General features: G+C 38.7%; 2 protein-coding genes across 7 annotated transcripts; one reads left to right on the forward strand and one right to left on the reverse strand.

Annotated features, from left to right (window-relative positions):
• Positions 1 to 18,721: 18,721 nt before the first annotated feature.
• On the forward strand, positions 18,722 to 52,948 carry LOC127433302 (roundabout homolog 1-like). Of its 4 annotated transcripts, none has more exons than XM_051685074.1 (19): positions 18,722 to 18,935; positions 27,398 to 27,724; positions 32,025 to 32,182; positions 32,486 to 32,606; positions 32,730 to 32,868; positions 33,088 to 33,215; positions 33,353 to 33,468; positions 34,341 to 34,572; positions 34,745 to 34,866; positions 35,129 to 35,300; positions 35,553 to 35,738; positions 35,877 to 35,919; positions 36,279 to 36,394; positions 37,413 to 37,733; positions 37,831 to 37,938; positions 38,115 to 38,253; positions 48,578 to 48,832; positions 49,516 to 49,856; positions 51,667 to 52,948. In XM_051685074.1, exons 1-19 carry the CDS (start codon positions 18,722 to 18,724, stop codon positions 51,900 to 51,902), a joined length of 3,474 nt encoding a protein of 1,157 aa, XP_051541034.1. In that variant the 3' UTR covers positions 51,903 to 52,948. The 4 variants fall into 4 exon arrangements, with proteins under 4 accessions (XP_051541034.1, XP_051541035.1, XP_051541037.1 ...); XM_051685075.1 differs by having other exon boundaries at positions 51,670 to 52,948; XM_051685077.1 differs by lacking the exon at positions 18,722 to 18,935 and adding an exon at positions 25,725 to 25,801.
• Positions 52,949 to 61,560: 8,612 nt separating this feature from the next.
• On the reverse strand, positions 61,561 to 179,972 carry LOC127433301 (roundabout homolog 2-like). 3 transcript variants are annotated; one of them, XM_051685072.1, is made up of 27 exons: positions 179,306 to 179,972; positions 152,724 to 153,050; positions 123,643 to 123,800; positions 122,292 to 122,412; positions 122,066 to 122,204; positions 121,662 to 121,789; positions 108,417 to 108,541; positions 102,806 to 102,977; positions 97,949 to 98,154; positions 91,259 to 91,340; positions 90,548 to 90,716; positions 83,458 to 83,624; positions 82,653 to 82,774; positions 82,310 to 82,526; positions 81,950 to 82,074; positions 78,822 to 78,999; positions 78,370 to 78,597; positions 78,064 to 78,103; positions 77,810 to 77,949; positions 77,418 to 77,693; positions 77,077 to 77,221; positions 72,967 to 73,188; positions 72,179 to 72,363; positions 71,783 to 71,893; positions 71,071 to 71,244; positions 70,401 to 70,540; positions 61,561 to 62,346 (listed from the first exon to the last, which is right to left on the reverse strand). In XM_051685072.1, the coding sequence occupies exons 1-27, from the start codon at positions 179,367 to 179,369 to the stop codon at positions 62,335 to 62,337; spliced, it is 4,173 nt and encodes a 1,390-aa protein (XP_051541032.1). In that variant the 5' UTR covers positions 179,370 to 179,972; the 3' UTR covers positions 61,561 to 62,334. The 3 variants fall into 3 exon arrangements, with proteins under 3 accessions (XP_051541032.1, XP_051541031.1, XP_051541033.1); XM_051685071.1 differs by having other exon boundaries at positions 70,401 to 70,543; XM_051685073.1 differs by lacking the exons at positions 122,292 to 122,412; positions 123,643 to 123,800; positions 152,724 to 153,050; positions 179,306 to 179,972 and adding an exon at positions 120,445 to 120,601 and having other exon boundaries at positions 70,401 to 70,543; positions 122,066 to 122,203.
• Between the last annotated feature and the right edge of the window lie 71,473 nt (positions 179,973 to 251,445).

Below are 251,445 nucleotides of genomic sequence, written 5' to 3' on the forward strand. Positions count from 1 at the left end.
TTATACTCATGCATATATTTATATATTTAGAGGGGAGAAAAAGATATGAATTGGTCTTTGGTGGGTTTTTTCCACTTTGATCTCAAAATGAATTCAAATAAAATATTTTCAATATTCTGTTCTGAGTGACTACTCTGAAAATATAATCAATTCAGAATTTGGCGAAAGGATTTGTATTTCCCTCAGTGAGGCGGAGTGAGTACATTTATTTGGATTATCAGCATTCCACATGAGATAAGAAGAAAGGCACTCACAGGTTTACATTGTTCAAGGTTTTTAAATTCAGAATTAATAATAAGCTGCTGCTAATTTTACTCTGCTCTAATTTTACTCTAATTATACCAGTTTGTCATTTGCACGAGATAATAATAATAATAATAATAATAATAATAATAATAAATACATTATTTTTTTTCTTTTTTTTTTCAGATTTTTTTCATTTTTTTTTTTTTTATTCAAAAACCTTTTTTTTTCTTTTTTTTCTTTTTATTAGGGGTCTAGGTGGACTTATTTCTGTCATATTCACTCACCCACATGACTTTCATCTGTGGAGATGTTAAGCATCAGTCACCATTCACTTTCATTGCATGTTTTTTGATACAATGAAAGTGAATGGTGACTGAAGCTTACACACCACCAAACATCTCTTTTAGTGTTCCACATAGAGAGAAAGTCTAAATGGTTTGTAACATGACAGTGAGTAAATTAAGATATAATTTACATTTTTGCTTGAACTATCCCTTTAAGACTTTTAGTTTTGTTTTTATCTATTATATATATATATATATATATATATATATATATATATATATATATATATATATATATATATATATATATATATATTTTTTTTAACCCTAGTCCGTTAAATGTAATGTATGTGGCAGATATAGATAGTAGGGTAAGGCTAGTCAAAGACAGATTTTCATCAAGTCATTTGTCATTTGGCTGAAATAAGTGCTGACATGCAACGTAATGGAACGACTTCATCACATCTGTTTGTATCCGATCATCTCTTCTTTTCCGAGACTGCTGATTTCCCGTAAATCCAATCAATGTCAGCCTCCACACTTTCAACAAATCTTCAAGCCACATATACGTCCCTCTCTCCAAGGCCAGGGCAACAAGAAAACTACATGGCCATGTAACATGTGGCATGAGCACTAGCTATAGGTGATCGCTAAGTGCCTCCAGTACTTCACACAAAGCGTAAATCAAGCAAATCTATCTTCAGGTCCCAGGAGGGAACTTTGACCGTCATACCTAGTGGTAGAGCGTTTGCAGCGGTATGAGAAATGCATAGTGAGGTTGTTTGGACGCACAGGCGTCCAACAGCAATAACTGTGTTCCTCAGAGAGCCATCAGGATATGCAAAGGCTTAGCAGTGGAAGCCCGTACCAACATAGCACTGCCTCTATGCATATAAGTAGCATAGAAGAACAGAGCACAATGCAGGTTCAGATAGCTTCACCTTGACAGGACAGCATACAAGACCCCAGTAGACTATAGGCTGAAGAATAATTGTCATTTGCTGTTGCTTTCTTTATTTTAAAAGATACAGTGATAATGATGAGATGAAAGAACTGTTTCTCATTAACTGTCGATGTGCAGTTAGTTGTGCAAGATCTGAAAATCCAAATGAAATCAGTAGAAAACCAGGTATTTCAATTGGTCGCACTATGGACATATTAGGTTGGCATCAGAAATAACGCATTAGAAATGGAGGGTAATTTTCTAAATAGATTTATGGAAGCCAAAAAGTGCCACAATTGACTCTTTTTCGGCCTCATTTGCATTGTCTGAGTCATTTTATTAGTGATTAGACCAAAAGAGCTCAGGGTGCCGCAGTATTGAACCTCACATTGTAATTTGGAAAAGGGGAATATGCAAATAAAGTCAGAGTATTTTGTGTTTGCAGTTTTGCCCCTGGGCAGCTTGTCCCGCTACACAAATCATCAATTAAGATCCCAGCAGGGATCTCTGCATTTAAATTAGCCCCATCCAACAACTTTTATCTTCCAGACAAAACATTACAACCTTGTGATAGCTTGCACCACAGAAATAAAACAGGCTATTAAATGAGATTTTACTTTGGGCGGAAAATGGGCACGCAATGCTACTTTTATGTTTTTTTATGTATTCTTGTTAAGGTGCAGCAGCCACTTTGTGTGGTTTTGTCTCTTTAGCTTTAATATTTACATTCGTAGTACATTTCAGTGTCTGAAACTGTAAAGAAATTCACTGTTTAATTCACATGCATTTAATTCACACTGCAAAATTTCAGCTTGATGACTATATTGGAAAGGCAAATTGTTGTATGTTGTATTACGAGACACTACTGTATATAAGAGATAACTCAGCATATAACATGTCTCACATGTAACTAGAACATACTTATTATATATTTAGAAATATTAATTTAGGGTTTCGTTTTTTTTTTTCTTAATAGACAACTGTACATAAACCTTATTATGAAACACTCTCTTTGAACTCTCTGCCTTCTTGCAATTGAACGCCTTGCATATTAACTTAATAATATTTTTAACAAACGCACTGGATAATATCAGATTTCCAGAGACATCATGACTTAGAGAATTAAAAAGGCATTTGTATGGCTTAATATGCTAACCTAAAATATTTTACAATAATGTAATAGCTAGCTTAAGTTGATAAAATCCTTAAATAGCTGAATTTGCTGACTGCAAGTCCTTTAATTTAGTCTTTTATTTGACCTCCGAACTCTTTAAGAAAAAATCATCACTTGTTTCTTACTTTACAAAGAGTTTCGAACTGTTTCCTGTCTTCAAAACTATAGTGATGCAAGTTCAAATTCACAGAGCCTATGCTATGAAGTGTGTTTAATTAATTATATATAAAGTCCCTAAACTTTTACAGAGGAACAAGTGTAGAACTGATGAGGAACTTTACTGTTGACAGTGCAAAGTTATTTTTATCTCTCTGCAAGTCAGAATGGAAGAATCAGCTTCATGTTTTACAAATCCAGGGATAAGCCTGAGAATTCACAAGAGAGTAATAAATTCTGCCACCTGATTTTCTATATAAAATAATAAATCTAAACATATATCCATCAGATGAAAACATACAAAAGCTGAGCCAACTTGCCAACAGCACATACCTCATCTTGACCCATTAGCCTAAATCTTCACCTATTTTTTTTTTTTTTTTTTTTTTTTAAAGATAAATTTAGTAATAAATTATTGAGTGGCTGAAATATTAACTGTTATGACTGTTCTGAAACCCGCATAAAGCATGTTTCTCATGCTATTATTTGAAGTCTATAGATTTTTTTATTATTATTATTATTATTATTATTTTTTTTATAAATATATATAGTTTACATAATGCTGAAGAACAGAATATTAGAATTAAAATGAAATACAAATATGAATATTAGGCTAAATACATATAATAATACTTTACAGATGCGACTTTGTGTCTTCCGGTTAGGAGCAGCGCTTTTACTTTCTGAAACTCTGCTTGTTTTTGATTTTACGTAATTTTCGTTAAAAAAAAAAAAAAGAAGAAAGAAAGAAAAATCCCAGACTAACTAGAAAACCTCGTTTTTGCATTGTAAGTGAATATAACCACAGATCAAACAGGCAATAAAAATGTCATATAGAGAAATCTAAATTACAGATTTATATTTACAAGGCAACATAATTTTGCAATACAACAGACCAATCATAAACAAAAAAGAACCCAAAACATTATCGTATAATAGTCATTAAAACAACAAGACATAAGAATTGCTCAAAAACATTACAAATTAACAATAACAAAATTCTAACATTAAACATTCTAAAATGGAATGTCAACGAGTATATTTTGCGCGTTATGAATATGACGATTCAATCATGTATCGCTACAGCAGAGATCCCCAAATCCCTTTAATAACCCTACAATAATGTCAACACAAAAAAATACCACCACATTTTACAAATCCAAACGCTTCATCCACCACAAAAATAAATCATCCACAAGACTCTTATGCTCTTTCCAAATTGTAGGGCATCTTCTCCGTTTCCCTCTTTCCTCTCTTCCTTCCTCCTTCTATCAGACTCGTTGTCTATGTCCTGCTCTCTCTCTCTCTCTCTCTCTCTCTCTCTCTCTCTCTCTCTCTATCTCTCTCTCTCTCTCACACACACACACACACACACACACACTTTCTCTCTCTATCTTCCCCTCCTCTCTCTCTCTCTCTCTCTCTCTCTCTCTCTCTCTCTGTCTATCATTCTCTCCCCTCAGCCCTCGGCCCTGTCTGTGTGAATAATGTCCTGCCTTTTGTAATGAGACCAAGAGAAAAAAAAAAAAAAAAAAAAAAACATGCTGGAGTGGTCGCCCGCTCCGCGCGCTGACATTGAAAATGAATGACAGCTTACCTGAATGCCAATCTTCATCAGACTGACACCAGGCTGACAACACAGCCTATACTCCCCTACACAAGCCGTGACGTATGCCATATCAGACCCCTCCCCTTTTCTCTGTCTCTCTCCCTCTCTCTCTCTCTCTCTCTCTCTCTCTCTCAATCTCTCTCTCTATGAACCCCTCTGCCTAATACACCTCCGCGGTTCCTCCTCAACTGGCATTTATACACGTACCGTTCCGAAAACCCCGTGCATCTCTGGTTTATTAACGGCGGAGCTCGCTGGCCCCCTATCGGCATAAAATGAGACCTACATAAGGCAATGAAGGCTGCAGGTCGCCTTGGCTGCTTGCCTGTATATGGAAGGGTGCCAGGCTACCAGCAAGAAAGAAACGGGAAAATCATAATACAATTAATTTCAAATGTTATAAAACATCTCACTACTGTACACGTCTCACTCTTATCTAATAATTATGGTCTTCCAATGTAGAATTTATCTATTTACCATCACAGCATGAAAACAGCTGAAAACATCATCACAGGCAGTTCAGGAAAAACACAGTTCCATTTTATACTCAAATATTGAGTATATTTTATATTTCAAAACATGTGGAGCATTCACAAAAATAGATGCTAAATAGAAATGAACAAACTCTCAAAATGTCTAATGAACTTTCAGCACATGTCCACACACCTGTTAGCACAATAATGCTATCTTTTATGTAATTATTTGCTCTCGGTTTCTGGACGTCTATCGACCGTAACGGTGGATAATATAAGTAATCCCCGCTGTTGACTTCTTGCCAATAAAGTGAAGATAGCACACAAAAAAATTACTCCAAGCTTTTTCAAACAGATGTTCCTAATTCAATCCTTCTGTACGCAGCCGATGGAGGAAGCAGCATCTGGGACTGGAGCGCTGTGCTTTGCGAGTGGTTTCTGATCATAACATTAATGTTTTAGATAAAACTTTGGTTTCGCTTGATTATTAGGATAACCATTAACTGCACACGTTGTCCGGGAATTTTTAAAGATATCTTACAACATTTAAAAAGCAAGAATCTAACCGCAAGACATGCAAGCAAGCAGTGACCGGTTACACACAAAACACCAACCAATCGCACTTCCGCTAGCCAACCGGAAATTCCGCCCACCTAGCAAAATACAGTGGACTCACTGAGAATATTGTGGATAGGGTTTAGGGATGTACAAATTGGTTCCAGGAGTCATTTGGTTTATGAGGTAACTGTACAAACCTGTTAAGATTAGCCGTCACAGGCTGGGAACTGCAGAAATGGTTACAAGAAAGGGATTCGTTTGTTGCACGGATTGCTGATGAGTTGCACGCTAAATATTGTTTATAGAGCTAATCTTTATCCTACCTGTTAATATGCTAGCTAAACCGAGTCAAAAGACTACTTAGTTACAGTACATCTCCTGTAACAGTAGTTAGAAGAAGGGGGGCGCATCGGTTTTAAGCTTGAAACACTGGTTGTTACACGCTTTCTAAACTCAGGAAATACATTTTTTGTACAGGTAGAGTAAATTGACTTGAGGATAGCTGAGGTGGTGTTTGGTGTTGGTACAAGTGTATTCATCATCACTCTAATGTGGATAGTGACTCTCGCGCTCACCATCATTCTTTCGCACGCAACCGGTGCAACAAAGTGAGAACATTATTATTTCTGTTGTTGATGTAGCATTTGCATCTGGTATGTTCTGTATAATGCTTTGTTACATTGTCGTACCAGGATAGGGATCACCCCTATATTTCATAACCTTTAAGAATTACCTTTAAGAAATTTTTATTAGTAGTAGTATTTCACTGCAATGCACTTAAATAGTCCTGTGTAATGACAAATTAATTTGTAAAAGTACAAATATTCCATGTTGTCTCTTAATTAATATGTCATAAAAACTGCATAAAAATTATACAAAAATGGAAAATACACTACTGTAACTGCTTTAAATGTCATATGAACTACACATTTGTAGATATGAGGCAATAGATAGATAGATAGATAGAGATTTTCAAAAAGTTAATAAAAGTTCATGTACTATTTAATCACAAAGAGATTTGATAATTGTTTTGTAAGCTTATTGCATTTTGACGTGTGCTTGAATAAAGTGGTAGTTATAGTATAAACCTGTGTGTTTCAGTTATATTTGACATAAAGGCATGTGCTGGTTTATCTCTCCTCAGCAGAAGATAAGCACAAACACAGAAGCTTTTTTCCCAGAATCCCTCTTTGCCAAAACTAGTGCGCTGAGCTGCCAAATCGTCCTCTTGTCTGAACGAACAAAAACCAACAAACCATTTACCTTTCAGTCATGTAGCAGAATAGAACACATGAGTGTAGCAAATGTTAGCTGTGCATTAAATCTAAAATTATTTGGTTACTTCCTTTCTCATCTTAAAGGGATAGTTCTTCCAAAAATTGAAATTATTTCATCATATACTCACTCTTGTGCCATTTAAGATGTGTATCACAGTTTTTTCTTCTGCTGAACACAAACGAAGATTTTTAGAAGAATATCTCAGCTCCGTAGGTCTATACAATGCAAGTGAATGGTGATCAGACCTTTCAAGGTCCAAAAAGGAAATAAAGGCAGCATAAAAGTAATCCCATCAGACTCCATTGGTTTAATCAATGTCTTCTGAAGTGATCCAGTTGTTTTTGGGTTTGAACAGACAAAAATGTAACTTGTTTTTACTGTGCATCTTGCCATTGCAGTCTCTAGACACGATCATGATTTCAAGCTTGATCACACTTCCTATTTTTTGACACGAGCAGAGTGCTAGATAACACTATAGGACGTGTAATCGAGCTTGAAATTGTGATCGCCAAAGAGACAGCTGTCAATATGTACAGTGAAAAGGAGTTATATTTTGGTCTGTTCTCACCCAAAATCAACTCGATTGCTTCAGAAGTCATTGATTAAATTGTTTAAATGGATTATGTTGATGCTGACCTATCTGCTTTTTGGAGCTTCAAAGGTCCGATCACCATTAATTTGTGTTGTATGGACCTACAGAGCTAGATATTCTTCTAAAAATCTTCTTTTGTGTTCGGAAGAAGAAAGAAAGTCATACACATCTAGGATGGCATAAGGGTGAGTAAATGATTAGAACATTTTCATTTTTGAGCGAACTAACCCTTTAACAATGGTTTTTATACTCTGGATGTCAGAAGTTGCACATTGAAGTCTATTCCTGTAATATCTTGCAATACATGTTCTCAAATTTTCAAATTTTTTTTTGTTTAAAGATGCTCCATGTTTTGATGACAAAAGAACAGCAACACCAGAAGTTGATAGCATAAGATGTAGGTTTGTAATCACCAATTTAGGAATGAATATAAAACTTGATGATATCCTGAATTAAAATAACAGAAGAATAAATTAAAAAACAAAACATGAACCAAACTCCATTACTGTTGCTCACTGGCTCCCATTTGCCATACAGTCTTGCCATATAATCCAAGTACACATGGATCCCTGGTCTGCACGTAACTCCAAATCCCATTTCATCCATTGCTGATTTGCTTGCAGCAAGTATGACCAGAAAAATGTTTTTTTTTTTTCTTTCTTGATAGGTGACGCTGTGTTGTATGAGAAATGGGTAACCCCTCGCTGTTTTACAAAGGAATAATATCACAGTGCCAATTAGGCCAGCCCCAAACAGGAGCTCAGTGCGGCACATTCGATGCCACATTAATAAAACATGGCCCCTGCTCTGTGCTTCGCTAGTCAGCTAATTGGCAAATTAGAAAGTGAGATGCGTTAAACGAGAGAACACTGCATTCGCTGGAGACTGAACCCCCTCCAACAAACACATACACAAAGACATCTCTCTGTCTGTAGTTTAATGTAGGTTGTGGCCTCTCCCATGATTTAGGCCTTGTACACTAGTTCATATCTGTATGGTCAAGGCATGTAGTTACTATTCTGCGCATTCATCCTGTACAGCTTTTATTATAGCATGGAGGGCAAAAAACAGACAGAGCTTAATAAGAAATAATGGGGGGAAAATAAATTAAGATTAAGAGTATGTTGAGAGTATGATAAAATGAAGGTTGATACACCAATCAGCCACAACATTAAAACCATCTTCCTAATATTTTGTAGGTCCCCCTCATGCCGCCAAAACTGCGCCAACCCACATCTCAGAATAGCATTCTGAGATGATATTCTTCTCAGCAAAATTGTACAGAGCGGTTATCTGAATTACCGTAGACTTTGTCAGTTTGAACCAGTCTGGCTATTCTCCGTTGACCTCTCTCATCAACAAGCCGTTTCCATCCGCAGAACTGCCACTCACTGGATGTTTTATTGTTTTTGGCACCATTCTGAGTAAATAATAAAAAATAAAAAAAGACTGTTGTGCGTGAAAATCCCAGGAGATCAGCAGTTACAGAAATACTCAAACCAGCTCGTCTGGCACCAACAATCATCCATGTGATTATCTAATCAGCCAATCGTGTGGCAGCAGTGCATAAAATCATGCAGATATGGGTCAGGAGCTTCAGTTAATGTTCATATCAACCATCAGAATGGGGAAAATTTTGATCTCAGTGATTTGGACCATAGCATGATTGCTGGTGCCAGACAGGTACAACAGCAACCTTCTTGGGTGTGGAAGAAAGCTTCACCAAGGGAAATGTTGACTTGAATATTCAAGAAGGAATTTGGAAAGACCTGTGGAGTCCTGGAAGAAGGTTTTATGGATGTATGACACTTGAAAACTGAAAATGAGATTTAGACCCATGGGACAGTAGTACGTCTAGAGTAAGAAAAGCAAGGTGATGACAAGAACGACATCATCCCCACGGTCAATCATGGAGGTGGGTCAGTCCTGTTATGGGGGTGTTTTGTGGCTGTAGGAAATGGCTATCCTGACTATGTGACTGGCGCCATGGATTCTTTCAGGTATCAGGCCATTTTGGCAAAAATGTGATGCCTTCATTTTGTAAATTGAAGCTCGGTGATCACTGGACTTTCCAGCAAGACGATAACACCATGGATACAACCAATTTGTCCAAAATCTGGTTCAGGGATGGGTCGTGGAACGTCCTTGAATGGCCCTTTCAGTCCATCATTAAACTCCCATTGAAAACCTTTGTTGGGATTTCAAGGAAGCAGTGGCAGCACAGAATCCAAAGAATGTCAGTGAGCTGGAAGCTTTTGCTCAAGAGAAATGTGTAAAGATTCCAATAGAGAGGTGTCCGAAGCCTGAGAATGCTTACCTGAAACATTTATTTTATGTTATTAAGGGTAAAGGATGCTCCACAAATGACTGACTTTGGGGGTTGAATATTTTTGACATGACGTTTGTGGAGAGAATTAGTTGTTTTTTATTTAAAATTTGGGTAAACTGAACTCTCTGTTCTCAAAATCACTCAAATATGTATTAAAAGCTTACTTTGACTGTTTACTGAGGTTTTAGTTGATGTGTTTTAATTCACATCACCAGAACATATTGCTGGTCAGGGGTGTTGAATAATTTTGATTGCAACTGTGTGTGTACTGTATATATATATAGAGAGAGAGAGAGAGAGAGAGACAGAGAGAGAGAGAGAGAGAGAGAGAGAGAGAGAGAGAATATTATTAAAGGCAATATTTATACACACGCACACACACACACACACACACACACACACACACATCTAGGCTATCCTATGAGGACTCTCCATAGACATAATGATTTTTATACTGTATGAACTATAGATTCTATCCCCTAACCCTACCCCTTAATATGACCCTCACAAAAAAAAAAAAAAAAAAAAACTTTCTGCATTTTTACATTTTCAAAAAAACATCGTTTAGTATGTTTTTTAAGCGATTTTAATTGTGGGGACACTAGAAATGTCTTCATAAACCACATTTATAGCATAATACCCTTGTAATTACCAGTTTGTAACCTAAAAAAAATGTCCTTGTACACCACCCAAACCCGCCCACACACACACACACACAAATATTGCATTTATGGCTCTGTAACAATGTACAATAATGTTTTGCAGTGTTAGATGCTCTACTGAGGTCTTCCAGTTTGCAGTCAGATTTTCTTGAAAGAGCCTTGCTGACCTCTAGTGGTGAAAACCATAACATACTGAACCTACATAATATTAATTAAAAATATTGACGTCAACATCAGAGCCCTCATACCCTTAATTACTTTTCAATAACAGTAATATGTTAAATAATTCACACCATAAGCCTGTGATGTTTTCCAGATAGTGGATATGTTCTTCATTGACCGGTATGTGCTCCTGTCCTTGGTGAGTGTAGTGTTTTTGGCAGCACTGTTCATGTTGTTACCCTTACATTTTTTGGAGCCTGTGTATGCCAAACCCCTGAGAACACACTAGACCTCCAGCCTTAATGTGCCAAACTCCTACAGATACCCCAAAGCAGAGCAGCCAACCTGGCAGCACCATCGATGAACGGACACTGCTTGAGATGAGAGAAACCAGCAGCAGGTTCCAGGGCTTTTGTCTTCCTGTCCAAATCAGAGATGTCCACATCTCTCTGAGAGTCTGAGAGCGCAGCACAGAGGGGACTGAATGAAGCCACGCATTGGCAGTATTTTCAAAAAGGCGTGGTTTGTCCAGTTTTAAGGGTTAGATATGTACAGTAATTGGAGAATTGTGTTACATGTTATGCTGACTGGTACTGCTCTTATTTATTAGTACTTATTTTATATTACCTCTTTCAGTTTTTTTTTATTTTTTATTTTTTTTTTATGTTTTTTTCTTTTTCTCTGTTTAGCAATTTTGTAATAGTTTATTATTATAATTTATTATTATTTCAAACTTCCAATTTGTCAGTTTTTTTATTTATACTTACTGGTACTGTTACTATTGGAAAAATTCTATACAAAAAGTCTGCACGCATTTTCTGTGAAAAAAGGACATACACCACAACATTTCTAACACGTTTGAGGTGCTGCAATAAAAAAAATCTTGTATTTCGTAGTGTGTATGTCCCTATTTTTACAACAGAAGTTTGCAGTCTTTTATATAGAGAGAGAGAGAGACAGAAAGAGAGAGAGAGATAATTTTTTTAAAATTATTTTTTATTTACATTTTTGTGGCCTATGCACCTATAAATAATAATAATTAAAAAAAAAAACCTAAATAAAATTAGTGGCGAGTTACTATTACGATAGCTTATACCTATAATTAAGGGTTTTTTCCACGCTTTGGCATGTAACTTGACCTGCACTGTTTGTACTTTGGATATGACTCTTGTTTGTGGTTATGAAATCATGCTGCTTGATGAGGCGAGGTTTTCTTACTTTTCTAAGCTTTTTAACTTACAGTTTTCACCTGGTTTACAATAAATTGGGCTGTAAAATCCCATATACTATGGTATATATAGGGACCAGATTTTGGGCTGTTTTGACTTGGGCCAGTAAGTAACCACCCAGAACTCTGTATCATCTGCAGAGTGACGTGGTGATGAGTTTTGTACTGGAAATTAGCACCAATGTAGTCTTTTCTTGGCATCAGTATCAGTGCATATTTTGGCACTTTTGCTGTGAAAAATCATATGTTAATACTCCAGTCTATTAACTGGTCGTTTGCAAGCTCGAATTTCACTTATTCACAGCTCGGACCAGACAAATTTCATTTTCTTGGTCCCATATTGACATGCTAATTTTGGCCTTATGGAAGCATTCTTCAAGACACTGTCTCACTCTTTGCACAATATCACAAAGACACAGGGAGCAAAGTTGGGCGGTGCCACAAAACTTCAAGCTGTGCAAGTTGATTATTTTGTTCTTAACAAGGCGAATACTCTGTATGGGCCTTTTGTTACCTCAGATGTTTACTTGCAGTTTCATAAATCTCTCTAGGAGGCAAACTTCACAAGGGGAGATGGACATCGTTATAGCTTATTATTTATCACATGCTAGTTCTTTTTTCACATGTAAGCTGTGATCCTCACAGCATCCTCATGAAGTCAACAGATAACCAGCTCCTTTTGAAACCTGTTGTAAAAACATTTTAGCCACAGACTCACACACTAAAAAGCCACAAACAACCAATCAAATATGTGTGTTAAAGGAAAATTCAGGGTTCGGCACTAGATAAGCTCAATCAACAGCATTTGTGGTATAATGTTAATTTCCACAAAAATGAATTTTGAATTTGAATTTCTTTTCTTTTTTCTTTTTTCTTTTTTTTATTATTTTTTTTGAATTTTATCCCCTTTTCTCCCCAATTTAGAATGCCCAATTCCCACTTCTTAGTAGGTCCTCATGGTGGCGCGGTTACTCACCTCAATCCCGGTGGCGGTGGACAAGCCTCAGTTGCCTCTGCTTCTGAGACCGTCAATCCGCACATCTTATCACGTGGCTCGTTGTGCATGACACCGTGGAGACTCACAGCACGGGAGGTTTATGCTACCCTCCGCTATCCATACCCCATTGAGAGCGAGAACCACTAATCGTGACCACAAGGAGGTTACCCCATGTGACTCTACCCTCCCTAGCATCCGGGGCAATTTGGTTGCTTAGGAGACCTGGCTGGAGTCACTCAGCACACCCTAGATTCGAACTAGTGACTCCAGGGGTGGTAGTCAGCGTCAATACTCGCTGAGCTACCCAGGCCCCTCGTCCCTCCTTTTCTATACAAAAGCGAAAATCTGGGTTATGGTGAGGCACTTTCAATGGAAGTGAATGTGGCCATTCCATAAATGTTAAAATACTCACTATTTCAAAAGTAGAGACACAAGACATAAAAAATAAGCATGTTAACATGATTTTATTGTGATTAAATCACTAACTAAATTATGATTTAAACTACTTTACAGCTCAAATAATACATGAGTTTTACCAGAAGAATTAATGTAAGTGCTTTTATAAAATAATTAGCTTCATATTTCTGCCTTTAATCCTTCCAAAATTTGGCCCCATTCACTTCATTGCAGGTGCTGCACTGTAACCTCAATATCTGCTTTTTTAAAGAAAAGGATGGACAAGTCAAATTATTTTTTGGCGTAATCAACATTATGCTACAAATGCTGTCGATTGCGTTGCTTGAATTTAACCTGGAATATTCCTTTAAATCCAACATGACAGTAATAATCCAGGGTAGATGTAGCATGTTTATCCATTCAAAAGCAAAATGGGTTATAAATTTATAGCAGATAGGTGATATTACTCTCAGATATTTCTCTTGATGGCATTGTTCTCCCAAAAATTATTGTTTTGTCATAATCTACTCACCATCATATTGTTCCAAACTTGTTTGAATTTCTTTCTGCTGTAAATGGAAATGTATTTTGGTCTCAGTCACCTTTCACTTTCTTTTGGAACAAAATTAGGGTTGGTAAATGATGATGGATGAACTATACTTTTAATAAATGATGATGGATGAACTATACCTTTAATAAATGTTTAAATGTTTGCCAAAGCAATATGTAACCAACTGTGTATATGGTCATGCAACCTAGTCCTGATCAGTGAAGAAAAACTTGGGATTCTTGATATCCTGGAATGTATCCCATACACTCATGAATCCGGAGGTTATGCAGGGAGATTGTGGGAATGTGTGATGGAAGTGAAGCGAGGCCATGTCTCAGTTGCGCTAGCTCTCACCACTCAGGTCTTCGCAGAATCCTTATTTTAAAGGGGGGAGTCCAGCGGGACGTGCAGTGAAATTCCAACCAGTATGATGAAAGAGAATCTAATGAATCAAATCCAATCCTATTAGTTCCGGCCCACATTGCAACACTGAGGCCTTTCTGCTTACTGATCAGCGAAGATCTACCAGAGCTTGAGAAACAGGGTACCGGACAGGTGGATGGATGGATATCTGGAGTGGTACATGAAATGGATTGTGCGTAATTAAACAGAAGGATCACAGAATAATTTAACAGTATCTAATGTGTCATCAAATGACATTAAAGACATCTATAATTTCAAACACTTGATTATTTTACGTATGTTTCAAATATTTGAAGATCACTCAAACGTAGTAGTTTCTAAAATATAAACAGAAGTCACGTAAATACTGTCTTAGTTATCATGGTTGATGTTGTGCTTTTCATATTTAGTGCAGATAATAGAAATTAAGAGAGGAAGTTGCTGCAGGTGGCCGAGAATTGTCATTACGTAACAGATGATGCAATTCGCCCATGCACTGATCTGTAATCACTCTCAAAACCTTCCCCAATACACTTGACTTATTTTTGTTTCCTTTCTCTTTCTTCCTTTTCCCCTCTGTCTTTCTCTCCATCACTTTTCCTTTTCCCTTCTTGTTGTCCGTGCTGGTAGTGACTCTTTCTCCAGGGAGTGGGAAAAATGATAGAACAAAGCATTGGAGGGAGCAGGGCTCATTGGGTGTCTGAGCTGGAGGCTTTGTAGGGCAGCCAGCTGGACATACAAAGAGAGCAAGAACGAGAGAGAGAGAGAAAGAAAAAGGGGGATGCAAAGCCGGAGAGGTGTAAGCACAGCTCAGGATATGGGTGTGGGTGCTGCCGAGGTTCGAGGGGGAGGGATGGAGAGAGAGAGAGAGAGAGAGAGAGAGAGAGAGAGAGAGAGAGAAGAGGGTGGGAGAGTAGGGGAGGGAAAGGGAGGGGGGGAAGAACACTAGATCCTGCTTTGTGATCCACTCAAGCAGAACTTTTGCCCTCACACCCCTGGCCTTCTATTCTCCTGCTCTGTGCTCTGCAATCCACCCTTCACCCCCTGACTCTATCCCTGAGAATGTTTAATCTTGCATCTAATCTAATGTTAGATAAATGTTAATCACTTGATTCTCTTCAAAATCAGTGGTCCTTTCGAAAATGTTCTGTGGCTGTACCATGGTACAGTGATGGTATCAGATGGTACTTTCATATATACACCATGGTATTGAATGATTACCATATTCATATACCATGGTATTTACAAGGTGCTGCAAGGAATACATATGCTATGGAATTAACTTGGTTAACGTCCAAAAACATGTATTTAAACTGTATTTAAATGTCTCTTGTGCAATGAAACACAGTAACACCATCAAACTTTCATATATACAATGCTATTAATTGATTACCATATTCACATACCATGGTATTTTCATGATGCACCAAGTTTCTGCAAAGAATACCATATACCGTTGTATTACCATGGTACATGGCTTTAAAGTGGTATCTTGTGCACAAAACTTATTAATACCATGGTATTTTCATAGCTTATCATGGTATTGGATGATTACAATAGTCATACTGTATACCATGATGATTACTTTGTACTGTGGCAGTAATATGGAACAGTGATGGCATAAGATGGTCATACCATGGTACTTTCATATATACACCATGGTATTGAATGATTACCATATACATATCCCTTTGAATTTACATTGGACACCAAGGTTCTGCAAAGAGTACCATATGCCATGGAATTAAAATTGTATCTTGTGCAATGAAACACAGTAACACCATCAAACTTTCATATATACAATGCTATTAATTGATTACCATATTCATATACCATGGTATTTACATGGTACACCAAGGTCCTGCAAAGAATACCCAATGACATGGAATTACCATGGAACAGGTCCAAAAACATTGCTTTAAAATTGTATCTTGTGCAATAAAACATGGTAATACCATGTTACTTTCATAAATTCCATAGTATTGAATGATTACCATGTTCATATACCATGGTATTTACATGGTACACCAAGGTTCTGCAAAGAATACCCAATGACATGGAATTACCATGGAACAGGTCCAAAAACATTGCTTTAAAATTGTATCTTGTGCAATAAAACATGGTAATACCATGTTACTTTCATAAATACCATGGTATTGAATGATTACCATATTCATATACCATGGTATTTACATGGTACACCAAGGTCCTGCAAAGAATACCCAATGACATGGAATTACCATGGAACAGGTCCAAAAACATTGCTTTAAAATTGTATCTTGTGCAATAAAACATGGTAATACCATGGTACTTTCATAAATACCATGGTATTGAATGATTACCGTGTTCATATACCATGGTATTTACATGGTACACCAAGGTTCTGCAAAGAATACCCAATGACATGGAATTATCATGGTGCATATCCAAAAAAATGGCTTTAAACTGTATCTTGTGCATTAAAAAACGTTAATACCATGTTACTTTCTCGTTAGTGTAGGAATCCTGACAGTACTTGTGCAGGTGTTGGCTCAAAAAGTTCCTGTAGATTGGTTGTCAGAAGATATAGCTACTGTAGGTACAAATGTGTGGCCAGGGAGGCTGAATGATGAAAATGAGAATGCCAGTCTTACAGCTAATATATTGGAAATGTGTTTTAAGGATGTACAAGATTGGGTTCAAGGGGAACCACTCTTTTAAATTAGCTAAAATTGTTACAATAGGATTAAAAGGAATCCTTCCTTTTTATTATGCTTTATTTAGAGCAGTGGCTGACTACCCTTCAACTAAAAGATGCTAGGGCACCCAAAAAGCTAATCTTTAGCGCTTTGTACTGTATCTCTCCCTCATTCTCTCTCATTATCATTCTTTCTTTACTATGGCTCCTTGTACGCTTTTAATTTTCTTCTCTTTCTCCCTCCTGCTCGCTTTTTAGGAAGATTTAATCTGTCTTCATCCTCCTGCGCTAAAGATTAAGGCACAGTTTAAGGGTCAGCGTGAGCTGGAATAGCCCTTTGCAGGTCCACCCAGACATCCCATGGAAGGGTGAAGCATGGCTTTTTGGGATGCTCACCCCAGCATTGCCCATTACTTAGCAGGGGGTACAGTGAGATGGGAGTGTTGGACAAAGAAGTGACTAGTGCTTAAAATTCAAGGTCATGGCATTGTGTTTGCAGTATGGGTGGTCAGCGGTATTGAAAATATTAATGTTGGACACTTGTTTTAAGGACTTGCTTGTTTCACGTCCTTAGTTCTCAGAACCAATCACTCTCATCACTATTTTTGAAGAGAATGGGATGGGTTGGAATGTTCACATTCGTGAAATACAAATGTAAAATTTGGTCCAAAAATACAGCTATTTTTCCCCAAGCAATACAATAATAAAAAGTGAAATATGGGTACTATTTAACAACTTGTAATATGTATATCGCCCACTTCTCGGCCTGCGGCTTACAGTTTTAAATGAGTTGGGAGGTTTGTTAAATAAGACCGTGATCAGGTCAAGTCTGTTAACTCAGCATGTTTCCTCAGTTCCTCTGTGCTGAAGCAGCAGGACTGGTGAGTGGAACACAAGGCCAGACTGCATGAGACAAATTGCTTTCTCTGTCCCATTTGATTCAACCAGGGTGATGAGTGGGACACATACTGTGCACACAAGCAAGTACAAATTTCTCCTTTGCTTTTTTGCTTCATGAACGGTGAAAATACTTTGAACACCGGAGGATGTGAACCAAGAAAGAAGAAAGGAAAAGGCCCGTGTCTCTCCTTTGCCGCTAATGAAATTCTACAACATCCATGTTGTCGGATAATTGAAATGTTTAAGTGTGAAAATTGAAATGATTTTCACTTCGAGCAAAACATCTTCACTTCGACAAATGAGAACGTTCCAGTCGCATTAACGATTTGGTCCGCTCACCTCTCCTCTCACTATTAAAATAGAAAATTGTGTCGAGAAAGTGTGAATCCCCCCATAGACAAAAGCCTTCTCTTTCATGGCCCACAAGCAGCCAAAGCCATTGGAAAGGGTCAATTTTGTTTGAAAACACTCCCTCTCATGCTTTTGAGAGAGCTTGATGCAGAAATGAAGACTGTCTACTTCTTCTTTTGTGGCTGGGACCAATAGCAGTCAGGCAATGCGCTTTTTTGCCGTTTGATGTTTAAAGACTGTGAGAGTTTGTCATTCTAAAGGATTTGATCAGTCGACTAGCAGACACTTGATTAATGAAACTGATCCCTTTCGGTATGGGAGATCCCCTTTCCATCCCCTCCCCTTCGGTCCTGACCTTGTTTTCTGCTTTTGGGACGTGCAGAACGAATGACACAGATGTTGTTGGAGGAGACAGTCCCCGTCCCTCTCTCCTCCTCTCCCTCGCTCCCAGCATGGGGCCTGAAACTTGTTTTTCAATCATTGTTTCCGCCAACTTCTTTCCCAAATGAGAACAGAGAGGCAAAAAAGAGGAGGAGAGAGAGAGAGGGAGAGTGAGTAGAGGGACCACTAAAAAAAGTGGGAGGGAAAGTAAATACAAAGCATTTGTGGAATATAAAGAAATAACATTCTTTATAACAATCTCCAAATAATTTAGCACAAGGTCTGGGAGCTCTTGGGAAAAGGGTCATTCAGCCATTCAGTCTCACAGTTGGAATGGTGTCCTAGTGTAGAGCAGAGGAGTTGTAAGCTGAAGATGAAGGTGTCAGCATGGCTGTTGTGGGTGGCATGGCTGTGTACCTGGACAGAGGCGTCGCGCCAGTGTCAGTGCCAGTGCACATGCCTACCTGATGAGCAGGTGGCACATAGGACGCAAGTTGTACAGGGGTCAGGAAGGTCAGAGGGGAGAGGTCATCTTCGCCATCGTTTAGCACATCAGCGGGCGTTACACAAGGCCCTTCGCAGGAAAGGTAAAACCAATAGATATCTCTCAAAATATGCGCAACGTGCTCGATTTTGGAATTTAGAACTGTTATCAAATGTTTGTTGTAAAGTGTGATGGAAGTCTATAAATCTATGAAATCTATTTGTTCTCAAATCTAATAAAAAGACAAAAGGTTTCCGGTTAAGTGTAACCATGTAACGCAAATTTAAAAATTCTATTCAGAGCGTCATGGTGATGTTTCAGCAAAACTTTAGAGTTCACCGTGTCCCTCAGAGTATCAGCATGGGGTCCCAAGCATGAAATCAGAAAGACAGTGATAACTTGATGAAGTCGTTTTCGCTTCGTGATTTTTGCTCATGGTCACTGTTGATTTGAATTTAGATGTGAAGAATTAATTTAGGAAAAATGATGGTAATATAGTGCATTTTATTACTTATATGCCTGTTTGAAGTTTCATTGCTTCAAAACCTTCAGCTGACATATAGTTTGCAGTAGATTTTTACATTAGAGAAAGGTTATTCAAAAAATGAAATTTGTTGGGGTCTGTGACTGATTTCTTGAATAGACTGATGTAGAGATGAAGTGGAGAGATTTGGACTTTTGGATAGTGTCAGGAAAAGATGAAAAAATAAAAGTTGCTATTAAACAATTTTCCTCTTCCTTTTCTATTCTTGATATGGTTTTATTTAGTATCTCTAAAATTACTTCCCAATCAAAACAGAACCACAGAAGAAAAATCTAATTAGAAAACAAATATATTCTTCATCCATTTTAAGCATTATCTCTTCTAAATAAATGTAGGCCTATATGTGTATATAATAAATATTTAATAAACGTTTTTTTATTTGATTTGAACATTAAAGGCAATGTATATATATTTAGTTGAGTTTTTGTAGTGCAGTGTACTATAAGAAAGTATATTTTAACATAATAAATTAAACATTTTTACCACTTGTTACTTATTGAAAGACATACTTAAATCCATATTTTAGCCAGTTTTGGGATAAACATAATTTTACACTTATAGTCTCAGACATTGTTAAAGAATCCAATCTGATTATTTATGAGTAAAACATACTAAAAAGATTTTGTGGAACCTTTATTAACTAAACCAGACACTACTTCTTTTGCGGTGCAGCTTTAATTCTATGTTGTGGTATGCAGCCGTAGTTCCTCATCTTTTGTTAGTGGCTGAAAGCTGGGTGATCCTCAGGCCATCAAGGCACTGCTCTCTGGATCAATATACGTGTCCATCAGTATGGCCTGCTCTTTTAGGCCACACAATGGACGGTTCTCTAAACAACACTTTATTTATATGTGCCTTTCGAGAAAATGAACTGCTGCCGCCTCTGCTTTTCTCTTCTCTCTTTTCTTTTGCTTTTCTGTTTTCTCCTCTCTCTCTCTATCTCTCTCTCTCTCTCCCTCTCTCCCTCTCTCCCTCTCTCTCACCCTCTCACAGACCATATTTACACAGACTTAATTGTAATTAGCAAGTGTTGCCCCTCAGTGTCATTTTTAGTTCTTCTATCACAGATGTTCTTATAACTTTCATCTCTTTGTTTCGCTTGTGAAGTCCTTTGATTTTTGAAGTCTTTTATACTTTGTGTTTCATGTCATTTGGTTGTTTAGTATTGTCTCTTGTAAATCCTAAAATTAGTTAAAAAACATATGGGTCAATGGCATGAGAGTCTTTTTTTTTTTTTTTTTTTGGTCTTGACCTATTACGCTATTCAAAAATACATTAAAATGTGATTCATAAAAAAACAGTTACTTGAATACACCTCTTCTATGATGAACATGTTTTTAATTTCTGAGTTCAACATCATTTTGATATTTTTAAAAAAATTTTAAAGTAAAAAAAAAAACAAAACAAAACTGAAAAGACCACAAAAAAGACAGACAAAACTGTTAATTTTTTACAATATATATATATATATATATATATATATATATATATATATATATATTGACATTTTTATGATAATGAACATTTTGTTCAGCTCAAATGGAGTACCGCTAAGAAAACTTCTTCATATATATGACTAAAATATCCAAGATCTTTGTAAAAAATTATTTCTAACCTTGATTTTGTCTTGTTTTTTAATTTAATGATTATATTTAAGGTGCAAGGAAAGTATTTTAATACATTTTACTTTATGGTTGCACAACTTTTCATTCTAAAAGTCTTCAATTTTTATTTTAATTTGTTTTTTAAATTTACATTTTACATTTACATTTAGTCATTTAGCAGACACTTTTATCCAAAGCGACTTACAAATGAGGAACATAGCAAGCAATTTGTCATACAAAGTTAAACAACATCTACAGTGTTGTACTGCCAAGCTCTCAAGGTGGCTGGAGTAGTATAGGTGCTAGCGCAGAAGAAAGAGACTGAGGAGTTTTTCTGTGTGTGTGTATGTGTGTGTGTGTGTGTGTGTGTGTGTGTGTGTGTGTGTACAGTAAGTGCGAGCAGGGCCATAGCAAGATAATCTGGGCCCCCTGGCTGTATCTTGCTCTGGGCCCATTTCCTATTAAAAAAAAAAAGAATTTGTTGTGGGGCCCCCTGGACCTTTGGGCCCCTAGAATCGTTACCACCTTTCACCCCACTAGCTATGGCCCTGAGTGCGAGCTAAGTTCAGTAGTAAGTGCAATTAGTGTGGATTGGTTAAGTGCTCGTGGAACAGATGTGTTTTCAGCTGGTTCTTTTTTTTTTTTTAAATTATTTTTTGTAATTAACATTTTTATTGATTCATGTGCATATGACAATGAAAAAAAACTCAACACATATATAATTAATCAACATTTTACATTTAAACCCTACTAATACAATCCCACCCTGACCCCTAACGAACACCCCTGTGGTCCCACATAAAACACACACAATCCAAAAAAATAAAATAAATAAATATATATATATATATATATACACACATATACATACACACATATATACATATATATATACTTACACATACACATACACATATACACACACATATACATATACATACATACACAGATACACATACATACACTTACATAAAATAAAATATATATATATATATACACACACACATACATACATACATACATACATACATACACACATACATACACAAATAAATAAAATAATAAACATACATGATTAAACTACACTCTCCACATCCCCTCCCCGAGATTCCCCCCAAAAAACTAAATATTTGCCCCATTTTTTAGCAAATAAGTCCCTCAACCCCAGCCTTCTACTTACCGCCTCTTCAAATGCAGCTACCCTCCCCATTTCCACACACCACTCCGAAAAAGAGGGTGCTCCACTTGACTTCCAGCCCCTTAAAATTACTTGCCTGCCGATCATGAGACTGGTCAGAACCCAATTTTTTATATGATTGTCCCCTAAATGCATGACCGCTCCATCACCCAAAATACAGAGTCTGGGACAAAGCAAAACCTGAGTGTTCAAAACGTCGCACAAATACCTCTGAACCCTCAACCAAAACTCCTGGATCTTAACACACCCCCAAAAGACATGGATAGTGTCTCCAACTTCTGACTGGCATCGCCAGCAAGTGGGTGTGTCTTTAAGACCAAGCCTATATAATCTAGAGGGGGTCCAATAAAATCTATGTAAAATCTTAAATTGCATAAGGCGAACCCTTGCATCTCTAGATACAGACTTGACATTTTTAAGAATCTTAGTCCACACTCCATCCTCCAATACCAAATTCAAATCTTTTTCCCATACTCTTTTGAGAGAAGTCAAGGCTTCATCCCCCAGACTCTGAATTAGTAGGGAGTAATACACTGATGCTTCATGGCCTTTTCCAAATGCAGCAATCACCTCTCCCAAAGCACCTGCAGCTTTAGGGGGGTGCGTGCCACTCCCAAAAATAGTGCAGAGTAGGTGGCGAAGCTGTAAATACTTATAAAACTGAGATCTGGGAATGCCAAAATGTTGAACCAAATTTTCGAAAGATCTCAATAATCCACCCTCATATAGGTCACCAAGTGCATTAACCCCCCTCACAATCCACTCTGACCAGCAGAAAGGGGACTTATTAATACATAGTTTAGGGTTCAGCCATATGCTCGAGGCAACATTTAAATAAATATCAGAATTAAACACTCTGGACACTTTTGTCCAAATCGAGTGCAAATGCAAAATAACGGGATGCGACTTAACCTCTCCGGCTAGTTTAATCGAAAGGCTATGCAGTGGCGAGATAGGGGCAAGAACTTCCTTTTCAATACAAAACCAGGGAGGGGCTCTCTCAGGTGGAAGCGACCAATGAGCCAAATGTCTAAAACCGAACGCATAATAATAAAACAAAATCTTGGGTAGGCCTAGCCCTCCTCTGTCAATTGGCCTATGTAACTTATTGAAATTTAACCTGGGGCGCTTACCATTCCAAATAAAGGACTTCCCTATGCTATCAAATTGCTTGAAATAAGAGAGGGGGACAACTACAGGAAGAGACTGAAGCAGGTAGTTGAATTTTGGAATATAATTCATTTTAATAACATTAACCTTCCCAATCATCGATAAATGTAATGAAGCCCACCTGCTGACATCGCTCGAAAACCTTTTTATTAAAGGGTCAAAATGTTTTCAGCTGGTTCTTGAATGCTGAGATGGTATCAGCAGATCGTGTGGATGTTGGAAGCTCATTCCACCACAGTGGAACAGAGAAAGTGAAAGATCGGGAAATAGACTTTTAGCCTCTTTGTGATGGGACCACCAGGCGGCGCTCATTCATAGACAGTGTTGAGTTTAATGCATTAATAAGTAATTAATTACTGTAATTAAATTACTTTTTAATTGAAAAAAGTAAAGTAAGGGATAACTCTTAATTTTTCAGCAGTTTAATTACAGTTACTTCTGATGTATGTTAAAATGTATGTTTTCTAATTTAATGCAGCCCCCTTAAATTCTTTGGCCAGTTCATGAATAATTTATTTGATTTTATATGATTTATTTGAAAGAATTAAAAGAACAATTTCATGTTTCCTTGTATGTTTCATCTGGTCGAGGTTGATAAGGGTTTTAGAAAGTAATTAGTAATAAGTAATTCAATTTCTTTTCAGACAGAGTAATAGTACAGTATTTAATTACACTGTAGAAGATGTAAACAGAGAATCTCTCTAAACATGCACGGAGCTGCAGGAGGCAGGAGGGCAACTGATGGCACTGGTAAGACAGACAGTCCGACTTAGCTGATCCATCAATCAGAATGTTCATTTCAGACATGACTGAATATTTGCTAACCAATAATATTTTCAGTTTCAGTAAGGGGCGGGATATTTCCAGCGTCTGATGCTCAAGCATCCCTAGAGTACTCATAATTTGCACTGTAAATGTATTTCCCTGCTAAACGTTAAATTTAACTTATGCAATTAAACTTTGTGAAAACCCTGCTAGTTTTTGATGCTCTTTTTGTTTTCCCTTTTACTGCTCTCGATGGTGCCTTTTTTTCATGATATCAAATAATTTCAATTTATATTTCTAAGTAGGAAAATAATTTCACTATACACAGAAAAGCACATAATAATACACAAATAAAAGTTGGGTCTTTCATAAATTCACAGTATGCCCACCTCTTCAGACACTACTACACCACTGGAGGCCAGCCAGCAAAGCATTACAGTACTCCAGTCTTGAAATGACCAGAGCTTGGACCAGGAGCTGTGCAGGATATTCAGACAGAAAAGGTCAGATTTTCCTGATGTTGTAGATTGTGAATCTGCAAGACCAGGCGGTTGATGAGATGTGTGCAGTGTAATTAAGCTGGTCATCTACCACCACTCCCAGGTTCCGAGCTGTTCTGGTTGGTGTTAATGTAGTTGAACCAAGATGAATAGTGAGGTTGTGGTCAACAGATGGGTTGGCTGGGATCATGAGCAGTTCTGTCTTGGCAAGGTTGAGCTGAAGTTGGCTTTCTTCATCCAGGCCGAAATATCCGAGAGGCAGGCAGAGATATGAGCTGAGACAGTAGGGTCATCAAGTTGGAACGTCAGGCAGAGCTGCGTGTCATCTGCGTAGCAGTTGTAGGAAAAGCCATGTGCCTCAATGATCGGTCTGAGTGATGTTGTGTATATCGAGAAGATAGGGGTCCAACCACTGATCCTTGAGGAACACCTGTGGTCACCTCTCCTCTCCAGGAGACCTTGAAAGATCTGCCAATGAGGTATGATTCAACCCAGCCAAGTGCAGGGTGGAAAGGAGAGAGAGGGTGGAAGGGACAGGAATTTAATCAAATTAATGATTAAATTCAAGGTGTAAGGAAAGTATTTTAATACATTTTACTTGATGGTAACACAACTTTACATTCTAAAAGTCATTCATTTTAATTGAATTACATTTTATTTATTTATTTATGAATGAATGAATGAATGACTGAATGAATGGATGGATGAATGAACGAACGAATGAATTAATGAAATGCAAGAATGCTTTCAAGAATTTTTCCAAAATGCATGAAACCGCATGGACACTTCACACATGTGTTTAATCTGAAGATTTCTTATTTATAACTTTAGACAAACCTTACTTGACAATGACGGGTACTTTTATCATAAGTTTACAAGTTACAGAGATTTAATGTACAAGAAAGTTGATATCCAAAGATTAGATCAAGCTTTGAAGATCTAACACACATCAAAAATGTTGCAGTCCCAAAAATAAATAAATAAATAAATAAACAATAAAAATCACTTCAAAAACAGAGAGCTAAAGCAACTCTTTAGGAAACTTGTGTTCAGTTTACCCCAGCCATACCCATTCACTGGACGCGTAAATCCACTGTTGGCATGTCAACACCTTCTCCAGCTGGTGCGAGTCACCGGGGAGGGTCCCAAATCCGGATGGCGCTTTCTTCAACATTGGGACTTGATTGAGTGAGACGAGAGCCTGTTTGAACCTTCTGTAGATCTGAACTTAAATTCCATTTATTTTTATGGGGATAACTCATTTCACACGCAGTCTGGATAAATGATTATGTGTAAAATTAGTCACTCCTCGTCGCGCGAATTGTTTGATTGGACAGCGATGCGTTTATTTATATTCCTCGATTAAATGTACAACCTTACACGTAATATGACAACGACACGCCACTTTTTGAAGCTTTGTTGGGTTTTTGGAATGGTTTTTAATATTCAAGGTAAGTAGGCCTACAAAGTAAAACTATAATTGTTTCGACTTGAAGTGATGAGTAAGAAGTTGGCCTGAGGTAAAGATACTGACCTTTGAATTCTAAAAGATGTTTAATTTTATCAACCTCCTAAGTTTTCACGTTTAGGTTATTTAAATGCATAAATGGTTCATTTTCAAGTTTAATGAGTAGTCTAGGGGGACATTTTTAAACTAAGGAAAGTTAACATTTCGATTAATTTCGTTGAATTACCTGTTGAAAGTATGATCAGCTTTTAATGATTACAGCGAAACTGTAAACTATTTTAATCAAATGATTGTTTAGAACACTAACTAGGTGTCACATAGGCCTGAAGGATAAACTGATATCGAATCCATCTTTATACACAAAACAATTTTTTTTAAGAGTAAAGTGTCTATAACTGTCTGGTTACACAATTGGCCATTTATAATTATATGTAGAATGTTACATTATACTGTTAAAAGTGCTGCATTGCTTTTTTTACATACTTCCATAATTTCCCCCAAATTCTTCTAGAGTGAAAATGACATAGCAAAAATATGAGACTCTTGGTTTCCTCTTCTTCAGGAAACTGCCCCATCATAGACAATAGAACCTTTTAATAGTCGAACACATCTTTGCCAAGAATGCAGCACTCAAATTCTCTATTGTGCAGTTCACTCTAGTTTACCTTCTAAATTCTGCCTTCTGATAGAAGCTAAAGTCTGTTCTTGATGGGTCAAAACATTAGGAACATTAAACGTTTAACAACATCATTTATGTTTTTATTTTTTATTTTTAAAGAACCACTAAATCAGATAGAACACACAGACTTGTTGTAATATCAATCAAGTGTGCTTCTTTGTTTCAAGGACACCCTCTCATGCACATGTGATTGGCATGTTTTGGCGTGAGAGTACAAAGAGACATTGTAAGACATTGTAAGTGGACCAATAATAGCAGAGGAGCATTCCTACACTTGGTGCACAGGTGACGGATGTCCTGTTGGTCCATGACTGTGTTTGTGAGCGCTGGCCCTTTGTTCCTCTCGCAGTGGGAAAAACAGCCCCCCGCACTGACTCCATTTCCGTTCCGAACAGGAAATGTGTTTCCCTTACTCATTGACGGGTCACCCAGCGTACTGGCCATCTTAAACAATTAATTCTCTCAGGATTAGATTTTGCTTAATTTATTTGTTTATTAGAAATCACTGTTGTGTGGGCGTGCATCTTTCTTATGGACTTTGGGGTGTGTGGAATGTAAACTTAAAGGGGTAGTTCACAACCTAATTTACTCAACTTCATGTTGTTCCTCATCCTGATCCTTTGTTCTGTTGCTTTAGGGTCCAGATTCATCGCAGATAACAGCCTGCCCCGTATAGTCCACCATCCCTCTGATGTTGTGGTCCGAGCGGGCAGCCCAGCCACACTGTCCTGCAGGGCAGAGGGCAACCCTGAGCCCTCCATTCAGTGGCTCAGAAATGGCCAGCTCCTAGACACAGAGAAGATGGATGTACAGTCACGGCCCATCATTTTACCAGAAGGAAGCTTGTTCTTCTACAGTGTTGTCCCTGGGAGAAAGAGTCAAACACATGAAGCGGTATACACCTGCGTTGCTCGGAACAGTGCCGGAATTGCGACTAGCAGAAATGCATCTCTTCATATAGCAGGTAGTGGATTTGATTTGAATATCTACATTTCAAGTTAAGCCTGAACTCAGAGGATGTTTTGTAATGTTATTACAAAGTTATCTGGAATACTTGATTCTGATTGCACAATTGCGGCCCTTAGCAGTCAGATATTTTTGTTTAATGACCTCTTAACTGTAACATTGACTATTGTCAATGGCAACTGCTCAATTGGGGCACTGAGCAGTCATATTTTTTTTTTTTTTTTTTTTTTTGCGTAATGACCACTAAACTGCAATATTGACTAGGGCTAGGTATTGATACAGATTTCCCGATTCAATTCACAATCTCTCGATTCGATCCCAATTTCAATTTGATATCGATTAATATGGGTATGTTGAACACGTGCTAAAACCGGTACAGTCTTTTTAAGAAAACTGCCATTTCTGTAAAGTCTGTAGATGAGCGCATGTGCTATGCATGATTAGAATTAGTTTATTTTTTTATTTTTTTTTGATCAACAACTGACTATAGAGAACAGAAAGTATATTAAAAAGACCTTATTAAATGAGAAATGGGTCGTGTGGATCTCGTCAATGGACACACATTACACGGAACAAGTTTTACTCTCAACACGGAGTGAAAGGGTCTTGCTGCTGAATGCTCCATCACTATACTACACAATCACTTGTGAGTGAAATGTAAACATTTACCAGCCAGTTGCCAAATATATGCATTTTTAGTCGCATTGCGCAAAATTTGGTTGTAAATGCGATTGATTTCCTCTCGTTGTAGTGGAGGGTTGCGCATATACTGAAAGATAAATCTTGGGATTTAAGAATCGATATCGTGATCGTTCAAATGAAGATTGCGATGCATCGGAAAATCAATATTTTTACCCAACCCAAATATTGTCTGGTGTCCATTGCAACTGTTCTACAGTAGTTTCGTGACTCTCGTATTGCTCTGCGGTCTCACATAATAAAACAATTGTAACTCAAAAAACAACTCAACCTGAATAAATTTCATGGCAATTTTATAATTTTTTGTATCTGTGTAATAAGCGAGATAATGTATAGTCAGCCAGTAATTATTGCTAAATAAACCACCTTCAGGGTAACATAAGATCACTCCACTTAGGGTCAGGATCCTGATTACCCTGTCAGGATAATTTTGTGCTAATGACCAGCTGAAAATACATTATAATTTAATTATAACACCTTCTTCCTGGTCATTTTCTATATATTTTTACATTTCTATGTGCAATAACGTGTTTGAGCCTGACAGACCCTGATAACAATGAGTTGCCCATCAAGAGCTACTTAAATGCTTAAAGGGAACCAGAGGGTGAGGAAGCCTATTAAAATGGTCCATGAGATTAACTGGAGATCAGATGTCAAAGTTTGCTTTCCTCCCCGAAACAAACAGTTGACTAATTGAGCTTTGACAGCATGCTGTGTTTGTAGCCCAAACAAAATCTTCAGCAGGGCAGTTTACTCTGCATTCCACAGGAGTGGAGCTAATTGAGACATTAAATCAGTTGTTGCAAACAATGAATTTGTGTTTTGTTTAGATCGATAATTTGGAACAAAAAGACAAAGCTACATAAGACAAGTTGGCAATGGGCCTTATGTCCTGAAGCTTTAAGGAAGTTATAGTGGCAAAACAGACTGAGAGAGAACAGAAACTGAGAGATTTGTTTATATATACAGTAGTGTTTCAACAACTTTTTTGTTTGCAGTTATCACTTTTACATTATTCCTGATTACATTTTGGTTTACATTAAGCTGCTAAAACAACATTTACAAAAGTGCGTGTACTAGTAGTACACATACTAATGGTTGACTGGTATGGGTTTTTCAAAGGTTATAAAAAATTTCGACAAAAATTTTAGTTGACGAATAGTTGTTTGATCTCATTTAACGTAATATGAGATTGCATTAAACTCTAATGATGATGCACGAGAGCAGCACTGCAGCTCGCACCTGAATGAGGAGAGGAAGAATTACACAGCTCACAGTCTAGATGCACTCTAAACTTTCCAAACAGTTTCTGGTGATGTAGATCGCAAAGTATGAGGGAATTATAATTATAATACAATGTAAAAATACAAAATAAGTAAATACAGAAGCACTCTAGTGGAGCTGGAACTGCCGCTCTGCTGAAGCAAAACTTGCGTGTTGAGCATCTTTAAAGGAAACACCCCGGCGTTACATCATTAATGCAGTTTTATTTAATGTGTTATAGCTTTATTAAAGTTCAAATAATACAGAAGCAGATCATGTAAATAACTACAAACTCTGTGCAGTCAGCGCCTCTTCTATGAGTTGCGCAAATGTCCCGATCTAAGGGGGAGAGATTGAAACTGCACACAGCTGAGGGACACTCTGTCGCGGGGACCCTCATCCCTTGAGCGCGCGCACTTAATGCAGCTAGATTATAACGTGATGGCTCGCAACTTATTGAATCATAATATATGTCACTGTGCATTTCTTATCATGAAGAAAATTGGCAATACGCAGCTTTATTAATAAGAGAGAGTTTGTTTTTTTATTAATTAAAAATGGTTTGAAGTGGACAGGAAGGTGAGCGGGTAGTCTTCGCCCCATTATACACTGCAACAAAATACGTTTTTGATTTGTTTTTGTTTTGGCTTGTGTTCCAATATAAATATATAAAACTCCTTTAAAACAACGTACATTTTCTTTAGCAGCTATACTGCTGAAGAAAAAATTGTTATCTGAGAATGTTGAATATAATAATACAAATACAATATTTTAAAATATCTAAAAATCCTTTAAAAAATATGCATTCACCTGAGAAGCAGCATGTAAGATATTTAGACTTGCTTTTAGAGAATATATGTTGAATATAGGTATATTTTGTCTTTACTGCACTCGCAGAAGTATAACCAAGTGAAAAAATACACTTATATTTAAGATACATTCTCTTAAAGCAAGTCTAAATATCGTATATGTTGCTTCTCAAGTAAATGGATCTTGTTTTAAGGATTTTTAGACAATTTTAAATGGAAAACAAGACAAAAACACTTGATAACAATAGGATTTTTTGCAGTGAATTTCTTTACTGAAGTAAACTTAATAAAAAGTATTTTTTCCCTTTAATTCAGTGAATGTCATTTAGAGGTATTTTTAAAAGCTGATTTTGTTGCAATAATTGCCGAATAGTCGAATAATCACTCTAATAACTGTTAGATTAATCGATTATCAAAATAATCAATAGTTGCAGCCCTACCAAGGACCCTAGAATATGATGATCCCCTTGTGAGAGACTCCCTAACTGAAATATAATGGGTAGTCTTGCATAGCCAGACCTATGACTACGGCATAGCTCTAGGGTTTATGACCATTTCAGTTGGCCAAGAACTGCCCATTTAGACAAGAAAAGCCATCTAACTGACATGCTAAGCGACCAATCATAGTCGGCTTTGTCATTACGGGGGGGGGGTTTAGGGGCAGGGTTATCAGAGATGAATCATACCATAATAAAAGACCGACATGGGTGAAGCAATTATTTATATAATGGCATGAGTCTTCGTGAGCGATTGCACAGAAAACACATGGGAGAATAGCAGAAAATGTGTAGAAAGTCTAAGAACAGCACAGAAGCCCTCATTATAGAGAGCATCATGGATCATGGATATCTGCTTTACTTTCTGCTACGTGCCTTAATGAAACACTGAATATCTTTAAAAGATTTGATGTCACTAACCTGGCAAACTTGGGCAAATTCTGTGATTATTTCATCCTCAAAAGCACTCATTCTATCAATGCGGAACCTTGTGAACACAACAGATGGACTGATAAAATGTCCTGTGTGTGTCTACTCACGAAAGTTCCATTGAACCAGCCAGTTAGATTTGTGCTGAGTTGATCAAGAAAGTCTTTCCAATTTGTGTGCTATATCCATCAGACGGTTATTGAACGGACTGCGGGTGGTCCGTGGGCGTGCCGTCTGGGGCTGAGACTATATAAAGGGAAACACTCTGACTGTCAGTCAACATTAAAATATAATTGTGGCTAGTCTTATGATTAGTCTTCATAAAGCGGAACGAATATGTTAAGCTGCACTGATAATGTCAAATTTGGTAAATGTCAGCTTTTTTACTTTTTAAAAAATGTATATTTTAATGCCCCCTGTGGGTCCCCAGACCCCAGTTTGAAAACACCTGATTTAGAGAGCAAAGTAGCTGATGGCCAATATAATGCTAGATATAAAAGTATTCAAAATATTAATTCAAAAGTATTTTAAAAACAGAAACCACAATATAAAAGTGTGTACTGAAGACTATGATTAATATGAAAATGTGTGTGATTTGCAGCTCTGCGAGAGGAGTTCCGGGTGCAGCCCAGTGACGTGGAGGTGGCGGTTGGGGAGGTGGCTGTGATGAACTGCAGCCCGCCTGTGGGACATCCTGAGCCCAACATCACCTGGAGGAAAGATGGAATCCTCATCAACAGCAGCAATGAACATTACACTGTAAGAGCCTTTATTTGAGGGCACTTTTTTAACCAAAGAAATTGGAAGAATGATTAGATTTATATTTATGTTTATCATATTTATGTTATGATGTTTGACTTTGCTTTAACAGTGTTTAGGGTTGATTTGTTCGAAAAGTTGCCTTAAACTTTTTGTCATGGGAGCACTTCCCTGAATATGTCCGTAGAGGGCAGTACAACATAAAACAAAAACATTCACAGGGATGGACCAATGACTAATGAACAGATTTTGTGTGCCTGAATGACATTGTGCCTGATCATTTTTTATCTGCATAATGAAAAGGAACTCAATGGTAAACTGATCATTGCTCCAGCTCAGAAGAATGACTCTGGAGTTTATAGCTGTATAGCCTCAAACACAGTCGGAGTGAGAGAGAGTCGGGCTGCTCGGCTATCTGTATTAGGTGAGACCCAAAACTGTGCTTAGATGTTTCATGCTACATAAATCACAACATAGAATTTGGCATACGAAAAAAAAGTACTGTATAGTTCTAAAAGATGCATGGACATCTGACCTTCACCTTCAGCCAAACCGGTTTTACTGCGTAAACCAGAGGATGTATCAGTGCAGCTTGGGGAGTCAGCACAGTTTTTCTGTGAGGCAGATGGAGACCCCATGCCTTCTGTAGAGTGGAGTCGAGAACAAGGACCACTACCCAATGGCAGGTCAGATCTTATACTGATACTGATCTTTTCATATCATTTTAACCGTGTGTTCTTGCTTGACTAGTTTTTAGTAGACTACATTATTTAATGTCAGTGCAATTTAGATGCACACAAAAAAGGACTTTATCTGTGATGCAATGCTGTGCTCAAACTGATTTTTTTTATTTTATTTTTTTTAAATAAACTGTATTTATGATCATGTAATGTTAATGTTTGCAGATATTTAATCAACCCAGACCACAGTCTGCAAATCCACTATGTGACAGCCCAGGACATGGGCAGGTACACCTGCACTGCAGAAAATAAGCTTGGTGTGTCTAGTGCCAGTGTACAACTGCTTGTAGAGGGTAAGAAAGCATGCAATCAGGCAAATAACATAGCAAGCAGTCAATAACTGCATTGCAATGCATGATGAATATTCTATGTAAGGCATGATTCTTAAAACAGCAGTCCTATATCAACCACTGGCTAATATATTTGACAGATGTGGGAAGCACTAGACTGAGAGATCTACATAAGGAGCTGTCTGCCTTACGTGTGAGCCTGGAGAACGTCACTGTCCTGAGGACAGCGTCCAACATGTCTCAAGTCATGTGGAGGGTAATTCAGTTCAGTTCATTTAAACAGTAATTTTAAGCACTGTTTCAAAACATAGTGAGCTGCCAACCTAGACAGCATTTTAAGGCATCATAGACACACTTTGTTGCTGTTGCAAATAGTAAGCAGCAAATTTTTTTAAATATTTTTTTTTGTAATTTTTTTTTTTTGTAATTTTTTTTTTACAACTGACACCATTACTGGTTATTTTTATGTTTAAGTGTCTGTTAACAAATATCAATTACCCATTTTAAATTATTGTTTTATTTATGTTTTAGACATACTATCTAAATCATTCACCACTAGCTTCTGAAGGTTAAAAGACAACTTTACAAGACTATTGTGCATGGTGTACAAAATTTTTATTTAACCCATTTTTATTCATTATATATTTATCTTTTTTTCCCCCTTTAATAACTAAGAATTTGCGCATCCAAATATCACAGCATAAAAGGAGTTGCCGATGTTTTAAATCAGTTATGCATGAGGTTTAATTTAGGTTAGGATGCAGTTTGTCTTCCACTAAGTTCTTCTTTGCTTTGGGCTATATCTAAGTTAAACATGATCAGAACTGATTTAAAAAAAGTGGATGAAGTGTAAATATTGGTTACAAATATCGGTCAAACCAATAATCGTCAATCTCTTCCTTAAATACTGAAAAATGTCAATAAAAATGGTTCCAGCTTATTAAAAATGGACTATTTCTCTCGATAGTTGATAGCTCAAGTTGATAGCTGCCTGTTTAGATGGTAGATAGCAAGAGGGCTCACTAGGTTTTGGAGCAAAGCTCCAGTATTGTGTTTAAATTCAATCATCACTTCTTTTCTGCACAAACTGATTGTATACCTGCACTTGTGTCTGTTTTCTGCATATAGCTGCAGTCCTCTCTTTCACAGCCTCATTACCTTGAAGGCTTTGAGGTTCTGTATCGGTCTCTTCTGCCAGCTAGCTCAGAATGGACAGCTCAAAGGGTTCCTCAGCCTGACCTTCACACTCACGTGGGACCTCTGAAGAGAGGCTACAAGTACGAGTTTAAAGTCCGACCCTATGGCAGCAGCCTGTATGGCAGGGAGAGCAACACCAGACACTTACGAGTGCCAGAGACAGGTGAGAATCCAGAACACATAACCATGCAAACCAAACTACCACCAGCAGACACTGAATATTTGTTGTTTAGCAAATTTTCTGTATTGAAAGTGCCTTACCGTTCCTCTGGAGCAAATTTAAGTGCCTTGATTTAGCCCCAGTTTTTTCTTATTTTTATTTGCCTTGTTCTCAGTCCCCAGTGCACCACCTCAGGATGTCTCATTAACAGTGCCAACTGACCGTAATGACACTGTGTACCTGAACTGGGAACCCCCACCTCATGAGGCTCACAATGGGATCATTCAGGGATATCAGGTTTTTTAAAAAAATTTGTATATATTATTATTATTATACTAAACATCTTTTGAGGAGAAGTTTCCTGTCCAACAGATACAGTATGGAGGAATATGTTGTGTAACAACAAAGTAAATAGTGTACTTTGAATAGTAGAATAGTAGCAAGATGGATGACTTTATAATTGTAAAGCATGAAAGCAGCAAGAATTTGCTAGTCTTAACACTTAGTACAGAATTCAAGCATAGCATTCATGTTGAAAAATATATGTGATTTTTGGCAGGTGTGGTGTGTGGAATCTGAGGAGCTGAAGTCTTTGAATTGGACTGTGGACAGTGGAACACACAGTCTTGAGATCAGTCCACTGCATCCCGGCACGTTGTACTGGGTCTTAGTGGCTGCCGTTAACGGGGCAGGAGTGGGGCTTCAAAGCGACCCATACAAACTGCTTATAGGTAAGGCAGTGACATAATCAGAGACATTTGTCTGGCCACAAAAATGAAGGAATTTATTAATGGATCATTTTATTTCTCTTATTATTTCATCATATTGTTTTGTTTTTACACTACAGTGTTATTTATAGTACTAATATAAAGCATAATAATGTAGTATGTAGTACTAACACACACCAAAAAACGTAGGTGTAAAACATTACTGTTAAAATGGAATTTACTTAATATGATACCTGTGTCTTTTTTCTTTCCTAGAGTCGAGGCAGGAAGCGACACCTTATCAAACAGGCATACTCAGTATGTCTCATTTCCTCTCTGTGATTAAAGAGCCGGTGTTTATCGGCAGCATTGGCACCGTCCTGTGGTTTGTTTTGATGATTACAGCCATGTTTCTGTACAGGAGACATGTCAAATGTGCCAAGCAGGGAGGCAAAAGCTCAGGTAATCTCTAAAGCAATTTCCTCATCTATAGTTACCATCTACATCCTTCTCTTCAATTTACTTCATTACCTCTATTGTTAAATTATTTTAAATGTTAAAATATTTGTTAAATGTTAGTATTTACCCTTTAAATTATAGGTTTGTATAGACTGGAAAGTGAAGACCTCATCATCAAACACAGGTACAAAATGATGTTTGATTTCTTCCCCTTACAAAAAAGTAGTTTAGCGGTACATTGTTACATTGATGATATGACTTTGATATTAAAAATGGTACTACATGATTACCATAATAATGTATCATGATATTTAGATGGTACTCCAAGCTATTTCAAAGAATAACATGGGACTACCATGGTATAGTATCTGTCCAAAAAACATGGGAGTACCATGTTACCAAGTCTAAACATCTTGGTAAAGCTATTTTAATGTCCTTTCTCTTCCTGCTGTCTGTCCACTAATGAGGGTAACCTAATTGTATGCACAAGCTCAGCTGGTAAATTAGTCATGTTTTAAAGCTTCCTTGTGTTTCTGTTTGTAGAATGGCAGCACCAGACTCTCCATGGATCTCTGGAGGCTGGAGGCCAGACTCTAGCAGTAAGCCCAAACAGAGCCTTTGGACCCAGAGCCAGGAGAACTCTGGCTTCCGGAGAACCAGTAAGTCAAAATCCATAATCATAGCCTCCCCAGCCAAGTTCAGTGATAATTTTGATCCAGGCTGCCACTGTTAACAAATCCAAAGCCTAAAATGTAAAACGCCAAAAGACTAACATTTGAAAAACAACCCCAACTGTAGCTTTTTCTTAAAGAAATATTCTGGATTCAATAGACATGCTCAATGGACAGCATTTGTGTAGTAATGTTGATTACAAGTAAAATGAATGTTGACTCGTCTGTCCTTTAAAAGAAAAAACATGAGTTCATGAAAAATCTGGGTTGCAGTGAGGCACTTACAATGGAAGTGAATGGGGCCAATCCGTAACATTTAAATACTCACTTTATCAAAAGTATAGCCACAAGACATAAGCAATATGCATGTTAAAATGTTTTTAGTGTGATAAAATAGCTTAGTAACCTATTCACAACTTTGTTGCCATGACGACGTAACACCATAAACCCTTAAGCGACTGTATAAAGAACGAAAAATTTTGCAGCTTAAATAAAACACAATTTTTAACAGAAGAATCAACGCAAGTGCTTTAGTAAAATTACAAGTTTCACATTTCTGCCTTTAACCCTCCAAAATTGGCCCCGTACGCTTCCATTGTATGCACCTCACTGTAACCTCTATTTTTGCCTTTTTTTTTTAAAGAAAAGAAGGGGTTTACATTTTTTTGTGTGGTTATCAACATTATGCCACAAATGCTGTCGATTGAGCTTATCTTGTATTGAACCCAGAATATTCCTTTAGAGAAATAATTCACCCAAAAATTAAGATTCTGTCATCATTTACTCACCCTGATGTTGTTCCAAACCACATGACTTATTTTTTTCTACTCATTTTATTCCTCATCATCTCTCTGGGTGACAGATATGTCCTCATTTGAACCTTGAAGGTCAAAGGCACATGTCACCCCTGGAGTCAGAATTCTGCCCAGTCCTCATCAACTCTAATTACTCTTGACATCCTGGCACATTATGTAAATCAGTCTGATTTTGACCTCTCTTCTGACAGCTCTGCCCATAACAGCTATAAAGGACTCCAACCCCCTGCGGTCAGCCGTACCCATCGTACCAGACAATTGTGGAGTCTATGGCACCTTTTACATGGATCTAACCGGTAACGGGCTGAAGACATTTAATAGTCCAGGGCGATGTCCCAAAATGCCCCACGGCAGCTCTCAACTGCATAACTTGGAGACGGTTCGCATCACTGAGCCCATCATTAAGTCCACCGTTGTAAGGGAAGTGCAGGCAGTGCCTTGGAAACGTGCCCTCCCTGCCCAGCCTAATATGGGGGTGCTGAAAGAATCTTGGGAGAAAAATTACAAAAGAGGTAATATATTCATTAATTCACTGATTTATTGAGTCATTCATACATTCATACAGTCTGCTGTGGGACAAGACACTGACACACATTTGTCCCCTTCTAGAGTTGCATGCTGTGAAAAGTGCACCTTTAATGCCCGTGCATCAACAAGCCCTGGCAGTGTGCAGTGCACCGGGTAACCATCAGCAAAAATTCAGTCAACACCCAGCAGGTGCTTCTTGTTTAAAGGAATAGTTCACCCAAAAATGAAAATTCTGTCATTTACTCACCCGCACATTGTTCCAAACCTGAATTACTTTCTGTCTAGGAGGGTTTTAGAAGTATATTGAAATGATAACCTAGATGTTTAGATTTCCTTGGGTTCTGAGCTGTTCTATGTACCGTCAGGTGGCGTATCAGAGTCTGTGAAGCAGCTGAGCTCTCCACGAATCTTGCATTACTCTGCCTCACTGCAGTTGGTGGACATGTTGCCCAGCCCTCCGCCTCTTCCCATGGAGGACAACCACAGCCTCAGCTCAGAGGACGAGTGAGAATCACACTTACACCCAGAGGAAAATGTTATTGCTCAGATATTGCTCTTTCATAGCTCAGGAGACTTAATGGAGTTGTCAGTTCAGTTTTAACCTCCTTAGACCTGAGCGTGACAGCTGTGTGCATTTTCCATTCCCCTTTTTCTATTTGTAACTAGTGTGTGTGTGTTTATCCAATCAGTCGAGTCCGACTCTTGGTGATTCGATGGATAGTTGATCTCCATTGGTCTCGGTCAGTAACAACATTCTTCAGGTCTTGGAGGCTGATGTTGGTATCGTTCTTGATGGAATCTATCCATCTCATTCTTGGTCTTCCTGGTCTTTTTTTGCCTTCCATTTTTCAGAGCATGATTGTCTTTTCAAGGGAGTCAGTTCTTCTCATAATATGACCAAAATATGATAACGTCCTATTGCACCTAATAAAAAAATAAATAAAAATAAATCCCAAAATGTTCCTAAAAATTTATGTCCACATATGTGGACAGCGGAACTAAGTTGTGAAATTTCAAATAATGCCAAGCTATAGAAACTCAGACTTTTTTTTCATCAAGTTGTTTATTATGTTTCCAGGAGTGTTGGTTATTCATGTTTTTGAGACATTACAGACATTACATCAGAAATTAGCATAATTAATTCTGTTTCAAAGTAGTGGCTAGCATCATCCAGTCACTGCCAACCATGTTAAAATAAAATTATACATTATAAATTATGAATCTATGTACTGATTACCACTGTCCCATGTCTGTCAAACATGTTCAGTGGTTCAAACATCATTTGCAGCCTGAAACTGAACTTTTGGTCAGATTTTAGGAGTGAATGCACTTAGCTGCATAGAAAACAATAGGATGCTCCATTGCTCCCTATTTAGTGAATGACTTGCACCTTATTTTCATACTAACTGCAAACAAAACCTATGAAAGCAAAATTTTTCAGCTTTTGGATGAACCCATTGATTCTCAATATGAAAATGCACAGTGAATATAGGAATTACTAATGTTAATGAATAGAAATGTATTGTACAGTGATAACAAAATGAAATATAGCAAATTTATATTAAAATTAAGAGTAATAACCCACAGATTTGTTAATGTGGAAAGTTATTCAAAATAACTAACACGCTTTTTAATCTTTTGAGAGAATAATGTCCCAAAATCCATGTATTTGGACCATGTTTATCAGCACGCTGACACACTGAATTTTATAAAGTGGCATATCGAACAAAACTAGAGACACTGCTCTTTACACCCAGTCGGTTTAAATTAATTGAAATTATGCATTGCGTCTAGCAAAGCCAAAAAACAATGTCCATGCATGTGGACGCGGGGTCACACAAGGTTAAGAATCAACTTTCTGATGGTTCTTCTAAAATTCCATGGGAACAACAGTTCCCTTTGGTTTTTAACCAAACTTGTATGAGTTATGTTCTTCCGTGGAACACAAAAGGAGATGTTAGGCCGTATGTTAGTCTCAGTCACTATTCACTTTCACTGGCAATATGTTAGTCTCAGCCACTATTCATTTTCATTGCATCTTGAATGCAAGTGACAGTGATTGAGGCTGTCATTCTGCCTTACATCTCCTTTTGTGTTCCATGGAAGAAAGAAAGTCATATGGGTTTGGGACAACATAAAGGTGAGATAATGATGACAGAATTTCAATACTGTGCTCTGTGTGGACAGAGATGTTGCTTACATCTGGCCTCTCTGACATCTTATTTTATGGCTCTTGTCTCAGTCTGCAGTGACCTAAGGACCTTCCTGTCTTAGTCCTGACAGCATTTAAAGCACACTGACAGACCCTCGAATAAATAATATAACCCATCTCCCCTCAACTTCCGTGTCCATTAGAGTTGAGCTACAGGCTAAATTGCCTTCCAGTCTCTGCTGAGAGTAGAGAGACAGTGGTAGACTTGTCTCTTCTCACAGTATAATGACATGGTATTGTCACCGACACCATCTTTACAAGCCTGCAAGGGCAAAACCCCTAAAATGTCTGTGGGAAATGGACACAGAGTAAAACTTGAGCTCAGTGGCAGTAGTGATTTAGCTCCACTCACATCAGTATGACAGAACGGTGAAACACTGAGGTTTATCATAGCTTGAGAAGTCAGAGTATATAGAGAGACAATCTAGACTCAACTGACATTCTAGAGTGTTCAGGTGCACAATCATTATGGTGGAAATGAACTTCAATTCTAAAGTTTTGTTAAACGTACATGCCCATAGAAAAAGGAAATGACTAATTTATACTCCTAGAAAATATTTAGATTAAATGGAGAGCAAATGGAGAACATCCTGGTTACTTGCATAACCTCCGTTCCCTGATGGAGGGAATGAGATGTTGTGTCGATGTAGTGACACTAGGGGTCACACTTGGGAGCCCGAAACACCTCTGGTCTTTGATAAAAGGCCGATGAAAATTGGCGAGTGGTATTTGCATACCACTCCCCCGGAAATACGGGTATAAAAGGAGCTGGTATGCAACCACTCATTCAGGTTTTGTGCTGAGGAGCCAAGACAAGGTCCAGGCCATTTCAGCGGGTAGTTTAGCGTTGTGGCAGGAGGGACACAACATCTCGTTCCCTCCATCAGGGAACGGAGGTTACGCAAGTAACCAGGACGTTCCCTATCTGTCACTCACTTGACGTTGTGTTGATGTAGTGACACTAGGGGTCCCTATACGAAACGACACAACTGGCTGAACTGTGTTACGTGAACTGGTGGTGTGTGACGGGCAGACCACTGTGTGCCTCATAGCCAGCGCACCAGGCCGACACGTAACCTCCCCCAACGCTGTTATGAGTGTCGAACGGCCCTTTGGGGACAGGTCGACTGCCCAAAAGATAGAGACAGGCTAGCCCCGGGGGGATGTCACTCCCAAGGGGAAGACACCGCAGAGACCACACCCCACCCAGAGAAGGGGGGGGGGGGGTATTTTTAGTGGAAATACGTCACATGGTCTTGGCGAGCTTTGTTGGAAGTATGTCATGTGGAGAAGTCCCATGGTAGGTCCTACCCTACGGGGGAGGAGTTTAAACAAGCATGGTGACTGGGGCAGAGGGGCCTCTGCCCAGGGAAGACGCAGTTTACCAACAGGGAAATGAATTAGCGGAAGATATATGTCGCATGGGGTTACCTACGGGGAACCACCACATGTGGAGCACCTACCCCAGTACAGGGCTTAGTTAGCACGAGAGCGAGGTCGGTCACCGAGCGCAGCTCCTGCATCAATCCCAGGGTGGAACTACCCTTGTGCAGTTCCTTCAGCGCCTTGGCTTGGTGGACTTGCAGGAGAGCCATGGCGTGCAGGGCGGAGGCGGCTTGTCCAGCGGCAGTGTAGGTTTTGGCCGTCAGGGATGACGTAAACCTACAGGCCTTGGACGGGAGCTTTGGTTACCCGAGCCAGGTGGCGGCGTTCTGCGGGCATAGGTGCACCACGAGCAGCTTATCCACCGGGGGAATCGCCGAATAGCCCCTGGCCGCCCCACCATCAAGGGTAGTGAGGGCGGGGGAGCTGAAAGATCAGGACCGGGCAGTAAAAGGTGCCTCCCACGACCTTGTCAGCTCCTCGTGCACTTCCAGGAAGAAAGGAACTAGGGCGGGGTGTGGCTGTGAGTGGCGCCGCGAGCCCAGGAACCAATCATCGAGCCGCGAGGGTTCAGGGGAGAGCGGAGGGTTCCACTCTAGCCTGACGCTCGTGGCTGCCTGGGAAAGCATGTCCTTCATTTCCGCGTCAGCCTGTGACTGGGCGACCATACCCGAGGGGAGGAGCCCAGCTGAGGCTTCGGCGTCCGACTGGATGAGCCCACTCTCCGATGCTGCACTCGAGAGCTCCTCACCTTTGCGGGCTCCGAATAAGACGTCGAACTCACTGTGAGACGAGCCGGCGGACTCATCCGGAAGCCCGATCGGGGCAGACGAGCGTGCTGGGTAATGGGAGGTCTGTGGGGGGATACATGGCGGAGGTGATCCCATTGGGGTCCCCAAATCGCCCCCAGTACTAGCCGTGCTGGCCTCATACCCGTAGGTAGAAGGACCGAGGTGGGGAGCCGCTGGGGTGGCTTGCTTTCTTACGAAGGCAAGCCACGACCGCAATGTTGCCATGGTCATGTTCTCGCAATGAGTACATGATCCATCCATGAAAGCTGTCTTCGCGTGGGTCATGCCCAGACACGAAAGACAGCGATCGTGACCATCAGAAGACGAGAGATAACGACCGCAACCAGGAATAACACACAAACGGACAGGCATCTTTAAAAAGACGTTCCGTGTGTGCCGCTCTTTTAGAGAAATATACTCTTTTATTTCTGCCAAAGCGCCCAGGGGCGTTCTCTGCAGTGCACTAGTGCAGAGGTGGGAGAAGCCGCTGAAATGCGCCGTTAGATCCAGCAGAGGTGAATGAACAGTCGTGGAATTCAGCTCAGTGAACATCGACCATTTGGCTCCGAAGAGAAAATCTGAATGAGTGGTTGCATACCAGCTCCTTTTATACCCGTATGTCCGGGGGAGTGGTATGCAAATACAACGTCGAGTGAGTGACAGATAGGGAAACTAAGTTAATCAGCAAGACTTCTTCGGTCCACCAGCTTGACCAGCACTAACCAGTAAAACAACCCATTTTCATTCCCTAAGCGTCCAATTTTGACGCTTGTGCAGAAGCCGTCAGCGTCTGCATGATGACGCCAAAGGTGCCCCCTGGTGTCCTCTCATTGGCACAGTGAGAAACCCCATTGTTTTCAACGAGAAATCTTTGTCATCAGTTATCAATCTTTGAATACTATTTTGTGTGCTTAACCTCAATGTTTTATAATACTTATAAATATATTAGTGTGATATTACATTATACAATCATATATAATATTTTATATCCCCTAACCCAACCCCATTTCTAAACCTAACCGATAATCAACAATATAAAACATGAAAGAGACACATTTATAGATATTTTTTAGCACCCAACCACACATTTATGCCTAAACCTAACTAGTTCTCAACAATAGAAAAGACATAACAAGCAGATAAATTACAATCACAGTCATTTATTTATAGAAATGCACTATAATAATATTCCAAACCATACGATGGCATTGTGTGAGTAGCAGAGTGAAACAGAAGGATTTAATCAGTAAAAATATTCCCCCTCCGTGAAGGCACTGTCATCCTGATTCTACCAGCACATCTCATTCAAAAAAATACATGTACATCCGAACTTGAGGTTGTTGTAATCGGTCACAAGACACGCAAGAGCCAATAGGTGTGTTCGACTTGAACTGCATCTCGATTTACCGATCAGCGAGATTTGCCGGTTGCAGTCGGGGAGGAGCTGAAAAGGAGAAGGCGTTGCACCAGGCTCATCATTCGTATTGATCAAGTGCTGCCCTGGCGATTTATGTACGCTACCACTGACATATTGTCTGACTGAATCAGAACATGACGATTAACTGTCGGAATGGAAAGCTTTCACCGCTAAGAAGACGGCTAGCATTTCCAAGCAGTTGATGTGTCACACCCATTTCGCACCTGTCCAAGTGCCGAAAGCCGGGCATCCATTGCACAGTGAGCCCCAACCCGTGCTGGATGTATCCGTGATCACCACTTTTTGTCTGAAAACCTGACCAGCATCACACCCTGCTGATAAAGGTTTGGAGCTGTCCATGGTGCTAGAGCAGCCAGGCAGCAGCAAATCATGGTGATGCGCAAGTGCCCCCGATGCCAGGCGTGACTAGGTACACGGTGTTTGAGCCAGCACTGGAGAGTTCTCATATGTAAAATACCTAACGTTATGACTGCCACCATAAAACCCAGTATTTACTAAAAATACTTCAGTGGAAATGCTTTCCCCAGTTTGAACTGAGACAGACACTGGTGAATGGTCTGGACACGCTCGCTCGTGAAATGCACACGCATGCTCATGTAGTCGAGTCGAACCCCTAAAAAGGAGAATATTTGGTTGGGAGAAATTGTGCTTTTCGCCCAGTTGACATTGAGACCCAGGCTGTTCAAATGGTGAAGTATCAATTCCCTGTGCTCGCATAGCAATGCCTCTGATCAGGCCAGTAATAGCCAATCGTCAAGGTAATTCAGAATGCACATGCCGTTCATCTTCAAAGGGGCGAGTGCCTCATCGACACATTTCGTGAACGTGCACAGGGCCAGAGACAATCCGAAGGGAAGTACTTTGAATTGAAATGTCATCCCTGAGAATGCGAATCTCAAGAACAGCATGTGATGCGGTACAATTCGTATATAAAAGTATGCATCCTTTAGATCTATTGACGCAAACCAGTCCTGTGGGCAGATGTGTGATAAGATCTGTTTCTGAGTTAACATTTGAATGGGCGATTTGCAAGCACGTTGTTCAAGTGTCTCAGATCTAAAATCGGCCAAAGCCCACCACCTTTCTTCGGAAAGAAAAGGGAGCAGCTGTAAAACACTTTGTGGGCGTAACAGCTCGGAGCAATCTCTATCGCATCTTTTGCAAGATTGTGAATTTCTGCACGTAATACAGACACGTCCCATGGCGGAACCGTCGAGGACAAAACGCTGTTGAAGCAAGGCTGTCTGCATGTGAATTGGATCGAATACTCATGTTCGATCATTTTTAGCACCCAATCTGACATGCCCTTGAGAGCCTGCCACGCATTCACGTAATGAGGTAGCGGGCGCTTTATATTTCACACTAATTGTGATAGTGCACCGCTCACCATTGGGAAGTGATTGTGCACAGTGTGTGAAATGGGGAAACAAGGCAAATTCTCAAGAATGGCCTGAGCCAAAGTTAATAAGTACACTAAGGTATGGTTTATGAGCGTGCAAACTTGAGAGAGAGAATTGTTTGTATGTGATCATAATGAACAGAAGCCAAAGAATCTGTTTTGATGCGAAAATAATGGCTGTGACATTCTCTCTGTGCACCGTATGTGGAACAACACCTATTGCGTCAATCATAAAGATATTTACAACCTCGGAGTGCAAAATGGGCATGTCCTGCACTGTAACGTGGAGGATAGATTGCTGTTCAATTGAGGCGGCCGCATCGCGAACCGGAATGTATAACCACTCACTACCGTTTTTTTAACACACTGAGAATATGTGGGTTAGGGTGAGGGTTAATTATGTGTGGAGTGTAGGTTGATTTTTCTCTGAGATGCCTGGAAGCGTGTCATGCGATCACGAAACGCACGGATAACGGGCACAGTCATGCATACGTGCACAGCGCAAATAGTGTAAAGGCTCGAGCGAGCTAATAATAGACACAAATCACCCGCAGTTATCACAGTGATTGAGTTTGGTTGGAGAGGAAGAAAGAGCTTTATCAGCCTTCAGCATGCGTTGAGTAGCCGCTATGAGGAGTGCATGCTATTCAAGCAATGCAAGGAAGCATTGCAATAAAAACTGACTCGTTCCCATTGAGAATAGCGGGGAAGGGCGAGTCAAAACATATTAGAAAAAGGCAGGAGCTCTAGATTCCTTTAAACGCTATACTTCCAGGGGGGTTCTTCCCGCTGGGGACTGATAAATATGCTACAATATGCCTGAGGAAGGCAGCCCCTCCGATCTGGGTGCACGCAGAGTAGGGCGCACGCCAGGTCTCAGTAAGCTCCGTGTGAACCTCAAGGAAGAATGACACTGCTTTCCAAACCATGGTCTTTTGATGGCGGACGGTGTGCAGGAATAATTTATTCAGACAATAATTTTCTGGCTCGACAGGAGGCGACCACTCAAGGCTGAGCTCATCGACCGCCCGCGCAATGACGCAGAGTAACTCGGATCACTGGCCAGTGCACGCTCCTTGCCCTCGCTGGGGGGAGGGGCTGCAACATCCTCCATGGACCATTCTCTGATGCTGCGAGGGACACGGCATCATTATCATTGTCAGACCCGCCGAATACGACAACACCATGCTCATTCATAGAGGGCCGGATGTCGTCACTTGCATACTGCACTGGCGAAGATGCTGCGTGGGAAGATCGAGGGGCTCGTGGGGCTTGTGCCAATGCGAGATTGTATTTGGGTTCTTCCATCTCTACCTCGCGGCCCGCCATGCTTCCTCATGTGGTCCCTCGAGACTTAACACAGAGGAAGCAGTCGGGAGGGTGCAGGAGGCGGAATCGTCCCTCAGAATGAGGGCGACCCTAGAGCAGTGTGTCTTGAGTCTCATGTCCTCACAGTGAGGGCAGTCTGTCCCCATGAGAGCTGTTACGGCGTGGTTGCGGCCCAGGCAGCAAACACAGCTTTCATGTTGGTCTGACAGAGCGATGTGTCTCTCAAAGGAACACTTGCGATACACCATCTTTAAAAAGACGTGTACACACAAGGGGCTTCTTTATGTGTGTTTTACGTCACTTGGATGGAATTATATTATATATATTGAAAGGATACAACTCCTGTATGGATGCTGTGGGAAGTGGGTAGATGTCTCATTGAGCAAAGAACCTGATCCGGCAGTGAGGCGGAGAGACTTCTTTGCCGGAACACTAGAGGGGGCGGTTGAATCTTCGCTGCAGGCGTTGGACTCAGGTGAAGAATGTCCTGATGGATCTGCAGGGAATCCCGTCCGCTGAAGGGTGTCTGTCGACGGCAAATAGCGGGCTGATCAAGATGAGATGATCCGTCGTAGTCAAGACGTGACGATGTCAGTCTTGAAGGAAGAAATTCTGAAGAAATTATATTTGAGCGCCTGCTTATGCAGGGGTGGAGCTCAAATATCATTGCCAATCACAAGATTGCCGTTATGATACAAAGGCTTCAACTAGGTCGTGGAAAAGGGATTTTCCCCATAGAGTTCAAATGCAGTGTCGAGTGAACTGAATCGATAGAGAACCCCCATACCCACATCATATGTCACGATGACAAAATTGTACCCCAGAGTATAGTTAAACAATGCTAAAATTTGAATGCCCATTTCGTCAGTCAGTTGACATCAAAGGTGTCTTGTTGAAAAGAACGCACTTGCCGGATGCGTTGTGAAACTGGTGCCAGAGGGCACTTTTGGCATCTGTAGATTGACGCGCTGGGCTCTTGCAGAAGCATCAGTCTTTGATGCCTTGGGAGTGAGAGTATAAGCCAACTTGGAAATTGGAAAACCAGCATGGATATTTATGTTGGCCTAAGCTGGTCTTTTCAGCAGGTTTCCGGACTTATTCATCAGTCTCAATTTGCTCACCATTCCAGGAGAAACAATTGAGATATTAAAGATATCACAATGTGTCTTTACACAGCCAAGTTAAAGGAATAGTTTACCCCAAAAGGATAATTCTCTCATCATTTACTCACCCTTATGCCATCTCACACTTGTATGAATTTCTTTCCTCCCTGAAACACAAATGAAGATATTTGAATGGAGATATGATGTCTGTTTGTCTATACAATGCAAGTGAATGGGGACCAAACTTTCAACCTCCAAAAAGCACATAAAGGCAGCATAAAGGCTCCAGAAGTTTAATCCATGTCTTCTGAAGCAACACGATTGGTATTGGGTAAGAACAGACTGAAATGTAACTCCTTTTTTCACTGTACATTTTGCCGTTGCAGTATCTAAGCATGATCATGATTTCAAGCTCAATTACACTTCCTCGTGCTTGACTCATGCGCAGAGAGCTAGATGGCGCTAGGAAGTGTAGTCAAGCTTAAATTCGTTATTGCCAAGAAGACTGCTGATATCAAGATTTAAAGTGAAAAATATTTTGGTTTATTTTCACCCCAGAATCAATTGGATCGCTTCAGAAGACATGAGTCTTATGGATTGCCTTTATGCTGCCTTTATGTGCGTTTTGGAATTTGAAAATTTGGTCCCCATTCACTTGCATTGTATGGACAATCAGACATCATATCTCCATTAAAATATCTTTGCTTGTATTCTGCGAAAGAAAGTCATATGAGTTTGAGACGACATGAGGGTGAGTAAATGATTCGAGAATTTTCATTTTTGGGTGAACAATTCCTTTAAGGCTGCTCTGTGCCTGCTCAAAATTCTCTGTAAAGATACAATGCTGCATAAAAGAAATAGTAAAGCATGCCTGCTCTGACTCACCTCAGCCCCCAGTATCAAAAGGCAGTACTATATTTTCATTCATTTTAAATTTCTATATTCATAATTTTATATTTAAAACATTAATCTTAATTAAAACATTATTTATGCACTTCAGATGCAGCTTCTTTGCCACCTTTGCAGTGTAAAGATGGCTTAAGTTGTGATTTTACTTTCCTATGGGCGAAATCCTGATCTCTAGAAGTACAGACTGCCCAACAAACTTGGATAGTCTGAGCTGAGAAGAAACATAATCAATATACTCATATATACTGTATATCATTCCTTTAGGTCTACCAGGTCCACCAAGCTAACAGTAGACATTGGCTCTCAGCAGTCTGTGTGTGCAGTTTCTGGGCTTCAGAGTCCAGAATGTCCGTCTCACCACAGCCACTCCTCGTGTTGCCATGCCCAGCCAAGCCCCTCCTATAGTCACCTCTCCACTGCTTCCTTCTGCCTGTCCACTGATGGCTACCAGGATACCACACTCAGCACTCCAGGCCACCTGCAATACATGGAGATCATCCCCAAATCACAAGGACAAAGGTAAGATCAAAACACCAGAACACATATGTGATGTCTAGGCATGTAAAGCTAAAATTATGGATTATCTGAAAGTCATGTTAAAGGGATAGTTCACCCAAAAATTTTAATTCTCTGATAATTTACTCACCCTCACGCCATCTGAGATGTGTATGACTTCCTTTCTTTAGCAAAACACATTTTGAGATTTGTAGAAAAAGATCCAGGCTCAGCAGGTCCTTAAAATGGGAGAGGATGGTGATTAGATATTTGTAGGTCCAAAAAACAAAGATAGTCAGCATAAAATAAATCCATCCTATCTTCAGCGGTGACATTAATGTCTTCTAAAGTGAAAAAGAATGATATTTAAGCACTTTTTAACTATAAAATATCGCTTCCAGCCAGGCATTGACGAAAGGCCGAATTTACCCGAGTTAAAAAGTGCTTAAATATTGTTCTTTTTCGAACACAAAGCGATCGACCTGCAGAAGAAAGTCATTCACATCTAGGATGGCATGAGGGTGAGTAAATTATGAGAGAATTTTCATTTTTGTGTGAATTATCTCTTTAGCTGTGTAGAGCAAAAAGTGCCTGAATTTGAAGAAACACCCAATTATTTCTGGCCTTAGGGGGAAATGGTATTATGAATTGGATTTATGTGAACTAGCATTATCAAGATGAGGGCTAATTTTCTGTCTTTAAACCAGCGCTCTATCTCAGAGTTCACCCTCTATTTCCCGGCCCTTCTCTCCCACACCCACATTCGGCTACATCTGCGGACCTGCAGACCGGGAAATGGGCAACATTGTTGACGAACAGGAGTCTCAGCCGATCGGGCTCAGGAGAGCCACACTGAGGAGCACACCCTCCTCTTGCTGCAGCGAATGGGAGGGCTCGCTGTGGAACGGATGGGGCTCGGTGTCTGAGAGCAACATGACCAGCGCTCGAACAAGTATTATCAGCTCCTCCGATTGCTCATTCATAAACGATGCTAACTTTGCCCGTGTCCTGGCTATGACAGCAGAATCCATGAGCAGTTCTTTATCAGGCAAGACATAAACTTTCTTCTCTCTCTGTAGAATTTGGTCATTTAAAGTAAAGATTAGACATAGCATTGCTTGCTTACAGCAGGTACTGATGTATTTGCCAAAAATGGCCACTAGGTGGAACAGTCTGATCATGCACTGGAGTTCTGTTGCCTTGTTGGATAGATATTCAATTTGTGACCAGTCTTTGGCAGCTGAAACAGTCATACAGCTTTTTTAATTCATCACTGTCATTTACTGATTTCTCAAATATTTACAGTATTACAGCCAACAGATCACTGCTCCAATTTCTATCACTCTTTGCTATGGGATAAACTGGTACATGACAATTAACATGGACTAATTGTTTATTCAGCATTAAACATAAAGATTTTGGAATATGTTTAGATCAGTGTTAGAAATAAAATTTTCTATTTAGGGGCAATATTTGCCCCCTGGATTTGATTTTATGGACATTTTTACCTTTATGAGCACATGTTTTCTAATAATATATTAACATAAGTATTAACATAAATTCTCTATCTAAATAATTTTATCTTTTATTTGTATACCAAGGCCTAGAAAAGAATATGAAGAAGTACATTTTAGAAATTTCAAATAAAACAGAAGAACTCATGGGGGTATTTTTGGCCCCCACATATTGTATTTCAGGGGCATTTTTGCCACGTTCAGTAGCATTTTTGCCCCAAGCCCCCATTAATTTCTGACCCTGATTTAAATATATTTATAAAGAATGTGTATATTTTATGTGCTGTAACAAAAATCAAAAATTCTCTAATTTATGCCATCACAGATGTGTATGACTTTCTTCTGCTGAACACAAATGAAGATTTTGAGAAAATAAAGATCAGTGGTGGGTGAGAAACGTAAATATTTACGTTCTTTTTTACTATAAATCTCCACTTTCACTTTCACATTCTTTTGTTTTTGGCGATTCACATTCTTTGTGCATATTGCCACCGACTGGGCAGGGAGGAGAATTTATTTTAAAAAAAGACTTAAATATTGATCTGTTTCTCACCCACACCTATCATATCGCTTCTGAAGACATGGATTAAACCACTGGAGTTGTATGGATTACTTTTATGCTGCCTTTATGTGCTTTTTGCAGCTTCAGAGTTCTGGCCACCATTTACTTGCATTATATGGACCTACAGAGCTGAGCCTTTTTTTTTTAATCTTCTTTTGTGTTTAGCAGAAGAAAGAAAGTCATACACATCTGGTATGCATAGAGGGTGAGTAAATTATGAGAGAATTGTATTTTTTTTGGATGAACTATCCCTTTAATAACTTTTAAAATAGCATATATTACATTTAGTCTCTCAGTTAAGGTCATAAAAAACTGCATGCATTATAATAATAAAAGAAGTTTTAAAGGGTTAATTCACCCAAAAATGAAAATTCTGTCATCATTTATTAACCCTCACGTTGTTCCAAACCCATCTGTGTGGCTCCCCCACTATCCTCTCTGAAGTTTCACCAAATCAATCTCTGCTCTCAAGAGAGAAACCTACAGGGACTTTCCTCTCTCCATTTGCTGATTGTTTCCCCCTTTCATTCACTCACTCTGCCCCTATCTGTCTTTCAATCTCTGTGAATGTATCAGGTCAGATTATCAGTGCATTATAACTGATTACTCCAGCAGTCTCTTTGTATATCATACAGTATTAATAATGGTAAAACTGACTTTGGCATGTTTCTTTACTTATGTTAATAGCCATTCTTTGTGTTTACTTTCATGCACGTGTGTGTGTGTGTATGCATACATAAGTGTTTATTTGATTTGCGCTGTGTGTGATTGTGCATTTTTAGCAGATTTATCCCCGCCTGCCTCCCCGCTAAGCGTTCTGTTCCCTCCTCGAGAGTGTTTTGGAGAGGTGGAGCCGCTGCCCATGTGGGACTGGAGCACCGCTTGGGTGGAGGAGTTGGAGGCCCAGTTCAAAGCCTCCAGAGAGGCCAGAAGAACCTCCACGTCTACCCGACACTCGGGCATTGAGCACTGGAGAGCACAAATGGATAACAGCCACAAGAACCCATCACACCGATGAACAACTCCACGTTCCCTCACAGACAAGCTTAAAGCCTCAAACCAAGGGTTATTTTTTGGACTATATTATCCTGCATTCCTCAGGGCGTCCCGTTTCGTGTAGTTTTGACAGGCCTAGGTTTGTATCAAGGCCAATTAACTCTGAGAACACATTTTGCTGCGAGGTTTGTGCAGTGTGTATTTCACTCTACATATGGACAGTACGACTCCATATTAAGGATAATTGTACAGGATATCCATATTGGCATTCTAAGAAATGTAAATAAACTGATTTTATTTAATAAACCATATCATATACATTTTTATATTACAGAGTCATCTAAAATACACAAGAAATATTATACAAGATGTTTTGTATTTTAGATCTCCTTTTTATTATTTTATGATTGAACATGTACAATGAGGATGTATTCGTTAACATTTGTTAACTACATTAATTAACATGAACTAACAATTAACAATATTGTACATCATGTATTAATCTTGTTTAATGTTAATTTCAACATATACTATTACATTTTTAAAATGGAAAGTTATATACATTAGTTAATGCATTATAAACAAACATGAACTAATAATTGCATTTATGTTTTTATAAAATTAACACTACACAAGATTAGTAAATGGTGTAAAATCATTGTTCATTCTTAGTTCATGAGACCTAATGCATTTGCTAATGTTAACAAATACAACCTTATTGTAAAGTGTTACCAATACATTTAAAATTGTAGGTCTTTTTTTTTTTAAGTTTTCTTTTATGTTAGTTATTTTTCAATTTATAATTTTTCAAATAGGAATATTAATCTAACTAAATGTTAGTCTAAATAAGTTTTGGAGATTTTTTTTTTTTTTTTCTAAGAAATAAAAAAACATTATTGTTGAGATATTTGGGGTGAAAATAGTTGTTTTATTTTAGTAGTGATGTTTTTAGCACACATATCACACAAATATTATTTACACTTGCTGGACATCTAAAGAGTCACATTTTAAACAAAGCTATTTTATACTTATTAATAAAACTAGTTAAATTTTTAATAAAAATCAATAAAGAAGACTCAGAATATTGTCCTTATTTGTGAACATTTAATAACAAGTATCCAGTGTTGAGAGTAATCTGATTACAAAGTAATAAGTTACTGTAATAAATTACTTTTTAAGTCAAAAGTTAGTGCAAAACATTACATTTAAAATAATTGTAATCAGATTACATAAATTTATTTAATTTCATTAATAGGTTTGCACGTGACTCCACATGACTCCACATGCCGAAGTGTCCTTGGTCAAGACACTGAACCCCAAGTTGCTCCCAATGGCAGGTTAGCGCCTTGCATGGCAGCTCTGCCATCATTGGTGTGTAAGTTTGTGCCTGAATGGGTGAATGAGTCACAGTGCAAAGTGCTTTGGAACCGCTAAGGTTAAAAAAAAGCACTATATTAGTGCAGACCATTTACCATGTATTTCTAAAATATTTTTATGTACAATACATTTAAAACCTGAATTATGTTCATATGTACATTTTTGGGTTTCTGTGACAGCTGAAGGGCTCCATAATAAGTCATTGTTTGGGAGAAACGTGTGGTGCTGAAGTGTATAGCTTGTGTGCAACAATGAACAAGGAGGAAATATAGACATTATTTTGAATTTGTTGAGTAGAAAAGTGTTTAAGAAAATAACTTAAAAGTCATGTAATTTGTAGTGGATTACTTATTTGAGTAACTTACACAACACTGCATGCAAGAACCAAATCAGACAACTCAAGACACCCGTTCAACACCACACACATACAGAAAACACAAGTGACCATGGCATGACTGTAGAGGGATTATCTCTTGTCCTGTCTCTCTCCCCATGGCCATATGCTTGGCACAAAACACACCTCCCCCATTACACACTTTTATGCATGTACACACAAACACACTATTAGGATCTACAGCCTTGAATTTGTCAATGGCCAAAAAGACATCTTTTTTTAGCCTGCTGGTAATCCTTTGACCCAGTTTGCCTTGCAAGAGCACACTAATACATTACCAACTTTTCTCTCACTCTGTCATGCTCTGTTTTTCTTTCTCTAATTTTTCACAGCAGAGCACCCATTTGTCCACAAGGATTATTCTCTGCATGAAACAATATGTTTGACTCCATTATTCCTTCTTATAACGTGATTAAGTATTTGGCTGTGTCTGTGATTGAAAATATTGCTGATGCTGTTTAAAAAAAAAAAAATGTACAAAAAAAATCCACTGTTGATATTCCTTGAGATAAAATATTAAATGAGATTTTTACATTTTCTGAAGAAAAAGTGTACTTGCCAAGCAAAAGTCATGACCATAATGCTATGGTGTTGTGGGTGGTTGCCATGTCATTGCTATTTGGTTTGTGAAGGTGTTCTGAGTGGTTTTTAACAAAGTCTTTCTAGCAAGTCAGTCCACCGGCGGCCATCTTTGGAACTCTCTACTGCAGCTATTTATCTATGTAAACAAGTGGCATACAAGAGCAGCTACTAACTACTTGAATGGGAAAAGACCGAAATCTCCAAAACAGTTGGTCAAGCTTACGATCAAATCAGCAGTAAAATCTGACAACACTGGAATCATAAACTGTGCTTCTTTACCTCTGGTTACGTAAAAAAAGAAAAGAAAAAAAGAGCAATGTAATGCTGATGCGTGTTCTCGATTTGATTGACAGGTGATGTCTGTATCTAAATGGTAGTTGGTTCTTTTACCTGTAAGATGAGACTTCCTTTCTACATCCGTTGGGCGTTCCAATTTCTCCCATTCATTTTAATAGAAGTGGGCTGTCTTTGCTAATTAGTCTCTGTTTTTAGCAAACTACTATGCGTTTGCTAGGGTGTTATGGATGGTGCGCTCAGTAATTTTTTAAATTTGTCATCTTGGACTTACACTGACACCTAGCAGCGTGGATGCAGCATCTTTCAAACACAGTTATTCAGTTACAGATGCCATTGTAGTATTTCTCTATTCACAGTCAGACAGGATTGATTTAATCCATGAGTGAAAGTGTCCAATAACAGGGTGTTTACTGAGATTAAGCGAATAGTATTCGGCTGGTCATGTGATTTTAACATGAGGGGACCCTCTTCATGTAGAATAAAACTACTTTTAAATGGTTACTGATATGACTGGATTCCTCATCTCATGTGATTGGTCATGATTTTATACATATGTTTCAAAATTACTATAAATTTCTTGTGGAGTAAAACTTTTTTTAACCAGGAAAAAACTACTAAATGCACTTTTAAGGTTAAGAGTTTGTTTCAATCTCTAATCCTAAAGGTCAATACTTTTGTTTTCTGTGTGCTGGCAAATTTTGTCATCAGCACAGTACGTGAAGACTATCCATGTGCAGCAGTCATATATGGAATGCCATATATCATAAAAATAGCACAAATAGCTTTGGTTTTTGTGCCATAAAATGTGTCGTTTTTAGGATCCATGGCATTTTGAAAATGCCGATTTATGACCTATTTGGCATTCCTAGTCATAGTTTATTTTCCAGGGAAATTTAAAACGTAACATCATGGTCTTCAAAACTGAGTTTTGGCAAACCAAATCTATTCCAGGAATAGTTAACGCATAGGACAGATTTCCAACGTAATGCATTGTGGCTCTAAATTATAGGCTTAATTGACATTAATGGCCAACACCTGAGTCATCATCTCTCTCGTCTGTATCTGTCAACACACTAAATGAAAATTAAAGCCTCCATGTGGAGCGCCATCCAGTTGAGCACGGTTTTCAGAGGTCCTGTGCCCAGTTGGAGGTTTCAAAGTGGGGTGTGAGTGGAGATGAGAAATGGCAGAGTGTTTTGCACCAACCCCATGGGATCCAGCATTCTGTTGGCCTTCAATGACCCAGATCTGCCCCGAGAAAGATTAAACTCAAGGATCCTTCTGTTCCCTAAGCCTGAGCTCCACAGGCAGAGAGCGCAAATCCATTGCCAGCTCAACTGGAGCTGTGAAGAGAAATGTAGTGTTTTAGAATTGTGCAATTGATCAAGAATTGTGGAAATTGACTTCGACTGCGAATTGAGGAAGCTCTTATGGGCTGATGGATTTATTTATCTTTGAGGTGCAAACGTTGCTCACTTGCCAGACACTACAAAAAAAAAAAAAAAAATAATAATAATTCTTAGTAATTTCATCTTGCTTTCCAGTAAAAATATCCTTACAACAAGATACAAATCTAACAAAACTTTGTGAGATTGTATGCTTAAAACAAGAAAACTATTTCCCAAAGTAGTAAGAAGAAAAAAAATAAATTCAAAGGGAAAACAGACTTATTTTTCTTACTCTATTGGAAAATGTTAAATTTTGTTAGATTTTTCTGAAAAGTAGACTTAATATTTTTGCTTCTCAAGTGAATGTATCTTGTTTTACAAAAATGTGTGCAAAGTTCAATACAAGTTCAATTCAGTCGACAGCATATTTGGCCTAATGTTGATTACAAAAAAAAAAAATAATATTTCGACACGTCCATCTGATGGTTACAGTGGGGCACTTACAATGGAAGTGAATGGGGCCAGTCCATTAACTTTAAAATACACACTGTTTCAAGTGTATAGCCACAAGATGTAAACAATATGTGTGTTAACATGATTTTAGTGTGATGAAATCACTTACTGACTGTGGTGGTGGGGGTGTGGTTGAGCGCCGGCTTGTGAATGGAGAGCGAGATCAGGAGATGAGAATGTAAGAACCATTACCTGACAATGATTGTCTCTCACAGCTGTTTGTCATTGCAGTGAGAACTGGAGATGGATTTAAGAGCGAGCCAAACGCCAGCGAGAGGAGAGAGAGCTGAACCTGAGTGCAGTGTGTGCAGTTTTACGTTGGCCACTGAAAAGCGTTATTTTTGTTTGAGTTACGTCCAGAGTGTGTAAATAAACTCACGTGGTTCGCTGAAGCCGACTCCTGCTTTCTCCTTTCCCCACTTACAGATTGTTACACTGACCTATGACCTTGTATATGTAAAGTCAAGTAATTCCTCTAAATCCTGTAATCCCGTAAACGCTGTAACGCCGGTAAATCTCTGATTTTATCACAATAAAATCATGTTAACATGAATATTGTTTATGTCTTGTGGCTATACATTTGAAAGAGGATGTACAGTATTTCAATCTTTATGGACTGGTCCCATTTACTTCCATTGTAGGCATCTTAATGTAATTGCAATTTTTGCTTCTTCTTTTGTAATAAACCAGGAATGAGTCAAAATTATTTTTTGAGGTAATCAACATTATGCCACGAATCCTATCGATTGAGCTTAACTTGTACTGAACCCAAAACATTCCTTTAAAGATGCTTATTGTAGATATTTTTACTGGAAATCAAGACAAAAATACTGGGTAAGAAATCGACACCCCAGCAACTGTGCAACTCTAAACACTAGTATCGTTCTTTTCTCGTCTCTAAAGAGCATTCAACTTATTAAACTGGTGGTTGTCATAAAACACACTGACATTGATTTCAAAGCCAAATGCCAAAGCCGGTGTTTTACTAGCTTGTTTGAACATTGTCCTCTTGGTTTTAATGTGACAATTGCATGCACTTTGCATACATTAAACGAACAATGTGGTTGAAGGCATCCATCTCCGTGTTTGGTAATTAACATGGAAATGGGAGAATGGTATTTTGGTCCCTTCTGGCCCTCCTGGGTGTGTCTCCACTGACACAGAGCTAATGAATGAGCTGGTGATTTATGGGTGGTGGGTCTCCACTTGAGGAAGAGTGCGTGTGAGTGTGTCTTAACTACTTGGTCTGAATTCTAAGGAGGTCTTTAAAGGTGTAAGCCCTGATGATGTCTGTACCTTCTACATCTCTGATTAAATGGTATCGCTTTAAAGAGGAAGAAACTATTTGGTGCACCCTTCACAAAAGCCAGCTCTGAAATTGAGATGCATTGAGAAAGTGATACAATGAAATGTTGGCTAAGAAAAGAAACCCTTGGGGTCTTCAACAGAAGGTCCATGACTGCTATTGTAGATGAGTAAAACAAAAATACAATAATAATAATTTAATTACAACAAAAGCTAAAGTTAAGAAGCCAGGAGGTCCCTGCTCTGTTCCTCTATCCACCAAGAGGTCCTTGGCCTGGCAAATGTTGAAGACCCCTGCTGTAAACTTTAATTTAGGGCTGTCAATTAATAAAAAATTTAAATCGAACTAATTACATGGTGTGCCGATTAATTAATCGAATTAATCGCAATTAATCGCATATATTGTAGACATATTTGCTGAGAAAGCCCCTCAAATAACAATAATTCAATATATAATGATGAAACAGTTATAAATAGTTAGATTTAAATTATATATATATATATATATATATATATATATATATATATATATATATATATATATATATATATACCTATATACACACACATATTATTGAACATAAGCCAATCAATGGCCTACAGTTCACAGTAAATACATTTTTGCAACTGAATTTGTCAATCAGTCTGAGATTTATTATACGGGCTTTTCTAAGGACCTGTCAATGTACACCTGTGCAGACAGATGCTTCTGGAGCTTCTCACTTTGGTTGGGTCACGTCATAAACAAAACATTTTTAGTTTGCTGTGTTAAACATAAGTTAAACGTAGTTTAATACTTAGAAAACACATCTTGAGATCCCTAAGTTTGGATTCGTGCTCCATCAAGCTGTGAATTGAATGCAAGAATGCGCCCTCATGTTGTGCTGTCTCCTGAAAGGTTGGTTTGTTCTTTGTAAAAGCTGCACGTTGCCTGTACAGCTGAAATTTCGCTTACTGCCCCCTGGAGAAAACAGGTGATACTTCAAGCATGAATTGCTTAGGAATCTTCCTTACTACGGTCTGGGGACATGATTAATTGCGTTAATGTTTTTAACGTATCATTTTTTATATAATTAATTATACTGAATTAATCACACTGAATTAACACATTCTTTAATTAGATTTTTTAAATGAAGTTACTGTTTATGCTCGGTGGCAGCAATTCCAGGCTCTTTTGGCACCCTGGAAAAGAACCACTTTGTTCAAATTGAGCTGAAAATGCTCTCTCCATCTAAATGAAACACCCAGTATTATTGGAGATTTGGGCATCTTTCAATTTCCATCAGAATCGGTGGATCATGACAAACTCAGGATTTGATTTGCGAATAAGAATAATGTACTACTTCTAAAATATGCCTGCATTTATTTTGAATCCATTAATCAACTTGTTCAATCTAAATCAGGTGTTATTAAGTTTGAAATCAGTGCCAATAGTTGCTTTTTTTGGAACTATCGGTAACAAGAAAAAACACAGATAGTTGCCGATATTTTGTTTTTAATTATTATTATTTCTTCATGTTCCTCCATGGCCAAAACCCTTCATCTGGTGAATATATAGGCTATAAAAAGCTTAATTTGGTTAGTATTTACATATTGTGACAGAGCCAAGTCACTATAATCATCACTGTTTATGGACTAATTCATGATAATTTAGACTCATATGGAGCACATACAATATTGAACATTTATTTATATAACCTTTATTGATTGTTGAGTTCGTGCTGATTTTGACTGACAGTGTCACTAGAGAAAGGGGAAAAAGTATTTTATTATACCGGAATACCGGACACTTGACAATTAAACTCTTGATCTACTATTGATGAATGATGATCTACTGTAAATGAATGTTTTCTTTGGAACCACAGACATTTCAAAATAAGAGTCCCTGGTGTATTTTGGGCTTATTTATAGTTAAAAGTCCCATGTTATGCATCAAATCTTCTTTTTTTTTTTTCTGGCTATGATCGGGACTAAGCTTCTATGTCTGTGCCCTTTACAGTAAGGAAATACTAAGAAAATGTTTTAACTTTCAATTGATCGATTTTAATTGATACTCATTTTCTACAAGTATACATTGCTTTCCATATATCTGCTTCTTCACTATCTTTTTTCATTCCTTTCCCCACGTTTCACTTATGTTTTTCCTCCTCCCGATTTTCTCTCCTCAGGGTAGTGAGTCACAGGTGGGAGTCACAATCACATTCCTTCTGTTTTTCCTTTTCTCTGTTCATTCTTTTCCCTCTGCTTGCATTTCAACCAACACACCATCCCTTTCTCCACACTTGTTTTTTCTGTTATTCTCTTATCTTTCACACTCCCCTTTTCGTCTCTTGCTCAGCTCCCAGCGTTGTCCTGGAAGAAGTAATTTAATGGCCCTCAGTGGTGGCTCAGCCAGGTGGAAGTGGCTGCATGCCTGCCATAACCTTAGAGACAAAAGATAGCTTTTAATGGTTTGTCTCTGAATAGACTTGCCTCGAAATCGCACTGCATTGTATGCTACTGCACCGTATTTTGCCTTTTGTTGCTGATAATTTGCAGCCCAATTTCTGAACAAAACACATTGCCTTTAAAATTCTTTCACACACGGTATTGGGGAATCTCACAAACCCTTTAAAGAACTTTTCTTATTTCACCCCAAAATCAAAAGACTGAAATAAGAATTTATCGTTTGCTTCGTTAAAGAAAATGAAGCCTATTTAAGACCAAGAATTGTTCCACTGTAATATTATTTTCAAAAAAATTAAGTACCCTCCCGGCACTTTTCTACTCAGCCCCTTAGAGGACAGGGATTTCTTTTTTTTTTTTTTTTCTGAAATGCATTCCCTTGCAATAAATTTACCATGGTTTGACTACAGTAACCATATTTTAACCATGATATTTGTATTGAAACCATAGTGGTAATACAGGAAAACAAAAACTATGGTAATAAAAATCATAATTTTGTGTTTTTTATGGTTTTACTATACAAATATAGTAAAATTGTAGAAATATTTATTTATTTATTTATTTATTTTTTTTTTTTTTTTTTTGCGGAAACCATGGTTTTAATACTGTATGCTGTATCCATCCATACTACAAATATTGTTGTAAAACTATTATAACCACAAATTTATGATTTTTATTACCATAATTTTCATTTTTCTGTTTTATTACTATGGTATTTCTATGAATATCAAGGGTAAACTATGGATACTATAGTAAAACTATGGTAAATTTATTGCGAGGGAATGCAAAATTATTGCTAGGAAACGGAAAACTTATTGCGAGGGAATGCAAACTACTACGAGGGCATGCAAAACTATTTCTGAAAAAAAAGAAAAAGAAAATACCCGCTCTGTCCCATAAGGGCTCCGTACTATTCTCATTACCATAATGCAAAAATCTAATTACTATAATAGAAAAAAAAGATGATTTATAAATCATTAAAATATTATGGTAGTATTTGTTTTACTGCCTTTATTTTATGCTGATTTAAATAAAACAAAAACATTGTATTACACTAATCTTTTCCTGTAATACAGTAAAAATGACTGTAATACAGTAATGACAATCTAATTAAAATTACCATCGAAAATAATCGGATTTACAAAAAACCTTAAAAATAAAACATCCAGACCCACTACGCTTATAAGAATTTGAGTGGAAATGTGTTCAATTGTGATGAAAGTAATGTTACAATGTTTTTTGCATGAAACTTGTTTTTTGTGAGAGTCATCTGTATAATTCTTTTTCTGAATTTGAATTATTCATTCTGTAAAATTCATCTTAATCTTAAAAAAAAAAAAAAAAAAAAAAAAAAAACATCTACACCAAGACAATAAATATATAGCTCAGCAAATGTATTTTTATTTTATTTATACAAAACAACAAGGACTACCAAAAAGTTAGTCAAATGAACATAACTTTGTTTTTTTGAATGATTTTCTCACTGTCTTCAAAACACTCCTTAAAAAAAGACAAGTAGTCTTTCAAAACATTCGTCAAATGTCAAACTCTCTTGGCTTTGAAAAGAAAGGAGAAGGAACCACATTCTCTTGTGACTGTACCGACAGGGATCCACAGATGGAGGGGGATAGACAGACAGATGCGTCCTCGGCTCGGTGAGGTCTCAAGACCGGCTGTCTAGCTGGCTGGTCAAACAACATATTTTGTGCTTTGTATTTTTTTGTTGTTTTCCAACAAAATGAGAGTGCAACATTTTTATGCTTTGAAATGGTAATGTTTACATTTCTAGAAAAGTGGTTGGCACATTCAGACATGAACTTATCTATAATATCTGACTTTTTAACATGATTTCATTTCTTTCATGAATAAATACAATATACTCTTCTTTCCTTGCATCTGGACCCCATGTAAAAAGTTTCAAAGGATGACTATATACAGTGACAGCGTGATGAAAAATGCCCCCATGAAGGTCATAAATAACAATAATAATAACAATAATTAATAACATAATCAAAAGTCAGAGATTCACGCTCATTGAGGCAGGCTTTGAATCTGTACACTTGTCCTCTTCGCTTTGTTTCCTCTCTTTCGTCGAGGAAGGAGATGGAACGAAAATGGAGGGATGTTTAAGTCAAACTTCACTCAGCATTCCCTTATCTCATATCCTGGAAGAGCAGAAAAGAATAAGAAAAGTATTAGTTATATTTTAAAAACCAATGCAATCAAACAGTTTTAACTGGTCATTTAAGCTGGTCACCAGTTGATTCAGCTTTGCTGGTCTAGTTTGTTTTACACAGCAGGATAAATGTGGCATTCATCTCTCTCAGGACCAAAGGGAGGCTCTTGGTTTGGTATGTCTATAGATGACTTAATGCAACTGAAACGTTAGGGATTGTCCATCATGTGACGTGACAAGATCTCTGGGGTAGAGGCCGCCTCCCCTCTCCGTCGGACACCTATTCATGCTCCCTGTCCGACTGGAAAGATAACGCTAAACACCGTGACAGGACAGGGTAACCCGAAACTCCCTCCCTAGGGAATGTATAGCCCTCTTTTATGTGGTCTGTCTTTTATGTTCCAGAGTGTGCGTAACCTGAGAGGGGGGCACACATCTGAGGAGACTCTTCAGACCATAGGGGGTGACCCCAGAAGTGCATAATCCAGTTCCCATGATAGAAATATTCACATATGTGGGTAAAACACTGTAAAAAAAAAGGGGTTAAGGTCACCTTGGCCATGCCACTAGTTCCCCAATTATTTCTTTGACTGAATGACTTCCATACACTGAGTTGTGTGTGATAAAAACAAAAAAATAACATGGTACTACCATGTTTTTTTTTAACATATTTCATTGAAATACCATCTTTTTAAATGTATTACATGGTGTTATCATGTTTTTTGAACATATTCCATGAAAACACCATGGACATACTAACATATTCCATGGTAATACAGTGTTTTTTAATGTATTCCATAGATATACCATGTTTTTAACGTATTCCATTTAAATCCCATGTTTTAAAACATATTTCATTGTAATACCATGTTTTTGAACGTATTTCATGGAAACTGCTTTTTTTTTTTAAACATATTTCATTGTAATATTTTTTTAATTATTATTTTTATTTATTTTTTTACATATTCCATGGAAATACCTTTTTTTTTTAAATGTATTTTATAAACATCCAAAGTTTTTCAACATGTTCCATGGAAATACCATGTTTCTTTAACATATTCCCTGGCAATACCATGTTTTTACATTTATTTCAAGGTAATACCATTTTTATGAACGTATTCCATGGTAATACCATGTTTTTCAACATGGAAATACCATGTTTTTTTTTTTAAGTATTCCATGGAAATTCCATGTTTTTCAAAATATTCCATGGAAATACCATGTTTCTTTAACAAATTCCATGGTAATACCATGTTTTTCAACATATTCCATGGAATTACCATGTATTTAATGTATTCAATGGTAATACCATGTTTTTTTTAACATATTCCATGTTAGTACCATGTTTTTTTATTTATTCCATGGTAATACCATGTTGTTGAATGTATTCCATTGAAATACCATGTTTTTGAACATATTCCATGGTAGTGTTGCACGGTATACTGGTACCAACGAAATATCACGATACCAAAAAATGTAAAAAGGTACGATATCATCTTGTTGTTAATTTTGGTACTATATTAAAGTATGCTGCCATTAGCTAAATGTAATGTAATGTGAGAGCTTTGAGATGAAATCAAAGACCATTTGAATATAATAATAAAAAAGCCTCTATATGGCCAAGTGTGATCATTAAACAGCAGAAGGATATCATTTAATGAAATAATATACAGTCACAAGCACTGCGCGTCATAGTATGAATAAGAGGTGTGTCGTCTCCTTCACACACACACACACAGGCGCACACACACACACACACACACACACAGGCTCGCACACGAATACACACAAACGCAACACACACTACTAATGCTTGATTTTCATGCAGTGTGTCCAATAGTATCCATATGCAGAGCCACAGATCAGTGTGTTGAGTGTATAAATGGCTGTGAACTTTCTCCATCGCAGCTCAGAGATTTCTCGGAGAGTCGTGGAAAGCTTGATATAACGAACACTTCACAAACAGGAAGAACTTCAAATATCTTTCAAAATAAAAGTCCTGCTGAAAAGAGAGCTCTATTCAACTGATTGCGTGAAATTGAAGACATTACGACAGAAAAATATTACTACTGTATAAAAGTGTAATATTCAAAGCAGTCGCAATAATACTCGTAGTAACAATAATATAATATTAAATGGTTTTATTATTAGTATTATTATCTGTAAGCAATATCACTTAAGCAAGGGCACTGAATATCAGCAGGTTGTGATTCAGCCATGGCAGCCTTTTGCCTAGGGTAATCAAATTGTTTTCATTTAATGTTTTCATTAATACTGAAAAGCTCTGTTGTGCTAAAAAAAAACAAAAAAAACAGGGCTGGTATCAGCCGAAGCCAAAGTTTTGGTATCGGAGCAATCCTAGTAATACCATGTACAGTATTTTCGGAAATCGTGACATGCTTGTATCAAAGTAATCTTTGAAGTACCCTGTAGTAAATACCATTATACATGAATATGGTAATGATTTATTACCCTGATATCTATCAAAGTACCATGTTAATATTACCTAATACCACCACAGTAATATGGTATTGCTACAGTAATTTTTATGTATGGAAGAGTGATTTATGTATTGAGAAGATGTAATGTCATTTAGCAGATGCTTTTATTCAAAGCGACTTTTAACCCTAGCTGACACTAATGTTCAATAAATAATGTAATATAGAAAAAGCATGTAATATAATTCATAAGCCATTAACTGTAGGTTGTGTATGGTTGCTAAGCAATGCAAACGATCAACGACCACTCTTTGAACAAATGGTAACCAAAAAAATAAAAAAATAAAAAATGCAGTCACAGGTGTAAGTCTGTCTTGGAAAGTAAAAAGTGCAGTAATAAAATAAATAAATAAATAAATAAATAAATAAAAACACTTTGCAGATAGATCAATCTATTGTAGAATCTCTTCTGTCATCAGTTCTCTGGGCTGTGGAGAACAAACTGTACTTCAGAGGAAGTAGATGATTGCTGGCTAAAAGTACCATGTCTTTCACAATCTAGTGAACACTTACATTATATGCTGCATAGCCAGATGGAAGCAGTCTAGACTCATCCACACTTAGTCAATTCTGTCTCACTGACTAATGAGTGTTAAGAAAAGACAAACCAATGCACATGTTTGGGAGGCTATGCTTGTCTAAGATGGGCTAATGTTTGAGATTTGGGATTAGGTTTAGGATTTGGTGGGAGAGGATTATTTCTTTAAGTGAGCCTGAGAAATATTACAGTGCATTCGGAAAGTATTCAGACCCCTTACTTTTTTGTATTTTGTTGCAGCCTTATACTAAAATACTTTAAATTATTTTATTTATTTTTTCACATCAATCTACACTCCATACCCCATAATGACAAAGCAAAAACCAGATATTGAAAATTTATTAAAAATAAAAAACTGAAATATTACATTGACATAAGTATTCAGACCCTTTGCTATGATACTTGAAATTTAGCTCAGTTGCAACCCATTTCTCTGCATCATCTTTGAAATGTTTCTACACTTTGACTGGAGTCCACCTGTGGCACATTCAGTTGATTGGACATGATTTGGAAAGGCTATATACCAACCTGTCTATATAAGGTCTCACAGCTGAAAATGCATATCAGAGCAAAAACCAAGCCATGAGGTCAAAGGAACTGCCTACAGAGCTCAGAGACAGGATTGTGTCGAGGCACAGATCTGGGGAAGGCTAAAATTTTTTGGAAGCTTGGAACAACCTGGACTCCTCCTAGACCTAGCCGCCCGGCCAAACTGAGCAATTGGGGGAGAAAGGCCTTGGTAAGAGAGGTGACCAAGAACCCGATGGTCACTCTGATTGAGCTCCAGAGATCATGTGTGGAGATGGGAGAAACTTGCAGAAGGACAACTATCACTGCAACACTCCACCGATCTTGGCTTTATGGCAGAGTGGCCAGACGGAAGCCTCTCCTCAGTGCAAGACACATAAAAAAGACCTAAAGGACTCTCAGACTGTGAGAAACAAGATTCTCTGCTCTGATGAAACAAAGATTGATCTGTTTGGCCTGAATTCCAAGCGTCATGTCTGGAAGAAAAAAGGCACCGCTCATCACCTGCGCAATCCCATCCCAACGGTGAAGCATGGTTGTGGTAGCATCATGCTGTGGGGGTGTTTTTCAGCTGCAAAAAAACAAAGGAAAGCTGAACGCAACAAAATACAGAGATATCCTTAATGAAAACCTGGTCCAGAACGCTCAGGACCTCAGACTGTGCCAAAGGTTCACCTTCAGACAGGACAATGACCCTAAGCACAAAGCCAAGACAATGCAAGATTGGCTTAGGGACAACCTTGAGTGGTCCAGCCAGAGCCCGGACTTGAACCCAATCAAACATCTCTGGAGAGACCTGAAAATGGCTGTCCACTGATGGTCCCCCATCCAACCTGACAGAGATTGAGAGGATCTGCAGAGAAGAATGGCAGAAAGTCCCCAAATCCATGTGTGCAAAGCTTGTCAAATCATACTCAAAAATACTTGAGGCTGTAATCGCTGCCAAAGGTGATTCAACTTGTCACGGATCGCCAAGGGCGAGGAGGGAGGACCCAAATGAAGGATGGCAAATAAAGGGCTTTTATTAACAAAATAACAAAAAAAACAAACAAACAAAAACTACCCCACAGGGGAGAAAACACAGTCCAGGGTGACAAGAACGTTGACGGGCTGGGCTGGATCAGGAAATCCAACAGACATCCACAGAACAGGAAAACACGACTGACATGAACCTGACTGGGAAACAACCACAGTCAAGACATCAAGACCAAATGATATTTAGCCAAAAGACAACAAACTGGCATGAGACAGAGGACCAAGGAAGACTAAATGAGGGAGCAAACGAGGAGGGAAACAAGGGAGGCAGTTGGAACTGATAACAAGATAACAGGGCAAACGAGGGGGTGGGGTTATCACTCAAGACAAAGAAACCAAAGCAAAACCACACACAAACGACAGATACAAACAATAGACATGAGTGCATACCGCCAGAATGACATGAGAGCAACATGCACTCATGCTAACACTCACACAAACAACAGACATGAGTGCATGCTGCCAGAGTGACACAAGATCAACATGCACTCATGCTTGCACTCATGCTAGACAACAACACCACCAGAAATGAACACATGACAAAATCAAAAGGCAAGCCATGTATTCTCCACACAAGACACAGATCAGACAAAACATGAAATCACATCACACAAGACAGAACACAAGTGCCTGGACTCAGCCACCAAGTAAATAAAACCAACTGAAGTGACTGGATCCAGACACAATACAGAGACTAACAAGACAAGATTGTCAGGGCTCTGCCACAAAAGTCAGGAAGACAAAACTGAGGGCAGAATCCTGACACAACTAAGTACTGAGTTAAGGGTCTGAATATTTGTGTCAATGTGATTGTAGGTTCTGCTGGTTGTTTAGATCAGTGTTACTATCAGAAATAATTAATAATTATTTCTTTAGATATTATTTAATATTTAAATTAAATAATAGAATCTAACCCATTAAAATCTCATACGGGGCTCCAGTAAATGTAATGCGCTACGTTCAGGAGCGGGTTTGGTTATTAGCAATAATTAATAATTATCAAAGATAATTATTAATTATTAAAATCAATAGAACATTGATGAGAATCAATGTTAGCTTTTTTAATCCTTTAAATCAACAATTATCAAAGATAATCATTAATTATTAACATCGATGAAACATTGATTAAAATTAACACTAGCTTATTGATCTTTCAAATTAAAAAATAATCAAAGACAATTATCAATTATCAAAAATCAATAGAATATTAATAAGGATCAATATCGCTGGGGCACCACCCTGGAATCAGGGACTAATAACCAGATAGTATAACAGTCTCAATATTAGATCGTTCTCTTAGGAAAATCGACATCCGAAGAATATAGATTTAAAAAAAAACAAAAAAAACAATGAAGGCTTGAATCCAAGCACTGGCATCCCGTCAGCATTTGACACAGGTGTATGCAAAACAAACCAAAACACTTCTCTTTGAAATATAACAACAAAGTTTATTTATGCAGTAATATCAATTAATAATCAATACAATGCAGTCAATAAACTTCCGACTTACAACTACAAACTAAACAGTGACATGATTAGATATGGTAACCAAAATAATCCTATAACACATGAGAGGAAGGTGTGTGTGTGTGTGTGAGAGAGAGAGAGGGAGAGAGAGAGAGAGAGAGAATAGGTGTGTGTGTAAGGAGGGACGCGCACAAAATGGCGGACATGACTCTCGTGGAGAGTACGTCATGCGAGATTTCCGGCCAGAGAATATGGCCGCGAATGTGGGCGGAGAGAAACCGGTCAATGGCGTCTGCCCGTTTACCGTATGTCTCCGCTTGTACGATAACTTAGGGACAAAGCTGAGCTTTATCACGAAGTTATCTACTAGCCAAAAGTGTGTGCGAGAATGTTTGTGAGGGGTCGCGTAGGTGTGTGTGTGGTTAGTACGAGAGAGAGAGAGAGAATAAAGTGACGGCCAAGCCGGTTTCGCGATCGTGGGAGAGAAAGCAGCTGTTAGTTTATCACTCAGAGATATGGCGAACGGCTCGTAAACCGTCCTGCGGTCTTTGATTCTTTAATGGATAAACTCAGCGTGCCGGTCTCACCCGCGATGGCAGAAATACACAACAGTCTAATGTGGTTGGACTACAACACAGCAGATCTCATTCGTGATAACAGTACATTACAGTAATACCTTGAGTATTATTAGCAGCAATGAGCGGACTCGGCGGTCCGTATACTGTACAAACAATAACCTTAATACACAAGAATAACACACTATAATATTCTATTTCTGCCCAGACGTAAACCTCTTACTTGAATCATATGAGGACGCAGACCAATGTGTGTTCATCCTTCTTTTAACTCCGACTCGGCTGATGACGGGAGGCCGTTTCCTCGCTCTGTCGGCGGGCGGTACGGCTGCTGATTCTCGGCGGGCTGGCGGAGAAATCAGCAACGTCGACTAGACTGAAGAGGAAAGAGACATTTTTTTTTTCTCTTCACTTCTGCAGGCAAACGGATGAAGATGCGGATTGCTCGGCGATCTCCTTCGGATCCGTTAGAGTGTTCGGTGGAACACAGAGTAATCTCAACTCGTCCAGCAAGATGGGGATTGTATGGCCACAGTTTCAAGTCGTACGTTACTTCCTTGTGCCACGAGGCTACACCTGAGAGCAGCGATGAGCTGCGTCTACGCACGGCGGGCAAAGTTGTTGGAAGCAAATCCCGGAAGGATCTCAGAGATATTTCTACTCCTGATGATGTCATGGTTGAGGGGTGTTCTGCTGTGTGCCTCATCCAATAGGAGTTGAGAGTTCGATCCTTTAGTGAGCAAGTCTTCATGGGATTTGTAGTCTGTTTTGGACTCCCTTTGTTTGATTTTGGTGCGGTTTTTATCAGTAAGATTTATGACGGAGTGTGTGGGCCTCAGTTAGGTTTTACGACTGTGTTAGGCCTGCCTTTGTCTTCTATCTGAATACATGAGGCCCAACATGATATTTCAGTTTTTTTCTTTTTAATACATTTGCATAGTTATCAAAAATCCGGTTTTTGCTTTGTTGGTATGGAGTGTAGATTGATTTGGAAAAAAAAATATTTAAAGCATTTTAGCACAAGGCTGCAACATAAAATGTGAAAAAAAATTAAGGGGTCTGAATATTTTCCGAATGTACTGTATATAGATGATTTGATACTATGAAGAAATTCATAATTTATGACATTACATTTTCTTAAATAAATATATGTATTATATATAGTATTTATATGCAGAGTGCACACCTATTCTGGTCTGCTGGTATTAGCTGGTTAAGATGTTTCCCAGCCTGACCAGCTGAAAATTGTCCAAACTCCAGTAAAACAACCAAGACAAGCCTAACCAGGCTGGGAGATCAGCTAAAACCTGCTAACCAGATTAGACTGGTTTCAGCTGTTATTTTTGGCAGGAAATGCAAAAGCTATATTTGTACAGCCATCAGTCTTTTTGTATGCTCTTACATCATTCCTCTTCCTGCCCGTTCCGTGACCTTGAGATCCTGTCGACCCCCGTGATGATGAACTTCCTGTTGTGGAACAGTTGCTGGATATCTGACCCCGGGACAGGAAATTGGGCTTGCTGTATGGAATTAAGTCTTCATCTGCTTAGAGACACATAAACAAATCCATAATAGCAGGGGTCAATAGTATAAATGTATTGAAACAATACAAGCAACTTTCATAAACTTAATAAATAAATACATTGATACACAGTAGCCTAAAAAAGCATTTAGACATTTAAACATGTATTAATGAGATTGCATTAGATAACAAAATATCAATCCAAGTGGTATTTATTTGAAAGAGAGCACAAACTGGACACATTCTGGTTGTAATGCACAGTGGAACATATCCATTAATCCATGTCAGTAGCAGATGCCACTTTGTTTGATACTTTGTTATCTACCGATACATTTTTAAGTGAGGCTTAAGTATCCAAAAAAGTATTGGGGCCGCTGTACATATTCACAAAAGATGACAATGAAAGACAAAAATTACAAATAGCACTTAAAATTTTACTGTTTTTTTAAGGGTCATCCAACATTTTCATATCAGTGAGCACTTGATATAATCGAATACATGATAAAGTGTGTTCTTAATATGACAGAGATAGAGAGTATAGTTCTCTAACCATCTATCCGTTTATGAGCAGAGTTTTTTCGGTTGGGTGTGCCTTGTTCTCTCCTCTCCATGGAGGAATGAGAGCTTCCCACTCTCTCCAGGGATGTCTGTCCACATTCGAGTCCCCCTACATGGGCACAGTCAGCCTCATCCTCAGGGGGCGGCTCTGGAGGAGGAGGCAGATCTGCAAAGATGTGACCACCATGTTAACAAAACAGAAGGCAGTGCAGTCTACACTACATCCAAACATGGGCACCCAAACACCACATCCATATGTGCATTGTGAGCCTTAAATTCTCAAACCATTGCATTAATAGGCATATGGTCCTCCCTAACAGCCTCTACTCTACATAGAATGCTTTCTATTAGATGTTGGAACATGGCTGCAGTTATTTTCTCCCTTTTAGACAGAATGGGGCTTAGGTCTCGTTTGGCATTCCAATTCATTCCACACCAAACGCACTAAACTATTTCTTTATGGACCTCACTTTGTGCCCAGGGGAATTGTCTTGATGGAACAGAAAAGGGTTCTCCCCAAACTGTTGCTACAAAGTTGGAAGCACACAGTTCTCTAGAATGACATAAGCTGAAGAATTAAGATTAAAAAAGGGGCTTAGCCAAACCCATTAATTACAAAGTGGTGTCCTCAAACTTTTGGCTATGCAGTGTATCTTAAGAACAGAAAAAATGAATAACCAATTTCATTCTGGTCATTAACTCACTGCCTTGCAGTATATCTCGTCGGTATTGACCGCTTTTGGAGGTTTTCTTCTTCACTTTGGATTTCTGCCCAGGAGCTGTGTGTGTCTGGTCTGCAGAGGGTCTCGCTCGGCCTGGCAGGGGTAAAACATTGATGCAAAGTGAGTGAATGTGAGTAGAAAATCGTTTTAGGTGGAAACTGAATGAACACTGTAAAACTTTGCTTATTTTGCAGACTTGGGGAATATGGAACTGGTGTTTTACTTTCACTAAAGTACCTAAAACTCCCATGGCACATTATAAAATGGCACATTCATGCCATGCTGAATGAATAAATATGATACACACAAAAGTTGTTTTTTATATCATTGTGGGGACTTGCTATTGACTTTTATTGTCACACACACACACACACACACCTGGCGTGGTATTGCTGATGTTCTCTATGCTTTGGGCAGCTCCCTGGCTCAGGTCTCGTTTGTGTGCTGAACGGTGTGGCACAGTGTTGTCAGAGCACTCCTGATTGGCCGACAGGTTTGGATTGGATTGGGTGAAAGGGGGGCTTGGCGCTCGTGGCACAGGCACTGGTCCACACGGCAACCGGCTGTTGACGACAAACATACTCGGTCAGTTAGAACTAAGTTTGGCAGATTGAAATATGGAAAATGAGACAATTATATGTAACTCACACCAAAATTATGCCCCATTTCATGGATATATTTTGTTTAAATTTCACATTTCCACATTGTGAAGGCCAACAGAGCATTTGAACATGACTTCTGAGGCATTATTCTGCTTCAAAAAACTATTACGGTCGCTCATGTTAAATAAACCCTATTAGGACAAGATCAGAACAATGTAAAAGGAAATCTTTCTAAACTTTCTAGTAGGAAGATTAATGACAGTTTAAGAGCCCCACTATTTCCTCTGTGAATTTGATTTGTAATCTACAAATATAGACTTGCAGAGAAATAATTATAAAAACATAATCTATCAAGACAGAACAAACAATAACACTGTTAAAAGTCTCCCTTTAGAAGGAAACCAAATAAATACTTAATAAACTGTGAAATGTTGACAGAGCCTTGGCTTGGCCGTGGTACGCATGTGGGCGAAGTGGGTTTGAGTCTGGCTTGCGTCATTTCCTGAACTTGATTTACTTTCCTATTCTACCATCCCTATCAATAAAAGAGATTAAGTGTCTCACCGTGCTATCTGCGGCTGTTCAAGCTGGTGTAAGCGTGGTATATCGTGGCAGTGGCTATCGTCTCTGGGAGAAGGGGTTAAGGTGGCAGTGGACTGGTGGCTGTAAGACGTGGTGGGGGAAGAGGTCTCTCCTCTCGGAGGCGGTGCAGGACCATCCTCTTTCATGCCATCCATGAGGAAAGTCCTCTCAGGGAGGGGTGGACACCACTCTTCCTCATCTGACCTGTGTGGGGGGGAAAAAATTCAATATTATGTCCTTGTACTATATTAAACAAACCTATCTAGACGTGTGCATAGAAAATTACCTGCTACCTCTTGTTCACTGCTGTGACAATCAATTTCTCAATTTCATGCCACAACAAAGCCTTTTGTTTATGTTTCATTGAGTCTATATTACATAAATTGTCTTAACACTCACCTACCATTCTTGCTTAGGGCACCTACATACTAGAGAAAGCTCTGGCGGTGTATTTGACGAATAGGAATGTGTATGATTTGTTTTGAGGGTGTGGAAAACGCTGGGTTAGTTTGAAATCAAACGGGAAAATCAGCGAATTGGATATCCGAAAGCACAACTGGACATTGGTATTGGTCAACAGATGTCTATGTTTGCTCTCTACATCCTTTCATCCCCTTTAAAACTGATGGTTTTTCTGCATATTCTGATGTAGCATAAACTCTAGTGTAGGGACCCATAGAGTAGTAGAATGAATTACTTTATTTCTGTTCTATAACCAAATTCCCTCATTTTTACCAGAAGGTTGAGTAACTCTAGTATGTCTGTGGTAGCTCGATCAATCAGTGCATACTCATTATGATTGCCCTGCTGCAGTAATCACTGGGTCAATGCAACCGGTGGCTGGCATATTGATTTCTGCCGTCATTCAGTCAGATGAGACAGCCTGACCTCCAGATAAAAATATGCATGATCTTTCAGCTCTAGCGGGGCCAATCCATGCAAGAGCAATGGAGAACAAGTTAAATACAGTGGCATTTTGAGTGACACTGACGCAATGTTATGCCTTGGGCATTTTGAGGGCATACCACTGAGCTAAATTACACTTACATTAAGTTCTCTGTTTAGGGCTTGGTTTCATACATACTGTAAACAGCTGCTTGAAATATATTTGGAGAATAATTTAAAGCTAAATTGTGGAATTGCAAAAATAATGACGATTTCAAAATGTTCTATTGGCTGGACCAACAGATAGCCCCGCCCCAAAGTCAGCCTTTGGTTGAGCCAATGTTATTGTGTCGGGTTGGTTGGGTTGATAAAACTAACAGAACAATGCTTCGAAAGAGCTACAGAGCAGTGCTGCATGATTATAGCAAAAATCATAGTTGTCGATTATTGCCCTTGATTATTAATGTCGATTAAAATATTAAATTACCGTGACATCACAAAGCAAGCAACCATGTGGTTCTTCAGAGTAGCAGATTTCAATGGTGGATTTGAGCTGCGCTCCAGTTTCTTTTAAGCATCTTTTAAGTATTTTATTGTATTGTATTTTATATTGTAACAATGTTTGTTAAGGTAAGGCAAATAAAAATTATTTTAAATTGATATCTATGGTATAGAATAAATTAAATGATTGCTAAATTACTGCTTAAATTATTAGTCCATGTACAGTAAATAATATGGCATATTCAATATTCAAACTTATTAACAGCAGATTTAAATTGACCAAGTTACTGCGTTCAGTGAGACCTTTGGTGGCGAGACAGGGGATTATTCATCCCGTTAGATCTTCAATGGTGATCTTGTTCATGTAAGATCATCGTTAGATCATTTTTGGCCTCAGCGGTTGCACTTTGGAAATTAAAAACAGTCATTTGAGATCGGAGTTTGTGCGATTCGTGAAAATGTTAAATCTACCAATACCAGCTGCGTGGCAAATGGGTCTTATTAGAGCAGACGCGATAACAATGACGGTGATTCCTGAAATATGCTATTCATGCTATATTCTTTATGTTGGCTACACCTACAAAACACACTTAGAACAGTTCAGCTGAATTACTTTATTGCTATTTTGTACAAATCAAATTCACATTGGCCTAATAATTAACATGACAAAACAAAACTGTTATTACATTTTTAATAAATTGTACACAGAAATCGAGCAACGCGACAAACTCTCCCATTACAATGACTGCTGTCACTCACTGCAGGTTTACACTGTTTGAGACCTGCATTTCGACGCGAGCTCAATGACGCTCTGCACAAAGTTCTGCATTCTCGCGAATGCTCTCATTAAAAACAAAGCTGTCTATTCAGCATAATAAATCAATTATTTACACCACGTCTGTGCCTTGATTAGAACGGGATCGTTTTAGTTTTGTCGTGTTGCTCATTTGCAGTGTATTTAACATCTACGTTCAAAGCAAGCTGTGCAAAATGTCTTGTTCTACAGCTTCTTTTCAAGTGTCAATTAATTTTCTTGTGCCACATGAACAGAGCTAGAACATAAAGCAAGCATCTGGGCATTCAGAAGGTTTAAAACTTGCGCATTAGGATCAGTTGTCATTACAGACAGGATGGAGGACTAATCTAAGCAGCTCTGATTGGCCACTGCCGTTTCATTTCTCAATGGACATGTTAGTTATTGGTTAGAATACTCAACCGCTGCAAAAACACGTTGTAAATAGAAACCATTGATGCAACAGGAGCTTAAATTGACGCTGTAATCATCAGTTTTCACGATTACATAATTGTAGCAGCCGTAATCGTAATCGCGATTAGTTTTTCGATTAATTGTGCAGCCCTACTACAGAGCCACAATGTTTACACTTTTTGGAGAAAATCATCTCTGTATATTACAGTATAGTGGGATAAGGAAAAGTATTTTGACATTGAAACAATTACAAACTTCAGCTTTAAGCTTACTAAAAATGCAATAACAGAGCCCATTTTCTCTTAAACCACCTTAGGACTGACACAAAGGTTAACCTTTTTATCCGTGTGTTCATTGCAAATTTTAAAACTTCACTAAGGGCTAGTCATGAAAATCCAGTTTGGCTGTGAGTGTTGCATTGCGTGCTAGTGCCCAGAATAATGGTCTTATTCTGCTCGGAGGAAGGAACCTGAGAAGAGCTGTAATTGTCATTGGCTAATGCAATTACTGTGGGACTGCTGCGCGAGAGGGGCTATGTCAAGGTTATCAGATTCACGGATCTCCACTGTGTAATCTGTGACTCAGGGCTGCATAACCGCCTCACAGTTAGCCATTGGGCTAGAGTCTGCGGAAAGCTATAAGAGCATGGCCACAGCTGGGGCACAAATGTGATACAGACAAGGAGAACAGGCCAGACTCAAGAGTAGCATATAGCTAACTTTGTTAGCCTCCATATATAGACCTGTCTACAACAATCAAATAGCCTGGCCCTGAATCGTAGCTAATGGTGAGGCCGTTTCTGGAACAACAAGGAGCATTTATGTTAAGCATTTAGACTAAGCAAGCATCTGAGCACCTCTCAGCTAGCTAACATACTGCAAATTGGTAAAAGATGTCAACATGTATAATTAAGTGGCATTTTAGAGTAGACATGGAAATTAAGTTAAAAACTTAGAGCAAAAAAAGGAATTTAAGAAAGGGTGCATAATAACTTGGGGTGAGACTTAAAATTTGTTTTGTCTGGCAGATGTCATTGAAAAAAGTCACTCAGTTCTTTCCAAAAGAGTTCACTCTGCGGCCATCTTGTCAATGCCCCAAGGCAGCTATTTTCTAGGCATGCAAGTAAAGTGCCTATCTTCTTATATGGGAAAAGACCAAAATCTCCAGAACATTTAGCCTAGCCAAGATTATGTTAAATAACATGCCAAATCCCCAATTAATTCTGAAAACAGTATCATAAATTTAGCCTATTTAGCTTAAATCATGCCAAAAATATGTATTTCTTTAGGCCAGTCCAGCTAATGTGCATGTGTATTCTGGAGTATAAAGACTAGAATGCCTTTACCAATCAAGCAATTTGTTCTTTTAACTAAAAGATGGGTCTTATTTTCTACAACTGCCATATTAAGCTTTGCATTAAGAAGTGGTTTATCTCCTCCTCCTATACTGTATTTGGCACAGCACTGCAATGAAATTAATATGAAGCCAGTGAACTTTACCCCATGTCTTGGATTAGCTCATTATCGTCCTCTTCTTCACATTGGTCCAGCTCTCCAGAGAGGGGTGGAAGGGGCAAAACATCCATCCAATTAAGAGATGGAGTTTTAACTGGCTTCCCCATCAACTTCTGCTTTGATGGTTTTGCTGTAGGAACAGAAGCTGCAGTTTAGATTTCATTAGGAACTAAAAGGTCATTTAAAAAAAAACGGCAAATTTACTGCAAAAACTATTTTCTAAATCAGTATTTTTGTGTTAAACATAATTAAAACAATTAATTAATTGAGAATTACAAGACTTCATATTATTACTAGAGGCAACTACGAAACTTATCTATCCACACCGTTATCAGACTTGGAGCGATCTGGCTGGGCATACTGAGCGTTGGAGGTTCCAGGCTGTGTTATCCAGTGACTGCCATCTTGCTCAGGGCTGCAAGGCGCCTGGTTGGTGAAAGGCATGATGGGTGTGCTGGCGTAAGGCGTAGTATGTTGAGAGAACTGAGTGGAGAAGCTACGCAGATCCTCATTGGTCGGGTCAATGGTGCTGTAGATTGGACCTTCATTGGAGTCAGTACTGTACTTCTCTGTTTGGTTCAGGTAATTAGAGATTCCAGCCTCTGAGGAAGCAAAGGTAAATTAATTAGGCCTAATTAATAACACTAGAGACAGCCAATTTGTGTTCTTTAAAAGCTTCCATACCTAAAGGTGTACAGTGTTGTACAAAGAGTCTTACCGTTATAGTATCTCTCTGCTGTGTCATGTTTAGACGTACAGCAGTTGACCGAGTCTTTCCCATTGTGAACAAGGTTGGTAGTTGGCCAAGAGTCAGCCAGCCAAGGGTAATTTCCCATGTTAGCACCAAGCACACCAGGCCTATGACAAAAAAATATCAATGATATTTATAAGTAGCATAGATTGACAAACAATGACGATCTCAATCTATTTACACTTTGAATCTGTGTTTAAGTGTCTATAAGTGCCAGTTACCTTCCATTAAGGCCAGAACTTTCTCCATGTGGAAAGCCAACTACAAAAGAGACATGAAAAGATTACATCTTGAGAAGAAAAACTAGAGGCTGTAAATGAAGTTGGTTAGGAGTACAGTGGAGTATTATCACAAACGGAAATGAAAGATGAATTGTAAAACTATTCCTATGTAAATCACCCTAATGATTTGAATGCAACAATTTACGTAGGAATTGTTTTAAGTATGATAAATACTTTCTGGTCATGTTTCTTGAATAAGGCCCTGTGTGTCTTCTAATATGTGCACCACTGTGCATGTCTGCGTACCTGCAGGTGTGTATGCAAATGATGCTGTGTAGTGACTGAGTTCTTTCCTCTTCTTGCGTCTGCAGTAGATCCACACGCTGAATCCCATAAGGATAACCCAGCATGCCCCACCGATACCCGCAATGAAGGCAGGCTGCTTCACTACATCTGTGATCTGCTCAGCCAGACTTACATTCTCGTCAGATTCACTGCTTCCACTAGTGACTGCCGGCTGCTCTGCAGGCAATTCTGAAAGAGAGAGAGAGAGAGAGAGAGAGAGAGAGAGAGAGAGAGAGAGAGAGGAGAGAGACATTATTCTCAATCTGAATGACTTTATAGGTCCCAACCTGGAAATAATTAAACAATTTTCTCAAAGTCTCTTAGCAGGGTTTTAAAAAGCAATTAATGAGAATTAACACCAATTTTGTTATACTCTTCTATAAAATAGACGTGGCCTGACACTCAACACTCACTGATAAGCACAGATACGGGCTGGGTGTGGGTACCCACTCCTGCGCTGGTCACTGCCGCCACCTCAACCTGATACAACACACCTGGCAGAAGCCCCTTTAATTGGGTGGTCAGCACATTCCCGTCCACGGTCTGATTGATGTGGTAACGTGTCTGAGAGTCATTACCCAGACACCAAACCTGAAGTGAGACAAGATAAAACTTAGATCTGAATCCTAACACTAAGACTGAACTATAAGAATTAGATTTGAACACTTAACCCTAACCCATGTCCTAACCAGGTACAATGTGATAAAGCTTCTATTCCTGTGCCAGTGTGCTGGGTAGCCCCATCCCCAGTGAAATCTCATTGGTCAAAAATCCAGCTTCACAGAAGTCTACATTGAAAATCAAATTATTTTCTGATTTGTTGGGACTGTGTCATGTCACACAGTATTTTTTACCTTCAGTGTGGACAGACAAATTAAGTTATGCCTATTTAGAACATGGTGTAATATGTTTGTTTCATTTTTGCTTTACTCCTTGATTTTGCTTTACTTAAAAAATAAATGATTTGGACTTTAACCCTTTAATCTTGGATAGGCCCAGTTGCAAGTAACAAAAATAATCTTCAAAATATTAATAACTACAGTCTTGACCAACACAAAATAGGTATCAATTGAAAGCTTATCCAAAGCATGCAGACATTATGACCAAAACTGAACAAGTGCTTTGAAATTTTCAGACAAATGAGAAGTGTTCAATTTTGATAATATATAATTTATGGAAAAAAAATATTTGCACTGTACATATTATCGCAATCAGTAAAAATATCAAACTCATCAAATAGCCATGTCTCATATGTTGCTGGAAAGCTCTCAAAGAGTAGAATACAACCAGACTTGTTTTACTTACAGACAAAAATATAGTGAGTGATAGCTAATTATATGTCTTTGACAATTATATTGGTGTTGCCTTTATGCAGCGTTTTCGCTTATAACTTCACGAAAAATAAATGGAACATAAAATATTGCCTAAAATTCCTTAGAGGAGCTGATTATCTTTCAAATGAGCCCACACACAAGGTAATCGGATGCACAGATCATTAGATAATCCACATGAAGCACAATGTTACATATGGCCACCATGAGATGGCGCCAAGTACATGACACAGACTCAGTGATGCAGACTCATTGAGTTAAAAGGCACTCATTCTATGAAATCTCATGACTAAAATCATGTCTGTTTGCTATGCAAACCTTTAGTCATTGTTGTTTTTGCATATGTACTTAGTTCTTATGTACTATTTGTTTGGAGAGGCTTTCGGACACATGGAGACCTTTTTTGGACACTATGATAAATTATTTTTGTAATGCTATAAATTTTGATTGCTTTGTCATATCAATAAAAAAAAATTCTCAGATACAGTTGACATGATTGGAAACAAAACTAAATCAGTTTTTCAGAGCCACCTTATTTACACCCAGATATATATATTGTCAAATAAGAAAAAAGGTTTTTTTCAACAGTTTCTAAGGCTGAGTCTCAGAATGTATAATAATTTGTACAAAATTTTAAAAGTTTTTTTACAATGATACCAAACACTTGACCCTCCTTAATTGTTTTTTTTTTTTTTTTTTTTTTTTTTTGTTATAAGCCTTTAATTTTGGGTATGCCACTGAAACAGGAAATCTTTGAAAAACACCTTCAGAGCTTAAAGGGTTAAAAAAAGGCTAAAAATCTGTGTTAAAGTGAGACACTTACAATGGAAGTGAATGGGGCCAATCTGTAAACGTTAAAATACTCAAAAGTATAGCCACTAGGGATGTGCCTTATCTACCTTAGAGGAGCAATTTTCTGTAATTATCTGGTTAAGACTTCATTCCAAAAAAAAAAAAAAAAAAGTTAAAATGCTCCATAAAGGTTTAAATAATCCACAGAATAGTCTATTCATCTATTAGGAATATTCCTGTTTATGTAAAATGAAGAAACTGAAACATGCTCCATCTTTTTTTCTTCTTCATCTTTAAACTGTGCTAAATTTGAGAATGTTAAGTGTTCTTGAGCTCTGGAAAGGCGCTATATTAATGTAACATTCTTCTTCTTCTTATTATTATTATTATTATTATTATTTAACTAAATAATGGTGTCCTATCATAAAAATTTAGCCTGGCCTCATGAGACCAGGTTGCAAAAATTCCTTATAGACTTACAGGACTTTCACCTGTTTGCAGGCTATATTGATTTATTTTTATTTATTTTAATGTTTGAATTTGTATTTATTATTCACTGCAAAATGTGTGCTTGACATTTCCAAAACCACATATTCCACAGTTAATGTGACCTAAAAATTCAGCTTCATCTGGTAAGAAAAATTTTTTATTAAATAATAATTGTATAATAATAATAATAGTAATTATTATTATTATTATTAGGCTATTATTATGAAAAGGCATATACAAGGCATATCTTATTAACAGAAACTAACACTGTAAGAGTAACACTTAAAATGTGTCTTGACGCACTTCCGGTTTAAGCCCCGCCCACATCCGGTCCTATCTGAATACAGAGACAGATACAGATAATTTTGTCATATGAACAGATACAGATAATTGCTTCGCTGCACACCCCTAATAGCCACAGTGTGTGTTAACATGATTTTAGTGTGATAAAATCGCTTACTAACCTTTTGTGTAAAGTTATAGCCAAATTTCCAACTTTGTTGCCATGACAATGTAATGTCAGCAAACCCAAAAACGACTTTAAATATCGATTTAAACAAGTTTACAGCTTAGTTACATATTAGTGTAAGTGCTTTTATAAAATTATAAGCTTCAGATTTCTGCCTTTAAACCCTCCAAAAATTGGCCCCATTCACTACCACTGTAAGTGCCTCACTGTAACCTTTATTTTTGCTTTTTTTTAAAGAAAAGGAGTAAGTAAATTTTTAGTTTTTTTTATTTTTTTATTTTTGTGGTAATCAAGATTATGCCACAAATGCTTTCAACTGAGCTTAACTTTTTTAAACTGTTTTTTATGGAACCTGGAATATTCCTTTAATTTAATATCAGTTCTCAACATATTAACATAACTTCAGTTAAACCACTAGTTGATTTACTCAGGTCTGCTGCAGCCAAGCCTAAAATCTCACCTTGTACTCTTGAATGATTCCATTTTGCATCTCAGTGGGAGGCGGTTGCCATGAAACACTGATGCTAGAACTGTTGCTGAGCTTGACGGTTGCCACGGTTACACCACGAGGGGGTGCGCTCGGAACTGTAAAAGGATTAAATTAAAATGACAATTTGAAAACTTAGTGTCCTTAATAGCAAATCTACATCATTATCCCCCTCCATAACTGTATTTTCCTGAATAACACGATTCATCTTGGTTACATGAAACAGAATAGAATTGAGTTGGACTGGGCTGAATGAACTCCAATTGAATTGATTAGAGCAAAATTAAATTGAAGTGCATCAAATGGAAACTGAAAGAGCTGCACATATCTCACCCTCCTCCGGTGTGCGAAAGGTCAGTTGGTGGCTGTCCAGGCCCTGGATCTCGTTAAAGTAGGGTCGTATTTTAATCTCGTACTCTGTGCCTTTGAGCAGGTTAGTGATGACGGCGCTACGCTCCGTTGCTGCTTTCACTTCCTGCTGAGACCAAGATCCACCGACAGGACGATAAAGCAAACGATAACCCTGGATATACTGAGACTGACGATCAACCTGAGAGATGGCGAGAGGGAGACAGAGAGAGAGAGAGAGAGAGAGAAATGAGATGAGGTGAGCGGGCAGGTGAATCATAAGGCTGGGGAGAAGTCAATTTGATGGGCAGATTTGGGTGGTACTCACATTCCAGCTGATCTTAAAGCTGGATGTGGTCAGCAGCACTGGTTCATGAAGATGTACAGCCATCTCTCCCAGCTCCCTCTGTACCTGACGGTGGTCAACACCTTGACCTGTAGGACTCACATCTGCACAAGACACCTCAAATATTAACATCTTCAAATGCTAAAACATATACTATATGGTATGCTTTACCATGTTAGATAATAAAATGGACATTTAAATACCATTTAAATACTATTTTAATAATCAAAGAACATGTTTTTTAAACAAATTGATATTTCAATTCCATATCTATACCATACTGATAATCATATACCATTTATATACGCTATGCATCAGATCTACATAATCTCACAAAACCTGTCAAGAATATGTCCAGGTCATACTGTACTTTCCCAAAAAGAAAACACACACACACACACACACACGCACACACTTATATATATATTACTTTTCAATCTGGATTGGATCAGTTATGTCATAATTGTCAGTCTTTATGATTATTTTCATTAGAATTGTATTATGGTAAAAAAAAAAAAAAAAAAAATATATATATATATATTTATTATTATATTTTTTTTTTACCATAATACAATTCTAATGAAAATAATCATAAAGACTGACAATTATGACATAACTGATCCAATCCAGATTGAAAAGTAATAGATTTTTATAAAATCTGTCAATACGGGCACAATTTATTTCTGATCACAACTGTCCACCTGTAATTGGTACCTGTTATATGACTATTTCAGAACAGTTATACATATAAAAGGTAATAAAACTGACTGGTCCCTAGTGTACAGACCTTGTGTGCGTACAGGCTCGGATATGGGGCTGGGGTCACTCAGGCCATAAGCGTTGACTGCCCGCACAATGAACAGGTAAATAGTATTTGGAGACAATCCAGTGACTGTGTGCTTTTCCAGTTTTACAAAATCTGCAACCGTCTGCCATGTACTACCAGCTGATTGGCTGTAGAAACAGGTTGATCAATGATTAGTAAATTAAATTATTGATTGTTTTGCATTGCATCACATTTACATCAGCAGTTATTTCCTTAGTTTTTACAACTTTAGAGGGAAACAGTGTTTAACAGCAAATTCAATGTAGTATGTTCTGTGCAGAAGAACGAACAATTGCTATGCAAAATGACTTGAATCCAGGAAAACCCAACCTTTTAACCCTGGAATTCCTCAAAGCCATAAAACTAAGAAAGTGCCAAAATGGTGCCCTAAAATCTAGCATGGCCCAGCTAAATAAGATGAACCACATCTGGCCAATAAAGTGAACAAAGGTGACTTGTCCAAGATCACACACCCCTTGGGGAGTCCCCTCTTGGGAGACTGAAGCTCTCTTTCGGTTGTTGATTTGAGATAATTAACGAGTGCCAAATGGCTGGTCAAGGAGTCTAACCATTCTGCTAAAACAGCAAAACAGCATGATTTAAAACAAAAGGGCCATTGGTCAGAGAGGCCCCTGCAACCCAAGGGACAGTGACATAGGGCAAACTCAGTATGACCTTCTGAACTTTTGACTCTCTATGCATGTTGGACAAAGTGTACAAGATAATTTTATATCCCAGGTTTAGCCTGACTATATCATCTACAATAACACATAATCAAGCATCATCATGCTCTAAGTTAACGGAGTTACCATTATAACTTTTAATCTGGCATCCTATTTGGAGCTCTCAGTTTAAGAACAAAGGAAGGGAGGTCCCACCCCCTTCTTCTCGAAGGTACACTCAAGAGATTGAGATCTGAAGCTGTGAAATTCCAAGACTGGATTTACTAACATTTTACCCTCTTAAATACATGGAACAAACATTGTTCTTGTCTTTTTCATATGTATATTTACTTTAGAGATGGTCATACTACCTCATGTAAGGTTGTCCTTGCTTTAACCATATGATTTATTCTTATTACTCTTGTAATCACTTATCATGAATGTTATTACCATTGCAATTATTATTATTATTCTCATGTTTACTATCGTTAAGGTTCATTCGGCATTTCAGGAATGTTTATGTTAATTAATATTTGATATATTCAGTTGTATCCAAGATATAAAATGTATGGTTAAAACATGTGCTATTTAGAGTGGGAATTTTTAAGAATCCTTTATACAAAGGATTGTAAATCAACTTTGAAAAGGAAGGAAGGATTTGACCATGTGACCCGGAAAAGTCACTTCTGTTTGGCTCAGGACACTTTGGGGTGCAGTCAGTCTACACTCAAGACTCTGGTATCAAGGAAGAACACTCTTTCTTGGCTCTCTTCTTCAGCTTCTCTTGCTTCTTCACTTCCTCTTCAGCTCCTCATCCTCCACGCTCTGACCCTCGTGGCTTGTAGCCTCTTGCCCCTCAAGTTCCATACAATGTAGAAGTCCAGGAAGGCTCGGACGGCAAGTTCCAAGGAAGCCCTTCTCTTCTCTGTGCTCTGACTCACCAACATGACGGGGAGTTGCGAGTCCTCCATGCGGAAGCCCTCGCTTCAAAGCCCCGCCTCATCATCCCAGCAACAGACATCCACGATCTTAACAGAGGTCCAAAACATCGATGGAACCACCAGAACCTTCTACACAGAGCCAAAGAACCAAGCAACGCAAGAAATGCAAGTACATCTCCAGACTTTGCTGAAAGTATTGGTGTCTCTTTATTATAATTCGAGTTACCCAATTGCAAATTGAGTTAGACTGAATTAAGTATCAATTGTTCTCAAGGCATTGTCTACAGACTCCATAAAGTTCCTTTTCTTTGTATAGATCATTTCCATTCAAGTCACTCTGTTCACTTAACTCACCAACCTGTTTCATGTTTGTATGTGTTAGATTAATTTTTATGTTTAGATTAGCAATAAAGTCTTGTTTGTATTCAAAGATAATTTGACTGTGGTATATTTTGATAAATAATCTCGTCACTTATATATTTGTGATATCATTTTCAATAAGCCATGAGAATGATATTATTCCAATAAGTGAATTAGTCATAATTCCCTTATCAAAGCTAATTCCTTACAATAGAAATTGTGAGCGGATACAACGAGACGTTGTATTACGATTTAAATGGTGGAGAATTTTATTCAGATAAATAATGTAATTATTTGTCATTTATCTTTCTTATAATGATTGTCGAATGCGACTAATTCCATTATAAATTCCTTACATAATGATGGAGGCACACGGGCACTTTAACCCATACCGTGTACATTTATACAACCAAATTTCCTTACATCAATGACATGGATGGTTTTCTGAACTTCTTTGATTGTCATTACATGTGTCTGTTTAATGAACCAGACCTAGGTAGCTTAAACGTTATATTTGGGTGAAAGCTATTTTAAACAAAGGTGTACGTTTCATTTTTTATTTCAGGACCCATGGCCAATTAAATCCAAATCTAGGTGGTTGGTACGGCAAAAAGAACTTTGCTTAATGCGAACCCAGAGAATTACTCTGAAGACTTTTTGCTGTATTGAACCAGTGCTGTTCAGATGGGGAAGATTAATAATAATAACATACTTCGCCCTCTAATCAACAATGAATTTTAAGTGCAGACATCTGTTTGTGCCAGAGGGCTTTGGGATATGTCTCTTCACTTGTCTGTGGTTAACCATCATCCTTGTTTAGAGTGGTGGTCACGTGCACTGTGTTCAAGGTTTATTTTACCCTGGTGGCAACTGCTGTCGCAGACACAAAGCCGGTAAAAGCCGACCTGCACAATTAGGCCAAGCCATAAATGCTGGGAACCTCATAAATATTCCTTCAGCGGCCCACCGATAGCAGCGATAAATCCAAGGTCACTTTGCTATCAGCTGGGATAGAAAGAAAAGAAACAGAGAAAGCTTGGGCATAAAAAAATCCCTTTCCTCCATCTGGAACGTGATTGGGCAACAATTGGTGACAGTATCCCACATTTTGTATATACACATGCACATATCTATAATCTCAATAGTGGGTGGCAATATAAATCCCTGCTTTTCTTTATCAAGGTGTCAAGACAATAAACCCCACTCTTCTTATTCATAGTATCTCTCCATTCCTCTCTGTCTCTTCCTTGTTCCCTTCCACATCCCACTTTCTCAGGCTGGGCGGTATAACGGTATACAGGGCTCGACATTAAGCATTGTCATGTGCTTGTCCTCCGGACAAGTAAATCGGTCATTCACTTGTCCGAGTAAAAAATTATTTGTCTGGAGAGAAAAAAGCACATTTAAGTTACATGCTCAAGTAACATGTCAAAGTTTATGTTGTATATTTTTCTAAAATTATGACCAATGCCCAACCTAACTGTGTACCTATGCAATCAACTCAATTCTCTGCAAACGAAATGTAAACTGCACTGGGTAGGAGAGGAGGCTATTGTCATTTGATAATTATTTTATGTCAAATAAAGAAAAGCCTCCATTGCCATCATTAACAGCAAGGATGCTCACACTTCTATGGAATGAGATCTACTTTTTCATCATGTTATTGCAGCAAGATCTACCATGTACAATAAAGTCTATACATTATCACAAATGAAATTTGACGATTCTCAATGCCAGCTTCAAAACCACAACAAATAATAACACTAACTAATATGTTAATTATGGACGAATGGTTTCAAGTTTTTAAGTAATTATTCAAGACTAGTAAACAGTCAGTAATAAAATAACAATAAAAACAGCAATTAATAAAAACAGATTAAAAATAATTGAACAAAAAATACAAATTAAGAAAATTCAGTGCTTTAACAGCTTTAAAAAATTTTAACAGCAGTAGGCTATCAAGTATTCAAGTAAACATTCAGAATAAAATGCAACATAAAACTACTACTGGTCTTCACTGTATGATTATAATACATTAATACTTTTTAAAGCTACTAAAGTTATTCAGTCAAGAGCAGTGAATTTTTTCTCGTTTGCTTGTTCTGGTTGTTTGATTAATATAACGAATCACTAGACAGCTTACATTCTATTAGCTCACATTTATATAACAAGTCTGACATTTTAATACAAATTTGCTTTTTTCTCCACTGTTTACATTCACTTTCTGTGTTTACATGAATACCTCACCAACACAGGCATTTAGGCGGAATGTATTTGACCGTACAGGTGCACATTAGCACAAGCATTTTCAGCAAACACATATGCCGCTGTCAAAACAAACAGGGCACAGCTGTTACTAGATCACTAGTGAATTATAAAATTATGTGCTCTGGATAACTTTCAACAGCAGAATAAGAATATGAACTTTCTAAAAAGTGACACAGGCCTAGGCTATCACAAATATAGCCGGTTATTTTTTTTTGTTATTGACATTTTAATCAGTCTGCTTGTACGGTCGGGCAAGTAAAATTCTCTTTCACTTGCCCCTTCAAAAATCCACTTGTTAATGGCGTTAATGCCGAGCCCTGTAGTATATAATGTGATGGTAGAAACTGTCAACCCGTAGAGATTTTGCAATATTGTTTATCCTGTGTTAGATATATTTATGTAGCTATTGGTGGGCAAGACTGCATTAATCTATTTACATGTGAAAGCGACGAAGAAACATGTTGTAATGTGAAAATACAGAGCGGGATCTGTCCCAAAACAAGTCAAGAAGAGAAGGTACTTGTTATTAAAGGAAAAGTTCACCCAAAAATAAAAATTCTCTCATAATTTACTCACCTTCATGCCATCCCAGACGTGTATGATTTTCTTTCTTCTGAAGAACAGAACACAAATGAAGATTTTTAGAAGAACATTTTTAGCTCTGTAGGTCCACACAATGCAAGTGAATGGTGACCAAAATTTTGAAGCTCCAAAAAACACATAAAGGAAGCATAAAAGTAATCCATATGACTCCAGTGTTTTAATCCATATCTTCTGAATTGATCCAATTGTTTTTTTGGGTGAGAACAGACCAGCTGATGTCAAGATGTACAGTGACAAAGGACTTATATTTTGGTCTCACCCAAAACTGATTAGATCGCTTAAGAAGACATGGATTAAAATACTGGAGTCATATGGATTACTTTTATGCTGCCTTTATGTGCTTTTTGGAGCTCCAAAGTTTTGGTCACCATTCACTTGCACTGTGAGGACCTACAAGGCTGAGATATTTTTCTAAAAATCTTTGTTTGTGTTCTGCAGAAGAAAGAAAGTAATACACATCTGGGATGGCATGAGAGTGAGTAAAGGATGAGAGAATTTTCATCTTTGGGTGAACTATCCCTTTAAGGGATGTAGCTTGAAGCTGCTGGTTTAGTTGTTTTACAACGCTGTCAAGTGTGACTCCAGTCAGAATTTAAAATAAGAACTATCCTTTTTATTATATTAGTTTTCCTGTTTTGAGTTGTTTGTTTTTCGTTCAAGTGTTACATATGCTAAGCTGATGGCAGACATAAATAATTGTATATTTTGGTTTGCATCCATTGAGTTACAAATAAAAGGAGGAAGTAATCAGATGAGAAGATTATTTCATTTGTTTAATTAATTCACTAGATTATCCAAAAATATGCATTACCAAATGATTATTTAATATATTTTAAAAAATTAAATAATTCGATTTCCAGCAAAAAAGACACTGCATTGTGATATATACTGTTTCTGTAGTATAAAATTATTCATTCCGCCCGTCCCTACCCTCTTCCCTGCTCTCGGTGTTCCTCAACACCTCAGGGAAGGAAATTTTATAGCAAACACCCTTTTCTGCCCCACAGCGCACTATAAAGAATCAATTTTAAGGATGTGGGGCCATGCTAACTGTTACCCAGAGGGGCAAGGAAGAGGAGAGAGATCCAACCTGCATACATGAAATACAGAAAGAATGAAAATGTGTGTGTGTGTGTGTGTGTGTGTGTGTGTGTGTGTGTGTGTGTGTGTATGTGTGTGTGTGTGTGTGTGTGGCACCCCAGATTTCCACTGTTGAATAGCCTGTTTGCTGTATGCCCTCCCTCTAAGGACCGCAGGACCTTGCGTCTGTAATTAGAGGTAGCCCCATTTCAGCCAGCTTACAATAACTTAGAGGCATCTGTGTGGACTAGATTTGAATTCATTACCATGTCAAACTCTCAAGCTTTATTTCCACATCCACCTAGAATGAATAAACCTCTGGTGGATTGATCAAACCCCAAACCACTTCAGCTAGAGTACTCACAATTTAAGATTTAAAAGGGAAATATCATGCAAAACAAGATTTTGCTTGCTTTTTGACATTTATCAATCTACAATGCAGACGTACAGTATTTCAATGCTCCCTAACCAGTCCACCAAAAAATTGGTCATTCAGAAATTGTCTTGGTCATGATGTCACAACCATAACCAAATAAACATATGACCGCCCACATTTACAATTCAACCCCTCTTAAGTATTGGCCTGCCCTGATTAACATAGCTGGTACATGGTATTTAGACAGTCATAAGAGATTTATTTACATTTACAGGAGCAAAAACATACCATCAAAATTTTTGGTGTAAAATATGTAGAAATCCAATAATTCATTAAAAAAATATATTGCCTTCAAACAAGCTATAGTTCTGGAGTCTTTGACTGAAATTCAATTCTAGAACTCCAGGACAGTTGCTATTAATTTGGTTTTCTCTGGCAGTAGGTTGCAGCCTAGGGGGACTGATTCTTGCAGCAGTCAGGATGTGAGATGTAAGTGCAGGATGTAGCTGCCCTCGCAGGACTCTGAGGAGCAGAGGGCCAAGGGGAAGGGGTCAGGGCAGCCACAGGGTGGTATTACCTTGTCAGTCACAGCTGACCAACAATGCGAAGACAGTGACAGTGAATTAATAAAAAATGAAGAATGGATTTGTGGAGTAGCCGCAATTTTAGGAAAAAATAAGGTAGGAGGAATATAAACAGTGGAGGACCAGGATGTAATGCACTGCTTACATTGTACAGCAATCCATCATTTATGAGCTCACCTGAAGGCCTCGATGATGTAAGAAGTGACAGCGGCCCCACCTTCGTGTGCATTTGGTTGCCAGGTCAGGGTCACGCTGTTAAGGGTCACATCAGTTACGACAGGCTTCTGTGGTGGACCGGGAAGCTGGTAGGGCTCTGAAACTGGTGGTGTGGAGAGACCTCCACTCTCTGTAAACACAGGTTAGGTAAATTAGATTAGCATCCATCTCTGCATATTTAAAATAAATAAATAAAAAATAGCTTGTGGTAACAACTAAATAATCTAGTGTCATTCAGGTCAAAATGTATTTTTAAGGGTCAGATCAGGTAGATTTAGCCCCATTAGGTCACAATTGCAGTTTCACTTCTTACAGTTTAGGTCTATGCAGTTATGTTCTCTAAACTGCTGTTCTTGTCCGTGTTTGGTTTGAGCTATAGTCCCGTTTGCACAGTCCATCTGAAATAACTTGTCGTTTTTGTATAGGTCTAGATAAATAGAACATCATAACAGAAATCAATTTTGAAGAGGAAAATTCTGATCCCAGACTGGCGCTACGCTATATGCTGACATCAGCTAAATGTATATCAGCTGAGCAAATAAACAACAAAAACAGCCTCCTGAGCCAATTTTAGCGTTGATAAATTATATGATGGAGTTTGTCAAAGATAAGGACAGATAAAGGTGATGATAAAGCACTTGTGAATGTGTGTGTGTGTTTGTGTTGTTTTACCTTTCACTGTGAGTACACCACTCCAGCTTGTCTCTCCACTCAAACTGGAGGCAACACAGGTGTAGGCCCCGGAGTCCGTTTCCTAGCAACAGCAGGCTCAGGGTCAGCATTTGTATGGATAAACTCAATCACAATGCATTGCCTCACCTTGCTCTGTGCAGTGTGAAATTCTTGACAAATGAGTAAGAATTCCTCAAAATTGCCTATTATTTCACGGCAGGGGCCATCACTTTTCCTTCACTGTTACTCGGCTCTCTGGAACACTTGGTTCTGATTGGTCAGTCGTGACATTCTGTGGCCAAACATTTTTATGTTATGACTGAAAAACTGTTTAATTGACCGTTGTCCCAAGCAACCGATTTCTTATATAGCTATGCTAGTTTCTCTCATATTACTTTGCAGTCTGTTTCTTGTAACATAATATAATAATTATTTCAACCAGGGCTTGAGTTGAGGGGGGATGCAAGGGGATGCCAGCCCCCTTGTTGCAAGAAATACCAAAAAGCATCCACCTTGAAAAACCACCATCCCCCCTTTCCATCCCATTTAGATAAATTGTGTCATGCATTACTTATAACTAATCATTGATAAATAAGATAAATAAGAGACTTTAAATAAGGGCGATTAGCAGGTCAGAATTAGATTTTGATGTGTGTGGTTGCCAGATTTCAATAGGTGCAATCCCCCAATTAGATCTTGAAACTTGTACAGTCTGGAAATATTCTGCCAGGGTGACGCTTTAGTACGCAATCTGGCAACCTTGAGTGTGCGAGTTTTCTCTCTCTCAATGGCGAAAAGATGCTGGATTTCTGAAAACACTGGCAAACAGGCATGTCGGAGTTTAGCGATGTCTTGTCCTTCCTAGTGTTCACATGAAACTTACGCCACTGAAGTAATGCAAGTTTTCAAAAGTTTTGCGCAGTTTCAAAAATGGCCAAGAGAACAGTTCGAGAAAATATTTGGTCTTTCTTTAAAAAAGAAGAGAACAGAAGGTAATATATTGCTATGACGAGTGTACAGTTACAACATGTACATGTTTTTAATTCAACCAATTTTCAGGGTTTCGCCCATAAAAGTGTGTAGAACAACTTTTTTACACCACTGTTTATGCATTCTTCATAGAAACAGCCCAAACTACCTTTATAGTGCAGTTACTGGAGTAGAAAAAATGTGTGTCTGTGACAGTGGGTGAACTTTTACATGATCATAACGTGGATTCTTTTCACAAAATTCATCATAAAATACAATAACAGAGGGTAACGTGCACATTACTGACATGTGTCCTAAGGGTCAATGAAGTGATGCTCATTTTTGTCCAAATCTATTAAAATAAAAATACATTCAAAAATGCAATTCACACAAACCATTTACTTGAATATACCTCTGCGTATTTTCAATGTCTGAGTGTAAAGTCAAAATGATATTTTTTTCTTGGGCTTAAAGTAAAAAATGTCATGTGGTGTTCAGAGACAGTAAAATAAATAAATAAATAAATAAATAAAAAACTGAAATTCTTGAAAAAAGAAATGTTGGCATGACTAGTGCAGAATAATCTTTTATTGTTATATATATATATATATATATATATATATATATATATATATATATATATATATATATATATATAAAAGCAGTAAAACAATTGTGTTCTCAAATATAATTCATATTTAAAAAATGCTTTTGTCCTTCAAATCAAAGCCATTGGGTGAAACCAACATGATGATAGCCATTGTTGACCATAAAAAACATTCAACAGAGCGGACACCTTTAGACCCTCAAGACTGAGCGTGAAGTTTTCAAAAACATCTGATATTCATTTTGACATTTTTATGAAAAGGCACATTTTGAGGAGAAGTCAGGCTAAAATTGCTTACGAGTCATGTGGAGGAACCCTGAGAAAACTCCTTGATATTCTTGAATCAAAAATTCATAATATTTATAAATAATAAAAATAAAAATTACCTTGAAAAATGTGTTTTAAAACTTTTAGGAAATTAATGATTAAGTTTGTTTATAATCTCATGTATTCAAGGTGCAAAGTATTACAATACTTTTTACTTGATGGTCACACCACATGACAATTTTAAAGTTGTAATTTTTTTATTTATTTTTTGTAGAAAATGCTACAAGATGCTAGCAATTCTTTGACAATACCATCCCCTTTTAATTTTTTTTAACAAATTGACCACTGATTTAATCTCAAATCAGGGTGTCAGGGTTAATTTGCGATAATGACCAACTGATTGTATATTACCCCTTGCTTCCGTAAACGACTTAAATTAAAAGTAAGCAATATATGCAAAAAATTAAAGTTAATGCTAATTTTAAATCAAAACATCACACCAGATTTCCGGTGACATCATTTTGAGATGTAACGAATTTTTGTTTTGACCATTTACATGCACATATTATTAGATACACAAATAACTATAGACAGAACTCAATAGCGAACAGCTTTGTCTATAAAACACTTATTTAACCCTCCTTTTGCTTTTGGTTCATTTTTGAACCGGGAGAGGTAGACAATAATTTTTAAATACCACATAGTTTTTTGTACAGGAACCAAACTTTGTGACTTTTGCAAGACTATCAAAACACACATAATAAATTGTTTTCAGATTTTTAAATAAAATTGTTTAAGAGATATAACCATTTAAAAAAATTGTTTACATCTTTTGGGTTCGCTGGTCAGTTTTGGCTTGGGCATCAATTGGGGCTTTACACATGATATTATGTGATTTTTTTGTACATCTATTATCATTAATCAGATGTACATCATTTAGATTTTTTCTTATAAACACTGCACTTCCATTTAGCTTCTTTCCCATACTCTCTCACACACTTATTAGTTGAAAAAAAAACCTATTGGTTTCATATCTTTTGACCACCAAGTTGTATTGAGCAGTTATGAGTAATTGGAAATTCATTCAAATTACTAGTAATTCTCACATTAGTTGTTAATATAAATTGTATATTCTGATATATTTAGATAAAATTTGTCTTCACGTGTATCACACAGGTTTTGCTGTAGTTAATGTATATTTTGAAATGTCAAAGAATTTCTGCATTTTATTATTTCTAAAAAAAATGGCATACTAATCAATAACGTATATATTTGCCAGTTTACATGGCAAAAATATACATGTATGAACACTTAAGAACTTATTAATGATTTACAATATAGTTTTAGATGAAACCCATCAGGTTATGAATGATATAAGCTTGAATTCCACCAGGTCAAAATTGACCCACAAATGCAAAAGGTGTATGCAGATTCTGTACGCAACAGGAGGGTGAAAAACAATGTGCAGTGTATCAGATTAAACAACTAATAAGATTTTAGTTTTTTTTTCTTACTAGTGTCTCTATGTCTTTAAATCATTCCATTGCTAATATTGTTATTATTTTGTGTGCATTAATTCAATTTGCATTTTTTACGTCAATCAATTGATTAGGACGGGCATACTGGATCAAATGAAGGGAAATACAAAGCTAATGTGGTGAGCACTGGGGAGGGTGAAGGTGACATTACATTTTTACCACAGGGCCGAGGGGAGAAGTCTGGCTAAAATTGCTTACAACACTGAGAGATGTAGTAGAGGTATTCTCTTTCTTTCTCTCTGTGACAGCGATCTAATAGTGCAGACAGCTCAGGGGCACCAATGACACGTCTGAGGATTTGAGTCATTGGCACTAAACACACACATACCCTGACGTAGAATTACTGTCTGCGCACTTATGATGTGTCTATATTGTCTTAAATTATATTTTTAAGTGCAGACTGGCACATGGCACATTTAAGCCATCTATAGTTGAAAGCAGATGGGTATTTGACATATAACTTGTGTTTAACTTGTTTTTAATTCAACATCAAGATTTTAGGTTAAAATTTACATATACGTTTCAGTAAAAGTGAATATCTTGGGTTCCTTTAACTTGTCACTAATTCTTTCTCTCCGTTTTTCTCTTTTAATTTTGAATAGTTTATGTAGTATGCATGTATAATAATTACTGAAGAAAAAAATTTTTTCTTAATTTAATTATAGCATAACGGAATTGGAATCAGCTGAAACTGCTCGAAACTTCTTGTCAACTACTCAGATATTGACAGAAAAGTTTGAAAATGCTTTGTGTTTGAACCCCTTTGCAGAAGGATCACTTTTTATCCTCAGGCAGTACAGGAGTGTGCTGTAGCGTGTTATTTTGGTCACTTATGAATCTCTCCTTGGAGAAGGAGGAGTGCAAACAGACTCAGTGACCTCTCTCAGTCTTTAAAGTGAATAACCTGATTGGTTAGACCTCTGCTGTGCGGGCTGGTCATTGGTGGAGAACCGGGTGTGCTCAGAGTGGTAAAGAGCCGGGCATAGGCTGATTAATCACGGATGGCAGCTCAGAACATAGCGCTAAACACGCACTTAAAAATGTATGAGTAGAAAAGGAAATAAGGAGCTAAATATTTCCACTCATTCTAAAATAGTCTCTCTCATCTTCTCGCTTTTCAACACCCCCATCTCTTCCCTTTTTTAGTTCACTTTAAGGCTATTCCCTTTACTTTTCACTAACTAACTTACTTTCCACATTTCGCTCTTCTTCACTCCTTTGGCACAGTCGAGAGCAGAGAGTTTCTGGCGAATCTCCCGGAATAATGGCACCTCTTCACAGTGTTCTCCTTTTCTCTCTCTTTCTCTCTCACATGCTACCATCTGTGCAAACCCCGGTTTCCCTGCCCCTTGTGCTCTCCTATCATGCCAGGGTAATCGTGGACTAAAGGGGGCCAACAAAGGCATCAGACAAGAGGGGATGGGGCCAATACCACAGCCAGAGAAACATCCAAATGTCCATTTTAACAAAGCATTAAATAAATAGCCTGGAAAATAACAAAAAAAGAAAAAAAAAAAAAGCCTAAATCCACACTGACAAACTAGGATTATCACAAAAATATACAGGGCCTGGGACAAAAAATGTTTTATGAGTGGTCCCCCACTTTTAGGGGTCCATTGAGAAGTAGGTTATACCATAGAGGATGTTAAGGAACGTTCACACTTGTATTTTTGCAAATGAGCTAAACTGACATTTTTGACTGTCGCGCCATGCCTTTTCAGTGTCTAGTGCAATAAGTGCTGCACTTTAGTGCTATAGTCCCTTTCATTAGCTGATTTTGAAAGCAAGAATGTGTCCTGTGTGAACGGCTCCTTAGCGGGCACAGGGCCGGGACATTGTTCCCAGTTGTCCACCCTGACAACAGCCCTGTTGATAAACAAAATCTGTGCAATAATGACCAATTGGTCGCAATAATGTAGCATCTGCTTTGGCGGTAGTTGTCAGCAAAGTCACTGTACATGGCTATCAAGGGCACATTTAATGTCTTAAAGACAATGAGGAGAGTATGGATTATTTACATGGTTGCTGAGAGCAGCACATAAAGATTGCTTGCCCTCCTCTCTCTATACCACAATGAGCATTTAATTAAGGCATGAGTGCCTGTTAATCATTATTGGGCACAATCAATTAACACATCAGCTCATGTTCACTGCAGTGCTACAACCTCAGGTGAAACCCGCAATCACACACACACCCCTGAAGCCTTGAGCAGTGGATTTCATTAGGCTAGCAAGTACTAACATTAATGGCAGCACATGTTCCCATTACGATCATAATTACTGGTTTGATTGCTGTGCACAACTCTCGCATTAATGGCTGGGTCACCTCAAATCCGTCCACCAAGCAAATATTACGATCGATCTGCTAATTAAGCCTGTCTGTTCGCTGTAAATTCGTTTGTGCATTTTATGCCTCCGTCATTGATTGGATTGTGGTAATGACATTTTAAAGCAATCATCTGTGTCTAAACATCATATTTGCATGTCTGACGAGTGTTATGGGAGCTACACTGTAACTAGCTTCCAAAGCTACATGCTACTCAAAATGTAAAGTTGTTAAACTACATTCAAGCTACCCTTTTAAGCTACAGTACAAACTACTAACAAAAGCAGCTAACTGCATTGAAACTATAGTACTTAAATACATGACTATTAGATGATTTGATTTACAAATGTAAAAAGCGCTGCATTTTTTTGGAACAAAAACAATGAGGGAAACTATCTGTAAATTAATTTTTTTAATCGGTTCTTTTCATTGAACCATTTGAACGAATTGATTCCCTAGAATTTGACAATGTTACATATCCATTTATTTATTTATTTGGTAAGTAGCTGTGTATTAAGTGGGATAATATACAGTTAGGTGGTTATCACAGAATAAACCCATTTTAAAAAACATGGTTGACCTCAAATCGATTTACTAGAACAAATCAGACTACATCCAACACTACATATGAAAATAGCTGAGCTACTGTGACTGTACTGAAAAGTGTTAACAGTAATGTAGCATATCTTCGTTTAGCTAGTTACGACATGGAATGGCATGTGATGTGTGTCTGGGTACAGTACTGTAAATCGAATCACAAGGAAGATTGTTCCAGATGAACACAACTGGAGAGTTGTTCGTACAGAATATTGTACTACAGCATGTGGTGTCTGCCAGCTCAGAGAGTTGACAGGACATGCTTTGAAGAGTGCTTGATTTGAAATAACCATATGTTAATAATTCATGTGTATTAGCATTTTAGAGAATAAAAGCTGAAAAACAGACCCTCATGCACACACTTAAATACAGTCTTCATTCAAGTACCTGCAGGGCTGTGATTTGTAAAGTGCCGTTTTCCATTAGGCTAATGCGCTCGTCGTTGCCCAAGATTCTCTGCCCATCTCGCTCCCATTGGATACTGGGAAGAGGGTTGCCCATCACATGGCACTGCAATTGGGCAGTTGTCCCTGGGGCAATCGTCTGATTGGCCGGGCCTTGGCGGATGATGGGAGGGACCCGATCAGAAGGGGCTAGGGTGAAGAGAATGAGAGAGGCGTGGGCCACAAGAGCCAAATTTGCATGTTACCACCATATCATCCACTCAGTCAAATGACACATTGAGAGGTCATTGAAAAAGACACATCATGAATTATGCTAACTAAGATACGGAAAGCACATTGTGAACCGATGGCAACATGGTGGGAAAATATGATATCAGACCAAAATGACACTAAATAACTCTGTAATAATTGTAAAAATTGGATGCCTTAAAGGGATAGTTAACCCAAAAATAACCCATATGATTTTTTCTTCCAAGGAACACAAAAGAAGATATGTTAGCCTCAAATCCTAGGTATACTTCCATTTTGACGCAAAGGCTCAGCGTCTGCGCACAGCTGAACGCGTGCGTGTTAAAGTATACTCCCTATTACTGTGAGCGTATTCACAGGCATGAATGCTACAACCGCTATGAGACACCAAACTTTCTCTTCAGGAGTTTAGACCCATAAAGATGTCTTTATGTTCCTTCAGAGTTATACAAATGCAGGTATCTCCACACCCCCTCACAAACACACTCTTGACTTGCACGTCCACTGTTGTTGTTTTTACCTTCATCTTCTGATGTTTAGCGGCGATCTAAATCATCTTCTGCTATCTTCCTCTAGCAGTTCTTCATGACATCAACAGCTCAAAATTTAAGTGTAGCCACCTTGTGGACCCACTAATTAGTGCAAATAACTCCATGCGCATGCACGCTCTGCATGTTCAAAGACGCACGGTTAGAAAAATCCTGCTGCGCATTCAGTGCTCAAACTCTCTGCTGATGACAAGATTTGCGTGACAAGTCCTGTATGCGGACGCTTAGCATTCGCGTCTGACTGGAGCATACTTTGGAGCATTCATTTTCATTGTGTGGAAAAAAGATGCAGTGGAAGTGAATGGTGACTGAGGCTAACATTCTGCCAACATCTCCTTTTTTGTGCGATGAAAGAAATAAAATGTCATACGGGTTTGGAACAACATGAGGGTATGAAAATTATGACAGATCTGTAATTTTGGGGGAACTATCCTTTTAAAATGATTTCAAATTCTTGCTCATTTCAAATCGCTTTTGTGAATGCAGCACTAAACAGACAATTCAGCTGATTTTAATTAAATCAATGACCTATGGGTACAATAATTTAATGGAGCCTTATGGTAGTGCAGCCATAAACTCTTTAAAATAGTTTTATAATGTAATTGCACAGTTGTCAGGAAGTTACACATTTTTACACCTTTACCAGGTTACAATATGTTACTATATATATATATATATATATATATATATATATATATATATATATATATATATATATATATATATATATATATATTCCATGCATTCAAGCATATTTACTAGTCAATAACTGGTAAAGATAGTGCTATTTTAGAATTGTATGTTATTAATATACCGAGACCAAACTGCTTATTCAGAATCAGAATCAGAATCAGCTTTATTGCCAAGTATTCTTACACATACAAGGAATTTGTCTTGGTGACAGGAGCTTCCAGTGTACAACAATACAAAAACAATACAAAAACAGCAGCAAGACATAGATAATAATAAAAAATAAAAAATAGTTATACATATACATACATACACACACAGACACACACATACATACATACACACATACACATACGTAGTGCAATCTAATACAATCTGTTATCTGCTATGTACAGTGCAAATACAAATCTGTTTGTAAGGGGGTTTAGTGGAAAGGAGGAGGCGAGAACCGGCTTGACAACTTAAATAACAATTTATTAACCAAAACACACAACTGAAAACACACAGTACAGCTGCCTGCAATTCTCTCTCTCTCGAACTGTCGTCCCCGGCCGCCTTTATCCCTCGCACGCCCCATCAGGCTGATAGGGGACCGGGTGTGTCTCATTCCAGCCCGGCCCCGCCCTCCTCGGCTCTACACTGTTATATACAGTGTAAATGTTTATTTATTTATTTATTTTTTGTTTTTGTTTTTTTATTTTGTTTTTTCAGATGAATGAAATGGCCAAAGAGGTTGGATGTGTTGGATAAATATAAAAAAAGACTAAACTGTGTATTGCACATAGTTATTGCTCAATGGGGTAGTTTTAACTGTTCATGAGATGGATAGCCTGAGGGAAAAAACTGTTCCTGTGCCTGACGGTTCTGGTGCTCAGAGCTCTGAAGCATCAGCCAGAAGGCAACAGTTCAAAAAGTTAGTGGGCAGGGTGAGTGGGGTCCAGAGTGATTTTTCCAGCCTTTTTCCTCACTCTGGAAGTGTATAGTTCTTGAAGGGGGGCAGGGGGCAACCAATAATCCTCTCAGCAGTCCGAACTGTCCTTTGTAGTCTTCTGATGTCTGATTTCTTAGCTGAACCAAACCAGATAGTTATTGAAGTGCAGAGGACAGACTCAATGACTGCTGAGTAGAATTGTATCAGCAGCGCCTGTGGCAGGTTGAACTTCCTCAGCTGGCGAAGGAAGTACAGCCTCTGCTGGGCCTTTTTCACAGAGTCAATGTGTGTCTCCCACTTCAGGTCCTGTGAGATGGTAGTGCCCAGGAACCTGAATGACTCCACTGCTGCCACAGTGCTGTTTACAATGGTGAGGGGGGTCAGTGTTGGGGTGTTCCTCCTAAAGTCCACAATCATCTCCACTGTTTTGAGCGTGTTCAGCTCAAGGTTGTTTTGACTGCACCAGACAGCCAGCTGTTCAACCTCCCTTCTGTATGCAGACTCATCGTCATCTCGGATGAGGCCGATGACAGTGGTGTCGTCTGCAAACTTCAGAAGCTTGACAGAGAGGGGTAGTTGGCGATGCAGTCATTGGTGTAGAGGGAGAAGAGTAGTGGTGAGAGCACACATCCCTGGGGGGCACCAGTGCTGATTGTACAGGTGCTGGAAGTGAGTTTCCCCTGTCTCACAAGCTGCTGCCTGTCCGTCAGAAAGCTGGTATTCCACTGACAGATAGACATTGGAACAGAGAGTTGGTGTAATTTATTCTTATTGATACCAGAATTGTTTTTTCTTTGGTTATATAGTTTATAACATCATCAGTGGTAGTGGTTCTTAGCTTTATGGTATATAAAATGCATGGCAATGCATTTATACACAGCATTTCAGAACAATTCCACAGGGAGATACGTTATTCTACAATCTTTTCTTCTCTTTCAGCCGTGTCTCCTTCTATACACAAATGTGATAGCTGAACTTGCCCAAGTTTGCATGAATTATTATTTGTTTGACTAGAGCTGAAATCTCATCTATTGACCCAAGTAAGGAGAAAAGTCTATAGATAAATAATTGAAAATTCGGTCACTTCAGCATTCTCATGTGACATAATAACAAGGACCAGGTACAAGTAGCCTGCATCTCTGACATTTTCTCCCCACCGTGGTAAGAAAAGGAAAGACCATTAGGTCAGGAAAGGGGTGTATCATTCAAACATACTGTGTTGTCTGCCTACGTAATGTGATATTCAGAGGCACGAGTTTCATATGAGAAGCATGTCCTTGGGTTATACTGACCTAATATATAATTAAATGATCTATGGTGGGGAATATGCCCCTCCATAGATCATTTCATTATGTATTAGATCAGTACAGTACAGCAAACATCAGTTAGATGATGCCAGCATGCTTTAGTATCTATCAGGGTCATCCTCCTTAGAGGCCACAGCAGGCAGAGGGGTTTCTGTAAAACGGGATTACATTTCATAAGTCTGCTGCTGTTTTTTAGCAAGACTACAGCAGTTTAGAAAGAGAGAGAGGAGGGTGAGAATTACAAAATGACTTGGTGGTACGTTGATATCACAAGCTACAAAATATAGATTTTTCCCGGTGTTTCCTGTTGGCGCACCTCAAGTATACAGGAAAATACAACCGAGATAACTTGAAAAATTAAGAAGAAAAACTATTTGATGGAGGATGATATTTACATTTATTTTATTCATTCAGGTGAAATCATATGGGTTTGAGTAAATGTAAACTTAACATGAGGGCGATTAAATGACAGAACTATTCCTTTAACATAAATAGTAAACATATTACTAACATACTTTTAAAGGAGACTCCCCCAAAGAATTTCCAAATTAGCTTTTCAGGAGGGTCTCTAGGTACACTAGAGAGCCTGCGCTAATATTGGACTCTACGCGAAGGTTTCTGTGTAATGTGTTGAAATGCATTTTGTGGTACACACACACATATATGGAGAACGCATAAACAGTTTATCCTGTTACTGAAGAGCAAGACTGAGACAGCATATGTTCCTGCGGTTATTTGCATAGCACGATTGCGCCCTGTCCTTTCTGATTACGTCTCCACTGCTTCCTGCTGTTCTCTCATTTGTGGGCCGCAGAAATTTTAATTTGGGGCGGCTTTGAAGTCTTTTCCTTTATTTTGATTTAGAGGAAAAAGGCCACGGCGGGGCAAAGCGGCAATTTGTTCAAACGCAAACAAAAATATGACTAAAATCTTTGTGATAAGGCCTCAGAGAAATAATTAAATTACATGTAAGTTACTACTTTTATGTAGTTTGATTTATATTAAAATATCAATACAAGCTGGCTGCTGGTGTTTGAAGCAGCTGGTGGGTGCGTGAAAGGGTAACTGTATGTGTGTGTTTGTGTGACCAAAGCTATTTTAAAGCATTCACTCACTGCTTTCCACCTCTAGAAGGGCTTTTGTCAGGATGCTGCCCGCAACACTGATGGCCTGGCAGATGTAGTACCCAGAATCTTCGCTGTGAACATCTGTAATGGTCAGCTCTCCACTAAGCGATACAGAGAAACGACCCGATTGCGAAGGAGGTTGACTGGGGAACAGCAGGACCTGTTAAGAAGGGCAAATATTGTTAAATTCAATAAATCACAAAGTTGCTCAATACGATTATTTTTAGCTCTGTAGCCTTAATAACTTGGACAAAAACAGAGCTGTATACTGTATACAACCAATTCACTTAATCTGATTGGATGTTTGTAAAATCTAGGTGATTTATGCACACCTATAACCACACATCAATTCAATTAAATATTAAAGCGATGCGGCAACCATAAACAGGCAGTGTTTTTAAAGGAATAATTCACCCAAAAATGAAAATTCTCTCATCATTTACTCACCCTCATGCCATCCTGGATGTTTATGACTTTCTTTCTTCAGCAGAACACAAATGAAGATTTTTAGAAGAATTTCCCAGCTCTTTTAGTCCATACAATGCAAGTGAATGGGTGCCAAAATTTTGAAGCTCCAAAAATCACATAGGTCAGCATAAAAGTAATCCATATGACTCCAGTGGTTAAATTAATGTCTTCAGAAGTTATCTGATAGGTGTGTGTGAGAAACAGATCAATATTTAAGTTAATTTGCACTATAAATTATCCTCCCTGCCCAGTCAATCTCCACTTTAACTTACACTATCACATTCTTCTTTTTGTGTTTTTGGTGATTCACATTCTTCTTGCATATGCCCCTACTGGGCAGAGAGAAGAATTTCTAGCAAAAATGGATATAAATATTTATCCGTTTCTCACCCACACCTATCATAACACTTCTGAAGATATTAATTTAACCACTGGAGTCTTATGGATTACTTTTATGCTGCCTTTATGTGCTTTTTGAAGCATCAAAATTTTGGAACCCATTCCCTTGCATTGTATGGAACTACAGAGCTGAAATATTCTTCTAAAAATCTTAATTTGTAGGGGGCCTTGGTAGCTCAGCGAGTATTGACGCTGACAACCACCCCTGGAGTCGCGGGTTCGAATCCAGGGTGTGCTGAGTGACTCCAGCCAGGTCTCCTAAGCAACCGAATTGGCCCGGTTGCTAGGGAGGGTAGAGTCACATGGGGTAACCTCCTCGTGGTCAAGATGCGTGGATCGCGGAGGATAGCATGAGCCTCCACATGCTGTGAGTCTCTGTGGTGTCATGCACAATGAGCAACATGAAAAGATGTGCGGATTGATGTCTCAAAAGTGGAGGCAACATAACCATACAGCCACCACGAGGACCTAGTAAGCAGTGGGAATTGGGCATTCCAAATTGGTGAGAAAAGGGGATAAAATAATAATTAAAAAAAAACGTAATTTGTGTTCTGCTGGAGATCTGGGACGGAATGAGGGTGAGTAAATGTTGTGAGAATTTTCATTTTTGGGTGAACTATTCATTTAAGTTAGGCTAATGAACTGCATTACTTGGCAGAAGAGTTGTTGGTTGCATTTATCACTATAATTAAAGGGATAATCCACCCAAAATTGTTAATTATGTCATAATTGACTTACCCTCATGCTGTTCCAACTATTTTTCTCACTATTCCGACTATTTTATGACTATTTTTCTTCCATGGATCACAAAAGGAGATGCTAGGCAGAATGTTAGCCTCAGTCAACATTCACTCTCCCTATAGAGAAAAAAGATGCAATGAAAGTGAATGGTGACTGTGGTTGTCATTCGGTCTAACATCTCCTTCCTGTGTTTCACAGAAGAAACAAAGTCATAGAGGTTTTGACCAACACAAGGTGAGTACACAATGACAGAATTTACTTTTTTGGGTAAATTTTCTTTGTGGCTTATTGCTTCATTGTATAATTTTATATGTCACATTACTGTTGGTGATTGATTTTACAAGTGATAAACACAGTAAAATAGGATATGGTATATGATTGATTTGCATTTACAATAACGAAACACCACTGTGCATTCAACGTGATACTGGGGCATAAATCCTGCTTGACTGCAGTGATTCACTTCCTTATGTGAGCCGAACAATAGCTGCATTTTCTCAGATGCTGTTTAAGAGAGGGGGGTCAGGAAGAACTGATATACAAAAAACAAGGGAGGAGAATCATAAGCAGTCTTCCTCTTGTGTGAGGCTGCAACACTAACAGCTGCCCTATTGTTCCCAATGGGCAGTGTGTGTGTGTTAGAGGTCTGCAACCCAACCCGGGCACGATGGGACCCGAGAACCGGATGGGTTTCGGGTCGGGTTCGGGTCAGTTTTCCAAGTAGGACTTCGGGTTTCGGGTTTGTAATTAATGAAAAAATAAACAGACTTACCGAACTTGTTTCGCGCAACCTCTCTCACTCAAAGATGCGCGAACGGACCAATTAGGGGGCGTTCACATCGAATGTGTTTTTGTGTGCGTCTGTTCTGTTTTCCCATTGTTTAAACACATGTTGGACAAATGTCTTTCATATTTGCACAGAGTCTTGTATTTTCTTCAGCGTCTCGTGCAGAACCGGCATATTTTCAACACCATGTCAAGTCAAAAATGCATGTTGAGACACCTGCGCTCTGTTTCATTCTTTGCGCTGCGTCTAGAGTGTTTTCAGCACAGTTGTCACAAAGATTCAACATTCTAAACAAGTTCAGGCTGCATGGAGTGGACTGTTGCATTTTGGAGTGGAGGGTTTCATTTTAAGGTCTGTGCAGACCTATAGTGTGTGTCACTGTTTCATTTTTGGGGATAATCCCCTGACCCCCTCACCCCTAGCACTCTGGCTCTGACCGGACTCACAGTCGTCTTTAATTTTGTTTCTCTATCAGCCGACATCGAAGAATGACCCCACATACACACCAAAAACAAAGAATAGACCCAAAATTAAACAAAGAACAGTTCATGACCCACAGTACAACGGATATGCGATCATCCCTGGCCTATGACACACTCTGCTTGATGAAGAAAAGAAGGGGGATGGAAGAAAGGAAGAAGGGGTATGGGAACCAGCTTCCTCCAAGTGCTTTAAAACAACCAGAGGCTTATATCTTCATTTCTTGTGATGTGCTTTATTAATAGAGACGTGAGGGTGTTATCTAACGGGGCCCAGGGACAAGTTCTAACCCACTCTGACCCGCTGAGGAGACATATACTGTGCACTCACACATACACGTGCAGATACACATACACACAAAAGCTCCTGCAGAAATCCAGTTCCTTCTCACCTCTTGAACGGCCTGTCTCTCAGTATCCAGGATGACTGCAAGGCATTCTTTCCATCTTCCACCTCACTCTCTTTCTCTCTCTTTGTCTTTGTAACTCTGTGATCCCTGGACAAAAGCCTTGCAATTCTCCCTGCTTCATATATTGTTGGTAAATCTACACTAATATACTGTACATTAAACATAAATGATTCAATCTCATGAAAACTGCATGTTAAATATCCAGGACATACTTCACCCAAAAATCTAAAGAAAAAATTATAAATTATATAACTTTAAAATATATATTTCTAAACTGAAATAAAGCATGTTTTCAGGACCATTGAGATTTTTTGCATTGTGATTTTTTTATTTTTTTTTTATTTTTATGTCAGTTAAGCACAATTATTTTTTAGAATTCCCTCTCAATGATGACCTTCATTACATTCTCATAACTATGAAATATACACTCACTGAGCACTTTATTAGGATCACTATGCACCTAATAAAGTTCCCGTCATGGTCTTCTGCTGTTGTATCCCATCTGCATCAAGGTTCGATGTGTTGTGCATTCTGAGTTGATATTCTGCTCACTACAATTGTACACAGCTCTCCATTGAGTGTTTATTTGAGTTACCATAGTCTTTTCTGGCAGCTCGAACCAGTCTGGCCATTCTCAGTTGACCTCTCTCATCAACAACGCGTTTCCATCCGCAGAACTGCAACTCAATGGATGTTTTTCGTTTTTGGCACCATTCTGAGAAAACTCTAGAGACTGCTCTACGTGAACATCCCAGGAGATCAGCAGTTACAGAAATACTCAAACCAGTCTGTCTGGCACCAACAATCATGCAGTGGTCGAAATCACTGAGATCACATTTTTTTCCCTATTCTGATGGTTGATGTGAACATTAACTGAAGCTCCTGACTCCTGATCTTATGCATTGCACTGCTGCCATTGGCTGATAAGATAATTGCATGAATAAGTAGGTCTACAGGTGCTAAGTGAGTTTATTTTTACTGTATAAAACTAAATTACTGTAATTATTTTTTTATTAAAATAAATTAAACAACCAACAACTAACAAATACAACCATGATATACTTAACTATTTAAGTAATAAGTCATTGTTTTTTTCACAGAACAGAAATAGAAAGATTTTTAGTAAAATGTGCTCAATTCTCATGAAAATAATGCAAAATAACCTCAATGGTCCAAAAGATAGGCTTGATTTTCATTAAACAAAATATAAATCTTTTTTCTTCTTCCTTGTGATTTAAGGGTGAAGCATGACTGGCATATTCTTGACAAGTTTCATGAGGTTCACTCAAATAAACCTTTCAACTTTTTCACACACAAAACACAGAATCAAATTCAGAGAGCCAATTATGCATGATCAGTGACCACCCACCATGTCCTATCAAACAACAGACAACATGATCTTGTCATCAAACATATGGTTCTACATGACAATCCATATGATTCCCCAACATACACTGTTTTAGAGCAAAAGTGCTTCCCAAGGACCCTATCCTCCATGTGAGATCAGCTGGGAAATGAAAAATAAATCCATCAGATTTCCAGCCTATGTAGGCACTAGTCCTGCCTTCCCACTGACAATCTTAGAAGTGTCACTCACCTCTTATTTAATCTCACATCTACAGAGCAGTAACAGTGAAAAATGCAAGATGTGCAATACACATATAGAGTATATAATTTATACTGTTGAAATTCTTGATTGAAAACTGTTGAACACTCTGATTACATTCCAAAATGTAATTTTATTTTATTTCTATAACTATGGTTATAAGTACAATTGCTCCAGGTTTGTTGACTGCATTACATTTCCATATTCTATTCCAACTAGTAATGGCAACTTGGCCCATTTTAACCAAGATAATGAATTGGTGGCATAAGGAAGTACTACTACACACAAGAGCATTTTAGGGACAAAAACCTGAAACATGCCTTGAGATAACCACATTACATACAGACATTACATGTGGTAACCATGTAATAAGTCGAAAAATTGTCTCCGAATCATTGCATGATTGAAAATTAATTCATGCCTGAGGTATAACCATTACCATTTTGGATGTGCATTAATTTTCAATTATTCAATGGTCCAGAGTCGATTATTCCTTTTATTAACAACACCTCTTCAAATCTTTCCAAACTGCAAAAAATTATTTTCTTGCTCAGAATTTTTGCCTTATTTTTATTGGGGGGGAAAAAAATCTAAACATCCTTAAAAGCAAAATTGCTCCTAAATAGACCATAAAACTATTCACCTGATACCTATGTTTTGACACTGACTGTAAGGTTCCCTTGAATGTGTGTGCACTGTTGTCTCTTACCTGACTGCCTTCTTTCTGCCAGAACACCGCAGGAGGGGGATTTCCCTTTGTGCCACAAAGGAAGGTGACAGTACGGCCCTGAGCAGAGATCTGATCTCGTGGACGAACCACAATCTGAGGGGGAACTGAAAAGAGAAAGAAACTTGTGAAAAACCACTGCATAACCATACAGTACAAATCAAGACCCTATAGAATCTTGAGGAAGTTCTAGAATTGTTCTGCTATCTTTATATACATATGATGTTAGATGCAACATCCTGAACTCCAAGTTCAGTGTATCCAAGATTTATACAGTCAAGCTGTGTTGTTTAGTCTAAACTTTAGTCTCCTAAGGAGATGAGCTATGTGTGTGCTTGTTAGCATGCCTGTGCCATGCAGTAAAACTGTCATTGCTGATATTGTACATTGTACCAGGTTCTGGGCCCACCACTGCTGTAAAAGAAGATAAAATGTGTGCAGAGTGTCTTCACCATGCAAACACTGACATTTGAGCTATGAAGCCTGTTTAAATTAAGTCATAGGTCATGTATGTATGCAGTTGAATGTATATAACATAAAACCAACACTGAGACCTAACTTGTAAATAGTTTGGGTTTCCTACAAAAATCATGACCAAAACGAATCCACATTCAAACAATCACTTTAAGTTATGTTTCCTGATGTGTGTGACTTTTGTTTCATGAGCCATATTTCTGCTCTGTTTTGACACAAATCAGGGGCATTACACTAACTCAATACACTTTCAAATGCACATCTTGTTGAAGGCAGGGGTTTCAGTGGGATCTACTGTAACGCTGGTAGAGCATGATATATTCTGAACAGAAAGAGATTGATTTAAAAAGCCTAATTATTATGGAAGTCTTTTCTCATCTGTTCCCACAGAGGTACTTAAAAGCACATGATAGCAGATCTGATGCAGCTCTGAAGAGCACTTATCTTGTGGGGGCTGTGCAGGCTTACCAAGAGCAAATATACATTTATATAAGTAATCTGGACTCTTTGGCCTAATGTACATTTTCGGTCCACTAATGAGGAACTGGACATAAAGGAGCTCTCGAAATTACAAGAGCATCATTGGGTGACCAGTAGTTTCGTCTCTTAATACATCTATCTCTCTTTGGATCCATTCTTCCATCTCGCTCACTTTTGTTCACTCAATCTCTTTGATGAGACCTTGTTGGCTTTCTTCTGCTGTGGCATCTTGGCTCTTGCCCTTGGCGTGAGTGTGATCAATGATTCTTTCTGATGCATGCTAATCTTCTAGGCTTACTGTATCTGCCCTGCAGCCGTTTATCTACCCAGCACTATGTCAAGACCTAGCACAGCTCCTATCCTGCCAACTGCCTTGCAGGCCTATTCACACCAACCACAAATTTACGAAGTGAATTTTCACGTGGACCACAACAGTAAACCTCTATTATTAGTATTATACCATGATGTATTCCGGTTACGCTGTCAAGATATTACTTTCAATGTTCCATCCCAGAGGAGTGAAAACATTTTTGTTGCATTTTGCACAATTTGTTGCATTTGACTTGTATTTTGCATTAAAGTGAATGAAATCTGTATTGTCAGTCATATGTGTACATTTAAGTGTAATTGTTTAAATACTTTCTCGTATCCCAGCTTAATATCCAGAGGCAACTATAAGTAAGCCATTTTTTTAAGGTTGATTTCCCCTTAAAGTGTAAACACTGTGGTGCTATCAAATCATTGCTGTTTGTTTGAGCATCCTGACCAGCCTGACATTGCAAAACACTGGCTCAACCAATGGCGGCAGTTTTGGGGCAGAACTATCTCTTTTTTTTTACCAACCAATGGCAGTCAGGGGGAGTTTTCAGAAAACCTGTTGAAAACGTCATAATTTTCACAATCAAAAAAAAAGTTCCATTTGGTGACACTAGTGGCATAGAAATAACACACTTCAGCTTTAAAGAATGTGAATTAACTAACAGCATTTTGCTAAACTGATAATAACTGATAAACTTGCAAAATTTTGATAAACTAAACTGATGATCAGCCTTCAGATGTTCAAATTGGGCTGGGGCTGATGGGTATCGATTATTTCCGTGCTATTGTCCTTCATCAGGTGCCTGTGAATTGACAATGCTGTCACCTTTAACCTTCACCAGCTAATTGATTTCTCATTCTCCTTCCCACTCCCTAGTGCGCAATTTTTCTGTTTCACATACGATTAGAGTGACGTGCTGGCTCTGACAACACACATTTATACTCAAGAAGCGCTTTCTCCTTTAGCTCACCTCAAATTTACCACTAATTTATCAAGTCCAGAGCCTGAGAGTGTTTGCGCCTTCCACACTAATACAGCTAACGAACTGCACTCTATTTCTCTCACATTCTAACTTTGCAACGATTTGAACTTCTCCATCTCACCTCTTTTTTTGTCTCTTTCATAACAAAAGCCAAATACAATCCAAAAAATGCAATTTGCTTCAAGACAGCTGTTTAGGATCAATTCCCCAATTCTCTTATAGCCTGCTTGCTGGATTTTCTCGTAGACCTTGTCGTACAGCGTAGGCTGCATCACAGCTTGGAGGCGACAAGCATGCTGAAACAGAACAAGGCCCAATAGGGTGCCTGGCCACAGGGGTCATGGGTTTGCTGTCCAGAGGTTAAGCTGAACCCCTAACCCTGACCCTAGAGGTCAAATCTGAAACACATCCCTTGTCTGTATAATTTGGGATCACTAAAGATACCTCAAAGCAAACTAGAGAGGTCTTCTGTCCATTTCTGCCTACAAACCTGTACTGACTGGTTCACCTCTCCCACCTGGACTGATGCAAGGCCTGAAATATTGAATTAATGGTATGTTATACCCTGCTTGTCATTATGACATACCTACAAAAACATCCATACAGGTTCTCCCATTACTCTTTGCAGCACCTTAGATGCAGCAATAGTAAATGCATAATTTCTGTTTTCTTTTGGGGGTCGTGATTTTTAAGAAAATACTGTGCAAAATAAGCATTTCAGCAATTTTGTGTCCATCACATTTGCTGTAAAAAATGTATTTGTATGTACATATTGGCATTATATTGCCCACTGCCACTCTGGTTTCTAGATATTGACATCTGCCATTGAAAAAAAAAAAGAAAACATATATCAGCCAACCACTAGTATCAGGCTGTAAATATTTTTTCTAATTGTAACCTTCATTTATAATAGTGGAAATGTATTCTTCTATTGTAATCATACTCAACAACAATTGGTGAGAAATCTCTGCAATTGTCAGACATAAAAAAAAAAAAATTATGATAATAAAAAATGAGATGCATTGTCACTGATAAGCACACACACTGTCTCAAGGGATTTCACTGTAAAAATGTGACTTCATAGTGTAGCAGCCTGAACTGAAAGCCACCAAAAAAAGTGCCCTGAGTGGTGATAAATAATTACCAGTTAAAATAACATATAGAAACAGCATGTGGTGTTGCAAAAGGGGAATTGGATGTTTTAAGAAAATATTTAAAAATATACCTGTGGAGGCGAGAGCATGGTCGAGCATTCATCTGGAAGAAAGTAAGCGGTAAGGGTTCTCACATGAGATGAATTGCTGGTAATTGCTTGTTTCTGTGTTCGCAGTGAGAGACGGGGGAAATAAAAGGGCGAGTCCTCAGATTGTGAGGGACAGAGAGCCCAGCTGACAAGCTGTTTGTGTGTTGTCCGTTGCCGTTATGCTGAACGCTGCCCTGATTTAATTCCCCCTTTTGGATGTATTGTTATTTGCATTGGTTTTCTTTTTTGCTGTTAAGCGAGCGTCTTCTGATTAAAAGACAAAGTTTTAGTTTAAAAATCGTCATCTCCCACTTCCTCATTCCTGTGAACTTGTTACACTGATGCCGAAACCTGGGAAAATGAGGAAGAGGATATGCTGCCATGGAGTCGTCTCCACTGGAGAGTGTCTTCAGGTCCCTGGCCAGCATCCACGAAGCCCAACATCAGGCCCTCCTGGACCTACGCACGGAGCAGCAGCAGCAGTTTGAGGCGCTCCTTCGGGCCCAAAAGACTGACCAGCAGGTGCTGCGGAGTCTAGTACCCCAGGAGGGGGCTGCCGCCCTTTCCCTGGCAGCAGTGAGCCCTCACGTGTTGCTCACAAAGATGGGCCCTCAAGATAATCTGGAGGCCTACCTCGAGCTCTTTGAGCACACGGCAAAAGCCCTGAGATGGCTACAGGAGCAATGGGTGGTACATCTGCTGCCGCTGCTGACCGGGGAAGGTTATTTTTCAATAACTGGACTATGAGTTATTGAAAAAGTCCATCCTGCAACGGGTCGGCCGCAGCCCAGAACACGGCCAGCAATTCCTCTCTTTGATGCTGAGTGAGGTCGGCGTCGCTGGACGAAGCGGTCCAACTGTTGGAAGACCATCTGGCGGCGTATCCGGGGGCCAGTGCGCCCCATGCCCTTCCCCCCCATTGTCTCATCCCCAGCTCTCTCCCCCCACCCCTCCTCCCTTCCGCCCTGTTCCGTTTCCCCGGAAATGGGGGAACATTTCCCCGAAACCGGCTCCTCTGTCTTGGTATCACCAAACCCCGTCTCTCCCCTATTTTCATCCCAGGTGAGGGAACCTGCTGCCACAGTTGTGAGCGGGAGGCTTGGGCCTGTCTGCTGGAGTTACGGGGAGCTGGGTCATGTCCGAGATCTGTACCCAGTAATGGAGGTGGGGGCCTTGATCCAGGTCCCCGACACTCCACAGACTGCCTCCGATCAAGCAGGGATGAACCAGATAGCGGTGAGTGTCAAGGGGGTACATACCAAGCCTTGGTGAATTCAGGTTGTAATCAAACCTCCATTCATCAATGCTTGGTTCAAAACGGGGCACTGGACGCAAATAATCGGGTAAGAGTGAGGTTTGTGCACAGGGATATTCAGGATTATCCCGTAGTGACTGTCACGATAATGTTCCGGGGACAAAAGCATAATGTCGGTGGCGGTGATTAGTCCTCGCCACACCAACCCAATAATTTTGGGAACTAATTGGCTGGCTTTTCGATTATTATTGAAGGGGTTGAGTGTGAATGGGTTCTGTAAGAAAGTGAGTTGTATGAGATGGGCGAAGTGCTGGCTGGGGAGGCGTGGCCTGGGCTGTCTGCATCTGCTCTGCATCAGGCTGATGCCAGGGAAGGGGAGGTGTCATCCTCCCCCACCCTTAGGGAATTCCCGATAGAGGATTTCCCTTTAGAGCAGTCGTGAGACGAAACCCTGAAGCACGCATTTGACCAAGTGATAGTGACTGATGGTCAACGTTTTCAGACAGGCATCGCCCTCAACTATCCATATTTTTCAATTATAAAAGACTGGTTGTATAGAGTGACACAAGACACTTGGTCACACAGAGAGTTGAGGAAGTCGACAATGAGGTAGTGTGTATGGATAGGGGCAGGGCATGTCAGATTTACCACCTCAACCTACTAAAACCATGGAGAGAGGTGGTCCCTGTATCCTTTGCAACAGTAGTTCCGCAGAGGGAGGAGCTTCTTGACAGTAGAATCTAAAAGCCAATCAGTTCACCCTGGGCCTTGTGGAGACCACCTTGTATAGAGGTTGCCAGGTTGCAAAAGGATTTTTTTGGACATGTTCTCGCCTCACCCCAGCCGCACTAATCTCATAGAACACCACATCGAGACAACCCCGTGGTAGTGGTACGTAGTCGTCCCTACCACCTACCTGAACACAAGAAACAGGTAGTATGGGAATAATTAAAGGCCATGCTCGATATGGGGGTAATAGAAGAATCCCACAGTGACTGGGCCAGCCCGGAGGTTCTGGTGCCTAAGAGCGATGGCTCGGTCCGGTTCTGTGTGGATTATAGGAAAGTCAATGTGGTATTGAAATTTGATGCGCATCCAATGCCTCGTGTTGATGAACTGCTCGATCGGTTGAGCACAGTCTGCTTTTATTCGACACTGGATTTAACAAAGGGATATCGGCAGATCCCCTTAACACAGATGTCCCGTGAAAAAACGGCCTTCTCCACACCGTTTGGTTTACACCAATTTGTGACCCTTCCGTTTGGTTTGTTTACAGCACCGGCTACGTTTCAGCATCTTATGGACAGGGTCCTAAGTCCGCATGCTGCGTATGCCACTGCCTATTTGGATGACATCATTATTTACAGGAAAGACTGGCAGCAGCACATGCAGCATCTGGGGCCGTTCTGAGGTCGCTGCGACAAGCAGGGCTCATGGCAAACCTGAAGAAGTGCGCAATTGGGTGGGTGGAGGTACGTGGGGTTCCAATTGGGTCATGGGCAGGTGCAGCACCACACTGATAAAACCACGGCGATTGCAACCTGCCCGAGACCCAAGACCAAAAAGGAGGTGAGACAGTTCCTGGGGCTGGCTGGCTATTATTGAATGTTTGTGCCTAATTATTCGGACGTCATCAGCTCGCTGAATGATCTCACTAGAAAGGGAGCTCCAGACCTGGTCCAGTGGATGGAGCCATGCCAACAAGCTTTCACGCAGGTAAAAGCTGCACTTTGTGGCGGGCCGCTTCTACATTCCCCTGACTTCTCTCTCTATTTTGTTTTTTGCAGATGGACGCATCGGACAGGGGGCTGGGTGCTGAGCTGTCCCAGGTGGTGGAGGGGGAGAAGTGCCCGGTGCTGTACATTAGTCGAAGCTCTCTGTGAGAGAGACTAAGTACAGCACCATAGAGAAGGAGTGCTTGGCCTTCAAGTGGGTGGTCCTCACTCTCCGCTACTATTTGTTGGGATGAGCATTCACCCTCTGTTCAGACCATGCCCCGCTCCACTGGCTCCACCACATGAAGGATGCCAACGCCTGGATCACCCATTGGTATCTGGCACTCCAGCCATTTAAGTTCGAGGTGGTCCACAGGCCGGGGGCACAGATGGGTTTCGCAAACTTCCTCTCCAGAAGGGGGGGGGGGGTGGTAGTCGGTAGTCCGGATGGTTCCCCGGACTGCGTCGTGCAGTGGGGGTATGTGGAGGCAAGAGCATGGTTGAGAGTTTGTCTGGAAGAGAGTAAGCGTTAAGGGTTCTCACCTGAGATTGATTGCTGGTAATTGCTTGTTTCCCAGTGAGAGACAGGGGAAATAAAAGGGCAAGTCCTCAGAGTGTGAGGGAGAGAGAGCCTGTCTTCTGATTAAAAGACAAGGTTTGAGTTTGAAAATCGTCATCTCCCGCTTCCTCATTCCTGTGAACTTGTTACAATACCCAATACATATCCCACCAACAATCAGATCAATATTTAAAAAAAAAAAAACTAAAAAGAAAAACAAGCCAAATAAATGAACACAAAAATAAATAAATAAAATGAAATCTATGTGATATGCATTTGTTTAACTTTTGAATTAGGTTAGCAATGAAAATCATAACTGCTCAGGAGTAAAATCTTCCAAGTTATAGATAGAATACCATCTGTTAAGATCACTTTATGTCTTTTCTGGATATCTCCTCCTTGTAAAAGCACAGATGGTGTATTTGATAGAATACCAGAAGACAGAACCGTGATGGTGCCAGGCTGGCTGACTGGTTAGTGACAGGTCGAAAGTGTCACCTACTCACAAACGTAGACTAACAAAAGTGTTAAAGCTAAAACATTATTCACAAATCTTCTTATCTCTTCAAGGCCATCTGCAACATGAGCAAAGCATGCCAATATACCCCAAAAACAGTGTGTCTTAAAGGGACAGTTCACCCAAAAAAGAAAATTATCATTATTTACACTCCCCTTATGTTGTTCCAAACCTAGGGTTGTCACAATACTAAAATTTTAGCATTCTGTACCAATACCAGTTAAATTTTCATGATTCTCAATACTAATTTCGATACCACAAAAAAATAGGTAATATGCTTTTGAACACACTCCTTTAGAATACGTTTATACATACCATTGCATCTTTTTAAATTAAATAAAGTGCTTCAGCAAAGATTCTCACAGCATAATATAAAACACAATATTGGTCTTACTTTTGTCAAATAAAGTGCTGCACAACAAAGCATCACATTAGAAATGAATACATTGATGAAAACTTCTATTCATTATGTACAGCACTCTTGCTTGTGAGATATTGCTTAAATATTATTATTATTATTACTACAGTAAATATTACATTATACTACACAGTAATAACATATTTCTGTCGAGATTCAAGCTTTTATTTGACGTAAACGCTTTTCCGTTTTCTGTGTTTTTGACAGCAGTTTCACACCTCCGGTTTAAGGAATAGTTCACCCAAAAATGTCATTTAAAATTTTTTAAATTCTCTCATAATTTACACACCCTCATGCCATCCCAAATGTGTATGACTTTCTTTCTTCTGCAGAACACAAATTAAGGTTTTTAGAAGAATATTTCAGCTCCGTAGTTCCATACAATGCAAAAGAATGGGTGTCAAAATTTTGACGCTCCAAAAAGCACAAAAAGGCAGCATAAAAGTAACCCATAAGACTTCAGTGGTTAAATTAATATCTTCAGAAGTGATTTGATAGGTGTGGGAGAGAAACAGATCAGATTTTGCTAGAAATTCTTCCCCCTGCCAAGAGGCATATGCATGAAAAACAGAAGACAGAAGAAGAAGAATGTGAAAGTGAAAGTTAAAGTGGAGATTGACTGAGTAAGGAGGAGAATTTATAGTAAAAATTTACTAAAATATTGATCTGTTTCTCACCCACACCTATCAAATCGCTTCTGAAGACATGGATTTAACTACTGGAGTCATATGGCTTACTTTTATGCTGACCTATGTGATTTTTGGAACTTCAAAATTTTGGCACCCATTCACTTGCATTGTATGGACCAAAAGAGCTGAGAAATTCTTCTAAAAATCTTCATTTGTGTTCTGCTGAAGAAAGAAAGTCATAAACACCCGGGATGGCATAAGGGTAAGTAAATGATGAGATAATTAAAATTTTTAGGTGAAATATTCCTTTAAGTTATGTGGCCCAGTGTGATTATTACAGCGCAAAATGCTGCGATTTAATTATATAAATATATAGTCTGCAGGTACTGCACACATCACAGTGAATGTGCACTTTCTTCTGTCAACTTCTACAACAAGCACAGTGAGCGATGCTCATAAAATGTGGTATTTCAATGTATGAGCGGCTTCACACATTCACTTTGAAGTGCACAGACTGTATATTTATTTAATTAAATTGCATCATTTTGCAGCTTAATAATCACACTAAGACATCACTAATCACACATCATTAATTTGATTAATTGTCCATTTCAGTGTAAAAGGAGTAACAAAGGACTCACTCAAATAAGCATGTGAGCATTTGAAAGCAGTCTTCTGTCAGTTAAGCAGAGTGCGGGGAGCGAATTTAGTTGGTGCTCGGTATTACTGGTACTGCAGAAACACTGGTATCGTTTAATTGTTTTTAATATAGTATTGACTTGATCCCGAAGTACAGATACTTTCAACATCCCTATCCAACCCCATATATGACTTTATTCTGTGGAACACAAAGGAGATTTTAGGCAGAATGACAGCCTCAGTCACCATTCACTTTCATTGTAAAAAATATACAGTGGAAGTGAATAATGACTTAGACTAACATACTGCCGAACATGTCATTTTGAGTTTAACGGACAAAAGCAGGCTTGGTCATACAAGTTTGGAACAACATGAGGGTGAGTAAATGATGACAGAATTTCATGTTTTATGAACTATCCCTTCAAAACATAGAAAACACAGCATCTATCCCCAGAGGGGTGGAAATGACAGGCAGTTGTCACCATCAAACAGTGATGCAGACAGAAAGCATGGTGGGGCTATGCTTCACTGCTCAGTGCCGCAATTAAAAACCCCTACATGCAATTAATACAGTCTTTAGAGTGTAACCGATTAAACACTTTACAGGATTGGAGGTTATCTACACAAATACAGGGCATATGTTTACAATGACTAGCTGAGCAGCAGTTTATGCCCAGCAATATTTGCCAGATTCATTCAACATACAGTATATTTACTGCATAATCAAAATGAGTGTAATCTGCATAAATGCTGTTTCTCCCTTGAGAATACAGTAATATGCATATGCGAATATCAATCATGTCAGTGTTTGGAATAGGACCCACTTTTTTCCCCTGTCTTTTTTGGACAGCTCATAATGAGTATGTTTGCATCCCAGGGCTGCAGGATTAATCTTGTTCAAATTGTTGTAACATGGGTTTAAATCATCTTTATTGTCTCCTAGACATGCTAATGAAGAGGGCAGATGAGGAAAAGCATGCCGAGGATCATTTTTTGACATGACACTGTGTGAATGATGAAACAAATTTGCTTTAGTGGGAAGAAAACATTCTCTCTTCCTATTCCTGCCTTTCACAAAGTCTGACTAACCTAAGGTTCACTCTTTAAATCTGTGCATGACTCACTTCACCTAATCTATGAACCAGTGTGTATGGAATGTCTTTTTGACTAATATTCAAAAAAATAAACATTGTGATGCACTCAGTACAGTCAATTCACTAGCTCCAAAACCTAGTAAGCTGACTACTGTCTACATAGGCACATTCTGTGTGGACAGATAGAAAGATAGCATTCTAACCTAAATGGAACCTCATAAGTGACTGATTTGTAAATGCTCTACAAAAAAATAAAATGAAAACAATACATTAATTAGATAGAACTATTTTATCTTTATAGTTTTGAGTATGGAAGAAACACTAACTGAAAAATATGTGCTTATGATGACCTAAAAACTGTTTCCTAGGTAAGCAGCTCAGGAGATTTTGGAACAGAGTTTAGATTTCCAGAGTAAGACTGAAATTACATGTTTGAGCAACTCTAAAAGTGTATTTCCCACACTTTCAATTCGATGTTACTCATCTAATACACTAAAGAGAAATAAAAGTGCAAAGACCCATCTTGGTGTTGTAAGAAAACTACCACCCTGCAGGGAACTGTCTTTTTACCCTCTTAGGAAAACATGTTCTTTCTTTCATACTGTCTGTTGGTCTGTCTGCTATCGCAGAAGTGCTTTGTCAGCATCAGTTATAGTAATTTCCACATCTTTGTTTTTCCTTGACAGAAATAACACATCTGGAAATTACTCTTTGGTCAGAACTCTGTACATGCACTCCTCATTGTGCCTTTAGTTAAATTATGTTCTGTAAGGGAAACAAAACAAATGGTATGAGGGTAAAATGGTAAAAAAGGCAAAAGCCAGCAAATGTTTATTTTATGCTATTCAAGAACACTTTTAAGGCTAAAACAATTGTAGGTCTAGTGACCTTGAAAGGCTACAGAGCCAAAACCAAGTGGTTTTCGGCTATTGCCTGACCATTTGGAGCAGATTTAGCTGACAGAAAAGCCCACACCGCACCAAACCTTGCACAGCCTTTGGGAAAAATTAAGTTCCAGATTCCACAAATCTTGCATATTATATAACTCACATCCATTGCTACATTATGAGAACACAATAAGAGTTCCAATCAGGTTTATAATGATAGCAGTTTGGCTTTGGAATAGAAGACCAAGCTTGCTGCTTCTCTCCCCTTTCAGTATCTCTGAAACTGAATCACGTACTGTATTTCTCTGGAGTGAAAGGAGAGAGGTCAGTTCCTCACTAAATAAAATCCAGTTTGCCCACCAAACCATTCAGTTCAAGCTCTTTAGTTTCAAATTCCTGCATTTTCAATGTTGTTTTTTTACAGTGAAAGCCTCTTTTATCTTAATGATCTGGACTGAAACACTCTGAGTCATTGCTCTTCTGTATTTCAGGTTAGGTAAGGTAAGGTTTAAGACTTTTGAGGATGTCTTTGTAGGTACTTTTACATTCATTAGGCAGATGCTTTCATTGAAAGCAAAGGTTTACATTTTATCAGTCAATGCATTCCCTTGAAATCAAACCATGTCCATGGCTGTTCGTGCCAGGTTCTACCAATTGCATTACAGAAACATGTAGGTGCCTGACTGTCCACCCCTCAAGGGTCTTAACCTGTCACAATCAGTCAAAACCAATCACAACCTCCACAATATCTGAATCACACCCACAAGCATGCAGAGAAATGAAATGGAATGGTACTTACGAGATGGGCCCACTATAATGGAGGTGAGGATGGAGAGAGAGAGAGAGACAAAAAATGATAAAAATGAGAAGAGTGGACTGGAGTAGTTCGATGTTGTTTTGCATTTAGAACACTGAGGATGAACGAAAAAATAGCCAGAGTGGTAAATGAAACATAACTGTGGAATGGAGCACACAAAGAAGAGGAGATGAGAGAATGCTAAGTTTACTTCAAATTAATGCTGCATGGTTTTGGAATTACAAGATGACAACTCAAACATTTGTTCACATTGTCAGACTCAAAAACTATTTGCTTCTATGGTAAGGCTCATAGTGACAAATTGGGTTCTTGTGCGCCCTTTGTATTTGATGTTAAAATACTTAATCACTATAATAATTCACCTATTTATTCCTCTGCAAAATCCTGAAGAACAAAGAAAGCACACAAGTTAACATTGGCTAAAATAAAGTACCCTCAACTTTTGAATGGGCAGCAATTATGGTTGTTTTTATATGACGTCAAAACGATCAAGTAGATGGTGGATCTTTTCTGCATTGTTGTTTTTGTTTATTTAGTCTTTATTTTAGAGTAAAATAAAGCCTAGGTAAATTCTGAGTTTCCATTTTTTAATTACAAGTTCAACAAAACAATATTTAATAATTGGTAACTTGAAGTTATGGTAATTCCGAAATGACATGAACAGAGAATAAACTCTTTCCAGAACATAGATTTCTTCAGTCCAAAAATAGTGCCACTACACTGTTTCTGCAAAACTGTACTGATAATATTTTAGTTTCCCTCACACGATGAATCATCTTTCATCAGCTGTCAGGGGAAATAATTCACAGCAAGTGTGGTACTGTAAGCATCTATTAAGTGTGTGGAATATTCTTAATTCAAGGCCACAGTCATGTTTTATGGGGCAATATGTGCCTTTAACCAGATGGAATTATGTTAATTGTATCTGTCAGGTTTAAATAAATGGCTGTTGCCATAGCACTTCGTTCCTGTAATCAGTGAAATGCAAGGTGAGCACAAGAGCATCTGGGCTCTGGCTATAAAATTGAGACTTTGTTGAGTATATGAGAAAGATGCTAAAGTCAGAGGGAAGAATATAATAGAATTATTATCAAAGCTGGCAGATGTTTCAGTGTGTGTGTGTGCGCGCGTGTGTGGGTTTAACAAAGATTTACTGAGCTAAGCAGCATTTGTGTGTCTTAACAGTTGTCGCAACTCACCGTGAACCTGAAGTGTTCCGGATGCTTCCGCTTTGCCCACACTGTTCTCAGATAAACAGGTGTACGAGCCTTCATCTTCAGCTTTCACCTGATTCAGACGCAGACTGTTGTCTGCACGGATCTCAAACCTGTGAGAAAACACATACATACTGTATAAAGAAATACTCTACATTTCTTTGCTTATAAACTGGGTCCCACTGTTCTAAGCCATCTGTATCAGCAAAGTTTCACGGCAGTGGGTTTTGTGTGTAATGCTTTTAGTGTGTTTTAAAAAAGCAATAATCCACTCAATGCTGTGCATCAACATCCCTTATTCTTGGTAAAATCCCTGTAATGGATAGACTCTCGTGGGCCATTGTTTAGGTAAACTATCACATTTTTGTCAATCACATCACATGTCTTACCTTCCCCGAGGCAGCTCTCCTTCCTCTTTCTTCCAGCGTATTGTCGGAGTGGGATCTCCCTGAACTTCACACTGGAAATCCACATTGTCATCAGCAAGGACCACCTGATTCACAGGCCTGCGTACAAACATGGGCCGCTCTGTGGGCAATAGAGCATCACAGACAGATGAGTGTGAGAGAGACACAATGAAAGAGAAAAGTACAAAGACCGAGAGAGAAAACCTACCAAACACTACAAGCTCAGCAGGGTCACTGTCCTTCTCTCCAACCATATTTGTGCCGACACAAACGTACATTCCTGCGTCACTCTTCCGTGTGTTAGAGATCATCAGCTTCCCTCCCCGGATCTGTAAAGAAAAGCACAGTTAAAGGGACATACAGGTTTGGAACAACATGAATGTGAGTAAAAAATGAAATAATTTTTATTTTTGAATGAACTTTCTCTTTAAATACAGTCAGTCAAAAGCACATATTTATAAAACATCCAACGGAAAGAGACACTAAAAACCAAAAAGCTTCAGAACACAGTTTTTATCCTCTGTAGGAAACCAAGCATCCTGTGATGTTTTATGGACATGGTTTCTGAGCTCTAGAAAACTGCTAGAGGTGCTAAAAACTGTAAATATAAAAGCAAAGTGAGCTTGGTTGTTTATGAAACACATGACATAGACATAGACATGGCCAAAAGATACATTTAGAATATGTTGTAATATCCCATTTAGTTGAGTGGCTAATAAAAGGGTCATAGGAGGTTAACACATAATATAATTTCCATTTTATTTGAATGCCTTGGCAATATTTTATTGAAATCAACCATGCTAATAAAGAACACTGAATTGGACATTTCTATTATTTTTAATCTATTGAAATCTAAATTGAATCTGGGAATGTGAATTAAAATTGAGAAATAGAGAAATAGCAAGAGAAAAAGGGAGAGGAAAGGAAGAGAAAAAGAAAGAAGAAGAGAAAAAGAAAGGGAAAAGTAAGAGGATGAGCAAAAGGAAGAGAAAGAGAAAAATAGAAAGAAAGATAAATGGAAAGGGGAAAACAAAGAATAAGAAAAAGAGGAATTGAAAAAGAAAGAGAAAAAGGAAGAGGAAGAGCAAAAGTGAAAGACAAAGAAGAAAGAGAAATGGAAAGAGAAAAGAAAGAATAAGAGAAAGAGAAAGTGAAAAGAGAAAGATTAAAAAAGAGAAAAAGGAAAAGGAAGAGAAAGAAAGAGGGGAAAGAGAAGGAAAGAAAGAGAGAGTAAAATGAAGTGGGAGAAAGAGAAAAAGGAAGATAAGAGGAAGAAAAGAGGAAAAGAAAGAGGAAGAGGAAGAAAAAGAGAAAAAGCAAGAGAGAAAGGGAAAGAAAAGAGGAAAAGGAAGAGGAAGTGGAAAAAAGAAAGAGGGAAAGGGAAAAGGAAAGGGGAAGAGGAAGAGAAACAGGACAAAGAAAAAGGAATAGGAAAAAAGGAAGAGAAAGAGAGAAATGGTGAGGGAAAAGGAAAGGGGAAAGGAAGAGGAAATGAAACTGTGGTGGGTGAATGTTATGTGAATAGGAAGAGGAAGTGAGCGAAAAGGGCTTAGACTCACCGTTATCCTCTCATCCCTATCATTTACTTTCACATTGTTCCTCTTCCAGGAGATGGTGGGTTCTGGGTGGCCTCTTGGAGGGATGCACTCCATCACTGCTGGCTCCCCTGCTGCAACCACCACGTCACTGGGTGTCTGTCGAAAATCATCCCGGAGAACTGTAGAAACAGAAAGAGGGTTTCAAAAGATAAAAAACATCAGCCACTGTGTTTGGGGACCACTGTGAAAAATCTGTGGTTTAATTACTTTACAAACAGCTGTACTCTTTGTGCTGTACAACAGCATTTTAAGATATTAATCTATTGCTAAGTAATCATTTTCCTGGTTTAATTTATTTGCAATGTTCTCTTGGTCTACCTCTCCCCCTAGTCTTAATTTGCTCACTGTCCATGTCGGCCTCATAAATAATGCAACATTTCCTCTAACACACGACTATGAATAATTAAATCACTGGCAAAATCACCCAGTTCAAAAAAAAAAAAAAAAAAAAAAAAAAACAGGGCACTGTTACTGATATGGACACAAAATGTTGCAAACGTAAAGTTTTACCGACATATCACTTTGCCGGTCACATGCAATCTGCCACAGCACTACTATGCAAAAACACACAGGAAACATGCAAATGCACAAAGATCCAATCCTCGCAGCAGCGCTAATAATAACCACCACAAATATTCTTCAATCAACCTTCCTGCACCTTTGGGGCTGATGGTATCAGTTCACCTCTCTATCCGGATTTCCATTTTATTGCCATTTATCAGATTCCTCTGCGCCGGCACCCGCCAATACTTTAATCTGACCAGAGCTCTATCAACTCCGCAAAATGATTCTTCAGCTGCACGTTTCCAATTCGTTTTTGTGCCCCAGAGCGAAAGGTTTGTGTTTAGATAGACTGCACGAAGTGGAAGGTTTCCGATATTGTGCTGGATCGGCTCCAAAAGTGAACCAAACTAGCTCTCTCACTCAGAACACAATATCCAGAGCTCAGGCACAAAATAAAGCCCCTGAAATAGGACCCCTGTTGTAGTCAGCAAACCGAGAGAGGGAATTTAAAAGTTCATTGCATGGCCAGAGGGAACAAACTGAACTCAAACACTGACAAATGCTGCAGACATTAAATACTGCCTGCAGAATATCTGTTTGCTGAATCCTATTATATGTTACCTTGATAAATTCCTGTCCCAAAGATACCAAAAATCAGAGGACTTAATGACTACAGACCTGTCACCCTGATGTCTGTGGTCATGAAATTTGAGAGACTGGTGTTGGCCCACCTGAAGGACATCACTGGACCCTTTCTAGATCCCCTTCAATTTGCTTATTGAACAAACAGGTCTGTGGAGGATGCAGTCAACACGGGATTGCATCATATCCTGCAACATCTGGACAGATCAGGGACATATGCAAGGATCCTTTTTGTGGACTTCAGTTCGGCTTTCAACACCATCATCCCAGCTATTCTCCAGACTAAACTACACCAACTCTCTGTTCGCATGACTATCTGTCAGTGGATTACCAGCTTTCTGACGGACTGGCAACAGCTTGTGAGACAGGGGAAATTCACTTCCAGCACCTGTACAATCAGCACTGGTGCCCCCCAGGGATGTGTGCTCTCCCCACTACTCTTCTCCCTCTACACCAATGACTGCATCGCCAAGGACCCCTCTGTCAAGCTCCTGAAGTTTGCAGACAACACCACTCTCATCGGCCTCATCTGAGATGACGATGAGTCTGCATACAGAAGGGAGGTTAAACAGCTGGCTGTCTGGTGCAGTCAAAACACCCTGGAGCTGAACATGCCCAAAACAGTGGAGATAATTGTGGACTTTAGGAGGAACACCCCAACACTGACCCCCCCTCACCATTATAAACAGCACTGTGGCAGCAGTGGAGTCATTCAGGTTCCTGGCACTACCATCTCACAAGACCTGAAGTGGGAAACCCACATTGACTCCATTGTGAAAAAGGCCCAGCAGAGGTTGTACTTCCTTCACCAGTTGAGGAAGTTCAACCTGCCACAGGCGCTGCTGATACAATTCTACTCAGCAGTCATTGAGTCTGTCCTCTGCACTTCAATAACTGTCTGGTTTGGTTCAGCTGTGAAATCAGATATCAGAAGACTACAAAGGACAGTTCGGACTGCTGAGAGGATTATTGGTTGCCCCCTGCCCTCCCTTCCAGAACTATACACTTCCAGAGTGAGGAAAAAGGCTGGAAAAATCACTCTGGACCCCGCTCACCCTGCCCACTACCTTTCTGAACTGTTGCCTTCTGGCCGACACTTCAGAGCTCTGAGCACCAGAACCGTCAGGCACAGGAACAGTTTTTCCCTCAGGCTATCCATCTCATGAACAGTTAAAACTGCCCCATTGAGCAATAATAATGTGCAATTCACAGTCTAGTCTTTTTATATTTATCCAACACATCCAACCTCTTCTGCCATTACATTCCCTTGCACTGTATATAACAGATTTGTATTTAGATTTGCACTACGTATGTGTATGTATGTATGTGTGTGTCTGTGTGTGTATATGTGTATATATGTATGTATGTATGTATGTATATGTATTCTGATTCTGGTAAATCAGGAATTTCAGCCTTTTCTTTTTCCTTATCTGTCTTTTTATGACCCAATTTAAGCAGATATTTTATTCTATACTCTAATGGCTGTTCACACCAAACATGGTTTTGTGTCCTACCGCAGTTTTTCAATTGTTTTGCTAAGTAAACATATGCTAGGCAGACATCTTTGACCATTGTGCTTCGTCTCGCTGTTTTTCAGCATCTTGCGCAGTAGTGTTGCGCTGTTTAGACACCAACTCGAGACACCTGCATTCTGCTCTATTAGTGGTGCTGCATCTAGATTTTTTATGTGTAATAATGCTTTCAATGTGAATGGCCCTTAAATTTGATTGCTTGGTCCGAACCTGGGTTTGATCCCAAAAACTCTTTACTCTTGTCTTCTTCACTCTGTTTCTATCTATCTCATTCTCTCATCCTCTGTCAATCTCTCACTCTTTCTTTCACTATCTCACTCTTTATCTCTTGACTGACCTGAACCTCTTTAAATTCTGTAATCCAACAGAGCTGACAAATCCTGATAACATCGAGGCATTCATCTGTCTCTCTCTCTCTCTCTCAGCCTGACCACTTCACACATCACCTCAAAATCAAGCAATCTGAAAAGCGGAGTGAACTTTTAGGAAAGTTGTCTGGACAATCCTAATCCTTTTTTTGTTTCATCTTTACCTTAAATGAATAGATCAGAAAAGTTCCATAAACTTTCTAAACACTTTTAAATATTACAGCAAATATTTGAAGTTGCGAAGTTTGAGTTTTACAGCCATAATTTGCACATCAAGGACTAACAATTCATTAATTAGAGAGAGACCATGAAGTGAAAATGCTGCATATTGAAACAGTCCAATTAGTAGTATTGACGATCCTCTCCAAACTCTATGAACTCTACACTTTGGAAAATGATGGTGGGTTTAGTAGAGCTCCACTATTTCTGCAAATTGAATAGCAAAAAACTACTTACTCGCAAGCTCTTTGTTTTTGCAAAACAATTCACGGTAATCACTTCATAACAACACTTCATTAAAACTATTTGTGTCAACATAACAAATAATTTTTGAAAATAGCAGAAAATAACCCTTTGATCCAAAGTTCTAGAAGCTATTCAGGCTGAATTGTGTAGTTGCCTGCTTTATAGTAATGTGTTAAATGAAAAGCACTTCCATATATCCCATTTGTTCTGTCCTTCAGGTTACCACCTAAACACATTAGCATTTAACAATAAATGGCGTATGAGTTTTCTGAATACTACCCTAAACACAAAGACATTAGTCACATCTGCAAATCCATCATTATCACACATAATAGATTGAGTGCAGGGACGTCAAGGTTTGCGGCTTGCAGACACTGCCTGTCCTTCAGCCCCATGAGCGGGCATTTCGGTGAGAGTTTGATGCTATCTCAAAGTCCCTAAAACCTCTTGATGAGCAGAGGAACCGCCAGGGAGCGGCCAGAGTGCTTCTGTGGCGTGTCCTCGAGATTAGAGTCACAAATCTTGAGAGGTGCTATGGATCAATATTATCCAAGATTTATTATAGCTGAAACAGGCTGAAAAGCTACAGCTGGACAGAAAAAAAAAAAACTGCCTGACTCCAGATGGAATAAAATTAGCTTCTGACCATTAATTATGGGTGAGAATTAATTCATGCACATAATGTGTTTACGTGGGCGTAAGAGAATCAGTGTGTGTGCTTTCCTTTTAGGATGGATAATGTACAGTCATTACCTCTAAATTACTGAGTTAATGTCAGTACAATGTCATCACGGCTGGCCGTGAGAGTTCAGTTTGATGGATGAAGCTCTGAGCGTGTGAGTGAGTGAATATAGGCTATGTGTTGTTGATTAATCCAAAGCAGGACAAGAGAACAGGCAGATATTAGTGTTAGCTCTCAGGGTGGCCCTCTTTTCACCTCTAATGGATGTCTGTCAGCTGCCTCTGTTTTAATTTCCGTCTCTTCAAATGTATGCGATGGTGTGGCATCTGGCTTGAATATACATTACACTTCATGACGATATCAGGGTGAATGATGACATACTGAACTTGACAAACATGACTATAATTGGAATGTCTACAGGTCTCACAACAAATTTAATCTAGTCTTGTCGAACACATTTTGAGTTAAAGCTAGTTGTTGTTTTGCTCACAATCCATGTTCGGTCTTTGTTTTGTTTAATAAAACAAAAAGTTCTGACCCAAAATTCTGATTGGATGAGCCATGTTTAAAGTCGATGTGAAATTCTATAGTAATATAATTTTAATAGTTAATCAATAGGGAAACAGTTGACAATAAGTTTGTTGGTAACACTTTATTTTACAGTGTCCTTGTTATACATATTACATGTATTGACTATGTAAATTATGCATAATTACAAGCAACTAACCCCAAACCAAACCCTAACCCTAAAGGTATAGTAAGTACATGTTGTTAATTAATATTACTCAGTATATACTTGTGAAATTACACTGTAACAAGGACACTGTAAAATAAAGTGTAACCAGGTTTGGACCCACTTTATATTAGGTGTCTTTAACTACTATGTACTTAAGCATTTGATACAACGTATGTATTATGTAATGTGTTGTTGCATTGTATTTACATTTAATGTACCAGCATTTAATTAAATCTGTAGTTACACTGTTAACCTTACCCCTAATCCTGAACCCAACCCTACCGCAACCCTAATCCTAAACTATAAACCATAACCCCTAACCCTAAACCCTACTCCTAAACCTTCCCGTACCTCAACCTCAGTAGCAGCAAATGTGAATCTTGTGTAGTTACACAACAAGTACATTGTACTGTATTTTAATGTTAGTACATAATAGTTAAAGACACCAAATATTTACCACCCCTGGAGTTCGCAAGATCGAATCCCAGGGCATGCTGAGTGACTCCAGCCAGGTCTCCTAAGCAACCAAATTGGCCCGGTTGCTAGGGAGGGTAGAGTCACATGGGGTAACCTCCTCGTGGTCGCTATAATGTGGTTCACTCTCTGTGGGGCACGTGGTGTGTTGTGCGTGGATGCCATGGTGGATGGCGTGAAGCCTCCACACGTGCTATGTCTCCACAGTAATGTGCTCAACAAGCCACGTGATAAGATGCGCGGGTTGATGGTCTCAAACGTGGAGGCAACTGAGATTCGTCCTCCGCCACCCGGATTGAGGCTAGTCACTACACCACCACGAGGACTTAGAGTGCATTGGGAATTGGGCATTCCAAGTTGGGGAGAAAAAGGGGAGAAAATCGAGAGAAACAAATAAATAAAAAATATTTAAAGTGGGACCATTAATTCTATATTAATGTGCTAGTTTCCTACATTGCTTGGCAATTGTAAACAATATAGTTAGGCTAATAAACAATAATATTTGGCAAAATATTTTTTTTAATTATTGTTATTTTAATAATTATGAATAAATGTAACTTTTTTAATTGGAAATTCATGTCTTTCATATTTTGCTTTGCATCTAGTCTAAAAAAAAACCTTAACCAGCATAGTAAAATAGCTGAAACAGTCTCTCATGTCTTATTGCTTTATTAAATGGCACAACAACAACATTAATGTTTAAAAACAAGTCATATAAGTAGCTTGACAAGGTTTTAGCCAGCAGGGGTCTTGGCGTCAGTCAAATCCATTTGGGCCAGCTTGAATCCCTGGCACTACCTGGAGCTTTAATTAACCCTGTAAACCAGGCTTGAAACACACTGTATGTAAGCTTTCAACGAATTAATTTCTACACTCACACACATACATATATGAATGGAGAGAGGAAGTCCTGTGGGCTAATGGAAATCTAAATATTACCCGTCGAGCCAACACCAGGGGCCGGTTGCATAAAACTGTTTTAGACTAATCTTACTAGTTAGTCGCCTAAAATGTTGGTCTTCATTTTTTCAGTCAGTCGCATAAAAACGTAGATCAGTCTAATTTAAAACCAAAATGTAAGACAGCACACCCCTAGGCTAACTTTTGTTAACATTCCATGTTGCCATGGAAAATAGCTGTCAGCTGAGCCAGTAGGGGCTTCAGTTGAGAGCTGAAAGGGGCTTGAGTTGAGACTTTGTAAAAGACTTTGACTTCAATGGTGGTAACAAAAAAAAGTGGGTTTTTTTTTTATTATTTGGGTTAAAATCACTAAATTTGTTCATTAGAATACATTTTGAAGCACTGAAGTCCTCTAATAAGCAAATATTTTCAGCGAATTAAAACTGTACTGTGCATCCACTGTCAGCCATTTTTTTAAAGCTGTTCAGTGTCTTACTTTTCCCACAATGCAATGCAAATTAGACTGTCTTACTAAAGACAACTTTGAGCTTGTTTTATGCAATAGGCTTTCTATGGCGTCTTTAGCTAGTCAAACTAATTGTTAGACGCAGTCTTAAGTTAATGCTATGTTTATGCAACCAGCAATTCCAATCTTTTGCTCTCCAATTTCAATAATTCACTGTTATTTTACAAATTTGTACTTCCAATAAAGGAAAAGCTTTAGAATTAGTGCTTTACTAAGGCAAACATCACTATTTTTATTGCATAAACTTAGGGTTAGAGGTTTGAACAAACTTAACCCGTGTTCTGTAAGACAAGGTACAAATGACTCGAACAGGTGAGAAAGGATATAATTCCTAACTAGTTCTAGACCAGGTTTTTCCTTAGAACAAGAGAGGCTCAACTGAGCCTGATTAGACTCTGCCAATTACCCTTAAACTCTAGGGATGAGGGATTAAGACTACGACCTTCGACCTCCTTGTGTTGGCTCCGGGGGGAAAGCCCCCTCTCCATCTCCTTCTCTCCATCTTTCTATCTCCCACTGAAAACAAAGTCAGTGTAATCCTACCCGTAAGCGCTGCAGTCCACTTCAATTACCTCCTTCTCCTGCCACTAGAGCTGCATTCTGTGGGGCATGGCTAATGAATCCCCCGACTCACAACCTTTCCCCTCTCCAAAATCAATTCCTCATCCCCAGTCCTTCATTAATTTTAAAGTCGGATCTTTGACATTGTAAGGAATCCCTTAAAAACACTCGTATAGCTCTGATGGGGGCTTTCACTTGCACCCAATGCAGCTGTCTATAAAGTAATGAGTCTGTTTGTTTGAGTCACTAAGCGGCCAGCTAAAAGCTTCATAAAATCAATTCAGAGATGTGTACCAGTGGAAACAGGTCTTTCCAAGGTATGTTTGAGATCGTTTTTAACAATACAGGCAGTTTACTTTGTAGAGTATGCGCTTTATAAGAATTTGTACAGCTCAATAGCTCTAAACATAACCACAGGTTGTTAGAAAAGTCATTTGCTAAAGGAAAAGTTTGTGCAAAACTCCCCCAAATGTCACTCCAAACACAAATAAAAATTTTCTTCTGTAGAACACCAAAGGACAAGTTTGGTATAATGTCTAAGCAGCTCTCTTCCATACAATGAAAGCTAATGGGGACAAGGGGCTGTCAAACTACACTGTAAAATCGAATTAGTTGATCTTACTAAGATTTTTCAAGGCAATCGGTTTTAGTGATGGGTCGTTCATGAACGATTTGTTCATTTTGAACGAATCTTTTATGTGACTTAGAAGAACGAGTAGTCTCAGAGAGTGATTCATTCATTTTGTGCTGGCCACGCACGCGCATTGCGCAACCTCCGTTCGTTTGTTACGTGAAAACCCCATAGGCGCTGTACAGGAAACTGAAATGATTAGTTCACCTTTCAACTCTTAGTTCGAGTCATTCGTTCTTTTGTCACGTGACAGCCGTATACTATGCATTGCTCACACAGGAAACAGAAATTATTAGTTCACCTCTCGAGTCTTCTGGTCCGAGTCATTCGTTCTTTTGTCATGTGACAGAAGAATGAACGACTTGGACAAGAAGATTCAATCCAGAGGTGAACTAATAATTTCTGTTTATCATCATTTGTCCTTGGCTGCATTATCAGTTTTTCCTTATTGGGACTATAATCAAAGTTTGCGTAAGTAGACATGTTGGGGGGGATTTGGCTATTGAAAATGTAACATTTTAATTTAATTCTGCTCAAATGAACGAAATGACTTAAATAAAGATTCGTTCATTTTGCTGAACGAGACTCAAAGATTTGAGTCAGTAAAATGATCCGATCTTCCCATCACTAATCGGTTTGCATGTTTTTCTAAGCAAACATACTTTATTAGCTCAAGTAAACTGAACGTAATTTTTTAAGTAACATTAACCAGTTACAAGTAAGCTTTACTAAATCTCATAAATCTGCACTTTTGTAAAGTACAAAAAAAAAAAAAACAGGCTCCAAGTTCACCAGAGGAAACACTAATCACCCTCATGGTGACTTCACAAAAATCTCAATTATCAACCAGCAACAACAAAACAACAACAATAGTCATAAGAATTAAAACTAAATATATTTTTTAATAAAAAACTATTATTTTACTACATAAGTTCCCTTGTTTTGACCAAACAAACATAATTTATTCAAGCACAAGGGTTTATGGGTATTCCACACAGCTGCAATTTTGTACTTGGTAATTTTGAGTTAGTAGTACTCGAAGCCAAAGTTTAACTTATCTGAGTTATGATTCAAAATGTGACATTTCAAGTAATGTTTAATTAGGACCACTTAAATGTTTTTTATTAATGACAACTTTAGGATTCAGAGAGTAAAGGTAACCAAATTAAAACTAGTAAGAATTTAAGATTAAGTTGAGTAAACTTTTATAATTTCAAATGACTATTAGTATTTAAAGTGTACAAAAAGGTCAAAATGACTAATGCACTTTATTTCAAAAGTCTTCTGAAGCCAAAGATAGCTTCATGAAAGGAACAGACTGAAATTTAAGTCATTATTCACTGAAAATCTTGCCTGACAGCAGTGGTCATCATTCACTTTCTTTGTACGGAAATGAGCAGCTTAGACATTCTGCTATATATTTCTCCTTTTGTGTTCCTTTCATACAGGTTCTGAAAGACATAAGGGTGAGTAAATGATGACAGACTTTTCATTTCTGTGTGAAATATTACTTTAAGGTACTGGAATATTTTAAGCTCACCTTTCCAAAGCTTCTAAAGAGCAGCATTTTACTTGTGTTTTGGACTAAACGCACAGATGCATACACAAGCAGTCAATTCATGTCTAATTAAAGGTTTGTCATCAAGTGTGATCAAGCACTCAAGAGGACGTTATTTTGTTGCCTGAAAGCTTGGATGTTTTACGAACCCTCGTGAATAAAATCTAATATTCAAATGTATGAGCGGGCATGACAAATGGCTCTCTCTCAGTGATGAAAGGTTTACGTTCCCAGGGCCGCTTTCGGCATTTGAGTTGGTCATCTGTCAATCTGTCCTCTCTGCATGAAACGATCTGTCACACGCACAACATCCACATAGACAAACACACATGTGTGAAAACAGCTTCATCAGAGCAGACACTGGCTGTAATCTCATGATCGTGATCGTCGTGAGGCATTCATTTGATTAAATTCGTGTCAGGGAATCGTGAACTGTGTCACTATCAGTTTTACAAGCTCTAATCCTTGTGCCTCAACACAATATTGAAAATCAGCACCACTCCCTCCATCGTGAATTTGATATAAAGGGCTTGTTTACCTAAACATTTGAATTCTGTCATCATTTACTCACCCTCGTGTTGTTCCAAACCTGTATGAGTTTCATCTTCCGTGGAACACAAAAGAAGATGTTAGGCGGAATGTTAGTCTTAGTCAGCATTCACTTGCATTGCTTTTTTTTTTTTCCATACAGTGAAAGTGAATGGTGCCTGAGACTGTCATTCTGCAAAACACCTCCCGTTGTGTTGCAAGTCATACGAGTTTGGAACAACATGAGGGTAAGTTAATCATGACAGAATCTTCAATTTTCCATGTGATGTCTGATATGCGCAGTTGATGCATTTTTCATGTTTATGATTTTGTTTTATTTAATTTAATATTGCTTTATTTTATTCATATTTTAGTAATGTGGCTTTAGCAAACATAATCAGGTGAACAGTTGGTAGCTGACCGGAAGGCTATTGATTTCTCTGATTATGTATAATGCTAATCATTATCTGTGTGTGTGAACACGTGGAGAGGTTTAGGCCTGTCCGTTGGCCTCTAAACCATCTCATCACCTTTAAATGACCAGATTTGTCCTCCAACCCCCTAGACGTCCACTAATCCACAATAGACCACCCCTGACCACCTCAGACCAGGGCAGACCTGAGGCAGAGAAAGGGAAAAACACTCCACTCAGACAAGACACCCACAAGTACTTAAAAAAGCCCTCAGGGAAACTCTAACAACCCATATGGTATGGGTGTCAGATAAGGGGAAAGTGTCACAAAAAAAAAAAATAAAGGTACAAAAAAAGAAATCATAGTTGGGTACAGTATGCAGCAAACTTCACAGATATTTTTCATCTTTTGCTAGTGGCGAAAATATTTTAATCTACTACTGGCGCAGAAATGATACAATTCAGCTTTAAAATAAGCATGCAAACATTTGCTCTTTTTAACAAAAATTTCTGTGAACACATTTTAGCTGAAGTGTTTACAAAGCAGGTATTCTGAGTAAAGGATGCTTTCATGGGTAGTCAGGTATAAGCACCAAATGTTATAGCAAGACATTTAAGAGGTCTCTTTTGAGCTGTCAGTGTGTGTGAGTGATTTCCATCTATTCTCTGTTAGTGGTCTGTTGCCACCTCTAAGAGTTCCCTTGTGGAGTCAACACAATTACAGCAGCTTTGAAAGAGTGCTTCTCTTCAATACACCTGGCCCTGGCACACATGAAAGGACATCTCAATATCTTCTACAAAATCTCTGGATAGACGGGGCCACACCACCGCCCTGCAGTCAGTTACGGTCAGATACAATATACCTACAAGGAAGTTATAAAATAAAAGCAGAAGACCCTGAAGAACTCGTGACATTTTGTGGAATTTAAAGTCTTATCTTCTGAGCCATCAGTGACACTTCTGAGGATAAGAAGGATCTAGATCAGGTTTCATATCTTCTGGCTATAAGATTCCATGGCAGCTTGGAGATGGTTGAATTACAGAGGTCTTCATAAGGTCATAACTGGCTTCACGTAAAGGAATGGGTCAGAATGGTTGACTAGTTGTCCATCAACCAACTAGTTGATTAGTGAAGTGAACTAGTTTATCTAGATTCTTTTTCCAATTTTCTTTTAGATTATTTCAAATATTGAAAACATAATTAATATGTCTTTTGTGTGAGTTTTTTCATGAGTATTGTGTTTTTAAGACCATGTCATGATGTCAAAAGAACAGCAGGAAACGAAATGTAACAAAATAAAACATTAAATGTCTTTTGTCTGTATTAATGAGTATTATGTTTTTAAGATGCCATGTGAAAACAAAAAAAAGGAAACGAAACAAACCGTAACAAACATAACGAAACAAAATGTAAAGAAACGTAACGAAACACAAAACAAGACGTAACGTAAGTAACGAAACAAAACACAAAAAATCTATCCAGTTCCATTCTGTTGCACTCTGTTTTCTTGTCATAAAAACACCCCCCATGTGAACGGCCCATATGAAATGCATATGATCGGAGTGTGGTGGACGCTTAAAATCGCTAATTCTACAAGGGTTTCCTTTTGAGCAACTAGTTGACTATTTGTTTATAAAGAAATTTTGTGTTGCATATCCCTAGTCACGATAGCATCAGTATGGCCCGGTGCCGAACACATCTGTTGCAGTCGATGGGCCCACAGGCTGGACCAGCTCCTAACAGGAGTCTGGGGGGAGGTGAGACAGGGGTAGAGAGGTAACAGGGGAGCTGGGGGATTTATCTGCGCTTGAGGCACGTGCAGCTTGGACATCTGCCCCTCTCCCCTACCCCCACCAGCTGACATCCCTTGCAACACACACAAATACGCATATGCGCACACACTATAGTTTGCACACACACACACACACACACACACACACACCGATCTGGTGCCTGACATTTCATCATCCCAAACCCCGATAGGATCAAAGAGGCCTCTCTAGACATAATGAGCCCGGTGCGAGCTCAAGGCAGAGGCCCAGACAGATATTGCTTTGGGGACAGTGGGAAATCAACATTACAGCTTCTACTCCTTGACTCACTTTTTTTGCACTCTCTCGGCTTTTGTGGCATTAGCAAGTGCGTGTTTGTCTTCGTCTCCACGTTCATTTAGATGCTGTCACTGCTGCTTAGCCATCACCTGAGTCCTGTTAGAACACAACAGCTGGGATCTCTCTCTTTCCTTTCACAGCTGATTGATGAAAAGCATCTGGATGCAGTGATGTGGTGACTATGCATGAAAAACAATTTCCTCCATGTGCGAGAAACGCTCAGACCCACCAGGATGATGTTAGTATTCAGGCGCTGTCTCTGCTAAAGGGCCAAATGTGTAAACTGGACAAACAAACCAAGTAAAAAGGCTAAAAGCTAAATTACCAATTTTACGCAGTTTCGCAGATCAACCCTAACAGATTAATAGATTGATAGCTTCTGACAGTCTTCTTCCAAAGATCATAAATAATCTGGAATAAATGGAGTAGTTTTAAACATAAAATACATGAATATTAACTAAAATGGTATCTGCTATAAAAACAAAACAAAACCATATGTTTATGCACAATAAAGCACAATAAAATAAAAATGAGAATATAAAAAAAAACTAAAAAAATAGTAAATTTGATTAAATAAACTTTGCAAATTTGTACCACTTGCATGTACTAGGATACAAGTCAGCTTTACAGTACTCTTAAATCTCTGGTTGCAGTGGCAGGCCATGCCTCCAGAAATAACAGTGATAGCCAGTTTCATCCTGTAACACTTAGGACGGAAAGGAGGAAGCTGGGACTGGCTTGACAAACACAAAGAAATTTAATGACACTTTTCAGTGTATAAAGAAACAAAAACACGCACTGCTTTTCAGCCAGCTGTGTCAATTCATAAAGACAGTCAGACAATGTAGACAAGCTTCGTACATCACTCTCCCATCTGCCACTGTCTCTTCTCCTTAAATACTCCCACCTCCCCTCGCTGGAACGCGAGGCCGGTGTGGCATGCAGGTGAAAGTCATTCGCCACTTATCTTCCCGGCCTCACTCTGCCCAGACGCCGCTCGGCTCCGCCCTGCTCACCACACATCCTTTTATGACCCCAAAGCAGTCCCCATCACCCCTTTCCAGCCTGATGAAATGATATGCATCCAATATGAGGAACGCAAAGAACAAGAGACAGAGAGATGTACGAGATGTGCTGCCAAGGTGCATCATTTCAAGGCTATTAACTGCTCATAAACAGGCCCGTCTGGTCTTCCCCAAAACCTTTTATCCCTTGCCGTGTCAGGGCAACAAATTGAAGTTATAAATTATTATTCTTTATGGACAAGGCCGCATGTGCAGAGCTAGGGGTGGGTGTCATTATCCAGAAGAGAAGAGGAGGGGGAGTTACCAATAGACCAATAGTGGCATCCAGAGGCACAGAGCCAGAGCATCAACTCTAACCTCCGCCCCATTCACTGTTAATCACTGACCCACCAGTGGCTGCCTGGGGCAGCCCATTCTACACAGGGTACACCAGACTCATTTGAATGATAGAAAGCTGGTGTTTTATACAAAATAGAGGACTAATGAAGAGATGGTCAACAGGGAGTGAAACAGTAATTTTAAAAACAAATGTGCGCTTGCATGTCCAATGAAGATTCAGTAAATGGTTTTGTGAGAATATTTGAATGGTTGATATGTATTTACACTTCTTATTTCTTCCTAAAATTCTCTCTTAGACTGTTGACGCAGTGGATTGGACTTGTTAGTCCAGCACATCCCACAGATGCTCAATCGGATTGAGATCTAGGGAATTTGGAGGCCAGGGAAACACCTTCATTATGTTTCTCAAACCAATTACGAACAACGTGTGCAGTGTGGCAAGGTGCATTATCCTGTTGAAAGAGGCCACTGCCATCAGGAAATACCATTGCCATGAAGGGGTGTACCTGGTCTGCAACAATGTTTAGGTAGGTGTCACGTGTCACCCAGGGTTTCCCAGCAGAACATTGCCCAGAGCATCACTTCCCCAGGTAAACGGCGCACACGTACACGGCCATCCACGTGATGCAAAAGAAAACAGCATACTCACTAAACTCACAGGCACTTCAGGTAAAAGCCAACATTCTAAACACTTCGACAAACCCATGTTTAGTAACTTCCTGCCATGACTTGCTTCAGTTTTAAGGATTCATTTAGCCTATCAGTCACTTTCACAATGTGGGTAAGTTGCACTTACATCACTATACTGTTGTGATGGAATCTAGATTTCAAGGCATTCTAATTTTCCACTGACACAATAAAGATTTGTTAAGCTGTTCAAACTCATCCTTAAGAATTAAAGTTTATGACAATACATTATTACTTCTGCTTAACGTGCAGGTCGAATAATCTCTTTTCTCTGAATAAATTATCTTAACCCAACAATTAACTGAACTATATCAGACAAGCATCATATTTTCTCATCTTTGAAGCCCAATAAGTGGTCAACTCCAAACCATTTGCGTAATGTTCCCTTCGGTCCCCATTGCATTCCATTATGAAGCATTTCCAGAACAACAGAAGTTTCTGAACCACTTAAATCAAGTTTTTTGGAGGGAAAAGGGGTTGCTCTGTGGGAGGCAGACTGTCTAACACATTCACCCTACTGTAAACTCATCATTATTCAGTGCTTGGGTGTATTGCATGTATAAACCGTTACCAGCCCTGCGCTGCTGGACAGAACGCTGGCACACAAAACGCCTGAGAACAAAAGTAGGGGAGATAAGGGGATGAGGGAGGGGAGGCCTCTGTATTGATGGCACATCTAGGAGGAGAGCACTAGGCCCCCAAAGAGCTGGTCTTTTTGTATGCAGATACCGACAACAGTAAGTCCATTAGTGATGTGGTCTAATATGGCGCGTGTGGCCGACCACTGTGGAGGCTAATTGAGACAAGGTCTTTAGAAAGAAAGAGGATTACTTTAATCTAGTGATGGTCATCTCTCGATTAATGAGAGGACAGAACTTAAACTCTACATTTTTGTTCACAATTGTCCCATTTTCCCCTAATGAAATGTCCCCCTGTACCGGTCTAGAGCCATCTGGGGAAACTGTAATGTTCAACTGTCCAAAATGAATCAACTACCAGTAGGGTGAATTAGGGTAATCTGGAATTTTTTTGCACTTTCAAACAATGTCAAAAATTACCCTAATTCCCTCTACTAAAACCAAAACACGTTTAGACATTTTACTATTCCCATTGTTTTCAATAATGACTGTCAATATTGTAATACAGTAATTTTATTTTACTGAATAAAATATGTTGTTGTACAATGATTTTTTTGTAATTAAAATTAGTGCTGTCGTAGTTAATCGTGATTAATAGCAGATTTTGAAAGTGCTGAAATTTGACTCTAAATATACTTTTCCTGTCAAAATGCATTTATTTCCTTCTTAGGAAAGAAAACAAAACAATATGCAACAATAATGCTTTATTAACATTTTCCAAAAATAGACTTTGAAATGCACTAAAATAGCACTGATTCAAGTAACATTAAACTTTCCCAAAGTCTAAGTGGGAGTTTGACTAATTGAAAGAACTAGTCTCCACATAGGTTGCATATTCATTGCAATAGGCATTAAATCTCTTAAACTCTCATTCTCCACAATATTAATCTGCCGGTAGACTGTAGCTATCCGTTTTGTTACAGCAATCGTGAAGCCGCGTTCATGATTCAGGTCAAGGCATCAACGCCGCTTTGAACTACACAGGAAAAGTGCTCACAGACAAAAACATCTCATTCTGCATTTTAGTGATAGTTAAGACTTGCCATGCTTCTGTGGTAGTTAAAATGTGCCTTACTTAGGCTGAAAAATAATTGATTTCCATCACAAGTCCCATTATTTACAATTTAAATAATTGACGATTAAAAGATTTTTCACATTGCCATAATGAGAATATCATAAAGACCATCTTTTTTCGCGTTGTGCAAAAATATGTTACAATGTAAAGCTTCTTAATGGCCCTAAAAATAGGCTCCATTTTCTTTATGCAAGATATCATTTCCTAATTGGTTCTTTTGATTTTGGAATAAAATGGAACCAGCATATTTTCTAGAGAGTTTTCATGAGAATCACTAATGCCAAACATCTACTTTTGTGTTCCATGGAAGAAAGTCTTATGGGGTAATCTTGAATTTTTTTGCACTTTCGACAATGTCTCAAATTACCCTAATTCACTCTATGAAAACTCCAAAGTTCAGCTACATAATGGGTTTGTATTGTGTCTTTTCGATCTTGCAAAAGGACACACTCTTCTTAATTCTGGTGAGGAATAATAAAAAATGATGTAAAAGAAATGGTATGATTGCAGGCATTGCTGGCAGATTTAGGGGAAAAAAGCATTTTATTCTGTAAGCACAGCCAATTTATTTTAGTGGCTTTTCTGCAGATATGCTCTAGCTAGGAAAACGCAATAAAATTATTGATTTTAAGATAGGTATTGCTTGGAACAGAGATGTGAATAAAACAAAAGACAAATTAATGTACTACACAGAGAAAAAACCCAAATGTGGATTTGTCAGTGCATTTGAAGGAGTTCAGCTGCATAAACCTGCAGCTGCAAAGGTAAAAAGATTTCAAGCCATCTTAGGAAAAGCCGAACAGCGCGTAAGAGCTGGTAAATGGAACATGGCAATAATGAGAACAATGTCTAAAATAATCAATGTGCCACCAGCAAAGATGTTACTTATTTAATGGATTCTCAATAGGCCGCAGAAATCGAACAGAGTCTGAGCCTTACATTGATGCTGCGGTCTTCTACGATAGCACAGGTGGTACTGAAATCATAGGAGGAGACAGGGCTCAAACCCAACAGAGCAGTCAGAATCTGAAAGCACTCTGCATGATGAGTCAGAGCACATCAGTGGGACAGGTCTCGGGATAAGATTTGACGTTGAAGCCTTTCCTCACAGGGGTTTGGGGAGAGATTCGTGTTCAAAGGTAAGCCCGTCTGCAAGCGTAACTCTGTCTGGAAAGAGCTTTGTATGCTTTTGAAACAGACGTCACAAACACGCGGAGGCTGAAATTGAGACAAGTCCGTCTCCGAGATGGATTTTGATTAGATTGGCCAGGAAACTTGATTGGTTGACATTGTTTGATGGAACTGAACAGTCAGCTTTTGTTTGCATGTCCCGAATGTTTGCATGATTTGTGTCAGTTCTTGTTCAATTGACCTTGAATTTGTTTTCCTAGGTTTTAAGAAATTTATTAGACAGTAAAGTGAAGAGGAAAGAGGGAAGTTGTGTGTGTGTGTGTGAGAGAGAGAGAGAGAGAGAGAGAGAGAGAGAGAGAGAGAGAGAATGGGATTGGTACATGGCGCAGGACTGACACGAAACCACGTCAACTACCACTATGCCACAGCCCTGACCACTGACCTTGAATTTTAAAAAGTATGAGAAACTAAAGCTGCCAATCCAACAAATCGGGCCAGATTTGTTGCAGTATGAGAAGCTGAGATTGAATGGCAGCTAGCTTCTGTCCAAATATTAAAACACTGTGGGTAGAAGAATAAAAGATGGTGTAAATTACCGGCCAAAGGAAATGTAAGCTTAAAGGGATAGTTTACCCAAAAATGAAAATGATCTCATCATTTACTCACCATCTAACTGACTTTCTTTATTCTGACACACACAAAAAAAAGATATCTCAGCTATTTAGATCTATAAAATGCAACTGAATGGTGACCAGAACTTCAAAAGCTCCAAAAAGGAGATAAAGTCAGCATTTTGGAGCTTTTCGTGTTCTGGTCACCATTTACTTGCATTGTAATGGCCTACAGAGCGGAGTTATTCTTCTAAAAAAATAATTTGTGTTCTGCAGAACAAAGAAAGTCATACACATTGATGGCATTAGGGTGAGTAAATGATACGATAGTTTTTTGGTGAACTAACCCTTTAAGCAGTATTACTTTTGCTGGTGGTGTATGTATGGGTCAGATTTTGCCTATATTGTGGGGAAATCACCTAGGAAAATGGCTTAATAAACTAATTAGGTCTATAAATGAAAATCTAACATTGCAGAAAGGTTTATATGAGGGTTACATTTAGGGTTAGAGTTAGGAAACAGAAAATATAATTATCTCTGCAAACAAACATCAGGAATAAATCGAAAGTCCTCACCATGATAGAAAAACAACCGTGTGAGTGTGTGTCTATGCTCTTCTACCTTCTAAACACAGAACATTGTCCTTGCCCATTGCCCCCTCCCATTCCTTTCAATGCCAGCTGGCAATGCCAATGAGAGAGAAGCAATCAATCATCCGATCGTAGAGCTGGTGCCTGCACAAAAAAGATCTGAAGTGTATATGAATTGTACAGCCACCTATGTGGCAGTGGAAGGAAAACTATTTAACAACAACCGGTTATCATCAATCATGACACTTAAACTGGCTTTCTGACTTCAGTTTCATGCTCTACAACAAGAAGACCAGAGGCATTCTCTAATCCACGTTTGTAACGTTTATTTATTTATATATTTATTATTATTATTTTTTTAAAGGGCTAAAGTTTGCATCTGATAATTGCCATTTTCAAAAATGTGTCTTTCTACAGGAAGCCCTAAAACTCACTTCCTAATTTAGAAAGCCAGTAAAATGGACAAATAAAATGTTATTATCTATGTTAATAAAAAAGGTGGATACAATTAAACCTTCCCAATGGTGGCCAGACTCTCTCAAAGTCAACAACTATGATAACAAATTAATTCAAGCACAACCATAGGGTGAAAGTAGATATTTGGTGCTAGCTGCATACAAAAGCTAGGGTGTTATGGGTTGTTGGATACTGAATCACCATAGAACTCACCCTCATCTCGTTCCAAACCCGTATTACTTTCTTATACAGAACACATTTTGATGAATATCTTGGTCTGTCTTTTCAGTACAATGACAGTGGATAAAACCTCACTTAAGACCCCAAAATAGTCAAAGTGATTTGTGTTGCATATTCCAAGTGTTCTGAAGACATATGATAGGTTTTATTGAAAAAATGTTTTGAGCATTTTACACGTTCATCTGTTAAATTTGCACTGCTTTTGCTTTCCCTTTTCATTCATGTATGTGCAAAGGAGAGCTATGGCAGAAGTCAAGATTTCCAGAGTACAGCTTTTTTCTCAACAAAACGTATTGTATGCATTCAGAAGACTTTGGACATGATACATGAGTCGCAAGAGACTTTTGTGTCCTTTTTTAAGCTTTAAAATGATAAACTGCTATTTTATTGAAATTTTAAATGTTTTGAAACTTAGATTTTTGGGTGAACTATTCCTTTAAGTCAGTAGAGTATTTCCGCCAGTTTTATCATCTGCCAGTCGAAAATCATTAGTACGATCACTAAGAAATATTCATAATAATACAAAATTGTAATAGAAATAGATATAGTAATAGTAATAAATTCAGTCATGGAAAGAATGATTAGACAAACCAATTAGTGTTCATGTATCTGAGTTGGCAGCAACTATTGAAAGTGGATGATGACTCTATGGGGTGTCAGAGGTGGGCTGCATTGTTCTCCGAGTCCTGCCTGTTCTGGTCATAACCCTGACTATACAAAAGCACAGATGCACCCCTGCTTATTATGTTTAGTGTGGACAGGATTGTCTAAACTCCTCCTATGACCACCTGTTGCTCATTCAGCAAAAGTCTCTCCCCTCCACCCTCTTTCCTTCTGCATTTCCTCACTGTTCCATAACACAGTTTATTATGACTATCTTTGCTGCATTTATCTTGCCCTTCCTCTCTCTCTTTCTCCAAGGTGGCCATGTGTTTGCATGTTTAATCCTGATCTTTATTACTCCTGGTTGGCTTTAATGAATTCATTATGCAGTGCTCAAGTTAAATAGCCAAAGGACAGAAGGTCTATGTCACCCCATGTCCGAATGACCACATGCTGTCAGAAGTCTCCCTGACCCCTAGAGTTCGGCTAGCTAAGTGGTCTCATTATTTCTGCATGGACACAAAATCACACTCACAGACATGCAGCTTTGGTGGTTAATACGCATTTGCTAAAATGAGTGAAGACAGGTGAAAATAAATCTGCAACTTGACACATCTTTTATGCAATACCTTGTCAAATTTAGGGAGATTGAAGGGATCGTTCACCCAAAAATTTTAATTCTGTCATAATTGACTCATGCTGTTCCAAACCTGTACAACTATTTTTCTTTTGTGGTGACAGGCCTCAATCACAATTCACTTTGATTGCATCTTTTTTCCATACAATGAAATTATCTTTAGAATGTTTAGAACAACATGAAGGTGAGTAAATGTTGACAGAATTTTCATTTTAAAGGAACGATTCCTTTAAAAGCTCATATTCACAACAGAGACCAAGGAGTCATAAATCTACTTTGTAGATGCATTTCAAAGTCTTGAAGTTTTAGGAGCTTAGTGGGACTGAAATGGCCTTCTGAGTCGTCATGAAACAGGAAGACGGATCACAGAAATCTGATTCATGCAGTTTTTATAGCAGTATCAGGGTGTGCTGGTGCATTAGTGCTAAAAGTCTTTGTACAAATTTAATTAAAAAAAACTTCAAAATGCTCTTTTACAATGCTCTTTTCTGCTGGTTTCATAATCAATTTATATTGAGGAGTTTCAAAGTGTGGACTGTTACAAACCACCCTTTAGCACCCACACTAAGTCTAGATCCAAGCCAATAAGGTTAATAGCACTGAGGGCAGGCAGCCCAGAGAGGGGACAGCATGTCCTGCTGAAACTAAGCCACTATTACATTATTCTATCTTGTACTGAGGGGTTTCATATAAATAGGCTTATCTGTGAGGATGTCTCTATAGCTTAAACCCTAGAGGTATATCCTACAGAGTGACCCACAAGAAATAACTTTCTGCCATCAAATCCTCTATGAATAAGATGGCACCATTCTGAGTAAACTCTAGTGACTGTTGTGCGTGAAAATCCCAGGACGTCAGCAGTTACAGAAATACTCAAACCAGCCTGTCTGGCACCAACAATCATGCCATGGTCGAAATTGCTGAGATCACATTTTTCCCCCATTCTGATGGTTTATGTGAACATTAACTGAAGCTCCTGACCCATATCTGCGTGAATGTATGTACTGCACTGCTGCCACATGATTGGCTGATTAGATAATCACATAAATAAGTAGGTGTACAGGTGTTCCTAGACTACCACCCCTGGAGTCGCGAGTTCAAATCCAGGGTGTGCTCAGTGACTCCAGCCAGGTCTCCTAAGCAACCAAATTAGCCTGGTTGCTAGGGAAGGTAGAGTCACATTGGGTAACCTCCTCGTGGTCGCGATTAGTGGTTCTCGCTCTCAATTGGGTGCATGGAGAGTAGCATGAGCCTCCACATGCTGTGAGTCTCTGCGGTGTCATGCACAACGAGTCATGTGACAAGATGCGCGGATTGACTGTCTCAGAAGCGGAGGCAACTGAGACTTGTCCTCCACCACCGGACTGAAGTACCGTGCCACCATGAGGACCTACTAATTAGTGGGAATTGGGCATTTCAAATTGGGGAGAAAAGGGGATAAAAAATAAAAAATAAAGTTTAAATAACGCAGAACAACGGCTTAAGCAGAAGCATATACTATTAGTTAACAACCACAGGGCGCTCTGTGTGTCTTTAAATGTTTATAAGTTAAAATCAATGTGCCTACTAAGAAAATAAATGTTTTTTTTTGTTTGTTTTTTTACTTCCAGACCCAGTCTGTGCACTCTATTGGATGTTGGTCTGTGTTTATGCAGTAAAACAGGTTTTTTGGACCATTCTGGTGGGAATCTACAGAATAAGAAAGTTTCCTGCCCCTCACAGCCAATCACAACAGAGAACAAGTACACAAGAATAACATATCCTCCTTTCACCTGTTCTTTCTCAACATTCCATAGGACAGCTGCTCCCGTTTTCACCTGCTGTCTTGAAAACCAGTGGTGTGGGGTCCAGCACTGCCTCCCCAAACAACTTTCATTAGAAGCCCCAAATGGCTTACGTTTATTCAAAAGCCCTTACCTGCCTTGCAAACTTCCCTAGTACCTTCTTTTCCATACTGCAAACAAATGAAGAGAAGCAACACCAAACACTGAGTCTCAACTAAACATAATTTAAAAAGTAATAAACCACAAACCACAGATGAGCCGTCACAGATCGCTTCTCTTTCATCTATCATTTAAAGTGCGAGGGTTCTGTCACTGTAAATCATCACAGCTCCGGCTTCATCATCCGAGTAATGTGACTGCACCTTAATAACTCATCACCCTGGCCATAAATACAGTCTTCAAAAGCAATGTACATAAACAGTCTGCAAAAACTCGCTCTGGGAATGCAGACCCTCCCACGCACTCCGGCCAAGAGCCTGTTTCTGCTCAACAGAACATCTCGCGTTTGACCGAAGCTCTGTGCCCTCATAATGTATGACATGCTGCCTGCTGATGGCAGATCAAGATGCTTGGCATATGGGATCCCTCCTTCCTTCTCTTTATCTTTCTGCCTCTCTCAATATATATATATATATATATATATATATATATATATATATATATATATATATATATATATATATATACAGAATATATATAAGTCTACCAGATCGCCTAAAACCTGTGAACCAGACAAGCCTTCTCGCTGGCAGTAGCTGAAAACACTAACCCCTTTCTCATGCCCACCACCTGGCTGATGGAGCTGTGCCACACTGGAGAGAGATGATCTGGTTCCATGCAGTGAGCTGGCACTGCAGTATGTGCCCTAATCTCATCTCCAAACGCCATCTAGGAGCCCAAAAACTTAATTTAATCAAACTACAGCTACCCTCAGATGTATTGAAATGGTTCATTGGTTCTATAGGATTTAATTGTCTACATCTATTTATAATGTTGTGGTACATAATTTATGTAGACTGTTTTCCACCCTTTCTGACCCTTAAAATTAAACAGACTGTTTAGGCTACTGAACCTTTAAGACCTCTATATGTAAATCACCTCTGTTATGACTGGCTAACCTCCACATACCGGCTTAGTTCACACTGTCATTTTTAAGTAACTGAATACTGTATATGGTTTGATATGGGATGGTCATATTTAATGTTTTTATGGTTGTGATTTGTGCAGCTTTTTTTCAACTTTGTTTTGATTCATGCAGCTTATTTTTTTGTTTTTATAAATGGTCTGGGTGGAATGGGGAGGGAACTTTCCATTGTGAAAGATAGAGCATGTCTACAAAGTGCATTGACATGGCCCATTTAAGGAGTGCATAAACTGACTTGGTAATAAAATATCTTTCTATCTAAACTAACTGCAATTTAGACTAACAACATACTGACTAAGCTATAAAATCTAGCTATATCTATGTGCTTCTTTGTAGTGTAAGGCTATTGGTGATTTCTCAACTTAAGAGGGCAGTGTAGACATTCCATACCGCACAGCAATCTCTAGAGGAAATGTTGCATTATTATCTGACAGGAGGGACAAACATATCACAACTAATGATGTAGGCTACCAGCACAATGGGGGCAGGGATAAAGGACAGTATAGACAGCTGGCAAGGATGTGTGGTTTCTGAATCTAGACTAGGAAAACGTCCTGGTTACTTTCGTAACCTCCGTTCCCTGATGGAGGGAACGAGAAGTTGTGTTGATGTAGTGACACTAGGGATTACTCTTGGGAGCCCCAAACATCTCTGATTTTGAAAAAAGGTCAATGGGAATTGTCCAGTGGAATTTGCATGCCACTCCCCCGGACATACGGGTATAAAAGGAGCTGGCTCGCAACCACTCATTCAGGTTTTGTGCTGAGGAGCCAAGACAAGGTCACGGCCATTTCAGCGGGTAGTTCAATATTGTGGCAAGAGGGACACAACGTCTCGTTCCCTCCATCAGGGAATGGAGGTTACGAAAGTAACCAGGATGTTCCCTATCTGTCACTCACTCAACGTTGTGTCGATGTAGTGACACTACGTGTCCCTATACGTAACGCCACAATAAGCTGAACTGTGTTACGTGGACTGGCGATGCGAGACGGGCAGACCGCTGTGTGCCTTGTAGCCAGCACACCAGGCCATCATGTAACCTCCCCCAATCCTCTTATGAGCGTCGAACGGTCCTTAGGGAACAAGTCGACTTGCCCAACAAATAGGGACAGGTTAGCCCAGCTGTGGCCTCTTTTCCTCTTTTTTCTCCCCAGAAAGAGTGGAATTTTGTTGGGGGCCATAAGTGTCTACGTCAGGGGGTGTCACTTCCAAGGGAAAGACACCGCGGAGACCACAACCCGCCCGGAGGGGTCTTACCGAGTCTTGTCGGAAGTATGTCATGTGGAGAAGTCCCATGGTAGGTCTTACCCAAAGGGGGAGGAGCTCTACAAACACGGAAGACACAGTTTACCGATAGGGAAATGATTTAGCGGAAGATATATCACATGGGGTCACCTATGGGGAACCAGCACATGTGGAGTACCTACCCCAGTACAGGGCTTAGTTAGCACATGTACTGGGTTGGCAGTGAGTTTCTCTGCAAACTCATCTGCCACAGGGCTAAGGAGGAAAGTCATCCAGGGATCACAACTTATGAACACGGCTGGGAGTCAAAAGTGCACCTCAGGGGAGGGGAAAGGCACTATGTGCAAGCAGTACACCTGGCCAGCTGTCCTGGAACTTACCTGCTCATACCTGACAATACACAGGATGAGACCAGCTCAACCTGGAGATTCAGTACTTGCATGTCCAAGATTGGCTGCAACCCACCGCCTTTTTTCGGTACGATGAAGTACATTTACATTTATGCATTTGACTGATGCTTTTATCCAAAGCAACTTACAGTGCACTTATTACAGGGACAATCCCCCTGGAGCAACCTGGAGTTAAGTGCCTTGCTCAAGGACACAATGGTGGTGGCTGTGGAACCAACAACCTTCTGCTTACCAGTTCAGTGCTTTAGTCCACTACACCACCACCACACCACCAAAGTAGGGGCTGTAAAACCCTTTCTTCATCTCGGCCGGAGGAACAGAAGGGTAGCGATCCACAGAAGGGTAGCGATCTCCGCACGCAGGGTAGCGGCGTACTCGCCCTTCACTGAAGCGGACGCTGTTGAACCTGGGCGGGCGCCTGGTGAACTGAATCGTATAGCCAAGTCAGACGGTCCTGATCAACCTCTGCGACAGGTTGGGGAGTGCAAGCCATGCCCCAAGCTCCGAGTGAGGGGGACCAAGGGGACAATTGCGTCGGACATACCGGTGGGTGGGGCCTTGCGATGGGGCGGAGCCTGAGGCACCACGTCGAGGGGGCTGGAGCCCCGACTTCGTGGCCGTGTTGAGTCTGGGTACATCAAAGCACTTACCTGGCTCCGGATACCCACCATAGGGCCGGTCAGGGAGGGGGGAGGAGGAAAGTCGTCCCCGCAGTCTGTCAGATCCGGCCTGGCGTGGGCGTGTTTGTGCCACAGCTTGGTGTGCAGGGGCCACCCCTGGAGTGCCATACCTGCCATAAAGGAACAGCAGCCGGTGGTCGTGATAACGATGGCCGTGAGCATGGGATATGTAACCCAGGGAATGAGGAAACCACTCCTTTTCTGAAGGTGTAGGTGCTGCAGCCCTTCGGGCATGCAGTGAATCAAAGCAAAGGCAAAGGATTCTCCTCCCAGCCCACCACCGGGGGATGGAGTGGTCTGCTTACCATCTCTAGGCCTGCAGCAGGTCTCCACATACCTGGGTCGCCTCGTCTCAGGGGCGCTTCAAAGTCTTCCTCGGGTTCTTTGTGGCCGGCAGTGAGATGGGTGGCGTCTGCTTCCTGCAGGTGGCTCCACGCCGGGGCCGGGCCGCAGGGGAGGGCTGCGGCAGAGCTGGTGTTGTTGTGGCAGGAGCTGGTGTTGTTGTCTTGAACCGCGCAATGCAGGATGTGCTGAATAGCCTCCGTCTGCTGTTTCACTGCCAAGAACTGCTGGGCAAAGTCCTCAACGGTGTCACCGAACAGGCTGACCTGGGAGATGGGGGCGTCAAGGAACCGTACCTTGTCAGCTTCCCACATCTCAACCAAGTTGAGCCATAGGTGGCGCTCCTGGACCACCAGGGTGGACATCGCCTGCCCGAGAGTCCACACTGTGACCTTCGTCACCCGGAGAGCGAGGTCGGTCGACGAGCGCAGCTCCTGCATCAATCCCGGGTCAGAACTACCCTCGTGCAGTCCTCTTAGCGCCTTGGCTTGCTGCACTTGCAGGAGAGCCATGGCAAGCAGGGCGGAGGCGGCCTGTCCAGCGGCACCACAGTCCTTAGTCGCCAGAGATGACGTAACCCTACTGGCACTGCACGGGGGCCTCGGGCACTCGTCATGCTGCGAGGGTTCGGGGGGGGTGGAGGGTTCCACACCAGCCCGACACACGCAGCCGCCTGGGCAAGCATGGCTGCCAGCTGTGCGTCAGGCTGCGACTGGGTCGAGTCCTCAGCGTCAGACTGAACAGCCCACTCTCCGATGCTGCAATCGAGAGCTCATCCACTTCGCGAGCACCGAAATGAGATCGCGATCTTGCCCTGAGATGAACCGGCGGTCTCATCCCAGCGGGGCAAATGAGCATACTGGGGAATGGGAGGTCCGTGGGGAGTTGCCCAGCTGAGTGGCTCCCATTGGGGTCCCCAAATCGCCCCCAGTGCTAACCGACGCGGCCTCAAACCCGTAGGTAGAAGGACCGAGGCGGGGAGCCACTGGGGTGGTCTTTCCCTCTAATGAAGGAAAAACCGCTCCCAAGAGTGACCCCTAGTGTCACTACATCAACACAACATCAAGTGAGTGACAGATAGGGAACCTAGAATCACCCATGGGGTTCTGGAATGTCCAAACTATTTGTTTATCAGAATTTGTTCCGCTCACTGTGCATATTTAGTCTTTGGATAATGGCAGTTCCATTGTAAGGAATATATGAACATTTCTGCATAATTAGAGAAGAACTTATGCAAAAACCATTCATTTGTATGAGCAAACTTGGGAATTTCCTACGTTTGATTAAGCGTTTTAGCCTGCTTTGAGTTCACTGAGTTAAAACAGAATTGTTTAGATACTACTGTAAAATACTTTGAGGGTTAAATAGATGAGTTTTAGAGATGCATACATTTTCAAGCATAAATTGAGTCACTATCATATTCAAAACAACTACTGGCATCTAATAATGCAATGCAATTTTGGCAAACTAGTTTTCTGAGCAACAATAAAAAATGTTTTATTCAACAGACCATCTGTTCCGTAATGCTCGTGGATCATGAACTTACACTAAACTCAGAGTTTAGCAATAGCAGAGTGTCTGTAATGGCACTGAATATCACTCAAATATGAACATTCCCTAAATTCAGATTTTGGGAAAGTAGGTTAATGGTTTCAGTAATATCATCAAGCAATCCTATCATTTAGAGGAGTTACTGTTGAAATCCATCTGAAATATTGTTAAATCTGAAAAGGATTGTTGAGAATGAAAATAACCATTAGCTTGCTGCTTGGCAGTAAATAACTGCTATTTACAGCTTTGGAAAGAAGCAACAGTTCCTGAAATTTCGTAAGAGAGACTGTCTAAAAATGGCGACAAATAAACAACTTCAATTAATCCTAAAAAGTGCAGCTGTTTCTTTGTTTTGCGTTTAAATAAACATATTGCAGCTGGCATGAAAAATCAGATGGTGAAATACCTGAAGAATGTGTCCTTTGATGATACCATTTAAAAGTAAAGTGTGTAATTTCTGCTTTCAGACAGGTTTTCCCAAACACTACGCCTGTACACCATTGGTCAACAAACAGGTAGTTGGCATATTAAGCTGGGATAGAAGTAGTATTTTAACTTAAAAATGAAACGCTTCAACTTTAAAGTTAGCAGGTCTGCAGCCCACCTAGAAACATTCTGATGTCACATGTATAACAAATCACATAATCTTAACACACCAGCGCTTTGGGGTCACATGACGAAAACATAATGTTGTGGAAGCATAATGAAATTGGTGATAATGTAATGACAAAAATTAAATACTGCCATTGGAATTTAATTACAGCCTATTGGATATGGGAAGCACTGCTGTTAAAACCTGGAGCCATTCCAGGAGAAACACGGAAACCTTGGTGTATTTTTTTAACGCAACATCTGTCACCAGGAAGCAGCCAGCATTATGCTCCTCTCTTGTCTATTTCTGGGACTGAATTTATCTCTGATACAAACTGCCATCCATCTACATTAATACCACAAATCAGATTACCTCCTCTAAAACTAACAATGACCTCAGTGATTTCCTCCATCCAGGGACAGGGTTATGGGCCGCTGCAGTGATCAGAAGACTAAATAAGATAGAGAGGAGATAGAAGAGAGGGGAAAGAGATGAGGAGAGGAGGACAAAATGGGAAAGCTTTATAGAGGGGGGAAAAAAAGATGAGTGCTGCAGAAATTTGTAGCAAGAGAGACAGGTAGGGAGGCAGAGGGAGTGAGGCAGCGATCAGAGTACAAATGAGCTGACGTACTTGCGACCTCCAAAGAGGCATTACGGCTGACGGCCTCGCCCAAGTAATTCCTCGCCACACACACGTACACGCCTTCGTCAGGCTTGCTGCGCCTTCCGTGAACGATTCGGAGGAAGAAGAGGGAGCCACTGGGGAGAAGCATGCGGTGGGAGCGTGGATCCTCTCGGTCTGTTTCGACTCGCTCGCCATCTTTGTACCACTCCACCATGGGGGTCGGCCGACCCTCAGCTTTACAATTCAATGTGGCGGGTTCGCCTTTGGAAACAATCAGGTCTGATGGGTGTTCGACAATCCGTGGAGCAGCATCCTCAAGCCTGGGCCGAGATCCTAAAAGAAAAAACGAATCAGTGGTCACCATTAGCATTACATGGAAACATGAGGCTTAGGAATAAATAAAAAAACTGCAATATCATTAACACTGTCTTAACCAGACACAATGCGATAACGCAACAAGCAATAAAATATATCTCTGTCATGTTAATCAGAATTTTTGTCCAAGCCAACCTGCTACTACAACAAGTTACAAGCCATTTTGTTGATCGCTTAGTTTCTATTTCTGTACTGTTTCGTTTTTGTTGTGGACCGAAAAATTCCTTGTCGCTGGAAACTTTGCATTGTGCATGGTTAGGACATAATACCCACAGTAGGTGGAAGGTGGGATACACTGTACATAATTTGTATTCTGTTTTAAGGCACATTTGAATTCATATTGACTGCCAAGGTTTTTTGTTTTGTTTTGCACATTTGTTGTGGGGCGGGGGCGGGGGGTTGGATGGGTGTTGAGTGGTATGGTAATTCAGGTAGGCTTTGAAATTGCTTTTTTCTCTCCCAATTTGAATGACAGTGTGGTGGTGGGACAATTACAGATGAATTACAACAACACCAACAGATTCTCAACAAGACTGGGGAATTTCAGCTATCGGGAGATTTCTGGGGATGAAAGAGAGTCATTGTGCATGGTGATTTTGAAAATAATTACAGATCTGGGCGGCAACAGTTATAGTGGGTTTAAAATTATTTTGCAACATGACAGAAGAATGGCAATGATTTCCAGTAGACAGACAAAGGGATGGAGAAAATATCCTCCACTTGGAAATTAATCCTGTGCCAAAAAGGTATTTCTATAGATGTAAAAAAGAGCTACAAACAGCCCTTAATATTGCTGTTGGTGATAGAATTTGGTTTCAATACCCATCACTAGATCAGGGCTACTGTATATATTGAATATTCATAATATATAAACTGTAATTTTGATGGCGATATAAAATTAAGCAACATTGTGAATATCTCAATCATTTTATTCAAAGTTCAAAGTTCTTTTTATTTGCCCATTAATGTTCCGAAATGCGTTCCATTAGACAAGTTGTGCAACTCTGATTGAATATGCATGCAATAAGGCAGAGATGTTTATATAGCCTCTCCGATTTAAACTTCAATACCAAATACAGCATTAGAGTTAGTAAGTCAATCCATTTCCATGAATCAGTTCAAGTGTCCATTTAAAAAACATCGTTGATCGTTAACTCTGGTTCATTTACGTCATCACCCAAAATATTTTCACAGAACTCTCTACATGGAATTTTTCATATATTATTTATGATTTATATAAATATAAATCATATGCGCAAACAAATTAATTCAATGTTATTCTTCCTGGCATTAATTTAGCATGAAAAAAACAGTGTGAAAAACAAAACTTGATTATTTCTTACTTGTTACTGTATTTTACTCATCAACTTTCTAAGCAATTTCAGAGCAAATACATATATATTGATATTGACTATCATCAAAAGGCCAAAAAATACAGAGATATACAGTATATATTTTTTTAGCTACATCGCCCAGCCCTTCCTATCACCACTCCAACACTCACCAAAAGTTATGTGGAATTATGAAAAACAACTAATACATTTCAGGAGAAAGACGAGAGATTAACGCTAATCTAAATGTCCTCCATTCATAGCAGTAACCTGGCATTAAAACTAGTGCTTTTAAGGATAAATTTTAACAGTGTAGTTCTTTAAGCCCTTACTCTTCTTTATTTCTTCACATTCAGTCAAGTGGATAAACACCCCTGGGCTCAGCGGCTAATGCAACTTAAAACAAAACCATTTCCTGACCACTTTACGTTTACCATGAATAACATGACACAATGACCTCACAGTGGTAGTACACTGGACCTCCATCCACAAGAGAGACGGAAAAGGCCAAACCACAAGCGTTGCCTTCACCTCTGAATCCCCAGGACTGCAGCCCTTCCACTCTCTGAAAACAAAAAGCCCCATGGCCCCGCAGGGTTAAGGGAGCAGAGACCGCCAGGGTTTAGCTAATAGCTGTTAGCAGACACATATGGACTGCCGAACAGACTGCGGTTAGCAGGGGGTGGACGAGAAACACAGTGGGGTAAGAATTAGCGGTGTAAATCAGACATTTCATCATGATATGATCTTATATAGATTCTCTTGGCCTGCGAGCCGATATTTGCAAATACTTCAAAGTCTGCGATACGATTTCAATTTGATTCCTGCGATCGATATTCCGATATTATGTGCCTATTTTAAACAATCAATGAAAAATGTTTTGCCCTTAAATGCAACCAAAATATATTTTTAATATTTTATTGAGCTCTCAGAAAAGTGCAAATTTAGTATCCACATTGGAACATCCACAACAAAATAAGGTGCTTCAGATGTTGAAAAAAATTATACAGAAAATAATATAAAAAATAACGTCACATACAAGTGATCATCAATCTTTTGATTACAGCTTATTTTTTAGTTTAATCCAATTCAAAGTACTTACATATCCATGAATTGTTTCCAACTATCTGTGCTATCCGTGGTTTTCTTAGCTACAACTTCCACAGTTGTAATGAAAAATTCTGTTACAGTTAACTGGGATAAATGTTAGTAAGGGTGTTGATGTGTAGATGTGTAAAGTCTTATAAATGATGCTAGTGCTGAGCAGGTGATTTCTCTTTCCCTCATTGGTGCTGTTCAGAATGTCGTGTTGTCAAGACATTTCACCTGATAGTTGAACTGATCCATGGTACATTTAAATAGCAAATTCTCAAGTAAAATTCAAATGGGTCACATGGCAACGATATCGATGGAAGCCTGAATTAATTGCGCATGTGAGCCGCTCTGCGTTTGTCACAAGAGCTCACATTTTAAGGAGCGCCCGGTTGACGCGCACGCACTGATCCTGTCACTGGTCTGGAGCTCGCGTTTCACGGGAAGCCTGGTTGACTCACGTGCATTTAGCGCTCATAAAGTGAAATTAATGTAATAAGGTTGCTTCATCGCCTGATAGAAATGCGTACGGACATAGCTGACATGAGAGTTTTAAAATAAAGGTGCATCTTAAAAAAAAAAAAAAAAAAAATATATATATATATATATATATATATATATATATATATATATATATATATATATATATATATATATATATATATCGATATTTACGCTTTGTATCGATAACATTGGATTGTTGGTTACTGGATTGATGCATTGATCCAGATCGATGGATCGTTACACCCCTAGTAAGAATCCAAGAACAGGCTTATAAATAAAACAGGCCAAACACGAGAGGAGGTGTAAAACAGTGTAAGAGATGGTGAAGTGCAGAGCTAATTTAACTAACATAGCAGTAGCTAATGCACCTCACCTGATCATGACCTCAAGAAGATCTTGGGGAAGCTATTACAGTGCTAGCTGTATGAATATGCTGAAAACAACATCTGGAAATGTGGACTAATATCTCTGAAAACCCTGTTTTCTGAAACTGCAATAGCTTTACAAGCACTCAGATACCACATGATTGACACCAAACTGCACTGCCCATTATGAGGTGCTAGAACTTTCAACCACTACATTGAAAAAACAAGCCCCACAATGGGTGTTTGGGGGATTTTGACAACACTAAGAACTCATAGGAACTTTGTGGTCTCACACCCTGTCAGAGAAATTAACCCTCAGGGAAACAGGGTGTTTTGGAGGCTTTACCAAGCAGAAAACACATTTCTTAGATTAGAGCATCTTTGACATACTGTAACAACACTAGAAAAGAACACTAAAATGTCTTCCATTCTGACAAGGTGTTAGACTTAAGTTAGAGGAGATTCATAGAAAAGAAAAATCGCAAATGAGACCTCTTATTTCAAAAGTTTCTCCTAGACAGCAAAGAGATTAAATGTAGAGCAAATGGAGACTTTTGACGAAGGCCACGTCCACACTAATTAGTTTTTTCTTACGTTTACGTTACTCATCCACATTGGAATGCCGTTTTCCTCTGCCGAAAAACAGAAACTTTTGAAAAAACTCTCCACAACTGTGAAGGCCTACTTTGGAAAACAAATAAAGTTAGGAAACTGAAAATCGAGTCAACTAGAAACTCAAAGATTTCAGGCTCTATTTTCATGACCGCGCAAGGCATAGTGCAATGCTCAATGGCCATGCGCAGAGTTAATTTTTATGAGAGTGCTAATTCTAAATGCAATTTTCATGGCAGCACAAAGCGCAAGTGGCCATGGGTGGGAGTTTTTTTTTTCCGCAATCTGTGGGTTTACGCTCTCAAACTGAGGGTGTATTGTAAGTTAATGAAGTGGTGCAAAGCAAACATTGTTCATTTCCTGAGAAATAGGTCATTGCCCCAAGATGTTTCAGAGCCAAGTCTTCAATTGCATTTATGATCTAATTTGTATTCATATTATTCCACCTGTTGTCTTAGAGTGATTTTTAAGTCAGTGCAAAAGAGGCCAGTGGAAGATGTCGAAGAGGCTAAAATGTTAGGATTTTACAAGAGGTGGTTATATAGGATTTTCTTGACCACTTTGCTATTTTGATTACATTTTAGTTTCATTTGAAGTGTAATTTGAATTTAGAAATATTTTTGGTTGAATTATTTGTTTCAATAAATAGCCTCATTTTAATTTTTGAAACAAATTCGACGTAGAAGTGAAGTGTGTGCAAAAATCCACAGCCTAACCTGGAAGGCCAATACAATCACTGTTAATACTAATCATGTCACTTGTATGACTTTTCGCATAGCGCTGCAATTAGCATTAGCGCTCTTAAAATAGGGCCCTTCTAGTCACATAAATCTAAGCCCAAATTATCTGAGCTATGCTGAAATTATCTAAGATATTTTCAATTGAAATCTCTACACTCTTATTGTATGTCACCAAAAAGTCTCATTTGTTTCTATTTTTATTTCTCCTTAAAAAAATGTGGAGAAATATCTGAGACAAAGTTACTTAAATAAAACATAACTGAGAATTCAAAGTCTCCTGAGTTATGAAAAAGCAAAACCTTTGAGCAATAAAATTGTCCTCTGGGGAAGTGCACAAATAAGGAAAAAAGGGCCGAGCTGACGTGAATATAATTTTAATTACCTAGTCACAAATGCTACCGGCTGCTTGGAACAGCTTTGATTTCTGGGTGGAAAGTGAAGTGTAATTAAGACAGTCTTGCCCATATTAATTCAAGTTTAAGACATAGGACAACATCACCACCACAGCTGCCCAGCTTCTCGGGATTACAGCCATTTGTATGTGCTGCTGAAAATTAGAGCATGTACCTTTTTAGAACTCTGACAACACACCATTCTGTTGTAATATCAGTAGTGTGTGTTTCCCAATCAGTAGAGCCTAGTGGCAATCTCACTTTGTGACATGCAAGTAATGATTCCAGCAGTTAGATTGATTCAGGCATAAAGAGAGGTGTCACAACTACAACTCATCTGCTCTTAAAGGTACCAAGTCCCTCTATCGTAATTGGGGTTTGACCTTGTTATGTGAAGGAAGAGGGGGTAGGTAAGCCGGCTTGAGGAGAAAATACATGCAGCTTGCAATCCTGATCAATTCCAATGGGCTTTTAGCACTAAGAATATTTATCTCTACTGTTATGAGGGGAAATAAGATCTCTAAAGCTTAGTCCAGCAAAACAGAGACAGATGATGCAAGAGACGTTGTGTTGCGGTAAAAAGTCATTCGCTTTGGGAAATTTTCAAACGCTGCTTCAGAACAGCATGTGTGTGTGTGGTGACATATGCAAATATTTTTTGCTTTCCAAAAGAAAGTGTCGATGCCAAAGAATCTCCATGACAACTGTAAAGGGAGAGGTCATGTGTCATTCCAATAATTGTCTTCTTTCCCTGAAGTATGTGTGAAAACCTGGAGGTCACACAAAAATGAATACAGAAACTTTTAAGAATCAAATATTAAAATGCAAAGTATTGAACAAGGACTTATCAGTGCTGGAAGAAAAAAAGAGAATATAAAACAAAAGTGTTTAATTCTAATGCTTAGATGAATAAGACAAGATCAAGCAGAACTATGATATCCAAAACTTAACAGCATGTCAAACCGTGACTAAGCACTGAGCTGTAATACTTAAATGGAAATTTTAAACAAAAATTTTAAATCCATTATCATTTATTCTCTTTTGTGGAACACAACAGGCAATGTTAGGCTGAACGTTAGCCTCGGTCACCATTCACTTTCATTGTAAGGAAAAATTATGCAATGAAAGTGAATGGTGACTGAGGCTGTTATTCAGCCTAATATCTCCTTTTATGTTCCACAAAAGAAAGTAAGTCATACGGGTTCTGAACAACAAGAGGGCAAGTAAATGCTGACAGACTTTTCATTTTTGGATGAGACATCTCTTCAATCTTTTGTGATAAGGAAAACACTGTTCTCTTTGGTGTTTTGAGCGAAAATGTCATCCTTTTAGTAGCAGGTTTGCCTCACAAAATAGCCCTGGCAGAAGTTTTACACCACAGACAAAAAAATTACCAATTTCTGGGAGAATGACAAATTCTCCCAACCCTCATCTGAAATTCTTTTGAGTGGATTCCCGCCCCCCTTAAATAGTTGATTTGCAAATGTGCATTCATTACCCTCAGTTAAATTAAGAAGTTGGGGGTGTTCCTTCTAGTGCCCGACTGATATATTGGTCGGCTGATATTATCGGGCGATATTAGCCTTTCACCGATATATCGGTATCGGCGTATATGTTTACCAATATGCGCCGATATGAAAACTTTTTTCAGAACATACAGTTGTGCTCAAAAGTTTGCATACCCTGGCAGAAATTGTAAAATTTTGGCATTGATTTTGAAAATATGACTGATCATGCAAAAAAAACCTGTCTTTTATTTAAGGATAGTGATCATATGAAGCCATCTATTATCACATAGTTGTTTGGCTCCTTTTTAATTCATAATGATAACAGATATCACCCAAATGGCCCTGATCAAAAGTTTACATACCCTTGAATGTTACAATACTTGTTGACCCCTCTCCAAACATAGCACTTATGGTTGTGACCATAAAGCTCTATTTTGGTCTCGTCACTCCACATTACAGTGTGCCAGAAGCTGTGAGGCGTGTCAAGGTGTTGTCGGGCATATTGTAACCGGGCTTTTTTGTGGCATTGGCTTCTTTCTGGCAACTCGACCATGCAGCTCATTTTTGTTCAAGTATCGTCGTATTGTGCTCCTTGAAACAACCACACCGTCTTTTTCCAGAGCAGCCTGTATTTCTCCTGAGGTTACCTGTGGGTTTTTCTTTGTATCCCGAACAATTCTTCTGGCAGTTGTGGCTGAAATCTTTATTGGTCTACCTGACCTTGGCTTGGTATCAGGAGATCCCCAAATTTTCCACTTCTTAATAAGTGATTGAACAGTACTGACTGGCATTTTCAAGGCTTTGGATATATTTCTATATCCTTTTCCATCTTTATAAAGTTCCATTACCTTGTTACGCAGGTCTTTTGACAGTTCTTTTCTGCTCCCCATGGCTCAGTATCTAGCCTGCTCAGTGCATCCATGTGAGAGCTAACAAACTCATTGACTATTTATACACAGACACTATTTGCAATTTAAAAAGCCACAGGTGTGGGAAATTAACCTTTAATTGCCATTTAAAATTGTGTGTGTCACCTTGTGTGTCTGTAACAAGGCCAAACATTCAAGGGTATGTAAACTTTTGATCAGGGCCATTTGGGTGATTTCTGTTATCATTATGATTTAAAAAGGAGCCAAACAACTATGTGATAATAAATGGCTTCTATCCTTGAATAAATGATCACTATCTTTGAATAAAAGACAATGATTGCACGATCAGCCATATTTTCAAAATCAATGCCAAAATTTCACAATTTCTGCCAGGGTATGCAAACTTTTGAGCACAACTGTATAACAATGATTTAGAATTGGTGTCATAGCGTAGTTTGTCCAACAGAGTGTGCTCCGACTCTATTGTTTACAGAGCTGAACTGACGGTGGCTCTGCAGACAGGGCGGAGTTCTGCGGTGTCATCACGGTAAGTTGTTAATTAGTTTGTGAAATACATACTGGAAACTTAATAAACAATGACCCCATCATTTTCCCTTTCAATATAACTAATATAATGTTAACCTTGTCCCTGACAACCATGTCACTCATGTCTGTTTGCTGTTAGCCAGCTATAGTTTGTCAGTGCAGTAAGTAATGTAGCAGATTGAAAGGTAAACATCAGAGCATCATTTTGCAGCTCAGCAGACAATGGTGCGGTGGTGGATTGTGTCTGAGTGTTGATTTCACACTATGTTATTACCTAGTTGGTGAGACAAAATGCTGGAAAGTAAAATAAACAATGTCCATCTTTTACTCTCCATGACAACGAGCTTATAGCTAACTAGCTAATCACGTAGCTACTTTCATTGTTGTCAGCTGAGTGGAAGCTAATGTGTAAACATGTATTCAACAACCTGTTTTGTTTGGGATTCACAGTTTGGTACCCCCTTCAACCGAACAATTCCAGTCGTTGCATTTATAAAATGTAATATTTAAAAGTCTGGTTTTCCACCGTTGAAAGTTTCCCCTGAACTTGTATAGCAGAATACAGTGTAACACCGCTGCCGCTGTTTATCTTGACTTGGCAGTATTAATATAGTCAGCATTTGACTGATACTAAACAGTAATACTGATGTTTATTTAGCTATTTATTTTATTTATTCTTTATTTTAATGGTCAGTATTTGACTGATACTAAACATCAGTACTGATGTTTATTTAGCTATTTATTTTCTTTTATTTATTCTTTATTTTAATGGTCAGCATTTGACTGATACTAAACATACAGTACTGATGTTTATTTAGCTATTTATTTTATTTGTATTTATTCTTTATTTTAATGGTCAGCATTTGACTGATACTAAACATACAGTACTGATGTTTATTTAGCTATGTATTTTTTTTATTTATTCTTTATTTTCTCAGTGTTCATTTCTAGAATTTGTTGACAATGTATAATAATAATGTCAAATATTCTTTGATAAAAATATTTGTTTAAGAAAGCAGATTTCTGAGTACCTTTGCATAGTCATATCGGTGCAAAATCAGTGAAAAATCCACATAGAAAAGGTCTGTTTTCATTCCAGCTCAAAAATTAAATATATCGGTCACCATATTGGTAATCGGTGAATTTTCCCTCTCTAAAATCTATATTGGTATCGGTCTCAAAAATCCCATATCGGTCGGGCTCTAGTTCCTTCCAACATTCCTTCTTCACCAATCTTTTCAGTTGTTCTGCATTTACAAACAACAAAGGGGCCCTGGAAAAAGAACACAAACCCAGGGTCATAAAGCTACGCTCTTTACTCCTGAGGCTTCTGACAGTGGGAGGACAAAGTGAGCAGGTCACATGAAAAAAGGAAATTACACAGGAGGGCTGCTGTTTTCCTCTGGGATGAGTGATCTTCTGCCTGAATCAGTCCTGCAAGGTGAGAGCAGGGGTGGATTAAGCAAAGTGGCAAGCACAAAAATTCCCTGACAGAAACTTGACACCTTAAAGGGTTACAGCAAGAGATGCTTATGTGCTTCCTGCTTAAGAAACAGTGAAATATGTGGTGTGTTTACTGTAGGGGCTGAGGAGGATTTCTCACTCAAACAGGGAGAAAAAGCACAGTCACAGAGCCTTACCAAAATAAAGTCAAGTGTCCATTACATGAGCTTTGATGTTGTTCAAAGGGGAGAAATTCTACTTTGTACAGCCTGGATACTTGTAAACAAGGGTTTTAACATGACTTGTTTAAAAATATTTCAGCAAAACCAGTACATATCTACTTTTTGTCTGTTTAATTAAATAAAAGATCAAAGGGGAATATGTTTGTATCTCAATAACAAAAAAGCTTTAAATATTGAAAAACACAGGAGTAGATGAAAGAAAAATTGAACATCAAGATTTTAGGTTCAAGTTTATATATATATATATATATATATATATATATAAAATATTTAAGTAAGACAAGTTAGCATAATATGAACAACTGAACTGTTTAATTAATCATAAGATCAAAGAAGAACAGGTTTGTGTATCAATAACAAAATAACTTTAAATGTGGAAAATACATGGGTAGTTGAAAAATCTTTATCTTTATGTTGTTTTTTCAAAATAAAGATTTTGGTTGAAGTTTATATATACATACAGTATATGCACAAAGGAAAGTGTATATTTTAGATGCTGTAACTGGTCACCATTTCTTTTATGTTTTTCACATTTTAAATTCCCTTTGCTTTTTTGCAGTTCACCTAAACAGTCCTGTGGGGTGACAAATACATTTTATGATAATTATTCCATATAGACTCAATTAATATGAGATCATAAAAACTGCATGCATTATAATTCTACAACAATTTGAAAAATTACTGTTTAAAATTGTTCTAGAGTATCACATACCAATATGACACATTTACATTAGATGTAATACATGCCCACTTTTTGGATAATTTTTGAGAATTTTTAGAGTAAAACATTATGTGATATATAGGCCTAAACCAATCCTAAATTCTCAATAATCTTTAAAGTGATGCAATGGCACTTTCCGACAGTTTAGATCTTATCTTCATGTAATGATGTCAAAAGTACCTGTACTTCGATACTAAAATTTTAAAAAGATGTAATGATACCAGTGTTTCTGCAGTACCGGTAGTACCAACTCAATCTGGTACCAGCATGCAGTATGGCTGACACACGACAGCTTTAAAATGCTCACACGCTTATTTTGAGCGCATTCTCTGTTACTCTTTTTACACTGAAATTAACAATAAATCAAATTAAAATAGTGACATGTCCTAGTGTGATTTATTAAAGAGCACCTATTATGGTTTTTCAAATATTACCTTTCATGTAGTGTATTATATAGCTGTTTGTGAATGTAAAAACGTTTGCAAAGTTTCAAAAACGAACAGCTTTAACCCGCCCTCAAACACTACACTAAGCGGTAGACCAATCACAACAGACTGGGACATCTGACCAATCAGAGCAGAGTAGGCTCTCTGAAAGGAGGAGTTTAGAATGAATCCTTTAGAACGGATCATTGAACGAGTCGTTTTTGACACTGGGAAAAAAAGGTAATGCTGCAATTTAAATTATGAGCAAATGAAAGTGTTTTTTGAACTTGGATGCATGTAAATCTATTGTATGAGACCTTTAAAACAAAATTAGGCACATTTAAAAACCATAATAGGTGCTCTTTAAACTCCTAAAGGCTGAAATCTTAGTGTGGATGAGCTGCATACTTTAAATGAATGTATAAAGCCAACCGCTCATACACTGGAAACTCCACAGAATATTTCGCGTTGTATCAGATGACAAAGTAGAGCACTAATGCACAGTAAACCATGCAGCACACGTTAACTATATATTTATATAATTAATCGCAGCATTTGCCCTTTAATCTCAACTCAACTTTATTTATATCACATTAAAACAACAGAGTTGACCGAAGTGCTTCACAGTAATAAAATGTTAAACATAACATTTAAAAATTACCATATACACAAACACCAGTAATCTAAAATACAAACACTCCAAAACTGTGTCCTACATTTCATTTGTCAGACTCAAAGGCCAGTGTAAAGAGATGAGATTTCAGACATGACTTAAAAGTCTTCAGTGATCACACTGGATCGGTGTCATGATAAATTGAGTCTGCCCGGTAAATGGAGTCCCCATGGGGGTAACCGTTTGTAATGCCTGAGCAAAAACATCATGTTATCGTGATAGCATGTCAAAGAAGTCTAGGCTAACTGAAAAACACAAACAACAACACATCTTTAATTTCAAAATCTATAACTTCAGTTATATACTATTATGTATAACTTATGGTTTAAAAGTCATTAAATGTTGTATTTACAAAGTTATATCAACATATATCATAAAACGATTTTAAAGGATTTCTACTCAGGCAGTGAATATAGTACCCATTAACAGGTCCCTCAGCCAATGGAATTGTTGTGATGTCAGAGGGAGACCCGATTTTCAGGAGGGACTCAATTTCTCAGGACACCATGTTGCGAACTGTTTATCTGGAAAAGTGACGATTCCGGCAAAAAAACACACATCATAATAAAAGCACGATTCAAAATAAAAGCTAGATGCCTGAAATTGAAGAAATTGTGACAGAAATATATTACAACTGTATTGTAAAAATGTAATATTCACTGTAATAATAATAATAATAATAATAATAATAATAATAACTAAGTAATATATCACAAATATGACTGCTGTTGAATAAAAGTTTTGAAAAAAAAAAGAAATTACATGTTGAAAAGTTCTATTTTCACTTTTTGTTAAAAGTTTTAAGAATAAATTGATTAGACACCATTTTGATGATTCAATTAAACTTTAAAACATGGAGTCCTGGAAAATAATAATAATAATAATAATAATAATAATAATAATAATAATAAAAAGGAAAACATGATTTGGGAAACAATAAAAACAGATTTCAATAGGGTGCTACTTAAAAAGATTTAAGCAATGCATCCTTGATTGAAAAACACGAAGAAAACTTGCAGTTCTTTTACTTTATTATTGGCATCGAAATGTAACTTTTTAAATAGGCTAAATGGGTGTGTTCGATAGCATATTATCATATTAACATATTTATGCTGTGGTACCGAAATTGGTATTGAGAACCGTAAAATTTCACTGGTATCGGTACCGACTACTGAAATTTTGGTACAGTGACAACGCTATCTTCATGCATCAGATCATCTGGCTACTCCATTTCTCTAAGATCCTTCTCACTTCACAAAATAAACAGCACTTCAAATGAACCTTTGGCTGGGCAGTGGCAACGTCCAGCATTAGGTATTGATCCCTCTATGGATTCCCGGGAGAGAACTTACAGGAAATGAGGAGGGAAATAAATGCGATTCTTTTGGCAGTTCGACCTGTTAGTGAGAATCTCTTCAAGTGCTGACCCTAAATCCTGCAATCTCAAACAACACTGAGCTCAGAGTTGCCTCGGGAGATCAGGCCATGAAACGTAAACAACCACCTAGTCACCCTGGTCTTGTCGAAGTAGCTAATTTCTTAAGTACGAGGACAACCTAAGCAGGCTGCAAAGAATCTAGCAAAAGGTTGAGGCATTGTAGTGCCTTTTGTGTTTCTCTGGGAATAGCTGGCTTTTTGTATTTCCAGCACAACATCAAGCCCAATTATGGTTCGTCAAGCACTGATGATGCACACAAAGACACAGACTGTCCACATATCTAGAAGAACTTATTGTGATGCTAATGATATTTGCGTTATGCGCACTGTGTTTGAGACAAACCGGCACATGGAAAACCGAAGTATACTTTGGCCTTTAACATGCATACATGCTGGATGAAGCAAGTTACAATTGCATTTTGGTTTGTTAGTCCAACGTCGCAAAAATCAACAAAAGCATTTATGTGACATTTTAAAAAGACGAATTATTGTGTAATTCCTAGTAAAATTTAAAAGTGTATGTAAATGTATTGACAGATCATTGCTCTGACACTTTCACCTTGGTTTACAGGGGTTCATTCAGATTCTACAGCCCAAGCCTCCATGAAGGCAGAACAATAACACCACAGTCTGTTTTCCCCTGACCTCCTGTAATTAAAACTCTCTGCGCCCAAGAAAAACACATCTGGAATACACGTCAATGGCATATTACATATCTCAAGGGGACGTTGACCTCTCCCATGGAGGAAGAAGTTGGGAATAAATTATAAATTGTGCATGGTGGCGACAGTGGTGCTTCAGTCCAGCTGCACTGTACTGTCTGGACCTCTTCAGTGCCCCGCTAATGGAAGTGGCCCAGTTGGGGCGACCAGCATACCACAACTGGTTGAGATAGCATCAGTTTCCTGGTCCTCCTTAGTGGTGCACCAGAAACCTCCATGTTCCGCTGGATTAATCTCCACAGAAACTCTCCCCGTATCCACTTTCCGCTTGACCCCAACACCCCATCGGTCAGGCCCACACAGAACCACACATTTTGTGGAAAGTGAAGTTTCATGGTGAGGAATCTAAAAGTAAAGCAGATCTAGATGTTTTGACAAAGACTGTTTCATAATCCTTCACTTTTTTCCACCAGCTATTCACAGTAGTCATTTTAAAAACCACAAGAAAGCTTTTAAAAGCTTCTCTCAGAGGGCTTCCCCAATACCTTAAGAGTGCCATTTTTCAGCTTCAGGTCAAATATCAGTAAAAGGGTAAAACAAAGTGGACGCTCACTTTGAAGTCATGGGCTTCTCATTAAAAATTATACAGCCGATTTAAAATTCTATCAACCCTCAATGGTTAGGGCTTTCAATGAAGAGCCAACCTGACTATTTATGAACTGAATCTTTGAAAGTCAAACAGACTGAGATGAAAAGGAGTAAGCCGTAGTCAGCACTGTATAGTCAGACTTCATGTTAAATACATGATCAGTGTAGACATGCATTGAATGAGATGCCAATGATTTAGCATATATTCAACATTTGTCTACTCCCAGCACAGCAAGAACTCTGCATATCTCCCCTGAGGTACAGGAGATAACATATCACATTCAGGATGTGTTCTTGTTGCACTGCTGGCTTGTGATTGCAAAAGGAAATGACCAAAATAAGGGGTATAAAACCCCTAGGCTTCCCTTAGCACTAGACATAACCTATGTATGTGAACTGGTGAAATACACAACTGAATCATTCACAATTTGTGATTCACACATTTAACAGGTTTAACATTTAAGTCAAGTGGTGCTTGTGAGATGGTGGGTGTTTTGCATAAGAATGACTCACTGAGGTTAGTCATGGACAAGTCTGCTCTTGGTTTGCGGCAGTAGTGTAGACTAGGGCATACGCAGGCATACGCCATATGCCCACCTATCTTTCTGAGGATTTTGCGTATGCCCACCTAAAATAAGTGATGATATGCATGGCCGCTAGAGCAACGAGTAAGCTTTTGTCCCGGAACTTTCAATTGACTAGTGAATTGTGTTTTTTTTTTTTTTTTTTTAGAATTGTACAGTGATTCTCTCTAAACGCACAGGGAGCAACGGTAGGCGGGAGCGAACTGATGGCAGAGACAAGACAGACAGCCCGACTAAGCTGATCCACCAATCAGAATGTTCATTTCAGACACGACTGAATAATTGCTAACCAATCATATTTCCATTTCAGTAATAGATGGGACATTTCCGTCTAATGCTGATGCATATGCGTCACTAGAGTAACCATAATTTGCACTATAAATTTATTTACTGTATATAAATATATATATACACACACACAGTATATATAGGCTATACATTTAAATTTAACTTATGCAATTAAACTTTGTGAAAATACATGATGTTATTGCACCCATGCTATTTTTTGATGCTCTTTGCAGATGCCGGCTAACTGTGTCCCGTAATTATATCAAATGTCTTTTTTTGTGCCTTTTTTTTCACTATACACAGAAAAGCACATTATAGTACACACCTAAAACAAATAACCATTAATTCTTATGTAGGCTATATATGGTAATACAAGATAACATGTTAATGTGAACATTACTACACTCATATGAGCTATACAATGCTTAACAGTTTATTGCATATTATGTATGTATTAGTTTATTAATTAGAGTGCTTATAAAGTAAGCAACATTAATAAGACCTATTAATTTAAATACATATTTAACATCAAGTTACCATAGCAGTGTACTGTACACCATGTCAGCAAGAAACTTACCCTGACATACATTTTGTAAGTTTATGTGGGACTATGATTACAACAGCCAATATTTTTTATGGAAAAATTATATTTCTTACACATTTTACATATGTACTGTATATAAATGGGAGGGGGGGCATTCACAGTATGCCCACCTCTTCAGACACTACTACACCATTGGTTTCTGGGGCTAAAAAACTGACATGCTGGGAGTGAAGAATTTCTAACTTAAAAAAAAAAAAAAAAAACTGACATGTTGGGAGTGAAGAATTTCTAACTTGAAAAAAAAAAAACTGACATGTTGGGAGTGAAGAATTTCTAACTTGAAAAAAAAAAAAACTGACATGTTGGGAGTGAAGAATTTCTAACTTGTAAAAAAAAAAAAAAAACTGACATGTTGGGAGTGAAGAATTTCTAACTTGAAAAAAAAAAAAATGACATGTTGGGAGTGAAGAATTTCTAACTTGGAAAAAAAAAAAAAACTGACATGTTGGGAGTGAAGAATTTCTAACTTGGAAAGCCACATGAGATAAAGGACTAATTAGTTGACTGTGTAGCAAAGTTTTGAATACAAATGCTGAAAAAATAAATTACATAACTTTAGTAGTTAAATTAATTACTAAATAAAGATTCCTCTACGTTTTAAGAATGTAATAGTAGTATGACAAATATCAAATATGCAGAGTACCACTGAGTTCTATAATTTGCTTGCAATAGAGTGCAACGACTTCCCAGTTATTGAAATCTAAACCTAATTAGCTTTGCATTTTTAAAATCTTAAATAATAGAGACTGAAAACACAAACACAACCCTGTCAGAATTCATTTTCAGTTTCCCTGGCACACAGGCTATAAATATTGAAACCTTGTCTTAACTGAATGGTACGGAGCCCCTTATAACTTATTTTCTGAAAAAGTTTTACGTTCCCTCTGCAAAACTTAGTTTTCAATAATTTTTGTGTTCCATCACAATTAAATTTTGCGTTGCCTCTTAATACTTCGCATTTCCTCACAATAGTTTGCATTCCCTCACAAAAAGTTTTGCGTTCCCTCACAATAGTTTGCATTCCCTCACAAAAATTTTGCATTCCCTCACAATAGTTTGCGTTCCCTCACATTAAGTTTTGCATTCCCTCACAACACTTCGCATTCCTTTGCAATACACTTTGCGTTCCTTTGCAATACGTTTTCTGTTCTGTTGCAATACGTTTTGCGTTCCCTTGCAATAGTTTACGTTCCCTCAAAATAGTTTGTTACCTCATGATAAGTTTTGTGTTCCATCACAATAAGTTTTGCATTCCATCAAAATAAGTTTTGCATTCCCTCGCAATAGTTTGCGTTCCCTTACAATAGTTTGTGTTACCTCACAATAGTTTGCCTTCCCTCAAAGAAAGTTTTGCATTCCGTTGCAATAAGCTTTGCGTTTTCTTGCAATAGTTTGCATTTCCTTACAATAGTTTGTGTTCCTTCACATTAGTTTGCATTCCCTTATGATAGTTTGTGTTCCCTCACAGTAAGTTTTGCATTCCGTTGCAATAATTTTGCGTTTTCTCGCAATAGTTTTTGTTCCCTCACAATAATTTGCATTCCTTCACAATTGCTTGTGTTCTTTCACAATTATTTTGGGCTCCCTCGCAATAGTTCATCCATCCCTTACAAAAAAAAAAAAAAAAAAAAAAAAAAACAAGGTTTACTACAGTAACTATAGTTCAACTATGGTATTTGTAGTAAAACCATCACCACAAAACCATCATTTTTGTTACAGTAACCATATTTTAACCATAGTATTAGTAGTAAAACCATAGTAATAATACAGAACAACCAGAACAATAATAACAATCATTCTGCTAAAAAAAAAAAAAAAAAAGATCAACATTGTTACAAAACTTTTACTATAGTAACACCATGGTTTTTAAAACCATTGTGAGGAAATGCAAAACTTATTGCGAGGGAACTCAAAAGTATTGTGAGAGTACACAAAATTATTGTGAGGGAATGCAAAACAATTTCAGAAAATAAACTCCCTTCCTTTCTTTTTTGTAGCATTGTAGGCAACTCTTGGAACAGTTTTGTTATCTTGGTAATACCATCACTAACCAGCATACACTTGGCTTAGCCTAAGCTGGTATTTTAAGTAGGAAAGGCATCCAATTCCTGCTGTAATAGAAATTATTTAGCATAGAATAGAGCTGATAATATCAAACCTTGCCATGCGTCTGTAAAGACAAGAACAACAGCTTGTTAACACTTCAATCGTTCCGACAGAAACAAAGACAAAGAATACTGACACCATGGAAAAACATTCACAGCATTCTTCGCATTGCAATCAAGGACCGATTTCAGCAAGGCCAAGCTGCGATTTAGATCTACACAGCCATTAAACAACAACCGTGCAAGTAATGTCCTTGTCTAATAACGCCTCTGAACTCAGCACCAAAACAATGACAGCAACTGTTATTTACTGCAACAACACACAGATCACGACTGATGAGGATAACTGGGAGCCTATAGGGCAAATAAGTTCAAATAAGTTGAACAGCATGCAAAGTGTGTAAACAGGCGCCAGAAGGATAGAACGAGAAAGAGTGTGTGTTAATGAAGGTAATCTAATAGCGATGCCCATGCAGATAGAGACTGAGTCATTAAATTGGTGCTCCTGATGAGAGTACACACACGGCCCCAGGCCCTTTTGTTTACAGAGTGCCAAACACACACATACACACACGCCGGGTCTGTTTGCATCAACTAGCAAACACTACAAATATAACAAAGACCAGAGGTCTCTGTTTTTCAAAGGAAAACACAATTTCCTCATGTAAACACTCAAAGCCCAAACCGGCTGTTTAGGAGTTTGAGTGAGTTGTTGGTCAGTGCGAGAGTGTGGTAATCTAGGCTCAACAGACCCTGATAATGAGCAGTCATACTGTGCAAAATAAACAGATGACTCGGATCAAGAAAAATTTCTTAATTCTAGGAGCAAAAGCTATTTTCAGAACATAGATTCGAACAAGTGGCTGAGAATTCATGCAGTGAAGTTGAACAGGCTAGGAATGCTACTGTACAAGACCTGTAGATAGTAGGAGTCTGGAAATGTAAAGTGGTATGCTGTCTTGGCACGCAGGTTTCCCCTGCAGTGCCCCACAGCTGCCCACAGCTTCTTTACACTCAGGGCATTCCTGCAGCTCTCACTGGCACACAGATCAACCACAGACCACTTAAACACTATCCGAAGTCCTCAACAAGCTTATCCCAATGGGTATATTTACATGTTTAAAGAATTGGGAAGTAGACTTGTATGCATGCTCCAAAATGAACACTCAACAAATGTGAGTAAAAATAAAAAGTACTTGCCAGTTGGACCATAATTTTATTAGGCTGGAAGTTGGTCAGGAGTGTAAGAACGATAGTCACTATTATGATGTGTGAGATTCAAATCACAACAACTTGCACGTCAGATTACAACTTTTACCTCAGTGGAAATTTTACAATCAGAGTTTTATCTAAGATGCCTGAAGCATATTTTCTAACTCCTTATGGTGACACATACATGTAATATTCCTTGGATTAAGCCACCCAAAACAAAAACAAAAAGAATACCATCGCAATATGTCAACGTTTTGTGACAGGTGCAGTTTCATCTCACATACAATCCACATGTATGGTATGTGTTTATCTGCAAAAAAAGAGATCTGTATATATAGTGAGTCTTCGCTCCAAAAAAAGAGGATTACTGTGATACCTTGCTGTTGGATTAGGAAAGCAACAAACAAATGCAGATAATGTATGTGTGTTTCAAAAGCTTAGCCTACAAAATAAATACCAACAAATCATGTAGAAAATGACATATTTAGTCTACGTTTCCTAATCTCAAATTCTGGTTTATACTGTAAATACATAATGCATACAGACAGACAGACCCAAACTGAACATGTTAACAAAAATTGATATTTCTCTTGCTGAAAGAATGCCCTCCTGCTTCCATCCACCCATGCACAGATTTACCAGGGGGCCAACCAACCAGACAATCCTCACATGTGCCCCAACAATTCGGGGGTCCCACTTTAAGTCAGTACATGTAAAAAGTATAGGCCATTGCTTTTTTATTTAAATGGATAGATGTATAGATATGAGAGCAATGGGTTCAGCAAGTCAGACTCAAACTCACATTACCAACATGAGCACCACAGCTCAATGTGTCAGAGCATGTGCGCTCACCGCCAGGCCATGGACCCCAACATTATGCACAACTTTTTACAGTGCAAATGGTGACAAGAATATTAGTGACAATTCATCAGAAGGCTCATTTGCAGCACAGATGAAGAAATTCACAGGAACATCCGAGAAGTTCTATGAACTGATAAAAACTTATTGGAGAGGGAAGAATCACTGTTTTGTCAATATTGAAGTGGTGAGAAATTTTCTGATTAAAGGTGCTGTAAGCAATTTTAGCCATTCTACTTCCACGTTACTGAGCCACTGAATTAGCCCCATCCCCTCTTTCCAAAACCCCACATTCCAACTATAACATTGTGCAGAAACGGTTGTTTAAAACAGCAGCAAAATAGCGCCCTCAACAGACAACTGTGTGGCAGGGAGGAGGGAGGAGTGTGGCAGGGAGGAGGGCGGGCTGGGTCGTGATGCTGCACACCTAGCCCCTAATCAGGCTAATCAAGCCCTGGAGAGGGATAAAGGTGACCTGAGGCGGCAGTTCCAGGGAGAGAGAGAGAGTTATGGGCAGCTGCCCGGCATGTGTTTGTCTTTTTGTTTAAGATTGTTATTAAACTATTATTTATATTGTTAAGCCGGTGCTCGCCTTCTTCCCGGGTTTCGGCACCAGTGCAATGAAGTTCAATGGAAAGGAGGAGGCAAGAACCGGCTTAACAATAGTCTAGAGCTGTCACAGAGACAGGTGAGATACAGCACTTATTTCAATAATATCTTTCAGGGACTAGGAAAACTTTTGCATACCTTTCCATGAAAAAAAATATTGGTTAGAGCACCTTTAAGGAGTAGCTACATTTCTTGACAGTGAGCCTGTTTACATGAACACCAATACACAGTTAACTCCCGGAAAATCAGCTTATTTAAAGGGATAGTTCACCCAAAAATGAATATTCCAGATGTGAATGACTTTCTTTCTTCTGCAGAACACAAACGAAGATTTTTAGAAGAGCATCTCAGCTCTGTAGGTCCATGCAATCGAATGGTGACCAGTCCTTTCAAGTTCCAAAAATCATATAAAGGCAGCATAAAAGTAATCCATATACTGTAAGTCCAGTAGTTAAATTCATATCTTCAGAAGCAATATGATACATGTGAATGAGAAACAGATCAATATTGAAGTCCTTTTCTTTTTTTTTTACTATAAATCTCCACTTTCACTTTCACTTTCGGTTGCTCGGTTTATTCTTAAATGGTTTGTGTCCGTATACAGGTAAATGAAAGCCATTTAATGTGTTTACATGACCACATACATTGTCGGTTTATTAATCCTAATCTGTGTAAGAAAAGCATGTAAACATGTTCAGTGAAGCTAAATATTGGGCCTTAGTCAGAGTCACTGCTTTAGTGGAAAGAGTAACTTATTATTGAGAGATATAGTTTATAGTCATTTGAAGAATGGACAGATAGAGTCAAGAGTGGGTTATGTTCCATCAACAATGAGTCGGGTGTCCTGATAATATGGCTCTTTAAACCTATTAATCATGAATCCCTTAAGTGTCAGGGTCTGAATGGTTTTGTGCTCAGAGGCCCAGGTTCTCTTAAAGGAATATTTTGGGTCCAATACAAGTTAATTTCAATTGACAACATTTGTGGCATAATGTTGATTACCACAAAATGTAATTTCAACTTGTCCATTGTTTATTTAAAATGGAAGTGAATGGAGCCAGTCCATACATTTTAAAATTCAAATACTTTTTAACAAAGTATAGCCTCAAGACGTAAAAATTATATTTATATTAATATGATTTCAGTGTGATAAAATTACTTAATGTATTACTTGAGCCATTAGCAAACTTAGGGGGGAATCCACTAAGAATGAATTGCAAACACGCACACAAATCGCTGCTGAACATGAAATTCCAATCTTGCAGGCCAATTCTGAATGCTATATAGCGGAGGATGTAGCAGACCAGCATTACCTGACACACTTTGGCAGGTCTGAACAGCATCCCTGTCTACTGTGATCCAGACACCTGAATCATCTTATTAACATGCCGAAAGTGCGCTTGACTACACCTTGCATCTGGATATACGCCAGGATATAACGCTCTTCTCCATCATTTGATCATTATTTGATGAATTACAGCTGATATTATAGATAGAAAATGTACAAAAACATGTGGTTAGTGAATAAGTTGCAGGTTTTTGTGCTGAAATATTTAGTGAACTACCCCTTAGTTATTAAGCTACCACCACTAAATTTGAAAAAGAAATTGCTGCAGACATGTGTTGAAGCTAAAAATATGCCAAAATACTCCCTTAACAGCCCCACTACTAGTGGTTTCCAGTTCAACACACTCAAGATGCTCCCTCATACTGTTTTGGTCCCTTCCGTCTGATTCTTTGTCTTGTGGTCACCACCACAGCCATTGGAACTAATTCGTAGGGCTATTGAACTGTCTTCATCTGAGGCTAGAGACCCAGGGTCTGACAGATTGATGCCAAAGCATTGTGCTGTGTCCCATTCAGTGCCACACCAGCCAGAGCTGATGTCTTTAGGGTTCAATTCAAACTTCCTGTCAGTGCTAGACTCATAAACCAGAACCTTATGTGCTCTTGGCTTCCCTACTTGACCAACTAAAACGGCCCTGTGCTCCCTCCACAAGAGGAGGTGATATGATACTGCTATTTTAGCATATTTTATTTTATTGTATGGCAAAAAGATGCGATGAAAATGAATGGTGACCAAGGCTAAAATTTGACCTCCTTTTGTGTTACATGGTGGAAATAATGTAATTTGAGGAATTAACTTTCCCTTTAAATGCTTTACATGGAACTTCTGAACATTTCTGTGGAGTTATTACTCATTCTTAAACAAGATCTCTGTTGCAACAACAAAAAGAGAGAGAGAAAGATGTTGCCGAGCTGTTTTGTCTCCCGGCAGGGATCCAGTAAAGAGCGTAAATGTGACGGGACAGAAATCAGACTGAGACATCAGACACACTCAGGAGATGCTGTGTTTATCTCCCCCTTATTGACAGCCTCTCGACAGCACAGTGTTTACACAGAGGAAACAGGGAGTAACTCAGTGTGAGTGTGTGTATGGAAGAAGCACACTTTTCTGAGTCACACCTCTCACACACACAAACATTCCTTGCTTCTGATCTGAGAAGCACCGACAGTTGAAGAGATGCAAGACATCAAAATAAGCTGTCATGCATTGAGGAAAACCCTAAATGATGCGCTTTATGCGAAAAGTCACAAAGCTTTTAAAACACTGCCAATCAAAAGTGTATACAGTATAGGGCATTATAATGGCTTTAGATCTCTTTGTGAATGCAATATGGAATTGTATTAATAAAAACATCCATAAAAAGGTAATGGTGTCTATTTTTGATAGAGACATTCTATCATTTCCAGTGAGGTTCATCTGGTTTAAAGAGTGTCATCACTGAGTGAGTCAAAGTGCTGATCTAAGGCCTGCTGTTGTTATATGCATGTTTGGGGACAATCCAGAAAAAAGCCAACAGCTGTTTGTGGCTGTTTAAAATGACTTCAAAAGAAGTTGAGCTAACACATGTCCTCCTCGAGGTACAAATACACAAATGCAACACAGACAAACAAGCTGCATCCCAGGCAAGATCAGGCACCTACAAATGACAAAGCTGAGGTCTTGGAGTGTAACTCAATATATTTTCTTTCAAAATCCCTTATCAGGTATGAGAAGGTGAGAGGAGCTGGCCGGCAAGCCCTCGGCACATACCTGCACTAGATTAAGTCAGCTCTTAGACAGGCGTGGGAAAAGAATGAAACAGTCCTCACCACTGATTGGCCTAATTTCAGCTTCTATACTGTGCTGCACAGTTAAACTGAACAAACCGAGACTCAAACCCAATCTTGTTTTGAGGATTTTGGGCCTGTTCAGATGCCGGTATGACTCAGGTCTTGATCTCACCGGATCTGCCCATGAAACAGTAGCAGATTGCAGTATTGACTACACATCTGAGACCGGTGACGACTATAGCTCTAGTCAAATAAAAGCTTGACGTGTCATTTTATGCCACGTCTGGTGGCTGTGTTTCCCTTGATTATATTGGGGAACAGATTTCAGAGCCAATGTTTACAACCCCATTCTGCAGGGCAGCAGAGCCAGCAATACCTCTGATCTACAGTGCATCCGGATAGTATTCACAGTGCTACACTTTTTCCACATATTGTTATGTTACAGCCTTATTCCAAAATGGATTAAATTCATTATTTTCCTCAAAATTCTACAAACAATACCCCATAATGACAACATGAAAGAAGTTTGTTTGAAATCTTTGCAAATGTATTAAAAATAAAAAACGAAAAAAAGTCACATGTACATAAGTATTCACAGCCTTTGCTCAATACTTTGTTGAAGCACCTTTGGCACCAATTACAGCCTCAAGTCTTTTTGAGTATGATGCTACAAGCTTGGCACACCTATTTTTGGGCAGTTTCTCCCATTCTTCTTTGCAGGACCTCTCAAGCTCCATCAGGTTGGATGGGGAGCGTCGGTGCACAGCCATTTTCAGATCTCTCCAGAGATGTTCAATCGGGTTCAAGTCTGGGCTCTGGCTGGGCCACTCAAGGACATTCACAGAGTTGTCCCGTAGCCACTCCTTTGTTATCTTGGCTGTGTGCTTAGTCGTTGTCCTGTTGGAAGATGAACCTTCGCCCCAGTCTGAGGTCCAGAGCACTCTGGAGCAGGTTTTCATCAAGGATGTCTCTGTACATTGCTGCATTCATCTTTCCTTCGATCCTGACTAGTCTCCCAGTTCCTGCCGCTGAAAAACATCCCCACAGCATGATGCTGCCACCACCATGCTTCACTGTAGGGATGGTATTGGCCAGGTGATGAGCGGTGCCTGGTTTCCTCCAGACATGACGCTTGCCATTCAGGCCAAAGAGTTCAATCTTTGTTTCATCAGACCAGAGAATTTTGTTTCTCATAGTCTGAGAGTCCTCCAGGCGGGCTGTCATGTGCCTTTTACTGAGGAGTGGCTTCCGTCTGGCCACTCTACCATACAGGCCTAATTGGTGGAGTGCTGCAGAGATGGTTGTTCTACTGGAAGGTTTTCCTCTCTCCACAGAGAAACGCTGGAGCTCTGTCAGAGTGACCATCGGGTTCTTGGTCACCTCCCTGACTAAGGCCCTTCTCCCCCGATCGCTCAGTTTGACTGGGCGGCCAGCTCTAGGAAGAGTCCTGGTGGTTCCAAACTTCTTCCATTTATGGATGATGGAGGCCACTGTGCTCATTGGGACCTTCAATGCTGCAGACATTTTTCTGTACCCTTCCCCAGATCTGTGCTTCTATACAATCCTGTCTCAGAGGTCTACAGACAATTTCTTGGACTTCATGGCTTGGTTTGTGCTCTGACATGCACTGTTAACTGTGGGACCTTATATAGACAAGTGTGTGCCTTTCCAAATCATGTCCAATCATCTGAATTTATCACAGGTGGACTTCAATCAAGTTGTAGAAACATCTCAAGGATGATCAGTGGAAACAGGATGCACCTGAGCTCAATTTTGAGTGTCATGGCAAAGGCTGTGAATACTTATGTACATGTGATTTTTTTCGTTTTTTATTTTTAATACATTTGCAAAGATTTCAAACAAACTTCTTTCACGTTGTCATTATGGGGTATTGTTTGTAGAATTTTGAGGAAAATAATGAATTTAATCCATTTTGGAATAAGGCTGTAACATAACAAAATGTGGAAAAAGTGAAGCGCTGTGAATACTTTCCGGATGCACTGTAAGCAGAATGAAATTCAAACTATGCAAGTTTGTAGCTAAATTGAAGAAAGACAGTTTGTTTAATGTGTTAATTAATTAATCATTTCTGCAAACAGATGTTATTGTGTATAAGAGTGTTGTTTTATAGACAAATGTAAGAGAATCCTCTTGAATTCAGGGGTTGATCTCCTAAAGTACATAAGTGCATTTATTGTAAAATGAGTCAACTGCTCAGTTTCATCCATATGTTCCAAGTGTAGTCTATAAACTAGGGGTTTAGGATTGAACACAAATGTAAAAGTATTCATAATAAAACATACAGCCTATAGTATGAGAGGTATGCCTCATAAAGACACAGGAGAGCCTGTATAATTCACTCAAGATTTTATTATAACTTACCTGAATATGCCTTCAACATATACTTATTGATTTACTGTTTTAAAACCCACTAATTCTTCTGCTGCATAGACAGAAAACCGAGCATTCTTTTACAACCTAAATAACAATAATCACTAACAGAATACCACTATCCATGAGGTAATACACATTATTTAGGTTAGACACATTTAGAAAACTGTTCGCAATGTTTTGCGTTTCCAATCTTCATATTGACATCGCATCGTTGTATTTTCCTCCAGCTTACCTTGAGACAAGCAGATGAGCGCAATCAAAATGAACAGCGCATCTAAAGCCCTGCGAAACTCCATCACCTTCTGATATAAAGTCACTTCTGTCGCCTTTCTCCAAACCTCCTGTATGTTCGTGAATTCAACCCAAAAAGCGCTACAATCCGGTTAAAGTGAGAGGAGACGCTTTTGAGCAGGCAGTCACATTGAAGAACTTTCAAAAATAAAGCCAACACATACAAAAACCTTTTTATTTACCCCTTGATGGGTAAAATCCTCCTCGCGTGCGCCCGCTGTGTTGCGCTCGAGCGCTGATCGTATGGATAAAGAGTCAATATCGCGGACAGATAGATGTGATGCTCACAGTCCGTCCCAGATACTCTTCTTACATCTTCCAAGGTTCGTTTCACTGGAAATATATTTCTTTAGTCGCTTTCGCTCTGTATGGAAAAAAGTATCCACTCTTTAATATCCCGTCCAGTTAATGATTTCCATCGCTCGCGCTGCCCCGCACTCTTACCTCTGCTGTGTGAATGAACAGATTTACTACTCGCGTCTACGGGCGACAGTCTCGTGGCTCAAGCCCACCCCCTGCCCACCTTCAGCAGTTACCCACAGTGGGGTAACTGCACTCTTAAAGCGCCAGTGGCTTGATTTCACACAGCACTGCATGCACAGATCGCTGTTAATAGTGAATCAATTCAATTTTGAGGCAGTTGCACGTGACCAAAACATCCTGTGTGTGCCACTTCTAACTGACCACTATTTTATTTTCTGGGAACAGCATGAGGGAAATCAACATTCTTTTCGAATTCAATTTGTTATTTCATTTTTTGTGTGCTTTGTTGGTATGACAAAACTGTACGTTTGCCAAAGCAGTGCAAAAAAATGAAGATTTAGGAATAATCACAATAGTGCAAATTGTGTAAGTACTATAATACTCATTAAATGAGCACAGTAGATCATTAAAGGAATAGTTCACCCAAAAATGAACATTCTGTCATAATTTGCACCCCCTCATGTTACAAACTCGTATGTTTTTCTTTATTCCGTGGAACACGAAATTAGATATTGTGAAGAATGTTCACACAGGGGTTGTCAAGGTCATACAAAAAAAAAGTATCATAAAAGTAGTCCATATGAGAAGTGCGCCATGATCTAGTCACACCAGGTTTGACATCAGTGACATTAAATGTCTTTGGTTCTTATGACCGTTTGTCACTGACATCAAATCTACATCTTAATGTGCCTTATTTGAATGTAGGCTACACGAGAGCTACAGTGAAGGGGAAGACTTCCAATGAATAATGATTTAAATTATCATATGGCTTCAGAAGAAAAAAGACTGTATGGACCACTAATATGATACTTTTAGAGTGCTTTTTTGTCATTCGTTGAGCTCAGTAGCCCCCATCCCCATTCACTTTCATTGGGCCTCATTCATGAAACACGAGCAGAACTCCTTTTTGTGTAAATCGTTTGTGAAGCTGTTCTGACGTTCTCGGATTCATGAAAGTTTTCGTATTTTCAAAACGTTGGTATGAACAAAATTTACACCTGCTCCCGACCACGTATATATATATATATATATATATATATATATATATATATATATATATATATATATATATATATATGCCCTCTAACATAACTGGTTGGACAGTTTCTTCAGTTGGTATGAGCTCTATAATTTAGGTTTCATAATTCTGTATAGGCATCGCTAAATCGAGTTCAGTTAATAACGTATGGTCAGTGCTGATGCTGTTAAACCCATAAATAAACAAATCGCGGGCAAGTGCGTACAAAATACAATGGGGGAAAAAATAGAAAAAGCCTGCATACTGGCATTGCTTGCAGATCTTTATTAGTTTACAGCATTTTGGTCAAAGAACAGAACCAGAGGAGGTTTATGGTGGTGGACATCCTTCTGCCATTTTTTACACTAAAGCTTCATGTAAAACCATTTTTATTAACCTCTTGGATTGTTTGATACAACAAATTCTTCCGATGACAGCAAAAACATCCGGTGACAGTAAGTTGCTTCCTTTTTTGAGATGTTATTGTGTTTGCTAAATCAAGATTTGAGATGTGAATGTACTTCATTCATAAAAACAATCTGGGGTGTACGCAGCGTTTGTGAATCCGGAGGAAAGTTTTCGGGAAGGTTTATTTTCTGTGTAAATTACGCCCAATTAACTCATATATTTACAAATGTTTTATGAATGAGGCCCATTCTATTGAAAACTGCAGTCAGACATTCAGAAAATAAGAATAAAATAAAATAACTCACTTGCCTATTGAAGAAAGTCTTATGGTTTTGTAACAACATGATGGTGTGTAAACAATGACATAATTTTCTTTTCTTTCTTTTTTCCTGGTTGAACTGTCTCTTTAACAACAATTATATTGATTTAGACAAAGGCCTGAGTTTAATCATTATAAAATTAAGGTCCTATAGGCCGTTAATTTCAGTATTCCTTTTCAATTTTGAATAAACAGATCTGTCTCCTAAAAGCAGTATCAATCAGCCCCCAAAGATTTAGGGCTCTAACCAAATCATAAATCACAGAAATGCCATTGTTTCAGGGGAATGACTAGATCAGAATTGAAAAGCAATATCAGAGGTATATCAGTGTGGTATGAGCCTCAGACAATGAGACATGACACAAGACCCTCTGTCAGCAGCAAGTAATGATGGTGGATGATACCGGTGGATTCAGCCCTGGAAAGTAACACAGAAGAATCACTAAACAGGGAGCAAAGGGCTGATTAGTATTCACAGCATTTCAGTCTTCCCATCCCTGGCATTTTCTCAGCTACAGTATAATGCCTCTACATTTGTTGAAACATCAGCCATTGCATTTCATGTTAATTTTGAGACAGAAGAAGTAAATGAATGCTGCCATTATTCAGGGGTTGTATTTATCCTAATTTTCCTAATGTAATATATTGTCTTTCAATATGTTCTCAGCAGAGGACAGTCCACGCCTGGTGTACGCAGGGAGTTTCTGCAGCGATTACCCTTAATATTGTCCTCTTGTATGATGCATGAGCAAGTTTAACTTAATTGCAAAAACTGATTAATTGAGCTTCAGCATGTAATTGAATAAAACATGATTCCTTTTTCTCTCTTATGACTGATTCAGCATGCGCCAACTACCGTAAAACATTAGCTGGACCTGCCAGGACGAGTGTGCAGTCTCTGAATTTAGCTGAATAATCGCATTAGGGCGAGAGTTATAGTGACATCATATCATCATGTCTTAATGATGCCATTAAGTAACAGTCACAGGAGTACAGCAAGAGTGGGAGCTCTGCGAGGGTTGGTAGAGATGACAAATTATCACTAGATTCATAAAAGCTAACAATGAGTCGCTCACTGTTTCCACAGTGAGAGCACAAACCTTCTTCGATTAAATTATATAATATCTGCTTGCTTTATTCACTGGAGAACTAAAACACAATGACTGCATGAGTGGGTTTTATTTCTTTCTTTGTTTTCTTTGTTTATTGATCCTTCCTTTTCATCAAAGAAGATAATCTTGTGCGATCCCTGCACAAGAGAAATCCACTAATTTCCACAGGCAACTGAAAGACATCATATACAGCCAATTCACAGGCTTTATCAATAAAAATGAACTTAACCCCTGAAATAAGGTGACCACAAAAACGGCTTGAAAATTTCTCAGTTAAGCCAGTCTGGGATAAAAATTGCACCTCAACATATCAGATATAATATCAGTGTTCAGCAATCAACGGTGACAGCAGAAAACGTTCTGATAACGCTATAGCACTATAAGTAATTAGCCCATCCGTCATACAGCCGCTTGAGTCTGTGCCAGTGAAATGTGATTTATTACACTGATCAGCCGCACCATGAACACCTGTCAACTCGCAATGAACAGAGGCCAAGTCATCTGACAATGTGAATCTAAAATTCAGCGCAACTCAAAAAGCGAAAACACACGTGTGATATATTTAAATGTTTAAAGATAATCAAGACACATGAACACAAAATGGTGATTAGAAAATACCTTACCCTAACTAACCCTTACCCTAACCTAACCCTTACCCTAACCCTAAAGACCACATATAATAAAAATGACAAATCCTACTGTAGTTTTCTTTTTAAGCTAGTTTTGTATGTTTTCTTTGGAATGTTGACGTTGCTCTCTTTTCTATACAATGAAAGTGAATGGTGACTGAGGCTAACATTCTGTCTAAAATCTCCTTTTGTGATCCACTGAAGGCAAAATGTTCATACAGGTTCTTAACAACATAATGGGGGGATGGGAGGATGACAGGATTGTCATTTTTGAGTAAACAATCTTTTTAAGCTTAGCCTAAAGAATCCTAATGAATTTCTGACACCGGAACAGCTAAAAATATGTTGATCAGCAGATAAGTCACAAAGTGATCTATGCATATTGACAATGTCACGCAATCTCAACCTCCCACACACCTATACAACACGGCCACTCGCTTCATGCATGCGTCCAGCATCTGGTCCTTCTAAAATACCCATAGCAAGATACTGACTGCCCATCATACTGTGATCGCCATGGAGACTGACAGAACGCGGAAACCAAAATGACTTTAATGTAAAAAGCAATACAGCGAGTCCTTATGTAACAGAAAAGGATCCGGCTCCCCCGCATGCCCAAAATGGAAAGTGTCGCATACAGTATGACAATAGAACATGAGGGAAGAATGTCAAAACACAGATGGAACGAAAAGGAAGTGCAAATGCTCCACACGCACAAAAGCTTGAAAAGAAACAAAAGACCTGGCGGGAATGTGTTTATTTGCCGCCCTTTGATGAGGACCAATTTGCTTAATTATATACAATCCCAGTGGCTTGACCACAGCAACTGCACAGGCAACACAGGGAGTGATTGCTATGTTCTGTTTTGACAATTAAAACCATTTCAGAGAAGAAAAGGTGAAATCCAAGCTCTGTCTTGAATATATATATATATATATATATATATACACACACACACACACACACACACACACACACACACACTGTATATTGTACAATTTATATATACACTGATGAGCCAAAACATAATGACAACCTGCCTAATATGCTGTTGGTCCTCCGCGTGCCGCCAAAAAAGCGCCGACCCAAAAAGGCATGGACTCTACAAGACCCATGAAGGTGTCCTATGGTATCTGGCACCAAGACATTAGCATCAGATCCTTCAAATCCTGTAAGACTTGTTGGTCCAGCAAATCCCACAGATGCTCAATCAGATTAAGATCTGGGGAAATTGGAGGCCAGGGCAACATCTTGAACCCTTCATCATGTTCCTCAAACCATTCCAGAACAATGTGTGCAATGTGGCAGGGCGCATTATCCTGCTGAAAGAGGCCACTGCCATAAGCGAATACCATTGCCATGAAGGGGTGCACCTGGTCTGCAACGATGTTTAGGTAGGTGGCACGTGTCAAATTGATGTCCACATGGGTCCAGGGTTTCCTAGCAGAACATTGCCCAGAGAATCACACTCCCTCCACCAGCTTGTCGTCTTCCAACAGTGCATCCTGATGCCATCACTTCCCCAGGTAAACGCTGCACACGTACATGGCCGTCCATGTAATGTAAAAGAAAACCAGATTCATCAGACAAGACAACATTCTTCTACTGCTCCAAGGTCCAGTTTCGACACTCATGTGCCCATTGTAGGCACTTTCAACGGTTGACAGGGGTCATCATGGGGACTCTGACCGGTCTGCAGCTACACAGCCCCATAAGCAGCAGGGTGCGATGCACTGTGTCTTGTGACACATTCCTCCCATAGCTATCATTAACATTTTCTGTGACTTGTGCCACAGTAGACCTTCTGCCGGTTCGGACCAGATGGGGTAGCCTTCATTTCCCTCACTCATCGATGAGCCTTGGGCGCCCAACACCCTGTTGCGGTTTGTGGTTTGTTCCTCCTCGGACCACTGTCGGTAGGTACTTACCACTGCTGAACGGGAGTACCCCACAAGCCTTGCCGTTTCAGTGATGCTCTGACCCAGTCAGCTGGCCATAACAGTTTGGCCCTTGTCAAAGTCGCTCAGGTCTTTACTCTTGCCCATTTCTCCTGCATTCAACACATTGACTACGAGAACTGACTGTTTGCTTACCATCTAATCTACCCAGACCTTGACATGTGGCATTGTTAGGAGATGATCAACATTATTTGCTTCACCTGTGAGTGGTAATAATGTTTTGGCTTATCAGTGTGTGTGTGTGTGTGTGTGTGTGTGTGTGTATATATATATATATATATATATATATATATATATATATATATATATATATATATATATATATATAACAGCTTAAACACACCTAAACTGGTTTGCTGGTCTTAGTATAAGGTGTTCTTGGATGGTTTAAGCTGGTCTCCAAGCCAAGTCAAGCTGGTTTCCCAGCTGAAAAGTGGCACAAAAACCCTTCTAAAATCAGCTAAGGAGACCAGCTAAGACCCACAGCATTTGTGGCATAATGTTGATTACCACAAAAACTAATTTCACCTTGTCTCTTATTTTCTTATTTTATATTAAAAAAATAAAAATAAAAAAAAAATAAAAGAAGAAAAAAAAGAGGCAAAAATCAGGGTTACAGTAATGCACTTACAATGGGAGTGAATGGGACCAATCTGTAATCTTTAAAATAGTCACTGTTTTAAAAGTACATCCCCAAGATGCATACATTATGTGGGTTACATGATTTTAATGTTACAAAATTGCTTACTAACCTTTCCTGTGTAAAGTTATAGCCAATTTTACAACTCTGTTTCAATGACGACGTAATACCGTAAACCTTGTAATCCACTTAGAACAGTAGTCCACCACAAAAATTGTGATTTATACAACATTACAGCTTAAATAATAAACAAGTTTTAACATAATAATTTATGTAAGTACTTTTATAAAATTATAAGCTTTGCATTTCTGTCTTTAAATCCTCCAAAAGTTGCCCAATTCAATCCAATTGTAAGTGTCTCACTGTATCCTCGATTTTTGAAGAAAAGGAGAGGCGAGTACCTTTTTATTTTTTTTTTATTTTTTTGGTCATAAATGCCATCTATTGATCTTAACTTGTATTGAACTGGTATATCCCTTTAAAGCAGGGGTCGGCAACATATTGCTCACAGCAACGGCGAGAGAGGAGTAGACTATTTTATTCAAATGAAATTCCGCACCTGCATTCCAATCTACATCTTGGTGTAATCCTCATGATCACGCAGCATGTTTTCATGAGCTGGATGTGAGGCTAAACAAAAAGTTAAATGTGAAGAGACAACCTACATTCCATGTTTCATTTGTTTCTTTTTGCTTTCAGAACAACACGTCATGTAATAAAGAAAACTCCACTATTAATCCTTGAGATTTCCAACCCAGCATACAGGTACACCCTACACCATGGTCACACTCAAAATTACATTAAAAGAGATAACATAAACCCACATCATGGGGCTCAAAAATCTGAGTCCATTCAAAATATAAATGATTTATGTATAAATCAATATAAATGGATTTTGCAGATGCAATTCACAGAAAAGGGCTAAATAGTTGATAGGCTTGTGATGCGCGAATGGCTTGCATGAGCAGCATGAGTGCTGTCACACTCCCATTCAGCTGATGAAAACATGCTGCATGATCATGAGGAAGGATTACATCAAGATGTAGATTGGAATGCAGGTCAGTTGCAAAAAACCTCATATAAATTAAATAGACTGCTCACCTCTCGCTGTTGTTTGCATGCTAGTGATTAACTCTCTGTGTGATTTTGACCAGGAAAATAAAAAATGGCACTCCATATCAAAAAGGTTGCCGACCCCTGCTTTAAAGTGTTCTGAAACATCATGCTCCCCAACAAAACCTGTTTATTTCTAGGGCTGTCCCTTTAAGTTGCACAGATCTTATTATAGATTAATTGATTAAGAGGGTGCAGCTGGAAAATGGCAATATGTCTTACCATTGATCTGCTTCTGAATAAGATTGGCTGCTACTTATCATTCCGCGGGACACTTGCACACATTTAGCCACCCAATTTCCTGTTGCTCTCCAATGCATTAATATTCCACTTTCCCTACCTCTCCCTGTCTGTCTGTCACTCTCTCTTTCTTTCTCACTGTCTACCTCGATCTCTTTCTCTTTGTCTTTGTCCCCCTCTCTTTGAGGCCCCCTTAATTGTAGCTCTGTGAAGCGAGAAGGTCCCTCTGTTCTAATTTGCCATCCTGAAAGGGGCTGAAATTGGTGTGTATCAGGCGACTGAGTCCCTTCTGTTGCCGTCATATGAACAGAACAACACTGTAGACTTGGGAGGAAGTCTGACATTAACCCCTTATATGTTAGTGAGACCAGCTTTCAAAAGACAACTGGTTTCAAGAGCTAATTATGTAATGCGGCCACATTCGCTCTTGGCACAGAAACTATGTAAGGTCGCCTCGCATGCACATGTCTTTCAAAGATGGCTGCTAATTGGCTGGCTTTAGGAAAATGCTTCACGTTTGCTCTTGAAGGTGATGCTGGATGCTTAGTAAAGCTTATCCCCCTTAGCAATTGTTCTTCCTGAGAAATCTTAGTTGACTTCCCATTTGTGCACACTCTGAACTTTGTCTTGAGGAAGACCTGTGCAGGTTGGGTAGTAATTTAGTCCAGAGATTGTACTAGGGGATATGTTCTGCGTGCTTCTATTCCCTTCAAGTTGTGCTGGAAAATTGGAGCTCCCATCATTTTGTTTCCCTGGAGATGAAATGGCTCTTCCAATTCCCACAGTCTGTTGCCAGATCCAGGAGGGAGGTGACAGCAGTTATGGCCCTCATCAGCTGGCAGCGCTGGGGAAATATGCTCTGATACACAGTCTTCGGCTATCTGGTCTTGGTTTGACACTAGCTATCTCATAAAAACAGCCATCTCTCTCTCTCTCTCTCTCTCTCTCTCTCTCTCTCTTGGCCGTCTGTGCATAACACATTTCTCTTTGAGTTTAAATGAGCTGTTTGCATCACCTCATGCATGTGTTTAAGTGCACTCACAATATGCCTGTTTATATATTTAAATACTCATTACAGGGAGTTCTATGCTGCTTGTGATGGATAATGACATGCAATAGGCATTCGGACGAGCATCTCAATCATGGATGGTCAACAGAAGCACTGTTAAATATGCAAAGGGTAACTCATTTGAGTGCATTGCATATTGACAAAAATGCAAATTACTTAAACACAGCATAGCTTCTGATCTCCGTTTTGATGTGGGAGGCGACAAAGAGACAGAAGGGAATCAGTGTTATCAACTCGTAGCTTATTGCACTGGTGCAGGTGGGGATTAGTTGCCAGTCTGGGGATGGAAATTAAAATGCAACGTTTTGCTGTGTCTTGATTAAATGTCAACGAGATTCAAACTTTGTGTAATATGTAATTGATGCATTTTTCACATGAATTTAAAATAAAATGCTCTGTATTATTAATTCAACAACTGATTGATATGCAGCTTTGTTTTCTATGAAGATCTGCGATATTGATATTCAGAACACGGAGTAACCTAGAGTAACTAGGGCCTTTTCCACTGCAGGGACAAAAGTTATTTTTGGGTACTTTCCCCGGGACTAGTACTTTTTGTCATTTTCGCACCTGAGGAACTATATCTTTTCCTGTTGCTGTTTTAAGGGACATTTTAGCTACTACTCCAGGGTAGGTACCTTTGTGGGTGTAGAGCAACTGTGGGAGGTGCTGCAGCCTGTGATTGGTCAAAGCAATGACAGACACAAAAGAGCCGGCATTTGTAAACAAACTTGTAGCTGCTGGCCTGTTACTCAGAGGATTGCACTAATTTTACAATTCCCTTCACAGAACTAACATAGAACCAACAAATTATCCAAAGAGAATCACTCGTTTCACATGTGTGTGTGTGTTTGTAGGCAGGTTTGGGTGGTTTACGAGGACATTTTTTTAGGTAACAAACTGGTAATTACAAGGGTATTATGCATAAATGTGGTTTATGAGGACATTTCTAGTGTCCCCATAATCCAAATCACTTAAAAAACATACTAAACAATGTTTTTTTGAAAATGTAAAAATGCAGAAAGTTTTTTTGTGAGGGTTAGGTTTAGGGGTAGAGTTAGGGGATAGAATCTATAGTTCATACAGTATAAAAATCATTATGTCTATAGAGAGTCCTCATAAGGTTAGCCGCACCAACATGTTTGTGTGTGGGCAGGTTTGGGTGGTTTACGAGGACATTTTTTTAGTTTATAAACTGGTAATTACAATGGTATTATGCTATAAATGTGGTTTATGAGGACATTTCTAGTGTCTCAATAATTAAAATCACTTAAAAAACATACTAAATGTTTTTTTGAAAATGTAAAAATGCAGAATTTTTTTTGTGAGGGTTAGGTTTAGCGGATAGAATCCGGATCCAGATATAGTTTGTAAAAATCATTATGTCTGTGGAGAGCCCTCATAAGGATATCTGCACCAAAATTTGTGTGTGTGTGTTTGAGGGGTGAGCAGGGGCATAGATTCTGGGGGGGATGGGGGGGAGTTTTCATTGCATCTGTACTGTTTCTACTGTATAAATACACAGAAAATAAAGTGGTTTATGGATTACTTCATCGAATTGTTCCTTAGATGATGGATATAAATAATAAGATGTTTATCAAGAGTGGGTAATTGAACTATATAAAAAATACAGCTAAACCGTCATGAAATCTAGTTTACATGAGGGAAGTATTGCGTGACTGTTAACTAAGACGTCTTTTTAAAGTCAATGAGTGAGTATTTCAGTACAGTAATTTATGTACTGAAATAGAACGCAGCACGCAGAGCTCAAGCACCAAGTGTAAAGTGTAACCTGAAGACACAAGCTGCATCCAAAAACTGTAAAATGCTGCCTTTGGAGGCTGTATAATGAGGTAGGATTAAATAAGGTGCTTTTTAAACTGTTCGAAGACCAGTTTCCTTAAGAGTTCCATTCATCCAAAAACGCTGTTGTTTAAACCATTAATTCAGTGATTCCCAACACTGTTCCTGGAGGCCCCCCAACACAACATATTTTGGATATCTCCCTAATCAAACACACCTGATTCAACTCATTAGCTCATTAGTAGAGACTCCATAACCTGAATTGGGTGTGTCAGATCAGGGAGATATACAAAATGTGCAGTGTTGGGGGGCCTCCAGGGACAGAGTCGGGAGTTACATTTGTGAGTGCGCACTAAAAATCATGTTAACATGTATAATGTTTACTTCTTGTGGCTATACTTTTAAACGATTTATATATAATCATGTGTATTTTAATGTTTATGGACTGGCCCCATTCACTTCCATTGTAAGTGCCTTAATGTAACTATGATTTCTGCTTCTTCTTTTTTTTTTTTTTTAATAAACAAGGGATCAGTTGAAATTATTTTCTGTTGTAATCAACATAATGCTACAAATACTGTCAATTGAGCTTTACTTGTTTTAAACCCAGAACATTCCTTTAATTATTTTTATTATTTATTTATTTATTTATTTGTGATGCACATACTGTACATCAGTGATATATCAGTATCAGTCAATTAAAGTAATTGTGGCATCAGCCTGATAAAGCCGTTATTGGATCTGTCAGGTATTGTTTGTTGAATGTAACTTTGGTTGTGAGTTTCAAGTTTGTCAAGTCAAGTTTATGTCAAGCCAAGTCTTTGTCAGCCAAGTTCATGTTTATGTTTGCTGCATGTTTGTAGTTAGGGTTTTTGGATACACACTGGAATAAATTTGCAATTGGGTTCTTTACACCAACGTCTTTTCATTGCCAATGCCAGCAACATACGTTACAGACGTTACAGAACTTTACAGAATACCTGACTAACAAATATGAACCCAGCAATCCAACTCCTATGCCTACGTCAGGGGAATCATCCCCTGGAGGATTACATGGAGGACTTTTGCGCTCTGGTATGCCAGGTGGACTTTAATGAGGTTGCCCACAAAAACGTTTTCCGTTTTGGATTAACTGAGTCTATCTCTTTGCTGATGCCAGGCGGTCAGAGTACCCACAGCCTGGCTCAGTATATTGACCTTGCCCTACAGATTATTGGTTCTATGTTCACTGAGGGGGAGTCGGATGCCAAGCCAGAGTTCCACGACATGGCCGCTGAGCCAGAGTTCCACGTCATGGCCGCCGAGCCAGAGTTCCACGACATGGCCGCCAAGCCAGAGTTCCACAACATGGCCGCCAAGCCAGAGTTTCACGTCATGGCCACAAAGCCAGAGTTTCACGTCATGGCCGCCAAGCCAGAGTTCCACGTCATGGCCGCCAAGCCAGAGTCTCACATCAGGGCCACCAAGCCAGAGTTCCACGTCATGGCCACCAAGCCAGAGTTTCACGTCATGACCGCCAAGCCAGAGTTCCTTGTCAAGGTCGCTAAGCTAGCGCCATCTTTTGCCCCGGATCCTGAGTCTGCCCCATGCCACGTCACAGCCACGCCTCAGCCTGCTTCATGCCATGTCACAGCCACACCTCAGCCTGCTTCATGCCACATCACAGCAACACCTCAGCCTGCTCCATGCCATATCACAGCAACGCCTCAGCCTGCTCCATGCCATGTCACAGCAATGCCTCAGCCTGCTCCATGCCATGTCACAGCCTGAGCCTGCTCCATGCCATGTCACAGCCACGCCTGAGCCTGCTCCATGCCATGTCACAGCAACGTCATGTCACAGCAATGCCTGAGCCTGCTCCATGCCACGTCACAGCCACGACTGAGTCTGTTCCACGCCATGTCATAGCCACATCTGAACTATTGGACCTGGAGAGGGTACCCACCCTTGTACCCACCCTATGGATGCTTCCTCAGGATCAGACAAGGGGAACTTCTGACCCTCCAAATTCACCTAGACCATCTGAGCCCTGGACTCCACCTTGGTTCTCCGATCCCTCAGTTACACCTTAGCTCTATGTCGCTTCGGCTCCACCGTGGTCCTTCAGCCATCAACTTCTCAAGGGTCCCTCCAGCTCCGCCTTGGTCAGTCAGTCACCTGGCTCCATCTGAGCTCTCCAATCCCACAGCTACACTTCGTCAATCTGAGCCTGCGGCTTCACCGGGGACCTCCTTCCCTATGGCTCTGCCTTGGTCCTCAGTCCCACCGGCTCCACCTCTGTCCTCCAATCCCCCAGCTCCACCTCAGTCCTCCGAATCTAAGGCGCAACCTCGGTCCTTCAAGTCATCAGCTACTCTCCGGGCACCAAGTTCCCTGGTGTTGCCCCTGTCAGGACCCCATTTTGCACTGACTCTTCCAGGCCTTGTCTTGCTTAGCCACGTTTAAAGACCCCCCCCCCCCAGCTCCCTACAGAACTTTGGGTTTATGCTATGTTTAATGTGTTTTGTTCATGTGTTGGGAGCTGCCCCTTAGTGGGGGAGGGGGGGAATATGTCAGGTATTGTTTGTTAACTTTGGTTGTGAGTTTCAAGTTTATGTCAAGTCAAGTTTATGTCAGGACAAGTTCATGTTTATGTTTGCTTCATGTTTGTAGTTAGGGTTTTTGGATACACATTGGAATAAATTTGCACTTGGGTTCTTTACACAATCGTCATCGTCTTTGTCATTGCCAGCACCAGCAACATACGTTACAGACGTTACATAACGTTACAGGATCATATAATATCAGGACTAATTTTTTATATTTGAATTTAAACAGTTTACTCTTTATATGCCACATTACAAAAGTACTAAAAAGTGATATGTCTTTTCTATTGTTAAGTATAAGAAGTTTGATGGCTGATTTAACTTGCATGCAAAACAGTATTTTGATTACAGTGTAAAATGATATTGGTATTGGCCATAACATAAAAACAATGATCAGTTATTGGCTTCAGACCCCTTATTTTTATTTACTGTTCAACCCCTCATACAAAGAAATGCTTCATAAATCATATTTGTACATATATATATATATATATATATATATATATATATATATATATATATATATATATATATATATATGAAGAGAACTTTCTTAATTTTGCCCTTACAGTATTTCAGAGTAAACTCTCTGCAGCTCTTTCCCCTTGATGTTATCCAGGGTCGTGTCAGAGCCGGAACGCTCTGGTTGCTATGAGAGTGACAGTACTGTTTTATCTCTTAGCTCTCTCAGGTTATCCCTGCTGGACTAAAACTGCTCAGGGGTAAAACGCAAGATGAAGGCAGGGTGGGCAGAGACTAATCCAGGACCAGGGAAGTTTGGAACATTCCTAAAGCCTGTTTACAACATGGAGAGATTGGCCAGGGGGACTTACAACTTTGTCACACCAAACCGGGACCTAAAGAATAAACCTACTCTGACAGAATGGATAAACACTGGTGGGTAGAGAAAGAGGAGGAATGAAAATAGGGGCAGAGAATGAGATAGAAAGAGAAATGGGATGCTCTGAAAACAAGAAAAAGAATCAGAAAGCAAGGGTCTGATAGGGCTCAAGAATAAATAGTACACTGGGACTGTGTACCACTGTTGTGCCAATTAAACCAGTGCCAGCTCCCACCATTAGGTCCACATGTTGTGTACCACTCAACGAGCTTTATGTAAAAAGCAATGACGCATGAGGACCAGACTCATCCCACTGAGAGAGACAAACCCTTACAGTCTGCTGTGCATAGTCTCTGATGAGAATTACCCCCAGCAGTCTCTCTATTGTCCCAATACACATTTCCTCCCATGTGCAAAATTCTGTTTCCTCCTGTTCGAGAGCGGACAGGGACTCCTCCTGTGAATGACGATCCTACAAATGCAAGGTGTGATTATAGCGAACCATCTAACAGAAGAAACGGGAGATGAGAGAAGTAGCAGCTGCTCGAATATAGAGCTCGTTTCGGTCACAACATTTTTGTTATAATTTTCAAGTTTTATTGTCATTCCAGCTTATATACAGTACAAGTATAGAGTGGAACGAAATGGCGATTTACCAGGTCTGCAGTGAATAATTACAGACAAAACAAGGCACAATTCACAAACATAATAAACAAGAGCTTAAGAACAAACACTATGAGCAATATAAATATATATGTACATAAGTACATATGCATATATACATGCAATGTAGACAAACTGTACAATAAACACTATCCATATTCTCTAGACAATATACACTGAAACATAATAAATCCAATGAAAGTAGAGGGGGAACGTAGAGTGTACACTCAAATACTGGTGGTGGCAGCAGCAGAATATGGTACATATACCATATGATATACAGTAAAGTGTAAAGTGTTGTGCAAAAGGCTGAGAGTAATGCAACATTTTTCTTTCAGTTAGGTTTAAGTTCTTGTCCTGGAGGTGGTAGGACGTGTCAGGGTGTTGGAGCCTGACAGCCTGAGGGAAAAAGTTGTTGCAGAGTCTTTGTGTTTTGGCCTGTATTCTATGGTATCTCTTTTGAGATGGCAGTAGGTCAAAGAGTCTGTGGAAGGGGTCCACTATGATGCTGCGGGCCTTGTGTAGACAGCGTTTTTGGTAAATATCTGTTATGGATGGAGGTGAGAGTCTGATGATTATTTCTGCTGTTTTCACAATGCATTGCAATTTCCAAACTAGGCGGTGATGCAGGATGTTAGAATGCTTTCAATGGTTCCTCTGCAGAATGTGGTGAGGATGGAGTGGGGGGGGAGGTTTGCCTTCTTTAGTCACTGTAGAAAGTGAAGATGCTGCTGTGCTTTCTTAGTGAGTGAAGAGGTGCTGAGGGACCAAGTCAGATTGTCTGTGATGTGCAGACCCAGAAACTTGGTGCTCCTTACTCTCTCCACAGGGGAACCATTGATGAACTATAAAAAGTGCTTGCTAAGGCAAGGATCACTGCTACTACTGGTCATTAGTGATGGATAGTCTGATTCATTTCTGTGAAAATGTCCATCACAGTTAGCTACACAATTCATTAAGTCTAATAAAAAATACAAACACAACTAGAAAACGAATATGTCATTAAAAATTTGTATTAGTAACATCAAGTAAAACTGGCTACTTCATTTGCAAATATTTTTTAGATCATTCAAAAATAACAAAGAAACAAACATCTGTAGGTTTATAAATGTTTTTTAACATCTCAACACAAAGCAAGATCTCGGTAATCCTCTGCGAACTTCCACAGTTAGTGAGATCGGCTCATTCGGTTCTTTTTGAGTCGGACAGATAGATGTGCTGCATAGCCAGTACAAGTACTTAAGCTGTGCATTTTGCGTCATCAACCTGGAACTAAAGTTTGATTTAGCGATTTTCTGAACTGGCTCGACCAGTTACTGACTGAGAATTGGCTCAAAAGAATGATTCGTTCAAGAATCGAACATCACCACTGGTAATACATGCTTATGGTTAAGAATTTGAACCAACTTCTAACCTTAAGCATTACATTTTGGCACAAAACTTGCATCATTTGTGCTGTGGACATTAATGATAACTCAAATAATTATTTGTTGAGACCATTGGTTCCCACAATATAGGTGATTTCAGGTTTTACTATACTTGAGGAAATTTGGTCCCCACAATAGGCAAAACCTGACCCGAACACACATACACTGCTTTCTCTTGATTTACAGCGCCTCAGTAAGCTGGGCTATCTTTGTGTGTGTTGCAAAGGTGTCTCTCTTATTTATGGAACATCGAGCTCTAGTGAGAATGTGTGATACCCTGGGGAGCGTCCCAAGCCTGAGAGTGGCGGGTACTGTCTCCTGGGCCGCCAGAGGCCAACTTCAAGGCTGCTGTTGTTCAGGAGACAATAGCATATGCCTATCACTGACTGAGAGTCAGATGAGCAAAACATGGCAGATTGGGCCTCAGGTCCAACCCAGAGATGTCTGCCATTGTGAATCCTTCTTTCTCAGAAATATATGCTAATGGCTGGACCCATAGGCTGTCTCTCAGCCCCAGTATAGACAGCAGAACTGCCCTCTGGGAGTTATAACAAGTTTAAGGTATGTTGTATGCTTTCACACAAGAACAATATTAAGTGTAGCTGACACAAAGAAGAACAAACATATCTAATTTCACAGGGGAAATTAAAGAAATAAAGATAGATGTAGAGGTAATTTAATTTACTTGTTATTTTGTGCAATTATATTAAATTACTTAATTATTATTTTCTATTTTCTGGCTCTTTTGACATATGGGTCAACACAAAAGGAACAACGGATGTCACTAAAGGGATAGTTCATGAGATGTTAGGCAATATGTCTTTTCCTCTTACAATAGAAGTGAATAGTGCACTGAGGCTAACATTCTGCCTAACATCTCATTTTGTATTCCACTGAGTAAATGATGACAGAATTTTTCTGCCAGATCTCATTAATTTTACGTGCACACCAAAATAATGTGCTTTATTACATGTTTGGCTGCAGTTTTCCAATGAAATGTCCAGCAGGGACCGCCAAAAGCGAGTGAAATTATGTTGTAATCAGACTATATTTTTAAGGTGAATATTAGATCGATGTTTTAATTAGTAAAACGTACCTCCCTAACCTAAAACTTTAACCAAAACCTAACCAATGGTGTCCTAAAAGATAAATGAGAGGTGAACAAAACAGACACCTTACACTTAACCAGCCAAAACCTAACCAAAAGTGTTTTTCATGAAAAGCACATTTACTGAAGCAACCACGTCATTTCATGTCGCTTCTATGACACTTTTGCTTCACTTTCACTTTTGGTTTGAGAGTCCTTGTCTGGGCTCAAGGCTTGGTCTTGGAGTCCAGAGTCCAACACACTATCAGGTGAGCTACCGCTGAAATTAATCATCTTGGAATAAGTGTGTAAATGTAGGTGGGCTGTAGTACAAGCGTTAAATGTATCGCTTTTCAAATGATGCGTTAGAGTAAAAGTGGTCTGATATAATAACATAGCAGGGTGTGAGTAATATAGCAAAAAATACGTGTTTATAAAGTAATAAACAGTCATAATACCCGTGATTTGTGTGAAAGTGAATAAAACGCACAGTTGTTGTAGCACCTTTTGTGTTAATTTCACTAGAAAATGGCATGTAAAACTCAAAAATTTGCAAAAAACTAGGTTTTTAATTTTTTCGTTTTGGTTGAACTATCCTTTTAAGGATAATTTGCCTTAAGATCACAAGCATGAACAGGCTTTTAAAGTTGTAAAATACTGGGTTTTAAATAGACTGATTGGTCAACACCTGTTTTGGGCTTTGTGGGAGCAGGTGAGCCCTACAGATCAAGGTTCAGAGTTCAATATCCCTGAGGTCAAAGCACAGACAGTGAAAGCGCAAAGGCGTGGCCAAACTGTAGCCTGCATGGGTCAAAAATGCAAAGCTGGTGAGCAATCGAAGCCCAGCAGGGCTGAAACACTGCTGACAGGGTGTGTGTATGTTACAGCTGTCTGATTTGTCAGCAGGGACACATTTAACTGAAGTTTTCATCACCAGCTGAACCTTAAAAGCCTGTGTATTACCTTATTACTGAGGACATGTACCATGTCAAACCAAACTCATGTTGTAAGGGCTTAGAGTTGAAGCACAAGGGTTGATAGGATAGAATGTAAACAATCACTAGGAAGACACATTGTTTCAGGCTAATAGGACATCTTTCAACATGAGGTTAATGCATTCACACACTTTTAAAGGGATAGTTTACCAAAAAATGAAAATTCTGTTAGGCAGAATGTCTCAGTCACAATTCACATTCATAGATGTTTTGTCCATACGATAGCTGGTCATACATAGCATCTCCTTTTGTATTGCACTGAAGAAAGAAACAACATGCGGATGATTTAATAATGACATATTTTTTTATTTTGAACTATCCCTTTAAGCATACATATACACATGCAGTCATAGCGATGTTTGTTGTGTTTTGCTATAGTAGGATATAGGAACATAAAAATAAATTTAATTAATGAAGTATATTAATAGTTAATCAACACTTCTTGACACCTCAATTAGTTTGACGGATCTGCTGATGTTAATATAGAAAAATAGTATTAACACTTTCATAAGTGCTTAATTACTCATTCAAATGAGCTTACGCCGACACGCATTTACCAGCAGTTTAATCAGAATGTTACCACTTTAAAAATATGCTTGTATCACATTCATATGTCTGTACAAGACATAAAAATACCTCTGTACAGTTTATCTGTATGTAACTGTACTGAATAGCACACAGTATTTCTCATTATTTTACGAAAAGATAAAAAAGACTGGTATCACTTTAGTGGTACTTGTTAAGGCAAGCTACACTTTTACAATTGCTCGTATTTAGTAGTGATGGGGAGTCAACTCCAAAAGAGTCAATTCCTCGACTCTGACTCATCAACACTGATACAGGAATCGATTCTTTTGTTCGACTCCGTAACTTTACGAACAGGACGTTGTGATTGGCTCAAAATAATGAATTGTCGTTCTTTTTTTTCTTCTCCCCAATTTGGCATGCCCAATTCCCAATGCGCTCTAAGGCTTTGTTCAGACTGCCACTAAAAATCAGATTTTTTGCATATCCAGATTGTATCCAGATGAGCTTTTGATAGTCTGGATAGCAAAAAACCACATGAAATCTGATTTTTCAGAATCTGATTCAAACCACATCGGGAGGTGCGATTGAAATCGGATTTTTTCAGATGTGTCTCAGTTCGGATGCTCTGGCTGCTCAAATCGGATTTCAAATGGTCTTTTGCGTCACTCTTAACGCGACATACAGCGATGACGTAAAAAATCGGTGACTGCAGCACGGAACATCACAATATTTACCAGTCTCTGTCGCTGAGTTTTTCTTGTGCGACGGAGTTCTGCACCGCGACTGGACAGAGCGCTTATTTGGAGAGTGAGATAATGCACCTCCATTTTTCCCGCATCTGTTTCGAAAGCATCGTCACGTGGGTACGCCTACATCGTTACCAAAGCAACCCATGCAGATAGGTTGGTTATGTCTGAACGCGCAAATCTGATTTGATCACTTGCAATTTATAGTGTGGACCAGTTACGTGCACACATAGACATCAAAGGGGGCTTGAGCACCTGCCCTTTTTCTTCCTCGAGAGAAAGTGACCTTTTTTCTGGGGTGCTTTTGTTATTGTATTTTTTTATAAATGAATATATATATATTCCTGTTTGCGCACAGGTTCCCTGTCAAACAAATATATTTACTGAATAAAAAATCTAAATATCAGGTCAGGAGATGAGACTTTGTCGAGTTCCGATGCCCTCCCTCCGCATCTCCGCGCAGCAGTGCAGCACACATTGGCACATCAGACAGGCAGACAGGCAGGCAGCAGTCCCTCCCAGCTCCTATCCCAGTTGTGTTTCTCTTGGCTTGTATGGAGGTGAGTGGTGATGAACAAAAAAACTAAGCTACCAGTGCCTCAACTTTAAAGCTAATTAGCCAAAAGCCAAAAGCCAAATATAGTTAACTTGTGTCTTGCTAACATGCAAAACTCATGAGCAACTAGCTAATGTAATAAGTTAGCTAAAGTTTAGCTAAGGCAATATATGTTTATGTACTTATGTAAAGCTAATGTACTGTACTTAATGGAGACACTACAGGTGAATACAGTAAAATTTGTGTCTAATAACGTCATCACAATCGCCACATTGATATGCAAATTAGGTGTTAACTAATTAAAATGTACTAATTTGCATACATTTGACAAGGCACTGCAGGTGAATAGGATAAACAAAATAACTAAAGCATATCACCACAGAACTTCCCCAGTTAATGACTTACATCAAGAGTCTTTTCCCCTGAAATGTTATGTTTCAATATGCAGATTAGCTTGTTTTGGTTAATTTAGAAGAAATCTACAGATGCAAACAGATGGAGGGTAGTAGGCTTAAAACAAACACCATCTAAATGTGTATTTTGGAAGTTTTCTTTCCATTAGAGTAAAAGAAGACATGGAAGCAAAATAGACCAAAATCTGAAAATTGACCACTACATGAAAAAAGTGTCCTGCCTTAAACAGTAACTTTATAATTTTGATCGCAGTCTCCTCATCTAATAACTATCCATTCTATTAGTTTGTTGTATGCTGATAGAGGGAGGAAGGAGAGACAACAAGGGAATGGAAGGATTGGAAGTAACAGATTTTATTTCAAAGTTCAAGACCTTTTTTTGTAATAATTTCAGTTAAGTTGCTGTATTTTTGTATTTTGTCAATCATTTTTTGCAATGTTTTTTCATTATTTTTGCAGTGTTTTTTCCTGTAAAATTAACAAAATAGCAGCAACAGCCTTTTTCAGTTTAGTGTGAAGATTTTTGTTGATTTTGAAGTGTTATGTTTTCCAATAACACCAAAAGAATTAAAACGATTTATTGCCTTGTGCAAAATAAACAAATTATTAGTGAAATTTGTCCCTCTCCTTGGTGTGGTCATTTATTCTAAATATATACTTGAAACTAGTAACATAGAAAACATGTACATTGTGGCATAGGTTCCTTTGCTGTTGCCTGCTCTTGTGATAAACCTAGTGAATACTAAAGAAGACCTTGTTACCAATGACATTGTTACCAGTCACTTTAAGGTATATTTATGTCTCTGTGTGAACTGATTATTTTGTAGGAATCTGCTGAGTATGAAACAATTGCGTGAGTGTGAGGGAATTAAAATAAATTGGTAAGGAAGTCAGGAGTTGTGTTAATATATTTAACGTTTTGTTTAAGAAAATATTTTTTTAAATAAATAATTATGAGAAATGCCCTTTTTTTCCACTTAAGCCCCTGCTCCCCAAAATGTCTGTGCACGTCCCTGGTCTGCCTGAAAAGATCTGATCTGAGAAAAAATCCGATTTGCCTGCAGTCTGAACATAGCCTAAGTCCTTGTGGTTGCATTGTGACTCGCCTCAATCCGTGTGGCGGAGGTCAAATCTCAGAGACAGTCAATCCCTGCATCTTATCACGTGGCTTGTTGAGCGTGTTACCGCGGAGACCTAGCTCGTGTGGAGGCTCACGCTATTCTCCGCAGCATCCACACACCACGTGCCCCACCGAGAGCGAAAACCGCATTATAGCGACCACGAGGAGATTAACCCAGCGTGACTCTACCCACCTTAGCAACCAGGCCAATTGGTTTCTTAGGAAGCCTGACTGGAGTCACTCAGCACGAACTTGCGACTCCAGGAGTGGTAGTCAGTGTCTTTACTTGCTGAGCCTACCCAGGCCCCCCAATGAATTGGCGTTCTTAAGAACCAATCACATTATCTACAAACACCTGTTGGTTGGTGGGACACCACCTCATTCATCATGTGCGTTTGAGTGAGAGATAATGTGCGTGTGTGCAAAAGAGAGAGAGGGCTTACAGATTTTAAAACTTTCGGAAGTTTGTTTAGTATTACATTAATGCAAGGGACAGTGGTTGGAGAAGTGGATTCTCCCAATTTGTCTAGTTTCTATATGACAATGAAATTATTTCCGACCCAGCCTGTTTCTTGTTATTTTCCCTCTTAAAATTGGATATGAGAAGCAACTAGGGAATTACATTGTTACCAGTCATTTTAAGGTATATTTATGTCTCTAATTTGAACAGTACTAAAAGTGCGCTGTTATAATAGCAGGAGTTTATGTCTTAATGTCACACATTTTAAAATCTTTTAAGAGAAAATAAAAACTAAATTTAGTGTGCGATTAATGACCGCAATCCTCACATGGCCATCGCCAGAACATATGGAATAGAAAACACTATTAACTTACAGGTAAGCTAGTGTTATTTTATCAAAGCAATAACAACACCAATATATCTTAATTAAACCCACTGCTATTTAATCTGTTGTGGTCGAGACTGTTGAGTTGAAAAAGTTGGCATTTTAAAATTTTCACATTCCACAAAAAAGCGATTTCACGTACCATATTGTACGTTCCATTTAAAAACAACTGTCCAAATTAATTATTATTTTATTACGTATCCATTATATGCCTATTAATAGTTATTGAAGTGAACCGAGCAAGAAAATATGTGCGATTTGTTTTTCCATAGGCATGGAAGCCATCTAGACTAAAGTAAGCTTCTCCCGTCCAACTAACATTAATGTTTAGATTTGGGTAGGAGAATTTGACCAGCAGTTACAGAAAAACTTTTACTTTATCACGGAGTAACAATCGGACACAATAAGCAGTGGATTGAGTGAGCTATATACGTGTGAAAATTAAACTATGATTTTTATAATTCCGCTGATTTGCTGTTCATGCCTGACAAGCAATTTTGGGGGGTGAAAATATGTCACTTGGGAGGCACTGCCCACTAATGACCATCCCTGGTGATAGCCCAGAATTTTGAAACTATCCTGATTGAAAATAAATGAGAGTCGAAGAGCCAGTTCCATCGACTCCAACGGCTGGAGTCAGGAATCGGAGTCGACTCCAAAAAATTAGAAATCGAACACTGCTAATATTTAGTATTAATCTTTGGCACATAACTCATCGCACACCATTTGTGCTACAGACATGACTGACTCAAATCATACGGATTGTTGAGGAGGGGTGTGCTATTATTTCCACAAGCAATTAAACTTGCAATTTTTGTCTGAGAGATAAAAAACAGGCAAAAAAAAAAAAAAAAAAAAACATATTATAATCCTATTGACTTGCATGAAAGGATGGCCTTGAGCCACCAGAATATCATAAGAGACTTACACTGATTTTTTTATTTTTGTTTAGCTTAATTCAATTGTGGAAATTGGTTCCACACAATGAAAATGACTTTCTTCAATATAAAATTAAAATCTAGGCTCTACTTAAATACTTTGAGTGGTGAAAACCTAAATGAATTGAGTTAACCTAACTTAAATTTGATCTGTACAAATAACTCTTTTGAAGCTTGCAGCATGTTGCTTGCTAGCAACAAATCTATTAGCATGTATATACACACTTCGCAATACACACTTATAATTTAATGTACCCAACCTTGACCTATAACCATTAGCTACACTCTTCTCCACAATGGTAACCCTAAAAAAATCAACACGACAGAAACTCCTCTAAATCCCAAAATAAAACAACATTAAAAACGAAGTCTCCTATTTGTTTCATTTTGTGTAGAAATACATTAATATAATACTTCATTTTAAAATGTATTCACCCAGTTCAGTCCATTGCAAAGCATGCTGGGAACAGGAAATCCCGAGCCCGGTTTCAGCAATACCTTGATGCAACAAATATTATTCACATAGTCCCAAAACAATTGGAATAAGTGAACAGATGGATTTTACACACTGAAATTAAGTTCAGATCAAATGCTAAAGAATTGTGTTGCATTCGCTCATTTAAAAAAAGTTAATTGAGCAAGCAGTAAAAATCATGTTGAGTAAACACCTTCTGTTAGAAGTCTGAAACCATTTGAACATTTCATAGCAATGTGATCACTTTTTGATGACTGTGTTGAATATCACTTGGATGTTACGCAATATAATTATTTTCGCATCTCAAACATAAATGTATAGTTGATTTCAAGTGTACTGGTTTAGCATTTTCAATAGAGTTCAAAGAATTTTCAGTGTAGAGATGGGCTCTTTTGACTTAAGTAACAGTAAAAATTGAGTTAAGCACTAATAGCAATATAGTAACAGATACACTAATAACAGAAATAGCGACAGGTTCAGTCCAGTGTCAGTAAGGTCAACATTTTCTGTTTATCTGCAAACTTATGCAACTCTGCAACCAAATATAAACACTCAAACAATTGCAACTGAGTCTACTTATGGTCCTTGTTTGGGTCCTGTCCTCTGTTTTCCTTATTGTACCATCCTGTATGTAGTATATTAGTTTACTTCAAGACCTTTGTGGATGCTAGGCATTTGATAACAAAAAGGTCTAGAAAAAAAAATCCTTCTAAATTTAGTACATGTATCTGATGCATTTTAGTCTGTGCATCTATCTTTCCCAACCTTCCACACCCCCTCCCAGGCCAGCAGGCAGAGTGATTTTGTGTGCTAATGAGTCATATTAGAGTAAGAAGGTAACTAAGTGTCAGAGAGTGCTTAAGAAGGAGATTAATAAAAGAAGATAGGGTAATAAACTGTGTCTGGGAGCTTATAGTTCTGCTGTCACAGCCCGAGCCTGGCGAGGAGTATATTATAAGACTAACACTCCTCTAATCAGGCAGAATGAACCAGTTGGAGTCAAATGCAAAATGTAAGCTCGAATAGATCAACAACTAGCAACAGCATTGCAAGTAATGGCAGGGACTTTGACATTATGCGAGCCACCAAAACATCTATCATACATCAGTTTTGAATGTATGATATGTGCTCTCCATATTCTTATTGCTGTCTAAGAGAAACGTGAGATATTAAAGACATCTCATATTTGATTTTTCTTTCTGATATGCTAATAAGCATAGCCAGCCTTTAAGAATACCATACAACCCCCTCTAATTTGTGGGTGAGCAATTTACACTCACATTGTACCAGGCAGACAGAAAATGTGAAAGCTGGTTTTAGATACAAGAGTGCTGTAGTCATTATGTGTCTGAGCAGGAGGAATAGACTGCTCTAAAGCTGCAGTGAGATGAAGCCACCGGGTCTCAGGCTCAGAACAGAGGACAAATGGAGAACAAGAACAGGCTGGTCCTATAACTCAAGGACTTATAAAGAACAGAATAAACCCTACACTTCAGAGAATGTTCTCCAGCTAAAAGAAAGAGGCACGTGCAATTGGTCCTCAGAGGCCTAGAGGGACTGGTCTTTTTAAACACACACATACACACACAAAGCATTTCTTTCAGTCAAGGGACTTTGACCATTATGAGGCTGCAGAATAAAAGAGAGTGAATGATTAAATTATCATGAAATTAGTATCGTCTTGAAGGACGTAAAGGTAAAGCTTAAAGTCAGCATGAAATGACATACCTAAGCCATTTTATTTGTGTAATCTGATGTATTTAAGACTGAAAAGGGACATTCTATGAGAGAAAATATACTGTGCAACAAGGATTTCCTCCATCAGAAATTGATTGGATCGAGAAAAGATGGTGTTACATACTAGAATGGAGTCAGGTTGAGAAAGATACAAGCCAAAAATTAAAGTAATCAGATTTACTGTCATAGAGACTTGGGGTGGGCTCATTTGACTTCCACTGTGTAACCACCTAGAAACCAACCAGAACACCCTAGCAACCACCTTGCAATGCCATAGCAACCATCCGGAACACCCTAGCAACCACATAGCAATGAAGTAAAAGACACTCAGAACACCTTAGCAATTGCGTAGGGACACCCTGGCAACCACCACTTTCTTTGGAGAATTTAAAAATCGAATTGATTGTAACATTCAAATTGTCAAATCTTTTTAACTACAAATGTTTGCTTCTGTTGGGCCTCATGTATTCAGATAGAAGACAAAGGCAGGCCTAACACAAGTCGTAAAACCTAACTCAGCCCCCACACCTTCTAAGTCATAAATTTTACTGATAAAAATCATGCCAAAATCAAACAAAGGGAGTCCAAAACAGACTACAGATCCATGAAGCCTTGCTCACTAAAGGATTGAGCTCTCAACTCCTATTGGATGAGGCACACAACAGAACATCCCTCAAATATGACATCATCAGGAGTTGAAATAATTCTGAAATGCGTCCAGAATTTACTTCCAGCGACTTCGTTCACCGAATATAGACATAGCTTTTGCTGCTCTCCGGTGCAACCTCGTGGCACAAGGAAGTAATGTCCGACTTGAAACTGTAGCCATACAATCTCCATCTCGCTGGACGAGTTGAGATTACTCTGTGTTCAACCGAACACTCTAACGGATCCGAAGGAGACCGCTGAGCAATACGCATCTTCATCCGTTTGCCTACAGAAGTGAAGAGATTAAAGATTTCTCTTCCATCTTCAATCAAGTCGACATTTCTGAGTTCTCTGCCAGCCCGCCGAGAATCAACAGCCGTACCGCCCGCTGACAATCAACAGCCGTACCGCCCGCCGACAGAGCGAGGAAACGGCCTCCCGTCATCACACGAGCCTCAAGGAACCGGGTCAAAGTTAAAGGACGGAGGAAAACACATTCTACCTGTGTCCTCATGTGATTCAAGTAAGAGGTTACGTCTGGGCAGAGATAGAATATTATAGTGTGTTATTCTTGTGTTTCAAGGTTTTTGCTTGTACAGTTTACGGACCGCCATGTCCGCTAATTATTAATACTCAGGGTATTAATTATCACAAATTTGTTTTGCTGTATTGTGGTCCAACCAAATTGGATTGTGCAATTTTGCCATCGCGGGTGAAACAGAAACTGAGTTCATCCATTAAAGAGTCAAATAACGCAGGACTTTTACGAGCCCCGCTCGTAAAACCGCGTCTCTGAGTGATGAGCACAGCTGCTTTCTCTCCTGCTATCGCGAAATCAGCTTTCGGGCTGTCACTTAATCATCTCTCTCTCTCTCTCTCTCTCACCAACCACACTGACACACACACACACACACACACACACACACACACACTGTCTCACACACACACACCTTATGTGTTATAGGATTATTTTTATTTCCATATCTAATCATGTCACTGTTTAGTTTGTAGTTGTAAGTCAGAAGTTATTGACTGCATTGTATTAATTATTAATTGATATTACTGCATAAATAAACTTTGTTTATATTACAAAGAGAAGTGTTTTGGTTTGTTTTACATACGCCTGTGTCATGCTGACGGGATGTCAGTGCTCGGATTCAAACCTTCATTCATTGGTTTTTTTTTTCCGAAAATCGATATTCTTTGGATGTCGATTTTCCTAAGAAAACAATCTAATATTGAGACTGTTTTAATATTTGGTTACTAGTCCCTGATTCCAGGGTGGTGCCCCGTCAATGTTAATCCTTATTAATATTCTATTGATTTTTGATAATTGATAATTATCTTTGATGATTGTTGAATTTGAATGATCAATAAGCTAGTGTTAATTTTAATTAATGTTTCATCGATGTTAACAATTGACAATTATCTTTGATAATTGTTGATTTTAAAGGATTAAAAAAAAGCTAACATTGATTCTCATCAATGTTCTATTGATTTTAATAATTAGTATTTATCTTTGATAATTATTAATTATTGCTAATAACCAAACTTGCTCCTAAATGTAGCACACTACATTTACTGGAGTCCCATATGAGGTTTTAATGAGTTAGATCCAATTAATTAATTTAAAAATTAATTAATAACTAAAGAAATAATTATTAATTATTTCTGATAGTAACACTGATCTAAACAACCAGTAAAGCCCTACACTTCAATACATCTCTGTGATGTGCGCTCATGAGAGGGATGACGTAAGCTCGATGGTAAGGTCACGCGTCACGTGGAGGAGGAGTCAGGAAGCGCGTCATCGTTTACAAGAGAAATTTGTGCCGTTCACACACCAAAACAGTCCAAAACAATTTCAAAACAATATAAAATAAATAAAAAATAATTTCCAAATAATAATAATAATAATAATAAAAACAATGTAAACAATGACTTGCTTCCTGACTCCTCCTCCATGTGACGCGTGACCTTACCAACAAGCTTACGCCATCCCTCTCATGAGCGCACGTCACAGAGATGTACGGAAGCGAACATTTGTAGTTAAAAAGTATGTAAGTATTGTTTTGTTTCTAAAAATAATCAATCGTTTGCGTTCAGAAGACCTTTATTTGTCGACTGGAGTCGTGTGGATTATTTTGATGCACCCTAAATATGCATTTTGGACCGTCAAAAAATGGAGGACATTCACTTGCATTGTTTAGAGGAGGAGGCCTGAAATGAAATCCTAAAAGTCTTAAATTCTGTTTTGATGAAGAAAGAAATTCAGATACATCTTGGATGGCCTGAGGGTGAGTAAATTATCAGCAAATTTTCATTTTTGGGTGAACTATTCCTTTAATACATATTCAACAACACAACTCATCAATGCAACAAATCAAATCAGGAGTGCATGATATATCGGCAGCTGAAATATCAACTGGGAAAAAGAAAATATTATTATCGCGCTGGTAGTGGAATTAACACAGATATTTTTGGCGATCATTTTTTACAGTTTATTTGCTTGCAGCAGAGAATCTCTGACTGCTCGCAACTTCGTATTTTGTCAGTGCGCCAACGAGCAAGGATTACCATAAAAACTCATGGAAATGGGCACAATACAAAAAATACCATAAATACTCATATAATGGACATGCTACAAATTTATCCAAGTGTAAGGTCATTCATTTCTCTTTTAAATCAGCATGCATCTGTAATAATAGCAGCATAAGAGAGTTGGTCAGATTGTGAAGTCCAGATTGCAGGCTCTTAAAAAACTATATTGTTTTTTTAAAAACCTATTGTACTGGTACAAGTGAGTAGTTTTTAACAAATTAGCTAACAGCTTTAGTTTAAAGGGTTAAAATGCAAAAAGTAAAATCAGTTATTGGTATCGGTCACAATGAGCTGTGAATAATCGGTTACAAGTATAGGCCCAGAAATTCCATATCGGTGCATCCCTACATCAAATTAACATTCCAAGAATGTTAAGTTGATAATACAAATGAAGTTGACAGAACGGTTTTAGGAATGTTTCATCATGATAACATTTAAAGGTGCATTCAGTAACTTTTGTCTTTGTGTCATCTTGGACTTACACTGACACCTATTGGCTTGGATGCAGTATCATTTAAAATCAAAAGTTTTCAGTAGAAATTTAGTATTCACAGTCAGCCATGATTACTTTAATCAATGAGAGAAAGTGTCAAATAACAGGACGGTTACTGAGATTAAGCGAGTACTATTCGGCTGGTCATGTGATTCTAACATGGCAGCCTTTTGTGTGGACCCTCTCCACGTATAGAAGAATAAAACAGCTTTTATAAATGTACTCATTTACTGGAGTCTTCATTTTAATATGAGTGGTCATGATTTCCTACATATATTGCAAAATTACAATTCATGTCTTTAGGAGTTACATTTTTTTTTAATGAGGAAAAAATTACTGAGTGCACCTTTAAATAATGTTTAAAAAACATTTGCCACAACCAAAACAGAATGATTGGAAAATGTTTTAGACCATAAATTTGTCAGCTGGCAGAGAGGCAGGCTAGGGAACAGACACACAGGAAGAAAAAGAGAAAGCTGTGTAGTACAATGTCAGGTTGTATGGGTCAGCATTTAAAGGGACCTCTCCACACATGGAAAGCGCCATATTTTCACCATTACTAGATAGCTGAGATACTCAGCTGTCTATCCATCTTTTCACCCTCTTGACTTTCCTCTTAGATAAAGACTTGAGACCAGCTGTACAGTGCCTATCATAGTCGCTCATTTCAATACACACATATTTAAACACACACACACACACACATGCTCTGATGCTGTGTAATGGTCAGTGATCCTATTAGTCCATCTGGGTAGCTTGTGATGATGGGTTGTACATTACAAGTATCCGTCCCACCCACATGAACAAAACAACAAACAAACCCTCGGCTAATGAGCTCATTTGCATGTTTCCTAAACAACAGGCAAATTGAGCAGACTGCAGATTATTTTTCCCATGGCTGCTGAATTCTCATGAATCCTTATCATGTAAGGCACAACATGCGTCCAGCAATTTTTTTAACATTTTTTTTTTTTTTTTGGTTTGGTGAACCTTTAGAGATTAGAGATTCTGCTATACTATTTAAAATGTGGTATATTCGTGGCCCGCGGGCTTCAAACATGCCTCAACCAATTATATATAGTGTATCGTATTGCTGTTTTGAGTCTTTTGGTTTTTAACTCAAGAATTATGTAATTTAAAGCATCTTTTTTTGCACTGATGCTAGACTTATCATTAATTTGTTATAAATAATCTATATCTATATTGGTCCATTGGTCAATCAAGTTCCAAATATAAAAGAAAATGAGATGAGTTTTGAAGTATTTAATTTACTAAATAGGTGTTACTACATGGTAATGTAATGTATACAAAAAAAATATTTAGAATTTCTAGCAAAAATAACAATGTAATGAAATGTAATGTTACTGTGTTATATAATTATAAAATACTGTGAGTTAATATTTTGGTCATACCAGTTATTATTATACAGTGCATTAAAGGTATACATTTAGTCAGTTTGCATGTTCCCTGGGAATCGAACCCATGACCTTGACATTGCCAGTGCAATGCCCTACCAGTTGAGCTACAGGAATATAAAATATTTCCTATAATATAAGGAGGGTAGGTAGCCCTTGAGACTAAAGGGATCCTGCTTAATAACCCAGAGCTTTCGCTCACACACACACACAGACACCTTCTGTCATAAGACACATGCCTCACACAGGCTGCTTTTGTCTCTGCTCCTGTCAATCATTGGAGCTTCCGTTTCCAAAATGGATAGCACACCAGCAGCTGTCATGGTTTAAACCCCCACTTCTGCTCAGATAGCCAGTCCTGACCTTTGACATTGGCTCTAAGAACAGCAGCCTTACACAGACACCTCTTTATATGGCGATCAAAGAAGAAAAGGTGAGCCAGTGCCGAGTTGCCTTGTAAGACCCTACCTACACACTTTTCCACTTGAAACATTTTAATTGCACTGCTTTTTTAAAGGCAGTCAGATAATAATCTCATAGGTAGCAGAAACACAGTGGCCATTAACCTTTGCGTCCATGCATTTTGTTTCATTGATGTAAAGAAGCAGAGGATATACATTCCTTTATTGAACCAATGTCTTTGTGCAGTTATCTCTTTTATGTTGCCAGTTCAAGTCCAGCATCCATCTGTAACACTCCTAAACCCTTCCAGAGAAATAGCCATTTTATTCTCTATATACAAGCATTTAAGTAATGCAGCAGCACTTTGCATTCACAGCACTGAATGTTTCATAGCCTACTTCTCTGAGTCATGACATTTTGTACGAAGGGCATTATTATTATCTTTGAATACCATCAGCACATACAGTAAAAACAGATAACAAATACTTATGCACCAGAGAGCACATGTTGTTATTGGGGCAACAGTTTTTAACTGTTGCTTTCCAGGAGAGAAAGAGTTGGGATTTTGCAGCAAACTGGTGCCAAAATAAATAAAATAAATAAATAAAACGCTGCCAAACTGTTAGTTATATAACATTAACAATGTATTCACGGTGGAAGAAAAATTATAGTGCAGTTAACTGCATATTCATCCCAAGGCTGAATAGTTTCAGGCATTAAAATATTGTGCAACAAGATTTTAAAAATGATAAAATGCCTCTCTCTGAACTCCACACCAAAGTCGAAAATATTGTACTGCAATAATCATATAATTATTTATTTATTGCATCAACGTAATAAAGCGGGAATCGATAGACATGAATCTGACATGCATCAAGTTACAGGACATTTTGTTGGTCACTTGGTTTCTATTTCTGCAGTGCCAAATAGCTCCGCCCACTGTGAAATCTCATTGGTCTAAAATAATGCTCCTCATAACTGCACATTAAACTTAAAACTCTGTATCTTCTCATTTGCTGTGATTGTATCGTGTCACGCAGCAGTTTCAAAGAATGAAAAAAATCTGGCATCAAACCCTGTGAATATTATTTGTTTTTTTTTTATATTTCATAATTTCGTGACAATTAGTCACATAAGACTGTAGTGTGAACAGGCCCTAAATTCCAATTTTTTAAATGATATTTTTTGCCATTTTTCGCCATGATTAGATAGGTAAGTGGAGAGGGAATCTACAGAGGAGAAGAGGGAGAACATAACTGGGAAAGGACCCCGATCCAACAAGTCTTAAAACTGAATTGTGTAATTTCTCCACTGCTAGCACCACCAAAAAAAAAAAAAAAAAAATTATTGCAAAAATATATTATAGAGCTCGAGTGCAGATTTGTTTAGTGTAATTTAGCATTCAGAGCTCGCAGAGTTAGTATGCATCAGAAGCCACACTGATGTTCCTCTGGAGTAGCTTAGCTACAAGCATTAGTCAAATCAGATTCAAATGCAGCTGCCAATAAGTGAGTGAGAGTTGTTTCACTGAACAGTGGGAATGTTAGAATAAACAATTAACCCTTTTTAATTTGCAAAACACTCACCACTGCTTCTTCTATATGAATATATAGAACAAGCATAAGACATGCATGACTCAAAGGACCTGGCAAAAGCCAATCTAACTGTTGCTTTGCGGCTCTGCATACTGCATTACTGCGTAATATGAATACAGATGTGACATTTAAAAATTATGACAGAGCTGCAAGTGTAATCATCTTCAGAGTTAAATATTGAAAAGTGGATTAAAGCTGACATTACCTTAATTTCTAAATGTCAGTCATAAAACAAGTGCTCACTATATTCGACAGGCCTGAGTCACCTTGTTTAAAATAAAAACGGCTTTCAGCCTTTTCAAACAGCTTTTTACACATCTCAACATGACAATGAAGGCTCAGTGGTTTTAACAGTGTCCCTTGGTAGCTATTATTGGAAAGTAGGTATGCTTGCCAAAGGGTCTTGCTGAAAAATGCAGAAATATAATCAGGATAGTTGAGATTATATCTGTACAGATTTGACTATTTCAGTGGTGGACTACTGGTTTTAATTACAACAAAGTGCCAAAAAGTTACTTGGTATTTGGACATGGCATTATGGTAAAACCATGTTGTTTTGGACAGGTACCATGGTAATACCATGGTATTCTTTGAAGCACCATGTTAATACCATTTATATTTATGCATTTGGCAGACGCAATTGGACAGTTTAAGGGGTGTAATACATATTTCACCAAAAATACCAAAGAGTATCATGTATTTGGACGTGGCATTATGGTACAACCATGTTGTTTAGGACATGTACCATGGTAATACCATGGCATTCATTGAATTACCATGTAAATACATTTACTTTTATGCATTTGGCAGACAGGATTTGACAGTTTCAGAGGTGGAATACAGATTTCAAAAACAAAAAGTACCCCCCAAAAATACAATCGCATTTGGATATGGTACTATGGTAAGACCAAGTTTTTGGACATATACCATGGTAATACCATTTCTATTTATGCATTTGGCACATGCTTTTATCCAAAGTGACTTACAGTGTATTCAGGATAATGTATATATTTTGTCAGTTCATTCATTCCCATGGGTATCTAGCCAATGACTGACGCTTTGTAAGCACCAAGCAGCATTTGAGCTACAGAAACAACTATTGTACATGGTTGAGTACAGGTAAAGCCTAAGGAATATGGTATGTATTCCTCAATATCACAGTATGTAACAAAGCACAGTGATATTACCATTTAATACCATCACTGTACCATGGTACCACCAGTATATTTTGTAACAGTTGGAAAGGGTTACCTAATAAAGCATTAAAAGGGTTTACAAAACCTGTGAGGGCCAATTGGATTGATCCCAGTTCCATTTAAATGGGAAGGTTAAGAAACAAATTGAGATTAAATCCTTTAATTACTGCGTCGTTCCTGTTTCACCTCCAAACCCTAGAGGTTTATAGCTACAGTCGCTAAGCCGGTGCTACTCTGCCAATACCCAATACTCCTGGCACCGTTATATGTAACTCATTAATACCACAAACGATATCCCAGCGCACAAATGTACACACAAACATGCACAAACGCAGACAACAGGTAATCAGTCCTCTGAGGGTTTAGTACGCATGGAGACAAAGGAGCTCACTATGCACACACACATACGCACACAAACACAGAGATATCAGCAACAAACATACACAAGGAGAGACACACACAGGAGACAACTCGATTAAAAATAAAATGAAAACACCTGAGTCAACCTAAAACCTGTTTTCCTCCTTGAGTCCTTAATTATCAGCCAGAGAGAGGAAGAGAGGGAGTATAGGGTTGGAATAAAGAGAGATAACTGAAAAAATACTCACATTCCTGTTCTGTAGCACACTTAATAAACTGTGCTGAAATTATATTTAGATGCTTAATAAGACAACTGGGACTGATTGGATCTCTGGAGTGTTTGAGACAAGCAGAAGCTCATGTCCGTTGGGCTTCCAACAAACAGTCTTAAAATGCCCAGTTAATATTTTTTTGCATACCTGGCACTTATCAGACAGACTGCAAATTACAAAGTATGCCCCTCTCTCTCACACACACACTTCCTAATTTGCTGATAGCTGTGGCAAATGTTTGCATCAGTGTCCATTGTTTTTCATTAAAGTCTTAAGCTAACAATGTGAGTGAACAATAAATAAAAAATGTTTTCTGTGAGGGTTAGGTTTAGGAGCTAGGGTAGGTCTATAGCAAATATTATCACCTCTATATAAAACCTATTTTGTTTATGAGATGTCCTCACTAATCAACACGATCACATAGGAAGTCGACATGTTGTTTCCGAGAGTTCCATTACCTTGGTATCGGCCACATTATGCAGACTCACTTACAAGTGGCATTTCCTATTAAAAAAATGTCATCGGCTGCAGCGTGTTTACCTTCCCTTGTGGTGCAACTAGAAGCACGTTGCATCAGCAGAGCGAAAGACCCGGGACCGAATCCTACATTGGTACCAGGAAGTAATCACATTCGTATAATCAGTGACAAGCACGATTCAAAAATTGCATTTTTCCCTCAAACATACAATTTTTACTCCACTGCTGGTTAGGTTTAGGTTTGGGATTTGGGTTGGGGTGTACAATTTATAAAATACGCATTCCTATTTGCCATATTTTAGTCTGTACAGCTGAAAACATTGCACCCAGAAAACGGAGATTACACTTGCCCATATGCCCAATAACACTTACCGCTTTGACCACTGGGGGCAGTGTTTCACATTTCTGTAAGGACAGACCAATTTTAGCTAAAGAAAAGTCAAAATATTGTTTCCCTGTATTTCACTGTTAGATCAGTCTGCACTAATATATTTAAACCAACATGTGTGTGTATGTTTTTGTGTTATTACAGCCAGATCTGGAGGGTGTTGGACGGTTGAACTAGAAGGGCCAGGGCAGGAAGTGAGCGTTGCCACAGGAGACAGAGTCAGTCCAAATGAGCTGAGCCTCTGCATTTGTGCCAGCTTGGGCTGCAGACCCCTGCATTGTTACCAAACAGATTGGACTCTCTCAATGATGGAACAAATTAGCTTAATTTGTTCCCTTCTCATCTCTGCCCTTTGACTCTGCATGTGGGTTTCATTTACATTTTTCTTTCCCTGGAACAATTAAAGCAAAAAATATGAACAAAAGCTGGCATTTGCTTGCTATGCTCTGCATTGGGTCTCTTTAAAATCAGACTTTATTAGAAACTTGTGTGATATTAAGATAATAAGGCATGTTTACAGAAAATGTATCTTGAATGGCAGATTTTTTTACACTTGTTTTAAGCACATGTTTACTGAGGCTACGTCCACATTAATCTGGATACATAAGAAAACAGCGTTTTTGTTTTCGAAACAATCTCCGTACATACTGCCGTTTTCAAGCATTTTCCAAAAGTTGCTTGTCCAAATGCTTAAAGGGGTCATGAAATGGATAATCAAATTGTCCTTGATATTTAGATATATAAGAGGTAACTATACTGTAAAAACATACTGTAAATTTTAGAACTCAAATCTTCCCAGTCTAAAAAGAGCATTTATAGTTGCCACCGTGCTGAAACATCTCATTTTGAAATCTGTGATGTCAAGAAACATTGCTCATTTGTATTTACACATCCCACAACATGCGTCATCGCACCCTTGGCCCCGCCCACTGGCATGCAGTTGAATTCAAGAGAGCAGGCCTTGTGTCACTAACTATTCCTATCATAACACCAAAGGGGACCCATCTGGACTATTTTGACTTATTTTGTACATAAACATGAACTACACAGACTGTTTGACCACTGCCATGTATCTCGCCGCTTTAAAAAGACACGGTGTCAAGTTACAACTCTGAAAGGGAGAAGCAATTCTCTTTCATTCAGCTCCTCCCTCTAGTTGTTTTTAGAACAAATATGTCATGGACACATTTTTTCCCCCATGTGTGCTATTTTTAATAGTTGGTGTATGTAAGCATAGACTAGATGGACGTCTTTGACCGTTTTAATATGTTTCTGGCGATATGCTCCTCAGTGCGCCTTCAGTATGTGTGTGTGTAATTTCACCATGCTTTAGACTACGGTGTGCGCATTTTTTGGCTCATGTCAGCATGGATTGCTTGTGAACCAGTCTGTGGAGATGAGGGCGTGGTTGAGTGCACGTCTGGGGAGAGAGAAAGCGGTAAGGACATCCACCAGAGATGAATTGTGACTAATCGCCGTTTCTATGATCGTAGTGGGCTAAAGCACATAACTGGTATTCAGAAGGTTGCTGGTTCGATCCCCACAGACACCACCATTGTGTCCTTGAGCAAGGCACTTAACTTCAGGTTGCTCCAGGGGGATTGTCCCTGTAATAAGTGCACTGTAAGTCGCTTTGGATAAAAGCGTCTGCCAAATGCATAAATGTAGAATGTAAATGTACATACCTGAGTCTTTGTGTCTGTTCCCTGAGAGAGAGAATTTTGTTGTGTGAAGCTGAAAAGCTGACTTTTTATTGGAGTGATGCTGAAAAGCAGTCTTGTGTTTTGAGTGAAGCTGAAAAGCAATTGCTGTTTATTTGTTAATAATGCAGACTCACGTGAAATGTGGAAACCGGCTCCCGCTTCCTCCTTTATCTGCCCATCATGAGACTTTATCACACAGTCATAATACGATTCAAGCTTTGCAAAGAAACTGTCATAGTGCAATAATGTTGTGACGAGGAGGAGGGTGGGGCCGGGCCATGACTACATGCGCCACACAGCTGCCGTGTGTCTCTCTCTCTCCCGAACTGCCGCATCTCGCTGCACTTATCCCTCTCCTTGGCTGATTAGCCCGACTGGGGGCCGGGAGTGCATAGTCACGGCCCAGCCATGCCCTCCTCCTCATTACAAATGTAAATACATATCTCATGTACATACTGTATGTAAATTCACATATTTAATTCACTCTACATACCCCTACCTTGCACATACATTACCACTTGCACATGTATACATATGCCATTCTGTTATATGTCCTATTACGCCAGATTCACATATACTCTGTCAGTGGCGCGTGAGCGAGGTGTAAGCGGCGCGTCAGCATTGGGCTTTCACACTGGCTGCATCTCTTCTGGGAGACAGCAAATGTCTCTGGAAAATAATGTTCTTTCTGGGATCCAACGTCAAATATTGCATTTTAAAATGGCTTAAATTACCTACAAATATATTTTAGAGAGGGGGTAATGGTTAATAATTTCTTTATTCATGTAAGTTCATGAGTAGGAGGAGCACACATCACAACGCTATTGCTAAATAATTTGCATAGACCTCCCAACACACACAGGGTGATCTCTACAGTAGAGAACATTATCTTGCATTCCGAGTTTGGATTCCACCCGTGGCCTTTGTAAAACAATGGGTGAGTAGTGCACTATTTTTAAATTATGGTTCAGTATGTATTTTGTTTTTTTTGTATAAAGATTATTGTTTATAAATATTGATGATATTGAAAAAACGAACATGGATAAGTTATGATAGATATTTTGTTTACTAGTTTGTATTGTAGGCCTACTTTACTACAGGCCAGTATTAAATAGTTTGATTGGCTTTATGCTGTTTCCACTTGTTTTGGTAACGTTTTTAAGGTTACACATTGACACACAGTGTACACTGACTTACCATCAGCACAAACTGTCGAACCAACTGCCTCCCAAGCCTTTTCCTTTGCTAACAAATCTTTGTATAATGAATGCTGAGGGTTGTAAAGCACTTCGTATTTCTCCACCTCCACAATCAGTCTGGTGTCGTCCATCGCTGTGGCTTTGCAAAGCTGAGGTAAATTCCTTCTTCTTCAGCAACAACAGCAAGCAGTCACGTGCATGTCTATCATCTGCTAAGTTGATCATGATTGGATAATGCTGTGAAACATACAAACTGGCAAAGGTCTAGCAGTTTATTCATTATTCACTTTATATAGTTAAAATTTCAGTTTGCTTGGCTGAAGACCTATAAAATTGTAGTGTACTTAGGTTTGAATAATTTTGATATGCTTTTGTGTTTTACTTTAATATCCAGATTATTTTCATGTTCTACTGCATATAGAGCCACTAAGTTCAGCGTGAGCCACGCGGCAAAAAATAGGCTCGACGCCAAAACTATCTGTTCACTGCCACGTCTGGGACACTTCTGGGACACTTTACCTCATTGCACACGCTTGCAGTGTAAATGGCTGTCATCTGTTAACATGGGCACGGAAATGAAAACGCGTCGCTCACACGCCGCTGACGGAGTATATGTGAATCCGGTGTTATTTGTTTGTCTATTTATACTCTTACCTTGTTTTATATTCTGTGTCTCACTGTAACATTCTGTGTGCACTTGTTTCTCCTATCACCAAAAAAAATAAATAAATAATTCCTTGTGTACATGAGAACACTTGGCAATAAAGCTCATTCTGATTCTGATTGAAGGATAGAGCAGTCAAAACACTTGGACACGATCAAAAACGTCAGTAAACTGTTTCATTCATGAATATTTAAAATGTTATGATTGTGTGATAGTTTATGGTATCAGTTGTGCTTGAGATGAACAGTCTAATATATTCGGATGCAATGTATTGGATGTATGTTATGTGTAAACCCTGAAATTTTGTTTTATAATGTTGTGGAGCTTGTTTATTCTCTTCTGATTGAGTTTGCTGAATTTGAAGGGCTTCATGATGTTAGCCAATCATTACAGTTGGTGTTTACATTGAAGTTTTAAGGAGGCTCTAAGGCCAAAACCGAGAGTTTCAGAGAGAGGGCCAAAAATGGGGTGGAAAATGATCATTTACTACTAAATTGTGAATGTTTTAGTACAAACAAACATTTATAAAATTATCATTGGACCTCAAGGAAGATAATAAAATTATAAAAAATAGCACTTCATGACCCCTTTAAATCCCCTTACTGCAAATGTGAAAAATCGCCGTTCTATATACGGGCTGAAACGCAATTGTCCTCGTGTTACATCACCAGACAGCAATTCCAAGTAAACTTTGCGTCACCTATAAAGGATTGCATTGTAAAGGTTGTACAAAGTAACATTTATCTTTAACAATGCTCTCAAAGTGAATAGCAGGCACAATAATGCTGCTATAATGTGGACCGCCATCTTGATTGTTTTGGGTTGAATGGATCACATGACTGCATCACATGACAACAAATATGTCATCATTTTTAGATATATCCGTCTTCTCCATCCACGCTATTATGCGAAGACAGCGTTTTCAAATGTATCCACTTGGGAGAACATTTTCGAAGGCTCAGTTTTTGCTGTCAAAAATGCTGTCTCAGTGTGGATGGAAGGCCAAAACTTAGAGAAAAAGATGTGTTTTCAAATGAATACGCATTACTGTGGATGTGGCCTGAGGTTTATGCAGGTAAATGTAATAAAGTTTTCAAAAATAGTTTATGTGTGAAAATGTGAGTCATGCAAACTCACCAACTCAAATCTATGATGTTTTGGGTGGTTACCAAGGCATTGCTTCGCAGTTGCTAAGGTGCTCTGAGTTGTGTTGCTATGCTAGGTAGTACTGGTTGGTTACTATGCCATTGCTACCTGGTTGCTATGGTGATCTGACAGGTTGTTAGAGTGTTGTTATGTTGTTGCTAGGGTTTTGTAGGTGGTTACATAGCCGTTTCTACATGGTTGCTAAGGTGTTCTGAGGTGTGATGCCATGCTAGGTAGTACTGGTTGGTTACTATGCCATTGCTAAGTAGTTATGAATAGGATTTTGCATTGTAGTGATTTTCTCAAAGGATTTGAATGTAAGTAACCCATACGTCAATGTAAAGCTTAAATGACTTCAGTGTGGGTAATTGCATTCTCTCTCTTTATCTCTCTCTTTCTCTAACACACACTTTGTAGCTCCTGTCCACCAGGTATTTGTAGAGCCAGCTGTAGAGTGAGATACCTGCTGAGTGCTGTAAAATGAAGCCAATGAATTGCTCGTCACTGTCACTGAAAGCATCTCCAGTGTTCTTTGCATTCCACACCTAGCCTAAGCGACGGGCTCCAGATTAAGAGGAACGTTTGCAGGTGGGATGCTCAGAGAAAATAGCACAGCAAGTGTGTTTGTACGTTGGTGTGTTGGTTCTGAGTGGGCAGAATACAAAGAGAGACAGCTACACATTGACTCCCTATGGTGCATTGTCCCTGCCTTCCTTCCAATCTACATCCCCCCAACACACACATATACATACACATTCTGGCTGTAGCATTCACTCTCCTGAGAGTGAGCCCTATTGATCAGGCAGGCATCTCCCTAATTAAGCCTGAGACCAGAGGGAAGAGAGGCAGGAACACAGGGGAGGGGAGGCAAAAAGAGAGAGTATGGAAAAAATAGTGTGGAGAGAAAAAAGCTATACACACCCTGAGAATAAGTTAACTTGTTATATGAGGGGGAAGGGGGATGGCAATCATTCTGACACAGATAGACAAGAGGAAAAGGAAGAAAAGAGAGATGAAAGTGGTGAAAACAGTGTCAGTAGCTTAAGTGCTTAGCAAAAACATGAAGCGCAACATCCAGGGAGTGTTACAGGACTGCCGATAAAATCAACAAGAACTTTACTATTTGATTCCGATCATCTTTAGGGTTTTAAAAGCTCCTGGGATTCAATTAAGAGACGCAATTATCTCATTCACTGTTTTTCGTGCTTCTCTGCCCCCTCCAGGCGCAAAATGGCATGATTCAGGAAATGGCAGAGTGAGAAGAGAGATTTTCCGCTGCCTAATCTTTCCACCTTTTAGATAAACTGATCTTGCTCTCACCCAAAGGGACAGCAGTTGCTATAATGCATTCCAGTTGAGAGTTTAGAATGCAAAAGCAACACTACCTGAGAGACAATCGAACCTTTCCTAGTTACACAGCCAATTTCAGTGACCACGTTAACATGCACTTAAGAAAGCAATTTATTCCGGGGTTTTTGCAGTGAGCGGCATTCTGAAACATCATGTAAACAGGAACGCCGATTTCCTTACACCGTTTAAGGGATTTAAAAAAACCAGTTTAACACACCTAGGTTTCTCCCGGAGAACGCGGCTAAATGTGGCCATGTAAACACATAAGCAGCGTTCCAACAGGTTTTTAAGGAGTACGTGAATGTGCGTGAAAAGACTGGAAAACAAACTGCCCAACAACAATTCAACAAAGCAGAAAGAATTCAAAATTTCTGGGAGTACAATGGGAAAAGCACACACCTAACCTATACCCATTTATACACACAAATGTAAAATATCGATGGTCCCTCACGTTCACGTATATGCACTTGTACATGGAGGGGAATCCCGAAGATTTATGTAAGAAAGGAAATCCCACTGTTGCAGAGCAATTCCTATGCAGGTCGCAATGGAAATTTAAGGAAACAAACACAGCAACAACTCTTGAATATCTGGAAATAAAGCAAAGCAATAGGGAATAAAATAGTTAAGTCTTCTTCAGATGCCATGTTTGTTATTTACACAAGCGTCGCGGGGAAGAGAAAGCTGCTTATGCCGAGTTTACACTACACGATTTTAGGCCTGATTTTCACTCGCCGACAGTTTTGTGTAGATTGGCAACAAAAGCCCGAAATCATAGGCAACTCTGAGCTTGTTCCCGTGAGCGACGAACGCAATGTATGAATTATAAAAGATGCGATCTGAGAGAATCGCCGATTTGTCGCAACGCTGCTTTCTCGCAATACGTCACTTTCTTGCAATAAGCCATGTAAACGTAGTCATTGTCATTTTTAGGCTTTGTGTAAGAAATAGAACTTAATATAGTTGCAGAACCACAACATCATTAGAGAATGACAATGGGCCTTAAGTAGACACCAGTGTTGGCGAAGCTACTTTGAGTGCTGTAGCTTTCCAAACTACAAGCTACTCTACTGGCAAGCTAAAAAGTATAGTTAGCTACACTACAAGTTACTAACAAAAAGTAGCTAACTACATTTAAGCTATTAAAAGAATAAAATATTTTTAAATAATTAACAATCAGATGATATTATTTAATTCTACTATCAGATGTTCTAATTTTGGAATGAAATGTCCACTTATTGATATATTGATATTTAATTACGGTGACATTAGGACGACAACATAAAATGTAACATATAAATTGATACTACATATAATCAAACTATTATTTAAATTATAAAACTTCATATGTTATATGACTGAGTCGAAATTTAGTGACAAACAGCAGTAATTAACTAAATATCTCACTTCACAAAAGAAGATTACTCCCTTGGCTACTCTGATACTTGTTGGAAAATGTAGCTTGTTACTTGAAAAGCTACACTATTTTGAAAGAAGTTCTTTTAAACTTGACACAGCATCTAAAAATGCAGCGTTCCCATGAGAGATGCTAAAAACACAGTGAAACGTGATGCAGTTTTCAAAAGACATCTATCTAGCCAATGTTTATATGGAAAATGATTGAAAAACAGCACGAGCGGACGCAAAAACATGTTCAGTTTGAACAGCCCCTCGTTCACATGACACAGCACTAGCTGAAGTTTCTCAAAGTTACCTCTCAAAAAGCTTTTTGTTTCAGTTTATTGTGGGTAAATTTACACTGTATCCAGTGCTGTTTGTTCTCTGTATTCATAAATATCCAGAAATGATCCAAATGATTCCGTGAGAGAGCCAACCGAACGAATTGTACTGAATCTCGAATCGATCGTTTTGCAAGCCTGTTTTGCCAATTCACTGAAAAGAACCGAATCAAAAGAATGATTCATTCACAAATTGGGCATTGCTAGTTCTTTTAAACAGCCAACAGAAATACGGAACACGTTTCATGATTGATGAAATATTCTGAGAGTAGATATTTCTCAGGTCAGTTGGAGCGCTCATGGTACGCACAGTGTGTATGGCCATACAGCTGCAGGCGCCCCTGCAGACACCATGTTTCATATTTAGAGTACACAAACGAGGCTGTGAGGGACAGACGTACAGCCCATTAAGTATGTTGTATTATTCGTACTCTTCCATGACTGTAGTCCACCTAATAGAGAAAAATGACCTTAGAAGAAAACAGTTTATGCTATAACACCCCTTGTGGTAACGCTGAGAATGCAACGAATTGCGTTCTGACACATTTCGGAATGCAGTGACACATGAAATCAAGTTTATAAAGCTAGAAACGTTTTTGTACATATACTTGTATAAAGTATGTTTAAGACAAGATAACATATTAAATATCAAATAAAATATAAATGTCAAAATCAATTGACTGTAGTGTCTACTCTGACACGAATATGTTTTTGTTTGAAAACGCATTGATTTTGCTATTTGTACACCTACATATTCTCGCTGTCACAATGGTTTCAAAATGTCTAGCACACAAGTTACCAGAGTTGCCAGAATATTACATAACAAAAAACACTGTGAAATCTGTTGGTTTTTGGTAACTACTGTGATTTGGCTTGCTGTGTATTTATGGTTGCCTCAGCTTGGGTTATTTACAGTGTGAAACTCTGGTACAGTATGTGTAGGATAAGACCTAATGTCCTGTCAGACACATTTATATGAGTGCGAGTATTTGTGTGTTTGGCCCCTGAGTTTGTGTTCCGCTCTAAGAAACACACCGACGCATTAAGTGCTGTCTCTCCTGATCACTGATTGCTCCTGATGCTAATTTGAAGTGCAATGGCTCATCAAACCATGCTGCCCCACTTTCAACCACCTTGCGATGCTAAACAAACCTAATACAAGCTGCAAAAAGCAAAAGCAAACATCAGAGAGCCGCTTCCTCCCCTGAGCAGACCTCTCCAGGCATGCTGCCACCCAACTCGCTCTCAGCCGCCTGGGCACACTGCCTGCCATCACTACCGGTCTGAAACCAGCCTGAAATCTGTTAATTACTGAAGAGCCATGGAGAGAGAACAAATCAGAGTGAGAGAAGATGAAAGACTAATGTAAGCCGTCAGTGTCATAATGATTCTGTTGATGAAGCTCAACAGGCACAATGTCAGAAAAACAGTCATGATAAACAAACAATAGATTAAAATGCAACAGACAATTTGCTCAGTGCTACTGAAATGCAGCAAAGCTAACTGCCATGCTAGTGATGAACGCATTGCTAAAAGTAAACAAAGTAAAGGTACGTGTGGAATGAAAATGGCCCTTACAAAAATCAATAGTTCTGTCAAACTTCCTTCAAAATTTGCATCAAATTCACTACTCATTATTTTCACAAATGATCTTTGCAGCAATTTCGCATTTGCATGTGAAAATAATTTGCGGCAGGTTTGTCAGAACTGTCAGATCAAATAACAAATAGCCTTTAGTTTACATCACAGCCATAATCCATGATTTGCTACTTGCTAATGATAGTTGGTGGCAGGTGGTATTAGCATGAGGGACATTCTCATTTTAGGCAGCATTTCATTGGGGAAACATTTTTAATATGTGTGCAAGATTAGTTTTTGGTCCATCTTCCAGGTTGAGAAAGACTGTACGTTTTGTACAGTATGTATGTATCTCCTGAAAGTTTTTTTGGTCAACTTATAGGAGAACACTAGCATATATAGTTAGCTTCAAAGCTAACAGACATGGACTAAAAGCCACAAAAGTCCTATTTTGATTTGAAGGTGTCTTTAAAAACAACTCATACAGTAGGTGTAGTTTTGCACACAGCTGTCGATGGACAGTGCAGTCTGAGCAAATGTTTGCTCTGTAGCAGTGCTATGTAAACACAATGAGAACTAGAAATGGTGCAGATGTACTATGGGGAGAGAAAGGGTGAAGAATATGGATTCTCAGCTGATATCACTTACTTGTATGGATTTTATGTCTTGATTTGTGGGCGACCTTACACTATATCAAAATGGCTAGAGTTCATCTTTCAGTACACAACCAGAGGTAAAATAGAGGAGAAAAGGAGGAGGGGAGGAATGCTATTCTGACAGTGGAATATGAGAGAAGATAGAGAGGGGGAAGGGGGAGAGACAGGAGAGAAAAAGATAGAGTGACAATGAGAGAAAGACAGACAGACAGAAAGAGAGATACTGTAGATAGATAGAGTAGCGTGACCTAAGCTCAGCTATTTTCACAATAGTGTCAGCCAGTGTTGTATAAAGTATCCATTTGTCATACTTGAGAAAAAGATACCTTCATGAAAATTGACTCAAGTAAAAGTTAAAGTAGCTCATGAGAAAACAACTTAAGTAAAAGTATTAAAGTAACTGATATTAAATTTACTTAAGTATCAAAAGTACAAGTAAATTGCATAAATTATGGAACAGTTCATTAAACCCATGGCAACTTATTTGATTGGTTGTGCTCATAATTTACTCACCCTCATGCCATCTTAGATGTGTATGACTTTCTTTCATCTGCAGAACACATACAAAGATTTTTAGAATAATATTTCAGCTCTATAGGTCAATTCAATGCAAGTGAATGGTGGCCAGACATTTCAAGCTACAAGGGCACAAGTCATCCATACTACTACAGTGGTTACATCCATGTCCTCTGAAGTGATTCAGTTGGTTTTGGATGAGAACAAACCAAATTGGAACTAATTTTCACTGTATATCATGCCATTGCAATCTCTAGGCACGATCATTATTTCAAGCTTGATTTCACTTTCTAGTGCTTGACGCATATGCAGAGCCCTAGATGGTGCTATAGGAAGTGTATTCGAGCTTGAAATCCTGATCACTAAGGAGACTGCTAATGTCAAGATTTATAGTCGAAAAAGGAGTTATATTTTGGTCTACTCTCACCCAAAACCAATTGGATCCATTCAGAAGACATTGGTGAAACCACTGGAGAGTTATGGATTACTCTTATGCTGCATTTTGGAGCTTCAAAAAGCCTGGCCACCATTCACTTACATTGAATTGACCTACATATCAGCAGTATTCTTCTGAAAATCTTTTTTTTGTTGTTGTTGTTTGTGTTCTGCAGAAAAAAACCCATCTTGGATCGAATGAGGGTGAGAAAATTATGAGAGAATTTACATTTTTAAATGAACTATCTCTTTAATGGCACATTCAAGTCACATCAGAATGATCATATTTATGGGATGAGTGTAAATGAACACCACAGTCCATAACAACTTGAACATTGAAGGAGGGAGTTGAGTCATATTAGTGACCAGAACAGAGACTTGTGGGGGTTGGCTCTTTTCATTTGGGCCAATAAGCAACCACCCAGCAACCACCCAGAACACCCTAGCAACTGTACAGCAATGTGCTGAAACACAGTTAAAACAACTTAACAACAGCATAGCAACAATCTGACAACCACCTAGAACACCCTGTCAACTGCAGAGCAATGTACAAAAAACACAGAAAACAACTTAGCAACAGCATAGTAACAACCTGGCAACCACATACTGTAGCAATGCACCAAAACACACAGCAGAGATCACCTTGACAACTGCATAGCATGCCCTACCAACCACCAGAAAACTAGTTTTGCTTAGGCAAAGACCATTCACATCTTCTTAAAATATAAAAATAAATATTGTTGGACATTTTCATGAGCGCTGGTTCAGTAATTATTCATACACATCATACTATGTTAAAATGTAAAATGTAAATGCATGTGATTGACTTTTATATGAACAGGTCTCCTGGAAAGGCAGGAGACTGATCAATCTGTGTATCATTTGTTCATTTCATATTCAATTAGGAATTCAAAATTGGAAAAACAAAAAATGACTTATTTCATTATTCGTTTACAAAACCAATATTAAAAAACAAATAATGACTTGTTTTTCATAATTTCGATTTAATGCTCAAGTTAAAAATAGCAAATTGGAAAAATTGCCATGGTACACTGTGCGTTTTGATTATTTGATTTCACTAACATATGGCTTGAATATTTGATTCGTACATGTGGGTGGACATGAAACGCCCCTTTCTTCTGATTGGTCAACCTGCACCGTCGTCTTCTCAGTGCTGTGAGACAGAATAAAAGTTCCCTTCTGTTTAATTGTTTAGATGAATTCGTCTCAGTTAATATTCAATTCTTTACCATTTATTCTCCAAAACTCACCACGTTTATTTCAGTTGAGCTATCTCTCTCATCAAATAGTCAGACACAGTTCATACACATAACCATAAAATGTGCACTGAATGCAAACAGGGTTTCATCTTCATGCGATTCAGCATTAGGACAGTCATTGCCACGTGAAGCAATTGATAAGAGCGACACACACACACATACACACACACACACACACATATACATACATATTATTAAGATGTTTATTAAGATTAATCCATCGCTCTATATGCCACATGTCTTTCACAGTTATTCTTCGTCGTGACACACAACTTGTTTTATTCATTTATAAGTGGTACAATATAGTGCAGGTATGGCATTCGCAGTTAGGGTGACCAGACATCACTTTAAAACCAGAGGCAGTCCCGATTTTACAAGTCATGTACCTCGTCACGGTGGACTTAAAGTCGGGACACCTTTTGTCCTAATAATTAGTCTAAGGTAGCTATAGTTTGATTGCTTTAAATAAGCATTTTAAAATGACATCAGTGTCTCGTGCGTTTTTTAAATGAGAAATCATCAAAGAGTATTGAAAGAATCGGTTTATTTTCATTTTTACTTATTGCAGTGCAATGAACAAAGCAAGATGCGTTTCAGGGAATATACAGACTTAGCGTAGGGTGCAGCCAACCTCCATGTTTTAATGGGAATATGGGTGTCCTTTACCTACTGGGTCATATACGCAGCAGTTTTATATGCCTTTTATTATTGGACAAATGTGAAGGCTGTGTGTAAATGCTGACTTTAAATTCACTGGTCAAGCTTTTATGAACTTCCTTTAGCATAATTTCCATGATAAGCAAGTCCCTCACACCTAAGCTCTCAGAGCTAGGTAAAGTTAGATTTGGATTTCATTGTAAAGTTAGATTTTCTCGTACTTGCGCTCTCTGCCGGCGGCAGGTTTGCAAAAAATTCGCACACTTGGCTTGATGCTGTGGTATATAAATATAAATTGTACATAACTATAATATACAGACATAAAACACTGCACTCAGAGCTGCAGAATTATGACTGAAAATGCTCCGATGCGCTTTCAATGCTGAGCATACTTAAGGCACCATCTGAAAATTCCACTTACTATTAAACACAGGCGGTGTACGTTCAAGTTAAACATAAAACATTAAAAGTAACTTTTAAATTCCAAATATTGTAGTAGGTTGCCAGTTAATAGACTGAGCTACTAAAAGTGAGATTTTTACAGTAAGTCCAATAATATGAATACAGTATTAGATTACTTAAAATAAATAAATAAATAATAATTCACCAAAATGTTATTTCGCATTCCAAAGGTTGTAGTAAGTCACTCTATCTACTGGGAACTTACTACAACCTTTAGAATGTGAAAATAATCTAATACTACTCATATTATTGCATGTACTGTAAAAAGTTAATTTTTCGTTAATTTTAGTTTTTTTTCATAATATCATTGAATACTGTACATTCATATGCACAGCCATCACTCTGGCGATCTACTACAACCTGTGAAATGTTTTATTATTATTATTATTATTTATGTGTTTATTTTTTATTTTTTTAAAACAGTGTTTTGTTTTTTAGATAGAACATGCAAGTCAATATTCATATAAATGACTGCTCTGACGCCAGTGACCTTTTAGTTGTGGGTGGAGTTTTCAGACGGTCCCTTTCGCACCACAGGATATCGAATATTGAACCTAAAACTAACTTTACCCCGCAGTTTAAGCCTGTCTTTACAATGTAGACATGTGCTTCAATAGTCTTATGAATGTATGATTACTTTCGACATCTCATTTAAAATCATGCCTTTTCAAACCGGAGCAACGAGAGCAGTCTGACAAGAATCATTCAGACCACTTTTTGAATCTTTTTGTTCAGGTCAAAGGAATTAAATTATATATATATATATATATATATATATATATATATATATATATATATATATATATATATATATATATATATAAACTGTACTTAAGTATTTGTACTTCGTTACTATACACCTCTGGTTTCAGCTTTTCCAGAGTAGTTGTGTAGCATGACAAAATGTTACATTTTTATATTAAATAGTATATGTTCAATTTAATTTTGTCACCCTAATTGTTTAAAATCAGGTGAAATTATTTAATTCGGCCAGAACTTCTTATTTCAGAATTAAATTATATCAGCTAATTGTTTTATTTAAAAAATATATATTTTCCTCTTTAAACAGCTTCAGTTTAGGAAACTAGTGTTACCTGTAGTGTAGCAAACTACTTTTTTAAAGAGTGAATGATAATGGATGAAGAGGATGAAGATGATTTGAGGGTTCAACAAATGACATTGACCCCGTAAACCTTTGGCTCCATGACGCCTTGAGAACCTAGTATTATACACACAAGCACACTCACACGCATACATGTGGCAACACTTATGAAACATTAATAATCTCTATAGATCCTGTCTGTCCTTCACATATGATGTGACACATACACACGCATACACAAACACTTGAAGACACATGCCTCAAATGCCACATGGGTCTCCATCCAAAGCCATCAAGTTTAATAAAAGAAAGGATGTGTCTTAATGTTGAATTTCTGCAGCCTTCTCTTGAAGCCTTGGAACTGAGGTGTCAAAAATTCACACATTTCATTTATTGGAGGAAAAGGGGAAAACTCTTCAACATCTATAGCTTTCAATATCTTTTTTTTCCCACAATAAAATGCGGCGCTGGCGACCGCACAAGGTCACGGGCAACGAGATAATTCATATTTCATTCTTTATGGGTGTCCTCCTCGCACTGGTCCTCAGGACCAAACCTATTTCCACGGAGAGAAGGATAAGAGATAGTAGAGAGTGCCGAGCACGAAACGTACATGAAGAAAGACCTCTCTGTGTATATCATCAACTTATCTGAAATTCTAGAACACTGTGAAAATAAACTCATGAACACATTTGACGTGTTTGGCTGTGATAAAAAGAACAACGTTTTAAAGATTTTTACTCTTAGATGGGTGTTCTCTCAGGCACCAAAAACATTCTCTTTGTAGGACGTAATACTCTATATACTGTACCACCAGTTGTGTGTAACTACAACTTCTTGACTGGTCTTTGGTGATCTATCTCTTTAAGATCTTTGCACTCATTGCTTGCTATGTCAGACATTATTTTTGGTGATTAGATCAAATATTCCTCTGCTTCCTTTGATATAACTATCTGCTGGTAGAGTTATATTTGACACACTGGCAAATTACAACTGCATACAGGAGAAATGAACTACTATAAGCGCCCAAGGGAACAATAAACCCGCTTACTGCAAACATGCTACAGTTATGTCAGAAATGACCTTTTGGATGACAGCCCACCCGAAGCAACAGTCTGCATTTCCATACTGAGATGTAACAATTTGATTAGATTGGGTTATTTGGTATCATCTGCTCGGGTTCGATAGACCTTGTGTTCTTCTCAAAATGCAGCACTCCTGTCAAACAATTTAGCAAATTCACTCTGCAGCAATGTAAGAATCCAGAGCAATTGTCAAACATCTCGTTAGTCATCAGAAATGTTAAGACAATTTTCTGGCCTCAGTAGCATTCTCTTATCTCTTATCAAGGTTCTCTTATCTGCTTTATTCAATTCAAACGTTTTTCAACACTGCACAAATCAGCAAATGAATTTTTGTGAAGTTCATAATTTGCATGTTATGATTTGTCCTTAATATTTTTATTATGTAGTTCTATAAAAGCAATAAGGCACTCAAGAACAAAACTGTGCATTATGTCTAACAATGTGTTTTAGCTTTAACTATATTAACCATTAAGCACAGCCTCTCGTACCTTAGGCCACATCTACACTAATCTGTTTCACTGTCCTAAAGTCACCCTTTTCCATTGTGGGCGGTTATGGAAAGCATTTTATGAAGTCACAGTTTTCAATGGAGGATAACGCTGTTATAGTGTGGATGAGAAGCTTAAACATAGCAAATCAATGCACTGTCAAATGAAAACAGATAAGTGTGGACGTAACCTTAGTGTTTAAAGGTACTGGGCTCTATTTTCGTAAATGTGCAAAGCGCAGCGCTACGCACTACAACCGTGCGCTACGTCTTATCCAATTTTCGTGAGAGCACTAATTCTAAGCGCAATTTCCATGCCAGCACAAAGCACAAGTGAGCATGCGTAGGAGTGCTATCTGTGGGTGTATGTGCACAAACTGGGGAATTTGTATGTAAATGAAGTGGCGCAAAGCGGAAATTTCTAATAGGTCATTGCACTAAGACATTTCAATGCCACGTCTGTTTTCAGCACAAAGTCTAAACTCAGTTCCTGCATCTGCAGTTTGGAGATTCCACCAGCAGGTGGTAATAAAGTTCATGTCCAAATTATCAAAATATGGTGGAACATCAAATGATGTCCCTGACAATAGTTTTTTTATTAAACAAATATTTATGAGATTTGCGTTAAACTATCTATAGATCATGCTTTATTATTCAGTTATTAATATTATTGTGTTTATATTAACAATTCTATTTATGATCTAATTTGTATTGGTATTTTTCCACCTGCTGTTGTAGAGTCATTTTTAAGTCACTGCAAAAGGGGCCGATAAAATGTTTGGATTTGGTATGATTTTTTGACCACTTCGTTATTTTGATTATATTTTCATTTTGTTTGAAGTGTAATTTGAATTTAGAAATATTTTTTTTCATGTTTTAATAAATGAATTTAATTTTTCAAAGATCAAAAGAAGTGAAGTGAAGTGCTTGCTGATACAATTACTGTTAATACTAGCCATGATTTGCATACTACAGATCTTTGTTGACTTCAAAAATCTGGAACATCATCTTGTCAAACATCTTGTTAGTCATCTGAAAAGTTTGCCAATTATTTGGCATCCGTAGAAATCTATAAACCAATCTAGCGTTCTGTTACCTGCTTATCTATTTTATTTACATTATTATTCAATTCAAAAGTTTGCCATTTTTCAACAATGTACAAGCCAGGAAATGCATTTGTCTTTCTTGTGGAGTCCATAATTTGTTTAGGAGTGCTGTGAGACATGCAGACAGGAAGTACACAGATGGATGGATTCTGATATGTAATTTTTTTGGCCAAATGTGATGGAAATGGCCCAGCATGGGATACAGAATGGTACCGCAGGCATCAAAAGCTCTCACATACATACGCACACACATGTTGGTGCAGCTATCATTATGAGGACTCTCCATAGACATAATGATTTTTATACTGTACGAACTATAGATTCTATCCCCTAACCCTAATCCTAACCCTCACAAAAAACGTTCTGCATTTTTACATTTTCAATAAAACATTGTTTAGTATGTTTTATAAGCGATTTGAATTATGGGAACACTAGAAATTTCCTCATAAACCACATTTATAGCATAATACCCTTGTAATTACCAGTTTGTAACCTAAAAAAAGTCCTTGTAAACCACTTAAACCTGCCCACAGTGTCCAACTAATGGACACACACCAATACAGTGCTTTCCACTCTGAGAGCTCAGCAGGTTGTATTTCATCTACATGCTCTAGCTGTGGTCCAGATGTTGTCCATTATACACACATACACAAACATAGCCTCATGTGTCATTACTACGGTAATGTCTACAAGTACTCTATGTTTGCTGAGTGGACTGAGGCAGTAAGCCACAGCGGGAGTAGTGTATATACACATCTACACACACACCCGTTCTCTCTGCTCTACTTGGTGCTGCAAAAGATGACCAGGCAACGAGATTAATAATGTTCAGGTTTTCAACTTGACTGAATTCACCTCTGACTAGACCACTAAAAGGGGGAAGAGGAGGGAGAATGAGATGAGAAAAGAAAAGGGGAGAGGAGCTATTTCTGGAGGGGAAGGGTTTGGGAAACATGTCAGCAACTTACTCAAGCAACAACATGCCTCATGGATACTTTTGCTATTCTGCTCACTACAATTGTACAGAGTGGTTATCTTACTGTAGACTTACTGTCAGCTCGAACCAGTCTGATCATTCTCCGTTGACCTCTCTCATCAACAAGGTGTTTCCATCCACAGAACTGCCACTCACTGGATATTTTTTTATGTTTGGCACAATTCTGAGTAAACTCTAGAAACAGTTCTGCATGGAAATCCCAGAAAAACAGCAGTTACAGAAATACTCAAACCAGCCCGTCTGGCACCAACAATCATGCCACAGTCTAAATCACTGAGATCAAATTTTATCCTCATACTGATGGTTGATGTGAACATTAACTGAAGCTCCTGTCCCGTATCTGCATTATATTATGCACTGCACTGCTGCCACACGGTTGACTGATTAGATAATTGCATGAATAATAGGTGTACAGGTATTCCTAATAAAGTGTTCAGTGAGTGTAATTGGTATTGATTATAATAACTTGTAATTGTGCTTTGCAATAAATAACAATAAAGATGATGAAGAATGGACCCATTTCACATTTCCAGGTTTGGATAGTGGCAGTAAACTATAGCGGTGAATGGGATACCACAGTAAATATTATTTTTATGTTCCTATTTGCTAGAAGAGCGAAAGAAAAAATCCACTTTTACGTTTCCATGACTTTCCAAAAGAGGGAAAAAAAATATAGAGAAAGATGCCAAATTTACTGTCACTCACTCAGCAGCTGTATTTGAAACCCATTGTAACAGTGTTGACAAACTGGCTAATCCGAACGTCTGCTAGCTGCCTTGAGACATCACACAGGTCACATAAACTACAACACATAGAGACTGTATCACCTAGATATTACATAGAGATTGTGTCTGTTCCCCAAATTACCAAACACAAACCCCTCACTAAATCGTTTGGGAGGGCTACTAAACAATAGATCTCTTTCAACCAAAGCACTAATTGTAAATGAAATTATTACAGATAATAGTTTGGATGCAAACCGGAATAGAACTGGATGAATATATTAGTTTAAATGAATCTACTCCCCCAGTTTATTGTTATAAACATGAGCCCCATCTGAAGGGTCGAGGAGAAGGTGTTGCTGCAATTTACCTTGAAGTTGTTGGTGTTACTTAGAGGACAGGATATAAGTTTAAGTCTTTTGAACTAATAATGCTTAATGTGACACCACCAGATACAAATAAAAAAATATATTTTTCCCATGCTACAGCATATAGATCACCCGGGCCATATTCTGATTTTGCAAATTTTCTATCAGATATAGTAGTTACTGTGGATAGAACTTTAATTGTTGGTGACTTCAACATTCACATAGATAATGAAAATGACTCATTGGGTTTAGCATTTATTGATATTCTCAACTCTCTTGGAGTCAGACAAAATGTGACAGGATCAACTCTACCATGATCATACGCTAGATTTAATTCTGTCATATGAAGTTGATGTTGATACTACAGAAATTCTGCAGCAGAGCGATGACATCTCAGATCATTACCTCGTCTCTTGTATGATGCGATCAGCTAAAGTTACTCAATCTACACCACTCTATCGTTCAGGTAGAACTATTCTTTCGAACACTAAAGATAGCTTCACTATTAATCTTTCAGATTTATCTCATATACTCAGTAAGCCAAAAAGTCTAGAAGAACTTGAATAACAGAAAATATAAATACTGTCTTCTCTAGCACTCTTGATAGGTTCGCTTCCCTTTGATTAAAGAAAATTAAAGAAAAAAAAGTGCCACACCATGGTACAATGATCACACTCATGCTCTCAAGAGAGCAGCTCGGAAAATGGAGCGCAAGCGGAAGAATAGAAAATAAAAGGTATTTTGTGGTGCATGGAAGGATAGTGTCTGTAGCTACAGACAGCCATTAAAAGCTGCTAGGTCAGCATATTTGAGCAAACTCATAGAAAATAACCACAACAAACCTAGGTATTTATTCAGTACTGTGGCTAAATTGGTTATGATAAAGCCTCGACTGAACCAGATATTCCATCGCAGCACAATAGTAATGACTTCATTCATTTCTTTACTGATAAAATTGCCTTTCTTTACTGATAAAATCATAAAATTGGAATTGATATGCAACCATCTGTCACAGTACCTCAGAAAACAGTGTCTCATAATTTTCCTCACGAGCAACTTCAGTCTTTCGCTGTCATAGGTCATGAAGAGCTAACAAAACTTATCAAAACATCAAAAGCCACAACATGTATGTTAGATCCAATACCAGCTAATCTCTTAAAAGAGATTTTCCCTGTAATCTCAGAATCTCTTCTTAATATTATTAACTCCTCGCTATCCTTATGACATGTCCCAAGAAACTTTAAAATGGCAGTTGTCAAACCGCTTATTAAGAAGCCACAGCTTGATCCTGGAGAATTGGCTAATTATAGACCGATTTCAAATCTCCCGTTTATGTCGAAAATACTAGAAAATGTAGTGTCCTCCCAACTATGTTCATTTTTACAGAGAAATAGTATATATGAATAATTTCAGTTAGGATTTAGGCCCCATCACAGTACAGAGGCTGCACTTATCAGAGTTACAAATGACTTGCTCTTATCATCTGATCACGGCTGCATTTCTCTTCTAGTGCTTTTAGATTTTACTGCTGCCTTCGACACCATAGATCACGACATTCTCTTGAATAGGCTTGAGAATTATGTTGGCATTTGTGGACTTGCATTAGCTTGGTTTAGGTCCTATTTAGCAGACCGCTACCACTTTGTCTGTGTAAACAAGGAATTGTCAAATCAAACAAAAGTTAAGTATGAAGTGCCACAGGGATCAGTTTTAGGGCCTCTGCTTTTCTCCTTTTTATATGCTTTCCCTGGGAGATATTATCGAGAATCGTGGAATAAGTTTCCACTGTTATGCCGACGATACCCAACTTTATATTTCTTTGAAACCCAATGAAATTTGGGTAATTATCCAAATTAGCAGAGTGCATCAATGAAATCAAAGATTGGATGGCCAGAAATTTCCTTCCACTCAATTCCGACAAAACAAAGGTACTAATTATTGGACCAAAAACCTCTAAAAATACATAAAATTTGACTCGATGGATGTACTGTTACATCGTCTTCCACATCTAAGAACTTAGGTGTTATATTTGATACCAATCTGTCCTTTGAAAATCTAAATTCCATTGTTTGTTGGACAGCATTCTTTCACCTCAGAAATATTGCTAAATTAGGACACATGCTCTGTTGCAGATGCCGAAAAACTAATTCATGCGTTCATGACGTCAAGACTAGATTATTGTAATGCATTACTGGGAGGATGTCCAGCAAGTTCAGTAAATAAACTTCATTTGGTTCAAAATGCAGCAGCCAGAGTGCTGATTAGAACCAAGAAATATGATCATATTAGCCCCATTTTATCATCGTTACATTGGCTACCTGTTAAATTTCGTATTAATTTTACAAATTTCTTAACTACGTACAAAGCTTTGAATGGTCTAGCTCTGCAGTACTTAAGTGACCTTCTACCATGCTATATGCCATCATGTTCATTACGATTGTAAAATTCTGGCCTGTTAATAGTTCCTAGAATATCAAAATCCACACAAGGAAGTAGATCCTTTTCCTATTTGACTCCTAAACTATGGAATAGTCACCCTAACACTGTCTGGGATGCAGACACATTCACTCAGTTTAAGTCTAGACTAAAGACTCATCTATTTAGCCAGGCATACAACTAATTTATCCATCAACTCACAATTAGGCTTAGTTAGGTCTGCCGGAACCAGAAACATTTGTCATGATCTATAACTCTGCAAAAACTTTAATGGCATCTACGCTAATATTATTCTGTTTGTTTCCCTGTGTCAGTCAGGATTCCTATCCAAAGGTCACCAGAACCGGCCAGATCCAGTTCTGTTCCTGCTTGGTGTCATACTCAACTGCTACTAAATGCAGCCGGTGCCAGCCAGACATCACTTCAGTCTATTATGATGGACTTCAGGGGATAAACTGATGCCAACTCCAATCATAAGACATGGGATACTTCATATGCCACTGCCTGAACCTTGAACTTAGGATAGACCTCATTGAAATGACCTGCCGGTTGAACTGTGATGTACCTCATTGATCACTGCATGCATCACCTTGGTCTAATGATGGACTACACTCTTAAAATGGAATACCTAGACTATCAATTAATTGCAAACAAAAGCCTTTATCAGCCAACTAACACAGGACAATGCATCTATGTGAACTTTTGCTGTTAATCCAGGATGAACTTCAAAGTCATTAGTCATTAATCTTACAGTTTCATACAAAATCATTGTTTAAACACTGGCCCTTAACACTTATTTCACTATTTTTAAACCATGACTGCACTGCACATAAATAACTAATATTGGCATTATATTCATGCTGGTTAGCCAGAGTGGAACTGGCCCCCACAGTGAGCCTGGTTTCTCCCAAGGTTATTTTTCGCCATTAACCAACATCATATGGAGTTTTGTGTTCCTTGCCTCAGCATGCTCACTGGGGTTCTAAATACAATTATTATATAATTATTTAATTATTTATTTTTATGCACAATTTACAATCATGTTTAATCAAACTACACAATGATGACTCTAAGACTTTATAGATGTTACAGTTTCATTTTCTGTTAATGCATGATTTTCTGTAAAGCTGCTTTGAAACTATGTGTGTTGTGAAAAGCGCTATACAAATAAAAATGACTTGACTAGTTTTTTAATTTATTTAAAAAAATAAAGAAATAAAGCCAGGGTAATATAACACAAATAATAATGTTATAAATTTAGACTAAATAATAAAAAATATGTTTAATAAATATTGCAAATATTTATGATCAATATTATTATTTTAAAATACTTATTATTAATCATTTATAATAATGTTTCTAAATATTATTACATATAAAAATATTTATTATTTACAATGTATAATAACACATAACTATTATTAATATATTATTCAAATTTTAAATTTACATTGAAAATATAAAAGGTTTGCTAGATTTACACTGCTAAATAAGGTAAAAATACATAAGGCTTGCCAGAAAATACTACTCATTTACCTGGTTTACTATTATCAGGTGATGACCAACAAAACTACATTTCCCATCATTTTCTGAAGCAGTACAAGAATGATTAATTTTACAAGAATAAATTGCTTTGTTTTTGTTGTACTGGTGCTTAAAAACACTCTATGCTTGGATGAACCTGAAAAAGAGATGAAGATATATGAAATTGCAGAGTTTTTTCAAACAAAAATAATTAAATTAAATGCTCACTTGATCACAAAACTATGAAGCCTAATTTAAGCAATGGAAGAAGCCAAACATCTTTCTCCTGAACAAACTAAAGCACTGTGAATGAAGTCTGCGTTTATACTAAGCACATTGATGATTTAAATAAATTCATTGAGGAAAATGAATAAATAATGTCACGTCCAAACCACACCCACATTAATTTTAACCAATTACCAATGCTCTTCGACTAGTCCAGTGTCCCTAGTTTAAGAATGTCAAGTACGTGCGCCAATAGAAAATATATCACCAGTGAATTTTGCCATAATTTTAAAGGTAAACTAAACAAAGCTTGTTCGCCCAGAAAGTATAAATTAACCTTAAGTAAGAACTTCCAAGAAGCACAAAAAGGCAGAATTACACATGGAGAATACAAAACATATACACATCCAAAACACAATACATATCCAAACACTTATAGGAAACAAAAACAATACAATAAATGCACACACAAACCTCACTCATGCACTCATACATAAATGCACGCTCTCGCACACAAACACTGCCAGCACAAGACAGAGAAAGGCAATTTTAGCAAATCAAGCCCTGCTTTCCTCCAATGCCTAATGGCGGTTCTTAACTGCAACATCTGTGTATCTTTCCCCTAGAGGAGCACACTTGTTGGGTGCATTTTCTTGTTTTTGTTTTTGTTTTTTTGTTTTGTTTGTTTGTTTTTTATTTTTTATTTTTATTTATTTATTTATTTATTTTGTGCACTTACCTTTTAAACCCCATTTGGTTTAATAGCGAAACAACAAAGAGATGACGTTCCAGGAAGGAAGATGTTCCTTGTATACAATGAGAAGCAAGCAATCATTTACATGGGCAATTTCAGCTATAATTCATACTGCAGGATTGAGCTTTTCCATGCAGTGCATTAATAAAAGATGTTTATCAGAAAAACTAATAATTCCTTTCAATAATTCCCTTCCCTTAATAACATCTTATTAAAGAGATAATTTACCCAAAAAGGAAAATCTGGTCATCATTTACTCACCCTCTTGTTGTTTCAAAACCCAGATGCCTTTCCAACACACTCTCACGGTGAAAACGTCAGGATTCGTACGACTTTTCTAAGTTTGGCTAATTCGTATGATATTGTGCGACTGCACACTTTTGAATTCCTACGACTTTCACTATAGCCAGTGACGTTGCTGGACATCGTTTCATCTAATACGCGACAATTACTTGCTTCTGCCACACACAACAGCTTCCTATGCATGCTTACTGATTGGTTAAGTTTAGATAAGGGGTTTGGGTAAGGGCATAATATTAATAAGTATGTCCTTAACGCCTAGTGCGTGGAACTCGCGCTTACTTCCACATTAGACATCCGGGAATTTGCACGTGATGAAGTCATACGAGTTTATGTGAAAAATATAGTGCGAGACCACAGCCAACTCGTAAATTATGTATGAATTTTCATGAGATCGGGTTGGCCTTTCTTTCTTCCATGGAACACAAAAGAAGATTATTGGCATTATGTTAGTCACCGCTCACTTTTATTTTACAGAAAAAGATTCAAAGTCAATGGTCACTGAGCCTAACAGCTCCTTTTGTGAATGATGACAGACTGTACATTTTTAGGTGAACAATCCTTTTGATCAAATAAAAATGGGTGTTATTTTCCATAAAACACATCTAATTGCCCATTTATTGGAAAAATGTATCTGGCCAAATGCTCCATAATGATCTAATTTCCAGTGTTCTGTTTTGAAAAATTGTTGATGCTTCTGACAGGAAATAGGAAGCATAAAGATTAGCATAATCAATGTGGGGTGTAATGCGTTACTAAGTAATTAATTTTTGTAATTAAATTACTTTTTCATTAAAAAAAGTAAGGTAAGGGATTACTCTTAATTTTTCAGTAATTTAATTACAGTTACTTCTGATGTAATTGTGTTAAATACTGTACAGACTTTAGAAAAATTCTTTATAAAACAATAGTGAATTTAAAATCGAAATTTAACGTCTAATGTTAAAATGTACGTTTTCTAATTTAATGCAGCACCCTTAAATTCTTTGGCCAGTTCAGGAATAATTTATTTGATTTTATATGATTTATTTGAAAGAATTGAAAGATCAGTTTCATGTCTATCCTTGTATTTTTCATCTGGTCAAGGTTGATCAGGGTTTTAGAAAGTAATTAGTAATAAGTAATGCAATTACTTTTCAGAAAGAGTAATAGTACAGTTATCTAATTACACTGTAGAAGATGTAATTAGTAGTTAGTAATTAATTACTTTTTTAGAGTAACTTACCCAACATTGACCATAATGTACAAATCACACTGTTAATGCAGCACCTGAACAATGTTTTACGCATCTATCTTATCCACAATGTCTTCCAGGAATCAAAAGCAGTACACTTCCCTTTCACTTAAATCAAGGATGCAGCTCAGGGCGAAGCTTTGCTGCACTGCCGAGGTTGTTGTCTTTTGTCCAGCACACTAGCTAATAATAATATGGCAACCAAGCGGGATAGGAGAGGATATATCCTAATTTACGGATGCTGATTAGCTGTCAACCGAGGGTGCAAGAAATGACCGCCCCCTCTTCGCTCCAGGTCTTGCAGGTACAATGGCCTCTATTCAAACCTCTGTTCCCCCTCCATTTCTCTCTCTCTCTCTCTCTCTCTCTCTCTCTTTCAAGGCCTCTGTAATTTATGATCCCAGTGTGAGGTGCCTGTGTGGCTCACCTGTAGTTCAGAGCCATTCAGTAGCATGCAGAGAGATAAGCAACAAATGATAAGCATGCAGAGAGCTTTCTCACAGCTTGACCAGACAGTTCCCTGTGGTCCTCACCACAAACACACACACACACACACACACACACACATGCACGCATGCACGCACACACACACACACACACACATACACACACACATTTAAAGAGAATGTTATCTCATCCATAAGGGACAGAAATTGCTTCGGCACACAAACACAATCTTATACATATACAGAAGGTATATTTTTTAACTTGCTGAATTAGCCAGTGCAGATCAAAGATATTTGTTTGTATGGTAGGAAGGAAGAAATTAAGGAACACAGAGGGAAGAAAGGAAGGAGAGGAAAAAAGGAAGGAAGGAAGGAGAAGAAGAACGATGGAAGGAAGACAGAAGGAAGAAATACAGAAGGAAGAAAGGAACAAAGGAAGAAATAAAAAAAGGAAGACATAGGAAAGAAAGGAAGGAGAGGAAAAAAGACAGAAGGAAATATGGGAGGAAGAAAGGAAGGAGATGAAAAAGACAGAGGGAAGCAGGGGAGAGAGGAAAGAAGGAGAAGAAGAAGGAAGGAGAGAAGGAAAGATGGAAGGAAGGAAGGAAGGAAGGAAGGGGAGGAAGAATGAAAGAAGGAAGGAAGGAAGGAAGGAAGTAAGGAAGGAGAGGAAAAATGACAGAAGGAAGGAAGGGGAGGAAAAAAGACAGAAGGAAGAAAAGAAAGAAAGAAAGAAAGAAAGAAAGAAAGGAAGGAAGGAAGGAAGGGAGGAAGAATGACACAAGAAAGAAAGAAAGAAAGAAAGGAAGGAGAGGAAAGAGATAGAAAGAAGGAATGAAGGAAGAAAGATGGAAAGAATGAAGGAAAGAAGGAAGAAAGGAGAGGAAAAAGACAGAAGGAAGGAAGAAAGATGGAAGGAAGGAAGGAAGGAAGGAAGGAAGGAAGGAAGGAAGACAGAAGAAAGGAAGGAGAGGAAAAAAGACGGAAGGAAGGAAAGGGAGGAAAAAAGACAGAAGAAAGAAAGAAAAAGGAAAGAAAGGAAGGAGAGGAAAAAAGATAGAGAGAAGGATGGAAGGAAGAAAGGAAGGAGAGGAAGAAGGACTGAAGAAAGAAAGAAAGAAAGGCAGAAGAAAGACAGATGAAAGAAAGGAAGGAGAGGAAAAAAGAAAGAAATGAAGGAGAGGAAGAGTGACAGAAGAAAGAAAGAAAGAAAGAAAGAAAGACAGACAGAGGAAAGAAAGGAAGGAGAGGAAAAAAGAAAAGGAAGGAAGGAAGGAAGGGGAGGAAAAAAGACAGAAGGAAGAAAGAAAGAAGGATGGAAGGAAGAAAGGATGGAGATGAAAAAAGACAGAGGGAAGGAGGGGAGGGAGGAAAGAAGGAGAGGAAGAAGTAAGGAGAGAAGGAGAGAAGGAAAGATGGAAGGAAGACAGAGGGAAGAAAGTAAATTGAGGAAAAAAGAAAGAAGGAAGGAATGAAGGAAGATGGAAACAAGGAAGGAAAGATGGAAGAAAGAAAGACAGAAGGAAGGAGAGGAAGAAAGACAGAAGTAAGAAAGGAAGTAGATGAAGAAAGACAGAAGGAAGGAAGACAAAGGGAAGAAAGTAAATAGAGGAAAAAAGAAAGAAGGAAGGAATGAAGAAAAATGGAAAGAAGAAAGGAAAGAAGGAAGAAAGGAAGGAGAGGAAAAAAGACAGAAGGAAAGAAGGAAGAAAGGAAGGAGAGGAAAAAAGACAAAAGGAAGGAAGACAGAAGGAAGGAATGAAGGAAGGAAGGAGAGGAAGAATGACAGAAGAAAGAAAGAAAGAAAGAAAGAAAGAAAGAAAGAATGGAAGGAAGACAGAGGAAATGAAAGGAATGAGAGGAAAAAGATAGAAAGAAGGATGGAAGGAAGAAAGGAAGAAGATGAAAATAGACCGAGGGAAGGAGGGGAGGGAGGAAAGAAGGAGAGTAAAAAAGAAAGAAGTAATGAAGGAAGAAAGATGGAAAGCAGGAAGGAAAGAAGGAAGAAAGGAAGGAGAGGAAAAAAGACAGAAGGAAGGAAGAAAGAAAGGAAGGAGAAGAAGAAAGATGGAAGGAAGAAAGAAAGAAAGAAAGGAATGAAGGAAGGAAGGAAAGAAAGAAGGGGAGGAAAAAAGACAGAAGAAAGAAAGAAAGAGAGAAAGAAAGGAAGACAGAAGGAAGAAAGGAAGTAGATGAAGAAAGACAGAAGGAAGGAAGGAAGGAAGGAAGGCAGAGGAAAGAAAGGAAGGAAAGCGAAAAATTACAGAAGCAAAAAAAGAAAGGAGACGAAGAAAAATGGAAAGCTGGAAGGAAGGACGGAGGAAGGAAGAAAGGAAAGAAAGAAAGAATGAAAAAAGACAAAGATAGTTGAAAGAAAGAGGAATACAAATTAAAGGAAGAAAGAGCAAAGGTGGTTTCTGTATGTTAGGTGTGTATGATGGCTAGCCTAGCCTAGATGACCTTGCAGCGCCTGCTGCCGAGATGTCATTCTGTTTGTCTTAATTAATGCAGAAGATCTGAGCTCAGTCAAACAGGCCCACTGGGTCTCAGCATGGGGAGTGAGGCATTGGACAGTGAAAGTGTGAGTGTGTGAGAGAGAAAGCTGACTGATTTCGTGTAGAAGAAGAAAAGAAAGCTGATTTCAGCTACGGAAATGAAGAAGTGACGCGGAAACATCCAGAATCAATCTCTATTATCAAGCAGTGCGTAAGCAATTAGCCCACCTAAAACGAGCTGATGAATCGTTTGCTCTGCTGTAGAAGAGGCAGGGGTTAGTAATTGAGACAAACTGCTATGTTTGGCTTCACTCATTACACAATCCACAAAGACATTATTCAACAGTCATTCAGAGAATTTATCAAAACAAAGTAGGCATGAAATGGCATGAAATCATCTGCTACGGCCTCACAGAGCAACATCAATTTTAGATTGTGACCTAGAACTGACTAACCTCGATTGGCTCTGGATTTCACACATCACATTTATTGTACGAATAATGATGTACGTGATTCAGAGGTTGCATTTTCTATATAAAATTACATTTTTGACTCCTCTAACGGATAGGTTTAGGGTTGGGGATTGGGGGTAAAGTTAATATGCATTCCTCTTCACTGTATTATATAATTTACATCTAAAAACAACTCACTTTACAGCTTGCCTTTAGCACCCCTTTGGGCATTTGACAGATCAAACGTGCCCATGTGTTCAAAAACACTTCCTGCCACTGGGGGCAGTGGTTTAAATATTTTAGTAAGCTCAGACCAATTTCAGCTGAAGAACTTTTGACCGCCTAATTCACAGTGAGATCAATCTAAATAATAAAAGAGTTAGCAAGATGCTATATAAAATTATTTTAGATAAAGTATAGCAATTCACACCACAAGACACATGTCAACCTTCCAAAAGTATTTAATGTCAACAACCTGTTTAGATGCAAAGCTAATTGCGGTAATGGGATTTGCGAAAACCATTTCCAAACCTTTCCCTGGTAAAAAAAACAGACAAACAGTTTAAAGCATTTAGATGACCTTACATGTTGTCAGTTTAATAAGCATAATCCATATGAGATGTGCATGTAAACATCCTCCTTGACTTGTCTTAATACTTGAAGCCATTATATGGACCATTTTGAAAAAGATTTGTTAATAAACAGCCAGAGATCAGCACTGGCATATTCCTCAGCATTCTGATACACAATGGTTTCCAGAGGATCATAAGAGAGAAGAAAGACCATGCATTCCAAACTTAAAATTTATCCTAGACTGAGGCTACAGCTAGTACTAGTGAACACACTAAACCAGTGGGAAAAGAAAGAGGGATACATGATGTGCAGACCAGTCTGAAACCCACAACAGGGGGCCTGAACAAGCCAGAGGCATGACTGCAAACCAATGCATGAAGTTCTGGCTTGCTGGTCAGAGTGGTTTTGACTGCTGGAGAGACAATATGATTGCTCCATTCTAGGTTATCTCTCTCTAATTGTCTCCCCATCTGTCTTTCTTTTCTTTTTTTTTTTTTTTTTTTTTTTCTTTTTTTTTGTCTGCAGCATTCAAACCACAGGAACATTCCAGAGCAAAAGTTCAGCCTCAGAGATCGGTTTCTACCTGAGGTGTTAGCTGGAAGTGCTGTGGATCTGCTTGATATGGATGTCTGCTTCAATTTGGAAAATGCTGTATCTCTGGTGGTGTGATCTGACTCTCTACCTCTCTCCATCTCTTTATTTCTGGCTCTTTACAAAGTGCTTGAACAGCAGGTTTTTCTCCCTTTCTCTCTCTCTCTCTATCTCTCTCTCTCTCTCTCTCCCTCATCTGTTAGACATTCTGCTTCACCAGCACTCTACCTCTCATTTCCAAAGGCTACAATTCTCACAAGAGGAAGATTCCAGAATGGAAGCCTTAAGGAATAGTTTACCCAAAGAATGAAAATTCTGTCATTCTTTACTCACCACCCTCATGTCGTTCCAAACCTGTTTGACTTTCTTTCTTGTGTGGAACACAAAGGAGAAGTTTTTTTTAGAATGTTCACACTCTTTTCCGTACAGTCAAAGTGGATGGGAACCCAGGGCTGTAAAGCTCAAAAAAATTTTACTATAAAAGCATTATAAAAGAAGCCCATATGACTTTTCCTCTATATTCCAAATATTTTGAACAAATATGATAGCTTTGTGTCATCTTGGAAATTCTGCATTCAGTAACTACTTTTGTGTTTTACGAAAGAAAGTCATACCGGTTTCGAAAGACATGAGGCGATGAGTGAATTGTCATTTCTGGGTGAGCTATTCCTTTAAATCTGGATTCAAATATTAAATTGAGAGAACACTAAAAAAAATCTATTCCAGTCATTGTTAAAACTTCAGTTATTTAAAACTACAACTACTGGCTATTTTTGTCTACTAAGGGGGCAGGTATTTAACAAGCTGCAGGATGTAAATTCTTCTCGGGCTTTCTTCAGAGACTTAATGTGACAATGTATAGAATTCAATCTGAAGTGAACTGATCCACGAATTTAGGTGGGATTTGTGTATGTGTGTGTGTTGGAGAGGTATGGTGGGGTGTGTTATCAGGGTAATGGTCCACTTGTTACAGCTAGGCTCTTGGGAAAATGGCGAAGGAGAGTGGAGCTTAAGATTAGCATTGCGCTAGCCTTGGGTGAAAGCCCTAATATATTGCCTTTCTAAATTAAGGAATTTTTAACATTTAATTTCACAAACCATCAAGAATGCAATTCAGAGGTGTTTTTCATGAATCTATAAATGTGTTTGTGTGTGTGTGTGTGTGTGTGTGTGTGTGTGTGTGTGTGTGTGTGTGTGTGTAGAGAGAGAGAGAGAGAGAGAGAGAGAGAGAGTTAGAGGTAGAAAATAGGGCGGTCAGCAATCATCACCACGCTTATCTTTCCATCTCACCCTAGTGTTGTTCCACCAGCCCCCCTTCTGTTTTGCATTCCAAATACTGTATGTCTTATTGATTAAACTGCCTCTCAGTTTCATTGCAAATGAGCCCTCAAACCACTGGCTCCCCTCTCCTTAGCTGAATTCAATTTCATAGACAACTGCAGAGAGTATCAGAGCCGTAATGGATTCTTTTCCAAATAGGCTTTGGCCTGTGTTTTAAAAGCACTTGTTTAATATTTCAGCTCCCTCTCCAACCCCCGTGCTGCAGTTTTCGGTATTGATTTATTTCTGAGTTCCTGTACCCTCTATAGTGGGAGAAAATGTATTACAGAATTTAATACCTTTCAAGGAGCTCATTCCATTTTTGAAATGACCAAGAAACACTTTCATTTCCCCGGACTTGTGGATTCATCAAGGCCTGGCGCTTCACATGGAAGATTCCTGAGATAGTATCTGAGGAACGGGAGGTGGGAGAGAGAAAGAGAGAGAGAGAGAAAGAGAGAGAGAGAGAGAGAGAGAGAGAGAGAGAGAGAGAGAGAGAGAGAGAGAGAGAGAGAGAGAGAGAGAGAGAGAGAGAGAGAGCGCATCGAGATCCAAAAGCAAAGAAAAAGCCAGACCTGTAAACAGGATATGATGTCATGTATCTTTCACAGTAATCACACCAATAAACAGACAAACCACTCCAGGATGTCACAACCTTCCCTTCCTTATCCTCCTCCTCCTACTTTTTTCCAGCAGATGGAAGCCAGGCCTTTTAAGGAGATTGGTCAGAGCATCCTGACACATTTGGCCTGTTATTAGGGTGATTAAGGAGTTGGCTCGGTCTGCCTGTAGGATGGGAGCAGTGTTGAAAGCGAAAGCCTTAGAGACTGATCTCAGATCTGCTCTGCAGGTGCTGAAAATGGAGCCTAAAGGCTGACAAATCACCCAGAACACAACTGTCCTTCCTGCTTCCTGCTCCCAGTTCAGCACAACACCTGTCAAACTCATTAAGCCTGAATCGGAGCCAGGAATCCACTGTATTTGTTCAGACACTAATCCCTCTCACAGATAATAAGCTATGTATCGTATATCTCAGTGTGGAATGTGTGAAAAAAGTACATTAGCCTACACACATGCAGGTGTCACTACATACTATATCAGACTGTATCGGCCAAGCACTGATTGGTCTTGGACGTGTCTGATGGCAGCAGAGGCTGAAATGAGCAGAACCGTAGAAAGGATATTCTTCCTGCCTGGGTTGTGCTCTTTGCTCAGTGGCACGTTACGGGGGCAAAATTCTTTAAGCCTCTGCCCAGCAGCTCACTAAAGCTGTTAAAAGCACATGAGCTTTGAGCTGGAAAAACATCAGTTTAGCAGGGACCACTGGCCATTCACACTTTGAAACAAACCCTGGTTCAATTTAGACCTGTAGAAGTTGAGTTAGTTTTATTCAAACTGTAAAACAAAGGTCTAGAGTTAACGTTCATGTGAATGTAACAAATCACAGAGCATTTTACGCCTAACAACCATCAGCAGCTATTCAGGGCACTGTCATCATCTCTCGCTGTTTTGCCAAAACACATTTCATCTTTTTAAATGTGTGTATAAAACTGTCATCCCACTGTGCAGTTCCATTCGGCTGCTAGGCTGGAATAATTTAATACCTTTAGACTGCATGACCACATCTGAGCCACATTGAGAGTGTATACAACTTTGATTGTGTGCACTGTTGTGTACCAGTGAAAAAAATGTGTGCACGACAAATTACAGACATTTGCTGAATTGAGCTCACAAAACAAGGCCCTGAGTACTAGAAGAAACAAGAACAGGGACAGACAAAACAGGATGATACCCTTTTGAAAGGGTAAAGAGCTCTATGAAATTGCTAGCAAATATTTCAATGATTTAGTTTAGATTTTAGCATTTTCTGAAGGCAATTTGTGTGGCCAGGGTGTTCTTATGCAGTTCCTATGGTGTTTTGAGTTGTTTTTAGTGTGTTGTTATGCAGTTACTAAGGTGTTCTGGGTGGTTGCTAACTGGTCCAAGTCAAAATGTTATTGTCCGCCAGGCACAAATTGCAAGTCTGATTGCTTAGAAAATGAATAGAACACCTCTCTTTTAAAAAAAGCCACATGATTTGAAGTGTCTTTCATGTTCATGGCATAAACGGCGCCAAAATGGCCTATCTTACGAGAATTTTAATACTTGGATTTAGGGTTTGGGTAAGGAGTTAGACTTTATGGTTAGGTTTAGGTTTTGGGTAGGAGTTAAATTTAGGAAAAATCCTAATAACATTGTTCAATGGTTCATTTACTGTTCTCTAGGGGAACAAAATTCATACGTTTTTGTGTTCGAGCCAACTTCTACAATTTCACCATTTCGTACTATTATTACAACTTGTCATGAGATTGGGTTGGCAATGGTAATCATGATCCTTGCTTTAGCAAGCACCACTAAAAATTTCAAATATTCGTGCATAACAATAAGTTGCTGAATAATAAGCAAAAACAATAAAAATTCCTAAATATTAGAGATTTGTACATAAATAAAAGCTGGTGCTGCTAAGATCTATAGATCCCACAATCTATAGAGCCTTCTTGTTCTCTCTGACACTCTCTCTGAATCTCTCTCTCTCTCTCTCTCTCTCTCTCTCTCTCTCTCTCTCTCTCTCTCTCTCACACACACACACACACACACACATATATATATATATAAACTGGCGGCCAAAAGTTTGTAATAATGTAGAGATTTTGCTCTTATGGAAAGAAATTGTTACTTTTATTCACCAAAGTGGCATTCAACTGATCACAATGTATAGTCAGAACATTAATATCGTGAAAAATTACTATTACAATTTGAAACAAAATTCAGAACTTCTTAAACTACTTCAAAGAGTTCTCATCAAAAAATTCTCCACGTGCAGCAATGACAGCTTTGCAGATCCTTGGCATTCTAGCTGTCAGTTTGTCCAGATACTCAGGTGACATTTTACCTCACGCTTCCTGTAGCACTTGCCATAGATGTGGCTGTCTTGTCAGGCACTTCTCACGCACCTTTACAGTCTAGCTGATCCCAAAAGCTCAATGGGGTTAAGATCCATAACACTCTTTTCCAATTATCTGTTGTCCAATGTCTGTTTCTTTGCCCACTCTAACCTTTTCTTTTTGTTTTTCTGTTTCAAAAGTGGCTTTTTCTTTGTAATTCTTCCCATAAGGCCTGCGCCCCTGAGTGTTGTCTATACTGTTGTAAATGAAACTGGTGTTGAGCGGGTAGAATTCAATGAAGCTGTCAGCTGAGGACATGTGAGGCGTCTATTTCTCAAACTAGAGACTCTGATGTACTTATCCTCTTGTTTAGTTGTACCTGGGCCTTCCACATCACTTTCTGTCCTTCTTAGAGCATGTTGTCCTTTGTCTTTGAAGACTTAGTGTACACCTTTGTATGAAATCTTCAGTTTTGTTTTTGGCAATTTCAAGCATTGTATAGCCTTCATTCCTCAAAACGATTGAATGATGAGTTTCTAGAGAAAGCTGTTTCTTTTTTGCCATTTTTGACCCAATATTGACCTTAAGACATGCCAGTCTATTGCATACTGTGGCAACTCAAAAACAAACACAAAGACAATGTTAAGCTTCATTTAAAGAACCAAATAGCTTTCAGCTGTGCTTTATATAATGGCAAGTGATTTTCTAGAACCAAATTAGCAATTTAGCATGATTCCTCAAGGATAAGGTGTTGGAGTGATAGCTGCTGGAAATGGGGCCTGTCTAGATTTGATAAAAAAATGACTTTTTCAAATAGTGATGGTGCTGTTTTTTACATCAGTAATGTCCTGAATATACTTTGTGATCAGTTGAATGCCACTTTGGTGAATTAAAGTACCAATTTCCTTCCGAAAAAGCAAAATCTGTACATTATTCCAAACTTTTGGCCAGCAGTGTACATAATTATATGTATTCAAAGGCACAGTGGAGACCTGATCCCAAGATCAATAGCTGAGGGAAAAAAATCAATAAGACCCAATGAGGAAAAGAAAGAGAGGAACACCATAATAATGCTGCATTAGACAGTTGGAGACTCATTAAAATAGAGCTACATCCATCAAAGATGGATAGTCACACTATTAAATGCTATATTAAATGCATGAATTATATATAAATTCATAATGTAAAGGCTAAAAGCACATAAAATACCACAAAGATTATCGCATGATTGATGTCCACACCACCCTTTTTTCTCCCATTATGTGATACATAAAGTTTTATGAATGAAATAAAATGTAATACATTAATTCATTCATCCACCCACATCTTATTCTTAATAGCTGTATCATTTCTGGGTGTATAGTCTGCCTTTCCTGTGTTCTGTGGACAAGGTCTTCGTGTGTTTGGATGGCGATGATGGCTGGTATTCCCTCAAGTGGCTCGCAGATGTGCCCCGACCCTGAAACTCACATTTGAGACTCACTCTCCTATTACAGCTGAAGAAAGACAGGTCAACGGTCAATGACAGAGGGCTTGACACAAGAATAAGAAGCAGACACACACATTCAGACAGTCTGAACACAAAATACATACACCAAGAGTGCAACAACTAAATTGTAAAAAAGTAAAGTACTTTACATGACAGTTAGTTCTGGTCCTCTGATCTGAAATCTGCTGAAATAACACACTTGTCCTCAAATAATACAAAAAATAGCAGTCAGTATGGCTCGATTTGAAAGTAGCGGGTGAGACTAGTTTGTTTAATAGTCTAATAGAGCACTAGGCAATCATATGCATGGATGCCCAATGACAACAAAAACATAAATATGCTTAAAACTACACATTTAAATATGCACACACCAATTTGCCAGCACTGATCCATCACTATTTGACTGGCACAGTGACAGTTGAGTTTTTGGATCTTGATAGAAATAAGCGGGACTGAATATGCGCATATGGG

Source organism: Myxocyprinus asiaticus, chromosome 43 (assembly GCF_019703515.2).
Source record: "Myxocyprinus asiaticus isolate MX2 ecotype Aquarium Trade chromosome 43, UBuf_Myxa_2, whole genome shotgun sequence".
In the NCBI taxonomy this organism is placed as follows: domain Eukaryota; kingdom Metazoa; phylum Chordata; class Actinopteri; order Cypriniformes; family Catostomidae; genus Myxocyprinus; species Myxocyprinus asiaticus.

Bases quoted from the DNA above. Each gene is read 5' to 3' on its own strand.
- LOC127433302 (XM_051685074.1), top strand. From the start codon at position 18,722: ATGAAGGTGTCAGCATGGCTGTTGTGGGTGGCATGGCTGTGTACCTGG. The intron at 32,183-32,485 runs GTAAGAGCCTTT...CATAATGAAAAG, and splicing joins GCAGCAATGAACATTACACT to GAACTCAATGGTAAACTGAT. The intron at 37,734-37,830 runs GTAATATATTCA...GTCCCCTTCTAG, and splicing joins GGAGAAAAATTACAAAAGAG to AGTTGCATGCTGTGAAAAGT.
- LOC127433301 (XM_051685071.1), bottom strand. From the start codon at position 179,369: ATGGAGTTTCGCAGGGCTTTAGATGCGCTGTTCATTTTGATTGCGCTC. The intron at 122,413-123,642 runs GTGAGTCTAAGC...TTTTCTTTACAG, and splicing joins ATAGGGATGAGAGGATAACG to ATCCGGGGAGGGAAGCTGAT. The intron at 91,341-97,948 runs GTACTTGAATGA...TGCTGTTGCTAG, and splicing joins TACAAATCACAGCCCTGCAG to GAAACGGACTCCGGGGCCTA.